The sequence below is a fragment of the Gouania willdenowi genome, chromosome 9 (genome assembly GCF_900634775.1).
Source record: "Gouania willdenowi chromosome 9, fGouWil2.1, whole genome shotgun sequence".
Lineage (NCBI taxonomy): Eukaryota > Metazoa > Chordata > Actinopteri > Blenniiformes > Gobiesocidae > Gouania > Gouania willdenowi.
The window spans coordinates 35007308-35251100 of record NC_041052.1 but is presented as its reverse complement, the minus strand read 5'-3'; the positions used below and the strand labels follow the sequence as shown (position 1 = coordinate 35251100).

Here is a 243793-nt window from a genome sequence, read left to right as displayed (position 1 = left end):
TACGGCACAAAAAACTGTAAATTTGGAAATGTAACCCAACTTCACAGGTAAGGCTATAGTAAGACATAAAATAAAAAAAATTGGAAAATTAAAAATTGAGTTAAGACCACCATTAGACCCTAAAAACTACTGTAAATATAATCCACATACTTAAAACGGGCTAAGAATGCAGTAAGAGACAAAAAGTTTTATAATTCAAAATTTATCCCAACATCAGAGGTAAGGCTATAGTAAGGCATGAAATCAAAAAAATTTGAAAAACAAAAAAATTGAGTTAAGACCATCATTAGACCCTAAAAACTACTGTAAATATAATGCACTTACTCAAAAATGGCTAAGAACGCAGTACGACACAAAAAACTGTAAATTTGGAAATTTAACCCAACATCAGAGGTAAGGCTATAGAAAGACATAAAATAAAAAAATTTGGAAAATAAAAAATTGAGTTTAAACCACCATTAGACCCTAAAAACTAATGTAAATATAATGCACATATTCAAAAATGGCTAAGAATGCAGTACGGCACAAAAAATGACAAAAATCTAAAAATCACCCAAAGGTAAGGCATGATATTAAAAAAAAAAAAATCACAAATAAAAATTGAGTTAAGACCATCATTTGACCCTAAAACTACTGTAAATATAATACACATATTTAAAATGGGCTAGTAATGCAGAAAGACCCAAAAAGTTTCAAAATTCAAAAATTTTCCCATCTTCAGAAGTAACGCTATAGTAAGACATTTAATACAAAAATTTTAAAAAAATACAAAATTGAGTTAAGGCCAATAATAGATCCTAAAAACTACTGTAAATATAATGCACATATTTAAAACGGGCTAAGAATGCAGTAAGAGACAAAAAGTTTTGAAATTTAAAATTTATCCCAACATCAGAGGTAAGGCTATAGTAAGGCATAAAATTGAAAAAATTTTGAAGAACAAAAAAATTGAGTTAAGACCATCATTAGACCCTAAAAACTACTGTAAATATAATGCACATACTCAAAAATGGCTAACAACACAGTACGGCACAAAAAACTGTAAATTTGGAAATTTAACCCAACTTCAGAGGTAACGCTATAGTAAGACATAAAATGAAAAAATTTGGAAAATAAAAACTTGAGTTAAGACCACCATTAGACCCTAAAAACTACTGTAAATATAATGCACATACTTAAAACGGGCAAAGAATGCAGTAAGAGACAAAAAGTTTCAAACTGACAAATTTATCCCAACTTCAGAGGTAAGTGTTAGGTCCAAATACGTTAAGACCGTTGCTAAAATGTGAATGTTGGGTCTAAATACGTTAAGACCGTTGCTCAATCACATCTCAGGGAGAAAAACACTATCTGACTTAAAGGCGACCAGAGGCAGAGAGGTGCGAGCTGCAGCTCGGAGAAAAACCCAACAAAAAGAGACACAAAAGTCCGATATAAGTTGGATTGCTCTGATGGTGATGCCTCAGAACCAGGTATTTATTATAGAAAACATAGACCACACCCAGAGGGCTGTGCAACAGCGCTCTGGGTGCAGGATTAATACCATATATGGTAACACAAAAACTTTGGGGGAGAAAAAGGCTCATATGTCCATGCAGTGGGTCACATACCCCCACACTGGCCCAAACTAGTTTAAACCAGCTATGGTGGACAATGGATATGTTTTGCAAACACACACACACACACACACACACACACACACACACACACACACACACACACACACACACACACACACACACACACACACACACACACACACACACACACACACAGTTAATCATGGATAATTTCATATTCTAACTATCGTTTAATCATTTAACTATAACTAATAAAGTAATAAAAACCACACAGACTATAACATATCTTACATATCCGCCCTGTTGTGGGTTTGGAAAACATCAAGCAGACGGGCGTCTTCACAGGTTTACCCGGTGCCATCATAGGACCAAAACAACAGGGATGACCACCGTGAGGTGGGGCGAAAACCCGACAGCTAGTACGGGAAAAATTCCCCACCGTCCCCCCCTGCTGGGGCGAACATCGATTCTGATCCACGGTGATCTGGAGACAGTTCAGGGTGTATGTACAACTGATGACCCAAAACCATGGTGTTGAAGATAGGGCTTTAGGTCTCAGTGTGTGTTTGGAGTTGGTAAGGGAGGGTCAGAGGTTACCAGCACATAACCCTCCAGTAGCAGTGAACCTTTACCGCTCACTGTGATGATGGGAAGGTGTGGCAGGGTCTTAGTCCATCAATGGGGCAGATGGGGAGAGACCCATAACATGGAGTTGGTACTCTGGGGAAGCCTGGACCTGCATAGCACCGATGATCATGTCGTCTATGCCTTTCTTCACACAGGGGACGATGCAACAGCAGGCAAGACCAACGACCAGCAGCACAGCCAGAAGAGGGAGACCCAGACGTAGCAGGAATTGGAACCAGGAGCCTTGGAACAGCCAGTCCCACCCGGATGAATGGACATTGGACTCGTCAGCTGACATGGCACCTTCCAGGTTGCGGAGTGTTTGCAGGGCGTCTTCGATGGACTCCGAGGAGTTATTAGGTATGTATGTACAGCAGGTAGCACCCACCATAGCACACACACCACCTGTGGAAGCTAAAATCGTATCTAAAGCCATACGGTTCTGAATAGCCATTTGCGCGGTGGCCGCTGTTCTAGCATTCATTTTGTTATTAACAGCTAAAGATGCATTAAGAAGCATGTGAAAGCGGTATTGAAGGGTCTCTACCATAAGGGAATTCTTACCCACGCCTATATTAGGGAAAAGAGCATGAACGACTTTTTGACTAGTTGACCAATATCTATGTTCGGGAGGGACATCTGAGCCCCATATTGCATCATGAGGTGTGAAGGTTATAATCTCACGACGAGAACGACTAGGCATTGTCATATGAACTATGAAAGACCCATCTGTGACTGCTACTGGTACACAAACGGCTGACATATTAATTGGAGGGGAAGGATAAACTTTATCACCGCACTTCAACCAAACACCGTCTCTAGCAAACATTGGGACAACCGTACTGACGTTCCGAACGGTAGCACAATGGTTTATGTCTACCGATGGTAGACCTTTGGTGTTAGTTGGTGGACCATTAAATCGTACGCATAAAGGATAGCAGTGAGTATAATTACCACAGGGGACAGCATTCGTGTTTAGGTGTTTAGCAGCCTGACCTAAGGGCTCGAGGGTTTTTAGCACTGGTAGAACAGGAGGGCACGGGGTCGCGGACTTATTTTGTAAACATTCTAGTACTTTCTTTGAGTCAGGGGCTGGCAGGGATGCGGACAACAGAGTCGGGGATGTTACAGCGTGCGGCAGATGTGAGCAAACATAGCAACTATCATTAGTTACTGTTCGTGCAGATAGTTCTACCATACGGTACCAAGAATTAGCGCGCAGACGATGATGGACGTGATTATTTTGTTCAGACAGTAATGCGAGTAACGAGTCAGGTTCTTCTGTTGGCATAGGTTTTGCATTTATAACTCGTATATTCTGTCTAACCTCAGGTGATAACACTATGTCCATGCGTGGTTTAACTACAATGGGAGTGGCCGGAGGTGTAATACAAATATCTACCCAAAAGATGGGATCTGTCCCTTGTACGTCAGGGCCGAATCCCATAAGCAAACAAGAAGGAGGTACCGCGGTGGTGTTAACGGTTAGGAGTAGGATTTTTTGTTTCTGAACAATTGTTTTTCGCAATGACAGATATGCCGCTGTAACGGTACGTGTAGATGGTGTGAGGGGCCAGGTAATAGGGGTGTAGCTTGTATGGAGGAGTACCTCAGACCAACCATGAGTAGACCATGATTGGTCTGCTCCCCGGACTTGCATGTACCATTCATAATTTACATAGTCCTTACCATGTTTCCATGGTGTGTAGCCTTTATTAGCCAGAGCCTCTAGTGGAATTGTAACGTCACTTAAAATGTCCGGTATTTGTGGTATGCACATAACGAGGTTAAAGCCCCCGGGGCATCTACCTATGTAATCATACCAAGGTGAGCTTAGAGCCCCTGCTAGCACTTCCTGGGATCCCACGAGGAGGAGGAGGAACAACAGATCCATCTCTGTGTTACTAGGGTGTATCACCTGCTGTGGTGGGTTTCTGTACCTTTTTCCCGTGTGATTGGTGTATCCACGTCTGTCTTTCAGCTATCTTAAATGCAGTTGGTGTGGTTAGCAGAACTGTGTAAGGGCCGTCCCACCGTGGAGTACACCAGTGTTTTCTCTTAATCACCTTGATGAGGACCCAATCACCAGGACGAAGGGGATCTGAAACAGGTAAAGAGAGACTAGGCAGTGTATTAGCTTCAACAATTTCAGCATCTGTGAATAATTTAACCATCCATTTTGTTATTGGATCCAACTCTCCCTCCTGATCCTGCACCCACTTAGAACTGGTGAGGGGTAGGTGAAACGGTCGTCCTGTGACAACCTCAAAGGGGGTCAAACCCTGTGTGTTTGGTGTTATGCGCATGTACATTTCTACCAGGTTAACACACTCTGGCCAGGGCCTGTTTGTTTGTTCTACAGCTTTTTTTAATCTGTTTTTAATGGTACCATTGTTGCGTTCTACCAATCCAGCACTAGCCGGGTGGTAGGAGCAGTGATGTTTTAATTCAATGCCCATGGCCTCTGTCAGCAGGAGTATTACTCTGTTAACAAAATGGGGTCCATTGTCGCTCCAAATCTGTCGTGGGATGCCATGTTGAGGTATTATTCGTGTCAAAAGGGCCTTTGCCACTGTCATTGCATCATTTGTTTTAGCGGGCACTATGGTGACCCATTTTGAGAATGAGTCCACCAGAACCAAACAATACGTATACCTCTGAATAGTGTGCAGTGTTATGAAATCCATCATAATGACCTCAAAAGGATATGTACCAGCTGGCGTTTTACCCCGAGGGGGCCTAACATTACCCTGAGGATTATGACGACAACAGATGATACACTGACGACAAAAGTTTTTAAAATGGGTTTGGAGTCCTAGTGGTATATGAAATGACTGTTTGACTATGTCTACCATCCCTCCTGTTGAGACATGGGCCAACCCATGGCTCATTCTAGCAACGACGTCAAACAAACATCTAGGCAAACATGGCTTGTCATTTAACATAAATACTCCAGAGTCCTTTTTAACAGCACCTTCAGTCACCCATTTCGTTTTCTCACTTTCAGGAGCATTAACATGCATATCAATCAGGACTTCATCCGGCAAGCAAAGTGGTACAACATCAACAGGCAACAACTGGACAGTAAGTGCTTCAGTAAAAGCAGCTTTTTTAGCTTCAACATCAGCTTTTGCATTGCCCAGAGAGACAGCATCAGTGGCGCCAGTATGTGCTTTGCATTTACATATCGCCAATGATGTAGGTAAGAGGACTGAAGCAAGAAGGTCTTTTAACAGGGAGGCATGTTGCACAGGCTTTCCACTAGATGTCTTCATACCTCTCCTAGCCCACTGAGCAGCAAACACATGAACTGTGGAAAAAGCATACTGGCTATCAGTGTAAATTGTGACTTTCTTGCCTTTGAAAAGTCTACAGGCTTCTGTCAAGGCCACGATTTCAGCTGCCTGTGCAGACTGATTTCCAGCCAATTTGCCTGATTTCAACACAGTGTCGCATGTAACTACTGCATAACCAGTATGATTTGTTCCATCAGGTGCTTTGGAGGAGGAGCCATCTACAAACACTACATCTCCGTCTTTCAATGGAATGTCTGTCAAATCTGGACGTGGCTTGCATGTCACCGACACTAACTGTCCACAGTCATGCGGTGTCCCATCGTCAGCTGTTGGTATCAATGTAGCTGGGTTAAAAGCAGCACAGCGCTTTAGAATGAGGTTGGCTGGGGTCAACAAGGTGTTAGTAAGGTGTAAAAACCTGGCAGGAGATAAGAACGACATTTTTGTTTGTGTTAACAGGATGTCAACTGCATGGCTGACTAACAGTGTCAAAGGATGGAACAACACTACTTCAGCAGACGCGTGCACAGCCATGGCTGCGGCGCAAATCGCCTGAACGCAATGGGGAAGTGCCCTAGCCACATCATCTAATCGTTTAGAGTAATAGGCTATTGGTCGTTGCTTCTCACCGTATTGCTGTAGTAGTACTGATGTCATGTAACCGTTCTTACAGTCAACAGACTGTGTAAATGGCTTGTTGTAATCTGGCAGCGCCATCACCCCTGTTCCTGTTATGATTTGTTTCACTTTTGTAAATGCTTCTTCCGCGTCAGGTGTCCACTGCAAAGGTGCGCTTAAAGTTTGATGTGTATCTAACATTAGGTTCTGTAATGGGGCAGTTATGATAGCATAATCAACGATCCACGACCTGCAATAATTCGCTAGGCCTAAAAAGGCCATCATTTGTCTGACGGTAAGCGGTTTTGGTGCCATTTGTACTGCTTCCTTACGTGAAGTAGTAAGTTCTTTCCCTTCAGCTGAAATGTTATGACCAAGGAATGTTACTTTTTCCTGTGTAAATTGTAGTTTTTCCAATGAGGCCTTATTTCCTGTTTTTGCCAAATGTGTGAACAGCCTGATTGCCTCTGTTTCATTTTCCTCTTTGGTGGGGCTGGCCAATAAAATGTCATCAACATAAACAATTATCTGTGTGGTCTCTGGCCATGTGTGGTGGCTGATGCACCTGTTTATCTCCGCTGAAAAGATAGTAGGGCTATCACAGAACCCTTGTGGAAGGCGAGTGTAAGAGTATTTTTTGTTCTCAAATGTGAATCCAAACCATCCCTGAGCTGTACTATGAAGAGGAATGGAGAAAAATGCATTACTTAAATCAATTACAGTGAACCATTTTTGATGAGGTTGTAATTCATTTAACAATGTGTGTGGGTCTGGTACATTTGGAGCTCGTGATTTAACAGCCTGATTTACTGCTCTTAAATCATGTACCATCCTCCAGCCGCCCTGTGGCTTTTTCACAGGGAAGATGGGGGTGTTGCATTGAGCTGAGTCATGTTCCTGTAACACGCCTGCAGTCAGTAAATCATTAATAACAGGCTTTATTCCTTCTTTTGCATCTGATTTGAGTGGATACTGTCTAATTCGAGGCCTGTGAGATGTGGCTGGATCTATGGTTACAAATGTTGCGGTTGTCATAAGTCCAACATCTGTCTTTGATGTAGCCCACAGACATGATGGCACTGTAGGGAAATCATTTGAAGTCAGGGTGAACACAGAAAGTCATGCATCCAAATGCACAGCAGGGGGCGCCAAAGTACACCAGTTCAGCACTTGTCTTTTCACAAAGCCACAAAAGGAGCCTCTGTATGTGAATACATTGTGTCTCTCCTTCCTCCAAAGGTCACTCTTGACAGGAAGTGCAGCCAACAGATCATTTGCATCTCTCCACTGTTTGTGTGCCGGTTTTTGTAAACAAATATGTGGAAACCGTGGGGGGTTTATTGGTGTCAGCTCTGGAGGCAACGTCACTCTGATTATAATCCATCCATCTGGAGACCAACAAACGTCTGTCAATGTTATTTTCTGTGGTGACAATCGCAGAAACTTTTCCTCCCAGGCTTTAGCAACTGCTCTGCCCTCAGGAGACAGGTCTGGTCTCCTTAGCCAGTCTGGTTGACCTGGCAGGGGTCCTTCAGGTCTGACATACATCATTGTAACATGTAGTGGCCACTGTGTCTGTGTTTCTGTAGGAACGACAAATGTTTTAGCTATTTTAGCCCGCAGTTCCTCCATAGATCCAACCACTGACCGAGGGCCTGTTGACACTGGATCCAATGTATAGAATTTATTAGGAATGACTGGGCTTTGCAACACCATAAGTGATTCTTTAGTTTCTGATAAAAATTTCTTTGGCACTATTCCATTAGCCGTTGGCACTAAACTGATCTGTAACTTACTGAGAAGATCCCTTCCCATTAGATTGAAGGGACAGTCAGTTGTCAAAATAAATGGGTGTGTATAATATGAACCATCTTCATCTTGCACAATGACCTCCTTAGACCAACAGGCATATTGAGGCTTTCCACCCACTCCCACTATGCCAATAACCTTTTTGGAAGTGACTACGCCTTCCACCTGATCACGGAGGACAGAAACATCAGCTCCAGTATCACACAGAAAAGTGACTGGTGTTTGTTTTGGTCCCACCAACAATGTACGTTTTGGGTATTTTTCATGTGTTAATGTTACAGCTGCATAAATGGAGAAATCAACAAAATGATTTGGATTTAAAGGTGGGGGATGTTCATATTCTGCAGGTAAATCATTGTCATATTGATCAGCATCCTCATCTTGCCCTAAAAAGGCTATGTCACACTCTGAGGTTTCATTATCTGTTCCGGAGTCACTGATTGCATGTCCCTCCGGCCAGTCCTGGCGTCACTGCCTAGGAGTTTGCCCGAACGACGTATGGTCTGTTTTTTGCTTTTTTCTTGGGCAGTCTCTTGCCATATGTCCCTCCTCATGACAAATGAAACATTGTCTTTTTTCTCGATCTATTTTTGCTTGTTTTTCCTCATCAGGCGTTCTGGTGCGATATGGCTTTTTTCCCTGTCTTTTAAACCCTGAGCGCTGGCTCACCAGGGCTGCAGCCATGGCCTCAGCCAATACATTAACATTAGCTGATTCAGTTTTTGCTTTCTTTTTCTCAGTGACTTCATAAGCATGTTCGGCCCATTCCATTAGCTCTGGAACAGTGAGGGTGCGGTGTGTGACACAGTTTGCTTTTATGAAATCTGACACGTTTGGCAACAAACCACTAATTAACCACATTTTTAGCTGTATTTGGTATGGATTATCCACCAGCGGAGAATGAGGAAGCCCGCTATTAGTCCTAAAAACCGTTTCTAAACGGGCACGATATTCCATTGGCGTCTCGTCTGATTTCTGACGACACGCACTTATTTCTTCGTGGCTTGGAGGTTTTGTGTAAGTCGCCCTAACTCTTTGCATCAGTGCTTCAACCTGCTGTCGCAGCTCATTAGAGTTATGTGCTAGGGGCTGACGGTTAACTTGTCTCCCCGTGAAACCGCCCACCACTACTGGATATCGGTGTCTAAGTGTTAGTTTTAAAACCTTTTCCACCTCCAGTCCATTTAAATGCCATGTCTCAATCAACCCACATACTTGTTCAGCATAAGCAGTCGGGTCCTTCTCAACATCGCATACGCCCCTACAGGCATCTAATGCTTCCTGTTCCGTCCATGGCCGAAACAACAACAGCTGTGGGGGATGTGTACCCTGTAATGGATCCTGTGGGTTTAGGAATTCTCCTGCACGAGGGTTAGCTACCTCTATCATGGGTAAAATTGGATATAGATTTTCCTCCATCCCCGCTATGTGATATTGCTCATCCTCCTCACTGTTAACACTTTCTTTCATCTGTTTTGACTTTTGTTTAGCTGCCCTAGTCACAGGTCCCTTTGTTTCTTGTCCTGCAACTGCTCCCCCCTCTTGTAAACCCCCTGCGGCCCCATTCTGTTGCTGATTTGTCTCCTCAACTCTACGCGGTGCACACACGGTCTCATCAAAAGGCTGTATTTTAGCTGCAGCTAACACTTTCTGTTTCCTTCTCTCTTCACCTTTCTCTATCTGTGTTTTCCTGATACTCATAGCATCCTTCCAGATACACACTACTCTTAAGTGGTCTGCTATTAACTCAGCCTGCTTAGGACGTAACTTTTTTAATGCCTTCACTCTTTTTCCTTTACACCAGATGGACACTTTTTCTATTCCAGCTTCGTCTGATAATTTCCCTGCAAACCCACAATTTTTGTACCAATCATCTAGATAGCAACAACTACCGGGATACTTTCTCTGCATGAATTTCACATCATTATTTTCCATCAATGCTTTACGCTGCGCGTTACCCATGTTCTCAGCACGGGATTTACAGACACCGTTACAACAAAGAAACACCACAAAGAAACAACACACAAAGAAACAACACACAACAACTCCCGTCTGCCCTCTGTCCCTTTACCACGCCGTGTGAGTTTTACGTCACCCACCACGGTCTTCACTCCCCGTTGTACGTCACGGGTACTATGGTGAAAAGAAACAGCTTCTCACCTCGTCAGTGTTCTCCCTGGTTCGTGGGACCCGTCACTCCCCGTCCGGGTCGGTGCTGGAACAAGCTGTGACCACCCCTGCAAAGGAGGGGGTGCCGGCAGTTTTACTAATGGTCCGGTTGCGCCCGCACCGATCCAGACGAAAAGATGTAAGGTCCCGGGTTTCGGCACCAGTGAATGTTAGGTCCAAATACGTTAAGACCGTTGCTAAAATGTGAATGTTGGGTCTAAATACGTTAAGACCGTTGCTCAATCACATCTCAGGGAGAAAAACACTATCTGACTTAAAGGCGACCAGAGGCAGAGAGGTGCGAGCTGCAGCTCGGAGAAAAACCCAACAAAAAGAGACACAAAAGTCCGATATAAGTTGGATTGCTCTGATGGTGATGCCTCAGAACCAGGTATTTATTATAGAAAACATAGACCACACCTGCTCTGGGTGCAGGATTAATACCATATATGGTAACACAAAAACTTTGGGGGAGAAAAAGGCTCATATGTCCATGCAGTGGGTCACATACCCCCACACTGGCCCAAACTAGTTTAAACCAGCTATGGTGGACAATGGATATGTTTTGCAAACACACACACACACACACACACACACACACACACACACACACACACACACACACACACACACACACACACACACACACACACACACACACACACACACACACACACACAGTTAATCATGGATAATTTCATATTCTAACTATCGTTTAATCATTTAACTATAACTAATAAAGTAATAAAAACCACACAGACTATAACATATCTTACAGTAAGGCTATATAGTAAGGCATTAAATCACAAAAATTTTGAAAAACAAAAAAATTGAGTTAAGACCATCATTAGACCCTAACAACTACTGTAAATATAATGCACATACTCAAAAATGGCTAACAACGCAGTACGGCACAAAAAACTGTAAATTTGGAAATTTAACCCAACTTCACAGGTAAGGCTATAGTAAGACATAAAATAAAAAAAATTGGAAAATTAAAAATTGAGTTAAGACCACCATTAGACCCTAAAAACTACTATAAATATAATGCACATACTTAAAACGGGCAATGAATGCAGTAAGAGACAAAAAGTTTTAAAATTCAAAATTTATCCCAACTTCAGAGGTAAGGCTATATAGTAAGGCATACAATCAAAAAAATTTGAAAAACAAAAAAATTGAGTTAAGACCATCATTAGACCCTAAAAACTACTGTAAATATAATGCACATACTCAAAAATGGCTAAGCACGCAGTACGACACAAAAAACTGTAAATTTGGAAATTTATCCCAACATCAGAGGTAAGGCTATAAAAAGGCATAAAATCAAAAAATTTTGAAAAACAAAAAAATTACTACTGTAATGAACTACTGTAAATAAAATGCACATACCTAAAAAGGGCTAAGAATGCAGTAAGGCACAAAAATGGCAAAAATCTAAAATTCACCCAACTTTAGAGGTAAGGCATGATATAAAAAAAAATTGAGTTAAGAACATTATTTGACCCTAAAAACTACTGTAAATATAATGCACATACTCAAAAATGGCTAAGAATGCAGTATGGCACAAAAAACTGTATATTTGGAAATTTAACCCAACTTCGAAGGTAAGGCTATAGTAAGACATAAAATAAAAGATATTGGAAAATAAAAAATTGAGTTAAGACCATCATTAGACCCTAAAAACTACTGGTTATATAATGCACATACATAAAACGGGCTAAGAATGCAGGAAGGCACAAACCCCCGAAATTTAAGGCTATAGTAAGACATACAAATGGAAACATCTTGGATTTATTTCCCCTGAGATCATAAGACCTCAAAAACTAGTGCAAATATGACAAGCACACTTAAACTGGGGTTAAAATGCAGTAAGACTTTATAAATGCGGAAAATGTAAAAAAAAACAAAACAAAAAAAACACCCAAACTCAGTGGTAAGGCATAAAAAGGGAAGAATTTGGGATTTTTTTTCCCTCTGAGATAAGACCCTAAAAACTAGTGTAAATATGATGAGGACTTAAAGTGGGGTGAAAATCTAGCTGAAAAACACCCACATTTTGGAGGTAAGGCTATATGAAGGCATAGAAATGGAAACATTTTGGATATTTTTTCTGAGATCAGTCCATATTAAGGCATAAAAATGAAAAACATTTGGAATTTTTTTTCTGAGATAAGGCTATCATAAGACCCTAAAAACTAGTGTAAATATGATGAGCACACTAACACTGGGGTAAATATCCAGTAAGGCATGAATAGTAAGGAAATTGTGAAAAAACACCCACAAAAAAACATTAAATTTTTTTCAATTTGTATGCCTTACATGCCTTATATATATATATATATAAAGATATATATATATATATATATATATATATATATATACATATATGGCTGAACAGGAGCAGGCCTTGAGCACCAGAGCAACAGAGGCTCAGATCTACCACACCAGACAAGACCCCAGGTGTAGACTGTGCAAAGAGGCCAATGAGACAATCCAGCACATAACTGCAGGGTGTAAGATGCTGGCAGGGAAAGCTTACATGGAGCGCCATAACCAAGTGACTGGCATAGTGTACAGAAACATCTGTGCAGAGTATGGGCTGGAAACCCCAAGGTCAAAGTGAGAAACACCTCCAAAGGTTGTAGAAAATGACCGAGCTAAGATCCTGTGGGACTTCCAGATACAGACGGACTGAATGGTAATGGCGAACCAATCGGACATTGTGGTGGTGGACAAAGAGCAGAGGAAAGCCGATGTGGTTGTCATAGAAATACCGAGTGACTGCAACATCAGGAAAAAGGAACATGAGAAACTAGAAAAATAAAGGGGCTCAGAGAAGAGCTGGAGAAGGCCTGGAGGGTGAAGGCATTAGTGGTGCCCATGACCCCCAAACTGGAAGAGTGGCTACAGCAGATCCCAGGAAATACATTAGACATCTCAGTCCAGAAAAGTGCAGTGCTAGGAACAGCAAAGATACTGCGCAGAACCCTCAAGCTCCCAGGCCTCTGGTAGAGGACCCGAGCCTGAAGGAAAAAGAGACCACCCGTGGTGGGTGAGGAAGAGTATATATATATATATATATAAAAATACATATATAAATATTTAAATCAAGGGGTATACTGACAGAAAAAGGCTCAAACGCCCACACTAAAAATATTAATACAAATATTTGCATGGATAAAGAAATCTGGCAAAGTAACCAATGAGAAACAAATTAGATGATAGATAATATTTTCTAGCATATTTTACAGCTATTTTAAGACATGGGTCAAAACTGATCCATTATCATTAGAGATGCTAACAGAAAGCTAACACAAGGGGAAGGTCACATTTTATTGGCCTGATTATTAAAGGCTCAGTATTTGTGTTGAATTGAATTTGAACTTTAATATTTGGGAATGTATGTAATCAACTCTCAGACAAAAAACAATCATTGTAATTTTTATAGTAATTGGAAAAAATGCCGGTCATCATAATCATATTTGAGTTGTAATCCATTATGGATAATTGAAGAAGTATTTGTAATTGAAAAATGTAAATGACCCCAACCCTGACTCAAAGTAAAAGTTACTAGTTACTTTCACCCCCCATGTTTATTTTTGGTAATACATCTTGCATACAGTAAACATCTTGTGTTTAAACTTAAAAAGGAAAAAAAAAAATCTACCACAATTGTTTCTTTATTCCACAAAGACATCTGTATAAAATAACAGGTTTGTCAAAACAAACAATTCTTTAAAAAAAAAATAAAAAAAATAACACCAATGCATTCAAATCAAAAAAAAAAAAAAAAAAAAGTATAGATACATTTATGAAGTGTGAAACAGTGCCATATGGATAACAACATAATAGGTAGAAATCACAACCTGAACCCAGTGTTGATCAGAAATGGAACGACTAAGAACATATGGATTATTTGATTGTTGTCTGGTCATTTCATTTGTTTTTTAAAACAAAAAAAAAAAATTTACTCAGAAAAAGTTGGGTATACAAAATGCAATGAATTACTTTACTTCTTTCAAAACATACTTAAGTACAAGTAAAATTACTGATTTAGAATTACACCCATGAAAATTACTCAATTACAGTAACGTGAGTACTTGTAATCCATTACTTTCACCTTTCTTGAGAAAGGCAACGTCTTTTGTAGGAGTAGAGAGGCCATTAAACTCAGTGAACTGTATCACTAACTAACACTTTTATTTATTGGATAATTATGTCCATAGTGATCCGTGTTCACTCACAATGAGTCAAAAAATTCATCAACCCTAAGAAAAGTCCTCATTACCAACAGTTAAAATACATTTAAATTCTATTAATGACCAAAATATTTACTGAAAAAACAAATCTATTATAAGACATCAAATAAGTGCAAAGCATCAGAAGAATCATTATTATTAAGTTGACCTGATTTTAGAGTTTCTGGGACAATGACCTTGGCTCATTGTCTGGTTTGTGAGCCTGTGTGTGATGTGTGGTGAGGATCAGAGGGTTGTTAGGATGCCTGGAATCACCCGAGGTCATCAGAGGGCAGCTGTTCACTATAAAAGGCCTCGTCTGCACACAGCATCACTTCAGCCTGGAGCCACAGCAGCAGCAGCAGCAGGACGCAATAAGGACATCTTTTACCTCTTCTTTCCCCACTTGTGACACCATTTGTGAACAGATCGTGTGAGGTTGTGCTGAAATGGATTCCAGAGCTCTGACAGTTTCCCTCACACTCTACCTGTGTGTGTGTGTGACACTTTGCTCCAGATATCACACCAGTGCAGCCAGTAGAAATGTGTCGACTAGTCATCAGGGCAGGTATCCTCACTACATGATGCAGCTCTATCATTCTTTTAAGACTGTGGATTTCTTCTCTTCCGTGGGTGTAACCCGGGGGGAGCAGCTCTCTGATTCTGTGCTGAGCATCATGGCTAAAGGTGAGTGTGCACGTTTAAAAGCTGTACTTTGTTCAATAAGGATCACCAAATGTGAGCCACTGTGTGTATTCCTCGGGGTGAGGAGTGTGGTTGTAGGGTGTAGGGCGGGGCGATATATCAAGATTCAAGATAAATCAAGTTTTCTATTTTCGTCTAATATATATATATATATTATAGCTCATTTGTATTGAAATAGTTTTATAAGTCGCTGATTTCTGCGTGCGTCCTAACCCAGACCTTCCCCTAAACAAGGCACACTACAGAACTTACTCAGACATGCTGTCCCTTAGAGGAGAAAAAGCCCAAAGTGGCACATATATTGTGAAGCTGTTTGTTAATTAAAAAAAAGTGTCTGTGGGGAATTTTGTATCAGTAAATTTAATCATGAATATTTTTACTGGTCTAACTTTATTTGAATTAAAAATATTGAGAACTATATTGTATATCGGAATTTTGAGAAAAATTATCGAGGTATGAGTTTTTGTCCATATCGTCCATCACTAAGTCCATGTTTAAAGTTTTAAATTGTTTAAATAGTCTCTATGGATCAGTTGATGTGAGCCACGCTGTGTATTCCTCGGGGTGAGGAGTGTGGTTGTAGGGCTGGGCGATATATCTGGAATTAAGATATATCAAGTTTTCTATTTTGGCAATATAGAAAATTACAGTATTGCCTATATTGGTATATATATATATATATATATATATATATATAATAGCCATTTTTGTTTTAAAATACTGAAAAGTATAGTTAGATGATTTAGAAATTTCCTTTAACAAGCCACACTACAGAACTCACTCACACTTGCTGTCCCTTAGAGGAGAAGAAGCCAAAAGTGGCACATATTATGCAGCTGTTTGTTAATTAAAAAAATGTGCCTGTGTGGTATTTTTCATCAGCAAATTTAACCCCAAATGATCTTTTTGGCCTTCATTTGAATAAAAATTATCTAGATTTATATTGTGTATCACCATAAGATATGAGTTTTGGTCGGTATCGCCCAGCTCTATGTGGTTGCTGTGTTATCTGTTTATCTGACCCTCCCTTTTTTACAACCCACACAGTGTCAAGATGCTTATTCCACTTTAAAGGCTCTTTTATGTGGGGCGGTTGTATATTAGCCCTCAGACATCCTTGCACAGGGGGGTCCAATACACATCCTGTCCTGTCCACTCACTGGTTTGACATTTGTCCATGGATCTGGTTTGCCTGGATTCCTCCAGACTGCTGCCACTGAGTCTCAACCTAACGTCTTGTCTCGCTTCAGGTTGTCATCAATGAACTAGAAATCTCAAACATACTTTGCATGGTGGAATGCAGAGATGTAAAGAGTACTGATATATCTCACTCAAGTAGAAGTACTGTTACTTGATTGAAATTGTACTCAAGAACAATTACAAGTAAGTCATACATAAAATACTCAAGTACAAATAAAACATAGCTCAATTAAATAGTACTCAACGTAAAAGTTACTAGTTACTTTCACCCTCCATGTTTATTTTTGGTAATACATCTTGCCACGGTTCCCTTGCATACAGTAAACATCTCATGTATAAACTTAAAAAGGAAGAGACTTGCACAATTGGAACTTAATTTATTTTCCACAAAAGTATCTGTATAAAATATTATATATAATTTCTAAAAATAAAATAACACCAATAAATGCAATTCTAAATAAAACATTCGCAGGCTCTAAGTATTATAGCTACATGTATGAACTCTAAAACTGAGAAAATAAGCGGCATTCAATGCTGTTTTGGTTTTTGATTACGTTTAATCTGATTGGTCAGCTATGATGTGATGCATTTGGTTGACGTATGGTCATTATGATTTTTTGTAGTTTCACAATGTCCATTGATCATTTTAAAACAAAAAAATTATAATTTACTCAGTAACGGTTTGGTGTAGAAATGTAACAAGTAAAATGATTGATTTAGACATGTACTAAAACAAAAGTACAAGTGCCCATAAAATCAACTTAATTACAGTAATGTGAGTACTTGTAATCAGTTTCTTTCGCCTCTGGTGGAATGGAAGTCATCTGAGAACACCCTGAGATGATGTGTGTGTGTAACATCACTCACATCATCATTCATTACAGCAGTGTTTCTAAAATGGGGGTACAGGGTACACAGTGGCATTACAGGGGGTATGAGAGAGAGAGAGAGAGAGAGAGAGAGAGAGATTGAATTATCAAATGACATTAAAAATATTTGGTTTTATAATGTTCATTTTTAGTCAAAAATGATAATCATATTAAATATTACCAGCAACTCACAAAACAACAACAAAAACACATAAAATAAGATAAATGTATACGGAATAATAAAAAGAACAGACAAACAACAGCAAAACACACAAAATGACAATAAAAGCACACGCACGAAGAGAGAAAAAATACTTACTATTACCAGCAACACACAAAACAACAAAGACGAGAGAAAAATACACAAGATCACTACGATATACACAAAAATAACAAAGAAACACACAAAACGACATAAGAAACCAAACGACATCAAAAACATACACACTGAGACAGAATCATTTAAATAATACCAACAACAACTAAAACACAAAATAAGAGAAAAATATACTGAAGAATAACAATAACATACAAACCACAACAAAATAAACAAAATGACACCAAAAACATAGTAGAAATGATCTTGATTAGAAGGTTCTAATGTTCTAGTTGGACAAAGCGAATACTTGAGCCAAAAAAGTTTGAGAACCACTGTATCACAGCATGATACGACCACTGCAACCAGGAAACGTTGCATAAATCTAATTTCTTCACTCTTCTGACTCTTGTTTTGAAATCCAACAAAGCATCGTTAAGTATTCTCATGTCAGATATAATCTGTTTTGCCTGGATTTCCCCAGACTGTTGCCACTGCGTCTCATCCACACATCTTGTCTCGCTTCAGGTTGCCAACAAGAGGGTGAAAGGTGGACCCTCACATTCGACATGTCATCCATCCCTGCTGGAGAGCTCATCCAACTGGCTGAGCTACAGATCAGACTACCGGCTTTCTCTGCCTCTGAACACGCGACTGTGGATCTCTATCATTCACAGACGCAGAACTGCCAAGTGGACAGGCAATGCCAGGAGGAGAGACTTTTCTTGGGAAGCTTTGTCTCCAACCCCAACAAAACCAAGTCCTCATGGAAGACGTTGGACGTCACTGCTTTGTTAAAGTTCTGGCTGTACAGGGGGGGTGTGATGCTGAGCCAAGAGGCCTCAGCAGAGCCAATTGAGGACCAAGGAAGTGGTTTTAAAGACGAAGAGAAGAATGCAAGTGTTGGACCCAGACAAAGAAAAACACACCATAGGACTAGGAATCGGGTGATGATGATCGTTTTCTCCAAGTACAAGCAGCCCCAGGAAGGTCCGTCATCCTACAGCCTCATTCCCATTGTAGAGAACTCTAAATACGTGACCGTGAGCCGAGCCAGCATCGACAGTCAAAGCAGACGCCACAAAAGGAACCGACTGCAGAGGATGAGGATGGGCAACGAAGATGCTACCGCCACCGCAGCCCCGTCGGCACAGCCGGTCCAAAGGTGGCCATGTCGGAAGGTGGACATGTGGGTGGACTTTGACCTCTTCGGATGGAAAGAGTGGGTCGTGGGTCCCAACGGCTACAACGCATACCGCTGTGAGGGGCCGTGTCCCACTCCACTGGACGAGTCCTTTCACCCCACCAACCACGCATACATGCAGGTGAGGTGATGACTACAATGTACAAAACAATGTACAAAAACACAAAATTTGTCCCAAAAGTAGAAAAAAAATTACACAAAGAGAGAAAAAATACAAAAAACAGGTAGCATAATGTTACAAATGCAAAGATTTCAAATCCGTACAAAATTACAATAAAATACACCAAAAGGACAACAAAAAATGCACACAAATAACAGCAAATATAGAAAATGACAACAAAAGTAGACAAAAACACAAAACGGCTACAGAAAAATACACAAAAATAACATACAAGCACACAAAATTTAGCATTGCGTTTGTTCAGGCAGGCACAGAAGTCAAGCTCGTCCAGCACCTTCATGTGTCAGTAGCTTTTAACAACAGATAGCATCCATCTCCTGATTCAGTTAATCATCCAGCTGATCATGTCCCATGCTTCTCATTGGTTAGAGTTGGTCTCAATGCTGGATTTAAACCACTGCAACACACCTACTTCTGCACGCTTCATCCACAAACGCCTCACAACCCACGCTGACCGCTCTCTCTGCTTATGCCTTCCCATGTAGCTCATGGAAGAGCGAGGGGGAGCTCCCTATACCTCGAGCTTTCCACGTAGCTGCTGGAAGGGCAGAGAGATCCCAGAACAGAGCCTGATAGCACCAAATGTAAACTGCATGCTAATAAACAATTTGATTAAAGTGATCCTGACTGAAATGACTCATATAACACTTGGGAAGAGTAAAAACATACAGAATGATTCTAAAAACACAATAAAGCCATCAAAATTACACAAAATAAATTCCAAAAACATAAAATAGCAGGAATAAATACACAAAAACACACACAAACCCTTTGTTCTTTCCTGTGCCAATGCTGTCATGAATGTTGACAATATGAACCCCGGATTGGATAATCACATTTTGTGGCCCCCACTGTGATAAAAGTTGCAAATATGTTCTATTACTGGTTTATGTTAAATCAACAAATGTTAGGTAGATTTCTTTTACCAAAAAGTAAGGGATTGTTTCTCACTGAGGAGGCCGTAGGCAAATTGATGAAATAAATTAAGGTATGTTTCTAAATAAGATGTTTTATCGATTGTTGTTCTTTTTTTTTTAATTCTATATTATTCTGGATAAGTAAAATTAAGAGACAAATTTCACTGTAAGGCTACATTGTATATGATGTTACAATTTTATGATTTTTAAGTGGAAAATGTTTTGGAACCACTGCTGTAGATTCCTCATCTGTGTGAGTGTCAGTAAAGGTTTCATCATGTGACCTTTTCCTTATTTTCCAGAGTCTGCTGAGACAACATCATTCTGAGAGAGTGCCCTGTCCCTCCTGTGTCCCCACCCGCCTCAGCCCCCTCTCCATGCTCTACTACGAGGGTGGCAACCTCGTCCTCAGGCATCACGAGGACATGATTGTAGAAGAGTGCGGATGCCACTGAGGAACACTCCACGTGGACCAAAAAAAAAAAAAAAAGAAACGTCACATTACAACAGGAGGATGATTGTCATCAATGAACTGGAAATCAATCTCAAACATGCTGTGGTGGAATGGAAGTCATCTGAGAGCACCCTGGGACAGGGTTGGGGTGAATTATTATTCTAATCACGTCATTTATAATGAATTACAATTTTAACTGGAATTGAAAAAATCTATTGCTGTTGTACACATAATTGAATTGTAATTGAGTTCAGATAAATGACTTCTTTATTGACATGGACATGCTACAAAAACTTTATTTTACAGTTGAAACGCAAAACTGGGGAACCAGGTTACAGGTATGTGGCGTACACATACATAGTTATCAATTATTAAAATATGTTTCATATAAACTTTTCACACTACCTGTCAGTTCTCTTTAGGATCATTTTATCTTTTAAAATGTATCTATGGGTATACAGACAGAAAAAAGGCTCAGACGCCCACATCAAAAATGTTAATATCAATATTTTCATTGATTAGGAAGCCTGAGAAGGTAGCGAAGAGATTAAAAAAAAATAAAAAATTGCATGATAGATCAAACTTTTTGTGTATTTTACAGTTGATTTAAGACATGGATCAAAACTGACCTGTTATAATAAGAGATGCTAACAGAAAGCTAACACGAGAGGAAGGTTACGTTTTATACGGTTATTTATTAAAGCTTCAGTAATTGCAAATGAACTTTAATAATTGAGGACGTAATTGTAATTTACTTTCAGGGGGAAAATGATAATTGTTATTTTAATTGTAATTGGAAAAAGTAATCATAATTGAGCTGTAATTGAACATTGATAATTAAAGACAATTGTAATTTAAGAATATAATTGACCCCAACCCTGTGTGTGTGTGTGTGCGTGTGTGTGCTTGTGTGTGCGTGTGTGTGTGTGTGGTTCATCACTCATCACATCATCATTGATTACAGCATGATACGACCACTGCAACCAGTTGCATAAATCTTATTTCTTCAACCCTCTGACTCTTATTTTGAAATCTAACTGAGCATCTGAGGTATTTTCATGTTACATATGATGGGATTCTTTCATAATCAGACTTTCAGACTTTTATTTTCACTTTTCCTGGTCAGAAATTGTTCATTAGCCTGTCTACGCTTAACAATTCTTGTGTGACTGAAGTACCAGTGGGTGTAATATGTATCTATTATTACTTTATCATGTATATATTGTATGTAAAAGAAGAGACGTTTATTAAAATCTATTATTTTGGCAAACGTGGTGGCTTATTATTTGAAAACAAGAAGAATTATTGAAATTACTTACATTTAAGGATGAGATTTCAAAATAAAACAAAATTACTCTATGTGAAACATGAGAAGGAGCGCGACATTTGCCCAAAAAGCTGTTGTGCTCCTGAACACTAAAGGGTTACTATAATCACTCTTTTTTTACATCTACTCAGAGTATCTGACAGCTGGTCACACATGTATATATACTTTATTTTTATTCATTTTTATTTTTTACTTATACATAAGCATTTGGCACCTTATCATTCATTTGCACCTTGTTATTCAGTTTATATTACAACCTCCTTTTTTTCTGAAAGGTGTGTCTAATTATTATTACTATTATTGTTTCTTTAATTTTCTTCATATGCCTCTCTTTGCCTTTCTGATTACCCCACAGGGATGAATAAAGTTTTTTCTGATTCTGATGTTTAAAGTAACTTGTTTGAAACATGGTGGTCTCTAAAAAACAAAATATCAGATGCTCTGAAGGGCCAGATTTGGGCCCCGGGCCTTGAGTTTGACACATATGCTCTACAGCTATGCAGCAGCTTCCACTAATCACACTCGTTTTTACAGAGATTGACTTGATAACTATTCAGTATGTTTGTTAGCTTTCTCACCTCCCTGGGTCTAACACCCCAGGTCTGTTACAGTGCTCACATCATCAGGGGTCATTAGCAGTCCCCCCTGCTAGGCTTCTTTTGTTGATTGTGATCACCCGGCACACAGTGTGCAATAACAGAACGGGTGGATTACAGTGGGGGGGGGGAGCAGTAGAACTTGTTTATGTTGGGGTGGGGAAAAGGTTTCAGGAAGCAGAGGTGACAGGGGGGTGTTGGTACCCCCAAACAAACAGATCTGTGTGAGGGAATGTAAAGGCTGGGATCCTGGAGGATGACACTATGAACAGACAGGGTGGACGGGATCTGGAATACACACTTCCTGTCAAGTTTGGGCTAGACGAGGTCTCAGGGTTAACTGTCACCTTGTGTCGGGCAAACATTGTTCACCTTTTTAACCATGACTGTCATGTTTTACTAAAATAAACAGAGGTGAAAGTAATGGATTACAAGTACTCACGTTACTGTAATTGAATTGCTTTTATTGGTACTAGTATCTGTGATGGACTGGCGCCCTGTCCAGGGTGTACCCCCACCAAGCGCCCTATGAGAGCCAGAAATTGGCACCGGCAGACCCCCGCGACCCTGTTAAACGGGAATAAGCGGGTATGAAAATAGATGGATGGATGGATGGTACTAGTATATTTCTAAATCAGTTAGTGTTTTAAAAGAAGTAAAGTAATTTGTTACTTTCTTGCACTCAATCGATACTGAGTAAATTATTATTTTGTATTTTAAAATGATCAACGGACATTGTGAAACTATAAAAAATGAAATGACCAGACAACAATCAAATGCATCACATCATAGCCGACCAATCAGAATAAATGTAATGTACAGTGCCAAAACAGCATTGAATGGAGGTTATTTTCTCAGTTTTAGAGTTAATAATAATAATAATACATCAATTTTATATAGTGTTTTTTTGGACACTCAAAGTCACTTTACAGAATTAAAGGATTATTCTTTCACTCCACACTTAGTGGTGGTAAACTACTATTGTAGCCACAGCTGCCCTGGGGCAGACTGATGGAAGTGAGGCTGCCAAAGTGAGCCATCAGCCCCTCCGACCACCACCAACACTCACTCAAGCACAACATTCATACTAGGCAATGTGGGTGAAGTGCCTTGCCCAAGGACACAATGACAGATACCATTGAGGTGACTGTCATAAATGTATCTGTACTTGGAGTCTGGGAATTTTCTTATTTTGAATTAAATTCATTGGTGTCCTGCAATGGACTGGCACCCTGTCCAGGGTGCACCCCCACCGAACGCCCATTGAGAGCTGGAGATATGCACCAGTAGACCACTGCGAGCCTGAGAGAAGGAGTAAGCGAGTCAGAAAATGGATGGATGAATGAACAAGAAAAAAGTAACTTTTACTTTGAGTACTATTTAATTGAGCTACTTTTTACTTGTACTTGAGTATTTTATGCATGACACTTACTTGTAGTTGAGTACAATTTAAATCAAGTAACAGTACTTCTACTTGAGTAGGATATATCAGAACTCTTTACACCTCTGTAAACGAATACATACACTGTAATTCAAACAATTTTGTTCAGGAAATTGACTTTGATCTCCAAGGCAATCAAAGTCAATTTCTGATTAAAACTTGTCTGAATAATAGAAACCCTTACATATCATTTAAAAAAAAAAGACAAAATTAACTTGTTGGAATTATTACAAGAAATGAAACTAACTCTGTGTCCAACACATTAAACAGGACAAAACAAAAGTGTGCACATTATGACGAGGTCAGCTATTCCACAAGAGCAAAACCAACACAAGGAGGAAAATCCTGTGATGTGAAAAGTCACCAAAATATATCAGCCTAGAAAAGCACCAGCAGACGACACAAAAGGGTCTGCACTGCACAAATGTTGAACAGAAGGAGAAGCGTTTCAGCCTCCTCTCTGTGTGTGTGTGTGTATTGACCTTTCTTTATACAATCCACTGACTGAGGTCATCAGTCACCACTGAACTCCAAAGGAATTCCTGTGATATGAGCTGGTGCTGAATCAGGAAGAGAGAGGCAGTGACGAATAGCCACAGTGATTTATCCTCTCCTAATGTATATTAGCTTTTCACTGAAACCATTGCACTACTCACAGAAGGTGAAACTGTGTCCAGATGACCGCAGAGAACTCAATTAAAGTGTTTTCAAGGTGTTTTTATTGTCATTTCTGACACCAACAAAAATCTGTTCACATTCTGAGGCCTTGTCCATACATAGCTGGGTATTGGATGTCCAACCCCCTCCGTTTTAACAAAAAAAGTTACGTCCACAAATAGTTTAAAAAAAAAAAAAAAAAAATCCATCCACACAAAACCAAATAAATGTGCTATCGGGCGCGATAATAAGTAGTTGGCAGTATTTTCACAAAACTTAGACCCATTTTATCCAAGGAGAGCAAGCTTCATTTTCTCGTGGTCAGTTTCGTACGCATGAAGAATGGCGTCGGGTGGTTCGTTTGTGTTGGCCGACAAGAAGGTGGAATCGCTTTTGAACCACGTTTTGGATTATAAAGTAAATAAGACACAAGAAAATATATGTCATATTCAAAGTCATGTCAAAGCAAGTACACAGACGTGTCAAACTCATGGACTGGGGGCCAAATCCGGCCCTTTGAAGCATCTAATTTGGCCTGCAGGAGAAATAGAAATGACAGAAAACATGAATCATTCAATCAAACACTATTTGCAGGGGCTCACAGTGTGTCATGTGCTTATATAATATGATTGCAGTCATTGTTTATGTTTAACTGTTGAAAAAAAACTCAAAATTCTAACAAAATCAAAATCACTACATAATATTTTCCCATAATCAAATAGAAATTGGTCACTGTAACGACGAGGTGATGTTACTTATGAACTGTTACACTTATGAACTGTTGTAATTTAAAAAAGAGTCAACTGTAATACTGTGACAAACTGCAGTGCTTAATGAAATTATGAGACACATTTTTGTTGTATTGGTTTAATTAATTTATTGGTCAAATGGTGATAAACACAGAAAATACACTTCAGTTAATTGATAAATAACTTAGCAGTGACGTGAAAGATAAAACAATTAAATATGTTCTGGTATTTTGCATGTGATTGAAATGTGATGTTCAACAAAGCTTACCTGTGCATGCTCTCTTCCTCTTTCCTGAGGTGTTCGGGTAAAAGAATTCCCCGGGGCTTTTAGACACCTTTTTATAGTTCCAGGTGGGAGAGACCAAGCAGAGACTAGGAACAGGGGAGCTGGATGTGTGTAGCTCAATGTAAATATGTAGTTTAATAATTTAGGAGATGTAAATAAGATTAATGATATTAATACAGGGTTATTGGTTGTGATAATGTCTGTTAGGAAGTGTTTGTGTAAATATTTATGTTGTACTTTTAATATGCACATTATATGTCACCCCATGCTTGGTACAGGCTAATTAGTGGTACATCTGAATATAAGGACATTCATTCTGTTCAGGAGAGAGTGGAATGGAGATTGAAGTACACTGTGCTTGTGGTGAAAATAAACCGATAAAACTGATGCCTAAATAACAGGACAAGTTTTTTTATAAAAGTAGCTTAAAGGTTAGTATGAAGTGACTTCAGAAGGTACAGACCTACTGTATATGATGTTTGTTGGAACAGGAACACCATTTCTTTATTCATTTCTGAGGTTTAACACATTTTGCCAGTTATTTCATTCCAAATTTTAGCACGGCTAATGGAAGACACATAAAAAGATGAAGCCCAAACCTCAAAAACAGCAAAAATGCTAGGAACCTTGAAAGAAAGCTTAAATGGAAAGAGTTGAGCTGACCTTCTTAACATACATTACAGCAAATAACAAACACAATTCAACACATGAGTTGAGAAAGGCTCAGTAAGTACACAAGAGGATGATAAGCACGCACGTAAGCACGCAGCTCTGTCTGACAGTTTACGTTGTACAGGATTTAAAGCTAAAAGGTTTGGCTGCAGCTGTTTGGATACTGAACATTCCATGCATTCATTTACTGACACTGGATCAGAGATCTTTGTAGAAACCTTTGAAATACAGATATTTGAAAGGACTGTCTTGTAATTTTGTCATTATAGTGTAGACCAAAAACAAGGTTCCAGACTAGACCGGGGAGCCCCCACTGTACCTGAAGGTGATTGAACTTGGAGATGAACATTGAAGAACAGTCATGTGGACACAGACCCATCTATGAGGGGGAATAAAGGGGAGAGATTTTTGGGGCCCATCCATAAAATCAGCAAAATGATGGTCCATTGTTCTATGAATCTGTGATAACCACATTTATTTATTCATCTGAATAAAATCCACTGTTATCCAGGAAGTTTATTATTACTTCTGCCATAGTATATAGTCATCTTAATCAGAGATGAAATGGGTTAAAAATGGACCAAAATGGTGGAAAAGAAGGTGAATAGGGATTTCAAAAACCACAGAAATTGCTTTAAAGTTGCTAAATAGAGTGGGCAAAAAAGAAAAAGTGGTAAAAAGGGTTAAAAGTGTCAATATTGGAACAATTAGTTAAAAAGGGCAAATAATGGGCATGACAAATGGTAAATGTGGTTAAATTGAAAAAAAAATAAGCATGAAATATGGTGAAAAGAGGTTAAAAGTGACAATAATTGGTCAACATATGTGACAGATGGAAAAAAGTGGTATATAGGGTTAATAAGTGCCAAAAATGTCTTGAAAGTTGAAAAAATGTGCAAAAAAAGGCATTGGAATTTGTTGGAGAAGTGACAGAAATGGGAGTAATGTAGCAAAATGCATTAAAAGGAGCAAAAATATGGCAAGAAAAAGTGATGAAAATAGGTTGAAATATGGCAAGTTTGGTGAAGTTGCAGCAAAAAGGATAAAAACAAGAAAAAATGATCTAAACTGGCCAATGACAGACCTATCATGTGACCTAAAATAGGGGCGCTGTGTATGGATGGAATGTTGGTTTATTGATACAGCAACCGTACAGATAGTCACTGCCGAAATAATAACTCATAATGAAGTTACCAGTATTTAGTTTAGTTTAGCCAGCTTTAAACAAAAACATGGACTTAGAAAGTGGAGGTTTCACACTACCTAAACTTTTGTGAACGTAAAGCAAAAAAAAAAAAATCACATGGACAATAGGCCCAGTATATGTCCACATTTGGTCTTTGAAAGTCATGAGTGTATTATAAGAACCCAACACAAAAGTACACACAGAGTACACAAACACATTTCATTTCTTTATTAACTTTGTAAATGTTGAGCTGGTGTACAGAGTAAATTGTCAATAGATGTCCTCAGATTTGATTGGGTTAAAAGGATTCTACGTATATTTCTTCTTTCCATACCATTTAAAAAAAAAAGGCAATCAAAACAAGTTAAAATCCCCACAAGACCCATATTTGTCCCCAAGTTGCAGGCATAACCCAGAACTCAACAGTCTCTTGGTAGCTACAGCTGTATGATGCTAAAAGTACATCCATAACACAACTAGAATCCCAGTTGACAAGTAAGGCTGCATAGCATTCTAAGTAAATATATATATTTATATATATATTAATATATTTTATATATATATAGCCTTTTTTGTTAAAAACATTTTCTGTGCATGTGCACAGTTGCATTCCTTAGTATTGAGTACGTAATATGCTATTGCGTTGATAATGTCTTCAATCCATTCTAAAGGAATATACACATGTTCTCTAGTTTTTGCAACAGATAATATTTTTGCATGAACTCGGTGCATGGCATCGTCTCAGTAGTCCCTCGGTGCAGGGCTTTCCAGTGCACGTTTATTTATGTGGTGTAACAGCTTCCTCCTCACTATGCTGAGCTCAGCTCGCCACTTCACTGCCGCGTCTCCAATTTGGTCAAAGGACAGAAACTACAAGGGAGGGGCTGTGTTGAGAAGAAATGTTTGTCATCTTGAAAGACTAGCCATCGAAGCAGGGGTGGACTGGCCATTTGGCATACCAGGCATTGTCCCATTGGACCGTCGACCCGAAGTGGGCCGGTCCGGTCCGTTTAGAGAGGCAGACATGGTAACAGGTGGCCAAAAATGGTCCAAAAGTGGCAAAAGTATGGCCAAAAAAAGTGTAAGGGGACTAAAATGGGCCAAAAGCAGCCAAGAGTGGCCAAAAAATGGGCAAATAAAAAAAAATCAGGTGGTATGTAAAGGCTAAAGGTTGCTTTAATGGGCAAACAATATTGAAAAAGGGCAAAATGTGGCAAACTGTAGTGAAAAAAAAGAGCAAAAATCCGCAACAAAAAAGGCAAAATGTAAGGAAAAAAGGAAACAAGTGATATTTATAGCTTATTTGAAAAAAAAGTGGCTCAAAAATTAAAGAAAGGACAAAAAATGGATAAAGGCGTCAAAAAGAACTTGCAAAAATGGACAAAAAATAGGAAAAAAATATTTTTATGAGCAAAAGGTAGTTAAAATCTGAGGAAAAAAAGTGTCAGAACAATAGTGAAAAAGGGCAAAATGTGGCAAACAATAGTGAAAAAGGGCAAAAATCTGGAATGAAGGGAAAAAGGAAACAGTTGGTATTTATTGGTATTGATAGCTTATTTTGATGAAAAGTGGCCAAAAAATTCAAGAAAGGACGAGAATTAGATGAAAGTGTCAAAAACAACTTGCAAAAGTGGACAAAAAAGTAAAAAATGGACATTTATTGGCAAAAGGTAGCTAAAATCTCAAATGAATGTCAGAACTTTTTGAAAATGGGACGTAGGAAGTAGTAAAGAGAGGAAATAGGTAAAAAAAAAAAAGGGGTTAAAAAGTTTCCCTCTTTTAAGGTTTTCTGGGGGAATAATAATTAAAATTAACACATAAAGAGCGACATGTTGAGCATCCTGACTTAAAAACGGCTTCTACTGGTGTCTGGACAGAAAATGCCAATGCTGAATTTTTGCCCAAGTCCACCCCTGCACCGAAGCCACCAAGCCTTCCCGTATCTCCATTTGACTTCAAAGTGCTCGAACAACAAACGTAACATCTGTACCTGACATCAGCAGTAGATTTATACAAGAGCAACACAAGCGTACAGTTACACAAGCCTGGAAGGAGCTGCCGTGTGTTGTGCTGTGCCTTTTTCTCATTGACATCGAACTGTTTCGTTATTATATTCACATGTTATTGAACGTGTAAATATAACACATGGTGAAGTCATAGCTGATAGAAAGACAGAAGGAGGGTTTACTCTTTCAAAATTTGTGATGAAATGAGAATGAAGTCACATGTAATATTAGTTACAGCAGATACTGAGATACTCTGGTGACAAATAATCCACTGATGACTACTTTATAACAACAACACTCACAGTATACCAAGACTTTACATTCATCATCTGTGGCTGTAAAGCCAAACTAAACACTTACTGAGTGCTTATTGCGAAATTTTGTGACTCGTATAATTTTGTATGATAAAGCTTTTCATGTTTTGTGAAATACCTGAATGAAATGTATGAAGGGATTGGATTTAATGTGATGATGGCACACTTGTTGAGGTAAATCATTGTTAAAAATAAAGTGATTTTGAAGCACACATTAGGCCTTTGTCCACTCCCCATAGAACACATGTCAAACTCAAGGATCGGGGGCCAATTCCGGCCTTTCAGAGCATGTGATTGGGCCCGCAGAAGTAAGTGAAAATCACAGAAAAAACACGAATCACTGTGTATATTACAAAATAATTCACTTGTCAATTGGTGTTAAAGGAACTCTACATTTTTCCAAAAATCCTGCAATTTTTCTCAAAATTTTTCACAAAATCTCCAAAAAATTTGAAGAAAAATAAAAAAATCAAAGGACTTTTAAATACCTGTCGCTTATTGCTTTGATATTGTTGATGGCTACCATACTTTGTCTAATTTATAACTGGAAGTGCAAACTTAGGCATGTTAATCTTCAAATTGTTTGTTTTCAAGCCCACTTGTGATCGAACTGGTCCGTATTTGGCCCTTGAACCAAAATGAGTTTGACACCCCTGCCATAGAACATCCTGTGATATCACAATTTTGACACGTCCCTCAAGCCAGGACTGAATAAAGTGACACACATGTACAAAACCAATGCATATAATAGGGTTCTCGTTAAGGTGCTTAGATATGTCATTAAGTTAAAAAAAAAACCTAAAGTTAACAACCAATCACGGGGCACTTTTCCAACCTTTTGAATGTTGAATATGACTTCCTATGAGAGGGTATCAATGTCTGACATACAAGGCAAAAGAGATGCGTTGTGGGATACGAATGAACTGACATCATTTCAAAATGCGTGAAGTGTAAAGCTGTAAATACAGAGACAAAGAGTTTAAACTCAGGAAAAGCAGAGCCTGAAATCAGACTCGTACACGCACACCCATGCACGCACGCACGCACGCACTTTCCTCTCTTTTTGTAGCAGTTATTGCTTCTTCTTGAAGAACGGTTGAGACAGAATATCGAGGGGACAAAAGGACCTTTGAAAAGGAAAATGCTCAGGGAATAGTCTGGCTCACAGTTCAGGTCTGTATTACATGTTCTCTTCACAGTGATCGATGACTGACAATCTTTACTGCGCTTTCAAGAGACAAACATCAAAGCTCAAAACGGCCTCAGCCGTCAACGCAACACGAGGCTCTCCCATCATCATCGTCAATGCTACATTATTGCCAGCATTTCTGCTACTTTACCCTCGTCCAGTCATAGGCGGAGTTTGACATTCTTGTCGGGGAGGGAAAGAAAAAATAGAATTAAGTACATAGACCTTCTTGAGATTTGCGCCAACCACAATGTGCGTAACATATACAATAATGCAACAATGATTAGTAACATAATTGATAATGTTGACTACAGAAATTTGCATCAACATGTTGTTTGATGTCGTAAATTCACAATAAAATCAGGTGAGCGACCGCTTTCTGCTTCATTTTTGCTGCAGTACCATAACATGAACTATTTCACTATCTACATTGTGAACAATAATTGCACAACAGAAGAAGAACCAACCTAAAGTCTCAAAAGTTTGGGAGCATTTCACTATCCTGGAATCCGTCCTAACCTCCTTGGATTATTCAATGTAAAATACAGGCGATTAGTCTGGAAGTGCTCTCCAGGTGTTTGAGTTCAGGGGGCTGAGTGGGACGGGACAAACACGTGTAGAGTAACCAATCAAACAATGAGACCATAGCTAAGCCGGCTCCCAAAACGGAGCTGGCAGGAGAAAATGGCGTGTAGTATGGTACAGACTTACGGTTTTAAAGCCCCTTCTTGTTGTGGTTTAAACGATATATTCAGGTCTTTCAAAACTTTGCAGAGCAGCAGCTCTGAACGTCTTCTCCGTGGTGGGTGCCATGTTTGTTTTGACACTGCTTGACGCAGGAGATATGACGTTCTTTCTGTACGGTTCTGATTGGCTCAGTTTCTTTCGAACGGAGAAGGTGAGCAGAAACGGCTGCATTACCATACCCACTTTCTTACAAAAAGTAAGGATGTGGGTGTGGCTTATCGCCAGCCTACCATTTCACTGAAAGCTTATACTACACACCTGAGGTAGAGCTAACATCTGTGACAGGAAACTAACAGCAATATGCAAGAATCAAAGCAACAGAAAACTGTTTTATATTATTTTGAATACATTTAGGAAAACTGTAATGAAAACCTTTGACCACTAGGGAGTGAGGAAGCATTGCCCCCCCTGCCAAACTCTGCGTATGCGTCCAGTGACATCTTCTAGAGGTGGGAAGATGGCCTATGGGTGTACCAAGTGTGCGTGTTGGTACCGTGTAGATAGTGCATGTTGAGGTCAAACAGATTAGCTACATGCTAACGGTGGGATCCCGCTGGAAGACAGGACTGCTACATCTACTCTGAGAGGCGAGGGGAACACGTTCTCCTGATAATCTGCTGCTTGTATCTCTCCCCTCCGCAGTAAATAACTCCTCCACAAGAAGAAGCCGACAAAGAAACACAGCAAATCAAATGTTTCACAAAAAAAGGCAGAGTGACACATTTGTATGTTCTACTACCCACAAAGATCTGAAGATACATATAGAACAATACACAGGTTTGCAGCAAACAAACAACTAAAACCAGTTAGGGTTATTTTTCTTAAGAACCTGGAACAGCAGCATTGATGGCATCGCACAGGGATCGTATGACATATTCACAATAGACGTAGAGCATTGAAGTGCATACACTATTATTATGCACAACACTGGGTGATAGCTGTAGCTTTACTGGACTTGGAGAGCACTGGACTGGTTTAAATCTAGTGTGTGATGCTATTAGCTAGAAGATTGTAGTTTAAAGGAGGAAGAGTTGTGTGTGTGTGTGTGTGTGTGTGTGTGTGTGTGTGTGTGTGTGTGTGTGTGTGTGTGTGTGTGTGGCCAGTATGTCTGATTCAATTCCTCCCAATGGGTTGGAAAACAGGCCATTGGTTGTCAATAGCTTACATTGCATGCCTGTCCCATACAGAAGTGTCTCCCTACCCCCCTCCCCTAAGTCCCCACCTCCTCCCCAGTTACCCACCCATAACCCATTAGTATTGTAGTTAAAGACAGGCCATGCGGCAGCAGTCACTCATGCTGATACAGATAACAGGAAGCACGTTTCGGTTGCATGTTGGTTTTTTTTGGTTCGTGTTTGTTTTCAGTTTTTTATGAAATCATGCTTCGCCGACTAGTAGATTATTTTCGCCCACAGTTTCTTTTTTTTTTTCTTTTAAAAAAAGAAAAGATAATAAAAATTACAAGTAAATGTGTTTTCTTTCGGTGCGTGCTGAGAGTTGGCAGAGCCACTGTGATTTTCATTGAGCCGGTGTCTGGTGGTGCTGTTGGATTTTTATCATCTGTCAGTGCTTTTCCATGTGGGTGTCCTCCTCCCGTCAGCTGCTGCTGGTCATGTGTCCATGTACGATGGTTTAGGGGAAGGGGTTGAATCCTGCTGAGAACTCTGTAAGGACAAAGGAATGCAACGTTTAGGACAAACAGCTCGCTTACGGCCACTGTAAAGAACTGATGTCAACCATGCAGCCACAAGTCAATGCAAATGCCAGTTTTTTCATGTTACATAAAGGCAAGGCAAGGCAAGGCAAATTTATTTATATAGCGCATTTCATACTCAAGGCAACTCAATGTGCTTTACATGATAAAACATTCAATTGTTTAAAATCAATAAGAACATTTAAATCAATAAGAACAATTAAAATCATCAGTAAAATCAATTAAAATCATCAGTAAAATCATCATTACATCAACAACATGACAAAAAATCTCTCTCTCAATCATATGCAGTAGAGAAAAAAAGTGCCTTTAACTTTGATTTAAAAATGTTCACATTGGATGCTGACTTCAGCTCCGCTGGCAGTTTGTTCCACTTCTTTGCAGCATAACAACTAAAAGCAGCATCACCATGTTTACTGTGAGCTCTGGGCTCCACTATCTGACCTGTGTCCATAGATCTGAGAGACCTGCTGGGTTCATACCTGACCAACATGTCACTGATGTATTCTGGACCAAACCCATTCACAGATTTATACACCAGCAGCAGAACTTTAAAGTCTATTCTGAGGCTGACTGGGAGCCAGTGTAAAGACTTTAAAACTGGAGTAATGTGCTCTGACCTCTTTGTTCTGATTAAGACCCGAGCTGCAGCGTTCTGAACCAGCTGTAGCTGTTTGATGCTCTTTTAAAGGCAAATATATCTTTCAAGGATACCTGTAGTGAAAATGTGTATAATAAAAAATATGTTTAATGTATTACCAATAAACTAAATATGTGCAACTTTTTTTTAATAAAAACTAAACACATTAAAATTACGTTTTAGAAGGATTTTATACCTTCCGGCATAAACTATGGAAAGCCGTCATTTTGGACAGGATATGACACACTTTCTTTCATCAGCCCTGCCTGTCGCTTTAAATAAATGATGTATTGTGGGAGATAGAGGTGCAACAGGTCTGTTTACATTGTGGGAAGAGTAGTTTTCCTGTTGGCTCTTGTGCAGAGAAAGATTGTATCAACAGTGGATGCTTAAAGCCTGTCCCTCTCTGCTCCAGAGGACAGTGCACAGCCTGCAGCGCTCACAGCTCCAGCTGTTAATGATGACGCAGCCTTATTAGTGTCGTTATTTGGCTTAGAGATGCGAAGGAAATGCTTCTGCTGAGTTTTTCTTTTGTTGTTATAGCAACCATTGGCCTGTACATTTTCAGTACAGGTACCCTTTAAGTACCTCAGGTGGATTGTTAACTCAATATTTAATATTCCCTTTGACAGAAACTGACATTTCACCCAAATGATTCCTTTCTTTCCATCAGTGAGGCAAAGCAATCCTAGCAAAAACTGCATGAAGCAGTTCAACAGAAACAGTCGACCTTGGCTTAAAACATCTGTTATCCCAGGAATAGCATGGCCTTTGCGTTAGGGCGAGTCAAACACACATGCACACACAGACGCGCACACACATGCACACACAAGTACAAACTGGAGCGGATCAAGATCTCAGAACCATAAGCCAACCTACACTGTAAAATACCATTTCAATCCAATTTATGGACTTATATTTGTATCTACGTTTGATGTGTGATTTGATTATCATTACCAAAACAGTTAAATGGATTTTTGGGATCATAACTTGATCTGAAACATATGTAACTACAAATGTGTAAGCCATCGTACTGTAACATGGTTCCTCAGGTTTGGGTTTAATTAAATTGTATGAATGAAAATGACAATACTGATTTTTCCCAATTACAATAACAGTTATAATTACATCATAATTGTAATTAATTATCAACGCGATTACAATTATAATTGACTCCAACACTGAGTGACAGTATAAAAAAAATTATCTAAAACTTAAAGTTCCCTCTGCTGTGGCAGCACCAGGGTTGGGGTTCAATTATAACTGCAATCACGTAATTGATAATTACTTACAATTTTTATGTAATTATATAATTGTAATTTAAAAATATATTGCTGTTGTAATTATAACTGAATTGTAATTAAGTTCAGATAATTGCCTTTGTAATTAGTGACGATGCATTAAGGCATCCTTACTACTGTAATTGTAAATACTTTATTCCAGTTATTATTATTATTCTTCCGTCTAGCTCTAACTACTCCCGCAATTTTCAACCAATTTCAATGAATTTAGTCTCAAACTGTTAAAAATATTCAACTTTTTTATAACTATTCAGCTTTTTGAGTTGTTGTCCTTTTTGCTGCCATCCACTTACCTTGGAACTTTCAAGCACTTCATTCTTTAACTGATTCAAACCATTCAACTTTTAACATGTTCAGCTACTACCTCCATCCCTTTTCAACTTCTTTCAACTTACTACTGTGTAAACTGGACTTCTTACTGGTTTTTCCTTTCATACTGGGTTTTTAACACATACTACTGTGTAAACTGGACATTTAACTGGTTTTACCCTTCATACTGGGTTTTTAACACATACTACTGTGTAAATTGGACATTTAACTGGTTTTACCCTTCATACTGGGTTTTTAACACATACTACTGTGTAAACTGGACATTTAACTGGTTTTACCCTTCATACTGGGTTTTTAACACATACTACTGTGTAAACTGGACTTCTAACGTTATGCTATTGCTTGGTTAATGTTCTAATGCTAACACTAGGCTAATGCTAATGTTAATGCTAGGCTAATGATAATGTTAACATTAGGCGAATGCTAATGCTAGGTCAATGCTAACGCTAAGCAAATGTTCATGCTAGGCTAATGCCAATGTGAGGCTAATGCTATTGCTAATGCTAGGTTAATGCGAGGCTAATGCTAGGCAAATGCTAATGTTAGGTTAATGCTAATGCTAAGCTAATGCAGTGCGACGCAGGCCAGCACATGCATCCTCACTTGCATTTTCTTCAGGAAATGCAAATATTAAAGTTGTAATTGGCATGAAATTTCTATAAAAACTGTCAATTATAATCAAATTAAACACAAAACTGGGGAACCATGTTACAGTTCTATAGCTTACACATATGTAGTTAACAATTATTAAAATATGTTTCATATCAAGTTTTCACACTACCTTCCGGTTCTCTTGAGGATCATATATAGGGGTATACCAACAGAAAAAAAAAGGCTTAAACACCCACACCAAAAATATTAATACCAATATTTCTCAAGAGATGAAAAACAAATAAGATGATAGATAATATTTTTTTGTGTATTTTACAGCTGATTTATGCTAACAGAAAGCTAACACAAAAGGAAGGTTAAGTTAATAAGGCTCAGTAATTGTGATCAATTTGAATTTAACTTTAGTAATTGAGAACGTAATTGTAATTTACTTTCAGGGGATAAATAATAATTGTAATTTTAATTGTAATTGAAGAAAATGCTGGTCATCGTTATCATAATTGAGTTGTATTTGAACATCGATAATTGCAGACACAATTGTAATTGAAAAATGAAATTGACCCAAGCCTGGCCAGCACCATAACATTACATATGATTAGTATTGAATTACAGGTACATTCAGCTACATTTAATCCAGGCTGGATTAAATGGTTTTGCCCACTGTGGGTCAGTCCCGTACCTTCAGTCTGCCTCACTGCTTAACCCTCCGCAGACTGGCACATTTCACTATCTGAGCACCTTTCTTCACATCCACAGTATCGGGCTACATCCAGGTGGGGGGGAGGTTTGATGGCAGGAGAGGTACAAACATTGCAGAGAGGTGGAATGGCAGAAGAAGACGAAGACAAAGACGAAGAAGAAGAAGAGGACATATTTGGAAGGGTAACGGTAGAAATTTAGAAACATGGGGGGGAAAAACAAAAATAAACCCACATTGAAAAACAGGGAGAAGGAAAACATGAGGACACAGAGAAGTGAGAGACAGATAGTAGATGACGAGAGAGGAAAGAGAAAAAAGAAAGAAATTATGAAAACAGTCAAGCAGGGACAGAAGTGCAGTCTGACAGCTGCAAAAAAGATAATACATTGTTTTTGCAGCACAGGTCGGTGCCAAATATTTGTGCTTTTAATCAGGGTTGGTGTCAATTATAACCGTAACCACCTGATTCAAAGTTAAATACAATTATGACGTAATTATAATTGTAATTGTAATTTCAAAAATCTGTTGCTGTCGTAATCATCATAATTAAATTGTAATTGAGTTTAGATCATTAACTTTGTAGATGTAATCGTATGAGAATTTTATAAAAACTGTAAATTATATTTTAACGCAAAACTTGGGAGCCATGTCACAGTTCTATGTACAGTTATACACATATGTACTGTAGTTAACAATTATTAAAATATGTTTCATGTCAAGCTTTCCCACATTTGACCATTTAAAAAAAAATTTAAATCGAGGGTTATAGTGACACAAAAAAGGCTCAGATGCCAACACCAAAAATATTGAAACTTATATTTTCATTGATTAGGAATCCTAACAAGGAAACCAATAGATAGGAAAGAAATTAGATGATAGATGTTTGTTTTTAGTATTTTTTACAGCTGATTTAGAACCCGTTATCATTAGAGATGCTAACAGAAAGCTAACACAAGATGAAGGTTAACTTCTATAAGGTTATTTATTTCATGCTCAGTAAATGTGATTAATTGTAATTGAACTTTAGTAATTGAGAACAAAATTGTAACTGACTTTCTGAGATTAAAAAACAATTGTAATTGGAAGAAATGCCGGTCACTCTAAACGTAATTGACTTAAAATTGAACATAGGTAATTAAAAATGTAATAGTAACTGAAAAATGTAATTGACCCCAACCCTGCTTTTAATACATTTATTACTATTTGTGCAACATCTAATAAATTAGGTTTTAAGTGTACACAATTCCAACAAATCTAGCAAAATCTGAACACTTTTAAATGGACTTTCTAAAGCATCCAGTGCATTCAAACAAGACTGACTCCACTCTGACTTCTGTAGCTTTGATGAGCTTTTTAAAGAGGCAGAAAGACAGAGTCACTACATTTATACCATTCAGTCGACCATGGGTGAGAAACAAATGTGAAGTGCAGATGAGGCTTAGGGATGGCGTTCTCGATAACAGGGGTTCTCAACCTTGGGGTCAGGACCAAATTTGGGGTCATGAGAGGCTGGGAGGGGGTCACCAGATGCCTTAAAAAAACTAGGATTTTTTTTTCTGAACAATTTGAGCTAATTTTTGCTTGGTTTTAATTTTTTTCTGCAACTACACCAAACTTGCCATATTTTAACATATTTTCATCCCTTTTTTGCCATATTTTTGCTCCTTTTAATGCATTTCTGCTACATTACTCCCATTTCTGCCACTTCTCCATGAAATTTGAATGGCTTTTCTGCACATTCTTTCCACTTACAAGAAATTTTCAGCACTTATTAACCCTTTCCACCACTTTTCCCATGCACCTGATGTCACATATGTTAACCCATTATTGTCACTTTTAACCTCTTTTCACCATATTTCATGCTTATTTTTAGCCCTTTTTTGGCAACTACCAAACTTGCCATATTTTAACCTATATTCATCACTTTTTTGCCATATTTTTGATACATTACTCTTATTTCTGACACTTCTCCATCAAATTGTTTTGCAAATTTTTTCCACTTTCAAGGTATTTTCGGCACTTATAAACCCTTTTCACCACTTTTCACACCTAATATTGAATATGTTGAGACAAATTATTGTCACTTTTAACCTCTTTTTGCTTTATTTCATGCTTATTTTGGCCAATTTAACCACACTAATGATTTGTCATGCCCACTATTTGCCTGTTTAAACTAATTGTTCTTACTTTTTAAATTACAATACCCCAATCCCCCTCCCCCAATTTTATCCAGTTTTACACCAATATTGAGACTGAACCTTTTTTTACCACTTTTTCAGTCAGTTTTTGGCCACTCCAATTTGCAACATTAAACCAATTTCTGTGGTTTTTAAAATCCCATTTCACCACATTTTCCACTTTTTTTGGTCACTTTTAACCCATTTTACTTCTGATTAAAACAAGGATTTACATCTTTAAGATGACTATATACCATGGCACAAATAATACTAAACTTCCTGGATAACAGTAGATGTTAATCAGATAAATGAATAAATCACAGATTCATTGAACAATGGACCATCATTTTACTGACTTTATGGATGGACCCCAAAAAGCTCTCCCCTTTATTCCCCCTTATAGATGGCCCTGTCTACACATGACTGTTCTAGAATGTTCTGGTCTGTGTTCAACCACCTGTAGGTGACCCCGCTATCTGGGACCTTTTTTTGGGGGGGTTGCGGCCTGAGAAAGTTGAGAACCACTGCTCTATAAGATGTTGGACTGTGAGCAACAAAAGCACTCAAGCAATGATGATGTGTTGTTGTTGTTGTTGTTGTTGTTACATGCAGTGGGTGAAACAGCAGTCAGGGATATTTGGGTGAAAATTAACATTACAAGCAGTCAAACGAAAAACTGAGCTGTAACCCTGCAAAGTGTCTGACCTACAAATAGACTCATGCACGTTTAAGCCACGCAAGGGACTGTCAGGTTAGGGCAGAATCCTCTATCCATCCTGCTTAGTTCCCTGCACGATGTTGGTTTAAACCTCATCAGATGGTGTTCAGCTCCATTGTCTATCGCTAACAGCAGCTGAGACACATTAGAGCCCACCTTGCTGCTGTCACGACCCAAGACGGCATAGCTCATGAACTGCTCGGGATCGACCTCCAGCTCGTTGGCGTCCTGCAGCGAACCCTCCAAGCTCACCTCCTGCACCCCCTCTTCTGCAGAACCCTTCCCCCTACGCACCACCTTACGCACAATCTACCACACACACACACACACAGCCACAACATGGGGGTGGGGGGAGGATGAAAAGGTACAAAGGGTGGAGAAAAAACGTTTGATGCACGTGTGAGGGAATGTTCGCACAGAACCAAAGTCATACGTGGAGTTTGCGACCTCTATAGTGGTCAAAAGTTTTCCCAAATTAATTTGAAAAAATATGATTTATTAATATAATGTACATAATGCACAAATAGTGTATTTTAAGTGCCATAAAACTCAGTGACTGTACAAAATATATATGAATTCATTTGTTGTTCTTTCAAAATGACAAGTTATTTCTTGGCGCTCGAGTCATGTGACTTGGTTCTACTTCTGTATCATACATTAACTGCATCCAGCAGTTACTTTATGGTATTACAGCAAAAATGAAGCAGAAAGCGGCCGGCAGCCTGATTTTATCATGAATTTACAACATTACTTACTTTTTAATGACAAGGTCATCCTCACAGAGATAAAAAAAAAATAATTACTGGATTCAGTAAGACATGGCATCGCTTTAAAGCAGGGGTTCTCAACTCGTCTCACCCTGGGACCCACATTGTGCCTCGGTCTTTAAATCGCGACCCACTTTTTTTTTTTTAAATTCAACCAAGAGTTTTAGTTTTAATCTTTTTTTAAACAAATCTATATTTTTTGCTGTGCAACATGCTTTTCACAGCATGCCTGTCAAAAGAAAAGTTTCTTTCAAAATAAAAGACAAGTCACACATTACAGACATTAAGTTTTTTTTTTTTTGGCCAGCTTTCCACGACCCACCCAGTACAGATTCGCAACCCACTTTTGGGTCCCGACCCACCAGTTGAGAATCACTGCTTTAAAGGTTTATGTCGCCATTTTTTTTCCAAGTTTGACAAAATCATCTACTGTGTTTGCTGTGATTGTTGTGCCTTAGAATGATTTATATGGTTAAAACGGAAGATTCTAAGCTTTCAAATGAGTGAATGAGTGAGAATGATGCGTCAACATTATCAGTTACGTTACCAATCATTTTTGCAATATTGTACTGTGAATGTTACACACATTGTGGTTGGAACGAATCTCAAGACGGTCTATGTATTTAATTTTATTCTGTCTTTTGCCCCCCCAGCAAGAATCTCAAACTCCGCCGATGACCAAAGTGTTTTCAAAACACTTGTGTGGTCTCATCTTCAATGATTTTTAAACTAAAAATCATCAAGTAGGACCTGAGTAGATGATATTATGAAAGTGAAATAAAGGAAGACAAGAGTTACATGAGTCTGAATAGAATCAAAACCCACCGACCTTTTTCGTGACGATATTTCCGTGTTCATCTGTGAACTGCTCCTCGCTTACATGATCCCCTGCAAGATCTTCAACCTCATCCCCCTGTGCATAGAAACACAGAAAAAAAAAAAGCATGTTTTCCTTTTTAAAATTGTGTCGTTATAATCCAATAGCTGTAGCTGGAGTGGGATTGGTTGTGAGCCCCTAAATCCGGGGGCTAACTGCAAACACAGAACAACAGATGGGCTGCAGATTGGTGAGGGGTTAAGGGCTGTTTGTACAGCCCAGTAATGTAGCAGTGATGATCCCCAGTGTTCACTAATGTCTCATTTTGACCGTTTCAATTACATTTCATGATAATACAATTAGGGGCCCTGATAATCCACAGCATTTATTTATAGCTCAAGAGAAATGTGTGAAAGTGTTTAATGAAGAAAAGACTGAGACCAGAGTTGGAGAAAAAGAGAATGAAACTTTCAGATAAAATAAGACGCAGCTGGAAGGAAATGTAACATGACTACTTCATAGGGAAAGTTATTTTTATTTATTTTTATATATATATATATATATATATATATATATATATATATATATATATATATATATATATATACTGTATATATATATATTGAGAGCTAACAAGCTTTGCTTCTTCTCACTCCTTTTCAAATGTCATTTATTTTATTTTTTTCTATGCTTCATTATTATTTTGCTTCTGCAAAATCTTCATTTCTATATTATGTTGTGCAAATAATTTGTTAAACAGCAATCAGGTACCCTTGTACTATTTGCATGTTCAGAATTTAAAAAATAAAAATAAAAACTTTAACCATCTGAATATTTTTTTTAATTATCTTTTACATTGCATTTTACTGATATTGCTTGATACGCTAACAGTGGTGCCAACGTTGGGCAGTGACACAAACATAACCAGATTTTGATAAAATATCAAAATATATATCTCGGTTCATAATTGACTGATCTTCATGAAATTTGACTTAGTTATGTTGGGTTGGTTTCTCATTTACACCATTAACTTTCATCCTGATTGGATCATGATTGCACATTTCATTACAGTTTTTTTTTTCTTTTTTTTTTAAATGTAGGTGTTAATACATTTGGACCTACTGTATTGTTATTAATGGGTATATACCTTTTTTCCAAGTCTTTGAAGTGTGAATTATCATGGTTCCATGATCAGAATCACTGATACAGATAACTGCCAATATCTTTGGAGGAGGTTTGCTCTCTCTGAGTGCTCTTGTTTTCATATGTGAATAGAGTATAAACAAAATTTTCTGACCTATTTCTGACAATAATTTAATCACACATTAGCTGCGTTTCCGTTACACTTGGAAATGCTCTAAATCTAAATAGCACAATAAAAACTGGTAATGGAAACACTTGAATTTTGAAAAAAAAAACCACCTAAATATTGCTAAAAAGTTTTCATGCTTTCATGAGGAGGTAATTCAGACGTTTCCATATTGAAATGTGTCGCATTATGGAATCACATTTTCCGCAAATACACGTCACAGTGACTGACTATACATGTCAAATGACGTGATGTACCTGGTCACATGACCACTTCTCTCCAAGAAAACATGGCGCGGTACATGTGTACAGAAGAGAAGACCGATAATTTTTTTTTTGCATTATACGTAATAAAAATATTCGAGAAAATAACAAAGGAATGCAGAGTATTATAAGGAGTCACAAGGCTCCAAAACAGGGGTCACCAACATGGTGCTCGCAGGCACCGGGTAGCCCACATGAACCACGTGAGGTGCCATCAACAGCTTTGAGTCACCACTGAATTTACTTTCCAGGATTCAAACTTAAAGATAAATACAAATGATAGATGTAGTTAGTACTGCTGATGAAGTTTTTAACTATCTTTCATGTGACAAATTTGTTGCAGATTTGGTGTATTGGCAGTGGTAGGTTATACATAATATGATATGAATATGATTTTTTTCAACAAAACACAAGGTATATTTTCTGTCAAATGTTTTGAAAATTAAACAATTGACATGAATTATGAGAAATAAAGTGTTTCATGTTGAAACCTCAACATTTCTTACCTTTTTAAGTTACTGCTAGTCTTATTACCATACCCTGTAATTAAAGTGAAACTGTGAAAATGTAGAGTTTAAGAAGAGCTTTTCTATCTAGTTGCCCTTCAGACTATACATGTATGAAGTCGCTCACAGTTTCAGAAAGGTTGGTGACCCCGCCTCCAAAACAACCTTAAATTGAAACAGGTTCAAAGCACAATTACACTTTGTAGACATTTAGAAATAGTTAGTAATTCATATCTGCCCCATTAGTCTCAACGTCTACAAACATAGTCTGTTATTTCCTTTTTACTCCATCCACCACCACATTCCTCCTGCTCTCTGCTTAAGTTTCTGTTAAAACGCACTCTGCTCGGTTCCTCTCCTTATACCTTTAGGATGACTCGACGGCGCACCACGCGGGTAGTGACGTTCTCTTCTTCATCAGCGACTCCCTCAACCTCACCAAGCTCGTAGTCCAGCTGAGCGTGTACGTAGGTAAGCACCGAACGCACTGAGCCGCTGGCGATGTGGAGGACATTCTGACAGCTGATGACCAGGAACGCCAGCAGCACAAAGCTGAAGAGGAGCTCAGTCACCAGGGCCCACATTACCCCCCAAAAAAACTACTTCCAGCAAATCAGCAAAGCACCGCACACCTCAGGTCTTCAGTCCTGACTCCTGGGACTCTTGTTTCCCACACCGTGTGACTCTCAGCTCCAGAGAGATGGTAACAGCTGCAGCAGTTTGCCTTTCACCCTCGATTCAGTCAGAAAGTGTCTTTCATTTCACATCTAATCTTCATTTCCCCCGCGGTCCGTATTCCCTGCACTCCCAGTTCACGATAACCCAGTTCACAAGTCAAGTCAAGGCAAAGCAACCTTGGGGGGTCATCTATCCCCACCTCTCTCTATTTCTGACCATGTGATCTTTGGTCTTTAAATATCCTCTGCTTCTCCAAAGTGGCTCTGCTTGTAGTAGTCAGAACTAATACCTTTCTTGCTAATCAGTTTATGTCTTAAAAAATACTTATTATATTATAACAAAGACTAACTCATACAGCAGCAAAGACTCATAAGACCAGTTCTTGACTGGTGTAAGACAGATATTACACTGTCACTGTTAGTAGCCTGAGAGCATACACTACGCGCTCTATGTTCTATTTTCGTCTCTAGCCCTTTGATAGCTGAGTCCTTTACAGTGCAGCGTATCTATGTTGGCGTAGAAAGTTAGCGTGGCAGTGCGTGGGTTGGGATACTGTAACATGAGTCAGAAAGTCAGAACCTAGCGCTATATTTGGCCACACATACTGCATGTGTCCATCTTGGGCCCTAAAACCCCCTGGTGTGCACGTGTGTGAACGACTAATGGATTTCTACAATTTGTCGGACACTGACTGACACAGTCAATGTGAACCTAGTCTCTCTGTGGGGAGTTGTGTTTTTTGGGACAGATGATAAATGAGTACATGGACTGCGATTATTATTAATATTATAAAAGCCTTTGACTAAGCTTTCTGTTCTCTTTTTTTACTGGATAGTTCTGAGTTCGCTAAACATTTTTTAGGATGAATGTGTTTGCTGTATATCCCTTTACCTTTCAAATCAACAGTCCCTTCAGACTATACGAGTCAAGTCTCCCATTTTGGCCTGGAAACACCTGTATTTTACCCCTCCTTCCCACCATCCTCATGTATTAATATTCTCCTGTAAATATCCCATATTATAATGTAATTATTTTTAAAAGATAAATAAATAAAAACATTCCACCTGCAGTGGCCTGGGTGGCAGTTCTGGAGGGATTAAATTAGATTAGATTAGATTAGATTAAATTAGTGCCAACAGCAGAAACAAACCCGTAAACCCGTCTTTCCTAAAGAGGAGCAGGTTTGGGCACAGTTACTGTATGTGTCCCGTGAGATTCATGACTGAGATTTTAACGTAAGGAATGACGTAAGTTAGCATGAAAAATCCACCAAGCACAAGGGCCACAAATATACACTACTTCCAAAAAAGTGTTAAAGGATGTAAAGTCTGCAGCAAATCTGTATAATAAGTCATTAGTGAATAACAGAGAACCACATGAGAGAGCATGAGAAATTTAATGAAAATGTGTGATGAAAATAAAATGTTAATGTCTAACTTAAAGACAAGCAACGTTGAAATTAAAAGTAAATATACAATGTGTTGACTTGTATATGAACTGGAAGTATATTGAATTAAAAAAATGTGCACGTGTATCACCTAACTGAGTTTAGTAAGTCAGTGTTTCCCACCCTCATGTACCCCCCGAGGCCTCTCTTCAGATTAGGAGAACCCCTTCGTCACTCCAATTAGTAACCTTTCTATTTACATGTTGTTAACATGTTGCCTCTGAAATCTCCTACAGCTTGAAAATGTCAACCTGTACGTTAAACGCACACTTAATATCAGTTTTGTGCATTACAATTATTGTATATCAAAGAATATATTTACCTCAATTGTAATAATGTGCATAATATGTTTAGTAGGATATTAAGGCCACAACATTGTTTGATCTATTAATGACGTTTATTATCAACAGGTGGAAAAGATGTTGGATAAGCATGTACAGCGTCTGAAATAGGCTTAAAAATGACTCGTAGAAATAGATTCAGCAATGTTTCCAAGTACCCCATGCAATGTGTTCAAGTACCCCTAGGGGTACACCTACTCCCAGTGGGGAAACACTGTGGTAAGTGATTGATAAGTGGGTATTTTAGTTTTCTTGTACACCTGTCCTTAAATATAAGGGATACTGGAGCTTGGTTGGGGTGGCGGGACGGCTCTTAGCAGGCAGCAGAACATTTCCCATATTTTCATATCCAAAAGTTGACAGGTATGGTTTTGGGAAAAGTTTAATTCTCTGTGTAACGTGAAAGAGAATCTTAATCAGTTATAATCACTCCTGGAAACAATGTTGATCAATTCTAATGTTGTATTCTTTATCCAGTTTATGCTGTGATTGACACATTTCTCACCTAAAGAATAAAAAATCCTGAAATGTTGCAGATTCTACAGATTCTGATGACTATTGGTGATACACTAACCTGGCTCTTTAGGCGCATGTCGTCCCAGGTTCTCAGGTCTGGTACCCGATGTGGGAAACCCAAACCCTTCTCAAACGGCTGGGTGCCCCTGAAGTGACTTCGTAAGATCTCCGAGTGCCCCATGTCTCTCACAGGCTGAAGCAATGATTCCGGGGACACACAGGACTGGTCTCCATCCAAAGAGTTGTGCACTGATGACATCAAGCTCTCCATGGCTTGCCTGGGTTTAGGCTGGTTACCCATCCAATTCTGGGTTGGGTTGGTAACAGGTACCCAGCCTGGGCCAGTTTGTTCCTGTAGGTAGGAAAGGAAAGAGCCTCCACTCCCTCCATTTCCACCATTACCTGACCTGAGAAGAAATTGGAGGTTCAATGGGCTGGTATACACACACCGGTTATCTTTACTGATCTTCTCACACAACATAATAGACTAGCCCCGATTCTCAGAAAGGTGAATGTTAGAAGCATTTGGGGGTAAAAGTGGGTAACGTAGCATATTTGGTCAATTTGGGTACATATGCTGATTCAGAATATCAATGTTCCCAAACTGTAACTTGAGCCCTTTACCTCTTAATTTGAAAATCAAAATGGCTGACAAAACAGCAGATTTTTTACTGTAGATATTCAGATTGTGATAATGTCGGTTAATTAGGTAAATTTTTTGTCAAATCAAATCAGTTTGGGACATCCTTAACGTCTGTTACATTATACTAGAGAACAAACTCTGCGGAGCACATTCCACCGCAATGCAACATATTGTGCAAAGATAATCGTTGATGATATTAACAATACTTGAGAATGAAATCATTCATTTGTGTTCATGCAGACAAGTTGTTTACTAGTATCACTCCGTTTTTTATACCTGCATAGTGCTGTCCATCGTAGCTGAGTTTTCCGACATTTGCATCGCAAAGTTCTGCACAGTTGTTGGCATGAGTACTTCTGAATAAGTACAAAATGGATGGATATTCAGAATCAGCACATCAAAATTGTCCAAAACTAACATGTTGCCTGCTTTTATCCCAATTTGCTGCTAACCGCTAGCTCCAGCAATCTTTTTGAGAATTGGGCCTAGTCTATAGTGAATGTAGGGAATCAATTATTTGGACTTGAACATTGTAGACACATGGAGCTGTCACCAAACTCACCTGTCTCCATTGCGATCTGCAACAAGGCTGAGACCAGGCGACTCACTCAAACGAGCGTACACCCTTTGCTGTTGTGGTCCTGCAAGAGGAGAAATTCCTTCCTCTGAGCCCGTCCCACCCTCTCTTCCTCCAGCTCCAGCTCCATTCCCTCCGGTCGTACTCGTGACTGCTGACACCTCTGAACTTGCCTCTGACCCCTGACCATTGTTCAGCCCGTTCAGATTGATCCCAGCAATGGTGCCTCCAAGCGAGGCGGGCGTCGTCGTGCTGAGGGAGTCTACGCCCATCTCTGAATCGTCTTCGGGCAACTCAATGGAGCCACTCAGCATTCCCACCCCTGCGCTGGCTGCGCTGGCCTGACTGGCCGGCCGGCCCAGGCTACCGTACGGCAGCCCCAGCAGACCCTCTGAGTCATCGGCATTACTGCACTCCAATGAGGAGTCTTCAACAGGTACCAAGGAGGGGCTGTTGCCAGAGGGCCACACTTGCACATCCGACATCTCCATCAAGGTGTCTTCTTCTGTGGTGGCAATAGGTGCGCATTCCAGACTGGAGACTTCCTGCCAGTAGGGCTCAGCACCCAGCGGGGAAGGCAGACTGTACTGCATGGAGGCGGGTGAGAGAAGCTCTTCCTGTGCAAGGCCGTAACCTGGAGCGAGACAGAGAGAGGCACACTGACACCCAGCCCCCTGCCTCGCTCCCCACCTCACCCCCACAGCATCTGGACCCGGGGAGGGGGTACGTGCCCCTGTCAGGAGAGGAGTAGAGGAGGCTGAGGGGACATATGGGGGAGAGGAATGGGGAAGGACAAAACGGGAGGGTGGAGACAATAGGGACTGGAGGAAAGGTGCAAGGAGCAGAAAAGGGTTTGTCAAGCTCAATCAGCCAGCGCTGATGGTGAGAGCAGCAGCGGCAGCAGCAGCAGACACAGATGGACCGACAGACCCAGACTGAGGTTCGAAACCAGCAGTGACTGATGCTGCTCTGCTGGCTGCCACCTGCAGGGAGACGGAGAGGGATTACTGACTCTGTCCAGCAGTGCCACACACTTAACACACACACACAGACACACACACTCATCAAAGCATGCATTCAGTCCCACTCAGAAACAGGCAGCTTGTTTTTTTGTTGTTGTTGTCAGGCTAGATGGCATGCACGCAGGCAATCTCATTCTCACCTCACACACTCACTCTCACAACCGCGCACACACGTCTGGTCATCATGCAAGCTTATATTCTAATTGACAAATTCATTTTCTGGTATTCAATAAACCACAGTTGTATAAACATACAATTCTTCCACAAAAGTTGCTGCTTATAATAAAATTAAATAGAAAAATTGCATAAGCTTATGCACCGTGGACTCAGGTCACTCCTACAGCTGTCGGGTATTTATGGTGACATTTCTTTACCTTGGTATATTATTTCAGGTTTGGATGGAATGGCAGCTGCATATTTATGATGGTTCAAAAACAGAGAACATTTAGTTGACACACTGAGAAGGTGAAACGTTGATGTATAGGAAGGATGTCCAAGTAGTTTAGTGAAAGAGTCAGTGGACTGAATGGTCATGAGACTGTATGCGTGCTCTGTAGTGTAATGAGAAGATGATGGAGCAATGCCTGTGACCTAATTTGTAGTTGGCAGCAGATAAATGCTGAGTATGCAGCCTGCATTTTAAACTCCAAAGTGAAAAGAAACCCAAAAAAATGAAACAAAACCTGACCTGGTTTTTAATCAAATCACTGTCTGCACTGAAAAAAGAAGAAGGAAAATAAAAAATCACAATTACACTATTGATTAAAGCATTATTCTGTTCTGTACATTATATCTATGTTTAGAAACTCACTTGAAACGTGAAACTGCAGGAAAACTAAATTCTACTACATTCAGGGCTTCATAGTTTTTTTTTTTTTTGATTGCTAACAAGCTTTGGTCCAAACCGAAGTCACATGTTCTAAACCAGTGAGTCTCAACTGGTGGGTCGGGACCCAAAAGTGGGTCGCGGACAGCTGGTCAAAATTAAATAAATGCTTAATGTCTCTCATGTTGTATTTTATTTTGAAATAAAAATTTATTTTGATAGGCATGCTGTGAAATGCATGTTACACAGGAAAATATGTAGATTTATGTTGGAAAAAATATTATCTATGTGTGTTTTCAACAGCTATTTTTGAAAAACTTAATTTTGTTGGCTGAATTAATGCAATTTAATGTCCGCGGCAAAATGTGGGTCCCGGGGTGGGACCAGTTGAGAACCACTGTTCTAAACTCTACAGTTTGCATCATGATCTCAGCTCAACAGTTAATCTCATCCCCAAAAGTGTTTCTCACCAACAAAACACTTCATACACGTCTCAAAAGAAGCTCATTCAACCACAACACTAGCAAATAGTCTCACAGTGGAAACACACAGTGAGCACACTGACCTACACATAGAATACATCTTATAAACTGAATGATTTGTGTCAGGTAAATGAGTATTTTATTATTAAATAAGCTCTTTGCACTTTGATGGTCCTAAATTATTGTATATGCTGTGATATGTTGCAACAAGACTGAATCAGGAATGCAGTAGTTTACTGTAATTAAGAACATTTGTGCTTTTGCATAAGTACTTCAGGACCTTACAAAAAACATAAAAATGACCATAAACAAAAAAAAGGCTCAATCTTGGAAATCAGAATGTTTGGAATTGCATCATCATCATCTTTTTCTTTATTTTTATTGCCAATATTTTGATATAATTTCAAATAGATTTGAATGTGACTGCAGCAGACTTTCCCCTTGTTTTTTTCATTCGGTTTTGTTTGTGTTTGTAACTGTTTTAAACATCGTGTGTTAGCATTTGAAAAACGTGTCCTATAGGTTTAGTGTTTTTTTGCAGGTGGTGAACTAGTGAGTGAGGAAAGAGTTTATGATGTTGAATGTGTTTCGTGTGAAAGCAATGAAACATGATTCACTGGACTTCTGTTTTTCAGGCTGTGTTAAGAGTTTTGAACATGTGACTTCAGTTTCGACCAATGCTTGATAGAAATAAAAAAAAAAAAAACCCTGTATTTAATGATACTAAATTTTAATGATGAATGAGCATGATTGGTGACTAAAACGCTCCAAATCTGCATTAACTGAATTACTAAATATGAACCCCTCAATCATGACAAATCATAGTCAGCTCTGTGTAGCCCAAAAAGAAGACTGTTTCTAGCATATACGTATATTTGATTATGAATGAAAGTGTCTGTTCTTTCTATTTTCAGAGGAAATCTTGATGAATGAAAGCGGGAAGTGGAGTGTTTGTGTTAAACACAGGTAGAAAAGCGGGATAGAAATACATGTAAAGGATGAGTATACTCTTTGACCCGGACAGAGTGGACAGTTGAATATGGAAGCCACAAAACTATTTAAATTCACAAATGTAGACACAGTGAAACACAGTGAATACTTTACAGGATTTTGACTTTTCATTTGAGAAAAAAAAACAACAACACACATTTACGATGAAGAGGGTGACAAAGTCAATATCCACCATCATACAACACTCACAAAATACAATATAAATATGTATTTTTGTCAAATAAAGGTGACCTGGTGACTGGAGTTTACATAAAAACCACAACACCCATACATGAACAGAGCAACAAATAAAAAAAGGTCTGAGGCCTTTTTTTAACCCCCCTTTGAAGACATCATTGAGGAGGAGTACCAGGGGAACAATCTCAGTGTCATGCCATGCAGAAAATCATCTACCGTATTTTCCGGGCTCTGGAAGGCCCCGCTGTATTGGCCGTATTCCAATAATTTAGCAATTTTCCAAGAAAAATCCAAATCGTCACATAGGCCACACCCTATTGGGTGACTGGGCAAGTAGGCGGGCTGCTGTACTCCCGTTAAAGGAGATTTCCGTGAATTTCATACACGATGAGTTTCACTGCTCCACGTCTGCATATCAGTCCATTTACAGCTTTTTATGGTCACTTTTTACTGGAACCAGACTGATACAGCGCGCTGTCTTCTATAGCCACTATAGGAGCGATCACAACGAGTCCGGACGCAAAGTCTGAATTCGGACATGATCGCTTCTCAACAAACACAAACACGGTAATTTGGCAATTTTATGCTGTTTATTGTTTCCTCCTATTACAAATTGGCAGATTGTTACTGTGTCCGGGCTGTTAGCGCATGTTCCCTCTGTGTGTGTGTGTGTGTGTGTGTGTGTGTGTGTGTGTGTGTGTGTGTGTGTGTGTGTGTGTGTGTGTGTGTGTGTGTGTGTGTGTGTGTAGCTGTGTTTCCATTACAGATTTTTGCAAAATAAAAGCAATATTTCTAAACGTATAATGCTAAGAAATGTTTCGGTTTTCTCTTCTGCCCACACGTACCGCGCCATGTTTTCTTTAGGAGCAGTGGTCATGTGACCAGGTACGTCACGTTCTGACACGTATTTGCGTAAAAAGTGTTTCCGTTGCGCTTTTGCGACACATTTCAATATCGAAACGTCTGAAATTCCTACTCATGAAAGCGTAAAAACTTTTTAGCAATATTTGAATGTTTTTTGAAACTCAGGCGTTTCCTTCCCCATTTTTTATTGCACTATTTAGATTTTGCGCATTTCCATGGGTGATGGAAACGCAGCTTGTGTCAGTTATGTGAGCTGTCAGCCTGAGTCCGGTGCGTGATCCCTCCTGAACAAACCAAAAGTGGTGATTTGACAGCTTTATGCCATTTATTATTTCTTACTTTTAAAAACTGGCAGAGATATCTTACATTTTAAACCTTATTGTACTTTTTATTTGCTCTTCCCAGCATAAATGTTAACGAGCATACTGCTCCCTGGTCCAGAAACGTCCATTTATTACTGGTATTTGATTTTTATTCAAACAAACACTTTATTTTAGGCATAGAAAATGAAAAGGAATATTCAACAGATGTATGACTTCTGCTGTCACTCTCTCCCTCCACTCGGACACCGTCCTGCATACTGAGCATGACGCGTCTGTCCTGAGTTACTAAAGCTGTGAGAGCTTTCACTTTTTCCACTTTGTCCGAAGCTCGTTCTTGAACGTTCAGGTAACTGTGATTTTCAGGGGCAGTTATAGTTCATTCATTTGCTGTAGGGTGACTGTCCGTAATATTCTGCCTCCCGACACCCACTTTCACTGGACATGTGTACAAATGACTGAAAAATCCACACATAAAGCATACAGCCGCATTGCCCGCACCGTCAACCTTAAACGAAAAAAACAGCGTCCAATATGTCGGAAAATACGGTATTTGCAAGACATCATAATGCAGTGTTAGAAGCATCATCTTTAACAAGCTATAGTGTCGTGGCCTTCATGCAAATACAGGCAATGGAGGTCTTATGCACCACTTTGACATGCAGCAGGGAAGGAAAAAAGGACAGCGTGAGGAGACAAAAACAGCAGCGAGAAAGAGAGAAAAAGGGAAGAAAAAATAGGGCGATGACCACAGACAGAAACAACAAGAGAGTGAGAGCGAGGGTCACCTCCCCCCTCCCAGTGGGTGCTGAGGACAGGTGTCTGTCACAGAGTAAACATCGAAATAGGTGAGGATCTCAAGAAGTATAAAGTAAGGAAATGCGCTGGTCACAAAAAATAAGAGCGATAGATGAGGGTCAGAGGTCAACATGAGGTTGGCATGAGGTCAGAGTACGGAGAGGAGTGAGTAGGAGGAAGAGTAGGGCGGCTAGGCTGCAGATAGATGACATGTCCAGAGAAACACGGAGAGGGACAGATTTACAGGAAATGAAAAACAGGGCTCCCAAGAGGACATTCAGTGCATCAACATCAACCCTAAAGAGACACAGAATTCTCCCCATGCAACACAGGCAAACACAATTTAGGTGCTATAAGAACGTAAGTCAGAAGGCAGACCTAAACTATCTTTGATATTCGTTTTTAATGCTGAAAACTTCTTGAAAACAACTGATACATCCTCCTACTTCTCATCGATGGAAGAAAAAGAGGAATCCAGCAGATGCTCTGGAAGTATTCACACATCTCAGCAGTGTGAAATAAACCCCAACAACGTTTTATTTTTCAAGATGAAAACATCTAAGTTATGGAAAAAAGTCTACTGCTTAGGAACAAAGGGAAAGCATTAGCCTCATAGTTTATTTCTAGAATCACAACAGTAATATTTACTGAGCTTTGTCTCATATCAGTTGTGTTTCTGTTGAGAAAAAAGTTGCAAAGGGCTCGTTCACTAGGATACTGGTAAGGGACGATTTGTTTCCAAACAGGAAGGGGAGGGGGGAGCGTGGTTGCTTTCTATACAAGTCTCACATTTCTACATACTGCAGCTTTAAGGGCCAACCTTCATTTTCTTTTCTAATTTCCTCTTAATTCCCATGGAAAATTTTCAAGTTTGAAAATTCCCAGAATTTGGCAACCCAAGTTTAAATGTTGTGTTTTTTTATTGTAAAATTTTGAATAGACGCTAATATTTATGTTTGGATATGATTTAGTTATTTAAAATTACTCCAAATAGCAGTGATTGAAGTCAGTAGCACCAACCTGTCTTATATCAGTTGAATGTAAAGCCACTAAAGGTCCTCTTTTTTCTCTCAGTACATTCTACTGTTAATGCAAGTATATGTTAGTATTTTCATTGTTGTTGTTTTTTGCTTAATAATAAAGATATTATTAAGCATGTAAGCTTATCCTATGGAGCAGCATTTTGAATAGTAAACTGCAGTGTAGGAACATCTGCTATTGTTGAGATCTGGATTGAATCCCAAGCTTCTCACATTATTTACAGCCTTTTTATGGCTACATTTCTGTGTATAATTTATGGCCATTTTTTCTGGACCTACAGTATATCCTCCTTCATTACAATGATTGTATAACATAAAATTTGACGGCCATCCTATTAAACATAGTATCGTCCTATATTTCAACAAAAAACTACACGTTCTATTTTGAACTGACATAGAGGGCACTCAAAAATACAAAATTATAATGGTAATGAAAATTGAATTTTATAGTAATTTCATGCTCTGTGACTAAAAAGGAAAGAGTTGCACACCCACACACAAGTGTATGATGCACTGATCTGATGAGATTTGACACATCTCATTGGTCGAGACCCAACTCCAACAAGATAGAAACACCTAGATGGATGTCGGGTGTGATTCATAGGTCTTGGACACTGGAATTGGCTTCAAAAATACACAGCGGAATGTCAATTTATATTGACTTAAAACAATAACATTTTTTTTTTATCAAAGGTACCTGCTACATGTGCTCCTGATGACTGCTAGGAAAATGGTAGCAATAAAGTGGAGGAATCCACAGCCACCAACCGTTGTACAATGGAAGCAAAGAGTGAGAGAGGTGTATAGAATGGAGGCTTTAACAGCAAAGTTGCAGTTGAAGTATGAGGTCTTCATGAGGAGATGGTTACCCATAGAGAGATACCTGGGTAACTGAGGGGTCTACACCTTTCTGTAATGTTTTGATTTGCCACCAATCGATTTGTGTACTTGTATCAGGTCAGCTTTGTTCGGTTTTCTGGGATCCAACATGTTTTTTCCTTATTTTATTTTACTATAATGTATTATTCAATTTTTTTATTTTTTCTTACATTGCCGTGCATACTCTGTCTTGCTGTCAAGGAACGTTCTGTAACGTCATTTCTCATGTTTACTATTAAAAAGAGAAAAATAAAGTTCTAAAAAAAAAAAGCAATAACATTTTATTATAAGTTTTGGTTGGTGTTTTTCATAATCGCTGTAATATTTTGTATTATCTCAGCTAAAAACTGAACTACATTTTCATTTTAAGTCAAATATTTTCTCAGTTTGGCTCCTGTATATTATCTGAAGGTAATGTTAATCAAGAATTAATATGTTATGAAGTATATCTAAGTACATGTCAAGTTTACTGTAGTCGACATATCACAATTGTTCACTGTTGTTGTAGCATCTTCCCCTGTGCTATATAGAGTTGCCAACCCTAGCATGAAGTGTTTTGATGTGAATTCGCTGGCTAATGAACTGTTTCAACATAATCTAAAAATGTGGACAATCAGATATTTAGCATTAGCTGTTAGCATAGGCGGAGTTTGAAATTCTTGCCAGGGGGGGGCAAGAGAAAAAAACTAATTAAATATATAGACCGTCTCGATATTCGCACCAACCACAATGTTTTAACATATACAATAATGCAAAATGAATGATAAAATTAAGGCGGCGGCCACGTTGTGCTTCATTTTTGCTGCAGTACCATAACATGAACTGCTGGGTGCAGTGTCGCTTCACCATTTACATTGTGAAGAAAAATTGCACACCAGAAGAAGAACCAACCTAAAGTCTCATAAATTTGGGAACTTTTCACTGAAAACGTATGCTACACACCTGAGGTAGATATATTTTGTACAGTCACTGTGTTTTATGGCACTTAAAATAATTGTGTATTATGTACATTGTATTAAGAATTTTATTTTTTTGAATTAATTTGGGAAAACTGTAATGAAAACTTTCCTTAGTAGTGTATGATAAGCAGGTATAACTAAACTAACTCAAATCTGTGCAATGGATTGGGCCTATTGGGCACTAAAAAGTAATGATGAGGACAACTGCTGCTAATGTAAATTTTATTCTAGAGATAAGATAACCTATTAGCTAACCCGCTACTAGCTTATCGTTTACAACTCAGACAAAAGATAATTTGCTTCAGTGCTTCTGTTTTTATAACACTTGTGATCAATAAAGTATTTAAAGTTTTTTTCTCAAGTTAAGTTTAGTTTAATAAAGTAATATAATATCAGGATACAACTTAAGGTAATGAGGCCAGAGAGAGGGACAAACTCAGCTGTAAAGATGGCTTCACGTTAACCAAACTATCAAGGTTTAACAGGGTTGATGAGTTTAAAAAAACACTTAAATACACTTCTATCCCACAGACACAATGAAAAATGCTAATTATGTGAAATGAATCCAGTATCCCAGTGTAGCCGACTAATCCTTGAGGTCAAAGCAGGAATGAGCTTTGGGAGGCAGGTATAGCCAGACGGATAGACAGCGAAGACAGTTACACAGTTATCAGATTCACGGCAGCTGTGATCTGAGTGTCTCTCCTTTTTACCCTTTCATCGTCATGATTTCTTCTGTATGCATATTACATCTCAGAAGTTTGCTCCACTTTTCTCAGAGAGAACTGTCAGACAGGAGAGTCCAGAGCTGAAAACGGAGCCCTTAAGATGCATGCTTGAAGGAAACCATAAGGAAAAGGGTAAAAGACTGAGGAAATATAACTGATAGGATGAGATACGTCACTGGATAGTTATGATCTATGTCACATGTGTCAAACTCAAGGCCCAGGGGCCAAATCTGGCCCTTTGGAGCATCCAATTTGGCCCGCAGGAGAAAGTAAAAATGACAGAGGAAACATGAATTATTGTGTAAATGAAACTCAACAATATTTGCATGGGCTCACAGTTTTCCCGGTGCTTATATCGCATGACACTAATTTTTAATTTTAAACTGTTGGAAAAAAAACTTTTTTTTTACAATTTTTAATTTTTTTTCCCCCTCAAATTATTACATAACATTTTACTTGATTAAATAGAACTGATATCTGTCTTATTATTTTCAGTTTCTGACATATTTTGTATTTCATATATACGTACAATACAAGCGCAAACTAGGGAGCAATAATTTGGAAATGACTTGTTTTCCCACATAAAATCCTGTGGCCCTCTTGAGATCAAACTGCTCCTTATTTGGCCCCTGAACTAAAATGAGTTTGACACCCCTGATCTATGTAGATTGATCCATGTATGTCAAGTACAGTTACTACTTTACCCTTGTGTGCAGTATGAAGATATAACAAACTGAAAGTACACACACACTTTGATGTTTTCATATTAGAAGCGTTTTCATAGGCATGAAATAAATTCATGGGCGATCCAAACCAGGGTTGGGGTCAATTATAATTGTTATCGCGTAATTGGTAAATAATTACAATGATGACATAATTAGAATTGTAATTGAAAAAAAAAAGTTGATGTTGTAATCATAATGAAATTGGAATTTAGTTCAGATAATTTACTTTGTACTTGTAATTGGAATTAAAATTCTATAAAAACTGTCATTTACACTTTAATTTAATGCATAACTGAGGAACTGTGTTACAGTTCTGTGGCTTACACATACGTCGGTAACAATTATCTAAATATGTTTCATCAACTTTTCTATGGGGCACCGTTTGTAAAGTTGCTAAAATAAACAGCACATTTTTGCAACATTTAGCAACAAGCCACATTTAAAAAACATGTGAATTTTTTTAATGTTACTTTTGACCAGATTTACAACAATATTTGTGATATTTCTCTTATTTTTCTCATAACAATGTAAGGTCAATGTTAAATCTAAATCTAAATGTTAAATATTACATCTAAATCTATGTTAAATCTAAATGTTGAATCTAAATTTAAATGCTAAATCTAAATGTGACACTTAAATATAAATACTAAATATAAATAAATATATTTAAATCTAAATGTTAAATATACGTTTTAAATCTAAATGTTAAATATACATTTTAAATCTAAATGTTAAATATACATTTTAAATCTAAATCTTAAATATACATTTTAAATCTAAATCTTAAATATACATTTTAAATCTAAATCTTAAATTTAAAAGTCATGGGTGAAACTAAATATTTAGCTAATATGCAAATTCACCAGAAGTACCAAAATAAAAGCTTTAATATTTAACATTTAGATTTACATTTAACATTTCTTTAGATTTAACATTTAGATTTACATTTAACATTCAGACTTAACATTTGGATTTCAAATTTATTTTAAATTTATTTATTTTTATTTATTTGGCCAAAAGTAAAAAAAAATAAATTAAAAAAACACTCGTGTTTTTTAAACGTGGTTTGTTGCTAAAAGTTGCAAAAAGTTGCCGTTTATTCAAACATGAGCAACTTTATAATTGGAGCCCCATAGTGTTCCTACTACTTCCCATTATAATAATAGATGCTAACAGAAACACAATAGGAAGGTTACGTTTTATGGGATTATTTATATTAAAGGCTCAATAATTGTGATTAATTGAATTTTAACTTTGGTAACTGCGAACGTAATTGTAATTGGCTTTCAGTAGAAAAAAAATATTTGTAATTTTAATTGTAATTGGAAAAAAAGCCCATAATCATAACTGAATTGTAATTGAACATGAATAACTGAAGACGTAATTGTAATTTAAAAATGTAATTGACCCCAACCCTCATCCAAACCATTGACTTATCCATATTCCAGCACTTGATGAATATTACTTGTATAGTTCATTGTATTTTCCTTTATAGTCGTAGATAAACTCAGTGTGAGGAACAAAAGGCTTGCTGGAGGCTGAAGAACAGTAGGAGTGGCCTGAGTCCTTGTATGTTACAGAGGTAAACGTCATGGCAGCTTAAAAAGACAGGGACACTGTGTAGCTGTTGGAATAGTGGTTTGGAGTGAAGGGACGCAGAGGTGGTAAGGTTCTGCTGTGAGGGATCAGAGATGGATCTTACCATTGGTTATACCAGAGGAGCGCTGGTCCCTCTCGTGCCTGCGTTTGCTAAAGTCACGGGCACCTTGTCTGGTGGGCGGGGCTGCAGGTTGACCTTCCAGCAGATTAATGATGTCCATACGATCAATGCTCTTCAGAGCTGTGTATAAACTCTCCACTGCAGACAAGAAGAGATGCAGGAAATAGAAGAGAAATTATCAAAGAAGTATGAAAGTAAGGAGCCCGGAGCTCGTTCACTCACTCTTGGCTCTCTTGCCCTCTCGGGTGGCCCACAGGTTGAGAAGCGCCGAGCTCTGCTCCAGTAAAGAGTTTGGATTCTCCACACGGATCTTGTTGATGTCATCAACGCTTAACTGAAGCTCACGGGCCAACTCTGTGTGACACAACACAAGGTGAGGTGAGGCAAATGTTTCTTTAAGGTAGGGTGACCATATGTTCGGATTTACCCAAACATTTCCTCTTCCCGCGCCTTAAATTTTACAAACAACCAGGTTTCCCAAGGACCATGAACGCAGTCAGGTTGGCCGAGTGGTCTAAGGGCTTGTTGCAAGAATTTTTCCTTCTGCTGCCTTGGGTTCGAATCCTGCTTTTGTAATATATATTTTTTCATTTTAACATATTTAACACGCCATATTCCACCTTTAAAAATACATATACGAAAAAAAAAAATTACATGTTAGGGTCGTTCCTGGGATGGGGTTAGGGATAGGGTTAGTGTTAGGGTTGTGGTTGAAAAAAACATTTTAGGGTATTTCCTAGTTTGGGGTTAGGGCTGAAATAAAAGGGTTATCGGGGTAGCTAAAAAAAAAATATGGGCTAAAATAAAATGATGGTACTTTAAGTTACGTGGTGCATCTATCATGTCACCTTAACTGGCCAATGAGGGGTGCTGCGTATGAATATACTGACATACGTTTCCGTATGAATAGCCACGGCCTAATTTAAAAGACCATAACTCTGTTACTATTTGCTCTATTTGATAAATTCTAGCAGTTTCTGAAAGCAAATGAGTTGCTCTTTACGGCCATATTTTACTCACAAGTGTCAGAATCATTAAAGATGCTGCTTTGTTTGATGAAATTGTCACACACAAGGAAAAGAGAAAAGAAACTGAAGTCCAAGATGGATTGAAAGAGACCAAATACTGGTGGATTCAATTAAAAATATCAGCACGAAGATCATCCTGGATGAAAAAACCTCCATAGAGGTTCAGAGAGGGATTTGAAAACAAAGGAGCCACTCGGAGAACCTTAGGATGTAGGAAATTAAGGTGCATTTTCCATCATCTGGTCTAGACCTCATGACTTCATCACCTCCCATCTCCACAGACAACAGACAGAATAAAGCTCAGAGTCAGCATGTGATGCAAACTTTCACAGTTATTTATTAAAGTGCATATTTAATGATTATTTACTGTTCTGTAAGCCTGGAGTTTTTTTCATAAACGAAGGTTTATATGAGATATTTCAAGGACAGATTGTTACAATGCATAATAAAGGTGTTGGATTTGAGTCACTTTTTTAAAGTCTTCGTTATAAAGAGAGAAATTAATTTTTAAAGCTCATGGACTAACTTATTTATCTACTATATTGTATTTTGCCGTTACAAGGATGATTCAAGAAAACGTGGGGTACTTTGAGTATGCCGAGGTCAGCCAAGTCTCTTTTTTGAAAGTCAGAACATGATTACCCTATTTAAGATAATGGCTTTTTAGTATGGCCAGCTGTGCTTCACGGGAGATGGAATCTGATGAGGAAGAACATTCTGGAAAACAGCAGCGACTCTTGGCAGGAAAAGAGAAAAAGGACTCACTTGATTGGCTTCCAACCACGTTACGACTTTGTTTAGACAGCAGCAGTGTGATAGGCTAGCTTGTCAGACAGACGGTAAACATGAAGAACAAACAGATCAACACAACATATTTCACTCACCAGCCCAGCTCAGTCCAAGCTGCTCTGCTATCACAGCCATCTTCAGCTCCGTTCTCTCCATTGCACTCATTGATGCTGCAGAGAGGAGAACAACTGTAGGTTCAAGATCACAATATGTAAATACTGCAGAAAAAGCACAAGAGATAAAGGCAAACATACATATTCACTGGCCACTTTATTAGATACATTCTGTTAGTAGTGGGTTGGACCCAGACCCTTCATTCTTAGCACCATTACCTTTGACATCAGTTGCACTGCAGCTCAGCAAACATTCTCTCACAGACCATTCTTTCATTCTGCAGCACAAGAAGCTTCTAAAATACAGACAACCCCCTTGTTCTTCTCTCCTCTTTACTGATGTTCATCAGATCATCTTCCTTAAAAGAGGGCAGGATTTGTAAAATTTTAAGTATTTTAATGCTAATGGGTGATGAAGCATTGAAAACCAAAAAGAATGAGCCCACACACATATCTCCCCAGTGCCTTGAACAGGCCGTGTAATGCATTTTGTTCTGCATTTCCGCACAGTCATCCGGACGTGACGTCAAAATGACGCTGATGCACGTTCTCGAATACCAAAAGGCTGACGAACTGTTCTGAACTCAAACCTCCGACGAAGAACTGGCCTCAACACTGAAAACGTGTCTGCATTCCCTCACCCTGGACAGGGTGGAAGGAATCAAAGCCAACGGGGGGAACGCATAAAGAAGCACGCGCAGCTAATTGTGTGTTAATGCGTCTACGCCGAGGGGAACCTAGGTGCTGTGCAGGGAGGAGAACATTGCGCACTGCACGTTTTCTTCCTCTACAAAGAGGTCCAACTCGGCCCGTCGGTAACGGGCCCACAGCTGCCGCACCACCTTCGGGTGCAGCATCCATTCCCCATTAAATGGCGCGCCCCTGGATAACAGGTCGGCGACCACGTTCATGATCCCCGGGACGTGCGTCGCTCTCAGCGAGAGGAGACGCCCAACACTCCACAACCGACGTGAGCGCAACCCGCCCTGACGGTTGATGTATGCCGCCGCCGTGGTGCTGTCCATCCTCACCAGGACATGATGTCCCCTGAGAGACGGAAGGAAGTGGATCAGCGAGAGGAACACCGCTGACAGTTCCAGGTAATTTATGTGAGCGCGCTGGAGGATTGCATCCCAGCGACTCCTCGCTCGACTCCGTGGAGACCACCCTCCTGGACGTAAGGATGCCCATAGGCACCCCAACCATCAGGGAGCCCGGGGCACACCAGTGGCGCAGAGCCACAGCGCACTCTGGCGTAACCAAGACCCTCCGAGCCCATGTGAGGCCACCCACAGTTAGAATTTCCGCATGTGAAGGTGACCAAGGAGGATGGCCGAAGCCATCAACCTGAGTGAACAAAGACACAATCTGAACTGAACAGATTTGCCCATTCAAAACAACCTGAGACACGCCTCAAACGTCTTCACCCGCTCCGGTGAAAGACGTGCGGTGAACGGCACTGAACGCAGGGACAAAATGATTTCCTGTGTAGAGGACAACACGCTCTTTCTAGCATTCACCACAAATCCCAGATTTGTCAGGTGATCCAGCAGAATGAGTGTGTGTGCCCTGACCTCCGCCTCTGATTGTACCAAATGCAGTCAATCATCCAGGTACGTAGCCAGGCGAATGCCCCACTTCCTCAGCGGAGCGACTGCAGCATCCGTGCAACGCACAAACACCCTCGGGCTCAAATAGAGGCCAAACGGGAGAACGCCGTATTCATAGCACACACCCCAGAAAGCAAACTGTATGTACTTCCTGTGAGGGGGATATATTGGAACGTAGAGATACACGTCTTTGAGGTCAACAGACGTGAACCAATCGCCCTGTAGCACTAGAGGGGGAATGCGTAAGCATCCTGAAGATGTATTTCCTGAGGTACTTTGTTCGGGGTCCGTAGGTCCAGTATGGGACGGATCCTGGACCCTCCTTGTTTGGGGACCAGAAAGTACCACTGAGATCGCTCCCCTTGCTCATCACCTTTCCCATAGCCTGCACTGAGCACCTGTGGTTATTTTTTCCATCGTTGCAGGGTCCTGAGACAGTGCGAAATCCTCACAGGGTTCAGCCTGATAGGCAGTGAGGAGAGAGAGGACATTCAGCGCCCTGACTGAGAGGGGAGCGGCCGCGTATATCTTGGCTGACAGGTCCGACTGGAGATGGTCCGCTCTGGACGATAACACGGGTCTCCGAGGGGACACAGCGGGCTGTCGCAGGAGCAGGTGAGCCACAATGACAAGCTCCACCGGCAGCATACAAAGTAGTCCGAGGCTCTCCATCGCCTCACAGTCAAGGGATGAGGCACCTGACAGATGTTTTCCCGGTGAATGGACATCCTCGTGAAGCGGGGAGGGAGACGCCAGGTCGAGCTGGGACCCCCACTTGGAACCCTGAGCAGCCGCAGTTTCCACCAGCGGAGTCTCTACTTCACCCACCTCCACAGGGACACCGTGAGGGGGAAAGAAGTCCTGCTCAGACAGGCGTGCCAGTCTCCTGTGGAGGTTCAGTGCGTTAAACACGGCGCAGTGCTTACACGAGCCCAGAGTTTCGACCACCATGCGGGCATGTTCCAGACCCAGGCAGTTGGGGAAGACTTTGTACCTGTCCTTAGTGGACATTTTACCCCCACATGGACAGAGGCGAGTCCCAGAGCATCTTGCTCCCTCGATGAGAGAGGCCTTAGCTTCCATCACCACGTGATGCAGTTAGAAGAGCAGGTGGCTAGCTTGCGCCGCCACGAGGCAGCTAGCACAGGTGCTAGCAGGGATGCAAACCAACGTGTGCTGAACCGTCGGAGACGTCAAGGACAGTGTTGGTTTTTGAGACGGCAGCTTTCGCATTCATCCGAAGCTCGGATACCATAGTATCTGGAGCTGTAACCGAGCTACACACTTTTGTGAGAGCCCAGGGGAGGACCGACGTGCGCACGGGCCCGAAGGCGCCGAGGGCAGTGGGACCAAGACAACAGCAAGGTGTGCTGAGGTCAACTCTCAGGGCTTGCAGCAAGGAGCGTCCAGCGGGGCTAACACCGGAGTGAAAGAGCCGCTGGGGACCAACGTGTGCCGGAGCAACAACATTGGAAGGAGCCGTCAGCCGGAGCTGAGGCTCGGAGGTTCACTACCTTTCGGCAGTGAAGGACAGCACCTACCAAGCAAAGCAAGGTAAGAGCTGTTATACCTACCTTCTCAACCAGTTGTGGTCTAGAGCAGGCGCTAGTTCTGCCAGCGTACGTCGACTGGACATACGCTGGCAGAACTGTGAGCTGTGGACAGTTAAGCTGGCAAAAAAATGTGAGATAGCTGAGAGGAGAAGAGGTGTTTGAATGGTGCACGTCTGTCCGTGTCCTCCATTTATAGGTGGTGGGTGACCCCCTACGGGACAGACGCGCTTCACCGGCCAATGCAGACAGAGGTTGCATCCCACAGTGAGACATCTCACTAAATATTATGGAATAGAACAATGAATTTATTTGATGAAATACATTATCTCCAGCAGCTTAAAACATGGATCCACAATTTGATCGGTAGATTTTTTAACCAACAATAACATTGCATCTAATAAAGAGGAACATGTAGTGTTGACCTTTGACAACATGTGCAGAGAAGATTAAAAAACAATAATTATACATTTAAAGATCAAATCTAACAGTATCTCACCCATGGCAGGCTCATTCAGGGCACTATATCTCTCTCTTAAAGCCAGTGGAGTCAGGGTTCGTCTCCGGTCCTCACTACCAATAACCTGCCACAGGTTAGAAAAATCAAAGGTACCATCATCTTCACATATGTGCTTGTTGTCTTGAGAAAACTTTGAGGTTCTTACTTTGATACACGGAGGCATGGTGATGTTGAGGTTGCAGAGAACGTGTTGACTGTCCTCGTACTTTGTGGACTTACGCAGGAAGGACAAAAATCCACTGGGATCTTTACTGCTGTCTCTCACCTAAAGCACACAAACACAAAAACACAGTGTTTATTTTCTATGTTTATAAAGAAAGTTGAATTAAGAGTGATCATTAGGGCAGAAGCCATCAAAGGGTCCCACTTTGACAGACACAGGAAGACGGTTATCTCTAAAAGCTTGGAAGCTGAAGCAGCGAGCCTGCTGAGTGGCTTTCCTCACAGGCACCAGGTTCCCTGAACACTCCAGATGAAGCGGCATTCCCTCCATAACCTGCAAAAATTAGAAAGGCCCAGAGAAGAGACACCGTCTGTAAAACTGATAAAGTGCCTTTAATCTGCCCAGGATGGGATATGGGCTGAGATCTGTGCCACTAAAAACTGAATTTGAATAGTTGGTACTGAATTTCAAAGTAACAACTTGAAATGTAATTTACTGTTTTGAAACTGAATTAGTAACTTGAAATTGTATTTTTTTTTCCTGTTGAAAAAATTAATCTTAGTACATTCCAAAAAAACAATATATTTCAGCTTCTCACATTCAGATTTGAGAAACGTTTCACCCAGTGGCCAAAAGTTTTCATTACAGTTTTCCCAAATTCATTCGAAAAACTAAAATTCTTAATATAATATTTTAAGTGCCATAAACCACAGAGACTGTACAAAATACATATGGATTCCTTTGTTGTTCTACCTCAGGTGTGTAGTAGTAAGTTTTCAGTGAAATGGTCCCAAACTTTTGAGACTTTAGGTTGTTTTTTTTCTGTTGTGCAAATCTTCTTTACAATGTAAATGGTGAAGCAACACTGCACCCAGCAGTTCATGTTATGGTACTGCAGCAAAAACTCCTTTACTGCCCGTTGAGGTGCAGCAGATTGGAAAGTGATGGCGGAAAGACAAGGACCCCACAACCAGGTTTGCATTAATAATGTGATTTATAACTTTAGTATAGTAGTAGCTATTAGGTGCTGTTGATACTGTTGCAAGGTAGGGCACAGTCCTAGTCATTGATGATAGTTTTTGTTGACGTATACAGCAGGGCTGTGTAGAGACCTTTGGAGGGGCAGGTGATCAAAGTTAAAAGACCATAAATTTGAAACACCATACAGAAACATATCTAGCAATATATTGTTAGGTCAGTTGCTAAACGTGCAACCAACCGACACCCCCCAGCAGTTTAGCGATGAGCAGCAGGGCATGTCTATGACGTGGGCACGCCAGGGTAGTGAAGGCAGAGAGAGGACATGTTGCAGATCATGTGACCGACCAAGGTAGATCTAAATCATTATTATTTTGTTTTATTTATTATCATTTTGGGCCACACAGACGGACTTTCTCACACACACACACAAATCACTTTGACAAAGGGGCAGGATCTCTGCACCCCCCCCCCCCCCCCCCCCCCGCCCCCCTGAACGTGCCTGGTAAACAGGAGTGCCATGAATTAGTGAGTGATTGCTCAACCTCGCGGACCAGACGTGTGTCTCTGTGTAGTGAATCTGAATTTGTAGAATGTACTAAGATAAATTCTTTCAACAGGAAAAAATTAAATTTCAAGTTGTTACTTTCACAGTCATTACTAAATATTCAAATTCAGTTTCTATGGCACAAATCTCAGCCCATGATATACTGGGAACCAGATCTGACCTCTATGTCTCTGCTACGAGCCACTTCTGTGAAGTTCTCGTGTTGCTCCAGAGTTTTGTCCATCTTATCGTCCGTCATGCAGTAGCAGCGCAGACGTCCCTCACGCAGCTCATTCATCTTGGCAAACACCACAAACTTGGCCATGTAGGGCACAGCTGAAAGCTCTCTGTAGAGCAGGTTGGCAAAGGAAACGGCCTCCGCTGTCCGAGGACAGTCTGCCAGCCAAAAGCTGAGGAACAAAAAAGCACGAGTGATAAAGAACATTTCCCTCATCTCTGCTTATTGCTTAACATTTAAATACTATCAAAGATCTTTTTTCCAAAGACAACTTGGCAGGTTGTTTGGACAAGGTCCCAAAGGAGCGTACCGTGCTGAGACGTTGGTTGTGAAGCTAGCACACTCATTAGAATATATGAGTTTAGTGGTACCAGTGATGTCTTCCCACTGAGCTGGAGCCGTGCCACCTGAGACAGATATATAGTAGGTTACATAAAGACATATAAAGGTCAGGACGTTTCAGGAGGGGGTCTTTGGGGGTCTTTCAGTCCTATAATCCTCTGGGTTAATAATTAATGAAAATCATTTGATAATTTTGGCTTCCAATCCAAATGGCCAAATACTTAACAAGAGCACTCAGAGAGCGCAGACCTCCACCAAGCGCTAAATATCTTCTTTGCCATATATTGGTAGTTATCTAGATCGGTGATCCTGATCATCAAAGGCTTGAAAGAAATTTTGGTAACACTTTACTTAAAGTTTTATACATTATGTTGTCATTATTATCATTAGAATGTATAAGGTGTCATTAAGACAGTCATTAAGTGTTGTTCGTTACCATAACCCATGGGAATCCTGTTGCCTGTGTCCTTTTTTAAAATGCCTGCTGAGCGCTTCAAGACTAATCGCCTGAAATAAACACTGAATAATACAAAGAGATTAGGATGGATTCCAGGCTAGTAAAATATAAATGAAAAGAAAAGGTAAGGTAACTATAACCCTAATCCTAGAGTTTGGTAACCTAACCACGGTGTTGGGCAGTAACGCCCCAATGTTACTTTTGACAGTAATTAGTACTCTAATGCAATATTTTTAAAAGGAATAAACTCAGTTACCATTACCAATATGATGCGTTTGTCCGTTACTTGGTATACTTCTGGTTTACAGTGGCGCTACAGATTTTTGCGGGATGTTGTGCCAACCGCGGTAAAACAGAAGAAGAAGAAGCATTGTTGGAGTGTCTATTTACTATAACGTGCAGAAATCATGGGGAGTCAACACCAGAGCAAGAAGAGCTTCTCAGAGTGGAAATACACGCATTATTTTACCAATCTACCTCCAAAAGATACATGCATCGGCAAAGCGCTAAGCTAACCCCGCGTTTGTAGATGCACTGGACAGTGAGGGAAGCCCCTGCACCGAAAAAAACAGCGGCTAGATTTTAACTGGACTGGGACAGATCAACAATGCTATTTCACGGTATGTTGTTAAAAATATGCAGCCCGTCGCTACTGTGGAGTCACTGCTTTCAGCAGCTCATTAGCCTGATACCATGTCCTATGCATTGTATAGCCCAGAAAAATGCTGTGATTCTTTTTTATTTCATATTTATTTTTATGAGCATATACAACAGCAGAATCTGCACTTGGAATACGCACAGCTTACTTTACATATGTTAAGGTGCAACTCTTAAGTTGTGCTAAGGTAGAAAAATTGCTGTGTTAATTTTGGAGCAGCTGTTTTGTGCTTTATATGGACATAATTTATGGTTGTTTTACAGCAGTTTTTGCAAAGAAGAGTTGGTCAAAATGTATTCCTCCACCGCAGAGTTGATCAACAGTGGATTATTATTTCTGATACACAATATGAAGCTGTACGGACACAAATTACCCAAAAAATAATACTAACTTAAGTTACTTTTTCCAGTAACTTATTAGTTTTTGGTGTAAGTAATCAAAAAAGTAACCGAGTTACGTAACTAGTTACATGTTTTCAGTAACTAGCACAACACTGCCTAACCATAACCCCATAGGTCCTGAGGAACATAAGTATGGACCCGAACCTCTAGAATAGATTTACTCAAACCTACATCATTTATTATATGGTACTGCCAAGGTAGCACACAGCATCAGAACATTACACATTATTGCTGGCATACCAATGACGGAGCACAGCAGACGCAGACTGGTGGTGTCCCCCTCCCCTGAGTCCCGTGGGCTCTCCCTCCAGGACGGGGGCAGAGGAACACGCAAGCCGATGGGTCGGTGGAACTTGCGTCTCCGAGGCTCCACGGTGACGACGGGGCTGAAGTTTGCCTGGTTACCCAGAAGCTTTGCTACCAGTTCATCTGGAACTGGCTGGGCCTGCGATCCAGCACAAGTGATGGAGATGGGATGCAGATGTCGGGAAAATATAGGAAAAATGATGTGGTAGCAATGGGGTAAAATGGGCAGTGTGTAGAATAAGGTAAAGAAAGGCAAATAAAATCACAAGGAAATGAAAAGAAAAAGAACGAAAAATAGGAGAAGACATGAGAGAGAGAAAAGTCCAGAGTGAAAAAGTACCTCATTCATAAAACAATCTCAACACCATTTATTGCTTTGTATGACTTTTAAAATTTTATTTTCAAATATACCAATATGTGTTATGCAAGTTGTTTTTTCTTTAATACAAGTCTTGATGCAGAAAATATATCCAAAAAGGCACATTTTTGTTTCCCACAAAGCTAATCTAACACAAATACAGCAACAACTTTTAATTTCAATAGATATATTTCTATAATATATGTGAAAAAAGCTTTGTAAACACTTCATTTCATAGACGTTTCTATATTCTTTACATTCAGTTTTAATTACTATTTTCAGTGTAGAGTTAGTATAAAAAATACAACAATTTCAAAGATGCAACAAAAGGTCCATTCATATTTCACCACTTTTCAACGCAGTCACATGGTACAACATTGAAATCAGTCATCAGCAAACACAGCAACATGCAATAGACAGTAGGGAACAATTAAAAACATAGGATTTTTCAACTGTGGAGAATGTTGTGTGACAATCATATCTGCATAGTGTAAATCTGTGCACTTTTTCAGTGAATCAATGGAAACTTCAGATGCAAAAACTCAGAGTGTAGCTTCATTATGTGACATGTATTCACTATTCTTCATTCAGCTGCTTATTGGACAACAGGTCAAACAATTCACTGTTTTTCAACTTTGTTTACAAATTAATAAATATCCGTGGGGTATTTCAGAAAGCGAGTTATGTTCAAACGAAGTATTTTCGGGCTCAAATAAGGAAAACAGAGTTTCCGGTGGTAGAAAGCATACAGTACTCCCCACGGAAACATTCTCCATGAACTGAATTTGTCCTGGGTTTCTACCTGGCTCCGCCCACCTGAACACCAGTCAGTAGCCACGGTTACATGATGTTTTCTAATTAGGAATTAGTTAATTCCAAATTAAATCATTGTGTTCTGCTTCGTGTTTACATAGTAATAGTAATTCCGAATTGAGATTTACATGGAAAACGTGGTCATTCGGTTTTATTTAATTCCGTGTTAGGTCTGTGGATTGTGAAGGGTTCTGATTGGACAGGTTATTCACATCCATCAGGAAAAACACACAACAAACCTTTTAATGTCGGCTGTAACACAGAACACCACACATGAGAACTGTTTTCACCTTTATTTTCATTGTGACCGGAATTAATTTAAATAGGAATTAAGTGTTTACACGATAGAAGAATTACTTAATTTGGAATTAAAATCGAAATAAACCAGCCACCTAATTTGGATTTAAGTTTAATTTGGAATTAAATTTGCATTAGAAATTAAGTGTTTACAAGGTCAGTTTAAAGAGGATTTCACTTTTATTCTGAATTAAAGAGGAATTAAAGCTCCCATGTAAACGTGGCCAGTCATGGATTGTCCGTTCATTCCAAATCTGATCGATGTTGAGGCTCAAATAATTAGAAATGCTCTATTACGCTGCAAGACTGAATATTCTTTCTTTTCCTGAGGAACATCTTTGGGAACGCTAGCGCATCTTAAGGAACACTTTAATTTACCTTCAGCCTCTTCTCTGACCATACATTTGTAACCTCACACAACACGGACGTGTGCTCACTTTGTTACAAATGATGTTTGATGCTTTATTGTGTTTTTGTAAACGGTAGTGAAATATATTATTTAGGTTTCTTCTCTATGCTGCCAGATGTTGCATGTTTGCTGCATGTCACTATGACTCCTCACCCACACACCCACATTTTGTTGATGCCACATAAAGGCTCAAAAATGACAGTTGCAGGGGTTGGCCTGTGGTGTGACTGATAACTGGCCCAAACTTCTTGTACCAAGCCCTAGCCCAAGAAGATATAATGTCAACTTCCAAGTCTCTGGACACTCTTGCTTCTGGTACTGACTTGCATATGAGCTGTTTGCAGGAACTGCATGAGGCCTGCTAAAATTTACGTGTGACTAACTTAGAATAAACTACACTGAGAAATAGTATTACTCTGATCATCTTTCCTCTAAGCTGTTCAATTAAAAGACCTGGGAAGAAGGTACAGTAGTTTTCTTTCCAACATTGGAGATGCTGAGCATTTAGGAAAAGGCTTTGCATTAAAACGCCTACTGACGTCTATAGTAAAGATACAAACATGTGGCAAATGTAAAAGAATACACATGTATTCCCTTCAATATGATACAACAATTTAAAAAGTCAAATTAAAATCTCAATGTGCTGAGATGATGACCTTAATATACAGTATCGTTTTTAAAGTTTTTATATTTCATTTTTAGCTGCTGCCAGATGTGCTTTTCTCCTGTCGGATTGACCTTTTCCCTCTTAGAACAGACTCATATTCCCCTATAAGGGAGAACTTCTAGTTCCATCAGGATGAAATAAGTCGCTCTCTTCCGGGTCGTTGCCATGGTAGCTCGTGGTATCTTTGCTCCATTGATGCTCGTGAGTAACTCAAGGTTTACATACTCAGGAGTTGATTTACCCACTTCATACCAACTGTAATGGAACCGGATACTCAAAGTTTTCCATTGCAGGGTATGCAAACTCAAGAGTTTATGGATAGACTCAGAGTTTGTTGAACCTCCTTTCTGAAATACCCCCATGAACTCTTCTTGAGCTTTTGTTTTATGTTTAATGCTATGATTACAAATTTGACATGACTTGTATCAAAGTTTTCCTTTTCGTTTAGTTTTTTTTAAAAGTGCTTCTGTTCTTCAACGTGTTGAATATGTCTTTAAATCTCTTGTGGCTGCAGCAGGAATGTGTTTCTAAGCAGAGATACTGTCGGTGATCTTTAGCTACGAGTGATAGATGGGGTGTGACAGATGACGTCACACTAGATAAAATATCAGCAGTAATGCGACGGTCCATGTTTGTATGAAGGTGTCGAGTGCATGCAGAGTGAAAATAATCGGCAAACAAAAACAACCAAAATAAAACAACAACAAAAATGAACAGAAACAAGGCAAAAAGGGCTGATATCAGGGTTGGGGTCAATTATAACTGTAATTGTGTAATTAATTATAATTATGACAATTATAATTGTAATCAAAAATATCTGTTGCAATCGTAATTTATTTGTAATTGAGCTCAGATAACTGACTTTTTTTTAATTGTAATTGTCATGGAAATTCTACAAAAACTGTCCATTCTAATTGAATTAAAAACTAATTTCTTCTATGGCTTCCACACATACCGTACGTATTTAACAGTTTTGAAATATGTTTCAGATTAAGTTGACTTGTCAGTTCTCTTGAGGCTCATTTAATTATTATTTTTATTATTTTTTACCATTTACCAATTACTATTTAAAAAAAAATGAAATCTAGAAGTATACTGACAGAAAAAAGGCTTAGATACCCACATCAAAACTATTAATACCAATATTTTCAGGGATAAGGACAGGGGTGGAGCAGTGATTAAAGTGAGGGTGTTCTAAGGCAACAACCATCCACTCACAATTTAGTTTATTAAATGAATTTACTAAAACCATGATAAAGCTGTAATTAAGACAGTGATACTCAACATGTGGCTCTTTGTCTTAATTTTAATTATGATTCCACCAGAAAACCATAAAAGGAGAAACTTTTTTCTGCCAATAAATATTGTTTTTTTAACTATTTTTGTAAGTTCTTTTTGATACTTATTCAATTTGTGGCCTTTCTAACCCTTTTTTGCCACTTCTCATCCAAATTGCCCTTTCACTACGGTTGCTGCATTTTGCTCATTTAAGCTCCCTTTTTCCATCACATATCACCTTTTTCCTCTTTTTGTCAATTCTAATGTCACTCATGACTGCTTTTGGCCCATTTTAGTCACTTTTCACTGTTTTTTTGCCACATTTTTTCCTACTTCTTATCCATTTTTGTCACTTTACTTACACATTAAAAAAATATATTCTACTTCACTCATTGCTGTTAACTCTTTGTTTACCTTCTTGGAACGGCAGCTTTATCAAATGGCTGGCTGTGATTGGCTTGATCACCATTCAATCAATCTAACTGGGCCAATACCTTGTCAACAATGAATCCCTCTGTAAAAAGTGAGAGGATACATTTTTGGTTTTTTTAAATGATGTGGGGGATGTGACACCCGCACGCATAAGGAAGCCTAACACAAGGTAACCAAGAAATGAAAAACATATTAGATAATATATTTGTTGTGAGAGTTAGGTTTTTTTATTTTTTTATTTATTATTAAAGGCTCAGTAATTGTGATGAATTGTAATTGAACTTTAGTAATTGAAAATGTAATGTTAATCAAAGAATGTTGGTCACCGTAATTATAATTGAGTTGTAATTGAGCATGGATAATTGAAGACATAATTGTAATTGAAAAATGTAATTGACCCCAACCCTGACTGATGTGATAAAAACAATCATTCCACATTCAGTAACTCCATCATGCTTCCAGCCCCTCCCTCCCCCCAGGCATCAGGGAGTTTCCTCTCCATCCTGCTCCTCTGCATCGTCCCATCTCACCTGCAGACCCAGGCGCACCCGCTTGGTGACGGCCGTCTCAGGGAACGTGGCCTGGACCATGGGCACTAGTTTACTCGTGAGTGAACCTCCCTCTGGACCAATCAGGTCGCTTTCTTGTTGCACTCGTGACACGACAGCAAAGTAGAGCGGGAAGTCTGTGGAGATGATGCGGCGAATTCGCTTCTTCCCCAGTTCCTCTTGGCTTTCCAGTTCTGAAGAGGAAAACAAGGTAAAACTGTGGTTCTTATTTCTGAATCCAAGCAGGCCTACCCGCTTTGTCTTACTACAGTATTTTGCTCAGAATACTATGAAAAAGGGTGGCACATTGTAGATGATCTCATTTTGTAAATAAGTAGAATGAGAGAGTATTTATTGGCTCCTGAAAAGATTTTTATTTCTATCATTTCTGGTCATCTCCCTCCTGATGTGGGACCAAGACTGACTCTTGTATTTTCAGTTTATGTTTTAATCAAGATCATGTTAACTTTCCTCCCTCTCCCTCTCTCTCTCTCTCAAGTACCCCCTAAAGTGCCAGGGTGTACCCTTAGGGGTACACATACCCCCATTTGAGAAACTCTGGATTAAACTATGCCTTCCTGTTGCGTGTCAGGCTAGGACGAATCAAGATGATGGATTTAAACCCTTACCCCAGGATTTTTCACCTATGTGGGGTCGCCTGGAAAAACAATTATTTCTTTATATTTATTTTGGGCAATTAAAAAAAAAATACATATCCTAGAAATAGACAAATAGTGCAGAAAGAGGCAGAAAGCTCAAAGAGCCTAAATATGCATTATTCTTTTACAAATTAAAACACAGTATCTCAAACAACTGTATTTCTAAACTTTCACTTTCTCAAATATAAATCTAGTTAAAAAAAATACAGTATAAAGAATATCTGAGCTGGGACATATTATTTTGTGCACTAATCCTACTACTCTGTTTTTGTAACAGTATGTACACAGTAAAACAAATATGATCAAAAAACTAATTTTAGAGATAAAAAGTCTGTGGGGTCGCCAATAATTTGTAAAGTAAAAAATGAGGTCATGACTCAAAAAAAGTTGGGAACCACTGCCTTACCCTCATCCATCCCATTCAGGATGGTTTCCAGCACCTCGTCGCCGTAGCGATTGCGATGTTCCTTCCACACTGATCCGTTCTCACTCCTCAGCACCACCAGCTCCCGGTCCCCCCGACCCAGAGCAGCAAAGTGGGGGATCTCCACAATCACCGGTCTGACACACAAATCAAAGAACACGCATCAGCAATGATAAAAGGATTTATAACTACTTTTATTGTTTCTATGGAAAACCATTTGAGCATTACTTTCATACCAACCACAGCAAAGCTCTACTAGTACTCAAGTTTGGTTTACTTGTGCACGTTACTAATGAAATATAAAACAAATCATGGACAAAAATAAGCATGAAACATGATGAAAAAGAGATTAAAAGTGACAATAATGGGTCAACATATGCGACATTAGGTAAGGCAAGCGGTGGAAAGGGTTTATAAGTGCAGAAATGCATTAAAAGGAGCAAAAATATGGCAAGAAAAAGAAATGAAAATAAGTTCAAATATGGCAAGTTTGGTGTAGTAAAAAGGAAAAAGGGTAAAAATAACCAAAAATGGGCTCAATTTATTAATAAAATATTCCTAGTTTCTTGAAGGCATCTGGCGACCCCTTCACAATGTCTTGCGACCCCAAATTCTGACTCCAAGGTTGAGAACCCCTGTCTCTCAGATCTATGGACACAGGTCAGATAGTGGAGCCTAGAGCTCACAGTAAACATGGTGATGCTGCTTTTAGTTGTTATGCTGCAAAGAAGTGGAACAAACTGCCAGCAGAGCTGAAGTCAGCATCACATGTGAACATTTTTAAATCAAAGTTAAAGGCACTTTTTTTCTCTACTGCATATGATTGAGAGAGAGATTTTTTTTTTTTTTTTTTTTTTTTTTTTTTTTTTTTAAAGGATTTTTTTGGCTCTAGTGGCCTTTATATGACAGTTGCTTGACAGGAAAGGGGGTCAGAGAGAGCAGGGAATGACACGCAGGAAAGGGTCCCAGGCCGGGAATCGAACCTGGACCCGCTGCAGGTGAGGAACTATAGCCTCTGTACATGGGGCGGGCGCTCTACCCACTGAGCTAAACACCGCCACGAGAGAGAGATTTTTGGTCACGTTGTTGATGTCATGTGTTTGTGGATGATTTTAATTGATTTTACTGATGATTTTAATTGATTTTACTGATGATTTTAATTGATTTTTACTGATGATTTTAAACGTTCTTTTTGATTTTAAACAATTGAATGTTTTATCATGTAAAGCACATTGAGTTGCCTTGTGTATGAAATGCTCTATACAAATAAATTTGCCTGCCTTGCCTTACTAGTGACACTTTTGCTACGCATGCGCCAGTAAACCAAAACTGAGTACATGTACTCCAGATTTCAGCGCTAGCAGATATCAGCGATATCAAATTTCTGCTCAAACGGCTTTAAAAAATGTTTCAGTAAAAAAAAAAAAAAAACCTTATTGTGCAAAAATGAGTTTAAAGTGTAAGTCCACCTTTAAACCAAAACTTTTTACTGCTGAATAAATATAATTAGCCATGAAGTAATATAGTTTATTAATGCTAGTCCCACTCTTCACATTTTAGTCTTAAATTTATTGTCTTCAGTTGTAAAATGTTAATTTTGCTATTGGCAAGATTAGATAACTGTTGGCCCCACCCCCTCCTATAAAAGATGGGAGGAGGGACTAGGTTTCCTCCTCTCACAGCCCTCAGTGAGCATTGATTGACAGCTCCATGTGGAACTGTGCAGCACTGTGGAGGCGGGGCTGTTGTGACTGGGCGTGTCTTAACTTCTCTCAGAGCCATGCCCATAATAAAGGTATTTTTTTGAATTTCCCTCTAGTGGTAGGTCAGCAAAAAAAAGCCTTTTCTTCCAAAGAAATGATTAATTTCCTGGACAATCAGGACTCAAGTATCTTATAAGTAATTCTATTGGGTCAACATTTTATTCATACTTGCAAATGTAAATACTACTGCTTTGTGTAATGTGTTTATTATCTGGTTCACTGATTACTTCAAGTCTTCCAAATTGATCAAACAAAATACCAAAAATTGCCAAAAATTTATAAAGATTTGTTGTCACTGCCTTTTTCAGTTCTGTCTGTATTTAGCTTTTATTTTTTTCTCTTTCTTACAGTATTTAGAACTTTATTGTAAATGTGTCAGACTGTATTATTGTGCCTATGTACCCTGATTTAAGATGTATATGTATTATTACTGCATAATATAATAATAATAAAAATAAATAAAGGTCTGCAAAAACCTACAGGTGTATTTACATTTTAAGGTTAAATACAGTCATTATTTATTGATTGTGGAAATAAATCCTAACCTATAACATAGTTTGATTATGTGCATGTGTGTAAATAGTTTACAGAACGTAGACACTCATTTTCTCACCCCAGGAACTGCATTCCTGCTGGTCCAAGAGAAATGATCCTACTGGCCAGCCCCTCTCCCTCCACCAAAGGAGGGGGGCTGGTCAGCTTCTGAGGCTTCACCAGGCGGCAGGTTATCCGAGTGGGGGCCGCACAGGTCCGTGGAGGAATGATGACACGCAGACCGTTGTGTCTGCTGCCTCGCATTGAGCCACCTCTAGCATCCACCATGAAGCTGACCAGGAACCTGTTAGACAGTCAGTGGTCATAGCAGACGTTAGACACAGACCTCAGAGAGTTAGAGGAGAAAGTGTTTCCTGTGCTGACCCTGTGTGTATGGGACTGGCGACCGGGCTGACATTGTCTGAGGTCTCAGTTGCTGGGCTGCTGGGAATCAAAGAGTCCTCGTCGTACTCTTTAGGCAGTGGGAGGGGTGTGTGTTGCTGCAGGAGATAAAATAAATTCTCTATTAGTGGTGTAACAATACATCAATCCACATCGATACATTGATTAATTAATTAACGATCTAGTTACATCAATGCACAATGAAAACATCGATAAACATTGACATCTTTAAGATGCGCTTTTATTTTGAAATTCACAGAGCATGTGTACGTGCGTGCCACCATTTCCTGCGCGAGGATGGTGTCATAACGTAGCAAATGCCACGCAACAACATAGCCTAGCAACCCCGGCTGGCACCCACGTTTGAACACGGTACTCTGCAGCCGCCGACCAGTAATGCCCTGATGCCGCTTCATGGATGTGGAGCCAACCGCTATAAAACACCAACGAAGAAGACGCTGAAGTAACCCAAGAGCGGCACGGAACCTGCGCTGTTGACATTGCTGCTCGGCAAAGCGAGGAGTCAAGGAGAAAAAGCCAAATGAGGAAATGATGAACTATATCTATACATCAGGAAATTAAAGAAAGAAAGCGCAACGCAATAGCAGTGATGCTGATTTTAAGATGATAAGAATTGGGTTGAAGAAGGTTGTTTTGCTAGAGGTTTAGCACCAACGTGATGCACATACACTCAAACTGAGATCTGATACTTTCAGTATTCGGTCCATGCTTGTAAATGGGTTGATTTATTCTAACTCCCCACAACAAACAGGGTCTGTTCGTGTAAATAACCAGGACTACTGATTAGCAAGTGTCTGGAAGTCCACTTGAGATATTTATTTAATATTAAAGAAGAAAAAATTGTATCAAAACCATATATGTAGCATTATTATCAGTGTACCCCTAGTTCTTTGGTTGCTTGGCATCATTAACATGTCAATGTAAAAATAATATTATTACTAATAATAACACGCCAGTGACACTTTTTCCCCAACTGGTTACAGTTTGTTAGAGTGAAATCAACTGTTGAAAGCCATACTTTTGTATTATTAAAAACGTATTAATTTATTAATTCAAATAAAACTACTAGATACTTTTTATCACTCACACAATTCAAAGTCTAACACTTTGTTAAATGTTACAGAATGGTGTTTATACTGTTCATTTCATGTCTGATACCTGAAAAACCTTAGAAATAAAATGGTCAAATCATATTTCAGTTGATTTTTGTGAGTTCCATAGCGCTTTTGTGACACATTTCAATATCGAAACATCTGAAATTCCTCCTCATGAAAGCATAAAAACCTTTTAGCGATTAATGAGTGCTTTTTTTTTTAAATTCACGTGTTTCCATTACCAGTTTTTACTGCGCTATTTATTTTCAAGGGTAATGGAAACACAACTACAGTTATTGCTCAGGTTTCTGATCCGTACCTGATCCATCTCGTGCTCCCTCAGAATCACCGTCTCTGGTGAAACTCGTGGGATTCTTGGAATGGCTGGAGAATAATTTCTGTAGTGTGAAAACAAAACAAAAATACAAGTTAGACGTGAGGACATTATTGTGGTACGATGCAAAGCCACCCAAGTGTTGAGCCCAGTTGTGTGGGTGTCAGTCGTCTATCACCCTCTATGTGTTCATGGCTACAAAGAAATGAAGGGTATGGACTGATTAACTACCAGCTCGGCTCTTCCTTCCCTTTCTTCCTCATATCCCACTTCCCAGCCCCCCTTACGCTGTGCCCAGCCCTCTCTCGTACTCCAGTGATTTCTTGGGTGAGAGGAAATCGTCATCATGGTCTTTCATGTCATCCATCTTCATGTACCTGGCCCCTTCGGTCCCCAGGAGCTCCTCTCCTTCAGAGAACAACATGCCAAAGAGAGCAGACCGTTGTCAGGTTGGTGAAACAGCACAAGAGAAAGAGAGAGAGAAGAATGTCACCATCCACTGGTTAGAAGGTTAGACATCATGACAGGAAACAGGTTGTACAGGTGGAATGACCAGTTAATATGCTTCACACTGCTGTAGGTGAGCAGAATACAACCTGGACTGCAGATAAATACTAACTAACGCTGTGAAAACAAGGGCAGAGAAGGGATGCACATTGTGTTTACATCAGCATAACCAACAACACACAACACACACTAAAGGACTTGTGGACAATACATTCAGTTTAATAGAGGCTTTGTGAGGGTGTGTGTGCGTTAGAGCCAGAGGTTGAAAGACTTTAGACAATAGTTTATTACTTTTGCCAAGGAGGTCATATATTGAACGGCGTTTAATTACTTGTCTGTTAGCAGGATTACTTCAAAAGTACAATATTGTAAACAAAGACAAAACTTAGATGATGGAAGATTCCTTTAAATTTTGGGGGGGGATTCGGATTCAGTTTAATGAAACAAAAGATTATTTCTCATAATTGACAAAAAAAAATAATAATCATTTCTTGGTTCTTATTGACCAATCTTTATGAAATTTCACTCAGTTAGTTTGTATTGGTTTCTTAATTACTCCACTGAGTTTAATCTAGATCGGAGCCAGTTTTCACATTTCACTGCAATTTACTTTTAAATGGGGGTACCCAACTTACAGTATGGTTTTTAATGGGGATAGACATTTGTTCCAAGCCTTTAAAGTGTGAATGATCATGGTACCATAATCAGGATCACCAATTCAGATTAGAACTTTAACCGGGCCTAAAAAAAGAAAGCCGAACCCGTCCGACCCGAATGTAGCCGATGTCTCTTTAAGCCTGAACCTGTTTAAACCCGATATTATTCACATCTGTGCACACGTACAGTATGTAGAATGATCTGAGGCGAGTTTCACATACAACTAGAAACATGTCAAGCAGCGGTTTACTTCTGCCGTAAAGCAGACGGTAATACTGCAGTAACACACAGCTCAGACACCTGCTCGCTATGTGACAGCACACAGCTCCGCAACCAGTCAGTATCCATTTAAAAATAATAATAATGCATGACATTTTATAAAGCGCTTTATCATAGACACCCAAAGCGCGTTACAGAATTAAAGGTGCAGTCTGCAGCCCTTATAAAAGTGACTTTTTGTCATATTTACTAAAGCTGTCACTATGTAAGGACAGCTTTACATAAAACTAGTAGTTTGTGTGAAAAACAGACTCATTGAGTCTCCCCTGCAGCCTCCTGGCAGATTGCCAGAATGCACCGCGACTGAGCAAAAAGAACCAATCAGAGTCAGGATCGTGTTTGATGAACTGTCTGACAGCTGTTGCTCACAGGCCCCACCCCTATCCTGGAGCTAGAGTGCCGTCTTTTTTACAGTGTATGGTCTGGAGGAGTAGAACATGGAATACTGCTGCTTTATTTACATTATGTTTGATTTGTAATTGTTACACTAGAACTCTGAAGTGCATGTGTTCATGTGCGCGCAGCAGCCTCCGTGTGGGCTGCTGTAAGTGACACTGTGTTGCTGCTGCTGAGGTGTGTGCACATAGAGAGAGAGAGAGAAGCGCTGCAGTAATATGCTTTTAAAAGAGCATGTTATATTACTCTGATGTTGCTGTCGTACATACGTTAGCTTGTTAGCGCCTCTGAGGGAGGGACTTTGGAAAGTTTGGAGGCGGGGCAAGAGAGCAGTGGGGAGGGAGGGGGAGACAGGGATCTGAGAGTTGCGGACTGCACCTTTAAGGCATTATATTCTTTCACTCCACACTTAGTGGTGGTAAGCTACTATTGTAACCACAGCTGCCCTGCCCAGACTGACGGAAGCGAAGGTGCCATAGTGCGCCATCGGCCCCTCCGACCACCACCAACACTCACTCACACACTACATTCATACTAGGCAATGTGGGTGAAGTGCCTTGCCCAAGGACACAATGACAGATCCCACTGGAGCAACTGTCCCCGACTGTGGCACCTGGAATCCTCAGTGGTCTCTCATCCAATTACTAACTAGGCCCAGACCTGCTTAGCTTGAGATGTCGGGCAATGACATGCTGGTATGGTGTTTGTGCGCATTTCTGCGTCTTTCTCGTGCTGATCGAAACACATCACCTGACCATTCATTTACAATGCAGCTAGCGGGCCTTAGCCCGTGCTATAACAATCAAAATTAAGCTTGAACCGGTTCGGGAAAATAATTCAAGCTCCAATCCAGACAACTGCCAATATTTTAAGAGATTTGGCACTTGCCAGAGGTTTGTGCTCTTGTTTATTGTAATATGTGATATTTCTACAAGACAGACCAATAGCTGCTTTCTATATTTTCTAGCCACACTGTATATGTATTACCAGCAGACTAAAAACATCATGGCTTTTTGTATTCTCATTAAAAAATAACTTTATATTTTAGTGATGAGGTAACTTGTTGTATTTGGCGCTATGTAAATAAAGCGGAATTAACCTGAGTGATAGTGATTCTTCAGAGAAATTGTCCCTTGTGTGCTACATTCACTGCTTCTGATGTTAAGCCTGTTGCTGTTGATTGATTTGGACGCCTCAGACTGTGAGTCCTCTAGAGTCGTAAACATATGAGACACAAACACAAGAGCTGAAACCCAAAGACTGATGCCTTTTTGTTTTTTGAAGTAATAAAGTTGTAACGATCACCTAAAGAACGTCTCCAGAGGGAAAGGTTAAATGGCTCAGAAAGATCAGGAGAAGCTGCTGCATGCTTTTATCTCCATCATACTGGACTATTGTAATGGTCTTCATCAAGTGACATTACAGCATTTCTACTGCGTAATGATTTGATATGTTGAGCGGCAAATTTTTTCAAAATCTGAAGCCAAACAATGGTGGTAAATGGTGTTCATCATCTTTATATTCCATTTGTGTGCATAGATAGAGACGTGAAAACTTTGTGTTCAGATTATGACGCAAAAAACCCTTGACCATAAAACACACAACGGGAGCACATACTGTACAACTTAAAGCTGCTCAAGCACAAGACTCACATTTTTAAAACTCTACCTGTATGTCATTCAAAAGTTCTCATCAATCCTCTGACAGGGATTCACACGCAAGTAAATGTAGAAAGTTGAAATTGCTGCTTAAAAGTCTGTTTTTGACTCCACCAAAAAAGAGCGGGTTGTTAAACAATGATTTCACGTAACTTTGGAAAAATGTGTAGAAAAATGCAAAGATGACGTTGAAGCAGAAAAGTTTCTTTAAGAAGTTTTAAGAGCTTAAAATAGTCCCCAGTACTTCCATTGTCCTACCCTCACTCTCTCTTCCCTGTTCCCTTCCCCCTCACCAAGATGTAACACTGCCCTCTCTTTTTATATTCTCCCTTTAATAAAGTTATTTCTTACCCTTCTTTAGGGAGGGCTGGTGATGGTCACAATCATGTACTGTAATAAAACTAATTTATTTATTTAAATACCTTGAATTGCAATAACAAAACACGCATAGCTGCAAAATATTGCACTATGTATAGTGTTCACCTTCGACAGCATGTGCAGACATAGTAAAAAAATCAAATAAAAATACTTTTTACTTCATTCTTATTGTCATTTCTTCACCAGACCAGAAAGACAGTAATTCACTTGACTTCCTTTCTTTCTGCTTTCTTTACTGATATGACGTCACTGCGATTTCATCCGTTTCTGTCTAATCCTAAATATCAACATCCACCATTGTTTGGGCACATCTTTCAATCCATAAAAACACCCGAAATATCTATTTGATAGAGTTTTTTGGGGGCACACTGGCATCAGTAGTGGTTGAGAACAACTTTTAGATTGATGTGGTTAAGCAGCTTTATTAAGCAGAGCAATGTGACACAATTTAGAAGACATAACTTATCACCATGCATTACAGGAGTTCATTGCTAGGAAACTGCAAAGGTCAACATTCAAGTTTTAAAGGGATCCTCCACTGTTTTTACAAATATGGCCTAAAACCTTTGAAATGTACTTATTAGAAGATCTATTCCTAATTAAATGCATTACTGTGCACCATATTCATTTTATTGACTTTTAAAAATGGGACAGTTTTAGAGCCTGTGTTCATCCATCTTGAAATCAAGTGACTAGTGATGTCACACGGCCCCATCCCATTGTTTTCTATTGGAGTGAAGCATTCAGCCAGGTTTTTAGATAATTTAGCAGCTTCTTCAGTCAAAATGCTAACTTGTGCTGCTTTTGGTTGCTCTAAAGAATCAGGAAAAGTTAAATATGTAAATGTAAACAGTCCGTGATACTCGCTAACTTCAGCTATCAGAGCATCAGCCACACACTGTTTAAGGGAGGGTAAAAGTCCCTTAGGAGAGCTCTTCTTCTCTGCTTCATTGTCTACTACCAAACCACAGAGTTGAAAGTGTTGCCACAGATTGTTTTTTATCATCTTTCCTGTAAACAAAAGAGGTTTACATCAACATCTTTAACTTTTCCTGATTATTTAGATCAACCAAAAGCAAAACAAATTGGCATTTTGACTGAAAAAGCTGCTAAATTATCTAAAAACCTGGCTAAATGTTTCACTCCAATAGAAAACAATGGGATGTTTACAGGCAAACGGGGCCGTGTGACATCATCAATCACGTGATTTCAAGATGACGGAATAAAAGGGAAACCAGTCCCATTTCTAAAAGTTAATTAAACAAATATGGTGTATAATAATGGTTTTTGTTAGGCATAGGTATTCTAATAAGTACGTTTCAAAGATTTTAAGCCAAATTTGTAAAAACAGTGGAGGATCCCTTTAAATCGCTCATATGTCTTTCTTTATTTCTTGATGTTGAGTTGATGTTAGTAATAGTGAGAGTTTATAAAGAATGATCTGTGTTGCTTTAGAGGGTGAGACACCAAAGGGCACCTGGTGAGATAGACAGTGAGGATCTGACTGAAGGGGAACCATAGAGGTTACACACATGGGTGCTCTGGGTGTTATGGGTGCATGCCAATGAGACACCACAGCCGCCACCACCACAGTTAGAACGACAGACAGAGAGGAGCCGTGAGACAAACGATGAAAGGAGCCAGGAATGAGGACACACAGGAGACTCCCCGATGAATGTCACACAAAGAAGGAAAGACATTCATACCTAATGTTAGCTGTGCAATCCCTAAAAAAAGGCAAAAGGTAAAAAAAATAACTTGGAAATGAACATTTGTGGCAAATCAGAGCATTGGTTACTTTGAACAGTTGTGTGTTTGTACCTTCATCCTCAGACACATCCAGGATCTCATCCACTGTTTCTGGGAAACTCATGCGGTGTTTCTCTGTGGTCGTCTACAGGCCAGAAAGAGAAAAATTACATCATTCAATTGCAATTACATCTTCAATTATCAATGTTCAATTACAACTCAATTACGATTACATTGACCAACATTTTTTTCAATCACAATTAAAATGACAAATATTATTTCCCCTCTGAATTTCAATTAAAATTACATTCCAAATTACGAAAGTTCATTATAAATAATCACAATTACAGAGCCTTTATTAAATAAGCCCATAAAACGTAACCTTCCTTTTGTGTTTTCTTTTTGTTAGCATCTCTTGTGACAGTGTTTCTCAAATGGGGGTACGTGTACCCCTAGGGGTACGCGATGGTACTAAAGGAGTGGAAAATATCAAATGAAAGCATTAAATATAAGGGGTTTATTGATGTTTATTTTTTTTTATTTTAAGGTAATAATCATAATAATGATGATGGAAATGACCTTAATTAAAACATGAACTGAAAATACAAGGCAGGAGATGACTGGATATGATAAAAACTATAGAAAAAACACTAAACACTGTTTTATTCCACTTGTTTATAAAATGGGATTCTTTAAAATGTGTTAACGCTCATTCATTCCATTATTATGCTCTATAAATGTTTTTTCATAGTTTTCTAAGCAAAATGTTGTAGTCTGATGAAGGGGGTGTTGGATTTAGAAATTTGAGAACCACTGTCTTATGATAACGATTCAATTTGACCCATGTTTTAAATCAGCTGTAAAATAATCAAAAAATATATTATCCATCATCTAATTTATTTCTCATTTCTTGGTTACCTTGTTAGGCTTCCTAATCAATGTAAATATTGGTATTAATATTTTTGGTGTGGGCGTCTGAGCATTTTTCTGTCAGTATACGTTTAGATTTCATTTTTTTTAAATGGTCAAATGATCCTGACAGGTAAACTTCATATTAAACATATTTTAATAATTGTTAATTACATATGTGCAAGCCATAGAACTATATACTAGTTTTGCATTTAATTAAATTGGAAAGGACAGATTTTATATAATTTCAATGCCAATCTGTCCGAGGAGATCTGGTCTGCTGACTGTAACAATTTTTAAATCACTTCTTAAAACATACTTTTATATACATATAGGAGAGCCTTACTTGATTTTTTAGTAACTCTCTTACCAAAACTTTACATCTTTTATTTTCCAATGTATAGCTGCATTTGGAAAGCACTTTAACGTGTTTTCAAAAGTGCTATATAAATAAAGTTCATTATTATTATTATTAATTACATAGTAAATTATCTGAACTCAATTATAATTCAATTATGACAACAGCAACAGTTTTTTCCAGTTACAATTACGATCATAATTACATCATAAATGCAATCATAATTGACCCCAACCCTGAGAACAGTAGCCTGGCACTCATTAGATACTGGGTGAGTCCACTGAGGTGTTTCTACTTCTCACCATGGATGACGTCTCATCAGTCACAAGCTTCAGGACGTCGATGACGGAGATGTAACCCAACCTCTTGGCGATGGCCAAAGCTGAAGTACCATGCTGTAACATAAAGAGAATAGTCACCTCATCAGATCCTAATCATCCAAACTTTTAAAAGTGAAAATGATGAGTCGCCTAAATCTAGACTCACTGTAGTGGTCTCATTGGGCTGAGCTCCATGCTTTAACAGCAGTGTCACAATGTCTGTGTGTCCCTGCTGGGCTGCCTGGTGCAGAGGAGTGTAACCAAGCTGCAAGAGTCACATCAACACTTTTAATACGTTAACGTTATTGACATCAAATATATGCACATGGTACCTATCTAACTTTAGGAACACAATCGTTTTCACAAAACCATTTGTTACGTTATGTGGATCCTTCACTGTTTTTACAAATGTGGCCTAAAATCTTTGAAATGTCCTTATTAGAAGATCTACGTAAAAAAAAACATTATTTTTGCAGCGTATTTGTTTTATTAACTTTTAAAAATGGACTACTTTACCATTTTAAAACCTGTTTTAAAACCATCTTGAAATCACCTGATCGATGATGTCACACGGCCCCACTGCCTGTAAACATCCCATTGTTTTCTATTGGAGTGAAACATTCAGCCTGTTTTTAGATCATTTAGCAGCTTTTTCAGTAAAAATGACAACTTGTGCTGCTACTGGTTGCTGGTTAGATAATCAGTAAAAGATAAATATGTATATATGTCAATGTAAAGCTCTTTAGTTTACCAAAAGAGCTTAAAAGGCGTTGTGACCTGAGAGATAATCAATGACCGCAGGGGGCAGCAGTTTCAACTCTGTGGTTTGGTAGTAGGCAATGAAGCAGAGAAGAAGAGCTCTCCTTTGGGGCCATTACTCTCCCTTAAAAAGTGCTGAAGGACCCTGCGGTCAAAGATTATTTTTATTAAAGCGGTTTACATCGACATCTTTAACTTTTCCTGATTATTTAGTTGTCACTCCCAGTGTTTCTAATGATGTCAGTGTATAAATCTGACTGTATTTACTGAACCTGTGCTCAGATTAATCCTAAACCAGGAAGAAACACTCGCTCACTCACTCTGGTCTTGCTGTTGACGTTGGCCTGTTGCTGCAGGAGGAACTTCACCATTTTGATGTTGCCATAGTGACAAGCAACATGGAGAGGAGTGTAACCCATCTGACAATGGAGATAAATAAAATATTAAGCATCATCAAAACATAAAATAATCACTATCATGATAGTAAAAGGGTTCATGGCAGTGTTATTCAACCAATGTGGTGTCGCCTGAAATGTCGAGTAACTGATTTTTATGAAATTACTGATTACCACACCATCACACAATCTCAAACACTTCCTCAAATATGAATCTAGTTAAAAGGCAATACAGTATAAAAATTAAATAACTAAATAGTTTAATAATAAAAAATAAATAAAAATTTTAGTTTTAGTCATTAAATATTTTTTAAAACCCAACACACAATCTTAAACAACTGTATTCTATACTTTCACACCCTCAAATTAAAATCTAGTTTAAAAAATAAGAGTATACAAATTTAATAAATAAATAGTTAATTAAATCATTAAAAAAACTTATAGTTCTGTAGTTTTTAAAATCATTGTTCCTTTTCAAATTAAAACACCATCACACAATCTCAAACAACTGTATTCTATATTTTCACTTTCTCAAATATAAATATAATAATATATGAAACAATATAATAAATAATAATACATAAAAAGGAATAAATATATATATATTAAACCACTAATCCTTGCTAATTTGTGTTTGTAAACGTAAAAAAAAATTAATTGTAGAAGGAAAAATAAAGTCTTTGGGGTTGAAAATTATTTATGCTATTAAAATGGTTTAAGGCCAGATTTGTATTTTCTGTCATTAATCAAATATATTTTTACTACAGTGACACAGCACTGATAACGCTGTAACATTTATACACGTAATGAAAAACATTCAAATCCATAGAGTATCTATTTGATCAGAGATTTGAAATGTCGCACCCGTGTTGCTGCATAAACTGAAGCTCCTTGTTTAACCAGGATATCTGCGATGCCAACGTGTCCCTCCTGTGCCACCAGGTGGAGTGGCGTTAATCCGCTCTGTGGGGATTAGTCACAACACAAACTAATCAAACACAGAACTCACTGATCACATGATGTATTATTATGACTTCGCTGCTATGTTCTCTCCTGCTGGTTTTCTCATTGATTGATCGTCTATTCTTGCCTTGTTGCCGAGGTTGACGTTGGCCTGTTTGGAGATGAGCAGGGACACCATGTCGGGTCGTCCCTCCTGTGAGGCCAGGTGTAGAGGTGTGACTCCCTGTAGTGACTCAGCATTGGCTGAGGCTCCACTCTGCAGCAGGCTGTTAGCCACCTCCACCTGGTTCTGCTTGGATGCTATGTGGAGGGCTGTGTAGCCATTCTACAGCGCACACGCACACACACACAGAAGTTATAGTGTCACACATTAGGGCAGGGCAATATATCGAGATTCAAAATATATTGAGATTTCTATTTTGGCGGTATGGAAAATTTGTTTTCTTTATTTTATAGCTAATATTGCATTAAAATACTAGTTTTAGGAGTCGCTGCTTTCTCTACTTCTCAGAACATGAAAATCACAGACAGATGATTACTGAGTGAATCCTAATTTAGACCTTCCACTAAACAAGCCACACTACAGAACTCACTCCCACGTGCTGTCCCTTAGAGCAGCGATTCTCAACTGGTGGGTCATGGACCTGTACTGGGTGTGTTGCGGGCAGCTGGTCAAAAACAAATACTTAAAGTCTCTTATGTTGGACATGTCTTTTATTTTGAAAGAAACTTTTCTTTTGACACCAATGTTGCACAGGAAAATATGTGGATTTACAGTATGTTTCAAAAAAGATTATATGTGTGTTTTTGAAAAACTAATTTTGGTTGGTTGAATTCTTAAAAAAAGTGAATTGCGATTTAATGAACGTGGCAAAATGTGTGGCATTTTTCATCAGCAAATTTAACCCAGAAATGTATTTCAGCTGAGACTTTATTTAGCTTTTTTTTTTCTTTAAATAAAAAAAGGCAAAAAAGAGAGAGAAAAAAAGAAACAAACACAAAAAAAGACAATTGAGTTTTGTATTGTTTTCTTTTAAGAAAAAGAAAAAAGGAAAAACTAGAGAAAAAAGAAGGACAAAATAAATGAAAAAGACAAAAAAAGACTATTGGGTTAAAAAATATTGAGAATTATATTATGTTTTGGTTTATATTTCCCATCCCTATCACACATGTCTGACCTCCCTCTATGGCGTCATGACTCTTCTATTACGTACCCGAGCTGCACTATGCGGGGATCCTCCTTTGCTTACGAGTAAATTAACTACATCCAGGTTGTTGTGATGTACAGCGACATGCAGTGGAGTTAGGCCATTCTGTGAAAGGATCAAACATTCAACAGTCAGTGGTTGAGAAATAAAAAAACAAAAAACACACAGGATGTTTTATTCACCTTTCCAGCAGCGTTGGGATTGGCTCCTCTCTCCAGCAACAGCTCGGCCACGTCCACCTTCCCGTACTTGGAGGCCACATGAAGAGGAGTGAAGCCTTTCTACACAGGCACAGGTGGGGATGAATAAAAACATTTAATACTGAGTTAAATGAAGGTCAAAGGTTACTCAACAAGCATTACTTTGGTCATTTTGGTCTGCTGAGCTTCTGTGTCCAGGAGGATCCTAACGGTCTGGACGTGTCCTTCTCGGGCAGCGATGTGTAGGGGGGTGTGTCCTGCTGTGGTGATGGAGTTGGGGTTGGCTTTGTGCTCCAGAAGAAGCTTTACTAGCTCGTTGTGGCCCATCCGAGCAGCACAATGTAGAGGTGTTTGGTCATCCTGGTCCAAGGAGAAGAGAGGAACTAGTTACTGCACTATACTGTACAATCAAAACAGGATTGGTTTTCTAAATTTGAATTTTAGAATCTTATTCAGGAAGTGGATTGGTGTTTCATAAGACAGAGGTCCACCACTCCTGGACCACAGACATTTTTCCAGGGTTATGTTTAAGTTTTTTTGGTTAGCCTAAAGTAAAATCCGATCACTTAAAGATGCAGTCCGTAACTCTTACAAAAGTGACTTTTTGTCATATTTACTAAAGCTGTCACTATGTAAGGACAGCTTTACATTAAACTAGTAGTTTGTGTGAAAAAAAGCAGGCTCATTGAGTCCCCTCGCTGCAGCTTTTGGCAGATTGCCTGAATGCACCGCGACCAAGCAAAAAGAACCAGGATTGTGTTTGTCGGACTGTCTGACAGCTGTTCCTCACAGGCCCCGCCCCTTTCCTGAAGCTAGAGTGCCGTCTTTTTTACAGTGTATGGTCTGGATGAATAGAAGATGGAATTGGTGACTTTTCTGCTTGAAAGGTAATTACTGCTGCTTGATTTACATTATGTTTGATTTGTAATTGTTACACTAGAACTTTGTTGTGCATGTGCTGTTCGTGTGCACGCTGCTCTCACAGTAGCCTCTGTCTGGGCTGCTGTGAGTGACACTGTGTTGTTACGCTGCTGCTGTGTGTGCACATAGAGAAAGAGAAGTGCTGCAGTAATATGTTTTTAACAGTGCATGTTAGATTACTGTGATGTTGCTGTTAGGCTAACGTTAGCTTGTTAGCTCCTCTGAGGGAGGGACTTTGGAGGCAGGGCAAAAGAGCAGCAGAGAGGGAGGGGAGGGAGAGATCTGAAAGTTACAGACTGCAGCTTTAATGCAAAGAACAAAATCTAAGAAAAAAACAACACAAGTTTTGCATCAACATATACACAAAGGCCCTCATTTATCAACCATTTAAACGAGTGCATACGAACAAATTCAGTCAAGCTTCAATATTTATCAATTCTGACGTGACCGTACGCTACGATCAGATCTCACGTCAGGTTTGACCTCATGTACGCAAATCTGAGTGTGGATCTGTGTTTCAGCAGCAAAATCTGACTGAGTGAAAATGAAATATTAAACAAACCTGTGTCACTGAAGAATAACAGGTACATGTTTCTTTTATTTAATTTAATTACATTATTTTTGAAACCTACATAGAAAAGAAGATGATTTGAACCTCAAAGGAAGAAATAGTTATTCTCCGTTTTTCCCGGGTTTATTTTATTCATTTATTCTAATTCCTCTCTGAGTTTTGTTTTAAGAAAGAGGACTGGTAAAGACCACAGGCATCTATTTACTTTATTGTTTATCCATCAAATCGTGTTGTAGGCCATACTTTGTAAACTTTGTGTGATTGTTCGAACAAAAATACAGAAAAATAAAGAATACAAAAAAGAAGCATAGGCAGAAATGGATTATTAATATGAATTAAACAAAATAATATAAAATGTAAAAAAGCCCACTTTATTACTGATACCACTTTATGGGTTTTCCTTCCACTGAATACCGTATATAACCTCGCTGGTAAACCCTGCTACCCTCCGAGCAGGAGAAAGGTCACATGGGACACAGCGGTGCTTGGGCTGTGTCTCTGACCGAGGGTATTCTACTGCGTACACCAGAGAAAGTATGTGACATTATTTTTAGCCTTATTTATCACATTGGTAAACTGAACGCCTTTTAATAGTCAGTGCAATGTGAAGGGCCAAAGCTTTGAGCGTTGTATGGAGGAGACGTGTGTAATGTACCGAGTGCCCATCGTACTGGAAAATACATTTTTGCTAAAAAAATAATTCATTTTTGTTTTCAAAGTGAACGGACACGTTTTATTTGTTTATTGGATTAGGTTAGGGTTAGGATTAGGATTAGGATTAGGGTTAGAATTAGGTTAGGGTTATAATCTCAGTACGGAGGTAAACTCAGTATGTGACACCAGAAATCACTCATTGTTAAAAAACAGAAAGAGTACTTTTACAAATGTGCTGCAGTATTTAATCAGTAATGTGATGAATCATAGGTGAAATTGGCTAAAGGCAAAATATACACAGAAGGGACAAAATGAAGTCATTTTAAAGGATTTTTTTTAGGGGTTTGATCGTTAATTTTTTTAGTGTTTTATTGATGGCCTGAAGCGTGCGGACTAGTGAGGCCGATACAAATGTCATATTTCCGTTTCTCTCTCCAGGATCTCTGCTGGGAAGTGGTTCACAGCGCACACAGGGGGGCAGACGTCACCTGCTTCTTTGAGTCCAATTTTCACACGTTCAAAAAACACATCTTTGTTTTTCACCATCTCAGATGTGAGGATGCTGATTTTTTATCTTGGAAAGATTTCTCTTCTTGCAAATGTTTGTTTGACCTTAGTGGGCGGGGCCTCTGAACTAGGAATATTTGAGAGCGTAACATATTAATGACAATCAGCATTTATCAACACTTGATCATTTGTACACTGGGATTGGTCAGATAAGAATCTTTCATAATGGTCCTGTCGTATGACAAAATGTGCAGGGTTGATAAATGAGAGTCAAAGTGTCTACTTCAATCCATAGTTCACATTAATGATGGACATTTGGCACAAGCACAGAATCAGATGTCATGACTATACATCTACCTTTGCCTTGGCATCCACTGGTGCATTGTTTTGCAATAAAAAATCAGCGACCTCATAATGTCCTGCTCGAGATGCCATATGAAGAGGAGTCTCCACTTTCTGCACTCAAAAAGAAAAGGAATAGAAATTATTTGATTAATTTTGTCACAGTTAAAAGTTGGAGTTGGTCATTGAGGACCCACCACGTTGGAGGCACTGGGCGAAGCTCCTTTCTGCAGCAGGATCTTCACTATGTTAAGATGACCCATGAATGAGGAGACATGCAGGGGGGTCAGGCCAGACTGCACAATAAAAAATAAAATTTTAACATGAAACTTAAACTCCAATGCCCTCTAATGATTCGTATCTTTGTGTCTCTTACCTCCGTCACAGCTTCCAGTGACGCTGCCTGTTTGAGCAGCAGATCCATCACACGCAGATGGTTCTTTTTACAAGCAATGTGCAGAGGTGTGAAGCCATTCTGTTTCAACAAATCAAGTCATTACATTTGTTCTCAAACACCCAGTAAAGCAGGGATGGGCAACTGTCACAGCGGGAACCACAGAAATGTGACAGCCATAATATCAACATTCATGTCAGCATCTACTTATAAAAGCAAGGGAGGTCTGTGTGGATGGAATAAAGCAAGGGAGATCTGTGTGGATGGATGTGTGTGTGTGTGTGGAGCAAATATCTCCCCGACGCGGTGCGAGTTCGACCTGAAACTTGGCCGACGGATTCCAAATACCCCGAGTGTGTGTATCTGTTATTTTGGAGTAATTTGGTCATTTCAAAATGTTTATTTTAATTTTATTTCACTTCTGGATGGCCCCGAAATGAAACCTATTCAACTTTTGACCTCAGAATGTGAGGGGGCGCTAGCGCTCCAACTATATCTATTTCACAGCACAGCTCACTTCCGGTGCGTGCATGAGCTCCCGTGGACTTCTCTTTTCTCTTTCGAGGAAAAATACTTTATTTGGTGATGACCTTTCCAAACGTTTATTTTCATGTTAGTTTGACCGTTCGCTATTTAGACCGGACAGACCTCACCCGGAAGTTATTGACGGCAATGGCTGCTGTGCTGAAAGCTGCACATTTCTCAGCAGCGCGTGTGTGTGAGAGAACCAACGGAGGAGATTTGTGTCCAAGGTAGAAAGTCACACGCACACGGGCACTGTACTCGACTTCAAAAAAAAAAAATACATTTACAGAAAAATACACAAAATTACTCCTGATTCACACTACAATAGCAACAAAAACAATAATTATACAAAAATACACGACTTCAAAAAAATATACATTACAAAAAAAATTAAAATAAAAAAAAACAGCAAACATTTATGCACAAAAAGACAACAGAAAGATACACATGACTCCAAAAAACATACGTTACAGGAAAATACACCATACAAAAATATAAAAGTGATGAAGTCATGCACATGTCCCATAGAATTAAACCAGGAAAATTGCACCCACATTTTGCACCCGCAAATATACCCCTTATGCTCCCACATGAATGCATATTTCTGATGGGCACTGTACTAGTCTAGAATAATGACTGATGTGAGCATTAATACAGAGGGAAAAGGGTTTTGTCTTCTCAGTTTTTAGTCATTATGTGTGTTTTTGTTATTTTTTTTGTGTATTTTTGTGTAATTTTCTGCATTTTGGTTTTCGATTTGTGCATTTTTTGGATGACTGTATTTTTGTTGTTTTTCTGTATTTTCCTGCCATTTTGTGCAATTTTGTTGACAGTTTGCGTGTCTTTGGAGCTATTCTTTAATGTGTTGTTGTTATTCATGTTTTTGTAGTAATTTTGTTTGTTTAAGTGGTTGTTGTGTCTGTCATTGTCATTTTTGTGTGTTTTTGTGTACTTTGTTCATTTTGCTCTCCATTTGTGGGTTTTTGGGAGTTATTTTGTGTATTATGCCGGGCTTTATATTCCTTTCAACTGCTTGAAATACAATTTTGGGAGATTTGTTTTGGGACCGCACAAAATTAGTGGCCCCTGGCCTGCCAGTTGCCCATGTCTGCAGTAAAGTGAGTGATTCCTTCATGTTTGTCACTGACCAAAGCCCGAGAGTTGGGTTTGGCTCCTTTGTCCAGCAGAACCTTGGCCATGCGGTGGTGCCCACAGTGTGCAGCCACATGCAGAGGTGTGAGGTGGTCCAGTGTGATGTCGTCGATCTCTGCGTTGTACTGAAGGAGCTGCTTGACGCAGTCATTGTGGTCCCCTTGAGCTGCCATGTGGATTGGTGACAGACCGTTCTGCAACAGCAACAATAAAATATGTTGATGAATTCATATTTCAAAGACAAACAGGCACAGACTATGGGACTGAAAGAATACTTCTCACTAAATCACAATGAAGGACCTTCAGGGGATCGAAATTTATAACTGTCTGAGGGCCAAATTTTGTGAAGTAAAGCAATTTTTTTTTTTTAAATCTTTGTTACTGCCTTACTTTAAAGCCAAAAGTTATTTGTAATTACAAGGAATAGGGTCATATGAGTTTATACTTCCTCCTACTCCTTTCCTAACATGTACAGGGTTTACATGCAGGATTTTGTAACCATTTATTCTCGCTTTGTTTGATTTGATTTGATTTTTTAATTACTATTATTATCATTTTCATTGTGATAAATACATTGCTGCTGTGTTCATGTTCAAAATCAAATGAAATCAATTAAATTGGTGAAGAGTCATGATGAATGCAGTTAGTGAGTTACTCATGCTTATTATAAGTCATCCACCTGCAGTAATATATATATATATATATATATATATATATATTTTTTTTTTTTTCTGATTGTCAATGTGTTTTATTAAATTAAGAATTAAAAACACCACAAAAACAGTCACATATTTAAATGTGTACAATCAAAATATTTTATATCAAAACATTCAAATAACACGTCCCAGGAGCTCTGTTGTAAAGATTGCGAGTGAAAGAAGTGACGTAGTCTACGCACATGCGTAGAAGGGATACAAAATGATCAGGCCCGTGAAATGATTGGGCACTGACAACGAGAGCATCACAGCAAATTGCCTGTATTAACCAGATGGTGATGTATGCATTTCTCGGTTATTTAAAAAGAGAGTTTAAAAAACCCGTGCACGCCTGGAAGTAACTTTTGAGGCCAATTGTGCAACAATTAATATGACAGTGCCAATTAAAAAAACTGTAGTTTTTTCCTTTTTACACCTCTGACATCACACCGTAAGGGGCCTCATGTTCAACAGCGCTGGCAAGATCTTTGACCTTCTTAGGAGAAAACTGTGGCTGTTTACCTTGGTCTTTGCCTGGATAGGAGCTCCATGGTCCAGCAGGATCTCTATGATCCTTACGTGACCATTTCTAGCTGCGCAGTGAAGTGGCGTCAACTCATCCTGTAGCGACATGAGAACCATTTATTGACACAGATCATTTAGAAATGAATGGAGGCTTTGGTCTGGCTCTGTGCTGCACCTTTGTCTTGGCGTCTATCTGCGCCCCTCTGTCCAGCAGAAGCCTGACCATGATGACGTTCCCCCGTCTGGAGGCGATGTGCAGAGGAGTGATGCCATTCTGTGCAGAGACACAGATGAGCTCAGACCAACCACACCTAGAACACTTCTTTCACAGTTAGTCAGTCCATACCTTTGGGGTGAAATTGACATTGGCACCTCTGTTGAGCAGCAGTTGAGCTACGTTCAAGTTTTCATAATGTGCAGCAATGTGTAGTGGAGTGAATCCAGTCTGTAACACACACATTAGGTTTCACATTTTGAAACACACAAACAAACAGACAACGCAGAAGTTCTTCTAACGCACCTTGCTGAGAACATCAGGGTTGGGGTCGTTTTGCAGAAGTACTGCGGCTGTGCGTGTGTCGTCGTTGCGCGCTGCAATGTGCAACGCGGGAAGACGGACTTTTCCTTTAGTGCCATAGTTAATGAGGAGGGCCACCACGTTTTCATGACCCTGCTGAAGAGCCACGGCCAGAGGTGTGAATCCATCCTGCAGCACATCAGAGAGAGTTCATGGAAGGACGTCAAATAACCCTCTTATTATCCTCAATAATTACCTAACACACATAAAAACATAATAACACATTTTACACTTGGGGTCAATCTGACCCCAGGGATATTTGCCTCCAGAAAATGATTTTCAGAAAATTGTTGACCAGGTTTTTGTGTCAGACACTTTGTTTATTTGTTGAATACATAAATAACACCTTGATAATGAAACCTTGACCTGTTCTCTAGCGCCACCATCAGGCCAAACTTTTAAATTTGAATTAATTTATCTAGAATAATTTTCATCTAAATCTTCATTAATGACCACTAGGGTATGAACCCTATTGGTTGTAGTGATGATATGACCTTTCCTGCAGCGCCATCATTAGGTCAAACTTTCAGTTTTAGATTTAGTGTGTCTTGAAAATCTTTCATCCAAATCTTTTCTAATTTGGGGTGCACATTCATGATTTTCACAAAATTGATGTTTAGCGACCCCCCCTTTCCTCCTTTTTTTTGTAACATATTTGGGGTTATTCACTATAAATATCTAACTTTTGTTATCCGGGCTTGGGACCGGACGTGGCAGTATGTTTTTTGGTTTGATTTGGACATTTGGTTGATATTTGGCTGCAATGCAAGCTTTTATATGTTTGCTCAACTCTGCACCTGCAGGTGTGGGGATGTAAGGTCACACACAGACAGACAAGTTTTACACAACTAAAACAGTTTAGGGTCAAAATGACCCTAGAGGAACACCAATGCATGCAATATGTGTTCAGCAAAAAAAACATCAGGATAATTTTATGCTTAATAAATTGAAAAGTTATGAAATACGAAGCAAAAGACAAAAAAAAACAACTACTATTTTTTGAATGACAAACATTGAATGAGGTCAAATTGAGCCCAAGAATAATAGAATAATTAAAAGAGACACAAGAGGTTTAAAAACTAGTTTTTACTTTAAACTTGCTTTATTTTGACTGTACCTCTGTTGGAAGGCTTTGATTGGCTCCGTTCTCCAGAAGGAACTTCACCACCTCTAGATGGTTTTCTTGTGCTGCCATGTAGAGTGGAGTGAAACCTTTCTGTCTCAGAATGACACGAGTCAACATCAGCAGCAGCAGCAAAACAAGGACATCAACAGAAAGAAAGGTCATTAAAGTCAAACAAACAACAACAAACAACAAGAATTTTAAATAGAATATGAAATAAATATAAGATCATTATCATTATTAATGATCATAATCATTATTATTAATAGTATACATGCAATATGTATATTACCTTAGGGCAGTGGTTCCCAATCTTTTTGAATTTATGTCAAATCATGTGTACCCCTCTTCTTATCATAAGGACCTTCTCAATATTTCATATGATTTGTCATTTGTGGAACAGTGGGCACTCCTAAACCCCTAACTGTGTTTCTAACATTGGTTCTCTATGAAGGCTTAATCCACAAATTCAAAACAATAAGTGAAATTTAAAGTGGAATTAAAAAAAAATAAAAATAAAATAAAAATAAAAATATATATATATAAAATGCAACTTTTATGTGATTATCACTTTGTAAATAAATACGGCCGCCTTTGGAAAATCTAGCTAATTATTGTCAGAAGCGTGATAAAATGGTCTCTACAGCATAAATAATCCTGTTTCACTAAATTACAAGAAAACATAGTATTTTATTGAGCATTTGAAGTGTTTGTGGTGAATGTGTCCAAAAAATATCTTAAAAGGGAACTAGGAACATTTCTCAAATTAATTCTAAAATCTTTCCGAGTACCCCCTGCAATGTGCTTCTGTACACTTAGGGGTACACGTACCCCTGTTTGGGAACCACTGCCTTAGGGTACGTGCAATACATATAGCGCTTCAGGATCCATGTACAGTACAAAGCAATTTAGGGTACAGTATGTGCAATTTATCACACTGTACACATTATTTTTAAGGAGAAATGACATGATTATTAAAAAAACATTTTTTTAGAACTAGAAAATTAAACTAATAAATTGTAAATTAATGAGTAAACTTTTTTCTGCCTCACCACACCTGAGTTTGTGGTGGTAAATCTCTCCTGTCCTGTACTGTGTAGTTCCTGTTGTGTGTGGCCCTAATGTGTGTGTGTGTGTGTGTGTGTGTGTGTGTCTCTCTCACCTGGGACTGAGCGTTGACGTTGGCCCCGTAGTTAACCAGCTCTGTGACCACCTGTTCCTGCCCTGCCAGAGCAGCGATGTGCAGGGCCGTGTTCCCTTTCTGAACACAACACACAGTCTGTTAGTTTAAAACAGCAGCAGTGGAACAACCTTTACAAAACGTCCGCTTCAGGTCCAGTGTTGGGTCTTTTTACAAGTCTAAAATAAACAAAGTGAAGTGTATTCTTTAGCACAGTGGTTCCCAACCTTTTTTAAGTCGTGACCCGTTTTTGATATCACAAATTTCTGGCAACCAGAAATTCATTTTTTATATCATGTTTGTTGATAGTGTTAGAAGTAGCACTATCGTGACAAGATGCAATGTGATTAGATATTTTTATACTGTATTTTAACTAGATTTATGTTTGAGGAAGTGAAAGTATAGAATACAGTTGCTTGAGATTGTGTGTGGTGTTTTAATTTGAAAAATAATAATCATTTAAATGATCATAAAAGTGATTTTTTATTTTATTATTAAATGAACTACTTAATGATCTAATTTTTATACTGTATTTTTTTTTACTAGATTCATGTTTGAGGAAGTGAAAGTATATAATACAGTTGTTTGAGATTTTTTATTGATAAATGAACTATTTAATTTTTATATATTTGTTTTTCTAGATTTATATTTGAGGAAGTCAAAGTATAGAAAGTATAGAAAAAGAGTTACAGGAACTTTTTCTTTACTGTGTATGAATATGAGGGAGATTTTAAATTATGTTGTTGATTTAATGTTGATTTTTAAGCTGTTTAATATTTTTTGTTGCACTTCTTGATCATGTAAAGCACACTGAATTGCTGTGTGTATGAAATGCACTATACAAATACATTTGCCTAGAATGCAGTTGTTTCACATTGTGTGATGGGTTTTAATTTGAAAAAGAATAATTAAAAAAATTACAAAGAATGTAATCAGTGATTCTTTTAACTACTGGAAAATTTAGGCGACCATTTGAATTTCAGACAACCCCACGTGGGGTCACGACTCCAAGATGCACTCAATCAGTGAGGGTTTCCACGTGCCTGTGGGGGGGAGTAAATACAGTATTTCCATAATATTTTACCTTTGTTTCGGTCTCCAGAACAATCCCATTGTGGAGAAGCTCCAGCACCATTTTAACGTGGCCTTCTTTAGAGGCCAAATGCAGCCCATTGAGTCCATTCTGAGAGGGAGAGATAAGCAGACCTCACACTGAAGTGTCCGACACACCAACACGGTGAGGAATTCAGGAGAACACACACACACACACTCATTGAATGTGTGCATGAAGGACATGCCACGTGAAACATGTATTTGTTGTGAAACACAAACCACGGCAGGCAAATACTTACACTTGACAGGACAGCATGCACGCAGCACTGCTTAGAGGCAAAAATAACAGGGAACAATTCGGGATGGAAATTTTTGACGTGAGCAAGAGAAAGGAGGTGGGCGATGAGAGGGGGATGGCAGGCCACTGGTCTCGTGGTTATGGGAAGAATAAGAGCCGTGTGGGATAGGTCTGACCTCACACAGCCTTCCTTCAGCCGCACAGGACATGTGAGGTTGGACCTTTCGCACACCACTGATATTATTCCTCTGAGTGAGGAGACCACAGCTCACCATCACTCTACTGCAGACACGGCAGAGATGGAGGAGGAAAACCAGAGATAAAAAGGAGATGAGTCAGAAAACATCGCAGACAGGACGGGACTGAGGGTGGAGGGAGCTTCTGGTTAGACATGGGAGTGACCAGGGGTGGACTGGCCATCTGGTCCCCGGTGGGCCATCAACTCAAAGTGGGCCGGTCCCTTTTGTTCCGTTTTATTTTGACAAACAAGTGGAGGCCGACATGGTAAGTGTAGTGACAAAAAATTATTAACAGGTGGCAAAAAATGGTCCAAAAGTGGCAAAAATGTAGCATGAAAAGATCAAAAAGTGACCAAAATGGGCAAAAAAGGGAAAAAGTGGTATATAATGGCAAAAGGTAGTTTAAATGGGCCAAATGTGGCAAACAATAGTGATAAAAGGGCAAAAATGTGGAACAAAAAGAGGCAAAAGGGAAACAAGTGGTATTTATTGGGCAAAAGCCAGCTTATTTGGATGAAAAGTGGGTTAATGAAAAGTTAAAGGACAAAAATCACATTAAAGTGTCAAAAAAAACTTTCCAAATGGACAAAAAACAGGGGGAAAAATATTTAGTGGCAAAAAAGTAAAATTTGAAAAAAGTGGCAAAAACGTGGCACAAAAAGAGTGAAAAGGTGACCAAAATGGGCAAAAATGTAGGGAAAAAAGGAAACAAGTGATATTTATTGGACAAAAGGGTGCTTATTTGGATGAAAAGTGGAAAAATTGACAAAAAATAGGAAAAGAAAAAGATATTTATTGGTAAAAGGAAGCTAAAATCTGAAAAAAAATGTCAAAACTTTTTGAATAGGGGCAAAAATGGGACAACGGAAGCGATTTCCTGGAGGAATATTATTTAAAATTAAGACATGAAGAGCCACATGTTGGTTTCTATATGTGGTGTCCGCCAGGGCTGAATTTGTGTCCCAGTCCACCCCTGGGAGTGACAGAAAACAACGTACTGGGGGGGTGAACTATGGAATTACGGGCCAAACTCACATTAAACAGGACACACTGTCAGTCAAACACAATGAGCAACACATGAACCAATCACAGAGGTTCAAATTCAACAGAGAACCATGCAAAAGGTGGAAATTGTAAATAACTTTTGTATGCTGTGGCAATAATATGTATGATTGGATAAAAATGTGTTATATTAAGATAAAGATAAGGCATAAATGTCTTTTTTTTAAAAACCAAATAGGAAAAGATGTAAAATACACTAAAAACGTTTTATCTATCATCCAATTTGTTTTTATTCTCTTGGTTTTCTTGTAAGGCTTCCTTATCCGTGAAAATATTGGTATTCATATTTTTGGTGTGAGCCTTTTATCAGTCAGTATACCCTTAGATTTATATTTTTTAAATGGTAAAATGATCCTCAAGAGAACTGATATTAAGTAAACTTAATATCAAACATATTTAAATAATTGTTAGTTACATATGTGTGAGCCACAGAACTATAACATGGTTCCCTAGTTTTGTATTTATTTTACACATTTATATAATTTCCACGTCTATTATAATTACAAAGTAAAATATCTTAACTAAATTACAATTCAATTACAATTACAAAAGCTTTTTTCATTTTTTTCCAAATATAACTACATCATAATTGTAAATTATTATTAGTTACTCGATTACAATCATAATTGACCCCAACCCTGGCCCTAACTGTGTGTGTGTGTGTGTGTTTTATTTATCAATCTATATTTAATTCTTGGACAATATTTTTTTAATTTATGCATTTTTGTATTTTTTCCACTTATATGGAAAACAGGCCTTTGAAAAAGTTGGGATTACTGCAGTGATTGCAAAAAGTCGAGGGCAGCGCAGACAAATAAAGGTGAAGGTTTGATTAATGTCCTGGAGGAGTGTAAAGCACACAAATCTTTGTTATCCTGAGGGGGAGGAGAACACTTCCTCTTCCTGGTCACAGTGGGAACAAGCGTCACAGTAAATGATGCAGGATGGACGAGGCTGGGAAAAGCTAAGCCTCTGCCCCACTACTTATTCCCTTCACTGGGAGCTCTACCCGTCACCTTCAGCCACTGATTAATGATCCAATCAGACATGCACATGCAGCACAGTGTGTGTCCATAGCAACGCAGACTTTGGGTTCCATTCATCATGCATGACAATCATAAAAATACAACATAAGTAATGCAAATGAGAAATGTTTGTAAAATGATGCATGAATATGCTGAGTTTTATCCCAACACAATTACCAATTTAAAACTTCAATACGTGCTACACCGTAGGATGTATCACAGTTACTATTAAAGCATATTGTATTTCTATAGTATAAATCAGGGTTGGGGTCAATTATATTTTCAGTTACAATTACAACATTTTCAATTACCCATGTTTGATTTTAATTAAATTACGATTAGAGTGACCAGCATTTTTTCCCCAATTACAATTAAATCACAGTTTTTTTTATCCTCAGACAGTCAATTACAATTACATTCTCAAGTAGTAAAGTTAACTTACAATTAATCACAATTATTGAGCCTGAAATAAATAACCTAAAAAATAACCTTGTGTTAGCTTTCTGTTAGCATCTCTTATGATAACAGGTCCCAAATCAGCTGTAAAATACACTAAAAACAAATATTTATCATTTAATTTATTTCCTATCTATTGGTTACCTTATTAGGCTTCCTAATCAATGAAAATATAGGTTTAATATTTTTGGTGTGGGCGTCTGAGCCTTTTTTGTATCAGTATAGACCTAGATTTCTATAATTTTATACTGTAAATGGCAAAATGTGGGAAAACTTGATATGAAATATTTTAATTATTGTTAACTACGGTACAGATGTATAGAACTGTACATAGAACTGCAACATGGTTCCCCAGTTTTGCGTTAAGTTACAATTGACAATTTTTATGATACGATACAGCAACAGATCTTTAAAAAACAAGTGCTTCTATGCTAATCAAACGTAGCAGGAACGAAAAAGGATTGAAACTAACTTTTATTGAACCCTCCTATTATCCTCAAATATTACATATATATTATATATACATTTTACCCTTGGGGTCAATCTATATTTGCCTACAGAAAATGATTTTCAGAAAACTGTTGAGCAAGTTTTTGTGTCAGACACTTTGTTTATTAGTTGAATACATAAATAATCCCTTAATAATGAAACTTTGACCTGCTCTCTAGCGCCACCATCAGGACAAACTTTTACATTAGAATGAATTTATCATGAATGGTTTTCATCCAAATCTTCTCAATTTTACTGACAACACTAATAACCACTAGAGTATGAACCTTGTTGGTTGTGGTGATGGTATTAACCTTTCCTGCAGCGCCACCATCAGGTCAAACTTTCAGTTTTAGCGTTAGTGTAGCTTTAAAATTTTCATCCAAATTTTTTCTAAATTGGGGTGCACATTCATGAACCATATTGATTGATGTTGGTCTTTCCATTTTTTAAGGGATTGTGTGTGCTGGGGTCGACACTCATTGTCATCAAAATAAGGTCCGCCTATGTCACTTTTACTGTGCAAGAGCTGTTCCAAAACCTCATTGACAGTAAATCTTTAAGGTTACACACTGTTTCACAGCTTGGTGTAATTTGACCCCAGAGAAACGCCAATACGTGTGTTCAGCACATTGAGCAAATACCAACAAGATAATTTCATTCTTAATAAATAGTAACAAATTATTAAAAAAATCATGAAATATGAAGCATAAACATAAGTCAACTATTATGTTTTGAACGACAAACATCAAATTGACCCCAAGGATAATAGGAGGGTTAATGCATTTCATTATTAAACTTCTTCATTGTATAACAGCACATTTAAGGATCAGAACTGGTGTTGTTGAGAAAATATTTCATTGTTTCAAAACTGGCAACTTTCTATGTGATAGTGCAACAATCTGTTACCTGATTGGCTGTGTTTATATCAATTCCGTTTTTGATGTGATCCAACGCCTTGTCCAGGTTGCCAGATCGAGCTGCTCGGAGGAAACTGTTGCCAGCGTCTGCCTGCAAGTGTCATAGAAGAAAAAGAAGAGGAAAGCAGGAAGAAAAGGAGAAAGTGAGAGACACAAAAGTGAAGGAACAGAGAGGGAAATAAAGAAGGAGACAGAGTTGGGTTAATATGAAGCATATTTACAGACAGAAAGATGGAAGCTGTCCATCAGTTTTTCCCCTCATTTTCCCCTCCTCCCTTCAGATTGAGATGCTGCAGGTTGAATAATCGTGTGTGTGCATCTTTAAATATGTTAGGGAGGGCATGGTGGATGCGTGGCTGGATTATATCAAATGATTTGTGGTGCATTAGTAAGAAGAACCAGGAGAAAGGTAAGTCCTGAATCCCAGGCTGGAATAAGAGACACCTGGTGTTTATCTGGTATCTGCGAGCTTTACAGATTGCTCAGACGATGAGGAGAGAGAATTAAGGAGGGAGAGAAGCTCAACAGCCGCAAATAGACTCGGAACGATTCTCAAAAAGATTGCTGTAGCTAGCGGTTAGCGGCAAATTGGGCTAAAAGCAGGGAACATGTTTGTTTTAAACAATTTCAAGTCCTTCATGCTCAAATTCACCGTCTAAAACTGCTTATCGATGCTGCTTCTCAACAAACTAATGATCAGCACCGCACTCCGAACATTGGACGTTGCCAAGTGTGCAAACTATCACCGGTACCACAGAAAAAGCAAACTTGCAGCTTCCGTTAGCATTCTTGACTCCTTTTGTACTTATTCAGAAGTACTCGTGCCAACAGTTGTGCAGAACCTTGCAATGCAAATATCAGAAAACTCACTTAAACAGAGTGATACTAGTGAACAACTTGTTTGCATGAACACAAATGAATGATTTCAGTATTGTTGATATAATTAACAATTATCTTTACAGAGTACATACCCTCCAGTGCAACATATTGCGCAGTTTTTTGCGAGTTTTTTCTGTAATGTAATGTAATGGACTTTAAAGAGTGACTAAACCTCTCTATTCACGCTTCTCTCAATCCAACCTACTCACCACAGATTGTAGAGTCCACAGGTGCTAGTTTTTATAATAATAATAATAATAATGCATTGGATTTTATATAGTGCTTTATCATAAACACTCAAAGTGCTTCACATAATTAAGGCATTATTCTTTCACTCCACACTTAGTGGTGGTAAGCTACTATTGTAGCCACAGCTGCCCTGGGGCAGAGCGAGGCTGCCATAGTGCGCCATTGGGCCCTCCTACCACCACCAACACTCACACACTACATTCATACTAGGCAATGTGGGTGAAGTGCCTTGCCCAAGGACACAGTGACAGATACCACTGGGGCGACTGTCCACCACTGTGGAACCTGGAATTCTCAGTGGTCTCCATCCAACTACTAACTAGGCCCAGACCAGCTTAGCTACAGAGATCTAACGAGATCGGGCCCTCATAAAAGGGGTGGGGCAAACAGTGCTTATTCATGACGCAAGATGGTCCCAAAACGTCACATGATCTTGTTCTCAGCCAATAATAATAATAATAACAATACATCAAACTTGTATAGCACTTTTTTGACACTCAAAGACGCTTTACATGGAGAATAAAATAACAAAAAAGGGGTTTATGGAAAAGCCAGTTTGAACAGGTGGGTTTTGAGTAATGATTTGAAGTACGGTAGTGAGTCATAGAATTTCTGATGGGCGGTGGGAGTGAGTTCTAAAGGGTGGGGGCAGCGTTGGCGAAGGCTCGGTCCCCCAAGGTCCGGCGGTTAGTGCGGGTGATGGGAGTGAGGCTGTTGGTGTCGGCTGAGCAGAGGTGGTGGGTGGGTTGGTGTTGTTGTTACAGGGGTTCGGTGAGGTAGGGTGGGGCCAGGTTAGGGAGGGACATATAGGTGAGGAGGAGGAGCTTGTATTAAATGCAGTATTGAACGGGGAGCCAGTGGAGCTGTTGGACAACGGGGGTGATTTGTTCTCTGGACCGGGTGTGAGTGAGGAGGCGGGGAGCAGAGTTCTGGATGTATCGCAGTTTTTGGAGGTGAGTGGTGGGAAGTCCTTAGAGAAGGCTGTTACAGTAGTCGAGTCTGGAAGGGATGAAGCCATGGATAGGGTTTTAAGCTGTTGACTGGGTAAGGGAGGGGCAGAGGTATGCAATGTTTTCAACAGCAAAAATCAATTGTAATAGCTGGGTGTCAACCCATAGAGGGCAGTCACTGGCATTTTACAACAAAATATACCAAATTTAAATACTTAGACTAAAATGTTGAGAGTTGAACCAGGACCAAACAACAGCACTACTTCATACCCAAATACATGTACATTGTATTCAGCAGAAAAAAAATGTTTTTGGGGTTTATTTACTTTTTAAGGACATCCCAAATTTATCTGATGAAGATTTGGCCAAATCATCCGACATTATCACACCCTGAATATCACCGGGTTGTAAAATGCTAAAGATTGGCCAAAAGCTGCGGTTTTGGCAGCCATTTTGATTTTCAAATTAAGAAGTAAATGGCTCAAGTTACAGCTTGGGAACATAGATATTTTAAATCAGCATACGTATATACCCAAACTGACCATATAAGCTTGGTTTCCCACTTTTACCCCCAAATGCTTCTAACATTCACCTTTTTGAGAATCAGGCCTAGTCTAAAAGCTGCACTTTTTCACTTCCTTGACATAATCTCCTGTTCAGTCATTCTCATCCCTGCACGTATACATCCACTGCTTCTGTTTGACCAGTCGCTTTCACACACTGGTCAGGGATTCAAACACACACATTCACTGCTCGTCCAACGTGTGGCTGTGCATAAAACATAGACGTCGTTCCTCCACTTCATGCCGCAGTGCTTTAAACTGTGTTGACCATTGTAGTGACAGCACTATTGGCCCTGTTCTGACACAGTGGGAGTGGGCTCGGCTATAAAAGACAAAAGAACTCACATGCCTGAAGAAAAGGCTTAGCAACAAATGACACAACATGACACCAGTGGCCCAGTGCTGCACAAAAGAGAGAGAAAGGTTGTTTAAAAATAGGAGAGAAAAGAACCCAAAGGGAAGGAAACTGCGACTTTCAGCTGACTGTGACAGCCGACTCATGTCTGACACACACACGCACACACACGCACACACACACACACACACACACACACAGAGTTGTAGATCTGAGTGAGAGAATCTGAGTGTGAAGCGATCAATCCCAAGCACATGGACTCCTGTTACACTTCTGCTCTCATTGCTTAGTCATTGTAGCTGTTTCTGTGTAAATCCACACACCTCTGACTCAGAGACACTCACAATGAGAGAGTAAACACTTCACACATACACGCACTGCAAACACAGAAATAAACACGTGTCCAAACTGTTGTTTCTAGTGCTAGCAGCTCTGTGCTAATCTGTGGTGGTAAAGCACATTTTCCCTCTGTTCTGCTGCCATACTTTAGACTCTACCATGAAGAAGAAGAAGCTGATTCTAACATTTTTACAATTCAAACAGCTGCAGAGCAACAAAATGACCCTGGAACACACACACGTCGCTGAATTTACCATCAGCAGTAGAATTAATCATCCACAAAATAGCCGCAAAGGCTTTTAAATGTCAGACAAACAATCATTACACAAAAGATACACAGCGTTTAAAGTAGTTTTCCGATTTATTTTTGCCTGACCGATAAAAAGCTGTTTATCTGTTGTTCAATTGTCATTCTGCAAAACATGCACGCAACATTTAGCGTACCTAAAACTGCAACAGTTAACACTGAGACAGACAACACTGTGGAGGCACACAATGTGTTTCTGAGGAATGAAATGAGAGGTTTGAAGACTTTTGAAATGGACAAACATAAAAATCCGTCCATCAGTGAAGAATAAATACAGCTGATACACACAGCAACGCCTTCAACTAATACACACAGACCAGAGCAAATGGTGGCACCATGGAGACCGCTACAGACGTTCAATCGAACGAGTTCTCCTAATCCTCATGAGAAAACCTGCTAGAAAATTGGCAGAGAAAGTCATGTAGTAACTTTTATTAACTATATATTACTAAAGTTCAATTACAATTCATCACAATTACCAAACCTTGCATAAATAAGCCCATAAAACTTAACCTTCGACTTGTGTTAGCTTTGTTAGCATCTGTTATGAAAACAGATCAGTTTTGACTTATGTTTTAAATCAGCTGTAAAATACACTAAAAAATCATTTGTTTCATCTCTTGGTTAACTCGTTAGGCTTCCTAATCTAAGAAAATATTGGAATTAATATTTTTGGTGTGGACGTCCGATCCTTTTTGACAGTATACCACTAGATTTATTTCTTTTTAATTTAAAAAAAAAAAAGTAAAAAAATATCCTCAAAAGAACTGTCAGTTAAACTTGATATGAAACATTTTAATAAATTTAACTACGTATGCCTATGTGTAAGCCACAAAACATGGTTCCACAGCTTTGAAATTACCATTACAATTACATCATAATTGTAATTACCAATTATGCAATTACAATTACAATTGACCCCAACTCTGAAAATCCTCATAATAAGAGCGTTGCATGTGGTGGTCAGAGGTGTTTTTTTAAAAGCATGTTTGTGTGACTTTTTGCTTACGTCAGTAAGTGAGATTCTGGTCTACAGAGATAAGGGTGGAGGGGAACCACACCCACGAATGAACTGAGACATAAACAGGTACTCACTGCATGTTTGGGGCATATTAGAATAGTTTTTGGTGCACATTGGTCAGTTTGAAGAGCTAGAATTGGTTAATAACCTACATAATTTCTTAGTGTGTACAACGGCACAAAGCTACAAGTATTGATGCAGGTGAAAACATTCCCTCTGTCATCACAGACTGTGTGTGTGAGTCTTTGTTTTCCTTCGGTCTTTGTGGTCTCTATGGTTTCCTCTCTTTGCCGACCTCCTTTGCTGCTGCAGACATGATGACATCACTTCTATGCTGGTGGACTGTAGTCCTTAAAACTCACTTTTTTAAAACTGTATTGTTTCCCCTAACTGCACACTCGCCAATGCATGTGCACAAAATCAGCATCTGAGATGCTAAACGTTCCTGGCAACAAGTTAGAAAATAAAGAATATTCGTTTACATTTTACTTGAAGTTTTATACATGAAGGCTGACATTACGCTGTCATTTTTATTATGACATGACACATGTCATTAGCATGAATAAGGTGTTATGAAGGCTGTCATTAAGTGTTGTTTGTTACCCTAACCCCTCACCCTACCTAACCCCACTAGATCCATCCAATTAATGCAAAAAAATGCCAACATAGCTCCAAAGGTGTCAATTTAGCGAAGAAAGTGTATGTTCGTACGGTTGCTGTACGGACAACCCCCGGTGCTATTGATAGCAACGTTTACCGAAGTACACGAGTGATAACACACATTTTAAAGAATCTTATTTTGTGAATAAGTGGAAAGAAACAGTTTTTATAGCAGTGGTTCCCAACCTTTTTTGGAGCATGACTCCATTTTGATATCAAGAATTTCTAGCGACTCCAAAGACAAAATTAGTTTTTGATCATGCTTGAGCTCAGATATATATATACTGTATAAAACTGTATTTTAGTCTAACTAGATTTATATTTCACAAAGTGAAAGTATAGAAATACAGTTGTTTCAGGTTGTGTGTCATTTTAGTTTAAATAAAAATAAATTTTTTTAAAACATCTATTTAAATTTTTCAGACCCCATTTAAACTCCAGGTGACCCCACATGGCATCCCGACGCCAAGATTGAAAAACACTAATTTAATGGCTCCTGAATAGATCTATTTCTATAGTTTTTAATCATCTGTTCTCTCATCTCACGCCTGGGGTGAGACCACGACTGACACTGAAGAAATGGTTTAGTTATTGATCCTAAAATGTATTGCTGAAAATACAGAAAGACAGTAAAATGTCCTCCTTTTAACAAAATTGATTACAATTATTTGAGCTCATCACTGTGTCTAAAGTCAGAAAATGTATAAAGTCAACTATTAGGATTTACATGTTGAGTAACAAACCCACAGTGACCCACAGCCTTAGACACCAAAACAAACCTGACCTGAAACTGTTACTAAAGTATTGTCACACATTTAAAAACTGAAACAATGCTGAGTCAAGCTCTTGGTCTCAATATACAGTATCATTAATTTATTATTCTAATTGATTTCTCATTTAGAGGAAATACTTTGACAGTCACACGTGTAGGTCCTGCTTTTATGTTAAAAATCACTTATTTTTAATTTATAGCTTATTTTGTATTAAAATACTTATTTCAGGAGTCGCTACTTTTGCTACTGCTTAGAAAAGCATTAAAAACACAGTTGGATGGATTTCTGAGTGTGTCCTAACCCAGACCTTCCCCTAAACAAGCCACACTACAGAACTCACTCACACGTGCTGTCCCTTATAGGAGAAAAAGACAAAAGTTGCACATATTGTGAAGCCGTTTTATTCATAAATATGCTTGTGTGGCATTTTTATAAGCAAATTTGATGTAGAATTGTCTTTCTGGTAAGACTTTGAGCCCCCCTCTCTCTAGTGCACAAACACAACCGGGTGCACCAGGTGCAAATCATAAATATTTTAGGGCGACCACAGCACCCAGCAGTGGGGTGAGAATAGGTGCAATAATTCCTTAATATTTACCAACAGGTTTTCTGCAACCACAAACTCATCAGTAAGATTCCTTCTATTTTGGAAACAGAAGAGCTCCATGTACAGTATTTAGATTATTATTATTGTGATTTGATAGTTTCTACATCTCTTCGTCTGACTGAGCAGCGGATAGGGAAATGACTGTAAAGTGCTTAAACAGCTACTTCACTTCTGCTGACTGGCATTCGGTCTCGGAATTGATTTTCCTTCCTCTGCTTCTTTTTTCTGCACGCTCAATCTGTGCTGTCATCTCTCTGGCTGCTTCACAAAGTCTCCAACTGCTGAGATATCTAAGTATGACTGGGCAATATAAACCCAAACTCATATTTCTGTAATTCTTTTTAGGCCAGACTATACCGGACTCAAAACGCTGCTCACTTTGTTCTTCTTTTTGATGTTGTGTACACTAGTAAAAATAGTTACTGCTCTGTTTTTCATGAACGGATCAGGCTGAACTTTGGTAGGTATATTCTATGAATGAGTACGCATCAACACTCGGAGCCCAAAAAAAAAAAAAAAAAAAGTCGATTTCTCATTTAAAAGTGGTAAAAAGGGTTAAAAAAGTGTCAATATTGGACCAATTAATTTAAACTGGCAAATAATGGGTATGGCAAATCATGGTTAAAATAAGCATGAAATATGGTGGAAAGAGGTTAAAAGTGACAATAATGGGTCAAAATACAGTATATGACATTAGGTGGGAAAAGTAATGGAAAGGGTTTAAAAGTGCCAAAAATGTCTTGAAAGTGGAAAAATGTGCTGAAAAGGCATTGCAATGTGATAGAGAAGTGGCAGTAATGGGAGTAATGTAGCAAAAATGCATTAAAAGGAGCAAAAATATGGCAAGAAAAAAATGTAAAAAATTTGCAAAAATGGGCTAAAAAATATTCTTAGGTTCTTGAAGACATCTGGCAACTCCCTCCCAGTGTCTCACAACCCCAAATGGGGTACTGACCCCAAGGTTGAGAACCCCTGCTCTAAGGGACAGCACATGTGAGTAAGTTCTGCGGTGTGGATTGTTTAGATAATGGTCTGGGTTAGAACACACTCAGAAATCCATCTAACTGTGCTTTTCATGCTGTTCTGAGAAGTAGCAAAAGCAGCGACTTGCAAAACAAATATTTTAATACAAAATAAGATATAAAATAAAAACATATTGTTAAAGGCGAGATTGTAATTTAGATGTAGAGTGGGTCAGATAAAGACCCTGGGATTGTTCTTCTCAGAAGGTGAATGAGTGGCTGCTGAGTATTGTTCTATTTTAACTGTTTACTTTCTCACACACATCCCCCCCCCAACTCTGGTGGTGCAGCCCACTGTTTGTGCTCACTGTCTCTTTGAGGTCGGCCCCTCTGCAGCCTCTTCACCCGTAGATGAGATTGTGACGGTTATAATTGTCATGCTTATTGTGATCCTTTATGCAGGTGACGCGCAGGGTGAAAGCCATACGGTGAAGATAGGGATTGGATCAAGATATGCTAAATATCCAGTGATTTACTGCACGATAATAAAAATCATTATTATACAGCATAAGGCCATCTGCGCAGGCCGCAGGAATAAATGATGCACAACACTTATGATTGCATTGTGTGTCTCTGCATTTTCAGTGTGGTGATGCAAAAAATGCATTCATCAATATATTTGACAACATTTATGAACAGTATCAATCTTTTGGGGGCCAGGGGTATAAAATAGTGCTGGGCAATATATGGACCACAACTCACATCTCAATATATTTTCTCAAAATGACGATATACGGTATAAATCTCGATATTTTTCATTCAAATAAAGTCAGACCAGAAAGACAATTCTAGGTTCAATTTGCTGATGCAAAATGCCACACAGACACATTTATTAACAAACAGTTGCACAAAATGTGCCATTTTTGGCATTTTCTCCTCTAAGGGACAGCACGTGTGAGTGAGTTCTGTAGTGTAACTTGTTTAGGGGAAGTAATCAGTAATCCATCTGAGTTTTTTTGCTGTTCTGAGATGTAGACATCAGCGATGTTAAACCAAAATGAGCTCTCTCTCTCTCTCTCTCTATGTGTATATATGTGTGTATATATATATATATATATAGGCGATAATGTTTTTTCTATATCGCCAAAATAGAAAAGACATATCTTGAATCTCAATCTCAATATAATTTTCCCAGCACTAGTGTAAAACTCATTTTAGTTCAGGGGCCAAATATGGACCAGTTTGATCTCAAGTGGGCCACAGATTAGTAGACAAGAGTCCCTGCAGGATCATTTTCAAGGTTCCTTGATGTTATGACCACTTTTGGTGTCATTAAAAGTAGGGCTCAGCAATATATCAAGATTCAAAATATATCACAATTTCTATTTTGGAAATATAGAAAATGACAATATTGCTCATATTGATATATTTTTATAGCTCATTTTGTATTAAAATACTTGTTTCAGGAGTCGCTGCTTTCGCTACTTCTCAGAACAGCATGAAAAGCACAGTTAGATGGATCTCTGAGTGCGTTCTAACCCAGACCTTCCCCTAAATAAAACACACAACAGACCTCACTCACACATGCTGTCCCCTACAGGAGGAAAAAAAACAACAGCGGCACATATTGTGCATATTGTACATAAATGTGCCCGTGTGGCATTTGCCATCATGTGATATGAGCACAGGAAAATAGCAAAAGTGGAGCATCATTGAATTTATGAATTAGGAGGAACTGAGATATTACACAATGATGAATACTTTCTCCTGTGGTCACATTTGGAGGCTCTAAAGGGCTGGATTTGGCCCCAAGACCTTGAGTTTGACACGTGTTGTAGAGTAAAAAAACAGTGAGTTTATAATCTTTACATTAATTATGACCAATGATGTACATTTATGTTTTCTTTGAATAAACAATTACTATAGACCTGATTTAGAGGATGATATGAGGAATTTGATTGGTTCTGAGACATTTTCTATCTGAACTGAGTGCTGGGATAAGTAATAGATCCTACAATAATAATCTTACTGATCCAGTAAGTAAATACATACTTTGTCTCAAGCCATAACTTCAATTCTTAGAAATAATATTGTGGGCCACCAATTCATAGCTTATGGACTCAAAATATACCTTTTATAACTTGTGATTAAGAGCTATTTTGATGCTTTCTTCTCCTTTTTCATCATCTAACACCTGATATGAGCCATTGTAACATACTAATCCATACTAATTGATCGAGTATGTTGTTAATCTAAGTCACATCTGTCAAACTCAAGACCCGGGGGCCAAATCCGGCCCTTTGGAGCATTCAATTTGGCCCGCAGGAGAAAGTAAAAAAGACAGAGAAAACACAAATCATTGTGTGAATGAAAGTCAACAACATTTGCAGAGGCTCACAGTTTTCCCAGTGTTTAAATCACGTCAGTTTTTTGTTTTTTTTCCAAATATTAAAAATTCCTACAAAAACCATAAATTTTTCTTAAATTATTACATAACATTTCCCTTTATTACTAGAAATTGGTCACAAAATCAAGGAAATTTAAAGTGAATATCCTGTTGGGACTGATATTTATCACTTATTGTTTGGATATTGTCGGTTTGTTACATATTTTGTATTTTATGTATATATACAATTCAAACTATGGCACAATTACGGCCCACTTAAGACAACCTGCTCCGTTTTTGGCCTCTGAACTAAAATGAGTTTGACACCCTTGTTCTAAGTGTTTAACTGACAGGGCCTTTGCTGTTGCTCACACACGTCGGATAAGCAGGTGTAGAAAACTGATGGATAGAGCAGCATTAACAATAAACACTCCTGTGCAAGACTTCAAAGATTTTTCTGAAGTTCCATCTACCAGTTCTCAAGGTTCATTTTAATGACATTTTTTCTATTGAACACAGTTATATTTACCATAATTTTTTATATCATTAACTCTGTGAATCAAACTTACATTTTCGCTCTCAGAGAAACCCACCAGGAACAAACCCATGAGTTTTGTCATCCACACTAAAAACATCAGAAACACATTTTTGGGGGTTTCTCATGTTTCACTTTCAAAGCATGTGATTAGCTGCCACTCAGTGTATAAACGGCTCTGAACCACACTGAACTGATCTCATTAAGTGACCCAGTAATCACTTTACTGGCCTCCACTTTACTTAACACAGACAATCCAAAGCTATTAGAGCAACAAATGGAGCTGAAAACAAGATTAAAACAAAACGTGACACGCCCACATTCATGAACACTTAAGACTAATCTTTGTTGCACATACGTCGACTTTTAAATGATGATTTCAATCAGCAGAGCTCCCTCTCTCAGACTGTTGTTTAAAACAAGTTTAGTAAAAGAACTTTGGCATTCCCCATAGTTCAGGGGCCAAATATAGAGCAGATTGATCTCCAGTGGGCCACAGATTTTATGCTGGAAAATGAGTCATTTCAACATTATTTTTACTTAGTTTGCACTTCTGCATATACACAAAATACTAAATATGTAAGAAAACAACCATATCCATGCAGTAAATGACAGATATCAGTCACAACAGGATCTTCACTTTAAATTTCCTAGATTTTCTGACTAATATATATGAAATTAAGGGAAATATTATGTAATAATTTGAGGAAAATTGAAGGATTTTGTTAGAATTTTCAGTTTTTTCAATAGTTTAAGATTAAAAATGACTAAAATAAAAAAAAAAAAAACAAAAAAAAAAACTTTAATTTATACAATGAGTCATGTTTTCTCTGTCATTTTTACTTTCTCCATTTTGCCTCCGGGCCATAAGTTTGAGACGTGTGCCATAGTTGATCAAAATCAAATTAGGTGAATTGAAAATAAATAAAACTTTTAAAATTATGTTTTTTTTTGCTATAACAAAAGCATACAGTGAAAGCGTGACACAGACCATAAAGATGAAGAAAGAATGAATACAAAGTCCAGTAGCCTGAGACATAATTATCTAAGAACAACAAAAAAATGCAAATAAAACCGTGCGACTCTCTCTACCTGACTGACTGGTACAGGAGGAGCATCAGCATGTGCAGATGTTAGAGTGCATAAAACACATTGTCAAACTCAATCCAGTTGTGGATATCTCAAAACTCACCAATTTAATGAAACTTCACGGTGTTTTATGGGCTTGCATTTTTCCCTTTGTTCATATCACGTGAATGCAGTCATATTTAATTGCAAATTGTAGAAAAAACTAGAAATCGGGCAATTTCTCACAAACCATTCCACAGATTTACAACATATCGGATTATAAAAGTTATCATATGTTCCTGGATGCATGCTTGATTTTTAAAGCTGTAAATGGACTAGCCCCTCCACTTTTATTGGATTTTATATGTTTAAAAAATCTAAGACTGGAATGAGGACCAGAGCCTTAACTAGAGGAAGCACCGGGCTAAATTTAGCCAAATGGCGTCTATCGGAGGCACAAACTTATGGAATACGCTCCCAGAAAACATCAGAAACTTTAGGAATTACCCAACCTTCAAAGCAATTCTCAAAAATTGGTTGAAAACAAAGCAGTCACGCATCAATAGGTAATATTGTACTTTTTTCTTGGGCTTTATTAACTCCTGACTGTTTATTGTAAATGGTATATGTGGCATCATGTTTTCTGTTGGTTAGTTTAATGTTTGTCTCATTGTGTGATGTTGCTTAACTGTATGTTAAATGTTATTGTTAAACTGTGCATTATATCACGTTTACCTGCCTTAAGACAACGGATGATTGATTAATTTGTAATGTCGTAATACAAATAAATAAATAAATGAAATGGAACATTTGTAACAAAATTAATATTTTTTTTAAATGAATTGAACAACGGTACAGCAATGTTAAAATTCTTTTTTTTTTTTCCACCTAAAATCAAATTGGTCCTCATTTGGCCCCTGAACCAAAATGAGTTTGACACTGCTGACATAAAAGAGCAAAAGAGATTCTTTTTAACCAAAGAAATTCAAACAGAGAGAAAGAAAAAAACACAATCTATAGAGACATTACTGTGCAAACAGCAGTAGAGAGACATGGAGTTAGAGACAGACAGATAGAGTGATAGTGTCAGGACAGAGACGGAGAACAAACGGTGGTGGTACTCACTCCAAACGTGATGGTCTTGACTGGCATGCCTGTTGGACCTCCACTCGCTCTTTCTTATGTTTTCTGTTTCTCTTAAACTCACAGCTGTCTTTCCTGTGAGTGCTGCTGCCAGCGCGCAGGGCACCCCCATCCAACGTAAACACCAACACACCCACACACACTTGGGTAAGCATGGTGGGTGGAGAGACGGGGGGCGGGGGGGGCGTTTGAGGCCCAGGGGTTTATCTCTGGAGGAATGTTCCCTGTATCTAAAGACACACATTTCACACACGGCCAAAAACAAATGGGTACCTCATTCTTCCCTAGCCGAGCCGCTTTCCTCTCCATTATTCACTTTGGTCCCTTCATCCATGTTTCTCCAACTTTGGTGTCCAACCATTCACTGATTTGAACCCTCCTTGTAGGACTAAACTTGATGCTATTCCTCCATCTTTGGCCAAAAACAAATGAGTCTCATTATCCCCTATAGCATAGCCGCTTTCCTTTCCATTCCTCTCCATTTTTCACTTTGGTCACTTCATCCATGTTTCTCCAACTTTGGTGTCCAACCATTCACTGATTTGAACTTGCGTTGAAGGACTAAACTTGATGCTAATCCTCCATCATTGGCCAAAAACAAATGAGTCTCATTATCCCCTATAGCTTAGCCGCTTTCCTTTCCTCTCCATTATTCACTTTGGTCACTTCGTCCATGTTTCTCCAACTCCCCCTGATTTCAATTTTCCTTGAAGGACTAAACTTGATGCTATTCCTCCATTTTTCTTTAACATACTCCTTGGTCTTCTTTAACATTAACATTTGTTGTTTCACTTCTGTCACCCAACCTTTTATCCCTTCATTCTGCTGCTATCCCTTCGTTCCCCAAACGTCACGCCCTTCTCGGGGTCTCCTGTATGTTTTCTGACAGCTAGACAATCTTTTTTTTCAGGGACCAGCCAATGGTAGAATTGTGTGCAGTTACTGTGGCGAATGGGGTGTGTTTTTTTCCAAGTCTGTAAGGTGACTTACAGTGACAAAGCGGCTCGTCGGGGGGTGCGGCCACCGCCCCGTGACAAAGGGCCCAGACACATGGAGGTGGGGGGGAGAGCCTCTGAAAGGCCCGGCCTTCTTTAATAAAGCGTCCGTCATTCCTTGGTTGAAAAGGCCTCCTTTCTCCCCCCCCTTCCCTCCTCGCTTCCTCTCCTGGCTAAACGCTGGGAAAAGCACATCGCTGCCAAAACCACGCAGAGAGATAAATGCTGGAAGGAGAGGGAGAGGAGGGGGCGACGCAGAAAGAAGGCATTACACTACTCAGTACCACTGGACCGTGACCCGGGCAAAAACATCACGTGAGACGTCTGTCCTATCAGACAGTGACGAGCACTCAGAGAAAGAATGCGGGGCAGGGTACCTCTTACGCTAATGTCCATGAAGACATGACAAATTATCCCTCGGTCGTCCAAAAAAGGGACCACAACTAAGAACAAAAGCTTATCAGCTCCCAATGGTCAGACTCTCCTAAGATCTAAAGTAGAGGTGGACTGGGACCAAAATTCCACCCTGGTATTTTCTATCCAGACCAGCGACTTCACGTAGAAGCTGTTATTAAGTCAGTGGTCCTCAACATGTGGCTCTTTATATCTTAATTTTTATTATTGTTCCCCCAGAAAACCTTAAAAGATGGAAACTTTTTAACCCCTTTATATTCTTTGGCCATTTTTAAACGTTCTTTGTCCCATTTTTGCCCCTTTTTTGGTCACTTTTTTCCAGATTTTAGCAACCTTTTACCAATAAATATCCCCTTTTTCCTATCTAATGTTCATATTTGCAAGTTCTTTGACACTTTTATCCAATTTTTGCCCACTTTTCATCCCAATACACTCCCTTTTGCCCAATAAATACCACTTTTTTTCCACATGTTTTCCCTTTTTCACTATTTTGCCACAATTACCTCATTTAACCATGTCTGCCTACACTCACTTGTCAAAAAAATAAACAAAAAACGTAGCGGACCGGACCAGCCCACCAGGACGATGCCCAGTATGCCAGATGGCCAGTCCACCCCTACTCTGAAGTGAGTGATGAAAACCTCTCAAGGTAACTGTGAAACTATTTAAGGGCATTACCGACTCGGAACAAGCTCTCAAGATTTTCTTATAAATCGGGGGTGTCAAAATCATTTTAGTTCAGGGGCCAAATATGGACAGTTTCATTTTAAGTGGTCTGAAGATTATTGGTGGGAGAATAAGACATTTCAACACTAATATGCCCTACTTTGCACTTCCACCTTTAAATGATAAGTAAAGTTTGCAAGCTGGTCAAACTGGTCAACTGGCATACCAGGCATCGTGCCGGTGGGCCGTCCACCCGATGTGGGCCGGTCCGGTCCCCTTTTTTGACAAGCAATTGGAGGCAGACATGGTAACAGGTGGCAAAAAAATCATATAAAAGTGTCAAAAACAAGGCAAGATAAGAGTGAAAAGTGACTAAAATGGGCCAAAATCAAAGAGTGGCCAAGGAATAGGCAAATGAAGAGGAAACGGGTGGGATGTAATGGTAAAATGTAGTCTAAATGAACAAAATGTGGCAAAAAACAGTGAAAAATGTGAAACAAAAAGAAGCAAAATGTAGGAGGAAAATAAACAAGTGGTATTTATTAGGCAAAAGGTAGCTTATTTGGATGGAAAGTGGCAAAAAAAAGAAAGGACAAAAAATTGATAAAAGTGTCGAAAAGAAAAATAGAAATAAAACTGAAAAAAAAATAATTATTGATGAGCAAAAGGAAGCTAAAGTTTGAAAAAAGTCTCAGAACTCTTTGAAAAGGGGCAAAAATGAGACAAAGGAAGTTCAAAATGACCAAAGAAAAGAGGTAAAAATGGGTTAAAAAGTTTTCCCCTTTTAAGGTTTTCTTGGGCAAAAATAATTAAAATTAAGACATAAAAAGCCACATGTTGAGTATCACTGACTTAATAATGGATTAATAGTGTCTGCTGATAACTTAGTGGGCTGGTCTGGATAGAAAATGCCAGGGCTGAATTTTGGTCCCAGTCCACTATAGGCACTATATCCAAGCAATAAGTGACATATCAGTCCTCAGAATCTTCACCTACTTTTACTTGATTTAGTGACTAACTTTTATTTAACTTGGGGAAATCTTGAGTTATGTTGCCAAATTTTTGAAAAAACAATTTACTTTTAAAAATGATTGCCATCATGTGATATAAACATGGGGAGACTGTGAGCGCTGGCAAAAATTGTATTAAGTTTAATTGAATTTGTGTATTTTAAGGGACTATTATATCTTAAACTGAATTCGTTGGTAAGTTTTTTTCTCATTTTTACTTTCTCCTGTGGGCCTAATTGGATACTCTCAAGGGCCAAAAATGGCTCCCAGGCCTTGAGTTTGACATATGCTTTGTAGATCGACTCAATTTCTTACTTGGTGATATTTCAGTGTTTGTATGAAGGCCGGTTAATGCACATATTTGATACTAAAGGACTTTTATTATATAGGTTTTCAAAGCTCTGCAACTATTTGACACATGGTGATAATTAGATATAGTCTTCAGTTTCTAGAACAGACATGGGTGACTGGTGGCCCAGGAGCTACAAGCAGCCATCAATCAATCAATTTTGTGCTGCCCCTAAAGTATATGCACAAAATAAATATAACACAAAAAAATGACAAAAATACACACAACTTAAATTGAAATACACAAAATGCTAATGCACAAAATGACCCCAAAAACATTGATGATTCCAAAAATAAACAAAAATTACCTTAAAAAAATGCAAAATGGCAAAGTCAATTCAAAAGCACACAAAATGACAGAGAAATACACAAAATGATCATTATAATGCACAAAATTACCCCAAAAACATTGATATGACTCCAACAATAAACAAAATGACATCAATAACAGACAAAACTACAATAAAAGATGATTGTGGGTGTTTTTAACCTTGTAAAAGCACTTTGAGCTGCATTCTTTTAAATGAAAAGTGCTTTCTATAAATAAAGATTGATTCATTTTGATTAGTGAAATGAAAGGATACACAGGTATCTTAACATCATATAGAAATTAATAAAGCTCATTTGGTTCAAAAGCTGTGAGAGAGAAACATGTGACTGTTTAAGTGTTTCTTACCACCATCGAAGTTAATAATCTGCTGTTTGGTATCAAGCTTTGAAAGTTACTGAACCTAATGCAAAGAGAGCAATAAGATTATGTCTCAGGACATTAGAAAGAATATTATTATCCAGATGTTTGTCCACTAGACTGTAGCCAACCTCCCTGAAACAGAAAAATGGATGATAAATTGAAGACATGACAAAAAAAAATGTGACCAAGAAGCCCTGAACTATTTCAAATTCAAGAGAGATTTGAGATTTTGGTTGAAAAACTAAATATTTGGTGAAGGAGAGCACCTTTTTGTCCTCGTCAGTTATATTTTTATATGCCTTTAAATATCAGGTACTTTACTTGAAGTTTTAGACATAAGGCTGACATTACACTGCCATTATTATGACATGACACCTGTCATTAGCATGAATAAGGTGTCAGTAAGGCTGTCATTAAGTGTTGTTTATTACCCTAACCCTTCATTACCCTAACCCCTAACCTTAACCCTACCTAACCCTAGCCTTAAACTTAACCCTACTAAACCCTAAACGTAACCCTATCTAACCCTTAACCTTACCTAACCCTAAACGGAACCCTATTTAACCCTTAACCTTACCTAACCCTAAACGGAACCCTATCTAGCCCTTAACCAAACCTAACCCTAAACGTAACCCTATCTAACCCTTAACCTTACCTAATCCTAAACGTAACCCTTAACCTTACTTAATCCTAATTCCATCTAACCCTAACCCTTAACTTTCCCAAACCCTACCCCTACATAACCCTTACCTTAACCCTATCTAACCCTAACCCCATCTAACCCTAACCCTTAACTTTACCTAACCCTACCTAACACTGACAATAACCCTACCTAACCTCACTAGATCCCTCCACCTAACCCAAAAAATGCCAACATAGCTCCAAAGGTGTCATAATTTAGTGGACACTTAAAGGTAGCCTTGATGACACCATATTCATGCTAATGAAAAGCCTTATGTATAAAACTTCAAATAAAGTGTTACCAAATAGAATCTAAAGGACATATCTCTGTTTCTATTCATCAATATTTCATTGATTGAATGTTTAATACTTTTAATTAATTGTCTTTACATGTGTTTTGTGGAAGTCAGTGTGAACTGTGGGTTTTTCCTGGATTCATTAAAGAAACAAACATATTTGTTCATGTGTAAAGAAAAAAAAAGTCTCCCTGACAGTTTTTGGCTCGTCGTGCCTCCAGCTCATTATCCAGTGTGGTTGCACACTCCGGCCTTTAACACGCTTGATTTGAGTTAGTGTTGGATGTGCCCTCTGCACCGTGTGACAAGTCTCTGTTGTTGTTAGTAAAAAGAGCTACAGCAAGTCCACGTGTGCTGCTAGTGGATGTTTATTGCCTTGGTCCAAGAGAGCGCAGAGGCCGAGATTAGAAAGAGAGATATCAACTAACCACAGACGGCCTGTCAGCTCTTTTAAATGTCTCCCTGCTAACACACACCTCCTTTAAGACACTGGCTGCACTTATTTCAACACTTTAATGCAGCTCTGTGACCACAGTTTTAGGCTTAAACACTATGGCTCTGTTGTAAATGTCATACTAACGTACTACTCATACTAAGTCTGACGTAAAAATGAGTATGTACTTCGTTCACATTACATCACGTGTCAAACTCAAGGCCCGCGGGCCAAATCCGGCCCTTTAAAGCTCCCAATTCGGCCCGCTGGACAAAATTAAAATGACAGCAAAAGCATGACTGTGTAGATATCTCAGTACCCCAAATACACAAGTTCAATGGAACTGCACATTTTCCCCAGGTCTCACTGTTTCGTTTTTCCACGCTTATATCATATGATGCCAGTCATTTTTAATCTGAAATTGTTGTAAGTACTCTCAATTCTTCCAAAATCCTACAATTTTTCACAAATTACTCCCCAAATTTCCTAAAATTTGTCACAAATCAAGGAAATTTTAAATCCTGCAAAGAGTGATATTTGTTTTTATTTTTAGCACTATGGAGGGTTTCCAAAAATCTCCAAAAAGTGGGCATAAAATGTGTTTCTGTGAGTTTTATGGATCAAACGAGTTGATAATCTACCTGGTCACTTTCTCACTTCAGAGATATTTAGCATCGGTGTGATTCAGGTTTTTGTCCTTGTATGTTCCAAATGCATCATGGGAAACTTGGAAGCAGATGTAGAGTTAAATTTAACACTGTGTCCGAGTCTATTTGGTCCTTATCAAAATTGGTGTTGAATTAACTAATTCCCCAGTGCAACATTTTCAGAGTAAAATTAACCCAAAATTGAGTAAAAAAAAAATGTAGTGTTAATAAAACTTAACACTACAGGTTAAATAACTCTGGATAGTGTAAATATGACTCGCAGCAGTGATGATCATTTACTCTACTGTGGTGATAAATCAACTCCAACTTAAACACTCTTTCACACTGCATTGAGTTATAGAAGATTAACACTGGAGGCTCAAATAAAGTGTTCATTTTACACATTAATGTGCAGATGATTTACCCAGCTGCAGTGAAAAACCAACTTAGATGACGTCAAATCCTAAGGACAATACAGATAAATATGTAGAGCTATTTTAACACTTCTGTAGTGTCTGAGTACAGTATATAGTGAACAGTATATATTCATTGAGTTTGTAGTGCATAGTACGGAGTATGCCATTTCCAATAAAGGCAATGTATGCTTTCATATTTCCTATTCCTCTCTTGCATTGATAATATTGATCTGTTAATGTGTTTGTTGACCTTGAGCCTCTGCAGTGTAAATGCAGCAGCTTTAAAGGAGGTGTGGGTTATGTGAGCCTATCTGCTGCAGACAGTCACTCACACAACACACATTCAATGCCTTTCTCTCTGCCTCAGAAAGCTTGAGGTGCTTCAAACCTATCCACGTTTGAAACTATAAACAACCAGGTCCAACACTCGTCACTGAGCAGGGCGTCTAAACCTGGACTGCAAAAAACAAAAACAAAAACAACCCGGTTCTGGACGACTGCACATCACAACTTAACTTGCAAACAAAAGCTAAATAACTAAAAATACGAGTAAAGTTAATTAAATTAGTCAAATAATACATTTTAAACAAAAACACTCAAAAACTGAAACTATTTACAATTTTTTTCCAGTTATATTTAATTTGCAAAAAGTTTAGTGGGAAGAAGCAGGATGTGAAATAAGCCAATTACAAGTAATCTGTGTGAGAAGCTGAGACATGATAATACTGGTTAAATAATATAGATAAAATATAGGCAACTGGCGGCCTAGGGTCTAATTTAGTGCAGCCCCTAAAGTAGATACACAAGATGACAAAAATACACAAAACTACAGTAAAAATACACAAAATTACTCCCTAAACAACAGCAAAAATACACGAAAATAAAAGAATAAACAAAATAGACACGAATATACTGTATACTATAAAACCATCCACCATTAAAACAATCCTTTTTCCTGCACAAGAACATCTTTATCTTTGATACATGGATTATGTAAATAGATCAATTGGGTCTTGCTCGCAATGCGTACCCATTTGTGTTTGATGTTAGCTTGTTATCCTGTGCGCTGATCTGATGTTCACATTAACAGTTGTTTGTTTGTTGTTTCAGGTCGGACTTGGACAAGAAAATTTTGCCCGATATGCAAAAAAACACTGTTATTTATTTGCGCTACACCTGTAACTTTCACGTCAAGTGCCCCTAGGGGCCACAAGTGCCGCAGCACTGTCACAAAAATCAACAAACAGTCAGTCGGGCCAGCCTCTCTTGTCTTTTGATTGTGTATGCAGACAGTAGTTGACCTGTAACTTTGGGATAAGGATTGGCTCTAAGGGCTGGATCGGTCAGGCTGGGGTGCAAAGCGAGGCTGGGCTCGCGCCGCGGCTGATTGAACAGCCACCACCCTCTTCTCCCCGCCGCTGAAGGCCCAGCCCTCCTCGCTGCGTCGGTGGCGCTCCCCCCCTACTCCAAGGCCTTGCCTCTGTCATCGGTCCCCATCACCGAGGGCCGGCGCGGCGGCCGGGGTCGGGGCGGACAGGGGATGGGCGACCCGGCGTGCGCGGGGCGGAGCCTGGCACTGGGCGGAAGACGGGTTGGCCGAGGAAGCCGGGTCTTGGCGGTGTCTTTTTAGCCTCCTTAGAAGCAGTTTTAAACTTTTTGCTTGCTTCGGCCATGACCAGGAGTCAAACAGGTGGAAAAATAGTAGCAAAAGCCTTAGCCCAATGAGTACAGTAGTCCCTCGGTTACGTTCTAAAAATAACCCGCAATAGGCGAAATCCGTGAAGTAGTCCGCTTTTTTTTTTTTTTTTTACTATTTTCATACATGTTTTAAGGCTGTAAAACAACTTTTCTCTCTTGTTTAAACACTCAAAGTTCAAAACTTCGTAGATTTTAATGTTTTCAAACATACAGAACTTCAGAGTCACACTGCTAGTGATCAGACATTGATGCCGAACGCATTCAGAGTCTTTGTTGATGATGACATCAGGCCATCATAGAAGCTGTGTGTGATCACCTGGAGCTGTATGACACCACCTTTTTTCACGGGGATTACTAGAAAACACCCTGGCGGAGGTCCCTCATCAATATCTAAGCTGTGGGGTGTTGTAGTGACCAACTGTGCTCTGAAAATGGCAGCAGTGTACCTTTAGATGAGAGATTAGCCACTGATGCTACCAACCTAAGGAGGAAGAAGCAGGAACGAGTGAGATTATGGCGCTACAGAGTGATACTGTGACGTATCCAGCAGCTCACAGCTCCACATACTAACACAGAGCATGTGTGGACCTGAGTGGATTATTGATAATGTTGTGATGGTGAGATAATATCATCAACTAACCGGTCCAAACGGGTCATTGATGCATGTTGGGGGGGGGGGGGGGGGAGGCTACAAAATACCCCCAGCCTGTGAGCCAGATAGCAAAATAATAGGTGACATGTAGGAGGTAGCAGCGCACCTTTGGATGAGAGATCATCCATGCTCAGCAGAGCTAAGAGGGAGAGGAGGAAAGGCGTTTACGAGACAGAAAATGGCGCTATGTACGAGAGTTGACTTTCCCAGCAGCGCACACTCAACCAGAGCATGTGTGGAACTCATGGATGGTGTGGCGAGGGTGAGATAAAACCATAAAAAAAAATGCAGAACGCAGTGACACTCTGCATGTCCGGGAGGAAGAGGAAGTTGCGTGTGTGCAGACTGACGGGAGAGAAAGTTGGAGGAACGCCAAAATACAGTAAGAAATCTATTCAACTCTGACACAGATAGATAAATAATAATTTTGCCATCAAAAGCCGGGGCACAGTGTTTTTTTATATATATATATGAGGAAACAATGCTCAGATGTTAGAGTTGTCACTAAAGCAAAAAAAGTAGCTTTAAAGTCACTGATACTGTTTTTTTTAGAAAAAAGCTGTTTTCTCAGCTTTTTGCTCTGAAACTGAATATTTGTGTAAAACTTGCTCTATTAAACAGCTGATTACAAAAGAACGAAACAAGCCAGAAACAATTTTTTTTGTTGATGAAAGTAGAGGCTTCAATCTTTCAGAATCTGGTGTCACACCGAGGTGAGGGGGAAGGGAACAGGGAAGAGGGAGTCACGGTAGGAAATGCAAAGGGTGGGGAAGAGTTAACTGCTTTATAGTGTGAGTGAGATGTGATGTGATGTTATAGTTGTGCATATTGTGCTTATTGTGTTGTGTAATCAAGCCAGTCTGGTGACAAGTGTGGAGCTTAAGTATAATGGTGGTGGCCGTGAACAGAGGGAAGGAGTGAGTGGTAATATCTAAAACAGGTATTTGGGATCTACAGTGTTTAAGGTTAAGCCCAGTACGAGTTTATCCCACAGCCCAAAACATACCAGTGCATCAATGACCAATGTTTGTGCAAGAACTGCTTCTGCAAACACAAGTGCCAACCCGGGCTCAAGATGCAGCCAGGCCTCCTCCTCATGACCGAGCAGCCCCCCAGACACCCGCGAGATCCCAAGCCAAGAGGCTGCCACCGCCCAACACTTACACACCGGAGAAAGCCCCAAGGAGCCGAGGACCCAGTGCACCCCACCTACACCCTTCCCCCCACCCCTATCCAAGCCCAAGGAGAGGGCCCAGAGAGCCCCCCGCCTGAGATCCCAACGGAGGAGCAAAGGCCCATGCACAGCAGACGCCAGAGCCGCGCCATACAGGCAGCCAGCGGGCGCCCGCCGACGGGCCCAGAGCCAGCAGGGATCGGAATCCAGGCCAGAAGGAACCGGAACAGAAGCAGCACCGGCAGCAGCCCGCCCAAGGACGACGGCCACAATCCCAGCCGCCCAGGGCACCCTGCAAGTCACCCCACCGCCCCCCAGGCGCTCTGGCCGAGCCCTCCAGAGCACCCCCCATTGATGCAGCCAGCGCAATGAGCCTTAGTTATTGTCAAAGTCAGGATCCAGTATGGGCACCGCCCAAGCAGGGGCCACCCAACCCGCAGGCATGCAAGGGCACGGCCCACATCAAAATCTCCGCCAAGACTGGCCCAGCCAGCCAGTGGGCCAAACCCGCCGGATGCCAAGGGCCCCCCCTCGGACTGGAAACCACCAAGGGCAAGCCTCCGAGCAAAGCCCTCCGGGGAGAGCCCCCCCACCACAGCCCACGAACCAGCCACCATCCAAACTGTGACTCATCTTACATATAACTGGACCTTTGATGTGTTTTTCATCTTGTTTTCGTCCTCAGAAGTTCCTATAAACAATAAATGAAAGTAATTAAGGAGACGCTCCAGTCAATCACAGCAACTGCACCCAAAAGATTTGAATGCTGCAGTCAATCGCTCTGCAGTTTGTTTTCAGCTACATTAATGCTGCCTGAGACAGTTACAGATCCATCACACACACACACACACACACACACACACACACACACACACACACACACACACACACACACACACACACACACACACACACACACACACACACACACACACACACACACACACACACACACACACACACACACACACACACACACACACTCTCCCAGTCAATGCACACACATTAGCAGCATACGGCAACCATTCACTTGCAGTAATACGGTTCAGGCAGCAGTATGCTTCAGGCAGCTTGTTATTTTCAAACCAAACCAGGCCGTGCAGTGCATCATTCGGTCGAGCGAGAGAGGACCAGAGCATTTTTTCTCTCTAAACACCTGAAGAGAGTAAGAAAAGCAGCCATTAAAGGAAGGAGTGGATTATAAACTGGTCGGACTGGGAGTAACTGGGGTTCAAACATCTTTTAAACAGACATGTTACCTGGTAAAAAGAGATCCTACAAGTTTAGACAATTGTTTTATTTTTAAAGTTCTCTAAAGATATTTATGAGGAGCAAACCTCTGATAAACCTAATACAGACAATTATATCCAATTTTATGGGACTTTGCTGGCTCCTTTTTTTTTTTTTTTTTGACAGTTCACCTGATGAACTAAAATCCTCCTGAACTAAAGTCCTGACATGGTGGAAACTAGGATGGAGCTATTAAAATGGTGCTCATTGTGATATAGCTACATCCAGAAACCTGCAGGCTGCCTTTTTTTTAATTTTTTGTTTTAAGGTTTTTTTTTTTTTTTTTTTTTTTTTTTTTTTTTTTTTTTTTTCATTTTTTTTTGTTTTAAGGTTTTTAACTTGCACTAACGTTTGGTGTATACATCCACCTTTACAATACACTCCGCACATTCACCTAAATCTATATCACATGCACATGCACGCATGCATGCACATTAATATCTCTCTCTCTTTTAAAATAAAACTTATGGTATCTAAGGAGCCAAGTGAGGTCAACTGACAATAAACAATAAACAGGGCTATAGAAAAGCAGGTTAAATTCATGAAAAATAAAAGTTTTTTAACCCTTCAAAATTTATGACAATCTTCATTGAGATTTAAAAAACAAAAACACATGATATACAGGTGCAGGTCATAAAATTAGAATATTATGAAAAAGTTGATTTATTCCATTCAAAAAGTGAAACTTGAAATATGTCAGTCTGTGTGAAATGAATGAATACATTATACAAGTGTTTGTTTATTTTAATGTTGATGATTATAGCTGACAACTAATAAAAACTCCAAATTAAGTATCTCAGAAAATGTGTATATTTTGGAGAGGTTCAATATTGAACACAGCTGGTGCCCTGCAAAGGCCTTTAAATGGTCTCCAGTCTAGTTCTGTAGGCTACACAATCATGGGGAAGACTGCTGACCTGACAGTTGTCCAAAAGACGGCCATTGACACCTTGCACAAGGAGGGCGAGACACAAAAGGTCATGGCTAAAGAGGCTGGCTGTTGACAGAGCTCTGTGTCCAAGCACAGGCGAAGGGATGGAAAAGATGTGGTAGAAAAAAGTGTACAACCAATAGGCATAACCACGTCCTGGAGAGGATTGTGAAACAAAACCCATTCAAAAATGTGGGGGATATTCACAAAGAGTGGACTGCAGCTAGAGTCAGTGCTTCAAGAACCACCACGCACAGACATATGCAAGACCATGACCAAGGTGCCATGTCATGTGCTGGTGTCCACTGTGTTTCCTTAGGTCAAAGGTCAACGCAGCCATCTACCAGGAAGTTTTAGAGCACTTCATGCTTCCTGCTGTTGACCAACTTCATGGAGATGCAGATTTCATTTTCATTTCAGGACTTTGCATCGGTCTTAAGTAATATTCTAATTTTCTGAGATACTGAATTTGGGATTTTCATTAGTAGTCAGTTGTAATCATCAAAATTAAAAGAAATAAACATTTGAAATACAGCATATCAGTCTGTGTGCAATGAATTAATATAATATACAAGTTTAACTTTTTGAATGGAATTACTGAAATAAATCAACCTTTTCATGATATTCTAAATATATGACCAGCTGTATTTTGTACATTTTGAGTTATAGTATCCTGAGTATAGCAGATTCTAGTGCACTGACCTGTATTATTCTGCCATTATCAGATGCTGGTAAATTCTAAAAAGGACCTAAAACTGTTTTTAGGTCCTTTACAAGTGTTCCTGATTCCAAAAAAGATTAATTTGTAGGTCAAGAAGATAAGGTTCTTGTTCAGCATTTTTCTTCTTAAATTTGGTACCTGGCAAACTGAGACGTTACGAGGGGACTTCAGCAGCCTTGAACAATAGCAGCAGACCTGTAATCTAAATTCTGCAAAGCCCGCATCAATAACCCTGGGACAAAATGCAACATACAATATTCGAATACGCCACGGCCTTTCATTTGTAAATTACCTTCTGCCCCCCCAAAGCCGAAACAAATTACAGCCAACTGCTGGTGACTGGATATGAATGGGCCTTTTAATGTAGTCAGCATCTACAGTGGGCCAGGGAGCAGCTGGAAAGGAGAAACTGAGACGGAGAGAATTTATGTGACAGTGCAGAGTGTGACAGTTAGCTTTATATTCCCATATTGAGTCTAACATGCAGCCGCACTGTGACGAATGGGGCTTGGCTCCCGGAGCATCTGCCTCTAAGGACTCACCGAGGGGTAATTAGAGGTGTGGGATGATAAGGGTTAGTCTCCAAACCCCCTTCCTATTAATTGTGGACAGGGTTTTAAAACACGGACCTCTGACATTTCACAAATCTGTGTGCAGCGGGTGGGTTTAGTGCAGTGGCTATGAGGGAGATTTTCATCATATTTGTGTGATAGAAATCTGCTCTTTGGGTAAAAGTTGGGGTTTTGTAGGAAAACTTAAATTCTTATATTACCAAGCTGCTGATTGATCAATGGTTGTGACGTAACTTAGTGCATTTGGTCTAAAGTTGATCAAAAAGCAGGGTTGTGGTCAATTATATTTTTCAATTACAATTACGTCTTCAATTATCCAAGTTTATTTGCAACTCAATTATGATTACGGTGACCCGCGTTTTTTCCCCAATTACAATTAAAAATACAATTATCATTTTACCCCTTAGGTCAATTACAATTACATTCTCAAATACAAAAGTTCAATTACAAATAATCACAATTACTGAGGCTTTAATAAATAAACCATAACATGTAACCTTCCTCTTGTGTTAGCTTTTTGTTAGCATCGCTTATGATAAAGGGTCAGTTTTGACCAATGTCTTAAATCCCCTGTAAAACACACTAATAAATATGATCTATCACCTAATTCATTTTTCATCTCTTCATTACCTTGTTAGGCGTCGTAATAAATGACAATATTGGTATTAATATTTTTGGTGTGGGCATCTGTGTCATTATAGCCCTAAATTTCAATTGTTTTTTAAAAAAAAATGGTGAAATTATCCACAAGAGAACTGACAGGTAGTGGGAAAAGTTGATATTAAACACATTTTAATAATTGTTAACTATGTATGATTGTTGTTTAACTTACATATTAACTAAGTAAGCCACAGAATTGAACATGGTTCCCTAGATTTACGTTGAATTAAATTGTAAATAACGTTTTTTTTTAATCAATTCTATGCCAATTACAAAGTCATATACCTGAGCTTAATAACAATTAAATTATGGTTACAACAGCAATATGTTTTCCAATTACAATTACAGTTATTACATCATAAGTGTAATTAATTATTAATTAATTACACTTATACAATTATAATTGACCCCAACCCTGTCCAAAAGTGACAAAGTATGTCTTTGTGGACTTTCAATCCATGAAAATAATTTAAAAATGAGCCATTAGGTCATAGCTGGGTAAAAGTGTTCTTTAACAGTAAAAATACTGTACGGTATGAAATGTAATGTTTGCCAAATAAAAAAAAAAGTCAATTTGACATAAGGTCCAATCAGGAATTTCAGTCTATCTGTGTGGCCTGTGTGTTGTACAACTACAATATCTGCTTTAGACTCTTTATAAAGAAGACTTTCTCTTTTGTTCCCTCGCTAAGGAAAAAGTCTACAAATAAATGAGTTTTGGTGTGAGATTTATTCTTTTTGGTCGTTTGTTTCTCCCTGTATTTCATCTCTGATTTTAAGATTTAATTCTCTAACTTTTAATTTTGTCCTGATGGATTTGAGACATTTTGGTTAACAACAGCTAATTAATGACAGGACATGACAAAAAACAACAAAAAAAAACCGACAGGACATTTTCAGCCGTTTGTGGCTTCACAGGACGCTTCTGTTGCAACACTGCAAAATACATCACTGATAGACTTCATTTTAATATAATTAGACTAGAGAATGATGGACAAAAGTATTGGTCAACCAATATTATCATTTGATGATGGCCATAAAATGTGAGATAGGTTGACATTGGAGTCAGTTTTTCTCCCAATGTTTGAGACCACAAATTCAAAAAAATATGACCCATTTCAATGACTAAAATTTAATAACTTTTCTTATTTTGCAAGGTTGATGTTTATTTGGGGAATACATCCAGTGGAGGATCACATTAAAAGTAGCCTTTACCCGTTATCGTCATAGAAAGATATATTTTATGACCTAAAATGTAATTGGTGGGGAGGAGATCCCAGTCTATATTGGTATCAGTAAACATCGAAAATCGAAAATTTTGTGTTAGACATTATTGGCAAAAAGTTGTTATTGAACATCCCTAAATCAGACTATATGGTTGTGCCTATATCAGGGGTCGGCAACCTTTAGCATCATAAGAGCCACTTAATCCCTGCCCATTAAACAAACAAGAGGCTGAAGGATGGAAACTAGCTTGTACTGTAAAACACCATAAGCAGGTTAGTTCAGGCTAATTTTTCATCTCTTTGGCATTTTCCCATTGCCGACAGTTGTACTGGTGTTCCAATGTGTTCTTGAACCGAGTTTTACTACTTTATTGGAGGTTTGAGCGACTTTACACAGCAGCACGGACAGATAAGCAGCTTTCTGCTCTCGAGCCGTTCGCTATCACAGAGGGGCTGGAGCTTCACTGTAGCTCTGGCAGGGCCATTGATCTTGGGGTTCCTTCACACTGATGGACCTTAGAGCAGTTGAAATGCTCTAGGATTTGTTTGCTCGGATAGTCCGCCTAGTTTGGTCGGTGTGAACACACAAAGTCTAGAGCGGATCAAACAGGAGAATTCTAGTGTGACTGTAGCGTTTCCAATCAAAGTCGAGAGCGATTAGGTACGCCGTAAATGCAACCGCTTTTAATCCGCTGGGAGGATTAGTGACGTAGAGTGCACGGCATTGCAGGTGGTCAGGTGAACTAGCGACGGCACGAAACAGTGCATTAAAACGACCAAAAGCATGGTAACTTGTTGCTACTCCATTGTGAGATGGAAGATGTTTCCGCGCACTCTTAAACGCTCGCTTTGACCCATAGATGAGAGTTTCTTTGGGTTTCTGTTCGCCTGGCCAGAGAAGTCTAGCCTGGAATCCATCCTAATCTCCTTGTATTATTCAACATTTAATACAGGCGATTAGTCTGGAAACGCTCACAAGGCATTTGAGTCCTAGGGGCTAAGCGGGAGGGGACAAACGCGTGCTGAGTAACTGATCCAATGATGACCGGATGTGACAACAATAGTGCGACAATCTAAGCCACCCTCTAAACAGAGCCGACAGAGGAAAATGGCGTGTAGTACAGTACAGACTTACGGTTTTAAAACCTCATCTTGTTGTGGTTTTAACAATATATCCAGGTCTTTTAAAACAAAGCAAAGCAAAGCAGCAGCGTCAAACGTGTGTGGCGGACGCCTTGTTTGTTTTGACAATGCTTGGCGCAGGAGATATGATGTTCTTTCTGTAGCTCGGTTTCTTTCAAACTGAGGAAATGAGCAGAAACGGCGGCATTACCAAAACCACTTTCTTACAAGAAGTGAGGCATTAATCCAGAATCATTAATTGCCGATCCCTGTTCTATATCTTTGCTATTACAACAGTCATTTGACCTTTCAACTAAAAGTTGTTAAAAAACTTTTTAATGGTTTCTACAGTTAATATAAAACGTCTACACACCCCTGTTCAAATGCCAGGTTTCTGTGATGCATCAAGATAAATAAGTTCAACTTTTTCCACCTTTAATGTAAACTATAACCTGTACAATGCAATTGAAAAACAAACTGAAACCTTTAAAGATAAATAAAGAAAAAAGAAAAATAAAAAATAAAAAATTTAAGATAACCTGGTTGCATAAACATGCACACCCTTAAACTAATAGTTTGTTGCAGCACCTTTGTTGCAGCTTTTATTACAGCACTCAGTCTTTTTGGTAAAAGTCTATCAGTGTGGCACATCTTGATGAGACAATGTTTGCTCACTCTTCTTTACAAAACTGCTCCAAATCTGACAGATAACGAGGGCATCTCCTGTGCACAGCCCTCTTCAGATCACCCCACAGATGTTCAATTCGATTCAGGTCTGGACTCTGGCTGGGCCATTCCAAAACCTCAATCTTAATCTGGTGAAGTCATTTTTTTTGTTGATTTGGCTGCGTGCTTAGGGTCATTGTCGTGTTGAAAGATAAAGTTCCTCTTCGTCTTCAGCTTTCTAACAGAAGCCCAAAGGTTTTGTGCCAACACTGCCTGGTATTTGGACCTGTTCATAATTCCCTCCACCCTGACTAAGGCCCCAGTTCCAGCTGAAGAAAAACAGCCCCAAAGCATGATGCTTCACTGTAAGTATGGTGTTCTTTTGGTGATAAGCAGTTTTGTTTTTGTGCCAAAAAATTGGAATTATGGACAAAAAGTTCAACCTTGGTTTCATCGGTCCATAACACATTATCGCACATGCGTTTGGGAGACTTCAATGTGTTTTTGCAAAATGAAGCTCGGATGTTTTTCTTTGTAAGATAAGGCTTGCGTCTTGCCACCCTACCCCATAGCCCGACAAATGAAGAAGACGGTAGATTGTTGTCACTTGTACTACACAGTAGTGTTGTGGTAGTCGAGACCGGTCTTGGTCTCGAGACCAAATTTTAAAGGTCTCGGTCTCGTCTCGGACTCTGAAGCATTTTGACTCGTCTTGTCTCGGACTCGGGATTTTCTCCCAAGACCGTTCGAGACCAGCACTAATTCCTGCTATTTTTAACCTTTTTTATAATGTGATAATAACACAGAGAAGAACGGGATAAAACAATCTTTTATTCATTCTTTAATCCACCCCGTATAATGACCGCAACCTTCCTTAATGTGACTGAGTGACATGTGTGACACTCATACGTGTGTGGCTACGGTGTCAGTTTCGAACGCGGAGCGCAAGGGAGACATGAACTAATCACGGTAAAAATCCCAGTAAAACTCCAGAAAACAATCACCATGAATAAATATTATCTCCCTGGTAAAGACAGTAGCTCTAACAACAGGTAAAATGATAAACTTGGTGATATTACAGCCTGTGAATACAGGACAGGGGACGCACTTACTCCGCCTCTGGGTCCTAGTGCCAGCCGAGAGGTGAGCCTGTTCCGTTTACCGAGGTCCGTGTGTGTTTAGTAAGTCCGTGTGTGTCAGCATGTTTATGCCTCTGTCCATCCACTCTTTTCATTATATCCATGTCTTTTAAGGCTTTTATTACATAGTATCGGCTGTAGTCTGGGCCGCTGCCATCTTGTATTATGTCGTCACTAGCGCGTCATCACCACAAGTTGCACAAGCCAGAATGAGTCAAATAACTGTAAAGAGGTCTTATATTAGTCTATTATCTTTTTAAAGTGGTGTTTTTTTGTGGCTTTAGACTCCAATTACATTTATGTATATAATATGTTCCCAACAATATAAACAGGTTCACAATATAATTATTTTTTATAGTTTCTGTTTCCACTGTATCCAGAATAATAATAATTCCCAACAAGAACTATTGATTGATTTGTCACATGACTGTTCCAGGGTTTGAGTTTGTTTTATTTAGTTTCACATCTACCTGTAGCTCTTTGTTTTTTAGACGCTGACAACTTGTTTGTAGTTTTATTTCAGAAAGTTCTACTTTTACAGTTACAGCTGGAAACCTTTGTTAATTGAATATCCTAGTTACTTTACAGTAACCAAATTAAATTATATCAACTAAGTGAATTAATAAAAATAGCCTGTGTAAAGGCTTTTTCAAACTAAAAAAATATCTTGTGAACTCTGTGACCTGTTGACCTGCACAACTCAAAGAATCAGAATCAAGAATCATTATTTCTTGGCAGAAATAGTTTTAAACACTTGCTGTATATTCAGCCGACATAAAAATCTTGTTTTCAAATATATAGAAAAATTGTGAATTTATGTATTGTATTTGTAATGTATTTAAAAGAAACTAGAATTAAAGAGAGAATGTTATTTAACTGTCGAACCTTGTCATGATTTTATTTATTTATACATTTTTTTAAATTGAAAAAAAAAAAATGTTTATGGTCTTGGTCTTGACCTGGTCTCGGCTCCCGAAAGTCTTGGTCTTGTCTTGGTCTCGGTTCATTCTGGTCTCGGGCAAGTCTTGGTCTCGGATAGTGTGGTCTTGAACACAACACTACTACACAGTCAGTACTTGCCAGAAATTCTTGCAGCTCCTTCAATGTTGCTGTCAGCCTCTTGGCAGCCTCCCTGACTAGTTTTCTTCTCGTCTTGTCATCAATTTTGGACGAACGTGCTGTTCTTGATAAAGTCACTGTTGTGCCATATTTTCTCCACTTGATGATGACTGTCTTCACTGTGTTCCATGTTATATTTAATTCCTTGGAAATTCTTTTGTACCCTTCACCTGACTGATATCTTTGAACAATGAGATCCCTCTGATGCTTTGGAAGCTCTCTGCGGACCATGGCTTGTGCTTGAAGATGTGGCAACAAAAATGTCAGGAAAAGCTACTGGAAAAGCTGAACTTTATTTGGGGTTAATCAGAGACACTTTAAATGGTGACAGGTGTGTGCTGACTCCAATTTAACATGAGTTTGAATGCGATTGGTTAAATCCGAAAACAGTCCCGCCCCCAGTGATAAGAGGGAGTGCACACTTTTGCAACCTCATCCTGTTTTTTGTTTTTTTACTTTACCTCCCTAAAAGGTTTCAGTTTGTTTTTCAATTGCATTGTACAGGTTATAGTTCACATTAAAGGTGGAAAAAGTTGTAAAAGTATATATCTTTGTGTCATTTTTTTACATCACAAAAACCTGGCATTTGATCAGGGGTGTGTAGACTTTTTATATCCACTGTATGTCACATTTTTCATACAATTTCCAACAAGTTCTCGTCACTTCGAGTTAATTTTTTTTAGTACACGCGCGCCCAATGTTGTAAACTGTAAATTATGTTCTAACTTCTGTTTCAGTGGTTCTGACTATCTCTTGACTACAGCATAGAGGAATGGTTTACTAGATTCCTACTTCAGAGTTTTTGGGTTACCAGTTACAAAGTTGTAGCCATGCTAAATGAAAACATTAGATTTTGGTTATTTTGGATAGTTGGTTTTATAGTCCTGTAGTAGTGTAAGTTGTAAGGTTTGAACGGGTGGCATTTGACTATTCTACACACTATTAACACAAAGTCTCATGTTTCATACATTCGCATAAAAGGTCAAAGAAAACCAAACGGCAAAGGAAAGATACGTCTACCAAATGCACAGGCATTGAAGTGCAGCACCGAGGAAAGGACTCCATATTGTTGTTTTTCAATCACTGTGTGTGTATGTGTGTTAATATTTTTGTCTTACCATGTAAGCTGTTTACACTTCAAGTTACACTTTGTAACTCTTGATTTGAACCCAACAATGCTCCAGAGTGTTTGGAAGCAATATGGAGATCGGTTTGGGAATTTGACATGAGAACAAACGGGGAGGCTTGGAATTGAGGGGAAATCATCAGGAGCACAAGAGTCGTCTGGAACATGTTTCCATGTAGCCTTATTGCACTCAGATGATCCTTTGTCTGTCTAGTGAGAACAGATTCGAGATCATCTCCTAGATTAGCACAATAAAAACCTATTGGTGAACGTATCCCAGACTGTTTTAGTAGATAAACACAGACGGAATGCAGGCAGGACACACAACAAAACAGTGACAAACACACATCAAACAATACTCCATAGTGACACATCAAAGGCTCGAGCAAAAGTAGGCACAGACAGGAACATGACAACAAGAAACACATGGACACTGACTACAGCACAGACAATTTCACAAACTACAGCCGTGCACGGCGCAGAAAAAAGCATGCAACTGATGACACTGAGTTCACTCCCCGAACAACACACCCTTCATAAATCACTCAGCCATTCACGCACACACACACACACGCTTTGACTGAAACTTTAACACAAGCACAAAATGACACAAGCATATTGTGTAAATTAGAAGAACCCACAGGAAAAATAAATGGAACGGATGTCCATTTTAATCTCTAAACTAAAGTGTGTGTGTGTTCGTGTGTGAGGGTTTTAATGTAAAAAAACAACAACAAAAAACAAACATAATTCAAAGTTTCTTGTAGAATTAGGGATGCACCGAAATAAAAAATTATTGACCGAAAATGAAAAAACCAAGGCCGAAAACACAGAAAATGCTAATTATTAGTTCCATTGCATTTATGGCTCTGAATGTGTACTAACTAGAGGCGAAAATAATGGATTACAAGTACTAACGTAACTGTAATTTAGTTGCTTTTATAGGTACTTGTAATTTTTTTTACTAGATTTCTAAATCAGTCATTTGAATTGTATTTAAGCACGTTTTAAAAGAAGTAAACTTTAAGTAATTTGTTACAATTCTACACCCAACCGATACTGAGTAAATTATATATATTTTTATTTTAAAATGATCAATGGACATTATGAAATTACAAAAAAATGAAATCACCAGACAACAATCAAATGCATCACATTGTAGCCAACCAATCAGATTAAATGTAATGCATGGCGCCAATTAGAGCCTGCTGAGTTGTTGTTTTTTTATTTATTTTTTTTTTAAGTGAATTAATTTATGTTATTTTATTTTGAAAATACTTGTACATTTGACAAATCTTTTATTTTATACAGATAAATAAACTAAGTTGAAATTGTGCAAGATTATTAAGTTTTAAGTTCTTTCTTAAATGCATGCATAAAATGCTTACTGAATGCAAGGGAACCGTGGCAAGATTTATTACAAAAAGTGAAAGTGACTAGTAACTTTAACATTGAGTACCATTTAATTGAGCTACTTTTTATTTGTACTTCAGTATTTTAAGTATAACTTACTTGTACTTGAGTAGAATTTCAATCAAATAACAGTACTACTACTTGAGTAGGATATATCAGTACTTTTTACACCTCTGGTACTAACAATTAACAATTTAAAATTAAAACATTGCAACTGTATACATGAATATTAATGCTACAAAAAATAAATTAAAAATATGAAAATATGTATTTAGCACTGACATTCTAACAACGCACAATGTCTAAATTGACCCCAAACATGAAATAATATTGTACTGGTTTATAACTGAAAGGCTGCTGAAAGCTAGTGACATTAAATATGTGCATTGAAGTTATTGGTGAAGATCTGTCTTCTCTGCTTTATATATTATCCACACAGTGCAAAAATGCACTTTTGGGCCATTTTCGGCCAAAAATTTTCAGTGGCCGGAATTTTGGTGCATCACTAGTAGAAAGGTTATCAAAATTCTATCCAAGCTATATTTTGCCCATGGACTCTTTTCATATAATATGCTGCTTGACAACAATAGTTTAAAAAAAGTCACACATCAATACTCAAATAGTTACAAATACACAGTTAATCTAATCACGACCATGTGAAACAGAAAGAAGAGAACACAACTGAATCAAACCAAATATAAAAAAAAACAAAACAAAAGCAACAAATCAAGGTCAGTGAGTTCGTACGATAAGTCAAGCAAAGACAGGAAGAAAGAAAAAGCTCCAGCCTGAACCCACGACACCACCTGACTGAGTCAGCTCACAGCACGACAGTAACACTAGAAAGTCAAAGGAACCAGAACTACAATACCATGAGCAACACACAATAATAAAAAAAACAAGAATAAAGATAAAAATGAACACAACAGTGACACAAACTTCAACTGACACAATACAACATGGTCGTAAATACATAATATATAAATATATAGATAACATCAAGAAAGTGGGAAAAGCCAGGTATACGTGTTGCAGATATTTACTTCATCATCATAGTGCCATACTCCTTGGCCATCCGGCATCTCAGAGCTCACACTACTGTCCTGATCGATTAGCCAGCGATGCACGGCGTGGGCCTAAAAGGACATACGACATAAAGACAGAGCCCAGTTAATCGCAACAGTAAGAAGCAGAGACGGAGAGATAGAAGAGAGGAGGAGGGAGGAGAGGAGAGGAGCGATAGAAGAAGAGGGAGGAGAGCAGCAGAGCGGACAACAAACATACCAAAGACATGAAGAAGATTCAGAGAGGAACAGAGGGACATCATTTTGAGAGAGAATGAGGAAAATAATGGCAAAGTAGAGAGAACAGGGTGCTACCCTACCATACCTAACCACGTACTGTCCCACTAGGGCTGGGCGATATGGACCAGAACTCGTATCTCAATATTTTTTCTCAAAATGGCGATATATACAATATTAAGGGTTAAATAAATAAATCTGTGTACCCTTCGTTCTTTGGTTATTCCATTTTAAAACCAAATCAAAGTAACAAATAAACAGTGTGGTTATTTTGCTTTACGGACAAAAATACAGAAAAGCAGCGTTTTTCAGTTTTAAAATTAAAATAATAATGGTGAAATCTTGTTCTGTTTGTGAGATATTTGGATATTTATGAGGAAATGACATTCTGTCAGAGCAAATAGTGTTACGGTCCAAATAGTATCCAAATAAACTGGTGACTGACTACTGACTGAGAGGCTGGTGTGAGGAACAATAGATGTTCTACACAGCTTTTTGAGGGCAGTAAAAATATTTATTTTGCACGTTATAATACTGCTCGACACTAACGGCAGCCGTCAACACACAAGGAAGTTGATCACAAGAAACGAGGAGCACCAATAATTTCATTACACCACCCCTGGTTCCTTTAATCTCATATTGTGTGTGCTTTTCATAACATCCATTTTTGTTTTGATTTATTTATGTATTCACCAGTTCATCAGTAATGTGACTTATGCGTTGCTCCTTTTTTTGTCAGGAAGTAAAAGACGGCCCCCATCTGTGGGTCCCCTCTGTGTGGTGAGCTTAAAACATGAAGCTCTCATCCTAGTTTCCCTTAAATATCCAAATATCACACAAACATCAGATTTAATTTCAAAACAAAAAAGCATTGCTTGCCTGGTTTTTTATTTTTCTGTATTTCTGTTTTGGTTTTAAGTCAGTAAAACCAAATATCAACAATATTTGTTATTTTAATTTGGTTTTAAAATGGAAAAACCAAAGAACAAAGGGTACACGGGCACATTTATTAAAATGTCAGGCTTTTATTTTGTAAAGTAATGACATTTTTGGTCGTAAATGTTCAATGTTAAAAAAATTTACAGGTGGCCATAATCAATTTTCCAATATGGCAATGCCAGTCAAAGTTACTTTCATAAAGAATCATATTTAGAATTTAATCTAATTTTTAATTATGTGTCCTTTGGTTGGCTGGTAACAAACATCTGTTTTTGGGGGGGCCACCATTTTGAATTGTCCAATATGGCGACACCTTTGAGAATTGGCTTCTTACAGACAAGACTACCATAAGAGACAGCACGTGTGAGTGAGTTCTGTAGTGTGGATTGTTTAGGGGAAGGTCTGGGTATAGGACTCACTCAGAAATCTAACTGTAGCAAAAGCAGTGACTACTAAAATATATATATACAGTATATATCGACATATTGTAATTTCCTATATCACCAAAATAGAAAACTCGATATAATCTTGAATCTCGATATATCGCCCAGCCATATGTCCCACCCATCCCACCTTGCTTTTAGACCCCGCCCCCCCCAACATACCCCCCTTGCAGGAAACAGCTCAGGTTAGAATGCATGTGGATGCAGGAAGAGCCCAACACATGAAGTAGAGGGGTGGAAATCATCACCATGATGATGATGATGATAATGAAGGCAATGCAGGAGATTCCAATGTTGATGTTATGTTACTGGCAGATGAGTCAGTGGTGTATAATGATGCAACTTACACACTCCAAGTGAGACCCTGTAAACCAGGCATTCTGTGGTGTACAGTACTTACCCCAAAATGTCAGAGAGAAATGTGTGCAAACAAATTTGGAGTAAAAACATGCCACATGAACCCAATAAAAGCACATTTAACCAACAGCATAGAAAAAAGAGTCACATCATCACGGTAATGCATTCACCAAGAAAGGTGAATATAGAGTCACAATAGGTCAGGTTTCCTTATCAAAGGTATTTAAATGAACACATAGATGTAGAAGAACAAAATAGAAAGCACTCAAGGCTTTTTCTATAGCCAAGCAACAATGAAACAGACAACCACCACCACAATTGTTCCCAATGTGCCCCCATACTGAGGGGTCTATAAAAATATATACTGAGGGGTTTGCACAAAAGTCAAAGGTAGGATTCAGTTTAAATACGCACTGCAGCCAGAACTCTCCCTGCTCAACACAGCACACACACACACACCCACAGACGCGTGTGCACACACACTTATCCATAACTGTTGTTGGATCAGCACCAAAACAATCCAACACCTCCTGTTCATTGTTCCTCTTTGCAGAAAAAAAAACAACTTTATTTTCAAGATTTGCAATTGGAAGAAATATCACAATATTGGGATTATTTAAAATGTCAACACTACAAATGTTATTAATAATATTAATCATTATCTTTTAAGGTGCATATCTGCTAAGATATTTATTGTCAGAGGTGAAAGCAATGAATCGCAAGTACACACGTTACTGTAACTGACTTGCTTTTATGGATACTTGTACTTTTTTGAGTATATTTCTAAATCAGTAATTTTATTTCTACTTAAATGGTAAAAAAAAAAAAAAAAAAAAAAAGGTAAATGGACTTCAGTTATATGGCGCTTCATAACCACCAAGGTAGTCCCAAAGCTCATTCATTGAGCTGCCATGCAAGGCGCTAATCAACCATTAGGAGCAACTTAGGGTTCAGTGTCTTGCCCAAGAACACTTCGACACAAACAGGTATAGACTGGGATCGGACCCCCAACCTCTGTATAAGAAGACGACCCTTCTACCACCTGAGCCACTGTCACTACACACTTAAATACATTTTAAAAGAAGTAATTTGTTACATTTCTATACCCAACCGTTACATTTGAAAACAAATGGACATTGTGAACCAAAAAAAATGAAATGACCAGACAACAATCAAATGCATCACATCAAACCCACCAATCACATTAAACATAATGCACGGTGCCAAAATAGCATTGAATGCTGGGTATTTTCTCAGAGCATTGCCAGAAGAAGAACTAACTACTGCTGCTGCTTATGTTGAACAAATTCAACCACGTACAGTATAGGAGACAGTCAGGAGAAAACACCACAAGTGAAAGAGGAGGAGGATGATGCAAATACCTGGATATTTGCATTCAAACATGGGAAAGGTGCTCGTATCATAATGCAATGTAAACTCTGCCTATCTTTTTAAGTTTATACATGATATTCACTGTATGCAAGAGGTGAAAATAACTAGTAACTTTTACTTTGAGTTCTATTCATTTGAACTACTTTTTACTTGTACTTGAGTATTTAATGTATGACTTACTTGTACTTATACTTTCAATCGAGGATATATCAGTTCTCTTTACACCTCTGTATGTAAATACATAACTACTAAGATGACTTTCAATTAGGCTGTACAAACAAAACTAAGAAATAATGATATTCATCCAGCCACAACTTTGCATTTTTTCCCAAATGTAAACCTCAATTCTGCTTTTAAAGCTTCATTTGTTCGGAAAAGTGATGAAAAAGCTCGAAATTGCACTTGGAAGTTTGTTTTGATCTGCATTGAAAACACTGAATCCTGAAGACAGATGCAAAGAAGTGTTTTTACTTCATTCTTATTGTGGTTTCTTGTGTTTACATCACCAAAACTCTGAAGTGATATTACGGGAAATACCAGGAACAAACAGTCAAGCCATTCACTTTCCTCATTGTTTGGTGAACAAAAGCCAAGAAATCACAGTGAGAATGAAGTTAAAACACTTATTTTCATCCGTCTATGGGACTCCACAAATGTAAACCTTTAAAAATTTTTTTTTTTTTTTTTTTGGTCAAATGATCTTTGATTAATTGTTCTATTTTATCTACACTATAGAGGTAGATTTGTGTCTTTATTATTCAATCAAGAAAAATATTTCAGACCCAAATAATTGCATTTGAACACTTTTTTCTTTCATTGAAAGGGTGTTTTATGATTGAAGTAATCTTTGTATTTCGGCTATATTAGGAGTAGTACATTTGTGTCTTCATTATTTAATCAAAAAAAAAATCCCAATCAAAGAAAAAGTGTTCAAATGCCATTATTTGGGTCTGAAATATTTTCTTTGATTGAAAATATTTACTTTTGTGTTTTTTTGTTTTTTGATTGAATAATAAAGACAAATCTACGTCCATACAACACCATCTCTTTATCTAATTCAATATCAACGTCACCAGCTGTTTTAAGTTATTTTTCGTTTTAATCTGCGTCTCTAGCACTAATCCTAATAATAATTTTAGTGGAACACTCAAAGTCTTGACCTGGAAATATCTTTTCAAAGATGAAAAGATGTTCTCTTTGATTGTCTTCTTGTGACGAACACTAGCAGCCCCCCCTCCAATCCTCCCTAAACACACAAGACATTTGTACCCACAAAGAGAGAGAGCAGGACCTTCTGCATGAGGTTGTACGACTGGGAAAAAATGATGCTGGAGAATGCAAAGCAGGGACGCAGAGGGCAACACACAAAAATAGTCACCTCAAGGGTGCGGTGAATCAGGCATGGACAGCAGAGGCCAAAGTCTCTATTAGGACACCTGGAAATAGACACAAAACTAGGAGCTATGCATGGACAGTGTGTACACTGACTAAAACATGTGCTGCATTTAATCAATTTGAAATTTCTGAGCATTTACACGAGTCGAATGGAGGAAAGAAAAACCTCCATGACCTTGATGAAATGCATTGTGTTCTGTAATGGGGCTTGGTAACAATGTGTGTGTGTGTGTGTGTGTGTGTGTGTGTGTGTGTGTGTGTGTGTGTGTGTGTGTGTGTGTGTGTGTGTGTGTGTGTGTGTGTGTGTGTGTGCGTGTGTGTGTGTCTGTGTGTGATGGGCGAGCGCGTCAACAGCAGAGTTTATGGTGATTTACAGAGCGTGTCAGCTTAAAGGAATAATTGGATTAAAAGGCAGACGGCTGCTGATGATAGAGAGAAGCAAAAGCAAAAGAGGAGGAGTGAGGAGTGAGGAAGAGGGGGAGAAAGGTGCTGAAAAGTGGAACAGACCCTGGACAGTGAAACTGAAACCCTCGTGATGCAGATTAGAGGAAAAACAAAGTAGTCAAAGAGCCGTTGGGCCAGTGGGTTAGACGTCCAACATGACTAATGTTGGGCACGTGACCCAAGCTTGATTATACAGTGGAAACCTATGAATGTTAGGTAGTAACCCCAGGTGTGTTCTGAGGGAATGGGTGAAGAGATAAAAGACCACAAGTGACGTTAAAGTTAAATATTTAAATTCTGCTGTGTACAGGAGAAAATCCGAGACGCTTCTCAAAAGTAAGGGTGTAAGAAAAAATTGATTCAGCGGTATATCGCAATATTTCACCGCACGACTATTGTATTGATCCAAAAAATTTCCTCTTTTTGCTTTTTCTCCTCTAAGGGACAGCATGTATGAGTGAGTTCTGTAGTGTGGCTTGTTTAGGGGAAGGTCTGGGGTTAGGACGCACTCAGAAATCCATCTAACTGTGAATGTCATGCTGTTCTGAGAATTAATGAAAGCAGCGACTCTTAAAACTAATATTTTAATACAAAATGAGCTCTAAATAATGTGTATCGCAATAGGCGATAGTCATTTTCTATATCGCCAGAACAGAAAACTAAATATATCTTGAATATCAATATATTGCCCAATCCTACTTAAGGGTGTGAGAGAAAAAAAATCTATTTGGCGATATATTGCGATGTTTCCCCGCACGATTATTGTATCGATCCAAAAAATTTCAAAATCATTTGTTTAATCATGTTTTTTAATGAAAAAAAAAAAAACATTTAATTGCGCTAACATATGCACAGCACATAAACATCTGGTCACTAGGTGTCAGTGAACCACATCAGACCTTGTTAAACTGCATCACTCCTCAATGCATTTTAGCTGGAAGTTGACTGTACTTTTTTTCCATAAAACATACTGGGCACTTTTATAGATATATGTGGTTACTTTTTTCTTTAAGATTTTAAGAACCCTATGAGAATCAGAATATGTTGTAGAAGCAAAAGGTAAACTTTTTTGGAAAATGTTAATTTGACAGTTTGATAAACATACCACTTGTTTTTGAAATCGGTATTTGAACTAAAGTTACCAAAAAAATGAAATATATTGTATTTCATATAATTTAGTACATGTAAAGGTGAAATCACAACGCATATGATATTGTTTAGTATTAGGATATATCGGGAAATATTGTATCATGACAGGTAAATCATGAATTGTATTACATCATTACATTCATGGCAATGCACACACTTACTCTAAATATATCATATTTTTGGTGTATCTATTATCGTAGTATTTTTTTTATCGTAAAATAATCGCAACATATGGAAGGTAGGGAGTTTGCACTTCCACGGTGAGATATCCTAAATTAAGATCCTTTTAAAATATACATTATCTACTTCAAAATGTCATTCAAACACTTTAGAGCAGCAAGTTCAAACTTTTTTTTTTCAAACAAACTATCTTTAAGAAAATTGTCTTTATTATCAGATACAAATACAAAATCATCTTCAGCTACTTTAAAGCATGTCAGTAGTTTGTGTTTTCAAAACGTATGCAATAAAATAAGTCCTGTGCCATATCAAACATTATACTACTATACTGCCCCCTGTTGTTATGGAGTAGCCTTTATTTCAATTGCCATCTCAGAATATTTAGGGCAATTAAAAAAGATAAAATCATACATCTTTGGACAGTGTCACAAAACATTTTTTAAGAATCAATGAAATGAAAAAATTAAAAAAATCATAACGCTATGGGAATTGATAATATCAATGACTTTAGCATTTAGAACCAAGCACCAGAGGTGAAAGTAATGGATCACAAGTACTCATGTTACTGCAATTGAGTTGCTTTTATGGGTCCTTGAACTTAAGTAGGTTTTAAAATAAATAATGTTGTTACATTCCTACACCCAACCGTTACTGAGTAAATTATTATTTTTAGTTTTAAAATGATCAACAGACTTTGTGAAATTACAAAAAATGAAATGACAAAGCAACATCAAAGGCATCACATCATAGCCGACCAATCAGATTAAACGTAATGCACAGCGCCAAAACAGCATTAAATGCCGTCATCTTCTCAGTTTTAGAGTTCATAAAAGTAGCTAAACTTACAGCCTGAGATTTTTTTTTTAAATTTTGAATTGAATTCATTGGTGATTTTTTTTAAACTGTAAATTTTGACAAACCTTTTATTTTATACAGATGCCTTAGTGTAAAATAAATTAAGTTCCAATTGTGCAAGATTTGGTCTCTTTCTTTTTAAGTTTATACATGAGATGCTTACTGTATGCAAGGGAACCGTGGCAAGATTTATTACCAAAAATAAACATGGGGGTAAAAGTAACTAGAACTTTGACTTAAGTAAAGTACTAATTAATTGACCTACTTTTTTGGTCTGAATGAAGGCTGACACGTTTCTCTGCTCCCTCCCTATCTGCCCTTGCTGCTGCTTGCTTGTCTTTGTCAGAATCTAATAGGAGCCTCTCTCTACATCTCTATCCAAAAACCAAAAATATGGAATTGATCAGCTGGTCTCTCAATGCAATGGACCACATTTTTTCAAGAAAAGAACGGGCAGTCCGCCTGTAGGACAGAACGTCTGCGGCGGTATACACGGAGGACGTGGAAAACGTCTACAAAATTGGAATTATGGTAGCAGATGCTGCTGATGGGAGCTGGCAGTTTCCTGATCTATTGCAAAGTCTAGATTATGTCGGCAGCTGTTTTGGGAAGGCTGCCAGTCATTTCTTTTCTTTTTTTCCACTTGTCTGTACATGCTGTCAAAGGTCAACACTACAAGAAGTGCAATCATTATGAGACAGCAATGCACGTTTTGTTATTGCAATGAAATAAATTAATATTTTATTGCTTAACTGTGACCATCACCAGCCCTCCCTAAGGAAGGGTAAGAAACATGTTATTATAGGGAGGATATAAAAAGGGAGAGCAGTGTTACACCTAGGTGAGGGGGTGGTGGGGGAGGGGGAAGGGAGCAGGAAGGAGAGACTCAAGGCAGGAAATAGAAAGGGTGGGGAAGAATTGATTAGTTTACAGTAAGAGTGGGATGTGAGGTTGTAGTTGAACATATTGTGCTTATTATGTTGGTGACAAGTGTGAAGGTTAGCTATAATGGTGGTGGCTGTGGACAGAGGGAAGGAGTGAGTGGTAATACCTAAAGCAGGTATTTGGGATCAACGTGTCTAAAGTTGAGCCCAGTATGAGTTTTATCCCACATCCCAAGGCGTGCCAGTGCATCATAGACCAGTGTATTTGCAAAAACCACTATTGCAAGCCCAGGCACCGCCACGGGCCCGCAGATGCAGCCAGGCCAGCAGAAAGAGTGGGGGCCAAGGAGCCCCAGGACACCCCCCAACGGCTGAGCAGCCCCCCAGATGCCCCCGAGATCCCAGGCCGAGAACCAGCCACCGCCGACCACACACACATCCGAGAAAACCCCAAGGAGCCGAGCACCCAGCGCATCCCGCCACCAACCCCAACGCCCCCCGCCAGCATCCTGCCCCCCTCAACCGAAAAACAAACCGTTATCTCATTTGACTCCCCACAAGCCAGCCGTTCAAGGCCGGTTTATCCGACTATTCTCCAGGATGTTTGTGTCAACTGACGCTCCGTCCTCCTCCTCCCCACCACCATCTGGAACTTTGTTTCTAAATCAGATCTACCCAAGGTCGTTTCACGTCATCTACAACAGGCTGAACTGTACAGAATGAAGCGAACGGATCAGGTTTCAAGGCCTTCTTTGCTATATTTTTGAATTTTGTTGTAATTGTGTCTTTTTGGAGCTTCTGTGTGTGCGAGGGTTTTGTTTTCCTAATCCTATACTGTGCTCCATAAAAGAGCATTGTTTGGGACCTGCCTCTTTCCCTCTAGTTACTTCATGTTTTTCCACTTCTCCTCTAAGATATGGGGCGCTGCCTTAATGGCTTGCGACCTACAGTATTTCCGCTCCTGTACTCCCATGTTATGTCAGTGGTTCCCAAACTTTTCACAGTCCCTCACCCCTTCAGACATTTAACCGTAAGCCACGTACCCCTATACTCCTGCACACCTAAAATACATAATAATGCAATTTAGCCCTACAGTAAACACCACTTTGGGAATCTAGATTATATGTGATAGTCTTTTAATGTTTCTTGGACGTGATGTAATTGAAACCGAATTTCCCCTCTGGGGTGAATGAAGTATTCTGAATCTGAATTTACTTGTACTTGAGTATTTTATGTATGACTTACTTGTACTTGAGTACAAGTTCAATCAAGTAATAGTACTTTTACTTGAGTCGGATATATCAGTACTCTTTACACCTAATGCAGAACTCTGCATCAATCCAGTTGGTTTTAGGCATGCAGTGCATCAGCGCTCCTCCTCCACCTTAATGTCCATTATCTTCAACCGAAGAATAAACTTTTGAGTAATCAAGCTTTTAATGCAACAGGTCACACTCAGCCAATAGTGCCCCGTGAAAAGCTGACACGGTATCTAATCTAAATGGACCTGTTCTAAATTATTCACTCCCTCAGAGGGAATATAAAATCAAGTGGCCTTATAACAAGAAAGCTTCTTTTCGGAGGTGACGGATACAGGAAAGCTTCTGAGAATCCCCTCAGACCCCAGATTTATCTGGTATTACAATTAAATTTCATTTATTTTTTTATCCTCAGAAAGTCAATTACAATTACATTCTCAATTGCTAACATTCGATTACAATTAATAACAATTACTGAGCCTGAAATTAATAACCTAATAAAAGTTAACATTCCTCTTGTGTTAGCATCTCTTATGATAACGGGTCCTAAATGAGCTGTAAAATACACTTAAACCAAATATCTATCATCTAGTTTCTTTCCAATCTATTGGTTACCTTGTTAGGCTTCCTAATCAATGAAAATATATTTTAATATTTAAGGTTGTGGGCTACTGAGCCTTTTTCGTGTCAGTATACCCCTCAAATGTTTTGTTTTTGTTTTTTTTTTAATGGTAAAATGTGGGAAAGCTTGAAATGAATATGAAACATATTTTGGACATTTCGAGCACTGCCGAGGTGCCCTTGAGCAAGGCACCAAACCCCAACACTGCTCCCTTCATTGTAAAGCGACTTTGAGTACCCAGAAAAGCACTATATAAAATTGATGTATAATAATAATATTCTAATAATTGTTTACTACATATGTGTAGAACTGCAACATGGTTCCTCATTTTTGCATTAAATTGTAATTGACAATTTTGACAATCACAAAGTCAATTTTCTAAACTAAAATATCTAAAATTTATTTTTTTAAATTTTTTAAATGTATTTATTAATTTTTTTATTTAATGTATTTTCCCTCTCTTCTCTCAATTTCATTATATTTATTTAGTATATATATATAATTTCTTTCCCCCATATATTTGTCTATTAATAACTTACTATCTCCTCCCCTCACCCTCTTATGGCACACGCGCACACATGCAGCCACACTTCTGTATTGCAATTTATAAGATTTGTAAATACTGTCTATTCTGTAATTGTCTTTGTGTTGTGTGTAGCAAAAATAAAAGAAAATAAACTCAACTACATTTTAATTATGATGACAGCAACAGACATTAAAAAACTATAAAACTATAAAAATGCCATTATTGTAATTAATTATCAATTATACGATTACAATTATAATTAACCACTACCCTGATGGCATACATGCAGTGCTATATCACTGGAACCAAGTTCTTGCAAACCTTACGAGCATGTAAAAGTACTCATGTAAAATATCATATCTCAACTGTGTGAGAAAACGTACTCAGCAAAATGAAGGAGGAACTTTGCAACTCTAAAAAAAGACAATCCACCAGCAGAACTCAAATAAATAAAATATCTCTGCTCGACACATCAGAATCTAGTAAGAGGATTTACATGTAAGCGGAGGTAAATGAGAGCAGATGTAGGAGACGGGACAAAGTAAGGCTGAGTAAAAGGGTCCACGGAGTGAGGAGGAACCTGAGAGCTCTGCAGATCTCAGTGGTCTGAATAATGCATGAGCGTCACGTGTGCTCCAAGCTTCTGGCCCCACAGCAGAGAACTTAAGCTACGTCAGCAGCAGTAGAGTGCTGGTTTGTGAAGGAGGCACAGGTGGAGCTGCCAGGTGGGATGAAAGGAAAGGATGGTGCATTCACCTCCACCTATCACCTCAACCCACTTCCATTTTTTTCCTCCGCCATCCCCACTGCACAACCCTTCATCTAAGGTTCAGGTTTCCTCCTGTGTGCTGCTCAGTGCATGTAAATGTAAAAATGACAGAAAACATGAATCATTGTGTAAATGAAACTCAACATTTGCAGTGGCTCACAGTTTTCTCAGTACTTATATCGCATGATTAATCATTTTTAAAGTTACAAAATTATTCAATCTTTGTCAAACTGCGACATAATATTTCCCTTAAGTAAATAGAAATTGGTCACAAAATCTAGAAAATTTGTTGACATTAGTGGGATGAGAGAGTTTAACTTTTCTCCTTGTCTCTGTTTTGTTTACCAAGTCCTCCTCATAGTAGGACTGGGCAATATATCAATATTCAAGATATATAAAGTTTTTCTATTTTGGCGATATAGAAAATGACATGCTCCTGGATTCCAATAACAGTTGATGACATGACACACTTCATTTCAGACAGTTTACCAAACCACTGTAAGACGAACTAGTGTGGCACTCAAGAACACACTCTCCGAGACCAGAATGCACCAAGACTTGTGAGTCAAGACTAACCGAGACCGAGTTAAGACCAAATGCTTTGGGAGTAAAGCTCAAGATCTAGACAAACCAAGGCAGAGTCAAGATCAAGACTTCTTGGAGTCAAGACCAAGATATCAACAAACCAAGGCTGAATCAAGTCCAAGACTTTTGGGAGTTGAGACCAAGATCTAGACAAACCAAGACCAAGTCAAGACCAAGACTTTTTTTGGGTCAAGACCAAGATCTCGACAAACCAAGACCAAGTCGAGACCAAGACCAGAAAAATACATTTAAAAAACCATGACGAGCTTAAACAATTAAAGAGCGTTCTCTTTTTAATTTTATTTTCTATAAAAACAATTGACACACAAAAACAAGGTTTCTTTCAAAGCACAACATGCAAAGATTGCAAATCTTGACCAAATAAATTCCTGCAAAAATTTTTATTTGTCAGGTGAATGAGGCCTAAAGTGTTCAGAGGGATTTCTGAATAGAAATAAGATGGACTGATGTCTGACTTTTGTTGTCAGGTGTCTGACACATAAGAAACTGGAAAAGATTTCCAAGGAGGCAGAACAATCAGTGAGCTAGCGCTAAATGTTTGAAGTCAAATTACAACATGAATTAATCATTAACGGCTCCAAGTGCTTCTCCTTATTATCTCATTAATTAAGTTGAAGAATAGCAGATCAGTGCTCGTCTCTATACTGTTCTCTACAAAACATCCCAAGGCCAGGCCAGTCTGAGACCAACACAAGACTAAGACCTTCAAACTGTAAACTGTAGTACTAGATACCAAGACCAGTCTCAAACACCAAGACAAATCCACACAAAAACAAAGACATTGGTAAAAGTAATGTTTCTCAACTATGGAGTGATGTCATGTTCATAAATTGTTCATGAAACCTTGCTAGAAAATGTACCCTAAATTATTAAACCTAGCACACTTATGGTTTATTATTCTACCCGTGTTTCTGTTTATTGGTTTCCTCCTGGTTTAATGGTGATTGGCTGCATGCCTCTGAAAATCCAAGGTCAGAGGTCATAAAGCAAAGATTACCATCAAAGCCCACAGTAGAAGGAGCTCTTTGATGCCCTCAGAGGAAGGCTCTTACTTTCTCCAGCTGTGTTTGTTGGTTTTTCAAGAACTTTTAGGGACCTTTCCTGTTGCTCCTATCTGACGCTGTTAATAATGTGAACTAATAAAAATAACAGGAAAAGAGTATGACCGTGGCTCAGGTGGTAGAGGGTCGTCTTCTGATCGAGAGGTTGGGGGTTCGATCCCAGTACCTGACTATGTTTCGAAGTGTCCTTGGGCAAGACACTGAACCCTAAGTTGCTCCCAGTGGTCGACTAGCGCCTTGCATGGCAGTCCTGTCCCACTGGTGTGTGAATGTGAGAGTGATTGGGTGAATGAGGTGATATGTAAAGCGCTTTGAGACTGCTTCAGTGTGGGGATAAAGCGCTATATAAAATCAAGTCCATTTACCATTTATGAATAAAGTCTAAAGACTGCTAAAATGATGATTCGGTGATATCCACGGTACAAATCAACATCATTTAGGGTAGCGTTTTTCAACCTTGGGGTCACCTGAAATGTCTAGTAATATCAAAATATATTTTATATTTTTTAATTTAAATCCTTTTTTTAAAAAAACTTTATTGATCTATTTTGCACAATTATAAAACAAATATATTATATGACAAAAATATCTGAGCTGGTGCATATTGTAACTTAACCTTGGCAACTCTGTATTTGTATTACAGTATAGCATGGGAAACAAGATCAAAAGCTAGCTTTAGAGAAAAAATAATCTATGGGGTCGCCAGAAATTCGTGATATAAAAATGGGGTCACAACAAGAAAATATGATGCGCCGATTGTTAGGGGTGAGTATTGGCAAGGATGTTGCAATACGATACGCATTGCGATACGTGTGTCACGACACGATATTCTACCCAGTTAATATCAAAATTAAACATAGAGATGAAATGTCAAGTTGCTGTATATGTTCATCAGAAGATATTGATCATTCAGAGGACAAATTGAGTCAAAACTATTTGTTTCAAAACATCCTATTTATTATTTGTTATTAGTGTTTTTGCACATTTTCACTGAAAAAAAGAAAATGCAGTGTTACACACTGCCATCATAAAATTAGTTTGTTTTCACTGAAACTAATGTGTAGAAGTCTCAAACTAACCATTACGACATAATGACGGCATTGTAACAACTGTAGGTGAGAACATAAAGGATAAATCACCCCGAGTAACTGACAATGCACAAAAATATAAAATAATTTATTCTATTGTATCAGTTTAAGCACTGATCTGAACAGATTATATGAAAATAAAATGTCTGTGCATACATAAATATTGCAGGCATTACAAACTGCCAAATATCAAAAAATAAATAAATAAATAAAAAATTGGCGATATATCGTGAAATCGATTTTTTTCACACCCCTACCGATTGTAGAGTTGCGCATGCTAAAATAAACAGAAATTTTTGCAACATTTAGCAACAAACTACGTTTAAAAAGCTTTTTTCGTGTAAAAATCTGTCAATGTTGAAACTAAACTTTAAATATTAAATCTAAATGCTAAAGGTTAAATTTACATGTTAAATCTAAATCCATCCATCCATTTTCAGACCATTGTCCTATTTTAGGGTCACTGGGGTGTGCCGGTGCCTATCTCAGGCTCGAACTGGGTGTTAGGCGGGAATACACTCTGGACAGGGCGCCAGTCCATCGCAGGTAAATCTAACTCTAAATGTTAAATGTTAAATCTGAATCAAAATGCTAAATCTAAATGTTAAATCTAAATCTAAGTGTTAAATGTAAATCTTAATCTAAATCTAAATGTCACGGGTGAAACTACTTGTAAATATTGAACTAATATGCAAATTCACTGTTTCCATTTAACGGTTAACATTTAGATTTAACTTTAACATTTAGATTTAAACTTAATATTTAACATTTAGATTTAACTTTGACTTATTATTACAAGAAAAAATATATGTTATGTAAACTAAAAGTTGCCATTTATTTTACTATTCGAAACTTTACAATCATCGCCCCATAAGAAAAAAGTTGGGAATCACTGATTTAGGGTCATCTATAGGTACCAGATGGTCCTCTAGGGTAGCATGAATGTTTATTTCGTGAAATGGGATCAACGGATATCCAGGTACCCACTGTTTAGGGTGAAAAGGTTGGTGATCTAGTGTAAACTTACAGAGATTTGCAACAAAAAAAAAGAATGAAAAGGATAAAACTAAGAATCATTATTTAAAGTTGAGGGAAACCCGTTTCTTTATGTCCTTATCAATAACATTCAGGCCTCTCTTTTCTTTTCTTCAAGATTCCCAGAAAAACCGTTGCTGTCTATGACACGCCATTTTTTATTAATTACCATAATAAAACGCATGCATTGAAAAAATGATAAACTTAAAGAGACAGCGAAGCCAAAAACCTGGATTTGAGAGGCTTATTTTCATCTTTCTTTCTTCTCTTTTATTCTTTTATGTTGCCCTTTTCTTTTCGCGAAGAGAAATGGAAAGAGACATGCCTTTTCTTCCAGCCTGTGCCTCATTATGGCGCTTTTCAAGTCTGCTCTTTTGTATGAGGCCTGCCCAGAGCTGTGTGCAGGCATAGCGAAGCAGACGGTGGATTACCCATAGACTCATGTCAACACTGTGAGACAGCCACCAACCACTCCAGCAAACACTACAGCAAAGTGCGTAGGGAATTGTATATACTTTAATAGGTGTAGCCAAACAGCCATGCCAAGACTAGGATCCAACAAGGAAAGCAGCTGTGTCGCAGACGTTTGCGTAAACAAAAGATGGAGTTCTCTAATCCTGGATGCAGCCGTCACAAAACTGGACAGAATGTATTACAGTGCATCGATGATTAGCGTGAAGTGGTTTACGAACCATGCAGAGCATCAATGCAATGAGATTAAAGATATAGTCTGTCCTTATCATTTTACTAAGACCATTGAGAGAAACCCACAGTTTTCATCTGTTTATTCAAATTTATCTTTGATGCTTACAATTTAAAGACAGACGTGCAGGCAAACATTCAGACTAAAACCAAAAAAATAATACAGAATAGCAAAAAAGCAATATAACATATTTATAATATGATACATTGCAATTAGTGGTGGGAATCGATTAATAAAAGAGACTTTGTAATTAATTAATCTCAATTAATCTAAATTAATTGCATAACAATATCTGACACGAGAAGTAGGGCTGGGCGATATGAACCAAAACTCATATCTCGATATTATTTCTCAAAATGGTAACATACAATAATAATCTCGATATTTATAACTCAATATAGACACCAGTAATAAAATAAACTGCAACTTTTTGCAACATTTAACAACAAACCACGTTTGCAAAACATGTTACTTTTGACCAGTATAAGCAATATTTGTGAAATGTGATATTTTGTATTCTGTGAAAATTCGTCAATGTTAAATCTAAATGTTAAATATGAATGTTAAATAATAAATCTAAATGTTAAATATGAATGTTACATCTAAATCTAAAATCTGAATGCTAAATATAAACATTAAATGCTAAACCTAAATGGAGAATTTGCACATTAGCTAAATATTTAGTTTCACCCATGATATTTAGATTTAACATTTAAGATTTACATTTAGGATTTAGATCCTACATTGACATTCTATTTTTTATGACTTTATAATCAGCGCCCCATAGTTAGTTTTGCACATGTTAACAGTCTCCCCCCTGCAGCACAATATGGGCCTCACAGTGATATTAAATGTAGACATCCTCAGCTGGTTCCCATACTGTGTGTATGTGCTTTCCATGTGTGGACGTATATACAGTATACGCTCCTGTCATCGATCAAAGCTGTACCATCACCTTCTGTTTTTCCCTCCTGGGACAGAGAGAAACATTAAGGCCATTCACTGCAGTAACTCCCTATTCTGCACCACTGGGTATTATATTCTATACAAGCAGCACATGCCTGAATACTCTTATGCATATTACATGAGCCCCAATTGTACATCTACTGCTCTGTCTGAAAATATAACGCAAACATGGCCAAGGAAGAATGAGGAGTATTGTTCTTTTAAACATGTTTTCATCTTTTTGCGTCACTTTAAAAATATTATGTTTCCATGTACTTAAATAGTTTTTTTCTAATATCTGTAGATTTGAACATTTATTTTTTTGGCGACTTCTTTAATTTTACTCCTTAATTTTTATGAACAAATATATACATTTTAAAAATGACCTCGTTACTTTTAAGACCTTCGAAGACGTCATGACGTAAAAAGATGCAGGTAAAGCCAGTGCTAGTCAACGTGCTAAAATGGAGGAGAAGCTAGTGCTAGTCAACGTGCTAAAATGGAGGAGAAGCTAGTGCTAGTCAACGTGCTAAAATGGAGGAGAAGCTAGTGCTAGTCAACGTGCTAAAATGGAGGAGAAGCTAGTGCTAGTCAACGTGCTAAAATGGAGGAGAAGCTAGTGCTAGTCAACGTGCTAAAATGGAGGAGAAGCTAGTGCTAGTCAACGTGCTAAAATGGAGGAGACGCTAGTGCTAGTCAACGTGCTAAAATGAAGGAGACGCTAGTGCTAGTCAACGTGCTAAAATGACGGAGACGCTAGTGCTAGTCAACGTGCTAAAATGAAGGAGACGCTAGTGCTAGTCAACGTGCTAAAATGGAGGAGACGCTAGTGCTAGTCAATGTGCCAACATGGATGTGAAGCTAGTTCTAGTCAATGTGCTAACATGGAGGAGAAGCTAGTGTTAATCAATGTGCTAACATGGAGGAGAAGCTAGTGCTAGTCAACATACTAATCGTTGGCTCACGGCTCAACTAGTCTGGAACACTTGGATGGTCTATCCTCTATCCTATTCTGTTTGCCCTTCTGTTCACTAACTCCAACCAGTTGAAGTGGATGGCTGCCACCTCTGAACCTGGTCAGCTGGTTTTTTTACCAGTATTCTACAACTTCTTAAAAAAAAAAAAAACATACGGAATTTGCTTATTGATTATTGATGGGACACTTGTTTTACTTTTTACTTGAGTAGTATTTAGTAGTATGTACTTTTTTTTTTTTACCATTTCTTATCGGGCTGCTCGATTATAGAAAAAAATAACAATCACAATTATTTTAGTCATAATTGAAATCACGATTATTTGTCAAACAAAAAGTTGTCAATTTTTTGGACAAAAAAACATAAAACATATTCTTTAAACATAAATAAAATCCTTCAAACACAAAAATCAAATATGTTCACTTTTGCACAAAACAAAACACGTCTTGTACGTGATGCGTACCCAAATTATTCCCATATCAGAGAATTTGACTACCAAGTGTTTTGTCCTGCCATGTTTAAAGACCACTAGCAAAAACTTTCCTCATGTTGGCTTTGAGAGGCGCGGGGCAGAGGGGAGGAGCTTGCATGTACGTGGATTAAACAACACAAAGTTAGTAATAACAATGTGTGTGCCAAGCTTTATTATTTGTAGATGTCCTAAATAGTGGGTTTGTTTTATTTAGCAAATAAAACATATGTAAAAAATATATATATTTTTTAAATAATCGTTTTTTCTCGATTGTGTTATTTTTGTACTCGTTGGGTGTAATAATTGAAATCGTAATCGAAATTCGATTAATTGAGCAGCCCTAATTTCTTACATACATTTTTGTATGTTGGTATAATTTATCCTAATAAACCTCACATGAACCCCGATCGAGAATGTACTACTAATGAAAGGCTGCATACAGTGCTATGTGTGCTGGATCAACAGTGCACTTACTGTCATTTAAAGGCAAAGGCATTAAAGGCCAAAGATGAAAGCAGCTTCGATGTGGTTAAAGAGCAACTTTATTGCAAGATTTCTCGATTAGAACCACACTGGCCTGGACACTAAGCACCAACACTAGGCCTAAAATTATGAAGCTTTTTTCTCCTCATGCTATGGTTTGAGCTCCTGCCTCAGAAAAAAAAAAAAAACTATTAAAAGAAGAAGAAATACAATTTCCATATTGTTTATTTTTGAGTTTGGTCACTGAGCTAGAACAACAGAATTAAGAAAAGCTTACAATAAATATTTGTGGGGGAAAAAATCCAAAATGTTCTGCTTTTCACAGCTTATTTTACAAAGTGATACCAAAGCTGAGATAATCTGCCACAAATTGAGCATTGCATTAGTTCAGTCAAGCTAGCCAGCCCCACCAGCTGACAGTAGCAATTCATTAATCACTTAATCATCCAGCTCATCATGTTCCATGCTTCCCATTGGTTAGAGTGAGTCACGTCGCCGTATTTAAACCACTGCAAACACGCCTGCTTCCGCACGCTTCATTCGCAAACGCCTCGCAACCCACCAACCCCCAGCTCCTCCTCTTCTGTCTAATTAAAGAGATGGCAACGGCCCGACTGGTCTGGGACACTCTGATGTAGTGTTGTAGTAGTCTAGATCGGTCTTGGTCTCGAGACCGGTCTTGAGACCAAATTTTAAAGGTCTCGGTCTCGTCTCTGAAGCATTTTGACTCTGTCTTGTCTCGGGCTCAAGCTGCCCGGACTCGGGATTTTCCGTCAAGACCGTTCGAGACCAGCACTAATTCCTGCTATTTTTAAACTTTTTTATAATGTGATAACGTGGAGAAGAACAGGATAAAACAATCCTTTATTCATTCTTTAATCCACCCCATATAATGACCGCAACCATCAATAATGTGACTGAGTGACGTGTGTGACACACTCTGGTCTCGGGCAAGTCTTGGTCTCGGATAGTGTGGTCTTGAACACAACACTACTCTGATGTTCTATCTCTCTACCTTGTTCTGTTAGTCCTTCTGTTCACTAACCCCAACCAGTCGAAGCAGATGGCTGCCACCTCTGAACCTGGTTCTGCTGCAGATTTCTTCCTGTTAAAAGGAAGTTGTTTCTTCCCACTGTCGCTAATGCTTGTTCATATGGATTAGTTGGGTTTTTCTTTTTCTTACAAAAATGTTATATCTTGATAACGCGTCGAGATGACATAATTTGCGCTATATAAAGTTAAATAGAATTGAAGATACGCCTGTGCATCTGTTTCAAGAGGTTCTGCTGACCGCTCTCTCTGCTTATGCCTCTCCATATAGCTCATGGAAAAGTGAATGGGAGCCCTTTTCTCTTCAGGCTTTCCACGAAGCTGCGGGAAAGGGCAGGGGGTTCCAGAACAGAGCCATACCGCCAAATCTAAAACGCATGCTAAATGAAGCTATTTGACTAAAGTGATCCTGTCAGGCCCTCTGCCTCCTCCTCTTAGGCTGCAGGCTCTCTCTCACTATGTGTGCTTAATTACAGGAGTGACTTCAGCTGGGCAGGAGTTGAGCTGCAGCTACAACCAATCACCACTCTCCACAGCTATAAAAACCGGTCGTCAGCTCCACCTCCTTGCCAGATCGTAGACTCAGTTTCCACTAGCTCAGTCAGATCCTGCCTTCCCTCCACTCCTGAACCAGCCTGGTTTCAGCCACACAGACTACTCAATGAACTACCTGCCTTGCCTGCCTCTTTGTCAGCTCACCGACCTGCCCTGGATCCCCTGTTCTCTCCACGCACCAGCCTGCCTCTGTCAGCTCATCCGGACTCTTCACCTGCAACTGACTAATAAGTACTGGAAATAAACATTGTCATTGCATTCGTCATCAGTCTCAGTCTCCGTCTCTGCAATTGGGTTCACTACGGGATACAAGCCTAACAGATCCTGACCGAAATCAATGAATCAAAGCTGAACTTAGGCCAGTGGTTCCTAACATTTTTCGGGTCATGACCCCATTTTAATATCACAAAAGCCTGGTGACCCCAGAGACATTTTTTTCTTTCTAGAATTAGTTATTGATCATGTTTATTAAAGTGTTACTAATACAGAGTAGCCAGGATTAGTGCACAAAGTGAAAAGTGCGCCACCTCACATATTTTTAAACTGCATTTCATTTTAACTAGATTTATATTTGAGAAAGTTTAAGAATAGGATACAGTTATTTGACATGTATTGTGCGTGATGTGTATTTGAAAAATAATAATAATTCAAAAAATGTTTACATTCGTTTTTTTTTTCTTTTTTCATTAGTTACTATAGACATTTCAGGCAACCCCATTTTTGTTTTAGGCAACCCCAAGCTGAATAAAACACTGACTTAGGCTATGTTCACACTGCAGCTCAATTCAGGTGCATTTTTTGCCCACATGTGACATGTATCTGTTTTTTTCACATCTATGTGAACAGTGCAATTCCAATTTTTTCAAAACCAACCCAGGCCAGGAAGAGAAACCCATGGTTATGCTTCCTAACTCAGAAACTGTCAGAAACAGCATGGAAAATATACAGTATCACCTTGCATCAGTGATTCAGACTGGTGTCGGGAATGTCTTGGTTTTTTTCTGCGTATGTGTAAATGGAACAGCCTACTTGAGTAATGGACTAAAATCTCCAAGGACAGATTCTAGCACTTTGTTGGATCGATGCATCATAGAATTATGAAGGCTTAATCCTGGAAAATGTACCTCACAATGTAAAGTGTCCAGCAGGTGGAACTTATACTTTCTCATGCATGACAGACATTATAACATTGTTTGGGGAAAACTAAAGCAGTAAAAAAAAGTTGAATTAGAGTCAATTCAATTATTTGTAGCAAATTGATGCTTTACTTTTAGAAATAAAAACATTTTAAATTGTTTTAATTTTCACTTCCATCAGAAAGAACTCCACTTTTTTTTGTGAAAATTAAGGGCATCTGTTACAAAAATGGGTAAGCATTTAACTTTGTGTAAATATCGATTAAAAAAAAATAAAAAAAATAATCTCATTAGTATTAAAACTAAACAAAAATTAAAAAAAAGTTTATTATCCTGTGAATAATATTCAGCAAATTAAAACGTATTTTACTTTATTTCAGGAGTTCACAAGGTGTTCCATGGAACCCTTACAGTGGATCTCATAAATCTCACATCAATTAAACACTGTTTACTGCCATTTGAAGCTCTAAAAATAATTGTAATTGAAAAAAAAAATGCCAGTCACCGTAATCGTAATTGAACTTGGAGAGTTGAAGATGTAACTGTAATTGAAAAATGTACCTAATCAGCCCTAAACCTGCTTTCAAGATCTCATCTCTACAGATATGACACACACTGCACTGAAACGTGTAAATCACACAGTCAGCAGTATGAGAGAGAGAGAGAGAGAGAGAGAGAGACCTTTTTTCTTAAAGATGAGGCACATTCAGCTTCTTACTGCAGCTCTTCACGTGGCTCAAACCTACACCCATGTGCACACAGGGAAATACACACACACACAGACATGCGCACACAAATACACACATGCGCTAAAAGTTTAGCAAACACCCTTGGAAATACCTTCACTTCCAACACAGCCTTGCACGTGCAAATGACGCAAATGAGACACACGTGCACACACACACAAAGCTGAATGCATCTAATAATAGCCCCCACTGGCACCCCCACTGTCATCATTATTCCTTTGATGGTTCTTATCAGTCGTTCAGCTGGTGGTCAGTTGTCCTATGAACACACGGTTATTACATCACCATAACATCAACAACACTCGTCCTTGGTCTCTCCTCCATGATGTTTACATTTTCCCTTCACATCCCATCCCACTGCTTTCTCTCTGTCTCCTTAGTGGAAACAAAGCATCTCATAGAGAGGAAAGCATCACTGTGTCAAAAAGGACAAACTTGAATCCACAACAAGGCTAACAAGCTGACGACCTCTTTTGACAACCGATGCAAACAATGCAGAAAAAGCCAAACAAAGCAGTGCAAAGAATAAACAACACTTTGAAAAGGTGACAATGGAACTTGATCGTCACCAGGAATTTTTCACAGCGTAGGAGAAAAATTCTCTCTTTGAGGGCCAAATTTTGTGAACTAAAGCTAATATCGGGACTGTTACGGACCCCCCAACTCAATAATTTTGTATGTTTCTATTATTACATTTACTTGATTGCTTTTGTTTAGATTATGAAGAACAACGTTTATATTGAACGTGATTATGGGTATCAAAGAGGGGGATGTACAATATAGAGCTTTAATCGGGCCTAAAAAAGAAGATTCAACCAGGACCCAAACCGACAAATCACGATCCGGACCAGTCTGGCACAAATTAAGCCTGTCTTTTTAAGACTGAACCCGTTTCACCCCGACATATGTACAATGATCCGTTGCGAGTTACAAACATGAACGGTGATTATGTAAAAACAAAATGTCATAGAAAATACACAAAATACACTAACTTACATAAAAATACACAACAGGACTCTAAACATACAAAAAGTTACAAAAAATACACAAATGGAGAACAAAAATTATACAAAAAATGACAAAAAAACCCACCCGAAAATATACACACAAAACCAAAACATAAATACACAAAAATGTCTTCCACAAAAATAAACAATAAAAAATTACAGAAAAATACACACGACAACAACAACTATACAAAAAGGCAAGATAAACTGATAAACCCCAAATTTACTCGAAAAACAACAAAGTCAGTACAAAAATACACAATAGAAAAACAACATTTATATAAAAGTCAATAAGAAAATGAAAAGCATGTTGCCATTAGCCTGAAATGAAGCTAATGAAGCTAATGCTGAGAAATGACCAGGCTTAAAATAATGAGCTGACTGTGCTCCTCTGAAGAAGTTTCCTTCCCTCTACATTCTCAGAGGAACAAACCGTCACAGCAAATAGTCTGTGTGATGAAAACCATGTTCCTCTGAAAACCTCTGCTCCTCTCTTTGTGAAACCTCTTTAGTTACGTAATATACCACAACTGTCCTCAAGGTGAAAGACAACAAAAAGGACGGCCGCTTAAACGTAGGTGGACGTCAAAACTAAATCGTAGTCATAGGCAGAGTTTGCGGGGGTGCAAAGGCCTGATTTTATCATGAATTTGCAACATTAATCTAAAAACGAGGATTTTTAATGACATGGTGAGCCTCAGAGCTTAAAAAAAAAAAGTAATAAGAAATCAGGGCAGAGCTGCTTTCTACTTCTAAAGAGGATGTTACATTTAATTTTTTTTACAGCAGTTTTACTGTGTTTTGGACTTAACGCTGGGATTCATTGGATTTTTAAATGTCTTACTTTTGATGGAATATATGGATTCAGTAAGACATTAAAAAGGTGAGGAGGCTTGGCTTGTTTATGTCGCCATATTTTTTCCAAATTTGACAAAATTATCTACTGTGTTTGCTGTGATGGTTGTGTCTCAGAATGGTTTATACTGCCGATATGCTGCTGTATTTGAGAAGCATTTAATCCTTTAAGAATGAGTGAGAACATGCATTTTGACCCGTATTCAGGACGGTGGACGTTAATGAAACGACACGTCGACCAACATTTTTGTAGTCAACATTATAAATGATGTTACTAATCATTTTTGCATTATTGTATGTTAAACACATTGTGGTTGGTGCAAATCTCGAGATGGTCGGTCTATATATTTAAGTCTATTTTTTCTTTTGAAACACGATTCTCAGCCTAGACGCATTAGCGCCACCTTCTGCTTTGGAGTGTGAATCCGAGATTTACTTAATAAAAAAGTATCCTTGCAGCTGCTCAAAATTTACTTAAGTTAAATACACATACACACACACATATATATATATAAATAACTTAAGTACATTATTATATTATATAGGCTACAACCTAACAGATGGCGATAAAAAACTAAAATAAATAAAGTTTAATAGGCTATGATTGCAATTTATTTGTTATGATTGAATACTTATTTGAGATTTGATTGTATTTTAGAATGTGTTATTTGAATTAAATTAATTTTTAAATAATCCTTATTTGAAACAGAAATAACAGGACTATCATTCTTAGCATGTAATTACTTAATTCTACTAAGTTGTACTTAGTTATGCTTACTTAAACAAATATAGTTGAATTTACTCAAAATGATTAGTTAAAGCAAGAACATGCTACACCAACTTGACATAATGAAGTTAGCAGAACTTTTCTATAACTTTGAGTATAAATTACTTCATCTATTTCATTACTTTGAATGTTCGGGTTTACAGTGAAGTATGCACTGCCTGCATGAATGAGAAACACATCCCTACAGCAGCAGAGTCGCTAACTCTCAGCAAAGCCCCTTTAAAGCCCCTTTAAAGCAGGAAGAGAGCACTTGAAATGAGATGTGATAGGAGGGGCCGGTTCAAGAGCGTTGTCAAAGCTGAGAATATATAAAGCAGCACACATGGAAAGGCCTGAAGTGGGACCAGAAGAGTGTAAAATATGTGAGCACCTTGAAAAGCAGAAAGCTGGATGGAAAAGAGGAGGAGGAATACAAAAGGTTTGGATGTGAAGAGGACCAACACTGTATGAGATGAGAAGGGTCAACAACACTGAGGTAAACTATAGACGTGAAAAAGTGAGACGCTATTGTCCCAAAACTGAAGCAATATGTGCTGTTGGTAACGCTGCGTGGGAAAAGTGCTTTGGAAAAGTAGGATTTAATAGTGATCAATGAGAGCTGTGGCACAGAGTATAAACATGTTGGATCAAAGTAAGAAAAGCTCTCAAATCAACCATTTGTTCTCTAAAATGTGAAAGTGGACACAGCAGGAGCTGAGAATGAGTCACTGCAAAATGCAAAAAACACGCTACTACAAAATAAAACCAACACTACTTTAGTGTCATCATCAAAGCAGGGATGAAAAATTCAAGTAATATTGAATTAATTACATGGAAACTGATGCATGTCAGTATGTTGGAATTCACAGAAACAGTTTGACCTCATAATATCGAGCACCATGTTGAACCAAAAAAGTCGCCATAGAGCTTCACCTAAAATGACTCAAACATACAGAAAAATACACAAAAGGACAACAAAATATATACAAAAAGACAAAACACAAAAACAACAACAAAATCACACAAAACTACAACATGAATACAAAAAATGACTCCAACATAAAAAATTACACAAAATGAAAACAAAAAATATACAATGACTCCAAAAATCTCCACACAAAAGCAAAACATAAATACACAAAAATAACTCCAAAAAGACAACAAAAATAAACAAAACACCAAAAAACCCAAGACTACAGAAAAAGAGACAAAAAGACAAAAATGATACAAAATAACAAGATAAACCCTACATTTACTCCAAAGACTAGCAAAGCCACAAAACACCAGATACAAAAATTACTCCAAAAACACAAAAAGTCATTGAAAATACACAAAATAACTCCTGAAACCAACATTACTTTAATGTCATCATCAAAGCAGGGGTTATAGTATATTCAATGAAGATATTTAATGCATTACATGGAAGCTATCCAATACATGTTAGTATGTTGGAATTCACAGAAAAAGTTTGACCTCATAATATCGAGCATCATTTTGAGCAAAAAAAACCGCCATAGAGCAGAAATGGCTCCCCTCGTCCTAATTCTGTGCGTCTCCTAAAGTAAACCCACAAAAACGACTCCAAAAATCACACAAAAACGACATCATAAATACACAAAATGACTAAACGTGCAACGAATTACAGAAAAATACACAAAAGGAAAACAAAAATTGTACAAGCAAAACAAATGCACAAAAGTCTCTCCCCAAAACATGAAATTACAGGAAAATACACAAAAGGACAAAAAAATTATGCAAAAAGCCAAAAGAAACAAACCACAACAAAATCACACAAAAAAACAAAATAAACTTATAAAATGACTCCAAGCATAAAAAATGACAGAAAAATACACAAGTGTAGAAGAAAAAACGACTAAAATGACCATAAAAAAACCAATACGACTCCAAACAACACATACAATTACAGATAAATACACAAAAAGACAAGAAAAACCCCTAAATCAAACAGAATATCATTGAAAATACACATGACTCCAAAAAGCATGCAAAATTAAATACAATAAATTAGGGGTGTCCCGATCCAATATCGAATATCTGTCCGATATTAGCCTGAAAAACGGATATCAGATTAAAATTTCCAAATTTACCGATATTTATATTTTTTATTTTTTCCCCAATTTATTTTTTATTTACTTTATTCAATTGTAGAATACTGTAGATATTATGTTGAATAATAAATAGGTCAGTTTTTCTCATACTACAAATTAAGTAATTATTTTTTTATCAAAATAAAATGTATGATTCATGCTGATATCGGATCAGTATCAGCCGATACATAAGGCTGCAATATCGTTATCATGTTGTATCGAGACATCCCTACAATAAATGCACAAAACAAAAGAATACAAATATACACAGAATGATGGTAAAACACAAAAATGACCACAAAAATACATGAAGCCTTTGTTCTTTTCTGCATTAATGCTCAGACTGATCATTATTCTAAATGCTGACATGAATCATGTGATTTTCAGATCAGACAATCACATGTTTGTGGCCCACGCTGTGAGAAAAGTCACCCATCTCTGCCACTATTCCCATCAGAGGACAAGCAGGATGTATTTATTGCCTCAGAGTGCTGAATGTGTATTTTATATCTAATAACTGTGTCTGAAAATGATGTCATCAGCAAGTGGAGAAAAAAAAACATAAAGTCTATAACCGGAAGCAAAGCCTGGAAATAGATTCAACCTCAGACAGAACGTTGGCTGTCATTCTCAACAAATGGTGCGTGAAAGATGGATGAACAGCCCAAAGAGAAGAGCTGAGCCACACACACCCACCCTATATATATATATATATATATATATATATATATATATATATATATATGCCTTCCTCAATCTGCCTCTGACACACACACACACACACACACACACACACACACTTTTAGCTCACCTACAGCAGTTTGTTCATGTCATGCCTAATTTATGTTTCTTCAGGTTCTCTCATTTACATTAGATGGTTTATGGTAATGTGGCAAACTATTTTTTTTTGCTAATTATACTCATTCTATTTTATAAATTACAGCGATATATGTTAAACAATACACAATTAAAATCATTATCTTGAAGTAAGCACATCTATGAGCATGTTTACATTGTATTGACAAAGCACCAACATAATGATAAATAACAGTGATAAACTTCAAGAAGAAAGCAGAATAATCACATTTGTTATAGTTTTAAAGCAGTTCTTTGTCCTCCTGATGAAGGTCCGGTAAGACTATTTTTGTGTAAAAAGCCAAACGGGAACAACAATTCTTCATAACAATAATCAGTGTTGAACTCAAGGCCCGGGGGCCAAAAATGGCCCTTAGAGCATCGAATTAGGCCCACAGCAGTAAACAAAAAAGTCAAAGAAACCATGAATCATTGTGTAAATTGCCAACTAATTCAGTTGTACATATCTCAGCTAAATGTCTCCAAAATAATACACAAATTCAATGAAACTCCACAATATTATCAGGGCTCACAATTTCCCAATGCTTATATCACATGATGGGAGTCATTTTTTTTTTTCTTTATCTCAAATTGTCAAAAGAACTACATTTTTCCCAAATCCTGCAATTTTCTTCAAATTATTCCACAAAAATGTCCTCAAATTTCATAAAAAAGTGTTTAAATAATGATGCATGTTGTTCAACAGATGTTTAAAACTTTAAATGGAACCTTCACTGTTTTTACAAATGTGGCCTAAAATCTTTGAAATGTACTTAATAGAATGCATTATTTTGCACCATATTCGTTTTTATTAACTTTTAAAAATGGGACTTTACTCCACAGTTTTTGGGCCTGTATTCCTCCTTCTTGAAATCATGTGATTGATGACATCACACAGCCCCATTTGCCTGTAAACATCCCATTGGTTCCTATTGGAGTGAAACATTCAGCCTGCTTTTTAGATCATTTAGCAGCTTTTTTGGTCAAAATGACAACTTGTGCTGCTTTTAGTTGCTCTAAAAAAAAAAAATCAGAAAAAGTTAAATATGTTGATGTAAACTTCTTGGTTACCGAAAGAGGATAAAAACCAGAAAAATAATCTATGACCACAGGGGGCGACAGTTCCAATTTTGGTTTGTTTGTAGACAATGAAGCAGAGAAGACGAGTGCTCCTAAGGGAACTTTACACTCCCTTAACAGTGCGCTGACACGCTCTGGTAACTGAAGTTAGTGAGTAAATCATAGACTGTTGAAGACGCACAAACACTGAGGATAGAAGTCCTTTAGGGTGGGAGTAATATTAACTGGATAGCATCACAATGTATTAAATAATTCACACAATACATATTTGAAGACTTCAGTGTGAAAAGCACCACAATCAGAGTATAGAAATGTGACAAAATCGACATGAAGATTGTCCCCCTTAAAGTGATGAACCCTGAAAATGAGTTAGTAAAAACACATGGAGGCATTGGTTCGCTATTCTTTGACCGTTACGCAGCAGCAATGCCGCCTATTGAGCGATTGTTATAAACGTAACCGACATAAATCCAATTTATTCACAATATCAATAACAGCTGCCCCCAGTCCTGAAAATGAATCACCTCTTTGCATCGTAAACGACTATGTGCACCTAGAGAGAGCTGGAAAATGCAGCTCACCTCTGCTGCTATTAAACATTCATGACCCTGCTGCAGTGCTGTGGACTACACACAGTGTTAGGGCTGCCTCTACCAATCTGTGTCTATTCACACACACACGCACACAAGCGTGGGGAAATATGAACCATAAGTTTTCTAAAATTGGTGATACGTACGTTATAAATCTCAATATTTCCAACTCAATGAAGTCTTACCAGAAAGAAAAATCTGGGTTAAATTTGCTGATGAAAAATGCCAAACAGGCACATTTATTAAAAAACAGCTACACAATGTGTGCCACTTTTGCCCTTTTCTCCTTTAAGGGACAGCACATGTGAGTGAGTGAGTGAGTGAGTGAGTGAGTGAGTGAGTGAGTGAGTGAGTGAGTGAGTGAGTGAGTGAGTGAGTGAGCGAGCGAGTGGCTAAAGCTACTCCTAAAAAGAGTATCTTAATACAAAGTAAGCTAGAAAAATATATATCTCAGAATTATGAAAAAATAATAAAGAAGGATACTGTTTGACTGTACTCTAAGAATAATATTAAATACTTGTATTATATGATTTGTACTGTGTAATTGTATTGATAAAGTAAATATATATACATATAGTCAATATTGTCATTTTCTATATCCCCAAAATAGAAAACTCGATATATCTTGAAGCACAATATATTGCCCAGCTCATGTTCACACACACACATTCTTCAAACACCTGTATCACCTCTGTTATGATGAAATCTAACTATTAAGTATTAGGGATGCAAGGATATATTCTAAATCAGCTAAAATTAAATGCAAATCAGGGTGCTTAAAATGGATGCAGCACAATGTGTATAAATACTCTGCTTAAACAACGGGGGGTGCTGGGACTGTTTTAGTGACACTGGTTTTGACCTTAGGGTTTCTGTAAAGTTGCGTTCACACCGAACGCGACTGAAGCAACTACATTAATTAATGTAAATGACGCAATCTCAAGCGACCTCCCTTCAAGCGACTCGACTTGCACGATTCCGGAGACTAGGTCCTGTGAGACTTGAGCGGGAGATAGCGGGAGGAAAGCTTTAATCAGGTCAAAAAAAAAAACCTGACATGATCCGAACCCGTCCGACCAAAATGAAGCCGATGTCCCTTTACAGAGTAACTAAACCACTGCTTTGTCCTGACCTGCCACTAGAGGTTAGACCAAAAAATACGACCATTAACTTAAATTGTAGGCCCAAGCCCGAAGCAAACCCGAACATATTGCTGCCGGTAGATGAGTAGCGCGGTACCTCGCGCTGGGAGGAGGGATGCGCACAGGCACTGCAGCTCTGCCCAAAAGGTATTTTAATGACGTGACTCGAGCCATTATCACAGTTTTACAGGCTTTAATGGTCGTAGTAACGCCAAAAATAAACAATCAAACACACAAAAAAACGTCTTACACCGTCATACACTCACACAACCGTGGGAACAGAATTGTTCACTCTTTTCTCCGCTTACGCCCGCCCTTTCCCCAGCCTCCCAGCCAATCAACACTCAGAACACATGTAAACAAAGACACATTGACAGAGAAAGCTGCACGTAACCATGATGCCTTCACGGCCATGGGAAATCTCAACATTAGTTAACCACTGAGTACACACAAGTGGAACATAACCAGAACATAGAACCCATAGCAGACCAGACCGGGCGGCCCATGCGTGGAGCGCAGACATATTTGTTCTCTGCGCTCCAGCAGCAAGTGAGGAATGAGCAAAATCAGCAAATAATATTCAGTGAACGTGAACGCTGACCAACTAAACGCAACACAACGCCGTCAATATCCCTTCCCACTACTAGCATAAATCACTTTAGAAATTATACCACAACAATATAGAAGTGTTTGTGTTTATTAAAAAAAACTATGTTAATGTAATAGAAATTTTAAAAAAAAATAATAATAATCTTGAAGCCCGACCCTCGATCTGACTCCTGAAATCTAACCTCTACCTGCCACTAGGAAGGAAGTTAAAAAAAAATGCCTTTATTATGGGTGGGGCTCCTGGAGCAGTTAAGACACACTGTCTATACTATAAAATCTCCAGTGAACACTGCTATGCTAACTAACTACTCATTACTCAATATACTTCTCTATTCACTCTTCTCTCAATCTAACCTACTCACCACAGATTGTAGAGCCCACAGGAGCTAGTTTTTATAAAAGGGGCGGGGCTAACAGTGCTTGTTTGTGATGTAAGATGGTCCCAAAACGTCACATGATCTTGTTCAAGCCAAAATCAATTGTTGAGGTTTCAACCCATAGAGGGCAGTCACTGACATTTTACAAGCAAATATGCCAAATTGAACTAAAATATTGAGAGTTGGACACACTCAATGGTACTGCTTCATACTCAGCAGAAAAAAATGATTTTGGGGTTTAGTTACTCTTTAAGCCTGAACCAGTTTCAACCAGACACTATTCACGTCCGTGTGCGTACACATGTAGAGGTGAGTCAGCATCTATTTGTGAGTCTTTCTGGCACGAACATCCAAACACAGCCTGAGCCCATGGTATAACGATCAAAATTAAGCCCAAACCGTCAGCACAGAGACACGCGACACACGCAAGTACACGTACAGTAAGAAAAATACAGTATGTAAATTCCAAGCCAATAATATAAGCTGCACTTTAAAAAAAAAGAAAGTCACCTGTATTTTTTCCCGAGTATTTATTAAAATGTTTATGGTGATAAATGTAGAAATGTGCAGTTTATTTTGGTTCATGAGTTAAAACGGTTTGTGAGAAGGTTATAATAAAAATATTTTAGATCAAAAAATTATACACAATTTAAATGAAATAATTGTTTTTTTCCCTCCAAAAGATGATCTCTATGTATTCAAACTGAGGAACTGAGGAGGAGGAGGAGTTCAGAGCATCATTGCATCCTAATTTTTGATTCAAGTTTCTTTCCAAAAAAAAAAAAAAAAATATATATATATATATATATTAGGATTTGAATGAAATCCTTGATTGAATGCATCCTTATACCCTTATTAAGTCTGTATAAATTGGTTTTCCTTGTCAACCAGACTTCTAATATTAGTGATACATCATTCAGCAACATCGGAGCCAATCTTTGTGGGAGGGGCTTCCTGACATCTCAACAGAAAAGCCACTTCATGAATGTTTATTTGCATAAAACTCTCTGATCACAGTCCTAAATAATAAACTGTGTTCTTGTAATTATTTATAAAAGCTACCAAAGTTATTCATGGGGAGAAATGGAGAAAGAGGAAGATGGTGGAAAGATAAATAAATAGAGTTTGAGGTTATATAAGGTAATAAAGAAGTATCAACATGTAGATTATAAAACATCTTCATAATGGTTAGCTCTGAGAGTAATGGTCTTTTAATGTGATGGAGGGGGAGTTTCTGTACAGTGAGAAAATTCCATGAATTTTTAACCTTTTTATCATTTTCCTCTTTGTCCATCAAGGCCTGAACGAGTGCAGAAATCCTTCCTGCATAATTGATGACTCTGCGTAACAATATTGCAGAACTGTGGGGAAACTGCTGCACTGGATCTGAGGGAGAGGCTCAGGCTGGTGTGAAATCTATGTATGTGTATGCATGGTATCTGGGGCAACGTGTGTGTGTAAACATGGAGTTGAACAGGCATCCTACACAACACTACAATGAAAATGCAGCTTGGAGCCCCTCATGGTCTTGTCCTCTACATGTCTAGTAGATGATCTCTGGAGCATCATCTCACTGAGTGCTAGTGTAATGGTGCTGCATGATGCAGTCAGTCAATGGGAACCAGCGATGACTTTGCTCTGACCAGTAGATGGAGCCATTAGCAGCCCTTTCATTGTCCTCTCTTCTGTTCATTAATCACCAGAGGTGAAAGTAACTGATTACAAGTACTCACGTTACTGTAATTGAGTTTCTTTTGTGGGTACTTGTACATATTTGAGTATATTGCCAAATCAGTAATTTAACCTGTACTTGAGTACGTTTTAAAATAAGTAATGTATTACATTTCTACACCCAATCGTTACTGAGTAAATTATCATTTTTTGTTTTAAAATGATCAACTAAGATTGTAAAATAACCAGAAAACCATCAAATAATGCATATTTTGTTAGTCGTGTCATTTCTGATCAACGTACAACCACTTTCTATGGTTCAGGTTGAGGTTTCTACTTGTGTTGTTAGCCACATGGTACATTTGGCATGGCACTGCAGTAGAGTGGGTCATCCAATAACCGAAGGGTTGGGGGTTCATATCCCGTTCCATCCAAGTCAATGGCCACGTTTACATGGGAGCTTTAATTCCTCTTTAAACTAACTATGTAAACGTTTAATTGCTAATGCTAATTTAATTCTGAATTAAACTTAAATCCTAATTAGGTGGCTGGTTTATTCTGAATGAGATAATTACTCTTTCTTGTAAACACTTAACTTGCTTAAATTCGCTTTAACTTAATTTGGGTCGCTTTGCGAATGCGCAATTTACCGCGATGACATCATTATCCAAGATGGCCGTCCAGACTAGAGCCAAGACTATTTATTTACAAGAGCCTCAGAATACACGGATATAATAAAGAGTGGATGAACAAAAGACAGACTTATTCAACACACGGACCTCGGTAAACACAACAGGATCGATGGCAGCCTCGCTTCTGTCAGTCTGCCCCAGGGCAGCTGTGGCTACAATAGTAGCTTACCACCACTGCGTGTGGAGTGAAAGAATAATGTACATCAATGTAAAGCCCTATCAGTGTCTATGATGAAGCACTATATAAAATCCAATGCATCATTATTAAAAATGTAGCTATACTTAAATATTTTATTTTGTATTTAAAGAAAGAATTGTACATTTTGAGAAACATTTTATTTTATACAGATGCCTTTGTGGAAAATAAATAAAGTTCCAATTGTTCCTTTTTAGGTTTATACATGTGATATATAAATTGGGGTCTGTATATGTATGAGGGAACCGTGGCAAGATTTATTACCAAAAATAAACATGGGGGGAAATGGTAACTTTTACTTTGAGCACTATTTAATTGAGCTACTTTTTACTTTACTGTACTTGAGTATTTTATGTATGACTTACTTGTACTTGAGAACTTCCACTTGATTAAGATGTATCAGTTTGTTTTACACCTCTGTTAATCACTGAGGAATAATTAACACCGATCCAGATATTCTCAATTATATGAACGCAGTATGTTTAACTGTTTAACGACAAATGGAGAATCTGTCAGTCACAACAACACAGAAAAGTCACAGCTTTGACTTGTAGATTAGTTTGTTCCTGATGATAAAAGCTGCACGCCTCCCAGTATATGAAGGCTAAACAACAGCACGCACAGAGAGAATTTCATTTGTCAACAGCCTGTAATAAACCAGGCTACTGAACCCTGCAAGTCAGTGCATTCACCCAAACCCTTTGTAATTGAAAAAAATAAAATGATTTCTTCACCTTGAATTCAGCCGTGCATTTTCATCTCCATTCAGCTTTAGTTCTGCTTGTGGTGCTAGACTGGAAACACTGAATCATAGATTGAGGGTGAGGTCGCCGACTCCCATCACGTTCCTTTATACCAGGGGTGTCAAACTCATTTTAGTTCAGGGGCCAAATACAGAGCAGTTTATCCTAAGTGGGGCACAGATTTTAGGTGGGAAAATCTCTAGTTTGCACTGGCACGTATAAACAAATGATAAAATATGTACGGCACTGATAATATCAAAGCAATAAGTGACAGATATCAGTCCCTGCAGGATCTACACTTTCAATTTTTTAGATTTTGTGGCCAATTTTTATGTAATTTGGGGACATTTTTTGGAATAATTTGAAGAAAATTGCAGGATTTGGGAAAAATTGATAGTCCTTCTAACAATTTGCAATGAAAAATGACTCGCATGATATAAGCTTAAGGTAAATGTGATCCCTGCTAATATTATAAAGGTTAACTGAATTTGTGAATTTAGATTTATTATATATATATATATATATATACACACACATACATATAGTTTCTGACTTTTGTTTTCTGCTTTCTAGGGCTTGAGTTTGACTAGGGATGTAACGATTAATCGTAAGGCAGTTAAAAATCGATTCATAGGTATCACGGTTGAAATCGATTTTATGAAAATTGAATCGCAGTACTTTTTTTAACCAGCAGTGTAGGCGGAGGGAGGATTCTGCTAATACTTTCTTTCTGGCCGCCTTCTACTCTTAAATATGTTAATAAATGATTCATTGCCCCTTTATCACCGAAAGAATATCTGTAATATTACTTGAATATCTGTAAAAGTCACGTTTTTCTATTAGCTCTGTCTGCTAGCATAGCATCTCTTCTTCACTGCTAGAATATCTGCATGCCAACGACCACTGTGTTACCAGCGCCCTCTGCTGGTCCAAACAAATAGTTTATCAAGGAATTCTTTTGACAATAAAAAATAAAAGGAAAATAGTACCGTATTTTCTGGGTTTTTTTCCCCAAAAAAATAAAGGAATATTTTTCAATCATCATTTGTCTACAGTCCCATTTTGTAAAATAAATCGTGAGAGAATCGTATCGTGAACCCAGTATCGTGAATCGAATCGTATCGGGAGTTAAGTAAATCGTTACATCCCTAAGTTTGACACATTGCTTTATACACATTAATCTATACTATACGTATTTGTCAAACCACTTGCTTTTTTTATTGACATTGTTAGTATGACGGGATTGTAGGATTTAAAAAAAAATTTAAAAATAAAAAATGCGAAGACGTCAACAATAACAAGAGTGCGCTGAACAGAAAAGACACGCACATGCAAGCCAGTTGAGAACGCTTTATACTGCGATGGACTGGCGCCCTGTCCACGGTGTAACCCCGCCTAACGCCCTATGAGAGTTGGAGATGGGCACCAGCAGACCCCCACAACCCTGAAAAAAGGATGGGTCAGAAAAAAATAATATATATATTAGTGCTGGGACTTTAACTTGATATTACCGATAATAATAATAATGCATTACAAAAAATAACGCAGTTAATCGCTTTTTCCCCCCACCCTCCTCCAAACAGCTTATTTCATGAGTTCCTGGTATACCCATAATACTGATGCACAGATTATAACACGATACGGGAGAACCAGAGGAGAAGTCGTTGCTGTGCTTTATGGGTGTTAATTTTAGTTTCTAATAAGATAAAACAGAAGCCCAGTTACGTGCAAATTGTGCAAAAAAAAGTCATATACCAAAATCCATTTAAATTGGAAAAATATTATTTGATTAATTTAGATTTGTCGAGATGAATTAATTACAAAATCTGTAATTAAAACAACTTTAATTGAGTCCCACCACTTACTGTATATATATATATATATATATATATATATATATATATATATATATATATATATATATAGAGAGAGAGAGAGAGAGAGAGAGAGAAATTTGTGTTTTAAAATTAAATTGTAATATTATTTTAATTTATCTTTTAAATATGTAGCTAATAATGGAAATGTATTTCATGTAACAACTTTACTGTGTGTTTTCAACCATTGAGTCTGACTCAATGAACCCAAGGTTAAAAACCACTGAAATAAACAAAGGTGTTTTGAGATTGTAAACATTTCTACAACGGTCACTTTTTGGGATATCGAAGTTAAAAGTAAAAAAAAAAAAAAGTTTTAAAACATCACAACAAAAATGTATTAATCCAGGGCTTGAAAGAGATTTATATCAGGGGACTTCCTGGTAAACTAAAGGTCAAATAGAAATAGGGTACACTGCCTTCTGTTAAGAACATAAATGAGAGGTGAGAAACAAAAAGGATGAACAGCTGTCTGTGTGTGTACAACATGTGTGTGTGTGTACAACATGTGTGTGTGTGTGCTGCATCACTATTTAACTTCTAACCCTTTGGAAGCTGATTGGATGTCAGGGACTCAAATAGCCACAGCGATAAATGGGGGCAAACAAAGGGAGGAAAAAGTGCGATAATATTGGAGGATATTCAATTTCATCATCTCAGCAAAAAGAAAAAAAACGCTGAACCTGCAAAAAAAAAAAAGAAGGTGACGACCAGGAATAGGAGGTCGGCAAACTGATGACGGAGAAATAGATCAAAGCTAAATATGTAGGAAAAGTATAGGGATAGGTGTAATAACTACAAAAACACATGAAGAATACTTCATTATAAAATGAACAAACAGAGATGGGGGTTAAAAACAATGTTAAAACCTTTTTGTGTTTGTAGAGTGAGGTTATGAAACAATTTGAGTGTGGAGCTCAAACAATGTCAAAGCATGACTCAGTTAAAAAACCAGTGAAAACGCATGGTTTTCACGAGGTACAGGGAGGTAGACAGGCTTTAATAATAGGATGTTTTCATAAATTATTTATATTTGTTTATTTACTCTATTTTCTTTTTGTATATGTAAATATGTATACGGGAGTTTTAAATTAAGTAGTGGTAGTAGTTTAAATAAGCTTATGTTTAATCCTACTCCTTTTCAGACATGTTGTACTGTTGATTTGACTGCACTTGTTAATTTGTTTTTCAGTTTACTTTATTGTGCTACTTGCACATGTTCAAGATAAACTTGAGTATTGAATTAAAAAAATAGTGGTAATAAATGATTATGAGGAAGACTAAAACTAAATATTTCATCACACTTTTCTGCATTTTTTAAAAAACCTTTTTTTACTTTTGGTGTTTTCGTGTGTTGTGTGTCTCTCTCTCTCTCTCTCTCTCTCTCTCTCTCTCTCTCTCTCTCTCTCTCTCTCTCTCTCTCTCTCTCTCTCTCTCTCTCCTGACAATATATCTACATTTAAGATATTGTAATTTTCTATATTGCCAAAATAGAAATCTAGATATATCGTTTATGTCACTTTTTTTTATAGCTTATTTTGCAGTAAAATACTTGTTTTAGCAGAACTCACTCACACGTGCTGTCCCTTATAAGAGAAAAAGCCAAAAGTGGCCCAAATTGAGCAGCTTTTGGTTAATAAATATGTCTGTGTGACATTTTTATATCAACAAATTTAACCCAGAATTGTCTTTCTGATCAGACTTTGAGTAAAAACAACAAAATAAAAATATGGAGAAGTATATCATATACTGTATCACCATTTTGAGAGAAAATATCGAGATATGAGTTTTGGTTCTAATCACCCAGCCCTAGTGTGTGTGCGTTGCCATGACTCTGACGATACGATTCACAATTTGCATGTCACGATACAATATATTCCAATACTAAACAGTACAATATACATCACGATTTATTAATTTCAAGTTTCACCTTTACAAGTACAAAATGGTATCAAATACAATTCATTTCATTTCTTTCTTAAACTTGCGAGAACAAGTAAATGATAACTGTAATTCAAGTACCAACATCAAAAACAAGTGGTATGTTTATTAAACTGTCAAATGACATTTTTCTAAAACGTTTAACTTTTGTTTCTACAACAGATTCTCATTCTGTTAAGTTCTTAAATTCTTAAAAGTATCCACATACAGAACATGTAGTTTTTCTTGTAACATGTTACTGCCCATCAAATGAGGAATTACTTACACTAATCGAGATATTCCCAATAAAATGAATGCAGCATCTTTAACCATGGGTGGACCATCCGGCCCCAGTGGGCCGTGAACCCAAAGTGGGCAGGTCTTGTTCGCTGTTTTTTTTTTTTTGATGAGCAAGTGGTGGGTGACATAAGTACAGTGACAAAAAATGAATAACAGGTGGCAAAAAATGGTTTAAAAGTAGCAAAAACATGTCACGAAAGGAGTGAAAAGTGACCAAAATGGGCAAAAAGCAGTCAAGAGTGCAACAAAGAAAAGTAAACACATGTACAGGTATGTAATGTAGCTATGTAAAGGTAGTTTAATTGGGCCAAATGTGGCAAACAATAGTGAAATAGGGTGAAAATGTGGAACAAAAAGAGGCAAAGTATAGAAAAAAAGGAAACAAGTGGTATTTATTGGGCAAAAGGGAGCTTATTAGGATGAAATGTGGCAAAAAAAAGTAACCACACATCTATAAAAGTGCCCAGTATGTTTTATGGAAATAAAGTGTAATCAACTTCCAGCTAAAATGCATTGAGGAGTGATGTAGTTTAACACGGCTTGATGTGGTTCACTGACACCTAGTGACCGGGCGTTTACGTGCTATGAATGTGTTAGCGCAATTAAATGTTTTTTGTTAAAAAATGTGAAATATCACAATATATCTGCAAATCATTTTTTTCTTACAAGCTCTGTGTGTGTGTGTGTGTGTGTGTGTGTCAGAGATCACATTTAAATGAAGGAGGCCTGACTTAATATCGATTCAGGAGTTATTTTAGTCACACAGAGGATGTGATCTGGTCTCCACAAAGACGACGAGGACACGATGAGCAAACACACACTCATCCATTCACTGAGCATCAGATGAATGCACGTTCCACCACAACATAGGCAATTCAAGCTCTGAGCCCGAGGACGCGGCGAGTCCGAGGCCACGTGTGCTTTTTGCTCTGACAAACATTACCACCAACGCTGCCCTCCAGCTCGACTATTTGTTCTCCAGCAATTACAGTCCCCAAGGAGTCAGCAAAGTTAGGAGGAGTGAAAAGAAACATGGCCGCAGGGATGAGGGGACAAAAGATGGTGGTGAAAATGTAGCTGTTTGTGTGTGACCCTGATAAGAGGAAAAAAAGAAAAGACGAGGACACGAAGAATGGCCTAGAGTGGCCTAAAAACTAGCTTTACAATATAAATTATTCACCTGAAAGATGTCCCAAAAATAATCTCTGTTGATGTCTGACAAAAGAGACGTGGAATAATGCTGATGCACTTCCCAAATAAAAAAAAAAAACATGGTTGATTCGGTTTGAGTGCAGTGCAGAGAATAAATATGGAGGATGTTGGTGTTCAAAGGGCGTTTTGTGGCATCATTTGGTCAAAGATCCATAATAATCTATGAGCATATTGTAATCAAAGTGTTCTGAGTGGACAGTGACTATCTTCTCCTTCTCCTTCCTCTGTAAATGAGGTTTATAAATCCAGGAGTGTGTCGCTCCAAGAATCTGGATGTCAGCCAATCAGAGATCTTTCTACAAACACGTGTGCTTAATGAGCTGTTTGGAGCGTTACTATTGGCTACTTGACTGAAGTCAGGCACGTTCACGAACCCTCTGTACTAAAAGTGTAACGAAGGACGTCCAAGCAAAAGTCTCCATAACAACGTTAGACACAACAGTTACACAGCAAATCAAGCAGAAAAAGGCAGACGGAGGTGGAGAAGCAACGGTTTAAATCACGTGTAAACCTAAGAGAAGCTTGGTTGTCAGTCTGCAGGTAGCTTTGATCACAGCCCCGTGTGTGTGTGTGTGTGTGTGTGTGTGTGTGTGTGTGTGTGTGTGTGTGTGTGTGTGTGTGTGTGTGTGTGTGTGTGTGTGTGTGTGTGTGTGTGGCGGGACGAGCCGTCGACAGCAGCCGTATTCATGTCAGAGTCTCTAAAACACCAGCAAAGACTCCATTGACAAAATATAAAGTCCATATACTTGTCACTATGTCTCTATTGAGAAAAAAAACCCTAAAAGCGTTCACAAAATATACTGGTAAGTTTTGGTTTTGGTTTCAAAACGAAGCAGAGAGAGGATTCTACATACAGTATTGCAGCTTTAAGTCATATCTGTTGATATGAACTGTGTCGATTGGCAACGTCTCCATTTCTAATGTCAGGTCAACTCATTGTCTCGGTGCATTTATTGATGAAAACATGAAATCTAAGATTGTAAATGTTAACGTCTCGCTATATCTTTATTATAATATTGGTTATTCTGAGCCACGGGCGACCGTGGCTCAGGTGGCAGTTGGTCGTCTTCTGATCTAGAGGTTGGGGGTTCGATCCCAGTACCTGACTATGTGTCGAAGTGTCCTTGGGCAAGACACTGAACCCTAAGTTGCTCCCAGTGGTCGACTAGCGCCTTGCATGGCAGTCCTGTCCCCCTGGTGTGTGAATGTGAGAGTGATTGGGTGAATGAGCTGATATGTAAAGCACTTTGAGACTGTTTCAGTGTGGTTATAAAGCGCTATATAAAATCAAGTCCATTTACCATTTACCAATATTGCCTATAAGGTCAGTACTCACCTAACTAAACTGGAGCCAATTTTTCCTTTACAGAAAAGAGCAGCGAGAATTATTACTTTCTCAGCTCCAACAAGTCATTCAATAATGAAACCATTGGCATCTTGGCATACTTAACGTTCATCAACTTCAAACTGCTCGATTCGTACATGGTTCATTATATAAAACACAGCTAATAATCAACTACATAATCATCCAACCTGAACAGCTCTCAAACTCTCCCTCTCTCTTTCCCTGGCATGCCTCTAAAGTAGACAGGGGCAACTGGTGGCCCGGGGGCCACATATGGCCCTCAAGTCTATATTTGTGCGGCCTCAAGTAAACAAAATTACTAAAAAATACACAAAAATTAGGTCAAACATACAAAAAATGACTACAAAAACACCAAAAAATTAAATAAAAAGTATACAAAACGACACCAACACAAAATCACGCAAAAACACAAATTGACTTTGTACACTGCACACAGTGGAAAAAAAAAAAAAAAAAAAGGTACAAAGAATTAGGGATGTCCCGTTACAACTGTTTCACTTCCGATACGACACAGATATTGCAGCCTTGATTATTGGCCGATACCGATCTGATGCGATATCAGCACGAATCATACATATTTATTACTTATTTTGTAGTGTGGAATGTTAGAAAAGGCTTGATCAAGTGATGTTACTCAAACAGAGAACAATAGTCAGTAACAGTAGGTATGAGAAACACTGACCCATTTATTATTAACCTATTTGTTACATACATTTTAACCTTCAACATAATATCTACAATATTCTACAATTAAATAAATATAATATATCGGAGATTTTAGATGGTGTCTGATAAAATCCAATATTCGTTTTCTGGCTGATATCGGACCAATATTCGATATCAATATCGGATTGGGACACCCCTACACAGAATGCCAAAAAATTTACAAAAAAGCATGACTTCAAAAACACAAATGACAACAAAAATACACAAATTGACTCCCAAAACACACAAAACAACAAATTAAGAAAAACATCATGACAACAAAAATACTCCAAAAACACACAAAACAAAAATAAAAATACACAAAATGACTCCAAAAACACATGATTACAAAAATAACAAGAAAATATACAAAAACAACAACAACACACAAACTTTGTTTTTGTTGTATTAATGATCAGATTGCTCATTATTCTAAATGCTGACATGAATGTTTATAACGTGGCCAGCAGTTGGAATCCATGGGGTCACACACATACACACCATGTGTCAGAAGGCAGGAGAATCAAGGTCAGATATTTTACTGCACCTTTCCATGTATTTGGAAAAGATGAAACTCGTCTTCAGATTATTTTAAAAAACACACCTTCAAACTGCATTTTGAAATGAATCAAAATGGTTTCCCTATCACTGCTAAGACTATTACAGATTCCATACTGTAAATGACAGCTGAGTTTCTAATCTCAGGACAACACAGGAAAAGGTGCAGATACGATGATGTCACCCCATCTCTAATAACACTCAAAAGATGATATTCAACAACACTAGGTGGCGCCAACTAACTCACATCCAACACTGCTGACTAAGGGCTGTGTGTGTGTGTGTGTGTGTGTGCGTGTGTGTGTACCAAGCCAACATACATGTGTGCTCACATGTGATCTAGTGTGAGGTGTAGTTGACCTTGTAAAGATGCAGCATAGATGCAGATTCTCCTTCATCCTGAGCCCATACTGATACAGTTTACAAGAAACCACACACACCCCTCATATTTCTAGGGAAATATAACAGTGACTAATATTTCTTTCAAGATGAAAGTATTATATTTGTACTTATGTATACTTATATATCCTACATCGTTTGTCTAATTTTGACAAATAATCAATCAAAACATTCAAAAAGTTCCCAAGTATTATGCTTGTAGTTTTATCATTTGTAACTTTTAAACTTGTTACATTTTTGGTGAAAGTGCATTGACTTCTCAGCTCTGATTCCACTGTTAGAGTGGACAGCTGGTTAAGCTGGTTAAGCTGCTGGTTAAGCTGGTTAAACTAGTGGAGCTGCTCCATGTTACACTTTAAACCTTTGCAAACACATTACAAACTATTCAACCTTTACCATGTTTAGCTAATACGTTCAACACATTTTCACCTTTACAATTACAACCTTATTGCTAAGGCTAAGCTATTGCTAGATTAATGCTTAGCTAATGCTAGGTTAATACTATTGCTTGGCCAACATTAATTTAGTAATGCTAGGCTAACGTCATTGTTAGGATAATGGTATTACTAGGTTAATGCTAATATTAGGCTAATGTTATTGCTAATCATAATGCTCGGTTAGTACTAACACTAAGCTAATTCTAATGTTAAGTTAGGTTAGTGATAATGCTAGGTTAATGCAATTGTTAGGCTAATGGTAATGCTAGGTTAGCGTTAATGCCAGGCTAATGCTATTGTTAGGTTAATGCTAGGCTAATGTTATTGCTAGGCTAATGCTAATGCTGGATTAGTGCTAATCATATTGCAAGGCTAATGCTAGGTTAGTGGTAAGGCTAGGCTAATGCTATTGCTCGGTTAGTACAGTATTAAAGCTTGGCTAATGCTATTGCTAGGTTAATGTTAAGCTTATTTTGTCTACTGTAATGTGTGCACTTGTATTATTTAATCTTTAATTACAGCCTTTCACTTAATTATGTGTTTTATTTTTTTTATTCTGTCTTTGGTGTTTATTCTTTTCATTTGTAATATTTCTCGAGCCTCTGTGATGCAAGTTATTTCCCACTGGGATAAATAAAGTACTTCTGATTCTGAAAATTTCAACAAATGATATCGTTGAAGCTTGATAACACCATGTCCTAGAGCTGCTATTTCCGGTGTATTGCTATTATTACAGAAAAGGGACTCGTGTTTTATTACTTCTCCTTCATTGCTCCTTTTTAAATCTCTCCCTCATCTCCACCTTAATGTGCATCCACAATAGTTTGCGCAATCGCAGATTCTGGGGGAGATGAGAACGATGTTTAATAAGGGAGTCCATGACAGTGTTATGTTGCACTGGTTCCCCAACATATATGAGAGAGAGAGAGAGAGAGAGAGAGAGAGAGAGAGAGAGATGATTTCTATATCGAAGCAGGAGGATTGTTTATGGGGAGCGAGAAATGAAAAGGAGGAGGACACCTAGCTCTGTATCTTCTTTCAGAGAAATCTCCGGGGTCAGCCAATTAGAGGCTGTGTGACACCACTTTCCTTCCAGCTACTAAATCCTGCGCCACAAGACAAGCCACGTGCCCCAGCTCAATGGAAGCATACGCTCACAGTGAGACACACAAACTGACAGAGGACGCACACACACAGGAAATGTGTTTTCAAACGATCACTGGATGAAGTTAAAGTGAGCTCCAGGTTCACTGCCTATAGTCAATAATAGTGGGGACACTATATTTAGGGCTGTTGTTGTGAATATCAGCGTAAATGTGTTTTATCCATTTATGGTAAAATATTCACCGGCATTTATTTCATTGTTTGTTTGTCTGTTAGCTGGATTACGTCAAAAGTACTGAACAAATTTTGTCTAAATTTTAACCAAAATTAGACCTGACGCCACGTGTGTCAAACTCAAGGAACAGGGGGCCAAATCTGGCCCTTTAGAGCAGGGGTGTAAAACAAATTTTAGTTCAGGGGCCAAACACGCAGCAGTTGGATCTAAAGTGGGTCACAGACTGTGTGTGAGTAATTTCAACATTATTGTGCCCTAGTTTACACTTCTACATATACATTCAATTCAAAAATATGTAAGAAACCGACTATATCCAAGCAATAAGTGACCGATATCAGACCCAACAGGATCTTCATTTAAAATTTCAAAGATTTTGTGACCAGTTTCTATTTATGTAAGGGAATTACGCCATAATTTGGAAGAATTTTGGAAGAGTTTTGAGTTTTTTCAACAGTTTAACATTAAAAATGGTTGCAATCATGTGATATAAGCAGTGGTAAAACTGAGTCCCTGCAAATATTGTTGAGTTTAATTTATACAATGATTCATGCTTTCTGTCATTTTTACTTTCTCCTGCAGCCCAAATTGGATGCTCTAAAGGGTCACGAGTTTGAAACATGTGCTTTAGAGAATCAAATTTGGCCTGCACAAGAAGGTAAAAATGATAGAAAAACAAGACGACTTATTTTGTAAATTACCAACTAATTCAGTTAGATATCTCAGCCCCTTCTAAATACAAAAAATCAATTGAAATCCACAATATTTGCGGAGCTAAATTTTCCAGTTCTTATAACACATGACAGCAGTCATTTTTATTTTCAAATTGGTGAAAGAACTACATTTTTCCAAAATCTGTCAAATTATTCCACAAAATTTCCCCAAATTTCTAAAATCAGGGGAATTTAAGTTAAGATTCTGCAGGGACTGATATACTCATATCATTTATCATTTATGTGTTTAAGTGCAAACCAGGGCACATTGATGTTGAATTTAGATCTAAAATCTGAGGCCCACTTTTTGATGCAACATTGACCTACAGTATTGTTATTAATGGACATTTCTTCCAAGCTTTTAAAGGGATCCTCAAGTGTTTTTACAACTGTGGCCTAAAACCTTTGAAATGTACTTATTAGGGGATCTATGCAGAACAAAACACATTTTGCAGCATTTTCGTTTTATTCACTTTTAAAAATGGGACTACTTTACCGTTTTAGAGCCTGTGTTCTGCCATCTTGAAATCACGCGATTGATAATATCACACAGCCCCATTTGCCTGTAAATATCCTTTTGTTTTCAACTGAAGTGAAACATTCAGCCTTTTTCTGTCAAAATGACAACTTGTGCTGCTTTTGGTTGCTCTCAATGATGAGAAAACTTTAAGGATGTCGATGTAAACCTCTTGTTTACAGAAAGAGGATAAAAACAGTTGAGACCTGAAAAATAAAATCTATGACCGCAGGGGCGACAGTTCCAACTCTGCGGTTTGGTAGTAGACAATAAAGCAGAGAAGAAAAGCTCCCCTAAGGGACCTTTACTCTCCCTTAAACAGTGCGCAGCTGACATTCTGATAGCTGAACTTAGCGAGTAAATCACACTGTTGAAGACACACAAACCCTGAGGATAGAAGACATTTTGGGTGGGGGTTATAAAACGTTAAAGTAGTCCCATTTTTTAAAAGTTAATAAAATAAATATGGTGCAAAATAATGCATTTGTTAGGCATAGATCTTCTAATAAGAAAATTTCAAAGGTTTTAGGCTACATTTGTAAAACAATGGAAGATCCATTTAAATTGTGAATGATCAATGGACCATGACCAGGATCAATGACCCAGATAACTGCCAATATCTAGCAAAGAGGATATTTTATATTTTGTCTGTTTACTACATTGGACAACGTTACATTTATCATCAAAAAGAAGGGCCTGAGGAACAAGGCAGACAACTAGAAGTAAAATAGTTAATACACTAATATGAAAGCACCATGACAGGAGATGGGAGACGCATTACATCAAAGTGACACTACATTTGGCTCTACGGGATTGAGATGAAAGGTTTTACAAATGGATAAGCTTTTAATACTGAGTCGATGTTGATACAACACTGTGATGACACTTGACGAGGGTTGGATGACTTAAGACATTTGCGCTTAAAGTTTGACACGGGGGGGGGGTCAGAGATGCTGCTGTGACCCAGAATGCTCCCACACTGTCATCACATCAACAGTATTTCACAGAGACCTGCTACTTTAACCCCCACAGGACCCTCAGTGAATTCTGGGATCCATTTCTGAGCACACGTTGGACTTAGCATGTTTAGTGCAGTCAGAAAACTCACACTCCAATCATGGACTCAATCTTCCTTTCTTATCACTCTAAATGAAGCAGACAATCTCTAATGTGCACGGCACGCTCACACACACACACACGCTCACAAACATGCTGAAACAGAATTACAACCAAAAAGATGTGCCGTCATAAAGGCTGTACCGCTGGGTTAGCAATTATTCATAATTGTTGGTCTATTGCACTGGTTCTCAAACTTTCTGAATCCAAATACCCCCCTTTGTCCAACTAAAACATTTTACTCAATACTATGAAAAAACAACTATAGAGTATAATGATGGAATGAATGAGTGCTAACATATTTTAAAGAATCTCATTTTGTAAATAAGTGAAATGAAACGGTATAGATAGAGAATAGATTTCTTTTTAGTTTTCATAATTTCTCCCTCCTGATGTGGGACAAAGGCTGATCATTGTATTTTCAGTTCATGTTCTAATCAAGATCATTTCATCATTTTGTGTTTTTAGTGTTGTTTGCTTCCTGTCATTTTGTATGATCCTCTTTTTTGTGTGTGTATTTTGTAGTGTCTTTGTTGTCGTTTTGTGTGATGCTGGTAATAGTAAGTATTGTTCTCTCAGTGCGTGTGTTTTTGGTGTTATTTTGTGTATTTTGTCGTCAGTTTTTTTATCATTCAGTATACTTTTCTCTTATTTTATGGGTTTTTTTTTGTCGTTTTGTGATTTGCTTGTAATATTTAGTGTGTTTATTATTTTTAACTAAAAATAAACATAAAACCCCATATTTTTAATGCTTTTGAGAGAAGGCAAAGCTGGAAAATTCTTGCCTTGACTACTGAGTTATTTTGCTTGTGAAAGCTCAGGTCTGTGTCCAAATTTACACCAAGGTTTTTGATGACAGTGTGGGGGACAAGAGACAGGAGACCAGGAACAGGACTGAGTGGGGTTTGAGCGTCAAAAAGAAGGAGTTCCGATTTGCCTTCATTTAAACATAAAATCTTCTGTGAGAGCCAGAGTTTAATGTCATCCAGACACCTGTGGATGGACTGAGGTGTGTCTGGGGAGTTTGGCGTAACCGGGAGGTAAATTTGTATATTTATTTTATTTATTCGTTTATTTGATATGGACATAACAACTGCATTGGACAAACCAGATACATCGTTTTCAGTGTTATAGCAAAACTGCTAATTTGCAACACCTGTCCATAGGAGGCAACACATTTCACAATACACAATGCAATACAATACACATTACACTATTTAAAAGGTAAACAATACACATCAGGATACATTTCATAAAGCGTTACCATGTGAGCAGCTTTGACTTGACTTCAGCCATTGTTTCAGACCTCTGTAAAACCTGTTCATGTCAGTCTGCAGTTTTAAATCAGTGGGCAGAGAGTTCCACAGGCTGGATCCATTAAAAGAGAAACTGGACTGTCCAAAAGATTTTGTAAATTTTGGGAGAACACAGTCCCCACTGACCGAGGCTCTGGTGTTGGGTCTACGGGAGTCCTGACGCCGAACAATGAGAGCTGAGAACAGCGGCGATACATGACTGTTCAAACATTTAAAGACCAATTTCAGAGTACTAAAATTAATAAAGTTTTCGAAAGTAAAAAGATTATGTCTATGAATGATGTCACAGTGATGCCATCTCATAGGTTTTCTATCAAATACCTTGACTGCCTGTTTGTACAATGAAACAACTGGCTTGAGTGTGGACGGGGAGGTATATCATCTGCATACATGTGAAAGGACACTTTATGGCTAGAAATGATTGAACCCAGGGGCAACATATAAAGTGAAAATAAAACCGGACATAAAATGGAACCCTGTGGCACACCAGTGGACAGAGACTGTGGAGGAGGAAAAGTCATTGATAACTACAGAAAAAGTCCCATCTGTTAGGTAGGACTTGAACCACTGCAGCACAAGTCCCTGAAGGCCCACCTGCTGGGCCAGGCGGGTCAGGAGGATGGAGTGGTCCACTGTATCGAATGCTGCAGTTAAGTCCAGCATTACCAACTACACTTTTTTTTTTTTTTTTAGAGTCTAGAGACAACAAGATGTCATTTTGCACTTTCAGTAGTGCTGACTCAGTGCTGTGGCGTGTCCTGAAGCCCGATTGGAATTTTTCAAAAAAGTTATTCTGATCTAGAAATGAATGTAACTGAATACACGTTTCTCAAGGATTTTAGAGAAAAAAGTTAGATGGGACACAGGTCTAAAATTGGACAAAAACTACTACATGCTCACACTCTTTTATTCTCGCTCAGATCTCAAGTGCTCACTCAGAGCGTACTTCACACTAAACGCTTGCACACAATAGCAACACATACGGTGCTTCCCACACAAGCAAAGAACTGGTCCCACAATAGCAACCTGACACTCAGTGGTATCGAACAAATGCGCAAATGTTTAAACATGCTTGGAGATGAACACTGCAAGCAGCAAGATTATTCTCTTCCCTAGCTGAAACAAAATTTCATAATATTTTGGCCAATACACATTTAAAGCTGCTAGATACAATTTCTAACAACTTTTGAACAAAATACAGGAACAGTTTAAAAAATACCATTCACTCTTGATGGCAGGTTGGCCCCAAAAACAAAGCAACATTTCTGGTGACTTCACAGATTGAAGGTTGTTCCAAAAAATGCCAGATGTTGATAGTGTAGTTTTCCACAGAAAACCACAAATACTGCCAAAACTTAATGTTTCCCGGAGTGATGTCATATCACAGAAAACACCATGAACACACAAGAAATTACAGTAAGAATGAAGGAAATACACTTATTTTATGCTTTGGGCCAGTCTTTCAATTCCTATATGATGCAATCCCACAACGCAAAGTGCGAAACTTTTTTTAAAAGTTCAAGTCACATGACCATTTGTCGACAAATGCAGTGTTTGTGATTGAATCAAAAACAATGTTGTGAGCAACAGTTTTAACCTTCAAAATTTGTTTGGAGTAAATTCTCCCAATTTCTTTTGGAAGAACACCTTAGATTTTTTTTTTCAATCTATGACTCCAACGTCTTTATCTGCGTTGTGAGAAAGGTTAGATATCATCTCCAGCAGATTCAAAGGTCCAGTATTATGCTATTTTTCAACCATCTCCATTTGTTCTAAGAAACAACATAGTATTTGAGGTTTATTTTTCCAAACTCACCTGTTTTCCAGAGTTTTAGCCTCTGAAAAGTGACTTTCTGAGCAGTTCTATAAAGGGGCTGTTCTCCTCCTCATCTCTATTAAATACAGGAATAGTGCATTAAAGATGATAATCATTTGTTTTGTCCTACCACTGCGTCGCATTGTGTCACAAACACGTCAGATCATGTCAAAAGCGATACAAGGCGATATAACAGATACTAAAAATGGAACTGCTCCCTGGGTTCTACGCTGTTGCTGCCCACTGCTCCTCAGGGAGGGATTAAATGCAGAGAACACATTTTGTGTATGTAGCATTACATATAAGACAATAAAGTATAATGTGTATTTCTATATTAAACCGCAGAGTTTGTTTTAGCTGTGAGCTAGTTTGAGAGGGAGGAGCTCATATTCTTATAGGGTAGGAGCCGGGATTGTCAGGAGGAGGAGTTTCCGCTAGGTGACGCCAAGTAGCGAGAAATATTTAACTTTTTACAAAATGTGGAATAACAAAGGGGGGAGGAAACAGAACGTTTGCAACGTTGACCCTCTGAATGAGGCTAAAGGAATGTATATCACTGTAGCAAAACCATTATAAAGTCATTTGTTCACAATACCGCCCCTTTTAATCCAGCATATTTAACTGTTGAAGGGGCCAAAAATTCCAAAATAATATAATAATATTAATACTAATAATTAGATTAAGCCACTACTACACATTGTGCAGCCGTTTCTTAATAAATGTGCCTGTGTGGAATTATTCATGAACAAATTTAATCTAGAATTGTCTTTATGGTCAGACTTTAAGTTAAAAATAAAGATTTATATCGTATATCGCCATTTTGAGGAAAAAATATTGAGATGAATTTTGGTCCATATCACGGAGACCTACTTGCAACTAAAGTTCACTACAGGTACTCTTTAAGAAAGAGAAAATCTGATATCACCATGAATAATTTTGTTATTGTTATTAACATTTTGACTTTGATATAAAAGGCTAAGAACTAGGGGTGGAAAGAGTACAGAAAAAATCTATTTAAGTAAAAGTACTGTTACTTTGATTTCATTTTACTTAAAGTAAAAGTAAAGTTACTGGTGTAAAAATCTACTCGAGTAAAAGTAAAAAGTAGCTCAATTGAAATGTACTCAAAGTAAATGTTACTTTTTTAATACAGATCAAACTAGGTTATTTTTTATTATAATTTATTAGAGAACACCATTTCAAAATAAGATGCATGAGAACAAGACATGGTGTGGCAAACCTGGATAAATAAAATAAAATAAATGTCAAGGATGTCAATTTGATGAGGTAAGTGCTTGTGTCAATACATCCAATGTGTCAAAGCATCCAATAAATCACGTCTGAAAGCAAGAAATGCGTACAGTATGTTATATAAAGTCTATTAAACATTCTACGTGGAAGTGACCCGAAGGAGGAAAAAAATTATACTGACGCCCCAGGGTGACGTGCACGTGCCTACAAATACAGTTTGATATTAATATTAATTGTAATTAAAACCACATGATCATTGCGCAAAACTGCTGATCAATTGGCTACAACACCTGTTTTTAAAAGAAACACGCACACAATGGCTAAAGACGCACAGTGGCTTATCTGACACTGCTGGAGGACGAGGCGCACGGGAGACCAGAGTCGGCGCTAGGCAGCATTAACTTCAGGGGGCACAAAAACGCTCCGCTTTGAGTCGCACACCCCCCCACCACCACCAAAATCAGCGCACTTCTGAGCGGGTGGGTCAACACCCTCCTCCTCAGTAATGGCTATAATGTAAACAAACATGCAAAACATCTTGACATTAGCCTGACAGTCAAAGATACATGATGTATGTTTGTCACATACATTATATATATATATTTTACTACTACTACTGAATAGTACTTATGACATGTAGTGAAATAGCATTAAGGTGTTCAGCTTTATGTGCACAGTGTGCAGCAGGGGTGAAAGAAAGGTAAATAATAGTAAATAAGCATTTAATGACAACATAATGCTCTATAAACAGCCATAAAAACAAAGTTAGCTCACTAACATACCTCTGATGAAGTGGTCGCTACAGACACGGGCATCAGCAGACTCTGCTCCTCCCGACCGCAGACGTAGGTTTAAAATCCACTTTTTCTGGCGTTGTTCTGTGAGCTTTTTACATTTCTCACCTTTGTGAATGGCAATCTTCGGTACTCTATAAAATTTCTTTTCCTTTTCTCGATTAGAACGATTGGAGCAGCTGTGAACTCCACAAAACATGATTTCAAAGGGCAGATTCTCAAGCTTCCTGCTCTCCATCAAGAATTTAGCACTCTCGCTTTGTCGCCATGCAGCAATGTGAGTGACGTCACATGAATCAACAGAGCAGGCCATAGACATATACACACTGATCCTAACAGCGCAGGCCATAGACATATACACACTGATCCTAACAACAGCTCTAGGGCACAACAGCTCAAATGTAGCAGACTCCCGTCCGCGTGCGGGATTCATTTTCCTCTGTAACGGAATCTACTTCAAATGTAGCGAAGTACTGTTACTTGAAACAAAATGTGCTTAAGAAAAAGTAAAAAGTACTCAAAAAAGTAGAAGTACACAAAAAAGCTACTCAATTACAGGAATGAGAGTAAATGTAATTCGTTGCTTTCCACCCCTGCTAAGAACGTACTGAGCCCACTGATACTCAAACACAAACAGAGATAAATGAGAAAAGATCTAAAAAAAACCTCTTGGTCAGAAGTCTAGTTCTGTTCTAACTGTGCATCTTCACTGATCTGTCTTGCATCTAAAAAAGAATATTTAACATTCTTGCACAGTGACGTGTTTGTGAAAGAAACTGCAGCATGTAAAGCTGATCACAATCAATACAATATGCTGTACGTTGCTAACAGGCCTGTCTCACCCATTGGGGATTTTCATAAAAACAAAAATTCATTCCCCTCACTTTTTTACAGAAGGATTCACTGTTGAAAACGTATTGGTCCAGTTAGATTGAATGGTGAGCCAGCCAATAACAAAAATCCATTTGACAAAGGCGATGTTCCGAGAAGGTAAACAGAGTTACAGCGATGAGTCAAGTCTAAGTAAATTGTCCAAAAGAGGCAAAAACGTGGTTAGAAATGAGTGAAAAGTGACTAAAATGGACCAAAAGCATTCAAGAGTGGTAAAAAAAAAAAAATGTGGTATGTAATGGTAAAAAGTAGCTAAAAATCAGCAAACCGTGGCCACAGTAGTGAACAAGGACAAAAAGGTAAACAACAAGAGGCAAAATGTAGGGAGGTGTATTTATTGGGCAAAAGGGAGCTTATGTGGATGAAAAGCAGCAAAGAAATGGTTAAATTGGATAAAAGTGTCAAAAAGAACTGCGAAAATGGACAAAAATAGGAAAAAGGGATATCTATTGATAACATCAGCTAGAATTTAAAAAATGTCAATTTTTAAAAAAAAAAAAAAAATGAGAAAGGAAGTTGCAAAATGGACAAAGAAAAAGGTAAAAAGGGGTTAAAAGTTTCCCCCATTTAAGGTTTTTTGGGGGAACAATGATTAAAATTAATTGCGTTCTTCCCTGAGGAAGCACCTGCAAGTCAGACCATCCAACCTTCTGCTCCTTCCTCCACACAGAGATTGAACGGAGTTTGGGAAACAGGCACCAAAATCTTTTCACACGACACGCTGTCTCACAAAGCCTCATCGGAATCCTCTGAAAAGACCTCCTTTCATCCTTTTTTTCTTGCCTTCTTTTATTTTGGCACGATGAGGATCCATTTCACTCTACACACTAATCTCTCAATTCTTGATTCAGACCGTTACATAACAGCTACACCATCAGAATAACAATTGGTGGGAGAGATTAGCGCTATCGGCTCGGGGTAGAGAGAAAGAGGAAGATGATTGGAGGGTGAAAATCTGAGGAAGCCCCCTTCAACATGACACGTTATTTCACGTGTTGTGGAAGAACAGGTACGATTGTTTACAGACTCTTACATTTTGGAGGTTTACATGAACCACCGCAGTTCTACATGTCGGATTTATACTATCAGTCAGGAAACAACACACCAGCTAGTTGCTTGTTTCTCTTGAGTTCATGAGGATTATTAGAATCAGCTACACACTCGAATGACTGTGCTGCTAACATGTAGTGAGCAGGTGCAGCTAGCGTAGGTCTTAAATTGAATGAATAAATCACTGCAGCGAGGGGGAAAATGACAACATAGTGAGACATCTTGATTACTCATCAACTATTTAAAAATATCCTCAGGCTTTGGAGTTTTGAGGGGAATCCTATGCCCTGCTGAGAGGAGGAATCTGCTTCATTATTCTCTCCTTCTCTTTAGATCTACAATGGCTATGTTTACATGAGAGCTTTCATTCCCATTTAATTGAGAATAAAATATTTAAAAAGATTAAAAGTAACCTTGTAAACACCCAACTCCAAATGAAAATGGTCATTCCGAATCAAACTAAAATCTGAATTGAGTAACTGGTTCATTCTGATTTTAATTCTGAATGGAATAATTTGATTGGCCAAAGTACAGTCTTCTATCTTCCCAACTCCCAAACCTAAAGCAGAATTGAATAAATTAAATGTGTTTTCAATGTAAATTATAATACAGAATTAGTATTTATATGTAAACACGAAGCAGAATAGTTTCATTCAGGATTCAAAATTGTTAATTTCACATTCAAAAACAATCTGCAGGATTTATTTCTCTTGATAATAAGGTCTACAATCCTGGAGAATGCAGAAGGATCTGTTTTACAAATCACTCATCTCTCTCTCAGCGAGCTCATAAAATAAAGAGTCACCATTGCTCCAGTGAGAGGAAGAGGAGGAGGAGGAGGAGGAGATGTGGGTTTGTGAATTGGCCTCACGTGTTCCTTCCACTCTCACTTTAATTAAAGGAAAGTAGCCTACAGTTCCTGGTCACCCTGGCCCAGCAGCACTTACTGGAGAGCAAAACGCTGGACTCAGTAAGTCTCACTACCAGAATCCATCAGCATGAGAAAGTGGCTCAGCCCTGGACCGCTGACTCATCTGTCTGAGGGGTTCCACAGGGTCTTATGACCTCAGCAAATACATGCAGATATGCACACACACATGCAGAGGTGAAAGTAATAGATTACAAGTACTCCTGTTACTGTAACTGAGCTGCTTTTATGGGTACTTGTACTTTTATGAGTAGATTTCTAAATCAGTCATTTTACTTGTACTTAAAGAGCAACTAAACCCCTGCTTTCTGCTGAGCTGCCACTAGGAGGGAAATTCAAAAAAATGCCTTAATTATGGATTCTGTGCGCCGAGACAGAGGGTAATACACATAAGGATGTGTCTGTACACACACACACTCTCTCACCACCTCACGCACATAGCGATAAGACTTACACACAGAGACAGATGGGAATACACACATGATGCATCTGTAAATACACACATAGCTTGATGAACCCTCTGGTTAGACCAGAACCTGCTCTGCATAGACGCAGAGTCAGAAACATCACTGCTACAGCGGGCTGTTCCCCACGGAACACAGTGGACTTCCTCATTAAAACTGTCAATCAATGCTCACTGAGGGCTGTGATTGGAGGAAACCATCCTCCCTCCTCTCAGCTTTTATAGGAGGGGTGGGGCCAAAGGTAAAAGTGATGACGCAGGGAAAATCCAAAGAATCAGTTTGAGCCGAAAGCAAAATTCAATTGTAATTGCCGTCATTCAACCATTAGAGGGCAGTAACTGAAATTTTACAACTAAATATGCTAAATTAAAATACTTTCACTAAAATGAGAAGAGTGGGGCTAGGATTAATAAACATCACTACTTAATACCCAAATACATATTTATTCATAGTTTTGGGGTTTAGTTACTCTTTAAGTATGTTTTAAAAGAAGTAATTTGTTACATTTCAACAGCCAACAATTAGAGTAAATTATTATTTTGTTTTAAAATAATCAGTGGTCATTGTGAAACTACAAAAATGTAAATGACCAGACAATCAAATGCATCACAACATAGCCGACCAATCAGATTTAACGTAATGCACAGTGCCAAAACAGCATTGAATAGAGGTTATTTTCTCAGTTTTAGAGTTAATAAATGTAGCTATACTTATTTTATTTATAATTTTTTTATTTTATACCAATTCCTTTGTGGAAAATAAATGAAGTTCCAATTGTGCTAGAACTCGTCTCTTCCTTTTTAAATTTATACATGTTTACTGTATGCAAGGGAACCGTGGCAAATTAAATGAATGAGTACAAAATTAAATGAGTATCATTTAATTGAGCTACTTTTTACTTGTGCTTGACTGTTTTATGTATGACTTACTTGTACTTCAATCAAGTAACAGTACTTTTACTTGAGTAGGATATATCAGTACTGTTTACACCTCTGCACACATGCATACAGGACATAGGCTTCATAAATCAACTCAACCATGAAGTTTGAAATGAGTTAAACCAGCGTTGGTTGAACCTTACTAATATGTAACTATAATACAGTATGCAACTGTGTAGATCAGACGAATGACAAAGCACTAATGTAGGTACTACAAAATGCTGCAGTAGGTATAAAAGGCACCAAGCTTTTTCTTTTTGCTCACTTCCTCTCTTTAGTTTGATGGCTGTCTGTTTGCATTTACACTAGAAGCATGCCACTACAGTATCTGGTTACAAGCCACCAAGACTCCACATTTTCCGGTGGAAAGGAGACATCAATACAAAAATCACTAGTGTTGTATAACACATGACATGATAATGTGCATAATTTAAATAAACTCTGATCTGGTCCTTTAAGGATAGCAAATAGCATTGTTTTTCAGGAAAAAAAAACATTTTCAAAATAAATAAGATTTAAGTGGTGTGATGACCACGAAAAGAGCCACCACCAACTGAAAATGTTTTTTTTTAAAATAAATTTTGTAGCCTATATTAACAATATACAGTCATTCTTATCAAAGTGTCTTGAATACAAAAACAAAAACAGATTTTTTTTATCATCTTCTATTTTGCATACACGTCATGGGAGGACCAAAGGTATGTTTCAGAAAATAATTAAATATGATTTAAAATACAATTGAACTTTATTCTGTTAAATATTGTTTGTTTTATATAATGTATCTTTTATATTATATAATTTTATATAATGTATAATATATAAATATAACATCTGTGCGCTTTGGGACAGAGGAGGGGCTCATGGCAGCACAATGGCATAAGTGCAGACAATAATTGTTTTTTAGACCAATTAGGTGAAATGTAATAATTTCCCACGGCACACCTGACGATCTCTCACTGCACAGTAGTTGAAAAACCTTGGATTAGCAAATGTTGGAAAGACAGGATGATTTCATTTCGCAAGACCTCCTCTAAGCTCCACCTTTTCTCATATGCTATCGACCAAAGCCACGCCCCCATAAGCTTCAATGCTGATCTTACATAGAAATGATCTGTCCAACAGAGAGAAGCAGCCTCTGCATCACATCCCTCATCTGGGACGGTGTCATGTGACGAGGGTGCACGCAGCAGAACAAAGAAACAAAGAAGTGTGGGAGCGGCGTGACATTAAGTCATCTGATTGGTTCTTTCCAGTCGGACTGAATGACGGGGATTGGTCAGCGTTTTACAGGATTTCATCTGCTACAGAAAACTCTTTCATGATGAAAATGCCATTTCCCCCAGAACAACAATTGTTTCTGAACAGGATTGTAGACTCATTATTTTATATTAAGGGTGTAAAGATTGATCAATGATTTAGTCAAATCTATTTAAAGTGTAAACATTGATATCCATCGCCATTTTGCTTTCCGCTTTTATCTTAAAAGTCCCCCTAACCTGACCGTTTCCGCCCACAACAACCCCGCTAGCACAGCGCTAATGGCCTACAGCCGAGAAAGGGATTAAGAAAAAATTCACTCCCCTGTTGGGAATAAGTGAGCAGGATGGGAGCATTCCAGCATCCGGAGAAAAGATTGACCAAGCATAAGCTAAATGCAAACAATGGCGTTGCAAGATAAAGTATTTGGGAAACACAACTAATAACTGCCAAGTTCTGGAAGATCTGCTTTACTTGAACTTTTGTTTAAAAAAAAAACCAAACAGTTGGTGAGAAAAAAATGTTTTTCAAAGAATTAAACAGACTATAAAATTCTCAATCTATCAATATTGTGTTTTGGGTTAAAAATATTGTCTGATATCAATCACAGGACTCTAAACCAAATCCAATCAAAATTGTATCGCGACAGGCTTTGTGACATCGGCAAAAAGCGAATCGTTCTTCTGATCATCGCTACTGTATCGTAATGAAACAGGTGATTTACACACCTATTATATATATATTGATGAACTCATCAAGCTCTGCAGAAGCCTGATAACGATCCTGGTCATTTCAATCAGGTGTGTTGGAAGAGGGAAACATCTAAAACATGCTAGATAGTGGCCCTTGAGGACCAGGATTGGGGACCCTTGCCTTAGACATTACTCTTTGCCATTTTCAAGATGTCTGAGATATGCCGTACCGAAATTGTATGTTTTTCAATAAATACGCACAGACTTTGCCACGATGGATGATTCTAACATCAATACCCGACATGGAACCAAAGTATGCAATCATAATGAATGGTTCAGCAATGGTGAACAACCTGCCACCACTAACCTCAATGACTTCTGAAGACTATGCCATGTTATGTTAGATGTACTCCCTTAAAGGGGACATATCATGCTAAATCCACTTTTTTAGCCCTTAAAGGCATTTTGTTGTATATTTAGAGTGCTTAGAAGTACAGAAAAAATCAAATTAGTCTCATAAGGTGCTCCGTTGATATCTTTATATTCTGTTTTGCTCATATTTTTCAATCTGTTTCGATTTTTCTATTCTCTATTACGTTTTTTGAACTATTACATCACAGTATTTGCAGCGGAACTGCCAAATTAGGACATCAACTCCAGGTCCAACACTTCGAGCAATCCGCCATTTTTATTTCTCGCTTTTATTTTGTAGTTCAAGCTCAAGGATGCAGAAGTTACGAGAGGATAAATCAAAATGTTCGGTTGTTGGATGTAGTAACCCACACGCTTCATTACACCGTCTCCCAGCATCAGAACCTTTTCGAAGTGCCTGGTTGAGTTTTATTTTTCACGGAAATGTACCCACATCTGTGGGTAAGGTCATTTTTTTGTGCGCGAAGCACTTCAAGGATGACCGCTTCGCCAGTATAAAGAAGGATTTGCCGAAAGACTTTGTCTGATTGAGGGGTCAATTCCTTCTATTTTTGGAGACGACGAACAGAGCACTTCGGTAAGCTGTAAATAACGCTAAAAAGTGTGATAAGACGTCCCTGTCATTGTTTTGTTAGCATTAGCAGTTGCACCGTCTTCAGACTTCATATGTTAGCGCTGTGTGCTCGTTTTAGATCCTTGATGATATGGCCTACGTGATTTAATTTAAGTCTAAAGTTTTCATTAGTCATTTCATTTTGCCGTTTTTGTCTTTGAAAAGACTATTAAAATGCATTTCGTGACGTTAGCTTGGCGTTAGCGTTAGCTCGGTGCTTGTGTTAGCTCTCAAGCATACTCTAACAAGTACAAGAGAAGACATCCCTTTTTATAGTTTTTTGTGGGATGTATTCTATGCTGCAATTTAACTATCAATGTGCCAAAAATGTTTAATAACTGAACATTCCTGTTGTACATTCAAACAAGGGTCATATCAAATATTTTAAAGTCTATCCATAGTTTTCATCTTTTGCCAGAAATGATGGAAAGAAACTCCATAGAGTGTTAATTTTTAGCTTTCTCACACTCAAGAACCTACTTTAAGATACCAAGATCAACCAAATCGATCAAAGTGGTGAGATTATGTGTAAAATAAGTCCTCCACATGGTGGCCATCTTGGAAATAGGGCGGCCATCTTGAATTTCAATGGCCCGTGTACTTTTTCAAAAGAGAATTGTCTACGGAGTATTTTTACCAGGTTGGTGCTTGTATCACTATTTCAAAGATTGTTCTGCTTCACTACGTTCAAGACACTTTGATGACAATGACTATATATTGATAATATGGCTACAAAGTTTCATTTTTTTACATGTTTAGTTGGTAGTGTGCCCTGGGATTCTTTTTCATTGAAAATGTACCTTGGCTAAAAAAAAGGTTGAAAAACATTGCTTTAGGGCAGTGGTTTGAGTTTATTTTATTTAAAACAGGGACAATACATATTAATGAACATATACATGTAAATTTGCGAGATTATAGCCAACGGCTAATTTCCATCTTTAGTCCTTTCGGGAGGTTGATGTCAACAAATAAAATCAATCAAACAACAAGTAACAAGTAAAACAGTCTGCCTTCATAGCCAGTATGAACAGGAGGAATAATTACAGAGAGAGAAAACGTGTCTTTAAAAACACAATAGGACAGAAAATTAAAAAAAAGCAAGAACAATGAAACCGTAGAGTGGATCATAACGCATACAGGCCAAGGGTCAGGGAACCATATGTATTTATCTAGTGTTAAATGCTAAAATTAGATATCAAAGAGCTGATTATAGTGCAGAGTGCTGAAGTGTTAAAGTGTTAGGTGCGTAATTATATTGCAGATTGCCCGATTGCACAGTAAATATAAAGTGCTATTTTAAGTTCACAATACTTAATACATATTACATTAATTATATACCAGCAATGGCAATTACATGATACTGGGAATACTCTTTTTTTAAAACTATGAAGTGTATCTTGCCTTGCACATAGCCCTAATATCTAAAAGGTAAATAAAGATATAATAAATTGCAAAGATATTAATGCGGAAGAGGGAATAGTAGTAATGATAATAAAGCAGTGATTGGAAATCAATATGTGTTTAACAGTGTAGTCCCAGCTTAAGCGCTCATGTTTTTTTAACATCTGACAGTGATGGTACGTTTTAGTTTTTTTATCCAAAACTTTCAAAGCTCATTTATAAACGGTTTCACTCGGCTTTAGTGTCGTCTTACAGGTCGATGCCCAACTTGTTACGCAATAGGACATTTGTGTGACATGATCATAGAATCAAAATAGAATTTTGCTGACTCAAGAGTTAGATAGTTTCTAATAAAGCTAAAGTTGGACAAGGTAAACTTAATTCTATTCACAGTGTTCTCAAACATTTTTGACTCAAGTACCCCCTTTCTCTGACTTTTGGATGCAAGTACCCCCTATGTTTGACTACCACATTTTGCTGAGAAAACTATGAAAAAACAACTATAAAGCATAATAAGACATTTGAAATAATCTCATTTTGTAAATAAGTGAAATGAAACAGTATTTAATGCCTCCTGAATGGTTATAGTTTTTTTTATCAACTCTTGTATTTTCAGTTCATGTTCTGATCAAGATCATTTCTACCATTATTTTGTGTGGTTTTGATGTCATTTGTTTTATATTTTTCTCTTATTTTGTGTTTGGTATTATTTAAATTATTTTATCTCAGTGTGTGTTTCTTTGTTGTCATTTTGTGTGATGCTGGTAATAGTAAGTATTTTTCCTCTCAGTGCATGTATTTCTGGTGTCATTTTGTGTATTTTGTCGTTTTTTCTCTTATTTGGTGTGTTTTTGTTGTTTTGTGATTTTCTGGTAATATTTAGCATGATTATCATTTTTAACTAAAAATGAACGAGGTAGAACCCCATTTTTTTAATGCTTCTCTCTCTCTTTCCCCCTGTAGTGCCATTGCATACCCCTAGGGGTACACATACCGCTATTTGACAAATGCTGCATTAGGGCATCAAATATAGCCCAAAGGAGAAAGTAAAGGTTACAGAAACAAAGTGGATTATTGTGTAAATTGGTCACAAAGTCAAGAAAATTTAAAGTGAGGATCCTGCAGGAATGTCTGTGCTTTACATACTTGAATATTTAAATAAATATTATTGTAAATAATATTATAAATATGACATATGTGGGAGAGGAAAATAGGGCACATTAATGTTGAAATTACACATTTTCCAGGCTAAAATCTGTGGCCCCTGTGAGATCAAACCTGTCCGTATATGTCCCCTGAACTAAAATGAGTTTGCGGCTCATACTGCACAAGGTTTTGGGAGTGGGCTGGAGCCCAGCACTGGTGACACCAGAGTTAGTGTGACTGTGGGAGGAAGCTGGAGTTCTGATTAAACCCACAGTGAACTCCATGTAACTCCACAGAGTAAAAACCATCTTCCTCATTCTTTGGAGACCAAACTGCTGACCGCTAAACGACTAATGTGTGCTAATGACACATGATAAAACGTTTAGTTTTAATGTTTCATTATGAAACCAATTCCTTTTGGACTAAACTGTTAAAGTCAGAACTGGTCACAATTGGTTGCGTAGACTGCTGATCAATGATTAGTAGAAACATTAGACATTTCTAAAATGTGACTTCACATTATTCTTTGGGTATAAAGTGTAAGAAAAAACGCTGCAATATATCGCAATATTTGACTGCACATTTAATTGTGCTAACATATGCGGAGCATGTAAACTCCCAGTCACTAGGTGTCAGTGAACCACATCAGACCTTGTTAAAATACATCACTCCTCAATGCACTGTATTTTCATAAAATATACTGGGCACTTTTATAGATGTATGTGGTTACTTTTTTTTTTTTTTTTTTTTTTTTAAAGAATTTAAGAACATAACAGAATCAGAATCTGTTGTAGAAGCAAAAAGAAACTTTTTTGAAAAATCAAATTTGACAGTTTGATAAACATACCACTTGTTTTTTAATGTGTAGTTGAATTACAGTTATTTACATGTATTTCATACCATTTTGTACTTGTAAAGGTGAAATTTATAATTACTGATTTGCGTATATCGTATCGTGACATGCAAATTGTGAATCATATTGTATCATCGGATTCCCTTATTTGGCTATATAGTGAACTGTGAGCATCAGACTTCAAGCAAGATTTGTTTTGGTTCATCACTGCTGCATTGCCTCTGTAACACACACACACAAAGAATTAAACAGCACCAATACTTTACCAACTGCAAAACTGTCTGTGACACAGAGGCTGCACCTGCAGGTGTAACAGCATTAAGGTTGACATATGCAGGTCGACGCATTTAAAATGGTCCATTGTTCTATGAATCTGTGATAACCACATTTATTTATTTATCTGAATAATATCCACTATTATACAGGAAGTTAAGTTTATCACTATTTGTGCCAAAGCATATAGTCATCTTAAAGATGTAAATCATTGTTTTAATCAGAAATAAAATGGGTTAAAAGTGACTAAAAATGGTGGAAAAGGTGGTGAATTGGGATTTTAAAAAACACAGAAATTGGTTAAAAGTTGCATATTAGAGTGGCCAAAAGACAGACAGAAAAAGTGTCATTATTGGCTAAAAAAATGTAAGAATAATTTAAAAAGTAGGAACAATTAGTTTAAACTGGCAAATGACAAATCGTGAATGTGCTTAAATTGTCAAAAAGAAGCATGAAATGTGGAGGAAAAAGGTTAAAAGTGACAATAATGGGTCAACATGTGTGACATTAGGTGGGAAAAGTGGTGGAAAGGGGTTATAAGTGCTGAAAAGGTCTTGCAAATGGAAAAAATGTGCTGAAAAAGTCTTGCAATTTTGATGAAGTGACAGAAATGGGAGTAATGTATCGAAATTGCATTAAAAGGAGCAAAAATCTGGCAAGAAAAAGGGATGAAAAAAGGCTAAAATATGGAAAGTTTGTTGTAGTTGCAAGAAAAAAGTTAAAAAATAAGCAAAAATGGGCTGAAATTTTTATAGTTTCTTGAAGGCATTTGGTGAGCCCAAATAGGGTCTTGATCCCAAGGTTGAGAACTCCTGTGCAAAAAATGATGACGGCATCGCAAGGACCACATTTCCATGTGGATCCATGAAATCTATAGCATTGCACACTAGATAGATTCTAAGCTCCAGCCAAACAGCCTGAGCGCTATAGTGTCGATACAGTTACAGTTACACGTCCCGAGGGCTGAAACCGATCGCTCACTGCACCAATAAAACTGAGAAAAGGAGACGTCGGGAGTTAAAACAAATCATGTCTGTGCCGTTCATTAAAAAAAAAATTTGATTTTTTGTTAAGTAATTAGACTTTTTTTTTTTTTTTTAAAGTTTTGAGTGTGTTTATCTGTTTAAGATAAACAGTAGAATCCTGGTGTAGACGTCCAGGGGCCTTAGAACTCCAATAAAACTCAAAATCTATTAAAAAAAAAAAAACAAACAAAATCTTATTTTCTTAGATTAGTCCGTCACTGACATCAAGCAAAGCACCAGCTCTTATTCCAGGTCAATTGCTATAAAGCAGCCTCAGCCATAGGCACAAACAAGCATAGAGAATATAGTGAAAATATGTGCTGACTCAGACAATGGGGCTTTGTCGTCCACATCCTGACAATGCTCGTTTTTCCGCAAAGAGCCAAATCATCAATAACAGCAATTTGAGGGCAAACTTCTGCTGTTCAGCATCTGACCCGTGATGTATATCATGTCAGAATACAGCAGAACCAATTAAAAAAGGCCCTGGAACTCAGATGACGAACTGTGGCTTTTATGATGCAGAGTATATACAGGACAGTTTAAATTACCTTCCCAAAGCAATTAAATGAGCAATGAACACCACCAACACACATCAGCCACAAATGTTATAACCCTCCTTTTATCCTTGGAGTCAATTTCACCCCATTCAAAACTGTGTGACTTTTTTTGCTTCATATTTCATGACTTTCCTAAATTTGACGCATTGATGTTCCTCTGGGGTTCGTTTCACCCCAAGCTGTTTTAGCTGTGTAAAACTTGTCTGTGTGTGTGTGACCTTACATCCCCACACCTGCAGGCAGGGCTTTAAATTAAAGCAGAACTAAGTAACTTTTTCACCTTAATAAATCCTTCTCATAGTCCCTGTGAGCGTAATACAAGTGTTTATGGGGTGATTGGGGGGTCTTTTATCTCCCCCTGCTGTCTCTGGATAGAAAAACGCACTTGCAACTTTCCCTGCCTCCAACCCGGTGGCAAGACATATTGCTTTACGGCAGCCCAATACAAACTAATGCTAGATTATGACCAGCCCAGTGGCTGTACAAGAAGACCTTCGTCCTAGGAACAGAGCAACTCCCTGCAGTGACAGCTCAGCAGCAACACACAGCAATCACACACACTGTCGTCGTGGCAATAGGCACGTGCACTCACAACTAGGCGCTCCATCAGGCAGCACACACACAAATATCCATCCATCTATCCATTTTCAGATCCGCTTTGTCACACAAACAAACACATCACACACACTTCCACACTCCCTTCCGTATTACTCCCACATCATTCATTTATTTTACTTGTCTCTCTTCCTCATACTGTTCACATGGTCACATGGGATTATACTGTATGTGTGAAAGCACCCTTAGTGTCACTGTTGTATTAGGATTTTTCAGTGATCAGTTGCCGATCACTGAAAAATCCGGGCGGCGGGGGGTGCGGAGTTTTTAAGACAGTGACATTACCAAAATGGACCTTTAGGGCGAGCGCTAAGCACAAGTTACTTAGTTCTGCTTTAACAACCCACCAATTGCAGGTAAAAATTAGCTTTGGCGGGTAACATTGTAGCTTTAGCCATTTTGGCTGGTGAAGACTGAAACAAATACCACTGCGTCTGTTTGAATCGACAGGATGCAGAAACGATGCAAGTCATTGTTGCCAGATTGGGCTGTTTTTTTCCGCCAAGAAATGTTATGGTTTGTGTGTGTGTTTAGATTTTAAAACGTAATGTGTATCTGGCAACACTGCTGGTTGTACTAATCTTACATTTCCAATGAACACTATGCCGTGACGCGTCATACAACAATTGGCTACGTGCTTACGTTAGCGTGATTGTTATGGTTTGATATTGGAGAAACAAATGGAACGGCGCAAAACAAACAATAAGAGCTCAAATTAAGTAAAATGAGTTAAGAAAAAACAAACAAACGTGGAGATATTTATCGGGTGTTGAAAAACCTGAACTGCAAAAAAAAAAAAAAATTTTTCCAAAAATCATTTTTCTGGAGGCAAATATCCTTGGGGTCAGACTGACCCCAAGGGTAAAATGTGTTAGTAACATTTGAGGATAATAGAATGGTTAATTTTATAGAAAAAGCAGATATGATTTGCGTATAATCCTAATAGGTTATACTTCAGCTGAGAATTCTCATTTCAAAGAGGGAAATCCTTTTTTAATCAACAAGTGCAGAAGCAATTAAATCAGAATCTCCCAAAACAGTGATGACTTTGCTTTGCTTTCACATCAAGAACAGAGAGGCGGGGGAAGGGGGGTGGGATTTATGGAGCAGCTAGAGCAATCAAAACAGTCACAAATGAGGAAGATGTGGAAAAGAAAACAGTGAGGAGATTAAATTCATTGGCTTTTATAAATAGAGTGCACGTCTTTAAAGGGTCCCCTTTAGGAGTACAGCAGAGAAAACAAAGAAAGAGAATCCACATCTGCTCCAGAAGTCAGGAATGTATCTAAGCCGCAGATGAAAAAGGGAAGACGCTGGGAGGGGCAGCTGGAGGAGGAGGAGGGGGGGGCAGTCACTGGCTCATTTCAAAGACTTAAGCTGCATGTTACATAAGTGATATGGGATCCTCTGAACTGAAGACACTTTAGTCAAAGTTGGACGGCTTCGGCAGCTTTATTCAATGATATATCCCTGCTTCTGTCACATTTTCTTCTGTCATCATTGATTAGCTACAGAATCAATACACAAGGGTTTGATAAGGCCAGGGCTGGCATCAATTAGAAATTTAATTTTGTGTAAATGATAAGTAATTACAGGTGATGTAATTAGTGAGGATGCAGGAGCTAATGCACATGCTAGCTAATGCTAATTTATGCCAACGTGTACTATTTAAATGGTTGAAACCCTGTTATTGAAAAAGAATTAGAAATTTATATTTTGAGTGAATTCCGATTTATTTTGGTTTTAATTTTATTTTCAATTTGGTTTTTGGTTGTCCATGTTGTGCATTGTGTTTTGATCCGTTTTTTTTTTTTTTTTTTTAAATTAACAATCAAAAACAGTCACGTATTTACATGTGTACTATTAAAATATTTAACAAACGTCGTATTGGTCGGTTTCCATTCAAATATCACTTCCCAGGAGTTCTGTCGTAATGATTGCGAGTGAAGGAAGCGACGGAGTCTACGAGCATGCGTTGAAAGGATCCGAAAGGATCGGGCACTGACAGCTAGCTATTGTTAATTCAAATATCTTTTATTGAGCAAGCAATTCACACATACAGTATATTCAACAATATACTGTATATCAGGCTAGTTTTTATAGTTATTACATTGTGCATGTAATCCTGGAGTTATTTAAAGCTCAGATATAATGATAGGCACAGAAGTACTATGTTAATATGATAGTTAAGAAATAAAGTGCAATAACATGCAATGTAAAGTACCTACGGCTAGCTTTTCTTAATGCTAGCTAAAACTATGCAAATATTCTAGTTATTATTGGAACTGTAATTGAAAAAAAAAATCTATTTTGATTGTAATTAAGTTCAGATAACTGACTTTGTAATAGTAATTTGCATGGAAAGTCCACTCCTAAAACGACCAAACCTAAAAAATTAATAACAATATTTTCATTGATTAGGAAGCCAAACAAGGTAACCAAGAGAGGAAAAACAAATTAGATGATAGATAATATTTTTTAGTGTATTTTACAGCTGATTTAAGACATGGGTCAAAACTGACCATTATAAAAGAAGCTAACACGGAAAGGTTATGTTTTATGGGGTTGATTATTAAAGGCTCAGTAATTGTGATTACTTGAATTTGAGCTTTAGTGACTGAGAACGTAATTGACATTCAGGGGAAAAATAAGATTTTTTTAGCTAACCCTAACAACTTCAGTTGTAATTGAACATGGATAACTGACATTTTTCAATCACGATTAAGTCTTCATTGACCCCAAACCTGGATAAGACTAAATTGTATTACTTAACTCAGTAGTTATAAACTCATACCATCAATTGTACCATCTTAGAAAGACGGGTTATGACTCAAATGACTGTCTTTGAATATTATTTACAGCTCTAATCTCAGCATCCCACAATGCACTGCTTGGATATCTAACAACTCTAAAGCCTGCCATCAGCTAGGGCTGGGCGATATATCAAGATTCAAGATATATCTAGTTTCCTATTTTGGCGATATAGTAAAGTAGTTAAAATGCTTGTTTTAGGAGTTGTTTCTTTCTCTACTTCTCAGAAGAACAGCATAAAATCTCAGTTAGATGAATCACTAGCTGTATTTCCAGTACAGATTTGAGCAATTTAAAAGTAATATTTCTGACTGTCGCCTTTTTTATGTTAAACGTGTTTCCATTGAAGGTTGTTTTGGTGCCTCGTAATTCTCGTGAAATATCATCCCGTGAGACTTCGCTGCAGGAAGATGGACGCGCCAAACCTCCTTATAACACTGTATCCCTTTGTTATTTCACGTCTAATGTGACAGTATTAATAAGGCTAATAAATGTAAAAAGTCTCTTCCGTCTACACGTAAGTGGTCATGTGACCAGGTATGTCACGTTCTGTGACGTGTATTTGCGGAAAAAGTGTTTCCATTGCGCATTTGCAACACATTTCAATATCGAAACGTCTGAAATTCCTCCTGATGAAAGCGTAAAAACTTTAGAGATACGAGTCTTTTCACAAAATTTCAGGTGTTTCCATTACCTGTTTCTATTGTTCTATTTAGATTTTGTGCATTTCCAAGGGTAATGGAACCGCAGCTACTGAGTGCGTCCTAACAGACTTTCATCTAAACAAGCCACACTACAGATCTTACTCACACGTGCTGTCCCTTACAGGGGAAACAGACTGAAGTGGCACATATTGATTAGCTGTTTGTTAATAAATGTATGTGTGGCATTTTGTATCTGCAATTTTAACTTGATAAAATCTGACCAGAAAGACAATTCTGAGTTAAATTTGCTATTTGTACCATATATTGTCAGTTTGAAGAAAATTATCAAGATATGAATTTTATTCCATGTCGCCCTGCCCTACTATGAGCCCGACTCCCTTTCACTGCTGCTGTGTTCTGTCCATCACACTGTCTCTACTGCATCAGCATCAGATTGGTTTACAGCCAACCTGGCAACGAGCAGGTTCACACAGGGCGGCTGGGCTTGGGCTATACGCTGGACCAAATATGCCAGCAGTACACATTCTGAAGATGACTCATTTTTATTAATGAGCTTTGAGTGAAGCAGCCAGAGGAATAAAGTGGGATATGGGATACGCTGGCAGGGCAGATTTATTGTTTACAAGGAAGCATTGCTCTGCAGTCGTTACAGAGCCACGCAGAGGAAAGCCCAGGAAAACACATGAACGTTTGTTGCAGAAAGACGCTCGCTCACTATTGAACAGTAGTACAGTAGAGTGGAAATATGCTCACTGATGAGGAAAAATCAACAGAATAGAAATGTGAAGAAGAGGAGACGGAGACAGTGAAAGAATTCCTCCTGTGCCTGATCAGAGAGCTCACACCGGACAGTCAAACAGAGCAGATAGGGCATGCAGCAGTGTGTGTGTGTGTGTGTGTGTGTGTGTGTGTGAGAGACTGTATGTACACAACATACACATGTGTGTCTGGGAGTCTGTGTTACACGCAGTGGAAACCAGCGTTTCCATGTGTGTCCTGGAACCCCCGACCACAGAGGAGCATGACAGAAGAAAAAAAGAAGGGGTGGGGGGGCACCAAAAAGAAGCCCCTCCATCCCTGCCTTCCTTTAGTTCCCCCCTGACCCTGCTGACCCTCCCACCTGTGACCTGTCCCAGTACCTTGCGTTTTTTATCCCGTGAGCGACTCCTCTTCTTCACCCTCTCCTCTTCCTTCTCTTTGCGCTCCTGCTCTGCGAGGGCTTCTAAATCCTTGTTCTTACGGAGGTGTTTGGCTGCTTGTGCCATGGTGGGGGTGTTGGCGGTGGTCTGTCCAGGTCTTGGGTCAGCAGTCTTCTAGGGCACCAGAGCTGGATGTTTTACCTGGTGCAGGCCAGCACTAATAGCGCTTGTGCCTCCCTCAGTGGCCCTGCAGAGTCTGCGAGCACTCCGCCTCCCCCTCCTCTTCAGCAGTGCAGTCACACACACACACTCACTCACACACACACCTCAGCCGTCTGCTGTGGGATGCTGCAGCAGCAGCAGCTCTCTCCCTCTCCCGCCTTCACTGCTCTCCTGCTCTTCTCTCACTTTTTACTCATTAGATATTTTCTTCCTCTCAGGTCTTACTCGCCGTCAGCGAAGATGAAAAAATTGGTAAAATCAGTCAAGAAAAAAAACACATTTCCGCTTTCTTTGCTACTGTTTCCACTCTTGTCATTTTTCTGCTTTAACAAGCTGTGCAACTGCCTTCAACCCTTTCTACTCGCCTCCCCATCAACCACCATTTAAAAGGGATGCACTGACAGTCTGTGCAGCTTTAAACCACAGTCAGCTCTGCCTCTTCAAATCCCATTGATTTTGTATCCTTTTTCCTGTATTTAATTTCTCAGTATGTGCGTCCGTTGCAGGGAATCTGTCATCATCACACCATCCTTCACATACACAGAGATTGAATGAAACAAAAAAAGAAGAAAGAAAATGTTAGACATACAGAGTGTGGGGGGGGGGGGGGGGGGTTGCTGCCTCGTACTCCTTTGCTCCCCCCACCACTGTTGAGGCGCTGCAGCAGACAGGATTGGTCCCCATGTGAGGATGTTGGTGCAGTGTGCACGTGTATAGATGGGAGGAACCGCGTAGCAATAAGTGGCTGTTCACATCTGTTCAAAGAGTGATATAATATTATCAACACTGCCTCCTCTAAACTTTAACAGGTGAAAGGGAAAAGGAATCAAAGGACAAATGGCAGTATTGATGTCTGATTCACATATAACAGCAAATAAGCTATTCATTTCTTAGCTAGAATACTATTCACATACAATGTATTTGTTGATATACACAGAACAGAAGGAGGTGTTAATAGAGTCAGCACCTGTTTACTGGTATGGCTCTGCTTCCCTCTTCCTCCCCCCCGCCCCCCCTCTGTTCTCCTCCCAGTGAAACTGCTGACACAAGCCAAAAAAAAAAAACCCATTAACATCTCTCTTGCCTGGCTCACTATACATCACACGTGCAGTCCAAACTCAAACTGTAAGCACACAAACACATCCTTCTTTCACACATGGCAGAACATGTGCCCGAGAACACACATACAGTAAAAAGGAGCACCTGGTGGAAGTCGCTCTGCAGGTTACTTGAATTTTAAAGGTAGTGCATTCTCTCTCTCATACAGTAGGTGAATGAATATGGAAACGTATTGCATTCACTTGAATGAAAAAAAAAAAAAAAAAAATCAGGTTTTTCTGAATAATTCATTTTTCTGGTTAGTTATTCAGGCCTTTTTCCTGTTATTCTGAGTCATTTTTTTCTGTTTTTCGTGCTAATTTTTTTCCCTATTTTTATTTTCTGCGCTTAGAAGGCATTTGAAACAGCAGATGCAAGTATTTCTTGGTTTAATTTGATAAAAATGCACTTTCTACTTGGTTGATATACAGTGGTTATGGAAAGTATTCAGACCCCTTTACATTTTTCACTCTGTTTCATTGCAGCCATTTGCTAAAATAAAAAAACTTCATTTTATTTCTCATTAATGTACACTCAGCAGCCCATCTTGACAGAAAAAAAACAAATGTAGTTTATTTTTAAATAAATTTTCAAAAATGTCTAGAGTTAAAAATTGAAAGGGGTCTGAACACTTTCCGCACCCACTAAAATGACGCATTTGAAGGGCATTCAGGCTGGCTTCGTGGTCACTCAAGATATGATCAGGAGACTGATGAAAAGACTCATAATGGGTAGAGTTGTAGCGTGCAGCCATAGAATGAATGTTCTTGCAGGATTCCCAAGTACCTTGATAATTTAGAAAAACTTTTGGCACGAAAAACAGAAAAAATTAGACCAAAAAAATAAATGATTCAGAAAGAAAAAAAAAAAAGATATTTTATTTTCTTCAAGTGAATGCAATACGCTTCAGTAAATGAATGGGTGTGTGTGAGAAAACTCAGGACAGAGTGACGGGCTTTCTCTTTAACAAGTCATTGTTTCAAACTTGACAACTGAGCTTTTCCTCATACATGTTACTTCCTTTCTCTTTACGCCTACAGTGAGTCCACATCGCTGTACATTTGTCCATTAAAGTCCCCCTCCTGCCAAAGCTTCCTCTGAGCATGTACAGTAGCTGAAGCTGCACTCTATACCTACTGCTGCATGCTAATGAATGCACGGCTAATATCGCCTTCCGTCCGCAATACAACTGCAACAAATCACTTGCTCCGGTGGCCCCTGCCATGACACAAACAAACACAAATACTGACAAAGTGACAGCTTGGTGGCAACAGATCCATCTGAATGTTGGACCTCTGGGGAATGTTGTGAGATGAATCACCAGCTGGACCCACTGCACTGCTAACAACAAAGGTTTCACTACGCAGGGAAAAGACTGGTCTTGTTAAGCTCTTCCTGTGCTAATGCATTTGAATTTAACACAGCTGGTGAAACCACTTAGAGTTATCATTAGTGGGTGTATCGTGGTAGGCTCAGTGTAAAGCAGCATTTTCTGCACCCCTCCCTCAGCTCCTCACAACCAGGGTGGGCCTTTCATAAATATTCTACCACTTTAGATTAAAACGTGGGTGAGGATACCTTGGACTTAAAAAAAATGTTTTAACTGCTGTTCACTTATACTTTATTATAATTAATTATATGTCAAAGTTACCATTGATTATTCTTACAATTAATCGAGATAAGACAATAGCCTGGCCTATTACAACACTGGGAAAAGTGCATTAGCTCATCGTTTACAGTTACATTTGGCCTTTTTTGATTCATCCATGTTTACTGTTTGAGATTTGAGTAACTTTAGTTATGATCGTTCGTTTTTAAAGTGTATTCTGTAATACAGTTTGCATAAGTTTGGCTTTTTAAATTATCATTGGCTTTGCAGTCCTTATGTTGACAGTGTAACTAATTAAAGCTCCCCAATGAATCTATTAGTGTACTGCTTCTTTGACTTGAATCACATTTTGGGTATTATGATAATTTATCATTTATTTATACAGTGCTTTCAATCAAAGTGCTGTACATCAAATAGATCAGCCATTAAAAATATTTTTAAAAAATCATAATAATATGAAAGACTCATACGTGCCCCGTCTGTGTTTTTAGCTGAACTTTTACTGTTGCTTTTATTTTTGTACTGTTTTAGCTTAATTTTATTGTGGTTTTATACTATGTACTGTTTTATTATGCACTGTAAAGTGACCTTGGGTGACCTGAAAGCACTGATTTCAAATAAAAGGTATTATTATTATTATACAAATAGGATTTTAGCTTTCCCTTATAAACATGAGTGGAGGGAGCCAGCCTAATTTCAGCAGGTAAGCTGTTCCATAGCATTAGAGCAATTAGTAAAGATATGACCTGATTCTCACATCTCAATATCGCCACCATTTTTTAATCACATGTAGGAACGTTCATTTGTTTTTCGGCAACATGCTGCCCCGCGATTGGTTCAGAGCGGCACCTACGGGCCAATAGCAATAGCTTGCCTCTGCATGCACTGAACACGTAACCACGTGTTTCTGTGATCAAGGGTCAGGGCAGCAGTTGGCGTTAGGAAACAGGAGAACATGAGGCGCTGAGTTTCAAGAGTTTGATACTGTAAATGGCGTATTAGTACTTGCCGTTACCGATGCCAACCTTTTAGTGTTGTATTGGGACCCCTCCCGGTACTAGTATTGGTACAACACTAACTATATATCCTGTGTATATCAATGTTCTTATTTTATACATCAGTGCATCAGATAATGACTTTTTAAGGCCACCAATATACAGTAGTTATCGGCTCAAAAAAATCGAATTTTGGTCAGTCTCTAATACGTTTGATTTTTTAAAAAAAAAAATAAATAAAATGCTTATATTAACCTCAGCTTGTACTTCCACGCTATAATCACCAACGGTAACTCAAAGTACACAAAGGTAGCACACAGGTGAGCCATCTTACGTTCAACAAACAAGTGAAAACGAGAATAACTTTATAACAACAAATCTTGTTGGGTGGGATTTAAAAGGCAGCGGGTGATCGGTGAAGTAATGATGACTGGGTCACAGCATCTCCCAAACTGTAAGGCTGTGTTAAAAATGTCATACTAAGTACTACGCATACTAAGTCTGACATCAAAATTAGTGATGCACCGAAATGAAAATTTGTGGCCGAAGCCGAATAAATTATAAAACTGACCGAATATCAAATGCAGTTAAGGTTTTTCATCATTTTTTTATTTGTGCATAAATAGTCTAGAATACATTTTTAGAGATGTTTTTCAAAGAAACTAAATGTTTATTGAATATTCTGACATTTTTTTTTGATATTCCAGTAGCCTTTGCTTTTCATAAAAAGCATAAAAAAGTTTTTTATTGATATTAGCCCTTCAAATAAAACAAAACATGCATTCCGAAAAAAACTAAAGTGCATTGTGAGGTATGATGAAAAAAAAAATCAGTTTATAATGGTTTTGCTACAGTGATATACGTTCCTTTCACCTCATTCAGAGGGACAAGTTGAAAAAGTTTCCTCCCTCCCTTGTTATTCCACATTTTGTAAAAAGTCAGCTTCAAACGGGCGAGTTGGATTTTGCCCATGTTGGCAGGTGACGTCACTTAACACGCCTCCTAGAATGTGAGCTCCTCCCTCTCCAGCTATCTACCAGCTAAAACAACACTGTTGTTTATTAATAATAATAATAATAATAATAATAATAATAATAATAATAATAAATCAATTTTATATAGCGCTTTATCATGGACACTCAAAGTCACTTTACAGAATTAAGGTATTATTCTTTCACTCCACGCTAAGTGGTGGTAAGCTACTATTGTAGCCACAGCTGCCCTGGGGCAGACTGATGGAAGCGAGGCTGCCAAATTGCACTCAGCCCCTCCGACCACCACCAACACTCACTCACACACTACATTCATACTAGGCAATGTGGGTGAAGTGCCTTGCCCAAGGACACGATGACAGATACCACTGGGGTGACTGTACCCCCACTGTGGCACCTGGATTTCTCAGTGATCTCCCATCCGACTGCTAACCAGGCCCAGACCTGCTTAGCTTCAGAGATCTAACGGGATCAGGCAATGACAGGCTGGTATATAAAATATATATTATACTTTATTGCCATATATGTAAATACAAACTGCACTACTTTTACTGTTGCCGATCGTGTTGGGAGTCACTGCTTGGAGACACGAACCCATTGTTTACACACATCAGCTGTTAGCACTCTGTGCTAATGCTACACCTGCCTGTGCAGCGAGACCCGGTGTAGTGTAAGGTGGAAACAATGGGGATGTTTACGGAATCGTGGCTCACAGCGCTAACAACGGACTCGGTGACAAACGACGGAAAGCGTAAAGGAGAGAGTCTGATTGTGTTTGTGTGTACGGAAAGAAGAAGCTGCTGCTGCTCTGGTTCTGCAGCAACGCACACACTTTTCTGACTCAAGATTACTTGTTTGATTGAGTCATTGCGTCACACGCTACTATTCAGCCATGCTTTTAACTCACTAAACTGAAGGCCGAATGTGGCTTATTTTTGCAATATTCGGTGCATCCCTAATCAAAATGAGTGTGTTGTGCATTCACATTAGATAGTATGCAAACATTGAGTATGTGAGAAATACATATGCACGGTGGGCACACGAGTCATACTTAACTGCCCCATGATGCATTCCGAGCGGAACGTAAATCATCCTGGGACCAGCTTCAATCTAAAAATCAAACATCCCTTTTCAAAATAAATGCATCTCTTCTTTTTCCCATTAGTTTAACTCTTTTGTAAATAGGGCTCGTGTTTCAAAGTTAACCAGAAGTTTTATCAGTAGCACAATGGAGGGTCTCCGAAAATCTCCAAAGTGTCAGCATGAAATGTGTTTCCGTGAGTTTTATGGATCAAATGAGCAGATGTTGATATTCTACTTGATCACTTTCTCACTAAAATATTTTCAGTACTTTCAAAGGTGGAGAATCAACAGTTATTTCGCCTCAGTGTGCTTCAGGTTTTTGTCATAGGTTCCAAATGCATCCTGGGAAACTTGGAAGTATACTTCAATGGGAACACTCATCATCCTAATCATACTTATAGTATATAGTAGACAGTATATACTCATTGAGTATGTAGTGAATAGCACGTTAGAATGTGATTTCAAACAGCCTAAGTCTTGTGAGTGTTCTCCTGGCATAGGGAGGTCACTATCTTGAAAAAGTGTTAACCAGTGACAAGGTCGTGTGCAGTCACAGCTTATTGTAGCAACAACCAAGGCTGTCACATGTGGTCAAAGTGAAAACCAGAAGCTCAGTGCACCAGCAGTGGATTCCTTCATGGGTCAGGACTGAGAAAGGTCGTACAGAATCTAATCCAAAAGAGGCCGAATCAATCAAGCTTTCAACAGAACGGAGCAAAAATACAAGGACATTATGAAGCAGTAGTGGCCTCAGTTAGAGAAGTGGATCTAAGACTGGGTGAGGATGTAGGATTCAGAATAAATAAATTAATACTCACTGCTTTCCTTAGGGATGCTTACCAAGCAAAGAACAAGGTTCACATGTATAAGGAATAATAAATGAGCTAAGCATGAATAATAATATAGTTCATCTTAATGTCTTGAATATCGATATATTGCCCAGCACTGAGTTTTCTCTTTTGGCGATGTAGAAAATGACAAAATTGCCTATATCAAAATATATATATATATATTTACTTGTTTGTATGTATCACAGTACAAATCATATCATAGTACTAAATATGATTCATAGAGTACAGTCAGTTTTTCCATAATTCTGTGGTATATATTTTTCTATAGCTTCTTTTGTATTAAAATACTCATTTTAGGAGTTGCTGCATTCTCTCTGAACAGCATGAAAGAAGTTTTTTTTCAGATTTCTGAGTGTGTCCTAACCCAGACCTTCCCCTAAACTAGCCACACTACAGAACTCACTCACACGTGCTGTCCCTTACAGGAAAAAAACACAGCTGTTTCTTAATAAATGTGTGGCATTTATCATCAGCAGATTTACCCCAGAATTGTCTTTCGAGTAAGACTGAGTTAAAAAGATTGAGATTTATATTGTATATTGCCATTTTGAGAAAAAATATTGAGAAATGAGTTTTGGTCCATAATCACACAGCCCTAATTCATCTAGCATTTACTTGAGACCTACATAGACCTACCCATTACAACCAGGTTTAAAAAACTCGTAGATTTTTGATGATTTGTTTTAAACTTTTTGTTGGACAACAACAGAATGAGACTACCAACCATTACCAAAAGGAAACTCTAAACATGACTTACAAATTAATTTTTGTGTTTCTGAAAGCATCTAGTGTCTAAAAACCTCCGGGGGAGGTCTGCCTGTACCACAAAGGGACAGGTTGTGTGGACCTGGGGGGAGTAAGAAATACACTCCTACTAACCGAGGGTTGTACAGTGTGACGGCCAGCACCCGCTAGCACATTAACCGCTCTACTGCTCCTTCATAAACACTGGATAAGATACGACAGGGCCACACACGCGCACTGCACTGAAAGGAATTACTTCTGCAAACAGCGCTTAAACTTTAATGTTGAATCTAAATTAAATTAAAAATAATAGATGAAAATATCAGAACTTTTGACTATTCATTCTGGTATTTTAGTTGTGGCGACTTGGAGTTTTGGTTGAAGTCGTTTCACCTCTCATCCAAGAGGCTTCTTTAGTTTGGAAACTGACTTAACAAAGCTACCAGAATTAACATGAACCTGCATAACTGAGAACCAAAGATATCAAACCAGTATGCACTTTAGGACTGATGCACTGAAGTTCAGACTGCAGATTACAGGAAACACCTTCTCTAACTTGAGATGCAGACAACAAAAAATGAATCCTTGCTGCTTATTTTAAGCTCTCGGATATGATCTTATTGTTGCTTTTAAACTTTTGGTAACACTTTACTTGATGTTCTTTACATAAGGCTGACAATATGCTGTCATTAGCATGAACAAGGTGTCATAAAGGCTGTCATTAGGTGTTGTTGGCTAAATTATGACACCTTTGGAGCTATGTTGGCATTTTTTTTGTTAGGTGGAGAGATCTAGTGAGGTTAGGTAGGTAGAGGTGTCCGGATCCAATATTGATATCGGATATTGGTCTGATATCAGCCAGAAAACAAATATCGAATTTTATCGGAGTGCATCTGAAATCACCAATAAAATGTTCCACTCCAGCACTTCTATCCATAGGTGACTGTGGTTCACAATCCAACAAAGTAACCTACTGTTGCTGCCTATTCTTCTGTTTGAGAAACATCACTTGATCAAGCCTTTTCTAACATTCCACACTACAAAATAAGTAATAAAAGTATGTATGATTTGTGCTGATATATCGGATCAATATCGGTATCGGCCGATACGCAAGGCTGCAATATCAGTATATCGGAAATGAAAAAGTTGTATCGGGACATCCCTATAGGTAGGGTTCGTGTTACGAACAACACTTAATGACAGCCTTCATGACACCTTATTCATGCTAACAACAGGTGTCATATCAGCCTTTATGTATAAAACTTCAAGTAAAGTGTTACTATACTTTATAACAGACAGGCTGTATTCAAAAAAGCACACTGTACAATTCACTACAAAGTAAATGTGTATACACTGTCTACTATATACTATTAGTATGACAAGCCACTGAAGTATACTTCCAAGTTTCCCAAGATGCATTTGGAACCTACAACGACAAAAACCTGAAGCACAATGTGGCTAAATATCTCTGATTCTCCACCTTTGAAAGTTCTGAAAACATTTTAAGTGAGAAAGTGACCAAGTAGAATATAAACATGTGCTCATTTGATCCATGAAACTCAAGGAAACAGTTTTTTATTCAGACATTTCAGGGATTTGTGCTACTGAAAAACTTCCTGGTAATTTCAAAATAAGAGCCCTATTTGCAAAAGTAAATAATTAATAATTGTAGACAAGAGATGCTTTTATTTTGAAAAGTGGATGTTTGATTTTTAGCTTGAAGCCGGTCCCAGGACCATTTTACATTCTGCTCACAATGCATCATAGGGCGGTTGAGTATGACTCGTGTGCCCACCGTCCATACTTAAAAAAACGCCCTGATATAGAATACATCCGGGTGTTTCTCGCATACTCAATCATTTCATACTATTTAATGTGAACACACTAACATCGGGGGTCACCAACAGCAGCACTATTCACTAGTAAACTCCATCTATAATCTGATTTACCAGGCTTCAAACTCACAAATATGAAATCAGATGACAAATGTCGTCAGAGTTAAATACTGTTGGACCTGATCATTTAAATCAACCATCTTTAAATGTTTATTTTCACTGAAACATTGAGACAAATGGTTCAAGTATCACAGATAGGATTTCAACAAAGATGCAAAATAATAATAAAATAAAATAAGAAAGTAATGTTTTGGTTAGTAAAAGAGTAGTTAGTGGCTAGTAAAACAGGAACATGATGATTCCCTATGAAAATAAAAATAAAAGTAGTTTCATGTTCGAGCGTCTTCGTTAATAACCACATGTCTACCCCATCAGTTCTAATACTGGTTTCCCTCAGGGCTGTGTTCTTCCCCATTACTTTTTATCATGTACACAAATAGCTTTAGAGCTTCACAAGAGGGCAGGTATCGCCCTGCTGTCTTCTTCAGGATCCACAGTCTGAGCAGGGCGATGACAACTTCTTGGATCTCAATGTAACAATAACAAAAGGAGGTGGTTTTTTAGGAATATAGCACAGAGCCAAAAAACAGCTATAGATACATGGTGAACCAGTCCAAATTGTGGGAACCTATAAATACTTAGGAACTCCATTTGACTCATCTCAAGTTCAACGCAAACACAAAGTCGCTCGTCAAACGGGGTCAATAAATAATCTGATGCGGAAGCGCACATCCTTTAGTGTTTCTGAACCCACTTTGTTCCTTTTATCATTATTTTATTCAGAGTCTTTTGAACAGTCTGAATCAGGAGAGAGAATGTGCGGTCCAGAAAGTATGCATTATGAAACAGGGAGAGCATGTTATGTCTAGTGGATTTACTTTATTGGCCTCAGGGCGGCGCTGCTATGTATCCTTGAGGAAGACAAATCACTACTCTAGTCTTAAATCCCTTCAGTTACCAGACTGTTAAATGCCAGTCTAGGCTTGTGCTCTGTCACTTTATCCATGTATTTATACTGTATGTAGAAAGGAAAAAAAGCATTATTTTCCTTCATCGAATACTAGTACTTGTTTTACATATTGTACGTGTACAGAGAATCGCTGCTGGGGAACCATTAGTCCAACTGATTCAAAGATGGTTGAGAGTTGGAGTTGTATGTTTAATGAATATTTTTGTACTTGTGCTTTTTATTTTTATTTGTCAAACAGACTCCCCATATGGGATTAATAAAGTTTTGTGATTCTGATTCTTAATAGCTTTTAAGTGAGTTTAATGATAAGGGGTTTCAGTGCAGCATGCATCCTTCAGAGGGCCCATACGCAGCTAAAGTGGTCTGAATCGGATTTGAAAAAAATCAGATCTGGTCACTTGACAAAAAATAAATACAAAATCGGATTTCTATGAAATGGTTTTTATGTTAAAATCTATGATTTAAAAAATCTATTCAGACATTTTCGAATTGCTACAATAATCGCACAGTGAAATTACAAAGTCAATTTTATCTTATATCCTTAATAGATACTGTATGTAGGCTCAAATAAGTGTGTAATTTTTTGTGAACTGCAAGCATTTTGCATGTTTTGTTCTGTGTTCTCCTCATTGACTATAAATCTGTTTTGTTGGCATGTCTACTGTATAAACAGTACCAACAGTAGGCTGGGATTGGTCCCACTACTGACCAGGATAAGCAGGGCTGTAAATGGGATGATATATACTGTAGATGCACTCGTCACATGTTTGGTTGGTCTTTGCTGTGCTGCCAGTGTTGAACCCACCTCAACATTTTTCGATCCAAACAATCTCCAGAGGGTTCGTTGGCAGAAGTCCACAGCTGAGTTTCAGCTAGGGTAGGGTTTATAATATCCGAGTTATTTCAGCAGCAGCATTAGTCACTAGGAGCCAAAATGAGATGAAGGGGTGAACAAAAAGCTCTGCTGCACTAAAAGCTACAGTAACCTGAGCCAACACACTGGACTATTGGTAATCTGAAGTGGATAAAGGCTTCATAATACCACTTTTCTGGCTGGTCATTAAAGAATATCATTTCAAAGATAAGGAGCATTAAAGTCAAACATTGCCCTCTTGTGATATGTAGATTGTACTGCAACAACAGCAGCTTTAGCAAAACAAATCAATTACATACCATTTTAGTTCAACGCTGAGGACATTTCTATATTATTTCACTAAATTTAAACACTATACAGCTCACAGGAAACACAAATAAACTGCTCATGTGAGATTCTTCAGGATAATAGAGCAGTGGCCAAAACCCATGGCTAAGAGCGCCCCCCACAGGTGACTTCGTTTTCTGTTAAAACCCAAGTACTGCACTGCAGCACAGTTAAAGCCTCAAGTGCTCCTCAGAAAAAAAACCCACCATGCCTGTCCTAGTTCCCATTGGCTACAACATAGGGTACACCTTGGCCAGGGAGCCAATCAGCACACAGCTATTTACATCTACAGGCCATTTAGAGACTCCACTGTAAAGCACAGGGAGAACACGCAAATCACACAGGAAAAGGTGTCAACCAAAAATGTTGTCTTAGGTCGACACTACATGTTGTGCAAAAGTTTCATGACAATTCTTTCTCTTGCAAACAATAAATACATTGATTATAAGATGATAACTGTGACCATCAGCAGCCCTCCCTGAGGAAGGTTATGATAAACTATTGAGAATGTATTGATATTTGGTCATCATAAAAGTAACAGAGAAATAAAAATAAAAATAAATGATATCCAATTAGAAAATGTTACTGAAAATAAATTCATTGGAGTAATAATTGACATTAAAGTTCCATATATCCATTATTTCCATTACAAAATCCAGCAATAAGAATCATAAATAAGACTGAATATTTAGCACACTAATAATTTCTTTATTCAATCCAAGTTACTGAAAATCCATGACCTTGTGAAATATTATACTCTGATTATTTTATTTATATTCCTGTCAACACACAAAGAGTTTTCATTTTTAAAAAGAACACTCGTGGTACCAGAGGCTTTGGAAATTGTAAAATACCTAAGATTGGAATTATCAGGAAGAGTTTTTGTCTGCCTGTAGGTGGAGTGAAATCATGGAACAGTCTAGATTCACAACAAAAGCACTTATTGTGTATTTCTAGAAGTCCAAACAGAAGGAAGCAATATGGTAAAAATTGTATGATTAAGAAATGGGGGTGGGATTCAATAAGCCTTCTTCCCACTCCTTTTTGCGCAAACTTATTATTGCAATTATAAGTGTACATGGATTGTATATATTATTTTAAACATCTGATTGTATTTCTCTGTTCCCATTTGTTAGGTTTTTTTGTCCCTGCTCGAAAAAAAATAAATAAATGAAAATCAATGAAAATGAATGATTTAAAGGTGTAAAAAGGACAGTGTGTGTGTGGGGGGGGGGGGGGGGGGGGGGGGGGGGGGGGATAAAGAGTTTAGGGAGAACAGGACAAAGAAGAGAATGACAGAGGCAGTGTTTGTTGTAACAAAGTAAAAAAGTTGCATTGGGACACCCCTAATACGTATGTGAGATATTTACTGATTTAGTTAAAGTGTGAACAATAACAGAACTTGATGTTATTACAATCTGTCTTCAAAAATACTACAAATCTACTTCCTACAGTTGGACATAGCGATGGATGATTGTGATATGTTCCTGTATTACTGGATTTCATCCTATCGTGCTTACTTCTGGGATATATTCCGTGTGTCCTGTACTATGACGCTGGCTAACTTCTTACCGGGGTAAATCACCATGGTAACTTACGCTGAACGGCTAACCTGGTTGGGACCAGGTTAAGAAGTGAATTAGCGAATACAAAAAAGCCCTGCTTCCTGACCAATCAGTTCTCTTGGAAAACAACCTGCCCAACTATATGCCCCTCTATTTAGTCCTGTAACATAACCCAAGCTGTAGAAAACACATATTGTGCCCCCCCCATGATGTAGGCTGAGCTGTATGAATGCAGTAAAGTAAAACTGATCAAAGAGTCCATTTGTTCTCCGATGAATTAATATTCTATAGTCTCCAAATTTTACGCATTAACTGTGTCAGCAGCTTCCTGCTTGCATTCTTTCCTTCCTGCTTTTTCTGCAGCAGCAGTTTTGTTTTTGGTCTGAATTATTGATTTTAAGTCTTCATATTTTTAACAAATTATTCCCCAATTGTGAGGTAAGCTGCTCTGCACGGTTTCTCCGTGTTTGTGATTGCTCAGACGCTGCAATCGCATTTCATGTGATCGTGCACGCAGCCAGGCTGAAATCACCTGGCTGAAGTGAACGTGTTTATATCCGGCTTCGTAGGACAGCTGCTGTGTGACAGAGAATGTTAATGATAATAAAAACAGACACATCTTAGTGGGAAGATTAGACTTGAAATCCTCCAAAAATAACACGTTGTCTCCTTGTCCTCGTCTCAACTGGACCCAGAAGAATGAGAGAAGCGATTGAATGAGCCATATGGCAGGGAACAAACCAAGGACACGCTTTTAGTCCAAACCGTGCTGAGGCCTGGGCTTCCTGCCATTTTATCCAATAGCATCATTTGATTAGAGGTTATAGTGAATATGCTGGGAGCCTTTCTGAGGAAGTCAAACATAAACATATAAAAATGAACCCAGCATGGAAAGTTAGTGGCCTTGTTAGAGCCTGATATGTACCAACGACCCAAAATGTAGCAAAATCGGAAATGTTATAAAAACATTTTTTTAATCAAACCTGAATTTTACTATATTAGAGTAACTAAATGATTTAGGAATTATTGCTTGAATGTAGTGTGTAGTATCATACACAAAGGAGTATGTGTAAATGTATATATTGAAAGCCTTTTGGAGAACCTTGACATTTTTGGTGACTTTTATTCTTACCTTATATCTATAAAAGTTGTCACATTTTGGGCTAGAAGAAACAATAAATAATAAGATAAGTGTGCACTGACTGAGGCTTCCTATTGGCTGCTCAGTCCAAAATCAAACATGACAACCAATGAAAACTCAGGATTTTGCTCTATAGTTCACTGTAAAAGGCTCACGACGTTCGTGTTTAGTTGTTTTTGGGACCGTGATTCGTTTATTATTTCAGTTTGAAGTCATTTCTATTTCATATTTATTTATTTATCTTTTAAAAGTTGATTCTTTTTAAACAGCCAAACTACTATATCTATACTTACAGTAAACTATTTATTACTAATAAAGGTTGTCACTTGTTATATGATCATTTTGTACTGATGAAATGTTAAAGATGGGGTGAGTTGGAGCCCCAGGATCCAAACTCGCTCCCAATTTGGCCCCGTTTAGATGCATTTAAATTTCTGCATTAAAATGACTTATTTTGGAATCAAACCCAAGTTTTCCCACAATATAGAACAGAGCTTTGTCAGGGAAATAGCAATATTTAAAGAGAAGTTTTAAAAGTGGATAAGAATATATAAATCACTAACATAGGAATAAATAGTGGAAAGGAACATTGAAAGCTTTGAATGTGTAACTAACTCCTGCCATCTAGTGGCACTAGAGTGCAACGACTCCACAGGAACCAACAGGAAATTGTTGGAACTTCCTGAAATTTTTAAGGATTTAAGAGATTTTTCCAAACATTCACTGTCTAACAGAAGGACCTTATTTTTTATTTTTTTGGCATGGATTGATTCAAATTTATGAAAATTTGTTATCTGAATCTTTTTGTTCCCATCACTTCCAAGCTGGGTTGGGGTCAATTACATTTTTCAATTACAAATAAGTTTTCAACTGTCCATGTTGAATTACAACTCAATCATGGTTACGATAACTGGCATTTTTTCCATACATTATAATTATCATTTTTCCCCTGAAATTCAATTATGTCCTCAATTACTAAAGTTCAATGACATTTTCACTAACTTTTAGTCATATAGCGTTGTGATGATTGGATGTGGTTTTGTGTGTGTACAATGTCGTTTTGGCACCTTTATATTTACATTTTAGTGCATTGATTATAATGTCTTATGTAAAAGCACAACTAGGGACAACAGTTGGAATTTAGCAATAACTATCAAAACATCAGTTTCATTCATGCAATTGTTGCTCTGTAAAATTGTGTCATCCCTATTAAAAATATATATATTATATCCCAACTCTAACCCCTAACTCTTCTGACCCTAACCACCTGTACGAGTGTGAAAATTCACTGACAAGTAGTGGGAAAACTTAATATTAAACATTTTAATAACTGTTAACTACATACGTGTAAGCCATACAACCGTTTTGTGTTTAATTAAGTTGTAATTGACAGTTTCAGTCAATTTGCATGCAATTAAAGACAATTTAATTACGATTACAACGGCAACACATTTTTTTTTAAATTACGATTATAGCTCCACCATAATTGTAATTAATTGACAATTATGTGATTACAATTGACCCCAACCCTGCTTCCAAGTGTGAGTTAATATCAGTAGCGTTAGCTTGTTTGAAGCTTTATTGAAGCCCTTTAACAAAAAGCCGAGCTAACTAAACCACAGGAGAGAAGAGGTGTGAGCGTAGTAGAAGAATGTTATGAGGCAGGTGAAAAAGAGGACAACTGAAGATTTACGACCTCGGGGCTGAACTGGCACACAAAGGAAGACACAGCGTGAACTATGAAATCTGTCAGATCACACAGTTAAATTAATGCAGTGAATAAATAAATACTTTAAGATTATGGAGAGATTTAGCTTTTGGAGCAGAGTGAAAAAATAAATAAACAGAATCCAAAAGATGCAACAGCTTTTACAAAAACCTGGGTTGAGTTTAACCTCGAGTTTTGCCTAATACCGATATTGATCTGAATATGATATCCGCATGAATCTTTGCTTATTTTATAGTGTGGAATGTTAAAAAAGGCTTGATCGAGTGAAATCACCCAAACTGCAATAGGAACATCCCGTGTGATGTCACGCCATTGGGAGCAGCCATTTTGACGCTCTACAGGTAGTCGTTGTCATGCCGGAGCGATGTTGTGCTGTTGGATGCTATCAGACTCATGATCCTATTAAAGGAATATCTTTATACCGTATCGCAAAACAAACAAAAACAGAGCAGCAAGTGGCTGGCGGCAATTAACAGGCAAAACACTGATGGCTGTGTTTGGTTCCAACTCAACAGAGTCTTCATTTTTGATTCTAAAACTAAAAGTCCTTTAGCTTCCTCTTGTAATTAACTTTTTCAAATGATAAACTGAGACGACATGACATTCCGCTCAGTCGTTGACCGTCAAAATGACTCACACTTGGCTAGGGGTCACGTGACTGGGAGGCCCCTATAGTCAGCAACAGCAGGTATGATGAAAATGTACCCATTTATCAATAACCAATGGGTTACATACATTTTAACCTAAAACATAAGAATACTCCACAAATAAATTAAAAAAATAATAACTACAAGACCCTGAAAATGAACCTCAATAAAACTAACATTTTTACTTTTAAGTGAAAAATTACTAGTTCAACCTAATCATAATCATATTCTACATTTAATTAATTAAAAAAAAAAACTTTGATTAAAAGATTTCAAAAAATAAACTCAATAAATCAAATCAAAACTATAAATGCTCTCTCTCTGCCTGTCTGCCTGTGCTGCGGGTGAAGTGACGGTGCGCGCTCACACAACTTGGCTGCGGGTAAATCAACAGTGAATGTGCCGAGTATAAACACCAATGTGCTCCTTTGGAGTGCGCGCGGTCCGCGAACAGAGCCAGACATAACGAGCCCTTCACTGAAGGCAGCAGTAAAAAGGAAGAACATGCTGAGCTCAGCGATAGAGCGTACACGCTCATCAGAATCATCATGGAGGGACCAGAGGGGTATTCCATAAAGCTGATATGTAAAGCGCTTTGAGACTGCTTCAGTGTGGTGATAAAGCGCTATATAAAATCAAGTCCATTTACCATTTACTAGAACTACGTGAAGCTTCCATTAGCATTAGATGCAAGACATATTTCCTGACTGTGGAATAGCAAAACCTGCTGTTGCTTATAGTTCATATTAACAGGTGCACAGCAAAAGTGAGCGCGCACACGCGTGCTTCTGTGTCCACCACCGCCCTGAAACCACAGACTGTAAAAAGAATGGACGACGCACGCTCAAGGGGAAGTGAAGCTTTTTTTTTTAGCGCTCCCCCTTCCTACTGGCTGCAGTATAGGTCATAATGGTAACAGATGGGATGTTGGTTAAATTGTTAAGTTAAAATACTTATCACATTTTTTTTCAAACCTAAACTCTGCTGTGATCATTAGTTATCATCACCCTACATTGTGTTAAAGTGCAAATTTTTCTGTGAAGTTTGTTTTAAATAAGTTATTTGAGGTTGAAAACAGATTTTACATCATGTGACGATGATTGACAGCTGATGATTGTGCAGATGATCCACTCTAGGACTCTCCCTTTTAACATGCATAATAAACAAATAAAACACTAACAGAGCCAGTAGACTGGGGAAGAAGTTCAGCATCAGCCGCTTCGCTCCAACCAGAGACGTTTTTGCTGTTCGCTCATAGGTTTCACCTTTGTGCACAAATACGAGTGAAATAAAGTCGTGTCACGTAGAGCAAACAACTCTTCGGTGTAAATGAGACCATCAAACAATGCAATGGGACCATCTAAAGAAAGTTTCATCACGACAATGACTTTGATTGGAGCAGGCATTACAGCCGATAACATTAATTGCACAAATTGCAAAATATTGACCGATCCGATTAATCCGATCAGATCGGTGTAAAGCCTAGATGAAAAATCAAATGGTTTAAGCGTTATTTAAATGACAATCTAAAAATTGTCCCAAATGTCTTACATTGTGAAACAGATTATTTAATGAACTGCAGCGACTCCGGAAGACAAGTTATAACTCATTAATCAAGTGGATCATAGTGGAACAAGTAAGAGAGGAAAACATGCACAGGGCGACCAGGGAAAATTAAAAGAAGAAAGGAAGTGGAAAAGGGAGAGAGTGAGAGGAGGAGGAGGCCGGACGTTGGACCCCCGTCCCCCGAGTCCAAATCCCTTTTACTTTTCCCTGCTGTCATTTCTCATCTGCTCCTACACCCTCCATCTTTACCTCACACTGTATTTTATTTTCCATCCTCACATCATGGCTTCCTCTGACCCTTTCATTACAAGAATTATTCCTCCACCTCCCAACATCATCCTCCTTTTTCCAACTGGTTAAGAACCGACGCTCCCTGTTTGCATCAGGGTTGGGATGCTCTTTAGTTCTGGTACCTGTTGGTCAGAGGTCAACAGATGGAAATATACATGTTATATGTTCATTGATGTGTACTGTCCCAATCTAAATAATTACAGTAATGCCTCTTTTTATTTGAGTGGCTTTTATGGGTACTTTGAGTATATTTCCAAATCAGTCATTTTACTTGTAATTAAAAGCACACCGCAGACTTTTTGACCTAAAAATTTGACCCATATGAGTTACTTTAAATTATTTCTCAGGCCAATATACAGCGATTAACAGTATCAATGCTCCGAACTGGGCTTCCCCTCTTGAAAAACCCAATATGTAAGTTTGGAGAGACGGACCGTCTTTGACCAGGTCATGTGACCTGGAGAATGTATCACTTTACAGCAGTCACGTGACCCTAGGCTCTGATATACTCATCGGGCTAAGGCTTGTGCTAGTATTTTTCCCACCTGTTCAACTCCTGGTCATGGCCGAGGCAAGCAAAAAGTTTGAAACTGCTTCTGAGGAGGCTAAAAAGACCTGGCCCCCTCCCCGACCTACCTTTCTCCAGCGCCAGACACCGCCCTGTGCACGCCGGGTCGCCCGTCCCACGTCCGCCCCGCCGACCCTGGCAAAGGGGGCCAACGACGGCGGCGAGGTCAGGGAGTGGGAGGGAGCTCCACTGGCGTGTAGAGTAGGGACAAGTGCCAGGCCTCCAGCGACGGGGAGAGGAGGCCGGCGGCTGCTGCTCCTCCAGCCCGACCGACCCCGCCCTTAGACCCAATCCTTATCCCTAAGCTACAGGTCCTCTACTGTCTACAAACACAATCTAAAGACGAAGGAGGCTGACCTGACTGTTGATTTTTGCAACAGTGCTGCAGCGCTTGTGGCCACTAGGGGCGCTTGATGTGAAAGTTACAGGTCTAGAACCCCTAGTGTGCCTTTAAGTATGTTTTAATTTTATTTATTCATTTCAATCATATAAATGACAACTTAAAAACAGTGAAATCAACTTCAAGAAATAACCGTAACATGCATCTTCAAATTCTTACGCATCTCAGTTTACATGAACAAAAAAGTATAAACTTATCTAACCCTACCCCTTTTATTTTTTCTAGATTTTTTAACTTGTATTTAAGTATGTTTTAAAAGAAATAATGTCATTTATCATATTTCTACACCCTGAGTATGTTTTTTTTAGTTTTAAAATGATCAACAGACATTGTGAAACTCCAAAAGAATGAAATGACCAGACAACAATCAAATGCATCACGTCATAGCCGACCAATCAAATTAAACGTAATGCATGGCACCAAAACAGCATTATATTGAGGTTATTTTCTGAATTTTTGGGTTCATAAATGTATCTATACAGAGATTTTTTTTAAAATTTCATTCATTGGTGTTATTTTATTTTAAAAATTATTGTACATTTTGACAAACCTTTTTTATACAGATGTCTTTGTTGAAAATCAATTAAGTTCCAATTAGTGACTCTTCCTTTTTAAGTTTATACATGAGATGTTTACTGTATGCAAGACAATGTATGCGTGGCAAGATTTATTACCAAAAATAAATGTGGTTGGCAAATGTAACTGGTAACTTTTACTTTGATTTAACTGAGCAACTTTTTATTTGTACTTGAGTTTTTATGTGTGACTTACTTGTACTTGAGTATATTTTCAATCATAACAGTACTTCTACTTGAGTCAGAAATATCAGTACTCTTTACACCTCTGCTGTTGGCCCTAAAGTGGGCCACAGATTTTGGGCGGGAAAACGAGCCATTTCGACAATAATTTCCCAAAGTTTGCACTTTACACAACGTATAAATGATACATAAAGTATGTCAGGCACCAAAAATATTCAGGCAATAAGTGACAGATATCAGTCGCTGCAGGATTTTCTCTTTAATTTCATTGATTTTGTAAATTTGGGGAAATTTTGTGAATTAATTTCCGGAAAATGTAGTTCTTTGAACAATTTGAAATTTTAAATGACTAGATAAAACATGGGGAAATTGCAAGCCTCCAAATATTGTGGAGTTTCATTGAATGTGTTTAGAAGGGCTGAGATATCTATAACTGATTTATTTCATAATTTAAACAAACATTCAAACTCATTTTAATTCAGGGGCCAAATACGGACCAGTTTGACCATAAGTGGGCCACAGCTTTTAGGTGGAATAAGAGCAAATTCAACATTAATGCGCCCTAGTTTGCACTTCCACATATAAATGATATATAATTGATAAAGTATCAGTACATCACATCAGTCCCTGCAGGAACTTCACTTAAATTTCCCTGATTTTGGGAATTTGGGAAAATTCCAAGAGTTTGGAAAAATCTAGAGTTAAAAATTACTGCCATCATGTGATATAAGAACTAGAAAACTGAGCTCTGTAATTATTGTTGATTTTAATTGCTGTATTCAGAAGGGCTGAGATATTTACAACCGTATTCATTTGTAATTTGCAAAATGTTTCATTTAATACATTTTGCTTTCTTGAGCGGGCTGAATTTGATGCTCTTAACTCATTCAGTGCCAGTCATTTTCAAAATTTCTACCACCTCAGTGCCAACCGTTTTAGAACATTTTGACTAATTTTTAAAGACCCACAGATTACTATGTACTATGACAATATAAATTCTCACACCAGGTTCTGAAAGATAAAAGTCTAAAAAAAATTATTTTGTTTCTAGCTTGTTTTGTTCTGTAAACCACAGTTTGATAGAGGAGAGTTTCACACAAATCATCAGTTTGTGACAAAAAGCTGAGAAAAACGGCTTTTTCTGAAATAACATTTTAGTGACTTTGAAGCACATTTTTTTTTTGCTTTAGGGACACCTCAACATTGGTTTCCTTCTATAAAACTACAAAAACAACACAGACCGGGCTTTTGATGGCAATATTAGAGTTGAATGGATTTCTTACTGGATTTTGGCATTCCTCCAAGTCTCTCCCCCATCATTCTTCACACACGCAACTTCCCCTTCCTCCCGGACATGCCGAGTCTCACCACTTTCCCCGTTTTTTTGATCGTTTCATCTCACCATTGCCACACTCAATATACCACTTAGGTTCCACACATGCTCTGGTCAAGTGTTCGCTGCTGGGAACTTCAGCATCAACTCTGTAGCGCCATTTTCTGTCCTTTCCTCTCCCTCTGAGCTCTGCCCATAATAGGTGATCTTTCATCCAAAGGTGCGCTGCTGCCACCTACATGGCACCAGTTTGTCAATAAATCATTGTACAGTTAGATATTCACCGGAGAGCTTCGTCACACCATCTCATATCAACCCCAACCAAAAAACACAATTGACTTCCATGGCACTCAATGAGTTAAGGGCCGGATATAGCCCCCGGACCTTGAGTTTGACACATGTCTTAAAGTGCTACCATAACAAATCTGAGACAACTCTCCTGAGTTGGATTTATTCTCGTTGCACAAATGTGTGTGCGTGTTCTTTTTTCAATGAAATTAGTAAGAACCTGTTCCCTGTGAGGAGCGTTACATGTATGACTAGTTATTATCTTGTACCAAATGAAACCAGAGCCAACACAGCATGTGACTCCCCCTCCCTCATCCAGCCAGTCCACACTTTGTCCCAATCTGTTCCTCTATGTACCGCCCGCCTCCATCCACCTGTCTGCTACTCCATTCAGCCATCACTGCCAATCAAAGCCATCGCCATGACAACAGAGAGCATGACACCTCCATCTAAACGCCGCCAGCCTCCCTAGTAAACAAAAACAAAAAACTGAAAGAGAAGCCGAGTTGTGACAGCTCACGATTGATGAGAGCGAGTCCTGTCAAAGGCCAGAGATTAGATTAAGACTGAAACACACACACGCACACACATAGAGACACATACACACACACACATACATACAGAGACACACACACAGCTCAGAGGCAGCAGGTGCTTTTGGTTAAACCTTAATTACATGATCTCTGATTTCTCTAATTGATATGGTAATGACTATGTAATTAATGCAAAAGCAGAAATACCAGCAGCTCTCTTAATGAATGGATTTATTTGATTAGATATCCCTGTGCATATTTATGCATGCTGCTATAAACAGAGGACAGCCAAGCATGTGAACTGGTTATTTGTGTCGTTACATTCGAGCCTCCGCTAAGGCATGCCATGACAACATTGACTGTACAACACCGTAGCAAGCAGAGGTAAATAAATACAAGCACAAAACGCACATAACAGTATATACTGTACAGCACACGTGTCAAACTCAAGGCTTGAAACCAAATCTGGCCCTTCAGAATAGTGGTTCTCAAATGGGGGTACGCAATGACACTACACGGGGTACTTGAGAGAAAAAGAGGATAATTAAATGAAAGCATTAAAATATGGGGTTTCATAATGTTTATTTTAGTTAAAAATTATCATACTAAATATTAGCAAAAATTCACAAAACAAAATATACTGAATAATAAAAACAGACAAAATTACATTAAAAACACGCACTAAGAAAAAACTACTATTACCAGCAACACACTAAACGACAGAAAAATACACAAAAATAACAGAAACATACAAAACGTCATAACAACCAAACACACAAAGAAAGTAATTTTAAAAAATACCAACACACACAAATGACAAAAACACAAAATAAGTGAAAAAATATATCCTGAAAAATAAAAAATAACAAAATGACACCAAAAAACACACTAAGAGAAAAATACTTACCATTACCAGTAACACACAAAACGACAACAAAAACACACGAAATGAAAGAAATACATAGGATCACTACAAAATACACAAAAATAACAGAAACATACAAAACAAACACAAAAAACACAGATAGAATAACGTTAATAATACCAAGAACAACAAAATACACAAAAACACAAAATTAGGATAGAAATGATCTTGATTAGAACATGAACTGAAAATACAAGGATCATTGTCATCACATCAGGAGGGACTGACAGGAAATTATAAAAATACAGAAGTAAATCTATTCAGGAGGCATTAAATACTGCTTCATTCCACATATTTACAAAATTATTGTTGAAGTCTGGCAAAGGGGGTATTTGGATTCAGAAATAACTGGGGTACTTCAGCCAAAAAAGTTTGAGAACCACTGCTTTAGAGCATCCAATTCAGCCCGCAGCAGAAAACGAAAAAGTCAGATAAACCATGAATCATTGTGTAAATGACCAACTAATTTAGTTGTAAATATTTCAGCTAGATAGCTCCAAAATAATACACAAATTCAATGAAACGCCACAATATTAGCAGGGCTCACACTTTCCCCCACGCTTATCCCACATGATGGCAGTCAGAACTCTCAGTTTTTCAAAAATCCTGCAATTTTCTTCAAATTAGTCCGCAAAATTTTCCCAAATCACAATAAAAACGGGTCAAAATCAAATGAAATGAAAGTGAAGATCCTGCAAGAACTGTCACTTATTGCTTTGATATTATCAGCGCCATACATATTTCATCATTTATTTATACATAGAAGTGCAAACTAGAGCACAATAATGATTAAATTACTCATTTTACCACCTAAACTCTACAGCCCACTTCAGGTTAAATGCTCTGTATTTGGCCCATAAACAAAAATGACTTTGACACCCCTGCTGTACAGGAAATGCTGGTGTAACAGGTAGGCGGCGCCATGGAGTCATCTCATTAACAGTGGAGACACTATTTGCATAACTAAAGAAACTCTAAAATCTCTATTAAGAAGAGAAAAAGTCTTCTTTCAAAGTGGATTCAGTGTTACTGTGCAGGGAAGAATAAAACACACACTCCAAGTCTGCCTCCACAGATATTTAAGGGAAGGATTTCTTCCCTTCATCTCACAGTGAACCTTTTCCAATGATAGCTGACTTTTAGATTCCCTTTAGGGAACCTTTACGTTTACAGCAGTGGTTCCCAACCTTCCTAACACTATTTTTATTTCACAAATGTCTGGCGACCCCAAATCATTTGTTCCATTATTAGTTTTTCTTCAAGTTTTGTTATACGGTGTAACGAATCCAGAGTAGCCAGGACTAGATAAGATGCACCTGCTCAGATATTGATATTTCTAGGCCGCGTTACCGAACTCTAAACGCCACTAACTTTGTTCTTCTTCTTGTTGTGTACACTAGTTAAAATCGCTACTTCTGTTATTCGTTAACGGATTGGGCTAAATTTTGGTAGGTATAATCTATTGATGTGTACGTATCGACGCTTGAGCCCGGTTTTTGATTTGGGGCCCAGGGGGGCCAACCCCCCCGTTTCCAAATTTATGTGACATATTGTTTCAAAGGTAATTCAACGTAGATTAGGATTATGCCTCGTACAATTCAAGTCATTTTCTCATTTATTTGTGAGTTAAATATTGCGACAGATGGTGGCACCGAAGCACATATAATATGAATGGGGCCCATTACTCTGTATGTGCCACGGGGGCCCCATTTTTCATATGACTACTCCTCCGTTAATGTTCGTTGAATAGTAGGTGTCCCGATCCGATATTGATATTGGTCCGATATCAGCCAGAAAACTAATATCGGATTTTATCGGACTGCATCTATAATCACCGATATAAGCTCTCCGATAAAATGTTCCGCTCCAGCACTTCTATCCATAGGTGACTGTGGTTCACACTCCAACAAAGTAACCGACTGTTGCTGACTATTGTTCTCTGTTTGAGTAACATCACATGATCAAGCCTTTTCTAACATTCCACACTACAAAATAAGTAATAAAAGTATGTATGATTCGTGCTGATATATCGGATCAATATTGTATCGGCCGATACGCAAGGCTGCAATATCGGTATATCGGAAGTGATAAAGTTGTAACGGAACATCCCTATTGAATAGGGCTGTAATTTGACATGGATATTCTATGAGCGGATGTCAAGAGTCTCTCAGAAACCTTTTTGAAAGGAGGGGGACGGGGGCCCCACCCACTTTTCCGGTAATTTCTAAATGTATCAGAACATAGTCATGTGATATGTTGTTTCAAAACAGTTTAATATGTTTTACTCAGTGGAACCGAGTCATTTGACTGAATCCACGGGAACGTGGTACATGTTATTCAGCGTGGAGACATTTCGCGGGCCCGGCCGTAGTTCAGAGAATTTTTTTTTTTTGCTTTTTCTCTTCTTTTCTTTATAATGCATTTTACTTGAACTAGATTTATACTTGAGGAAGAAAGTATAGAACACAGTTTTTCACACGTGTTGCATTTTAATTTGAAAAATGTTTTTCAGCAATTATTTTTTAACATATTCCAGGTGAACCCATTTAAATTTCCGGTGACCCTCACATGAGGTCACGACCCCAAGGTTGAAACACACTGGACTGTAGGAACTGCGATTTGATTATGAATCATTGATTCTCATTTTCACAGCATTCCTTTGTTGCTCACCGTGACTACTAGGTGTTCTAGGGCAACTGTCCACTCCCAATTTAGTTATTAAATTAATTTACTATAACCATAATAAAGCTGTTATTAAGTCAGTGATTCTCAACATGTGGCTTTATGTCTTAATCATTATTCCCCCAGAAAACCTTAAAGGGGGAAAATTTAACCCATTTTTACCCATTTCTTTTGGCCATTTTGCAACTTTCTTTGTCCTATTACCCGTTTTCCTCAAAATTTGACACTTGTTTGTTTTTTTCAGATTTTAGCTCCTTTTGCAAATAAATATGTTTTCCTATTCCTTATTCCTAGTTCCAGACAGTTCATTGTTCAATTTGTGTCCTTTCTTTAACTATTTTTTTTGCTAAATTTCTTCCAAATAAGCTCCCTTTGGCCCAAAAAAAAAAAAAAAAAAAAAAAAAATCAGACTTTTTTCCTTTTTCCCCTACATTTTGACTAGAGATAAACCGATACATCGGCCGCCCAATGTTATAAACGGATTTGTGTTTTTACGTGTATCGGCATCGGTTGATGCGGGCTGCTGCGTTCGCCGATCCGTACAATTTATAGAGAGCAGAAATGCTTTACATCACCCGTTTGTAATATTTGTTTATTATTTTTCCCTTGTCGTTCTACATCACCTTTGTTCATTTCAATAAATGTTCCTTTTTTAAAAATTGAGACTCGTACCATTTGTTTTCATCATTGTGTAATTTCTATGATGTAAATTGAGGGAGCAAAAGTAGTATCGGCTGAAGAAAATCGGCAGTCCGTATCGGTCATCGGCTAAAAAAAAAAAAAAAAGACAGTATCAACATCGACCCTAAAAAAAAAAAAAAAAAATTCATATCGGATTACTGCTGTTTGCCACACTTTGCTCATTTAAGCTACCTATTGCTACCTGTTTACTCTTTTTGTCCATTTTTTTTTGCCACTCTTGACTGATTTTCACCCATCTTAGTCACTTTACAACACTATTTCACTCATGGATGTTAACTTTTTTAACATTTTTTGGAAGGAAGCTTCGTTAAATGACTGTGATGAATGTAACTGGACCAATACGTTTATAACAATGAATCCCTCTGTAATACTGTAGTACTCAAAGTAAAAATGACTAGTTACTGTGTTACTGTACTTTCACCACCCCCCCCCCCATGTTTATTTTTGCGATTCAATCTTTTCCCTTGCATACAGTAAACATCTCATGTATAAACTTAAAAAGGTACAGACCAAATCTTGCACATTAATTTATTTTCCACAAAGGCTGTATAAAATTTAAGGTTTGTCAAAATGTACAATTATTTTTTTCTTTTTTTTTTTTTTAATAAAATGACAGAAATTCATTCTATTCAAAATAAAATAATTGTCAGGCTCTAAGTATAGCTACATTTATGATCTCTAAAACTTAGAAAATAACCTCCATTTCTGTTTTGGTGCCGTGCATTATGTTTAATCTGATTGATGCATTTTATTGTTGCCTGGTCATTTCATTTTTGCAGTTTCACAATGCGTTGATCATTTCAAAACAAAAAATAATGATTTACTCAGTAACGGTTGGGTGTAGAAATAAAACAAATTACTTTACTTCTTTTAAAACGTGCTTTAGTACAAGTAAGTACCAATAAAAGCAACTCAATTACAGCAATGAGTACTTGTAATCCGTTACTTTCACCTCTGCCGATACATTTAGGAAGCATTTTAAAGTTTAAAATCAACCAACGAGGAACTGTTTAATAAATTTATACTTTTTGAGAGAAAGTGGTTTTACTTACATTTTATGGATAGAAAGCTGCCCTATTCCTCCTGACCACATGTGTCAATCTCATGGCCCAGGGCCCAAATCCGGCCCTTTGGAGCATCCAAGTCGGCCCGCAAGAGAAAATAGAAATGACAGAAAAACAAAAATAAGTGCGTAAATGAAACTCAACAATATTTGCAGGGGCTCACAGTTTTCCCGATGCTTATATTGCACAATTGTCATCTTTTTTATTTTAAACAGTTGGAAAAAACTCAAAATGTTTTTATGAAATCCTTCAATTTTCCTCAGATTATGACAGAATACTCCCCCTAATTAAATAGAAATTAGACACAAAATCTCGGAAATGTAAAGTGAAGATCCTGTTGGGACTGATATCTGTCGCTTATTGTTTGGATATGGTCAGTTTTTTACATATTTTGTATTTTATTTATACGTAGAAGTGCAAACTAGGGCACAATAATGTTGAAATCATTTGTTTTCCTGTGGCCCACTTGAGATCAAACTGCTACGTATTTGGCCCCTGAACTAAAATGAGCTTGAAACCCCTGCTCCTGACTATTTTGACTTTACAACATACTCACTTCACATGGTCCTCACATGGCAGCTATTAAGTCAACGCCTAAATGTATTGCTGTTTTTTATCTGTATGCATTTTTCTTAGTGTTATTGATCTGTTTTATTTTCATTTCCATGTTTTTTATGTTGTATAATATGTCTGTTTTCTTGAAGGAGTCTGTTCATGCGTAATATTACAATATTTAATGATTGACTGACTGCTTTGTATATTTTGTTTGCAATAAAGAGAAAAAGAAAGAAAAACTTGTTCCTCACTTTATCTCTAGGGGCTGTTAAAGCTTGATTCCACCGGATCTTCAAAGCAAAAAAAGCAAGTTCATTTTGTGTGTGAGTGGGAAAAAAGGGCATTTTTTACAAGATCCAAGCACATTGTAAGAATCTAACTGTGTTGAAATTCAGTGGACATCATTTTTAGTGAATAATTCTACTTTGATTGCTGAGTGGCATGGTCACGTACCTCCCCAGGGGCGAGGAGGCGTATTATATCTATGGTCACCCCATGGAAGCTGTTTAAAGCTTATGATAGAAGTATATTTAATGTAAACAATACAAACAAACTAGGTTAATGACTCTAGGTCGGACGATATGCATTGAGTTCAGGATACGATACAACATGATAGACAATATATCTCAATATTGAAACGTCTGAAAAACCTCCCTATTAAAGCGTAAAACTTTTTTGCGATATTTGAGTGTTGTTTCCATTGCCATTTTTTTTTTTTTTTAGACTTTGCACATTTCCAAGGGTCATGGAAACACAGCTATTGTTACAACTCTCACTTTAACTTTCTAATGGGTTGACAATGGATCTGAAAACAAACATTTACTGGTACACTAAGTCAGTGTTTCTTAAATGGGAGTTCGTGTACCCCTAGGGGTCCACAATGGCACGACAGAGGGTACTTGAGAGAGAGAGAGAGAGAGAAAATGAACAAACCTAAAGCATTCAAAATATGGGGTTTATAATGATTTTTTTTTAATTGAAAATGGTAATATTGATGATGAAAATGATCTTGATTAGAGCATGAACTGAAAATACAATGGACGGTTGTGTCCCCACACCAGGCAGGAGATGACGGGAAATGTTAAAAACTATAGAAATAAATCTATTCAAGAGGCACTAAATACTAGCTGGGTTTCCATTATACATTTTTGCAAAATAAAAACTATATTCCTAAATGTAGACAAATTATAATTGCGCTTTGAACGTGTTGTTTTGGAGTCTCGTAACTCTTGTGAAATCTCATCTTGTGAGACTTCGCTGCAAAAAGATGGACGCTCCAAACCTCCTTATACCACTCCGTATCCATTTGTTGTTTCATGTCTCGAGAGGCAGTAACAATTTTTAAGTATAATGCTAACAAATGTAACACGTACACGTCATGTTTTCTCGGAGAGAAGTGGTCATGTGACCAGGTAAGTCACGTAATTGCGGAAAAAGTATTTCTGTTGCGCTTTTGCAACATATTTCAATATTGAAATGTCTGAAATTCTTCCTCACAAAAGCATGAAAACTTTTTAACAATATTTGAGTGTTTTTTTTCAAAATTCATGCGTTTCCATCACCAGTTTTTATTGCGCTATTTAGATTTTGCGCATTTTCGAGTGTAACAGAAACCCAGCTACTGTTTCATTCCACTGATTTACAAAAACAGATTGTTTAAAAAGTGTGTTATCGCCGATTCATTCCATCATTATGCTCTATAGTAGTTTTTTCACAGTATTCTAAGCAAAATGTCGTCATCAGACAACGGGGTTACTCATTCAGAATTAAGAGAATGGGGGCACTTGGGCCAAAAAAGTTTGAGAACCACTGCGATACACAAGACGATAACGGGCTCAAGATAACCATATGATATAATATATTTGGAAAGGAAAAAAAAACTTTAAAAATGCAGTTGGAAAAAGAACCATGTTTTTATTTGACTTTAATTCTAGACATATTTACATACTTACAATGGGTATGACGATACAACTAGAACCCTCAATGATACATTGTGTGACATTTTAGTATCGCAATATTGTTGCACAATATATTGTCCAATTTCTATTAATGACGTATCACGTTTCAGTAGTAGGTTGATCTGTTTATAATTTGGAATTCTGCATTACAAAAGGAAAGAATAGAAATAGTTTGGGGTTTTGGCATTAAAACTTTAATAAGTCTGTCTGTGTATGTGGGAAGGGATGTATTGGGGCACGTTTCATTTTCAAGTTTATCTTTACAATATCAAGGTTTATTATTGATTTGAAGGTTTCAAGTGACTTTTTATATTGCCTCTGTTTGATCATTATCATGACAGTGACACTGACTTAAAAATACCCATTTTGGATATTAAATAAGTTAAAATTTGCCCAGAGTTGATGACATTTCCTTGATGAACTTAGACAAATAGCAATATCAACCAGAGTCACTAAACACAATGTGACATTCAAAAGGTAATTTCTGATTTTTCTTCTCGGCCAACCATGCTGTGCCTGTGCCCCACATCATGAACAGAGACGTGTGTCCCACCTGGCAAAACACGGTTGAAAAGCCATTGCAAAGACATCTTCGCCATAGGTCTAAACAACTTGAAGAAGGAAAGTGGAAGGTGAAAAGCCTCTGTCAGAAGAAACACGTCTCATTTTAGTCTAAATATGGTTAAAAGTGAAAAGCTGTCTTTTTCTGGTCGAAGTACTATGCTCTCAATTAATGAATGGATTGATTAAAAGTGTTACATCTTACCTTCTCAAAATGTAATACCTAATTGTGGGAACCTTTTGTAGTCAACCTGTGCCATGATCAGATTTGTATTTTTGATTTATATTGGGTTGTTATGTTTGAAGTTGTAACAATGACCTTTTCTTGTTCTTTTTTTAATTCAATAAAAAGGTTAAAATTGTTCAGAATGAGAAGTCATATTTCCAATGACTCTTTTTGGGCCACACTTGGACCAGATGTGCTAAATCGGGACCAAGTTAGACGGTCCGATAGCAACTCAATTAAATTCAACGACTAAATAAAGGCTAAATTTGGACTACGTTGGATGGTCCCATAATAACCTCATTTCAACGACTATACTGGTACTAAATTTTGACAATATTTGACGGTAAAAAAAACCCCAATTCCAACGACTAAATAAGGGCTAAAATTTGACTGCGTTGGACGGTCTAATAATAACCTAATTTCAACAACTGTATTGGTTCTACATTTGGACCAATTATGACAGTCCAAAGAAAACCCAACTTCCACAACTATATTAGGGAAACATTTGGACGTATTTGGACAGCCCAATAGCAACTCAATTTTAACAACTGGATGTTATACCAAGTTAGGACGATTGATCCAATGACAATCAAATTTCATTGACTATATTGGGGGTAAATTTGGACCAGTTTTGACAGTCAAAAAACCACCAGTTTCAACGACAAAATAGGGGCCAAAATTGGACTACGTTGGACGGTCCAATAATAACCTAATTTCAACGACTATATTGGTACTAAATCTGGACCAAGTTTGACAGTCCAACCCCCTCCCAATTTCAACGACTATTTTTGGTTAAATTGAGGCTAAGACGGACCGACCAGATTTAGCCCAAAAAAGAACGTCTAAACGTCGTTGGTTGTTTGGTGGGCTCTGTGTCTGTAGCTGGGGTTCCCTTACCCTTGGAAATGCACAATAAAAACTGGTAATGGAAACACCTGAATTTTATGAGGCGCCTGCCCAAAACAACCTTCGATGGAAACACGTTCAAAGCACAATTATACTTTGTTGACATTTAGAAATATCGCTTTTATTTTGCTAAAATCTGTGATGGAAACACAGTATGTGTCTCACACAGTATGTACGCTTGTGGTCCGTACAAAAACAGGACTGACAGATGATGTTTGTGTCTGTGGGGGGGGGGGGTGGGACTATGTGTTGCTTCTGCCGGTGGTGTGTGTGTGTGTGTCTGTGTGTGTGTGCGTGTGGTTTCATACACATATATTTCCCTCCTATAGTCTATACACCTATATGATAAATGTGTGTGTGTGTGTGTGTGTGTGTGTGTGTGTGTGTGTGTGTGTGTGTGTGTGTGTGTGTGTGTGTGTGTGTGTGTGTGTGTGTGTGTGTGTGTGTTTTGTTGGAGGGGGTGTGGTTGGTCTCCTGGGGCAGCTCTGTGTCTGTCCCATCTGCCACCCCACTCTACTCACACCCAAGGGAATGACAGAAGGGGTGGAGAACTCATTTTGGAAAAAGGAATTGGGGGGTCCAGTTCTCTAATGGGCAACAATGGTTGGGTTTTACTGGTGTGCTTAAGGAAAAGGAAAAGGACACTGTCTGTGCACGTGGAAGCTAATCTACCAATCTATGTGACAAAGCAGTGGGGCCGTCCCTTCATAAGGCATGCACACCTTTGAAATGATGCCAAAGATGTGAGACGGCTGCACTGTATTTTATTCCGACGCACACATGTGCTACACACACACCCGGGGCTAATGTCAGCCTAATGCATGGACATGCTTTGGCCAGAGGGCTAATTGGGTATATAAACACAAACACATCCCTTGAGGGTGAGGGTGAGGAAAGGAAGGACGTATTCTGTATTTTTTGCCGCCCTGTTTTAAAGAAGTCGTACTTGGACTTGCTCAGCATCAGATGTGTTGATAATGAAAGAGAACGTGGTGGTGCTTCAGCAAAGATGCTGATTTCAAACAGAGCGTGCGATGTCATGTGCAGCGACTTGGTGGCAGGTGGTAGCTCCTATCTTGTCTTTAGTCAAACTGTGATCAGAAAAAAAACCCAACCAATGCCGCCAACAGCTAGAAGAGAAGAGAAATGAATGGAAGCATATGGCTCCAGCACCACTGGACAGAAGGACTGCTCAGTAAGATGAATGCAGAGGTGGAAGCAAAAAACCTGACTTTAACATGTCAAATTA

At 38.2% G+C, this 243793-nt stretch overlaps 2 protein-coding genes across 3 annotated transcripts; one reads left to right on the top strand and one right to left on the bottom strand.

Moving 5' to 3' along the window:
* Positions 1–14789: 14789 nt before the first annotated feature.
* Positions 14790–20187, top strand: spaw (southpaw). The gene is made up of 3 exons (XM_028458123.1): positions 14790–15027; positions 17959–18755; positions 20035–20187. The coding sequence occupies exons 1-3, from the start codon at positions 14790–14792 to the stop codon at positions 20185–20187; spliced, it is 1188 nt and encodes a 395-aa protein (XP_028313924.1).
* A 12171-nt stretch (positions 20188–32358) lies between these two features.
* On the bottom strand, positions 32359–210801 carry ank1a (ankyrin 1, erythrocytic a). Of its 2 annotated transcripts, XM_028457620.1 has the most exons (46): positions 210487–210801; positions 140087–140179; positions 104130–104231; positions 99683–99781; positions 98581–98679; positions 97413–97511; positions 96239–96424; positions 96065–96163; positions 95894–95992; positions 95716–95814; positions 94495–94692; positions 92804–92902; positions 92625–92723; positions 92443–92541; positions 89595–89792; positions 89415–89513; positions 89239–89337; positions 88152–88349; positions 87926–88024; positions 86987–87085; positions 86074–86172; positions 85890–85982; positions 84393–84465; positions 84278–84298; positions 78984–79104; positions 78682–78760; positions 77230–77345; positions 76925–77149; positions 74531–74685; positions 73448–73659; positions 68598–68802; positions 66810–66906; positions 66443–66671; positions 64941–65069; positions 64719–64838; positions 64553–64637; positions 60876–60950; positions 59186–59317; positions 58946–59101; positions 47398–48046; positions 46251–46599; positions 41145–41228; positions 39705–39857; positions 36633–36716; positions 32594–33020; positions 32359–32561 (listed from the first exon to the last, which is right to left on the bottom strand). In XM_028457620.1, exons 1-44 carry the CDS (start codon positions 210610–210612, stop codon positions 36645–36647), a joined length of 6117 nt encoding a protein of 2038 aa, XP_028313421.1. In that variant the 5' UTR covers positions 210613–210801; the 3' UTR covers positions 32359–32561; positions 32594–33020; positions 36633–36644. The 2 variants fall into 2 exon arrangements, with proteins under 2 accessions (XP_028313421.1, XP_028313422.1); XM_028457621.1 differs by lacking the exons at positions 32359–32561; positions 46251–46599; positions 47398–48046; ... (37 more) ...; positions 140087–140179; positions 210487–210801 and adding an exon at positions 43576–44309 and having other exon boundaries at positions 32722–33020.
* Positions 210802–243793: the final 32992 nt, after the last annotated feature.

Bases quoted from the DNA above. Each gene is read 5' to 3' on its own strand.
- spaw (XM_028458123.1), top strand. From the start codon at position 14,790: ATGGATTCCAGAGCTCTGACAGTTTCCCTCACACTCTACCTGTGTGTG. The intron at 15,028-17,958 runs GTGAGTGTGCAC...GTCTCGCTTCAG, and splicing joins GCTGAGCATCATGGCTAAAG to GTTGCCAACAAGAGGGTGAA. The intron at 18,756-20,034 runs GTGAGGTGATGA...CTTATTTTCCAG, and splicing joins CCAACCACGCATACATGCAG to AGTCTGCTGAGACAACATCA.
- ank1a (XM_028457620.1), bottom strand. From the start codon at position 210,612: ATGGCACAAGCAGCCAAACACCTCCGTAAGAACAAGGATTTAGAAGCC. The intron at 97,512-98,580 runs GTGAGAGAGACA...ATTCTGAGACAG, and splicing joins ACGTCAACGCTCAGTCCCAG to AAAGGTTTCACTCCACTCTA. The intron at 46,600-47,397 runs GTGAGTTTGGTG...ATTTCTTCTCAG, and splicing joins GCAGATCGCAATGGAGACAG to GTCAGGTAATGGTGGAAATG.